At 48.6% G+C, this 236611-nt stretch overlaps 15 protein-coding genes across 39 annotated transcripts; 10 read left to right on the plus strand and 5 right to left on the minus strand.

The window, feature by feature from the left end:
* The first annotated feature begins 831 nt into the window (after window positions 1-831).
* EIF4B (eukaryotic translation initiation factor 4B) lies at window positions 832-28611 on the plus strand. Of its 4 annotated transcripts, none has more exons than XM_019724493.3 (15): window positions 832-1049; window positions 9201-9338; window positions 10777-10985; window positions 12357-12473; window positions 14481-14535; window positions 15188-15322; window positions 19196-19333; window positions 19439-19612; window positions 22390-22618; window positions 23524-23636; window positions 24322-24535; window positions 25040-25095; window positions 25671-25779; window positions 26062-26134; window positions 26504-28611. In XM_019724493.3, the coding sequence occupies exons 1-15, from the start codon at window positions 1037-1039 to the stop codon at window positions 26582-26584; spliced, it is 1854 nt and encodes a 617-aa protein (XP_019580052.1). In that variant the 5' UTR covers window positions 832-1036; the 3' UTR covers window positions 26585-28611. The 4 variants fall into 4 exon arrangements, with proteins under 4 accessions (XP_019580052.1, XP_019580053.1, XP_019580054.1 ...); XM_019724494.3 differs by having other exon boundaries at window positions 25674-25779; XM_019724495.3 differs by having other exon boundaries at window positions 23524-23621.
* A 3922-nt stretch (window positions 28612-32533) lies between these two features.
* On the plus strand, window positions 32534-48752 carry TNS2 (tensin 2). Of its 4 annotated transcripts, none has more exons than XM_074325646.2 (29): window positions 32534-32708; window positions 37248-37356; window positions 37821-37858; window positions 38720-38758; window positions 39063-39101; window positions 39265-39314; window positions 39546-39717; window positions 40010-40060; window positions 40368-40490; window positions 40574-40638; window positions 41475-41558; window positions 42070-42182; window positions 42269-42329; window positions 42594-42669; window positions 42915-43044; window positions 43134-43199; window positions 43273-43386; window positions 43564-44775; window positions 44914-45064; window positions 45172-45761; window positions 45886-45975; window positions 46302-46427; window positions 46621-46713; window positions 46827-46904; window positions 47026-47103; window positions 47510-47678; window positions 47770-47838; window positions 47965-47994; window positions 48126-48752. In XM_074325646.2, exons 1-29 carry the CDS (start codon window positions 32634-32636, stop codon window positions 48262-48264), a joined length of 4230 nt encoding a protein of 1409 aa, XP_074181747.1. In that variant the 5' UTR covers window positions 32534-32633; the 3' UTR covers window positions 48265-48752. The 4 variants fall into 4 exon arrangements, with proteins under 4 accessions (XP_074181747.1, XP_074181746.1, XP_019580048.1 ...); XM_074325645.2 differs by lacking the exon at window positions 32534-32708 and adding an exon at window positions 34527-34562; XM_019724489.3 differs by lacking the exon at window positions 32534-32708 and adding an exon at window positions 35173-35554.
* Window positions 48753-48974: 222 nt separating this feature from the next.
* Window positions 48975-64060, minus strand: SPRYD3 (SPRY domain containing 3). 5 transcript variants are annotated; one of them, XR_012493960.2, is made up of 13 exons: window positions 63925-64060; window positions 62324-62470; window positions 61238-61313; window positions 60653-60777; window positions 60197-60332; window positions 59152-59337; window positions 52169-52318; window positions 51668-51725; window positions 50946-51065; window positions 50687-50859; window positions 50160-50353; window positions 49564-49672; window positions 48975-49182 (listed from the first exon to the last, which is right to left on the minus strand). XR_012493960.2 is itself a non-coding variant. In XM_019724491.3 (11 exons), exons 1-11 carry the CDS (start codon window positions 63999-64001, stop codon window positions 50219-50221), a joined length of 1383 nt encoding a protein of 460 aa, XP_019580050.1. In that variant the 5' UTR covers window positions 64002-64060; the 3' UTR covers window positions 48975-50218. The 5 variants fall into 5 exon arrangements, 2 of the variants coding, with proteins under 2 accessions (XP_019580050.1, XP_019580051.1); XR_002136739.3 differs by having other exon boundaries at window positions 48975-49672; XR_012493959.2 differs by having other exon boundaries at window positions 49564-50353.
* A 10294-nt stretch (window positions 64061-74354) lies between these two features.
* Window positions 74355-78749, plus strand: IGFBP6 (insulin like growth factor binding protein 6). 2 transcript variants are annotated; one of them, XM_074325644.2, is made up of 5 exons: window positions 74355-74783; window positions 76132-76242; window positions 77432-77571; window positions 77757-77876; window positions 78421-78749. In XM_074325644.2, exons 1-5 carry the CDS (start codon window positions 74453-74455, stop codon window positions 78541-78543), a joined length of 825 nt encoding a protein of 274 aa, XP_074181745.1. In that variant the 5' UTR covers window positions 74355-74452; the 3' UTR covers window positions 78544-78749. The 2 variants fall into 2 exon arrangements, with proteins under 2 accessions (XP_074181745.1, XP_019580047.2); XM_019724488.3 differs by lacking the exon at window positions 76132-76242 and having other exon boundaries at window positions 74365-74783.
* A 147-nt stretch (window positions 78750-78896) lies between these two features.
* Window positions 78897-89216, plus strand: SOAT2 (sterol O-acyltransferase 2). 2 transcript variants are annotated; one of them, XM_074325643.2, is made up of 16 exons: window positions 78897-79629; window positions 79830-80069; window positions 80542-80597; window positions 81111-81235; window positions 81585-81644; window positions 81978-82085; window positions 83525-83801; window positions 84177-84246; window positions 84830-84914; window positions 85391-85436; window positions 85650-85779; window positions 86682-86779; window positions 87177-87275; window positions 87788-87923; window positions 88432-88577; window positions 88781-89216. In XM_074325643.2, the coding sequence occupies exons 2-16, from the start codon at window positions 79997-79999 to the stop codon at window positions 88829-88831; spliced, it is 1560 nt and encodes a 519-aa protein (XP_074181744.2). In that variant the 5' UTR covers window positions 78897-79629; window positions 79830-79996; the 3' UTR covers window positions 88832-89216. The 2 variants fall into 2 exon arrangements, with proteins under 2 accessions (XP_074181744.2, XP_019579930.3); XM_019724371.3 differs by having other exon boundaries at window positions 78897-80069.
* A 13393-nt stretch (window positions 89217-102609) lies between these two features.
* CSAD (cysteine sulfinic acid decarboxylase) lies at window positions 102610-127775 on the minus strand. Of its 4 annotated transcripts, none has more exons than XM_074325640.2 (15): window positions 127643-127775; window positions 115101-115237; window positions 114727-114853; window positions 114558-114648; window positions 114098-114204; window positions 113542-113657; window positions 113031-113110; window positions 112681-112735; window positions 106372-106488; window positions 106231-106295; window positions 105851-105932; window positions 105221-105420; window positions 105013-105064; window positions 104781-104870; window positions 102610-103412 (listed from the first exon to the last, which is right to left on the minus strand). In XM_074325640.2, exons 2-15 carry the CDS (start codon window positions 115224-115226, stop codon window positions 103239-103241), a joined length of 1482 nt encoding a protein of 493 aa, XP_074181741.1. In that variant the 5' UTR covers window positions 115227-115237; window positions 127643-127775; the 3' UTR covers window positions 102610-103238. The 4 variants fall into 4 exon arrangements, with proteins under 4 accessions (XP_074181741.1, XP_074181739.1, XP_019580041.1 ...); XM_074325638.2 differs by lacking the exon at window positions 127643-127775 and adding an exon at window positions 115371-115575; XM_019724482.3 differs by lacking the exon at window positions 127643-127775 and adding an exon at window positions 115349-115559 and having other exon boundaries at window positions 103048-103412.
* ZNF740 (zinc finger protein 740) lies at window positions 127611-137068 on the plus strand. Its single transcript, XM_019724486.3, has 7 exons — window positions 127611-127748; window positions 128599-128911; window positions 131275-131424; window positions 131760-131849; window positions 132293-132416; window positions 132693-132811; window positions 133772-137068. Exons 2-7 carry the CDS (start codon window positions 128903-128905, stop codon window positions 133859-133861), a joined length of 582 nt encoding a protein of 193 aa, XP_019580045.1. The 5' UTR covers window positions 127611-127748; window positions 128599-128902; the 3' UTR covers window positions 133862-137068.
* A 443-nt stretch (window positions 137069-137511) lies between these two features.
* ITGB7 (integrin subunit beta 7) lies at window positions 137512-151336 on the minus strand. Of its 2 annotated transcripts, XM_074325634.2 has the most exons (16): window positions 151129-151146; window positions 150124-150187; window positions 145613-145816; window positions 143805-144006; window positions 143543-143713; window positions 142667-142908; window positions 142158-142316; window positions 141775-141870; window positions 141527-141616; window positions 140385-140531; window positions 139914-140107; window positions 139360-139583; window positions 138911-139130; window positions 138577-138785; window positions 138088-138248; window positions 137512-137826 (listed from the first exon to the last, which is right to left on the minus strand). In XM_074325634.2, exons 3-16 carry the CDS (start codon window positions 145811-145813, stop codon window positions 137746-137748), a joined length of 2397 nt encoding a protein of 798 aa, XP_074181735.1. In that variant the 5' UTR covers window positions 145814-145816; window positions 150124-150187; window positions 151129-151146; the 3' UTR covers window positions 137512-137745. The 2 variants fall into 2 exon arrangements, with proteins under 2 accessions (XP_074181735.1, XP_019580034.1); XM_019724475.3 differs by lacking the exons at window positions 150124-150187; window positions 151129-151146 and adding an exon at window positions 151208-151336.
* Window positions 151337-152297: 961 nt separating this feature from the next.
* RARG (retinoic acid receptor gamma) lies at window positions 152298-172879 on the minus strand. Of its 4 annotated transcripts, none has more exons than XM_019724483.3 (10): window positions 172560-172879; window positions 171752-171819; window positions 168076-168416; window positions 157081-157229; window positions 156714-156855; window positions 155893-156053; window positions 155531-155707; window positions 154945-155149; window positions 154331-154489; window positions 152298-153587 (listed from the first exon to the last, which is right to left on the minus strand). In XM_019724483.3, the coding sequence occupies exons 3-10, from the start codon at window positions 168257-168259 to the stop codon at window positions 153388-153390; spliced, it is 1377 nt and encodes a 458-aa protein (XP_019580042.1). In that variant the 5' UTR covers window positions 168260-168416; window positions 171752-171819; window positions 172560-172879; the 3' UTR covers window positions 152298-153387. The 4 variants fall into 4 exon arrangements, with proteins under 4 accessions (XP_019580042.1, XP_019580043.1, XP_074181736.1 ...); XM_019724484.3 differs by having other exon boundaries at window positions 153252-153587; window positions 171752-171816; window positions 172560-172637; XM_074325635.2 differs by lacking the exons at window positions 168076-168416; window positions 171752-171819; window positions 172560-172879 and adding an exon at window positions 161413-161610 and having other exon boundaries at window positions 153252-153587.
* Window positions 172880-178545: 5666 nt separating this feature from the next.
* Window positions 178546-180399, plus strand: LOC141568651 (uncharacterized). Its single transcript, XM_074319095.2, has one exon. It carries the CDS (start codon window positions 179794-179796, stop codon window positions 180307-180309), a length of 516 nt encoding a protein of 171 aa, XP_074175196.2. The 5' UTR covers window positions 178546-179793; the 3' UTR covers window positions 180310-180399.
* A 4130-nt stretch (window positions 180400-184529) lies between these two features.
* SLC61A1 (solute carrier family 61 member 1) lies at window positions 184530-187685 on the plus strand. 2 transcript variants are annotated; one of them, XM_019724472.3, is made up of 3 exons: window positions 184530-184862; window positions 185108-185489; window positions 186072-187685. In XM_019724472.3, the coding sequence occupies exon 3, from the start codon at window positions 186090-186092 to the stop codon at window positions 187440-187442; it is 1353 nt and encodes a 450-aa protein (XP_019580031.1). In that variant the 5' UTR covers window positions 184530-184862; window positions 185108-185489; window positions 186072-186089; the 3' UTR covers window positions 187443-187685. The 2 variants fall into 2 exon arrangements, with proteins under 2 accessions (XP_019580031.1, XP_019580032.1); XM_019724473.3 differs by lacking the exons at window positions 184530-184862; window positions 185108-185489 and adding an exon at window positions 185559-185703.
* Window positions 187686-192808: 5123 nt separating this feature from the next.
* Window positions 192809-212105, plus strand: ESPL1 (extra spindle pole bodies like 1, separase). Its single transcript, XM_019724470.3, has 31 exons — window positions 192809-192939; window positions 193298-193390; window positions 193568-194626; window positions 194915-195019; window positions 195187-195307; window positions 197143-197279; window positions 198303-198496; window positions 198807-199046; window positions 199210-199354; window positions 199465-199603; window positions 199795-199934; window positions 200915-201049; window positions 202354-202473; window positions 202957-203128; window positions 203524-203652; window positions 203775-203931; window positions 204439-204548; window positions 205554-206548; window positions 206972-207314; window positions 207508-207669; window positions 208055-208268; window positions 208368-208558; window positions 209089-209216; window positions 209353-209475; window positions 209959-210114; window positions 210225-210395; window positions 210521-210625; window positions 210783-210898; window positions 211054-211137; window positions 211300-211464; window positions 211740-212105. The coding sequence occupies exons 2-31, from the start codon at window positions 193310-193312 to the stop codon at window positions 211939-211941; spliced, it is 6339 nt and encodes a 2112-aa protein (XP_019580029.3). The 5' UTR covers window positions 192809-192939; window positions 193298-193309; the 3' UTR covers window positions 211942-212105.
* A 680-nt stretch (window positions 212106-212785) lies between these two features.
* On the plus strand, window positions 212786-215741 carry PFDN5 (prefoldin subunit 5). The gene is made up of 6 exons (XM_019724468.2): window positions 212786-212934; window positions 213121-213223; window positions 213528-213559; window positions 214489-214563; window positions 214679-214784; window positions 215568-215741. The coding sequence occupies exons 1-6, from the start codon at window positions 212863-212865 to the stop codon at window positions 215639-215641; spliced, it is 462 nt and encodes a 153-aa protein (XP_019580027.1). The 5' UTR covers window positions 212786-212862; the 3' UTR covers window positions 215642-215741.
* Window positions 215742-215867: 126 nt separating this feature from the next.
* On the plus strand, window positions 215868-227027 carry MYG1 (MYG1 exonuclease). Of its 4 annotated transcripts, none has more exons than XM_019724467.3 (8): window positions 215868-216229; window positions 216391-216503; window positions 218110-218142; window positions 218846-219005; window positions 220812-220964; window positions 221100-221222; window positions 221342-221523; window positions 224412-227027. In XM_019724467.3, exons 1-8 carry the CDS (start codon window positions 216011-216013, stop codon window positions 224467-224469), a joined length of 1041 nt encoding a protein of 346 aa, XP_019580026.3. In that variant the 5' UTR covers window positions 215868-216010; the 3' UTR covers window positions 224470-227027. The 4 variants fall into 4 exon arrangements, with proteins under 4 accessions (XP_019580026.3, XP_019580024.3, XP_019580025.3 ...); XM_019724465.3 differs by lacking the exon at window positions 224412-227027 and adding an exon at window positions 221651-221871 and having other exon boundaries at window positions 215917-216229; XM_019724466.3 differs by lacking the exons at window positions 218110-218142; window positions 224412-227027 and adding an exon at window positions 221651-221871 and having other exon boundaries at window positions 215951-216229.
* AAAS (aladin WD repeat nucleoporin) lies at window positions 222170-234373 on the minus strand. 2 transcript variants are annotated; one of them, XM_019724463.3, is made up of 17 exons: window positions 234237-234373; window positions 232916-233593; window positions 232162-232289; window positions 230976-231031; window positions 230569-230660; window positions 230335-230381; window positions 229978-230076; window positions 229533-229676; window positions 224497-224617; window positions 223890-224014; window positions 223643-223703; window positions 223421-223511; window positions 223128-223221; window positions 222978-223045; window positions 222749-222830; window positions 222551-222635; window positions 222170-222423 (listed from the first exon to the last, which is right to left on the minus strand). In XM_019724463.3, exons 2-17 carry the CDS (start codon window positions 233036-233038, stop codon window positions 222196-222198), a joined length of 1644 nt encoding a protein of 547 aa, XP_019580022.2. In that variant the 5' UTR covers window positions 233039-233593; window positions 234237-234373; the 3' UTR covers window positions 222170-222195. The 2 variants fall into 2 exon arrangements, with proteins under 2 accessions (XP_019580022.2, XP_019580023.2); XM_019724464.3 differs by lacking the exons at window positions 232916-233593; window positions 234237-234373 and adding an exon at window positions 232806-232893.
* Window positions 234374-236611: the final 2238 nt, after the last annotated feature.

Genomic DNA, 236611 nt, shown 5'->3' on the forward strand with positions numbered 1-236611 from the left:
CTAGCTATGCACCCTCAGCTTTCACCTAAAGCTCGGAAGAGCTAAAGTTGTTCACAGGGTGGGCTATTTGTAATTCAGATCTCAGTTTAAAAGCCACTTCCTCAGAGGCCTTCCCCAATTAGGCAATCTAGAATTACACCCAATCATCTTTTATCAAATCACCTTAATTACCTAGAGTGCTTATCGTTTCTAATATTTTTTTCTTCACTGCTTATTGTCTGCGTTTTCCTCACCGAACTATAACTTCCTTTGGGGCAATTTCGTTCTCTTGCACTCAATAAAGCCAGTAATAGTGCCTGACACATAGTAAATGCCCAATAAAATTTTTCATTGCATGAAATGCTAATATATGATAAAATGTAGCATTAGCTAGAGAAATCATAGGTAGCACTCCTCTGTGAAATTATAGGGCCTGAGTTTGACTAAAACCAGACAGTAAAATGCAGGATTAAAAGAAGTAAAAACCTATGGCAATGAAGTGTTCTGTATTTGTTACTTTCTTATTCCTTCTAAATATGCCCAATTAAAACCATCCTTACCCAGGATAATGGGCTTGTTTTGCTTCAACAAAAAGTGATATAAAAAGAAATTCGGAATCTTCGCTTTCATAAAACCAATTGAAGCACACCGATTCCAGGTTCCAGACCGCCTTCATTCGGTCCAGGGAACTGTCCTAGCCAGCGCGGCCCCTCCCCTTCCGTTTACCCACACCGGCCGGAAGTCAGCGAAGCAGGAGACCCCGCCCCGTACTCAGACCCTGCCCCGGGTTCGCGCGTAGCCCTACGTAAAGCATTACAGGTTTCGCGACAGCCCAGGCCCCACCCCTTTGGCCACATGTCGCGCAGGTCTTCCGGTCGGACGCGGCGCCACCTCCTCGCGCTGCTTTACGAACCTAGAGCAGCGCCGCCCCGCCTCTCTGTTCTCCTTCCTCACCTCCCCGCCCCCTCCCAGTTTTGCGTCTCCTTGCCTGACGCGCCCGCTATAATCACGTGATTGCCTCATCCGGGTCCTTTGCGTTCTCTCTCCCTCTCCCAACATGGCGGCCTCAGGTGAGTGAGCGGCTGAGCTCGGCCAAGGACCGGGCTCCCAAGCCACTCTCCGAGCCTGCTCCACTGATCCCCTGGAGTCGGGGAGTGGGCGGCACCACTTCCCTTTGGATCTGGGAGCTGCGGCAGGCTGGCGGCTTGGCCGTGTTAGGTTTTCGCCTCGGGATGTTTGGGGGGAGGGGAAGGACACCCTCCCCCTCGCACTCTTTTCACCCCGTCTGCGCGAGGTTGGAGCGGGGAGTAATGATGGACTCTGGCTTGAGTTGGAATGAGGAGGAGGCGCAGAAAGATCTACAGGGGGCGTGAGGCCTTCTCATAGATGTGAAGCACTGTGCCCGCGTGGAGGAAGGAAGGAGGCGGTTGGCGCGCGGACGGGTGCACACTAGACTAGGTCCCCGAGGCGCGAGGCCGTTGCGGACGGGAGTGGGGGCAGGGGAAAAAAGGGGGGGCAGTTACAACACGATCGCGAGTCGGTGGAGGGGCGGAGGAAGGCAGCGGTGCGCGTGCGCGGTAGGCGAACCGAGGGTAGTGGAGACGGGCGCGCCTTAAAAGCACGCGCGAGAGCGCAGATGGCAAGGTTTTACGCGTCTCTGTTGGTTTCTTTTATAGCCTTTCACTTTCTATTCTTCATCTTTTAGAATGGGCCCGGCCCCTGTATTCTCCCAAGGGATAGATGTGTTAGGTTTGGGGGTTGAAGCTACTAGAGTTAAGTGGGGGTGGGGAACCCATTGGTGCGCCCACGTGTTGGGGAGGAAGCAAGGGTAGACAGATTTCTTCTAGGCTTTTTTTTCTTAATTCAATCAACACATTTTTACTGAGCGCAGACTATGCCAGGAGCGGTTCTAGGTGATGGAGATACAATGGTGAACAAGATCCGATCCCTTGACAGCTTCCATTTTGATTGAATTTTTATAGCTCCAGTGGTGGTGTTCAGCCCTTTTTTTTTTTTTTTTTTTTAAGATAATTGAACAACGATTAGGAGGTGGTTTTAAAATAATACTAGTGCCTGGAGTTGGTTCCTGATTTAGACCTCTTAGGGATAGGGAATATCACTCATAAAAGTCCACTTGCATTTCTGATGGACTTAGCAATGAGCTATGTAACATTTTGTAGTATTAATTTTAGTTTGGGGGTTTATAGTCGACACTCCTTATCAGCGTATTGAACCATGGGGATAGAAAATATTGGGGGGAATGTTAAGTTGTTCCTGATGTGTGCTATGTAGTTAGCCTATACTGAACATGGATAGACTTTTGTCGTTATTCCCTAAATACAGTATATAACAGCTATTTACATAACATTTACATTGTATTAGGTATAAGTAATATAGAGATGATTTAAAGTATATGGGAGGATGGTGTGGGGTGTGTGCAAATACTATGTCATTCTATTAATATATAAAGGACTTGAGTATCTGAGGATTTTAATATTCAGGGAGGTCCTGGAACCAATCCCCCTACGGTTTGGCAGAACAACTAATTTCTTTTCCCTGGCATGACCATGCATTCTATGAAACATTTATCAAACCCTTGCTATCTCTGGACGTTTACTTCCCACCAAGAATTATCTTCTCTGTTATTACATAGGAGACTAAGGATTATGTATGTCTTCGGAAAATGTTGAGGGAATTGAGGTGTATTTGAACATAATACCTTTCATTGGTGTAGCACTGGTCAATTGACCAAGCACTTTTGTGTCTATTGTCTCATTTGATGCTCTGTGAGATAAATGTAGGCAGGTGATATCTACCAGATGAGGAAGATGAAATTATTTGTTCAAGGTCACACTGTATGCACATGGCAGAGCAAGGTCAAAGTCTTTGAGACTCCTGACTTCATTATCAACTTGGAAATAACAAGGTTGGCTTCCATATCATAAGTTTGGGGTGCTGCCCTAAAGCTTCATCTGAAGCTTATTCGGCCTGGATTTACCATCTTAATGACTTAGTGTCATAATTTAGTGAAAAGCCTATACTCCCCTTTCTCCGTAACTTTTGTGGAATTTTTAGAAGTGGAAGAAACGTTAGCAATCCGACTTAGTTTTACAGAGTTGCATGAAATCCAGACTGGTTAAAGGGATTTACTTGGTGATGTCTCCTCGTGTTCTTCCATATTTACCCACTTGGAAACCCTCGTCTCCTTAATCCCATAAATCTTTAGATTGTGTAGTATGTATAAGAGACACTATGCTAGTGTCTGAGCACAAGGTTACATCTGACAGTCTGTCCTTGAGAAATCTGGGATTAGCAAAGTTCTTTCCGTAGTTGCAATCTTTTCCAGTCAATTGCATTGACTTTGATGAGTGACCAGTATTCCCATATACTGGGCATTCAACCAGTATGGCTGTACTAAAACTATAAAACTCAGTGTGTTTTCAGTATACTTTTTGATGTCAAATTTGTTCGATACAGGTTAATTTTTGAGACTAAAATGCTTTGAAATTGGAAATAGTTGTATGTATGCCTATAGAAGGTCTTTTGTTTGTATAACACTTCAAAATGCCATTATATGTGGGATCTCGTTTCATTGATTTTTTTATGGAGAGGATTGTGTCCAATGGTAGTTTTCATGCAGTGCTGACCCTTATAGTTAAAAATAGTTTCATTGGTTGCCATTTATGCCGTTTACATATTAACCTATTTTCAAATCCCATCCTTTACCATATGTTATTCTGGGAGTAAGATAACCAGAATCAGAATGCCAAGACTAAAACTCCCAAATACAGGGAGCAGTGTCAAAGTAAAAGAATATTTCTAAGTAAAGTCATTTAAGTATATACTTTTAAACAGCTTTGAGATATAATTCACGTACCGTATATGTATGTCTAAAAACATCCTAGAATTCTCTTTTCATGATGGGGAAAGAATGAACTTCAGGGTGACTTTTTTAAAAACCAAGTGCTTACTTGTAATTCAGTATGTGTGTGTACATTTATAAATGCACACACCAAAGTCAGTTTCTTAGATTTGTAATAGTTATTTCTGTAGTTCTAATGGTAGGAAAATGCCTGAAGCAAGAAGTTAATTTTTATAGCTCCTCTTAGAGAGAAGCTCCAGGTGCTTTGTGTAGTGGTTAGCATGGCGTGTATTAGGTGCTTATTTTGTAATTTTTTATGTAAATGATCCAGTTGAGTGTCTCGAGAGGGGGAGGAAAAGACAGTATGACATTCTCCTCAGATTGTGTCAAGATCAAGAAATAGGGCAGAGAAGAGGGGTCATATAACTAACTGAACACTGGTTGAGGTAATGGAGCTTATTAAGTTCTGACTTAGTCGTTATTCTCTTTTATGCTGAACTATAATGCAGTTAAGGTGAGGCCTCAACATATATTGCATTGTATGAAACATCTTTTCATGTCTGAGCTCTAAACAGCAGTATAGTTACAACAGCAGTTGTAGGCACTCTGGCATTTGGGTGCATTGATTTGCAGTTATACAATATTTCTTTAAGGAAACATTTGTTAATCCTTAATTAGTTTTTAATTCTAGAGGAGGATTTGGCAAGATTCACTTCCCAAAAAGAAGCACCCATTAGTAGTCATGTATCCTCAGCTCTTCCCCCCAATATTAATCTCCTGGGTTTTTTGTATTTAGCTGTTCTAAACATTTCATATAAATGGAATTATACAATATGTGGACTTTTGTTACTAGCTTCTTTCACTTAGGGTTCATGTTTTCAGGGTGCACCTGTACTGTAGCATGTGTGAAAACTTAGTCCTTATAGCCAAATTCATTGTATGGACATCTGCATTATATTTATCCATTTGTTAGTTGATGGACATTTAGATTGTGGGGTTTTTTTTCCTATTATGAATAATGCTGCCATGATCTTACACAGATTTTTATGACGCTTTCTGACTTTCTTAGCCTATAGTTACTAAAACATTTAGAAGAGTTGATAACCCTATAAAATAAGTGGGACTTAGTCTGACAAGATCTAAAATTAAGAAACTTAATTTTTGACAAAGCCCCATGTGAATGTTAAGAAGAGCTAGGGGAATTTCCCTTCCTAAATAAATATTAGTTTAAGAAAGATGCAGAAGTGGGGTGGCATTGTGCAACAAATAAACTTGATTGCTTGTTGTACTTTAAGGTGTCCTCTGTTTGAAATAAAGAACTAGCAGCCAGTCTATAGATTTTATAACTCTAATATCTGCCAGTTGGTGCTTTTATTACTAATACAATGGAGTAATAACAGAAAAATTTTCTGAGGAAAATGAAGGAAGCAATTTTTTTTACATGCTGTAGCCTGATAACCCTGAAGACCTGGTTTATTGCAGTCACTTTTCTGCTAGTGTACTTTATATAGGGCTGACATTTCCTTTTATTTGTCCTTTTATTTATTTATTTTTAAGATTTTTATTGGGGAGGGGGAACAGGACTTTATTGGGGAACAGTATGTACTTCCAGGCCTTTTTTCCAAGTCAAGTTGTTGTCCTTTCAGTCTTAGTTGTGGAGGGCGCAGCTCAGCTCCAGGTCCAGTTGCCGTTGCTAGTTGCAGGGGGCACAGCCCACCATCACTTGCGGGAGTCGAACCAGCAACCTTGTTGAGAGGACGCGCTCCAACCAACTGAGCCATCTGGGCACCCGGGTGCTGAGCAGCAGCTCATTGACTTCATTCTAGTTGTGGAGGGCACAGCTCTCTGGCCCATGTGGAAATCGAACTGGCAGCCCCATTGCTCAGAGCTCATGCATTAACCAACTGAGCCACCCGTCTGCTCTGTCCTTTTATTTGTTGATGTGAAAATAACACTTAGAAAACAGTGGTTCTCAACCAGGGGGCAATTTTTGTCGCCCACTCGGGACATTTAGCAATGTCTGGAGGCATTTTTGGTTGTCACAATGGGGTAGGGACTTTCCTACTGGAATGTAATGAGTAGAGGCTGGAGATGGTAACATCCTACAGAGGCACATGGCAGCCCTCCACGACAAAGAATTACCTAAAATGTCAGAAACTGAGGAACTGACTAGGAGTTGATTAGTTGTATTTATTTTTGTATATATCATAACAAACCCTGTTTATTAAGAAGGCTATTCTGTTGTTTAAGGAGTTGTGGACTAAGTTTTGAAAATACTTTCAAGTTTTTTCATTTGTTATTTATTTATTTATTAGTTTATTTATGTGAAGTACAGTCGGCCCTTTATATCCATGGGTTTCTCATCTGTTGGTTCCACCAATCACAGGTCAAAAATAATGGGGGAAAGGTTACGTTGTTGCTGACATGTACTGTGTGGTTAGGCCTGCTATGGTTGCACCTGTACTGAACATGTACAGACTTTTTTCTTGATTATTATTCCCTAAACAATACAGTATAACAACTATTTACATAGCATTTACATTGTATTTGGTATTATAAGTAACATAGAAATGATTCAAAGTATACAGAAGGAGGATTTAAAATTCTCCCTCTTATATCAGGAACTTGGACATTGGAGGACGGTGGTGTCCCTGAGGCTGGTGGGGATGTCCTGGTACCAATCCCCCGTGGGATGACTGTACCCAGTGCTTGTTTGCTAAATTAAAATTGTAATTGAGGCAGCAGGCAGAGGATTTAATAACATTTCTAGGATGTGTGTTTTTTCCTCTTTAGTCCATGTGGTTTTAAATAAAAAACTAAGAGTTGGACCAGTTCCATCATTGTGGCAAGGGATTAATACACCTGGAGTATTAAACAATATTTTACTTAAAAAGAAGTGGAGAATGTTGTTAAAATCCTAAACATTATGTGGGCCTAGATACTGGAGGAGCAAAGGGCATAAAGGATTTAGATAATATTGTTTCCCAGTTATTGGAAAAAATGGAGTGGAGCGAACATTGGCACCTACTTAGGTTTATTGATTTTGCTTTTTAAAGGCTAGTTCCTTTAAATCTGCTGCTTATATTGTGACTGAGTCAATGCTGCTGCTAGATTTAATGAAACATAACTTAAGGGTCTTGTGAAAGAATTCTCTGTTTAAATGCAATCTATCATCATCCAACGGATTTTTCTCAACCAGAAATTTTTGGGAAGTGGTCAGTGACAGAATCAGGAGAAATGGGGATATATGATTTGAAAAGGCATTCTAAAATAGTGCTTTAATTTTTTTAGTCATACTATTTAGTTTATTATTTTTGAAATTTGAAATAACATTAAAGGAGAGCGTGAGACTTGTTTGTCAAGAGTCAAGGGGTGAAAATTGAGAAACCCTGATCGAGAAAGTTGATGTAAGCAGAAATCAGACCAAAGGGCAAGTTAATTCCAGATTCTGCTGTTTTGGTAGTAGTTATGTATATAGAATAAAGGGGAAAGGGATACCTTAATCAAATTCTTATTATTATGTTGAACTTGGCCTCATTGTATGGACTAACCACTAGTTCCATTTCTATTTTCCCAGTGACCAGATTGGTTAATAATTGGGTATAACTGATAATACTAGGTTAAGTCCTGTGAGGGTAAGGATCTCTAGCTAGCATCTTACTAGTTCCAGACACTATTTTTGTTCTAGAGGATATGGAAAAGACTAAAATAAGCCTAGACACTAGAAGTGTTCTACCTCAGAAGTAGGCTTTATGTCTTGTGTAAAATAATTTATTAAAATTTCCCCTAGGCCTTTGCATATGTGCCAGAAGCAACATCACTGCCATAGTACTCAACCTTTGCCTAACTGCTTTCTTTCAAAGCATAGACTAGATCCAAAATACTACCTCGTTGATCATAAAGGATACTTTTGAATCAGGGTTACTATTCGCTTGAGAGAGACGTGGAAATGTTTTATATTCAAGGCCATGTTTTCCCTGTGTTATTGCAGCCAAGTTCATTTGGTTTGCACATTGAGACCATAATACTTCAAATTCTTATTGTGTCCAGAAGATTGTTCATAATGTTTATAGCAAGCAGGTCTTTATTTCCTGTAAGTTGGATTTTAAAAGAAAAGCAGGTACCAAGTGAAAACACCGTTCAGTTTAGCAGATGGTGCATCATGTTACAGATTCTTAGTCCTCTTGGATTGAAAATTAGATGAGAATTGGAATACGGAGGAATTTAGGATTATAAAAACCATGAAACTGATCTTTGTTACAACAGAGCTGCTTACTTTTTTTCTGACCATTTAGTGACTGCTCTTCAGTGGCCAGTTCTAGAACTTCAGTTAGTCCTTTCAGCGCTTTGCATTAGCTGTTGATTGGTGCCCATCTCAGAAATTCTGAGAACTAGACAAGGAGCCAAGGTCAATCCACTAAATGGAGTCATTTGGAGATTCCTAAAGATTTTATAACTGCAGGAAACATTTAAATGTGTTGGTTCTTAGGGATTTCTTGTTTATTCCCTTTAATATGATATCTGTTCTTCATGAGTGGCGTTAAGGTAGGGAAGGGGGTAATTTTTTTCTAGAGGGCAAAGAGAGATCCGGCTGTTATATGAATCTTACCATTTGAGCATTTTCAAATGACAGTAAGTACAACATTTTACCATGGTTATTATAACCTGCCATAGAACTGATAACAAGCTTCTTAGAGATTGGGACTCCTGTGGGAAGAACCTTAGACTTGGTATGCAAAATGCTGGGTTTCGTTGTAGCTCTTCCAGCTAATAGTTCTGTAACTTTAGAGGAGTCATTTAACCTCTCTGAGACTTAGTTTCCTTTTCTGTAGATTGATAGCAATGATTCCCAGCTCCTGTGGTTATTTTACAAGTATCAAACCATCTTCAAAAGTGTCATACAGAATACATTATTAAGAGTAGGGATTTTGTTTTATTTCTTTGTATCCCAGGAGCAACAAATGTAGTAACCTGTCTTACACACAAGTAATTGCTAAATTAAAAATCTCAAATGACATATGAGTGAATGTAGTAAGAAATAAAAGGTTGCCCCCACCCCGGCCTTGATCCACAGAAGGACACTGTTGAAAATCCTTCTAGACCCTTTTCCATAATATGCATTAGACAAAAGGGACTCATAATATGTATTCTGTGACTTCTCATTGGCCTTGCCATGCCTGTATATTGTGCTTTCTCCTTGTTTATATCTGCATGGTAGTCCTTCATGTAAATGTGCCATCATCCAATCCTTTGATGGGCTTTTATGTTGTTTTTGTTGTAAATATATTTAACAATAGTACATCGTACAACCCTGTAAGCACCCAAGTACTGAGGAATTATCTTTCTCTTTTTAAAACAGCAAAAAAGAAGAATAAGAAGGGGAAGACTATCTCCCTAACAGACTTTCTGGCTGAGGATGGAGGGACTGGTGGAGGAAGCACCTATGTCCCCAAACCAGTCAGCTGGGCTGATGAGACAGACGATCTGGAAGGAGATGGTAATTTTTATTTTCCCTCATGCTTGGAATTTTCATTATCTTCTAAATAAAACCTATTCTATTATAGTGGTTCACACTTTTAATTTGAAAGGAACTTACTCATTTTGTAGAACCTGAAATCTTATGTATTTTATGGAATTTTAGATTTAGGCTTTAAGAGTTTGTGATAGGAACTAAAGTGGTGACTCAAGAGCGAGTTCTGGCTTTTGCATTAGCAGACTTCTCAAGGTACTATCCTTTTAAGCGTCAGTTTTCTTCATTTGAAAAGTAAGAACTAGATTATTTCCTTTTGGGTCTAAAATTCTATGATGTCCTCATAAAGTAATACTGCAGTACAATCTGTAAGCTGTTTATACTCGGAGTCAAGGATAATTCGTTCTAGGAACTGTTAATAAGAAGTCACAGTGTCCTTGGGTAAACGAAAATGGTCTGAAGGAAAGGTGTAGGAACAGTAATTATGGTGGGAAAATACAAAAGAATCACTGGGGTATTATTTGGATAAGCTCTGTGCTTTCAAGGAGTATCCAGGAACAGACAGGAGCTATATATAACCACTGGGTATAGCATAAATCTGATCACCTATCATTTTTTTTCTAAAAGCTTTCATTGTAGACTAAAGAATACTTTTTTCTTTTGTGACCTCTTTTCATAGTAACAAATTTCATACAGATTATACTTTCCATAAGTGTTGATGCCTGAAGTGCAAGTTCATGGACAGTGCTATAGGGACTGAATTGATTTTTATTTTCAGTAAAGGGAGGCTAAACCATGAACAAAACACTTTTTCTCCAGCTGAAAGGTAGGAATATGTGAGTTGTCCATATAGTTAAATACATTTCTAGTGAGGGACCCATGTTGGAATCGTAGCTCTATTGGGATTACTGTTTACTGCTCTGCAGTCTGTGTGACCTGGGTCGCGTTACAGAGCCTTCCTGAAATCTGAGTTTCTTTTCTGTAGAATGGGGAACAACCTCACAGGATTGATAAAAAGACATGATGGGATATGATGAATAGGAAGTAGCTGGCACATGGTAACATTACATAAATAGTTGATATTCTCTCATTCCTTTGCTACATAAGAAAGAGTTACCATGATTCTGTTAACACGTTGCATACAGATCACGAGAATCTTCACGAGGGATTTAAACACCCCCCCACCCCCACCTCACCCCCGTACACAACGTGTTAACAAAAAACCTGGGCCTTGAAAGGCGTTGAAATACTTAGAAACAGAGACGGTGGATACTAAGTCTTTTTGCATTGCTATTCTGATTCTAACATTTCAGAAGCATTTTTTCTTTGTAACACCTACCCTTTTTACCTGTTTGTTTCCTGATATAGCTTATATAATACTTGGCGCTTAGCATTGGTCCTCTTATTCTACAACAGCAGTAAGGGAAGTTTCTTCTAATTTCATATGCCCACTTTTCTATCCTAGTTTCAACTACTTGGCACAGTAATGATGACGATGTGTATAGGGCACCTCCAATTGACCGTTCCATCCTGCCCACTGCTCCACGGGCTGCTCGGGAACCCAATATTGACAGGAGCCGTCTTCCCAAATCACCACCATACACTGCTTTTCTGGGGAACCTGCCCTATGATGTGACAGAAGACTCCATTAAGGAATTCTTTAGAGGATTAAATGTAAGTCTACAAAGGTTTTAGGCAATGAACTAGATACGGGGGATAACATATTGGTAGTGACTGTCTCTGATTTCCTATATTGAGAAAGATTCTGAGGTTGTGTCTAGACTTGGAAGAAACGGATACATAATAGATGAAGTAGTGTTTAGGCTCTTTGAGAATGTTCTCATTCAGCACCAGTCGGACAGTTACCAGCAAAATTAACAATACCTTATTGATACAGATGAGAGTCTCTCAAAAACCTGTACTCCTTCTCATTAAGAAACTTAAAGGTGATGTATCCAGTTAAATTTTAAAAGATGGAAAGAAAGTTTCTTTCAACTCAGCCATTCTGTTTTTGAAACTTTAATTAAAAATAGTTGGGACTTTAAAAATGAAATCATGAGTAACAGTTTTCAGTTCTGTGAGGTTTTTTTCCCAGAGTCTTTGCCAATTAGAAAAGATTAAATGTATGTTTCTTCTAAGAATCAGTTCCGGCCTTCCTTCTTTGTTTTTTGGCTCCCTTCATAGAGCCTGTTGTCTGCAGTGGTCTGCCAACTTCTGTAGTTGGCTTTTCTGATGTGATTATTTTTTTGACTGCTACCTAGAAATTTCCCCTCTGTTTAATTATATAGCACAACTAGAAGGCTGACCTGTTTTTAATTTCTAGTGACCAATTTCTGTAGAATGTTGAATAAAATCTCTGATCTATTCGGGCTTTTCACATTCATTGTGCGAGTATTTGAAACTGGTCTTAAAATTGGAAATGGAGAGTGCATACCCTCTTGTAAATAATTAATAAGAACTGGTGCCAGGGAACGTTTTGTGAAACTTTAAAGGAAAACATCCTGCAAACTTCAAATTAGAAAACACAAGTTCAAATTAGAACCAAGTTAGTATGAATTTTTTCCTGTGTCCACTTTTCTATCCTAGTCAACTACTTGGCACAGTTTGATGACAGTGTGTATAGGGCACACATCTTTACCTAAAATAGTAAAAATTCAGTGGTTTTGCCAGAATTCAGCGGATGGGGTAAGGGTGAGGGGGTTAACAATTAACTATTGTTAATATATGAAGACCAGAACATTTCTCAGATAAGGAAGCTTTCAGAAAATGCACTGCCAGAAAACTTCTTGGCAAAAATTGAGTTGACTTTCTGAAATATAAAAATTGGAAATATATAAGCGTTAAATTTGTATTCAAATTGAAATGGTTTAATGTGGCATGCAGTGAAGTCTGTCTTCTATTCCTTTGCACCAGTTTTCTGCCTAGAGACAACCAGGTTCTTGTGTATTCAGAGAAATCTACTGCATCTACAATGGTCCAAAAAAGGAGACAAATGAACAAGAGCATTGAATTGGGAAACACATTCTGTTTTTTTTACTCCTTCAGATCAGTGCAGTGCGTTTACCACGTGAACCCAGCAATCCAGAGAGGTTGAAAGGTTTTGGTTATGCTGAGTTTGAGGACCTGGATTCCTTGTTCAATGCCCTGAGCCTCAATGAAGAGGTAAAGAAAATAATGGTGGGGAGCTTGAGGGGTGGGAGCTATCAAATCTCATGTTTATCAAACTGATATTTTTTAAATTGAGTCAATACCCATTTCAGTGATTGCTATAATCTCTACAAAGAAAAGCCTGGATTATTTAACAATAGCACTTAAAAGTCACACCTCACGTCAGCAAGTTCAGCAAGCCCCAGTAATTCAGGGAGGTACTTAGGTGGAAAATTATGGAAGAAATCCACCACACTAAGTCTTTAATAGAATCCCATATTGGTTCACTCACAGCTTTGCCTCAGCTCTCGTGGCTTTGCTTTTAAAAAAATAGTCTGACCAGATCAATCCAAATAGAAAAATCATGTTAATTAGTTGAATATTAAATAGCATTGTCTCATTTTTAGGGAAGTAATGGTGTTTTTTATATATATAATTTTAAGAGGGTTTAGAAACATTCTTGCATATCATTTGTGGTAAATACATGTTCCTAGGAATCTTTCACAGAAGAAAGGCAGTACACATTCAGTCCTGCTTTTTAACATTGCCTGTTGATGTTTTTCTATCCAGACACACTAGAGGTTCAGTAAGGAGAGGCAATTCGGCTGTTAATACATGAGGGGGAAATGGAGATTAAATCTAATTGTAATGCAGTTATTTGTGTGATTGAGGCCATGTAGTGATTCTTAGGCTGGCCCAAGCAGGATATTAAAACCTTTATTTACCTGTTAATGATGGAAGTTTCTAAGCTAGGAACTGCTTTTTTACCTCTAGTGACTTTAGATATCAAACTAATTATATCTGGGAAGAAAAAAGGCTCTTTTTTTTTCCTTTTAATTCTAGAAACCTCTCATTGTTGAAGGCAATTTCCAATGCCATTTGTGCCATACATGATTCTATGGTCCAAATCTGCCATTTGACATGATTGCAATCAACATCTTTTAAAATATTTTTCCTGTCATCCAAAACCTTCCCAAAAACAAAAGTCCGGGACCAGATGGCTTCACTAGTGTATTATACCAAACCTTCAAAGAGAATCTAATACCAATCCTGCTCAAACTCTTGTAAAATATTTTTCCTATCTTATAATTGGGTACCACCATGATTAGCTGAAGTAAATGTTAGATAGGAATACAAATTCACATATTTAGTTAAGTATATGAGAATCTAAGGTTGTTACAGAGTATTTCTTCTCAGATCATTTTTAGATTTTAATAACATTCCTAATTTTTAACTTCTCAGTCTGGATTTTTTTTAAAAAATAGCATAGAATTATCTGAAGTTTGATGAATTAACTAACTGTTAATGTAAAATGTTCTCATGGTCCAGACTTAGGAGTTACTGTGTATTTAGAGATTTTATTATAGTGGTATTTAATATAATGCCAAGTGTTTTTAACTAAAATTCACTGTTATCCTTCTTCAACTGTAGATTCTACTATGAAATGAGGAAAAATCAGCAGTAGAGTTAATTGGGTTCAAAGTATATAAATAATGATGTGGGAAAGGGAAATCAGAGGGTATCCTGGAGGAACTGATTTATCCAAAGGTAATATGAAGTAAAAGAACTTGAGAATATAGATGGAGACCATGCTTTATGCAACTTCGTGATACATAGTAGGATTTCTATAAATGCTTGAATGACTGATTAATTACTCTGGACCCAAATAATGCCTTTTATTTAGCTAGTTGGGAATTATTTTTATTTATTGCACTGTTACTACATTAAATTGCCTTTGGTGGTTAAAAAGTTAACTCTATCCTGGGAAATTTGGTTTTAAGATAATTGACCTGATATCATTTAAGCCCAATTTAAATTTATTAATTCTAAGGTGTTATTTCAGTTTTCAAGTCTTTTATAAAGGATTCTTTAGCCAACCAATTGGACTGTTGGCTACATTACAGTGTTTTTCCTTTATCTTCCTTCCCCCAGTGCTTCTGCTATGCCCAGATGTTCAAGGTCACTCATGGGATTTGTGCATAATGGGGCAAAAGGTTGGTTAATATGGTCCTATGCTCTCAGTCTCTAGGTAACAGGAGAATTCGAGTGGACGTTGCTGATCAAGCACAGGATAAAGGTAAGAAAGCTTATAGGAATTTTCCTGTTTTGTTATGGTCCTAAGATGACAAAGGAGGGCTGCCCCTTCCCGGAAAATTTTATGGAAGTAGAGAGTGGTAGGCTTACGTTAATGTAGAGCAGTAGTTCTTAACTAAGGACAGCTGTGCCCCTTAGGGGGCGTTTGTCAATGTTTGGAGACATTTTAGGGTGTCACAACTGTTGGGAGTGCTGCTGACATCTATCTATCTATAGATAGAATCCAGGAACTAATCCTGTAATGCATAGGACAGCTCCTCACAGCAAAGAATTATTCAGCCCAGAATGTTAGTGGTATTGAGAGTGAGAAACCCTGATTGACATAGGTGAACATGCAATATATAATAAACAGATGAGGTACCCAGCAGTATATTGGGCACAGGAGGGGCCTAATTCATGTATATATCAGGGTTCCTACACAGGAGATGAGACAGATACGCATTAAGCCAGTAGGAATAAATGTGAGGAAATAAATCACTCAGTTGAGTTGGACAGTGAACTTAACAGAATCTGGGGCAACTTCATCATGAGCAAGAAATAGAGTAAATTGAGGGGGGGTTTCTATGCATGCAAGAAATACTGGGCAAAAGTTTCTGTGAGCTCACATGGGGGTTCTTTATTTTATATATCTGTAGACAGGGATGATCGTTCTTTTGGCCGAGATAGAAATCGGGATTCTGACAAAACAGATACAGACTGGAGGGCCCGTCCTACCACAGACAGCTTTGATGACTACCCACCTAGAAGAGGTGATGACAGCTTTGGAGACAGTAAGTTCATTTTTATCAAGTCAGTTTCTACTGGGTTCATTTTGCTCTCTTTTGGAGACAATTGTTTATAAAGAAACTCAATAGATTCTACAAGTAAAGTAGTGGAATTAACGAGTTCAGGGGCCGGCCCGGTGGCTCAGGCCGTTGCAACTCCGTGCTCCTAACTCCGAAGGCTGCCGGTTTGATTCCCACATGGGCCAGTGGGCTCTCAACCACAAGGTTGCCAGTTCAACTCGAGTCCTGCAAAGGATGGTGGTCTCCGCCCCGCTGCAACTAAGATTGAACATGGCACCTTGAGCTGAGCTGCCTCTCGGATGGCTCAGTTGGTTGGAGCGTGTCCTCTCAACCACAAGGTTGCCAGTTCGATTCCTCGACTCCCGCAAGGGATGGTGGGCAGCATCCCCTACAATTAAGATTGAACACGGCATCTTGAGCTGAGCTGCCGCTGAGCTCCCAGATGGCTCAGTTGGTTGGAGCGCATCCTCTCAACCACAAAGTTGCCAGTTCGAGTTCCCCAAGGGATGGTGGGCTGCACCCCCTGCAACTAACAACGGCCACTGGACCTGGAGCTGAGCTGCGCCCTCCACAACTAAACTGAAAGGACAACAGCTTGACTTCGAAAAAAGTCCTAGAAGTACACACTGTTCCCCAATAAAGTCCTTTTCCCCTTCCCCAATAAAAAAACTCTTTTAAAAAAAAAAGAGTTCAGCAAAATTGCTGGGTTAAGAGCAGAATAGAGTTAGTCCTCTTTAATGTCATCAGTAGGTTCTGCGACTTTTAAGTAAAACAGCGTATAATGAAAGCAGTTTTACTATATGCTAATTGATACAAATAATAGTTAAGTGCCTATGGTGTATCATCACATAACAAAACAACGTAGAGCAGAACTATGATATTTGAGGGAGGCCTGCTATTCAAAAATTGGTTGCATTACTAGCAGCAAACAGTCCAAATGTAATTTTTTAAGATACCTTTTAAAATAACAAAATTCATTTTCTTCAGAAATGCTGAATGTCTGCCATGTGCCAGATAATGTTCTAAGCTCAGGATATAGCAGTGACCAAACCAGACAAAAATCCTGTCCTCATTGTATGTTGTTTATACTGGGGAAGAGAAACAATCTGCAAATAAATAAAAGATAATTTAAAGAAGGGGAATAGAGATTGTGATGGCGTCAGAGTTGGGGTAAATTACAACTTTCATACACACCACCTAAAAACAAAAGCTTTGTAAAGTACTTTCATGGAGGAAATTATTCAACTTTATTGAAATACATGAAGAAATACTCAACACCAGTTATTTTTAAAATGGAAAGAACCTACTGTTAGGTAAAGAAATGATTAGTGGTTTGTCCATGTAATGGAATACTTTATAGCATAACGTACATGTAACAACAGGGATAAAATTCAGAACCTATTTGATTGAGGGGAGAAAGCGAAGCTAGAAATTGGAAAACAGTGTCACGTAGTGTTAATATCTAAGTTGTAAAAATGTATGCGTGTAGTGTAACCACCCTTATGATTATGAAGGGAGGGTGGAGGGGGTCCTTTAGCTACATCTATAACATACTGCTTTTAAATTTAAAGGCTAAAACAAACATGGCAAAAATATTGACATCAACTAAACTTAAATAATAGGCTCATAAGTCTGCTACAATCACTTCTGTACTTCCCGTATGTTTGAAGTACGTTGTAAGTAAAAAGAAATTGAAAGAAAAATTTCAATTCACAGAGATTTTAATTTTGTGCGATACCTAGTATGAGCTTTACCAAATATAACTGAGGAGGCAGTAAGAGACACATTCCTATTTGAAGAGAGTCCTCCTTAACTTAATAACATGCAAAAGGAAGAAGGAAATAAAATTTATATCTAATTTTACGATCAAGTCTTCGTGACCCAACAGACCCTTGAAGAGAATTACCTGAGATACTGCACTTCAGCATTTGTGCAAAAAGTTCTATTAACAGGACGAAATGGCTCTTGGAAAGAAAAAGCAGTCAGACCAGGGGTCCTGTTTTGAATCAAGGGAGGTGACTATTTTCTCACTTCCAACCTTGAATTTAGAGCAAACAGGATGGATACCGAAAAGAGTGAGTGTGCTGTTGTTATCCAAAGCTGCCAAGTTTGTAAGACTCGGTTGTGGCCCAAAGTCTGCTTTACCAACATTAGAGATCCCAGACTATCGGTACCAAGAGGTCAGAGACTCCTATGCCAAGCATTGGGCCCATAAAAGACGCTTTGAGGGCAAGGGGGAGTATTACATTAAACAATACTGTACAATCTCACCAAACACTTACATGTTTCCTGGTTATCTTAGTAGCAGTGTATTCATGTGCTGCTTTTCTTCACTATGGATCCCTGTTAATGAGTGCAAATTTACAGTCGTTTTAATATTATCTAAATAAAATTGAGTATAGTCACTGCCTCTCCAGAAATTAAATTTTAAAATAAACGCAGTTTTTGTATTTTTTTTTTAATTGTTTTATCTGCTCTCCTATATATAATTGTTTGACTAACATTAGCGTGTCCTTTGATGTATAAAGTACCACGGAATAAATGAATGTTGACATAGACAAGATGATCTTCGCAAAATGAAATTGTTTAAAAGGAAGCAGTCATAAAAATAAGATCCCTCGTTGGCCTGCTCACATAAATTATTAACTCAAAATGTTTTCAGTTTTTTATAATAGTTCGTATTTAGAAATTGAGATATTTTTTTTTCATATAAAAATCTGGGTTCCCAGCTTCTCTCAGAAAATTTGGAAGATCTAGCACGTCAGCTGAAGCTAAATAGCCACTACCCACCTTTTATGAATGACTTACACTGTTCAGTTTGCCTCCTTTATATAAATTTCTGGCATTTAGAGGCCTCTGTCATTGATATTCATGAATGTGTTATAAAATACAGTTTATAACACTTTTCAAATAATACCAGGGATGCCAAAAAAATGCATACACATGACTTGTGTTCATCTTTTGTTATCAGTATATATTGAGTGTGACAATTTTAATAGTTTTTTCCTTTTTGAAAATGTGTGTACATTTTTTTGGCACCGTCTGTATGTTGTGAACACATTCAGTAAATACATTTCTGATTCAGTTTTTAATGGTTGCTTTGTATATGTGCCCCCTAATTTATTTCATCTATAGCTTGCGCTCCCATCAGTTTTAATATAAAAAAGCATTGCAGTGAACCTCCTTGTACGTGTCTTTGTAATATTTCCCATTTTTTGCTCAAGATAAATTCCTAGAAATTGATTTGTTGGCCCAGAGAGTATACATAATTTAAAACCTTTTAATACATTTCTGAAACAACGTTCAGAGTGTTTGCACTGTTTTGAATTCATCAGCAGTGTAGGAATTAACTGCATAATTCACATAGTCCTCTAAGCTTTGCTAACACAAGATGTATTATTTATTTTAATCTTTGCCATTTTGGTAGTGGAATACGACATCCTATTAATTTCAATTTCTGTTATTTACATAATAGATAATCCATTTGTTGTATATTGCATATATTCTCATTTTCTTTGCCTCTCAGATTTGTGATGTGTGTGGTGTTTTTCTGTGCTAAACTTTTTAAGTGGTCTTTGATTGGTTCCTTGGCATCAAGCATAGAAGATTCCAACTATATTTTCTTCTGGGGTTTTGTGCTTACATTTTTTAATATTTAAATCTTTAATCCTGGAAATCCATTATGGAGATTTTTCTCTTCCCTAACTTCCTCCTGAATTGTTAACCCAGAAATGTGTATTGAATCACCAGAGAAAATTTTTAAAATCAAATAAATGACCTAATGGGCTATCCTGTTTCTTTCTATTAATAGTGTCCCCCCAAAAAAGGAATCATGTTACCTGTTTCTCTTTCCTCTAGAGTTTCGAGATCGTTATGATTCAGACCGATACCGCGATGGGTATCGGGATAGTTACCGTGATGGTCCACGCCGCGATATGGATCGATATGGGGGCCGCGATCGCTATGATGACAGAGGCAGCAGAGACTATGATAGAGGTTGTTACCAAAATACCATTCAGTTCAATTGCTTTCTTTTAAGAACTCCTTTCTTGCCTTCTCTTCCCTCCAGTGTGATCATTACAATTTGGGATGTATTTACAGGCTTTGATTCCAGGATAGGCAGTGGCAGAAGAGCATTTGGTAGTGGGTACCGGAGGGATGATGACTACAGAGGAGGCGGGGACCGCTATGAAGACAGATACGAACGGCGCGATGATCGGTCCTGGAGCTCCAGAGATGATTACTCTCGGGATGATTATAGGCGTGATGACAGAGGTAGTCATTTTCTTCTGCTTGCTTAATGGGACAGACCGCTGTGGAAACTGATTGGAAACTTTTAGGTTATGTTTCAGACCCTTTAAGAGGGCACAAACAGAATTTACACATTGGAAAGGATGTAGCAGAGTGTAATAGAAAGAGCACTGGATAAGGATGACATAATGGAAAGAAAGCAAAGTCTGATTCTAACCTTTCTTAGCATATAGATTTTTCAGTTAAAATTGATTGAGGATACAAAGTAGGAAAGGAAAAAAGTTTGTCAAATATTTTTATGGTGTGATCTCATTTAATAAACTACACTTCAATTAGGTGGTGGTAGCTCTATCTTTCAAGTGAAGGCAGTAACACTCAAACAGTCTCATAGCCAGTAGTTGGCACTGGGGGGTTAAAAAGCAAGTATTGCTGATTTCAATGCCGGTATCAGTTTACTGTAGTAATTAATATTCAGTAATTAATGCTGGGATGTCAGTGCACCTATTCTAAAATTATGCCCCTCATGTTACAACATTTATATAAATGTTATATTTATATAACATTTATATAAACATTTATGTAACATTGTGTTGTATATCTGACTTCTCGAAAAGTATCAATAAATGGCCTCCATTTGTGTTCTGACTGTAGTGATATCATTGAAAAAGTAAAGGGTCCAGCACAGAATTTTTCTTTTTAATTATTTTTAGACAGCAAACCTAGTCTTGAACGTCCCTTAGTCAGTTCTGACTTTGTGCCAAACATTTTTTATACATCATAACCTATAATCCCCCGAGTAAGGACGGTGGACCTGGACAACTAATAAAACACAGTGGGTGACAGACGTCATCAGAGCCATATTGAAATTCCACTGCGGTAGTCCTTCCTCCTCCCTCAAACAAAAACACTAAAAAAGCTTCTTGTTTTTTCTACAAAACTTTTAATTTATTTTTAAAAGCATTGCTGTTTACATGCAAGAAGTCTAGAAATAATAGCTGACATTGAGCATTTACTCTGCACCAACAATGAGCTGAGTTCTCACACAAGTAGTGTATAATCCTCAGAATTCCGTCTGGTATAGGTACAGTTACCATCTCCACTTTACTAGTGAGAAAAGTGCAGGCTCAGGTGTGTGCCTCAAGTCTTCCTGATGACTCCTGCCTGGCCTTCTCATGCCATTCCTTCCCTCCCCTAATAGCTGCACACCTGATTTTTTTCCCCCTGATTTTACGTCCTACTCCCTCTAAGATCTGCTCTTGTCTCCCAAGTCACTGCCACTATCCTTGTTTAGACTTTATTGCTATACCCACATTTCTAACCAATTTCCCTGCCTCGCATCATTCTTCATCCTGGCCCAAATTGTCTTTCTGGAACAAGATCTATTTAGATTATTCTCCTTTTAAAAACGTTCCTAGTCTCTCCATGGTCTGAAAGATACCTTTGTACTTCCGACATACAAGGGCCTTCACTGTTCTTCCTCCAGTTTAGTTTGCCTCTTCAGAGTTGTTTCCCATCCCTTCCTTCTACATCTGCCCTGTTAGACACATGTTCAGTTTTCAAGAATCTGGGGTATTGGCACTTCAAAGCCTTTACAGCCTTCCCTAAACACCATCTCAGTCTTAAAACTTTCATAATGGATAAATCTCTTTTGTAGAACTTAGCATACTGTATTCTTTTTATTCTGATCCTCCCACTAAATTGGGCTCCTTGCAGACAGGAGCTCAAAACTCCCCAACCGTTGTATTCTTAGCACAGTGTCTGAAATAGAGGTACACCAGTTATTTATTTAGCAGGTAAATAAATGGATATTATCAGAGGAAGAAGAAAGGGGGAAGAGCAATAGAGTTGCTTCAGTAATAATAGATTTGTAACCTTTTGGTCCACCAAATATTGGCTGTATGACTCAAATGAGTTACTCTTTCTGACCAGTTTTACCCTATAAAAGTGAAGGTAATGACCTCTTCACAAAGTTACAGAGATTAAAACTGTATCTCGGAAGTTATATAAACTGTGAACTTAAATCTTGCTAAACTGTACCCTACCCTATTTGCAGATTCATATGTATATAGTGAAAGTATAAAGACATGCATGGGGATGGTAAATACCCAGTTCCGCCTAGTGGTTATAGAAGACAGGGCAGCTAGGCATGTCATTAGAGGGACATCAAGGAAGCTTTGTCTTCTGTAGCTTTTGTATGTCTGAAATATGTAGGATAAACACTGGTTTTGAGAAATACAGTTTCCTCCAAACGTAAAATTTATCTTAAAATAAAATATGCCAGCAACTTGGATCGGAAGAAATCAAACTCTCTTAGAGTTTATTTTCAGTGTTGCATGCTTTACCCTATGAACCACCATCAAGTTTATATTATATACAGAGTTAGGAGTATAAGACTGGATGGGGTCTTCCCTAGCACATTGTTACAAGCTCGACCTACTGAAGTAATCCTTCTTCCAGACCACGTTTTTGAACAAGATACTTACATCCAGTAGTCTACTGTAGTTGAGAAGTTCTTCCCAGATTAATAGTAATCATTAAATAATTGGCTTAACCATGTAAATTTTTACCATTTTGAGTCTTTTCCCTTAGTCTGGTACTACATCATAGATGTGGTAGTGGAAAGATTGATTGGACTTGTTATTTAAACCACCCATTTTCTAATCTCCCTTTCTTTGTTGGCTTGGCTGGGCCACAAATCTGAATCCATATAGCATTCCATAAGCTATGTTTGGGAGTCTGGCTTTCAGCCATCAGCTTCTGATGATTTTGAAAACCATTACTTAGAGTTTTATTTAACTTAGGTCCACCCCAAAGACCCAAACTGAATCTAAAGCCTCGGAGCACTCCTAAGGAAGACGATTCCTCTGCTAGCACCTCTCAGTCAAGTCGGGCAGCCTCAATCTTCGGAGGGGCGAAGCCTGTAGACACAGCTGCTAGAGAACGGGAAGTAGAGGAGCGGCTACAGAAGGAACAGGAGAAATTACAGCGTCAGCTGGATGAGCCAAAACTAGAACGACGGCCTCGGGAGAGGTGAGGTGATCTTCAGTTACGGATTTCCCATCTTTGAATTCAGTGGTTCTTAATGGGAACATTACCTTCCTAGGGGGCACTTGGGAAATCTGAGTGCATGTCATTGGGTGTCATTTGTCAGCAGTTAGTGTACATGGGCTGGAGCTGCCAAGTGGTCCACAGTAGATGGACAGTTTATCCAGTGAAGAGTTGTTGCCTGTTCCTTACAATTTTCTAAAGGCCTATTGGACTTAACCTGCAACAAATATAAATTGGTGATACTTTAATACAGGAGTCAGCAAATTATGACCGGGCCTGTTTTTATAAAGTTATCTGGGCCTTTTAAGAAAATTTTGCAAACCCTGCTTTAAGTGTATAGAATAAATTCCCCACATGGTAAGGTGAGTGGATTTACCTCTTTTCAAGTTACTGGGGATAAAGTAGAGAAAATGTTTTCACTTACGTACATGTAGAATGTAGATTATTTCTCATTTACTTTTACTTGTGTGTGTGTTGGTTATACTATCTGAGTATTACTTCAGAATACTAAGAGTCATTACAAAATATTTATTATGAAAGGTGGCATTGGCTAATAGGGTAGAAACCTCCTTATAACAATGTTCTGAAAAACTAGGTCTAGTTTTGAATGACTTGCAAAGTTGTGTTACCAGAAAAAGAAGAGCATTGCAGATTGTATAGGAGAATGTCCTTAACCCTAGCTGATGCTTGCTGACGTATTTAGAGCCAGTGTCTTAACGTCTGCAGCTTTCAAATAGTGTGAGGAAGACAGCGATGCACACACCTGCCTGTAAATAAAGCAAGTGTGATAAAATATTAATAAGTGATGGTTCTTGAAGAGTCAGCGTGGGTCCAAGTTGGCCTTCACTGAGCATGACATAATCTGTTTTGTTAAATTTCTTGTACAGACACCCAAGCTGGCGAAGTGAAGAAACTCAGGAACGGGAACGGTCAAGGACAGGAAGTGAGTCGTCACAGTCTGGGACCTCAGCCACCTCTGGAAGAAGTAAGTCAGATCAGGGTGGGTATCATGTTATTGCCCTTCTCCGTAACCTACCCAGAACAAAATTATGCAGACTTGGGAGTGTTCAGTTAAGTCATGGACTCTATGTGGGTTGGCCTGGATTAATCTGCGTTTCACATCTCCTGCTTTGAAAAATCTGAGAAATGGGCACTAGAGGAGACTTAGATGATCTGTTTAATAGTTTTCCACTGAAGAGTATATTTAACTCTTACATTTGTCTCTCCATTTTATGTCTTGATGTCTCTCAGAGTTTTCTTTATTCAGAGGAGTCAAGTCCTGTAGCTGTCTATGAGCTCCTCTCAGGGCCAGCCTTTTTATGTCATATATGATGAGAGCAGTGTCTCAAGTGATATTATTTTAGCACAGAGAGTGTAGAAAGTCTATAATCCCAAAATAAAGAATACTTGCTCATTCCTAGGAAAGGTCAGATGGCTATCCTTCCTTGGAGAGTCATTTAACCTATTTCTCTTGCATCAGTAAAACATTTTCTCAAAACATTTGGAAACCCTTGGTTTAGGGATAATTTCATCTGTTGGGAGCCAGATTAGGGTCTGCATTTAAGAACAATGATGGAAAGCAGTAAACTTGAATGTGGACCATTTCCCATTCTGTTCAGATCCTAATGGATGGTTATACAGTAAGTCTTTTCTGATCATTTGACCTTCCTACTCTGATTTCACAGATGCACGAAGGAGAGAGAGTGAGAAGTCTCTAGAAAATGAAACATTCAATAAGGAGGAAGACTGTCACTCTCCAACTTCTAAGCCTCCCAAACCTGAACAGCCTCTAAAGGTAATGCCAGCCCCTCCACCAAAGGAGAATGCTTGGGTGAAGCGAAGTTCTAACCCTCCTGCTCGATCTCAGAGCTCAGACACAGAGCAGCAGTCCCCTACAAGGTGAGTCACCTTGGAAATGGCAGATGATGAGCTGTAGGATCTTAAAGATTGTGATATTGTGAGGGAAAATGCCCTGTGGGGAGTTGGCCTTAGATAGCACCTTACACTGTCTTTGCTCTCTTAGTTCAGACTCGGTGGTGTACTGGAGCTGGCTTGTAAGAGCTAGTAGTCCCATTTTCTGGAGTTTTGATAGCTGGTTGGCATCACTTTGGTAACTCAATCTGCAAATACTGTAAATCAGAACGTGCCGCTGCCACATGTTGGCAGTGCAGCCTTGGAAATCACTTCCCTGAGTCAGGTTCCTTGTGATGATTCTAAAGGACTTGGCACTCGGTGTTCGAATTGCTTTTGTTGTCTTTCCCATATTTTAATGTTTCATATCATTATGTATGTATTTTTTGGTTCTCTGTAAAGCTTACTGCACTTAGAGAATGATTTTGTAAGTTGCTTATCTGTTTCTTCCCTAAGACAGCTGATGAATGTGATTCCATGTTTTCCTTCTAGTGGTGGTGGGAAAGCAGTTCCAGCTCAACCATCAGAGGAAGGACCAGCAAGGAAAGGTAAAGCCAAAAGGGGAATAGTTTTTTCACCTAGAGAGCTAAATAAAAAGCCCATAAAGGAGTCATGAGATAATGAACTTCAGTGTATTTTGCACCCATTTTTGTTTTCAAGGTTCTTAGGTTATCTCTTTTCTTGCCAGTAGAGGGCAGGAGTGGTCTCTTTGGAGAAAGCCTGGAGCCCTGCCCTTTCCTGGTAGAGCATTTCTTTAGAAGGGGAAAAAAAAGGATCGGAAGGAAATTAACATGCTCAGTCCAGATTAGAAATGTCACCGTCTGTAAGACGAAGGTCACTACACAGCGTCATATTCCTTATTGCCAGTTTGCTTTTCATGATGGTGTAACCCTACAGTGGAACTTTTTAGTGGATCTTGTTGGCGGCAGGGTGGGGGGTGGGGAGTGGGGAGGGGGTGAGAGAGAGCAAGGGAGAAGCACTTAAGGAAGGCAGTCTGGGTTGAAGTGAGGCTTAATTTCCCCCGGTATATATGAGCACATTTTTCTCCAACTGAAGGGAAGCCTAGGAGAGGGAGAGTAGTTATTTTACTTGCCTTCAATTTATTTTTGTATCTCCACTCAAGCAGATGAAAGTAAAGTGGATGGGGTGAGTGTTCCAAAAGGCCAAAGTGGGAACTCCAGCCGTGGGCCAGGAGATGGCGGGAACAAAGACCACTGGAAGGAGTCAGATAGGTATGCGTGTTCTCTCCTGTCATTTGTTCCCTTTCATCTGGTGTTAGACAAACGTGTCTTTGTAATTAAGGTCTTTGTTCTCCAAGCATTGCCATATCTCCTACTGTGGACAAACTAAAGTCAACCAACATGTAGACAGTTACAATTCGGAGAATCTACAAATAAGAAAATGTCCGGGTAGCAAAGACTGTTGACTGGAGGCCTCTTGAGTGCCTCAGAACTACTTGTGGGTGTTGGGAGGGTCCTCTCCTAAGACGTGGTTTTATGCTCACATCTCTGCAGGAAAGATGGCAAAAAGGATCAAGACTCCCGATCTGCACCTGAGCCAAAGAAACCTGAAGAAAATCCAGCTTCCGTAAGTGTCAAAGGCGTGTTCACAACTTCCCTCAGCTTACCCTTGCTGTTGAACTTAGGGCTGCAAACAGAGTGTTGGAAATAAGGCACTACTTCTTGTTCGAAATAGTGAAAGAAGCTGAGATTCAAGTTTTTCTGTTTCTGCCTTTCACTATCATCCCCTCTTCAAGATAAAAGGTGGTGTGTGACCTCAGTCAGAACACTGACAGTGCTCCCTAGCCGCTCTCTAGTGGAAAATGCTAATGAGCAAGCACGTGGGTGTGGTCTGGACTATCACCCCCCCATTTACCAAAGTAGCAGTATCCTCTCTCTTGGATTTTGATGTGAGAATTCAAGGTCTTGGTCATTCTGTCACTCTTGTCTGTTATAGAAGTTCAGTTCTGCAAGCAAGTATGCTGCTCTCTCCGTTGATGGTGAAGATGAAAACGAGGGAGAAGATTGCACCCAATAGACTACATCCTGTGCTTTCTCCAAGTCTCTCTCCACCCTGGAACATTTGAGAGCAAATGAAACCTCTATCCAGACAAGACAAAATAAAACTCACCATCTCCTGGAGACCTTTCTTAACTTTTTTTTAAAAAAAAACAAACTGAAATGAAATGAAATGAAATTCTTTTGCATGCTGCTGCAGCCTTTAAAGTATTGAACTAACTGGAGAATCGCCAATGTAGCCAGAGAGAGAAAGACACCTATTTTAACGGAAAAGTTGTGCATTTTTATGACACATGGGATTGCCTGTGTGATTAGTGCCTAGGGGCCTCCATTTAGCAAAATGGCAATGACAGTGACGCAATGACTGGAATCTGGTTGGGCAGTAGGGCAAATATGAGGAAGAGTGAGATTTCTACCTTTAATTCTTATTGTCCTAACGTAGCATACATGAATCCTCAAACGTTATCTGAATAAATTCTCCATCCTTGGAAAGGTAGGTTTAGTCTCTGAAGTTGTTTTAGTCTCCAGGAGGCTGCCAGCCCTTCTTATTTAGTTCTGAGTTACAGGGGCCAGCCTAGGGGGAATTCCTTCATTTTTACCCCCCAGGGGGGTAGCTAGGAATGAGTCTACAGGCCACTCAAGAATAGGACTGCTTGGTGACCAAAATAAGTGGGAAAATCGTGGTTTGAAAGGGAGCGTTGGGGAGGTGATGAATTATTTTGCACCAGTAATAGGGGAAATGGTATGATCTCCAATAAACACATGAATGGTTACTTCCTGGAGCAGGAAGCATTTTAGGGGTTGTGGGAATTCCCAAGTCTCTTATGTGTCCTGGTTTCACCCTTTCTTAAACACTGACCTTTTTGAAAGTTCAAATATATCCATATTCTGTTGAAATCTTGAAGCTTTAAAAATTTAAACTCTAGTTGTCGTCTTATGTTCCTCACGCTACTCTTTCCTGTTACCTCCCTAAAAGCAGCTTCCGTTTAAGCCACATACTCAATGTAGACATTCTGTATCAGCCTGTGGGAGCTGTCAAATGAGGAACCACTGCTTTTCTCAAGCAAATCTTGGCTCCTTCATGTCTTTTGACTCCTATTCTCCTGCTCCTGCTTTTTTGACCCCTTTTACATTTCAGAAAACTCTAGAATTAATGGTCTTAGGTGATGAGTGAGGGTGGATAAATGACAGTTAAATTGGGAGCCTTATGATTTTGACGGGGGTTTTTTTGTTTGTTTGTTTTTTTAAGTTTCCTTTTCTTCACTGAAATCCCACACCAATGTTTGGATTTATAATGTGGCCTAGACCAATGTGTGGTTTTGTTTTGGTGTTTTAGCTTCCCTTGAGAGAATAAATGGTAATGGAGAGAACTATTTAACAAGGTCCTGGTTTCTCTTGCAACACAATAGCTTAACCTGCCTGCTTTTATGTGCACCTTTGTACCGTCAGCTCAGTAGATGGTATCCTTATGGGTAATATTGGTCTCCGCAGAGAAATAACACCTTGGTTTCTTGTTTGCAAGCCCTTTTCCCAACGGTCCTAGGTTAGACCCTGTCCAGCCATGCAGGGGTGTTGGTTTATGAGTGCTGCAGCAATGGGCATAATGAATCATTGACCCAGTGGACACAAAAGACGTACCAAGTGAAGTAACTAAATAACTGGCTTGGATGGCTAGTAGCTAGGAAGTGGCTTTTAGAGAGATGCCCATGGTTGTAAAGGTTTTTTTTTATTTGTTTTTTTTTTTCTTTTTTTTACCATTTGTAGATGATGAAAAGGTAGGGATTGCCCTCTTCATGTCTACTTCCTAATAGTTGTATCCAAAAAATGGTTTTTTTCCCCCACTCCCCTACCCTGTCCCCCATTAAAACAGAAACAGGGATTTATGTCCCACTCGATACATGTAAAATTTGTACAAAAATATCTTCTATGAAAATGATTTGTAATCTGTAGACTTAATACCTGGGAGATGTCTTGAGATGTGAATCCCATCCTTTGGGTTGTGGGGTTTTTTTGTTTTCTCCAAATAAATCTGATCTTTAAAGTTCATTTTAATGCTGGAATTCTTTGACACTGTACTCCATGATCCTGTGCTTTTTATTGGACTCCCCACGGACAGTCTGCTACCCCACCCTCCTATCTGAGGTTCTCAGCATTGGGTACCATGTTATGCAGAGGGCAGGGTTGCCAGGGGAACCTGTTATTGACACCTAAGAACTACAAATTTCACATCAGCTCCCCTCCAGCATTTTTGCCTAGCGCTAACCTTTGTCTTTTGAGCATGTCTGCAGTCCATTTCCTACGCTGTTGATTTACTAAAATGAAGTAGGAGCTTGGGATAAATCCTCATGTCCTTGAGGCAGTGCCTCCATAAACCACCCTTCAGCAGTCTGGGGAGGTACCTCTGCTTTCCCAGGTTACACTGCACAGGCAGAACGGGATTCTGGTTGACAAGCTGGTCTGGGTTAAAACAGGCCACTTTTCTCTTAATCGTTGCTCAAACTTGGTGGGAATTTTCCAACATCAGGAACAAACTGTTCATTGTTGCAAGGCAGGAAAGAGGTTAGGACAGTGGCAGAGAATCCTTAAGGTCACAAGGGGGTGGAGCATAGAAAGCCAAGGAAACCTCAGTCAACAATTTTGGGGACTCCAAGCCAAAGGGAAAGGGGGTTGGGGAAATATGAAGTGACATGGGAGCATAGTTACACAAGTGGCTTTCCTGGGCCAATTGCAACTGTCCTTGTAGTTTCTTGCCCATGCATTGATCCCTTCAAGGGATAAGAGATTCAGTGTGCAATCTATGCATGTGAGTTTAGGGAGGGAGGAAAAGCCCTGCCCAGGCTGCCTGGGGAACGTTCAAGGCAGTGCTTGCTTAACTGCAGCTGCTCCGCTTCAGGAATCAATCTCAGTCACATTCTACAAGCCTTTGTTTCCAGCCACCCCTCGCTGTGCAGTACTGAGATCTGGATGAATGATGAGGGAAAGTGGAGAATTAAATTGGGAAAGGCTAACTTGGAGGTTCATGTTGGTTAGGCACAGGAAGTGTAGGGACAAAGGGACTCCTATGTCCCATGAGGGTAAAGTCAAGGGAAAGGTAGGTGCTGGTATGCCGCCCATCCTTCGTCATTACAAGGATGTGTGGACCCCACTCAGAAGCCCTGTGGCAGGAACGATCCCAGCACTGGTGAGCAGTCAGGCAGCCTTGACACAACCTGCTGTAAATCTTGAGCGACCAGAAAGTTGTGGGTATGGCATCCTACTTCACAAGGGTGAACTTAAGCTTAGTTGCGTCCCATCTGTATAACAGGCCACATAGCCTAGTTTCTCCTAAACAGAATCAAGCACTCGGCTCTGGATCCCAAGACAGCAAGGGTCCCAGTTTGTGCTGAGGGCACCACCTCAAGTGCTAAGTGAGCTCACAGCAGCTGGTTTCTCAGGAAGTGGGAGAGCTACACATCTGCTCTTGGGAAGCATTATTTCTCAAATAAAAAACCTTGTTTCTCAGCAACCATCGAAGCCCTTAGGGCCACAAATGAAGGGAGGACTCGTCTACCCTCACCCTCCCACCTCACCAAAAAGGAGTTTGGAAGAGGCGAGCTGAGCTGCTCCCCGCCCAGCTGCAGCACCCTCCCAGTTGGACAATACACAGTCCTCAGCCAGGAGATCCGCCTCGAATGAGCTTGGCCCCTTCCCCTGCTCTTCCTGGTTCCCAGCGCCCAACCCTCTACTGAAATTCCCCTGACCCAGTGCTCTTCCGACCCTCAATGCCCTCCTATAGTCCCCCAACCCAAGAATCTCAGCGCATTCGGTCACAGGCATGGGATCACCCCACACCGTGAGAAAGGGGGTTCAGCCTTCAGTGCCAAAATGGGCTGCCCTCTGCATAGTCAAGGTAAGAAAACCTGCATGGAGACTCAGAGGGTGTTCCTACAATTCTTTTTGACCTTTACTAACATTCCCCTGGCTTCTCTCCCTTTCCACTTCCTCTCGGAACCTGCCTGTCCTCAGGGTGCCTGGCTGGCTCCGTGTGCCACCCATTTTTATTTCACTCCCACCAAGCCGCCTCCTCTATAATTTTTCACTCTCAACTTCTCATCAGTCTCCTTCCTGCCTTGGTCCTCACTTGAGAATAGGCATCAAGTCTGAGCTGGAAGTTCAGTTACCCATCTTGTGACCCTCTCAATTCCTTGGAACCTCAAAAGGTGTTCTTTAGCGGCAGCAACGCCAGCTTGTGTGAGACTCTAGCCCTGCCACTGTCTTGGGATCCAATCAAGTGCCTCTTCTCTGAGTCCCCCCCAGTCTCTCCCTTGGTACCTTGAGAGATTAGAACCTACCCACGTAGTATGTATCCCAGGGCCCAGCCAAAGACATAATGAACTCTGAGAAGGGCAAAGTGTTAAAAGAACTAGCATACACTCCAAAGAAATGAACAAATTTTCATATGTATCTTGATTATAGTATAATCAAATTTTATCAAAATCCATAAAATGACCTTCAGCCCTGCCCCTACCCCAGTAGCCTTTGATCCCTGTTGCTCTCCTAACTCCAGCCTTTCCTCTCCTCCCAACCTCTTCCCTCCCCAGCTCTACTCCAACCTCCCAGCCCCTCCTCCAGATTCCAGTGACTGCTGCAACTTCTGAGGCTGCCTACTGGACACAAACTCAGACGAGCAGTAAGATCAAGGCTCCCCAGTCCCAGCCACATCTACCCCTCCCAAATGCCAGTCCCTGGGGGGACCCATACTGTCACCATGCGCTGTTTCATAGCCTTTTCCCTACTGCCTTATTGAAATCGGGGATCCACCCCTCATAATCAGAACCAGACTTCCCAGCCTTTGCCAAAGGCAAGAGATGAGCACAGAAAGGATGGAGGGCCCGAAGAGCTGAGGGTACTGGCTGCGTTGAGCAGGCATTGGGCATTGAGCCCTGGGCACTGGCTCCTCAGACAAACACCCCCTCCTCCCCCCACCCCCCACCCCCGGTTTTCATCATGGAAAATCTAGTGGGGAGGGGAAGGGAGGGAGAAAGTTTCCGGAAGTGCTCACTGATAAAGAACACTGGGGAAGCTGGGAATGGGAAAAGATTCAGAACTTCTAGAAAGACATCCGTTCCCTCTACCTTCCCCTCCAGGGTGGCACAAACTCAAACCAGACCCATGGCCCATTAGCTGAATTCCAGGAAGTTCCTATTCCAGTGCTAAGTCCAGACACTGCAAAAGAAGGGAATAAGTTTAGATCACAGAATGAACTTCCACGTTCATTGGAAAGCCTGGGACTAAAGTTGTGAGGAAGACTTTTTAACGGAAATCTCCTAGGTAGTGGGAGTGACTGTCCAGCTCCAAAGCAGGGCGATGGATGGGCTGACGACCCGCTTGGTGGTGGTGATTGGTGGGGGGGTCCTCAGGTATAAGTCCTTTGGGGAGAATAGGTGACACCTGAGAAGTCTCCCATGAGGCAGAGGACCAGGGAAAGTGTCCAGAGACTTGGAACACAAGTCACACCAAGTATCTTCATCTGAAGCTAGTGCCCCCGTGGGTAGGTGGCAGTAGCCCCACAGGGCCCAATCTCAAATACACTCCTGTGGAGGGGCCCGGCTAAGAGAAGGCAAGGCATGTTCTCTGCACTCTGTTTCCAGTGCCTTCTGGACCTATGTCCACCTTTTCTTCTGAGTCTGTCTGGCTCGCGTGGCTCTTTTGGCCTGTGTCCCGCTGGGTCACTCCCCATCTCTGAAATTTTCCTGTCCCTGTGTCCTTGGTGTCCACCTTCCTCGAAATCTCTCCCCATCTGTCTCTTTCTGTCTCCGAGTCTCGGCGTCTCAGCGCTCCTTCTTCCTCTCAGCTCTTTACGAGCGGGGTTCGCAGAAGAAGGTGGGGAGAGAAGAGAGAGAGGAGGAGGGCGAGGGGCGGGAGCGGGCGGAAGGTGGGGATTGGAGCGGGGCAGGAGGGAGGGGAACAGCGCCGGAGGGAGGAGAGTGCGGCGCGGGAGCGGCGGGGCGGGAGGGAGCCCAGGAGCGCGGCGCCCGCTCCCGCCTCCAGCGCCTCCCGCGCGACCGCTCGGCGCGGGCCCGGCTAGGATGGGCTGGCTCGGGGGCTCCCCCTGCTGCTGCCCCGCCCCGCCGCGCCCCCGCCCCGCCGGGCGCCCCCCGCAGGTGAGTGGCCGCGCCGCGCGGAGCGGGAGGGCGGCGGCTTGTGCGTCACGGCCGGGGAGCAGTGCCGGGGGCGGTCGCCAGGGGGCGCGGGGCCGCCGGGGCTCCAGGGGAAGCGGGCGGGCGCCGGGCTGGGGTCGGTGATCGGAGATCTGGCGGGCCGCGGCGAACTGAGACGGCTGGCTGCCGGGAAGGTGACCAGGGGGCGGGGCGCAGGCCGCGGTCACACTCTAGTTGGGGCCGTCACGCCTTCGCCCGCCCTGGTGCGCACACGCCGCCTAGGCACGATGCTGCTCCTTCCCGCCACGCACCCGCGCGCGCCCCGCACCAGACGCCGCTCTTCGAGTACAGCGGGGCACGTTCTTCCACATGCAGGCCCTGTAGCCAGGCGGGAACTGGCGGCCGCGCGCGGGCACTGGCCTGGGAGTGCGTCTGAGTATTTGCCTTTTCTACTTCACATCTGGGGAAACTGAGGCAGAAAGCGGGAACAGATGAGGCTGATTTGACTTTCCAGCCCACTCGTCAGCCCCCTTATGTTGCTACTCTCAATTCTCCAGCTCCCTCTGGGCACACCCATGTACCCCGCCTTCCTCCCTCTCTCCTTCGCTGGGCCTCACCCCTCCTCCGTGGCGGCCGGGCTCCCAGCCTCTCATCCAACCACAGCTATTTCCAGGAAGGGGGAGTGTGGGTGGAGGGGTTTCTCCAAACAAACCCAAGGCTTCGGAGTGTGAGGGGGCCAGCCTGGGGGAGAGGCTGACAGGCTCTGGAATGTTCCAGGCAGGAGAAGGGCGAGGGTCCTTGGGGGTCTGGCCATGCCTTCCCAGCCCTGCCCCAGTGAGCTCGTTTTCCTTCCAGCACCGCTGGAGGGATCAGCACTCTTGTCTCCATCTTCCCTAAGAGGTGTCCCAAAGGGTGGGGAGGGTCTCAAAGCCATGCTTCCCTGGCCACCCAGCACCAGGGTTAGTGAGCCTCCCAGAAGAGTGAGGGTCAGAGGATGAGGGCGACTGCTAGGTGAGGGAACTTTCAGCCCCTCTGGAGGCAGCAGGAGTAGAAAGAAGCATCTGGAGGGGTCCAGGTCAGGGTATGTGCAATAGGAACAGAGAAACGCCACCCAACCTACCACAGTGCCCCTCCTCCCCCAGCTGGGCTGGGGACTGGACACCAGGCCCAGTTGCCCACACTGGCCAAGGGCCTGGAATGTCCTGGGACCCAGCCAGAGCTGGTGGGTTGGGAGTGGGTTGCAGAGCCAGTGCCCCTCTCCAGTTACAGGCGAGGGGCCCAAGCTTTTTCACACAGATGCCTCCCTCTGGCCAAGGTACCTTGGGAACAGACTTCCTGACCTGGTAGGAGAATTAGACGGTCAAGGGTGAAGCCCAGGCAGGTCCAGGGAAGTGTCCTGAGTGAGCTCCCATAAGATGGCTCATCCCAGAGAAGGCAGAGCACGAAGGAGGGAGAGGGAAGTCTAAGGACCTGGTGGGAGATGCCAGAGCTGGGGGAGTTGCCTGAGCTCTGGGACATTCAGTAAATACCATGCAAATGAGAGAGGCATATTTGCACATTGTTTCAAGTGACAGCTCTTGCTGGTCCAAGGGGCTGCTGTCCAAGGCTTAGGGCTGAGGACCCCCAGGCCATTAACCCCTTAAATTTTCGGAAGATTCCTACCCCCCTTTCCAAGGCCCCAATCCACCTCCTCCTTCCCTTGACTCCCGGGACAGGAAGTTGGCCATGTTCCCAGGAGAGAGGCAGGAGGCCCATGGAGGGGGGTGGAGTATGTGTTGGGAGGGGGGCCTCCTGTCCAGTCCTCAGGTCCTGGGACAGCTGCTGAGGAAGGAGAGCAGAGACAGGAGAGCCATGAAGGTAGTACTCAGGCTTTGGGGGAGGAGGGCGGCCCTAGGGCCTGAGGTGGAGGGCCTAAGTGGCCGGCTCCAAAGAGGGGCTAGGGGTCTAAGAGGTCAAGCAGAAACAAGCCCAGGGAATGAGGAGGGGAATGTGTCAGGAGCAGAGCAGCTGCAGGCTCTCAGGAGAAGGGCCTCAAATGCCTTGGGCTGTGGCAGGAGAATGGATCACTCCTGTGGGCAAAGCAGTTTTCTGGCTGCAATTTGCTTTCCAGTGTGAATGGGGAGAGGAGGGAGATGTGCATGTTTTCCTTTCCTTACTTTCACAACCAGTGAAACTGAGGCAGGACACTGGCCCTCGGTCCCATTTTCCCTGACCCTCAGGATGCACTCCCAGTCCTGGGCTGGCTGGCGTAGTGAGTCCCAGCTCCCCTCCCTCCCCACTAGAAGTCCCCAGAGAGCCTACGGGTTCAGACTGGGAGGCTGGCCTGGCCAGGACACGGTGTTCCCCACTGGTCCCTGAGCCCTGCCCTGAGACCTCAGTTCCCACCCTGCCCCCACGCTGTCCCGCCCCACCGGGGGCTGGATCTCAGGATCCCAGCAGATCCTGGATGGGGTGGCTCCTGGGGTCTGGGGCAGCCCGAGCAGGGCTGCGGGGTCAGAGGATCCTGGGCTGACACTCCCAGCAGGGTAGATCCTGGGAATCTGATCTCCTGGCCTCCGCCACATCCTCCCCCCACTTCCTGGAGCAGCGACCTGCCCCCTTCCCGCCTGTACTCCCCTCCGCTTCCAGGGCTGGGCTTCTCCTCACACCAGCCAGACAGCCTACCCTCCACCCAGGGGAAGCGGCTGACTCCGCCAGGCCGCTTCCAGGAAGCCCCGGGCCAGGCCCCAGCATTGTTCGGGCCCCGCGGCCGGCACCCCAGCCAGCCAGACACCATGAAGTCCAGCGGCCCCGTGGAGAGGCTGCTCAGAGCCCTGGGGAGGAGGGACAGCAGCCGGGCCACCAGCAGGGTAGGAGTGCCCACCAGCTGGGCAGAGGCGGGGCAGGGGTGGAGGTGGGGAAGGGGGCCAGGACACAGGCCAGACCCTCCGCCTCAGCCTTCTCCCTTTGCCCTACATCCCCTCATTACTCTGCCTCTTTGGGGTGGCCGGGGCTGTGGTATGCACCGCAGAAGTTTAGGTTTGAGCAGAACCTGGGGTCTGTTTTGGCTCTTCTATCACCTCCCCGCCCTAGCCCATACCAACCCTGGGGGTCCTGGTCCCCTACACCTACGTCCAGGTATATTTCATTGTAGGACCTTTCTGGGTACCATCCTGGGAACCCCAGAGCAGGGCTAAGAGATCAGGCATCTTCCCTGAGCCAAGATGTTTGGGGAAAATGTGGGGCTGGGGGTGGTGAAGAAAGGGAGGGAGGTGGCCAGGTCTCAGGAGTGCCTTCGACACTGGGGGGTTGCTTTCACTGACATCATCTGTGTATGCCATTTATGCTAGATGTACCCAAGTTTCCTAGTGGGTCCAGCACGGTTGGTCCAGCACAGAAAAGTTCAGTTGCTGGCTTAATCTAGCTGCGTCAGGGACACAGCCAAGAGACCAGAGGTGCTGCCTGGGTCCCCAGGCTGGGGGGCCTGGAGGCCCCATCACTTCCTTTCTTTACTTGCTCAGGCTTACCCTAAAAGCAGCGCTTAGGGCAACGTGAGACAATACTATAAAAGGGGGATGGGGCAGGAACTTGAACTTCAGAGGTGGAGAAAAATGGGTAGAAGAGAGGAGGCAAGGAAGCAAAAATGGTCCCCAGACAGGATGGAAGGAGTGAATCACAGTGGGAGGCATGGGACTGCGTGAGGTAGGCCTGGGCCTTCAGGGGGCATCCCAGCCTCCTGCCTCACTGCACCTCTGGGTGGGGAGGGGCCCAGCCCAACATCTGGTCCACCCCGCTACTCCATTCAATGCTGGAATCCCCACTTGAATGTCCTCAAGTGACAGGGTGCTCGCTACATCCAGAAGTAGCAAGACAGCTAAATATTTTCTCCAATGTCATGCCTCTGTCTGCCTCTCCCTCCAGCATTACCACCCACCTCCTTACACAACTGCTGCCTGCCGCCTCAGTGCACAATGAGTAAACATGTTGTTCTTGGGGGTGGGGGTGGGGGGAGGAAGGCATGTCAGCTGCCTAGAGCAGGACAGCAGGAGCCAGGGGATCAGGACTGACTGAGGCCACGCCCATCAGTCAGTCTGGGTGCTGTGACTCTTGTCTGGACCCCCTGCTGTTCACTCTGCACAGGGGCTGCCATCTGGGGAGGGCAAAATTGAAGGAGAAACAGGGGCCCTCATAGAGGAGAATCAGAGAGTACCCCCCCATACACCAGGAGGAAAGCTCTTGTGTTTGGGGTGGCAGTGACCACAAGGGTATCACACACCAGAGCCACGTGAGGGGCCTAACTGATCCCTTGGGGAGGAGCTGACCCAGTGATGGTGACGCAAGAGGCCAGATTCCGTGCACTGTCGAGGACAGCCCCCACAACTGGCCGGAAACAGCAGTGGCCAAGTGTCCCACGGGTTTGGGGACATTAATCATTTGGGGACTCTAATCAGGATGGAGGAAGAAAGGAACCAGTGCGGTGCTAAGGCGCTGGCCCAGTCTCCAGATGGGCCCGCTGGGAACAGATGCCCCTGTCTGAGTCTCTGCCCCTCCACCCCTACCTAGCCTAGGAAAGCCGAGCCACATAGCTTCCGGGAGAAGGTTTTCCGGAAGAAACCACCAGTCTGTGCAGTGTGTAAGGTGACCATCGATGGGACAGGCGTCTCGTGCAGAGGTGAGGCACCCTGTTCTGGGACTCCGAGAGCCTCTGCCCAGCACCACTGTGTTGCACAACTCCAGACGCACAGAACAGAAACCGTAATGTGCATGCTGCCCCTGGACTGGGCAATGTGGGAGCCAAGAGGCAGCTGCCTTCCCTCCAAACAGCCCTTGCTCCCCCTGACAAACGCCCCAGCAACCCAGGAGATCCAGTACTTTCCAGTGCCTTCCCTCCCTCCCTCCCTTCCTTCGTCCTCACCCCCACCCACTCTAGAACATTACCCTGCCTCCCTCCTGTCCTGGCCTGGGTAGTAGTACCCCACAGCCATTCTCTGACCCTGCTCCCCCACCCCATCTCAATACAGCTAGAGTCCTAGAAGTCCCAGGGTCTGGTTCCAGGGCCTGGGAGATGGGAGAGGGCCACCCTTCCACTGCCCCAGTAGGCCCCTGCTAACCACTCCTCCCCCTATCCCTCTCTAGTCTGCAAGGTGGCCACGCACAGAAAATGTGAAGCAAAGGTGGGTACCTGGTGGGGGGAGGTGGACTGGGGTCCCTTCCTCCTCTGAAACCCAGGGAACCCCTGGGAACCCCTGCTGGGATGGAGAGGGTGCTGTACTGGGCCCTTTAAGAACCACCCTACTCCACCCCCTGGAGGGTTGGCCCAGGCGTGTGGACAGCGAGACAGCGACAGCGTTTGTCTTGGTGCTGTGCCCAGGCTGCAGCTGGCGAGAGGGTGGGGGGTGGGGAAGAGGAGGAGAATGAGGAGGAGGAAGGGTGGGGTGGGTAGATGGGGGAGCAGGATTTCAGAGACTGGGCAGCCGGATGGGCTGTGCCTTCCCTCTGGGGAAGGGGCCTCAGGATGCTTGGGTGGGTCTTATCCTGGGCCCTGGAGAGGCTGGGCAGAAGGTACAAGCTATAGATAGCACCCACTGTCCACGGGGGACCTGAGACAGCCCCATCTCTGAAGAGGTCCCCTGGTCCTCCTCCTGCAATGTGGGGGTTCCCAGGGCCTTGGAGCTGGCTTTGGGGAGCTGTGTGCCCAGGGGCGGGGTCTCCCGGTGAAAGAGGCCAGTGTCCGTCCCTGGCCATAGCCTGCCTGCATGGCTCTATATATAACTCCTGCCCTGTAGCTGGATGAATGGGGGTCTGTGTGGGCACAGGGCTGGGAGCCAAGAGCAACAAATGGGGGGCATGGGGGGGTGGGGGACCGAGAGGCCAGAGGGGTGGCTCCCTTAAATAGAGGAACCTCAGCTGGAGCCTGTGCCCATCTCCTGACAACCCCTCCACCTTCTTGCTGAAGCTAAGGGGTGGCCCCATCCTTAAGCCCAGGAGAGCCCATTTCACCAGGAGCTTAGCCCCTCACTCGGGTCTCCTTCCAGGTGACTTCATCCTGTCAGGCCTTGCCTCCTGCAGAGCTGGTGAGTGTGCTCTGGGATGGGGTGAGGGAGGCAGGGAACCTGGCCTAGGTGTCCAAAGGTCTGGGAGGGGATCCCCAGGAGGTTCCCTGGAATGGACTGCAGTCATATTGGTCATCCGGAAGGAGGGAAAAAAGGTCTGAGACCTTTGCTTTCCTTGTCCTCTGGGCTAGCTGGGGGCTAGGATTCTTCTTTCCTTGCCCAGTACATCCCTCAGAGACACTGGCAGGCCACTATCCCCAGGCTCAGACTGGCCCTTGCCCTGCCCTCCCTAACCACTCCCTTTTCCTCCCCCATCTCCCTCTAGCGGAGAAACACGGCCCCTGTGAGGCGCATAGAGCACCTGGTAAGGTGATGCTGGAGGGGGGGCGGGGGGCGGCAGCGGGTAGCTCTGGAATTAAGGACCCAGGTTTCTTCTGAGGACAGAAGTGCATGGAACTCTGGAGTAGGGATCCTAGAGAGGGAGGGGGCATCCAAAGAGATGCGCTTCACATCGTCTCACCCACCAGGGATCCACCAAGTCTCTGAACCACTCAAAGCAGCGCAGCACTCTGCCCAGGTAAGTGAGGGCGCCGGGGGTGGTCCCTCATGAGCCCTTTCTGCTGTCCCCACACCTCAACCCAGAACAGTGCCCTCCAACAAAGTTCTCCGGGACAGTCCCCCCACCCCGCGCCCCAGCGATCCCACCCACCCTTCCATCACCTGCTGTCGACCAGACACCCTTCCATCACAAGAGCCCCCTCCGGGACCCCGCCCCTCCGTTCCTTACGTGGGCTTCGCCCTTTTCCAGGAGCTTCAGTTTGGACCCGCTCATGGAGCGCCGCTGGGACCTGGACCTCACCTACGTGACTGAGCGGATCCTGGCTGCCGCCTTCCCTGCGCGGCCCGAAGAGCAGCGACACCGGGGCCACCTGCGCGAGCTGGCTCACGTGCTGCAATCCAAGCACCGCGACAAGTACCTGGTGAGGGGCGGGGGTCTGCTGCAGTCATCCAATAAGAGGGCTGGGAGGTCCAGATGAGCCAGGCTGCACCCTGACGTTAGACTCTCGGGGGCGGGGCTGGGGGCGGGGCTCCGAGGCATCACTGGAACCGACCTGGAGCCTAGACAATCCGGTTTTCACCGCTGGGCAGGGCCTTAGCAACCTCCTCGTTTTGGAAAAAGACTCAGGATTACAGCGGGTGACACCACCTCCACGCATCATCAGACTTGCTGCCTGAGATTACTTCCGTCTAAAGCACCCGTTTTTCTTGCAGCTCTTCAACCTTTCGGAGAAAAGACATGACCTGACCCGCCTAAACCCCAAGGTAGGAGGGGATTAAAGCCATTAAACGAAATCACCCCCACCCCAGAAGCCCCCAGCCTCCTTTTTATTAATAGTAGCAATTGGCATCTACTTCACTTTTAAGCACTTTCCCATGTGGCATATACTTGAGACACCCCAAAGCATGGTGCAGCAGCTATCAACACACTGTACGAGTGAGAAAGGTGTTGAGGCTGTGGTGGACAGCCAACAAGCTGACCTTGCCCCAGACCCCTACACCCATTTCTCTTCGCTCGTGGCCTCCACCTCCCCCACCCACCCCGTTCCACCCCTGCACTCCCCTCCCCCAGGTCCAGGACTTTGGCTGGCCTGAACTGCATGCGCCTCCCCTGGACAAGCTGTGCTCCATCTGCAAAGCCATGGAGACCTGGCTCAGTGCTGACCCCCAGCACGTGGTTGTACTGTACTGCAAGGTGGGCTGGGCTGTGGGGTTTGCAGGCTGGGATGCCCTCCCCGTAAGGCCCCAGCAGACCTCAATCCCTGTCTCTATCCTCAGGGGAGCAAGAGTAAGCTCGGGGTCATCGTCTCTGCGTACATGCACTACAGCAAGATCTCTGCAGGGTGAGGCTCTCTCGCGCCCGAGTGTCCCCTTCCCCAGTGGCCTTTCCTCCAGCTGGTCTTTGAGAAGCCCATCTCCCATGAAGCCCACCTCTGTGTTCAGAGAGCCATCTACTAGAAACTTGACATTGCCACCTCCTTTTCCTCACTAGTATTTCACCATAGTTCTGTAGTAGATGCTCTATAGTAGTTTCCTGGGGCTGCTGTAACAAAGTGCCACAAACTAAAGTGGCTTAAGACAACAGAAATGTATTGTCTCCGTTCTGGAGGCTAGAAATCTAAAATTGACGTATCAGCAGGCCACACTCCCTCTGAGACTCTGGGTAGAAGCCTTCCTTGCCTCGTCCTAGCTTCTGGTGGTGCTCTTTGGCTTGCAGCTGCGTCACTCCAATCTCTACCTCCGTCATCACATGGCTTTCTTCCTGTCTGTGTGTCTGTGTCTCTTCTCTTCTTCTAAGGACACCGATCATATTGGATTAAGGGCTCACCCTACTCCAGTATGACATCTTAACTAATTACATCTGCAACGACCCTATTTCCAAATAAGGTCACATTCTGAGGTACATCTATTTTTGGGGGGACACAATTCAACCCATAACGTGGTCTTATTGCCCCGTTTTACAGATGAGGAAACTAAAGCTCAGGGAACAATTGCCTGAGGTCCAACAACTAGTAAAGTAACTGTACATGGGGTTTCTAGTTCTCTTTACCACCACTCTAGGCTTCCTGTAGACTTGGGGGGGGGGGTCACCCCTCTCTCCCCTCCCCTGGGGTGTAGGAGTGGGAGAGCAGGAAGGAGACCAGCTCATCATCCCCCACACTAATGCTGCTCTCCCCAGGGCAGACCAGGCACTGGCTACTCTTACCATGCGGAAGTTCTGCGAGGACAAGGTGGGCGCAGAGCTGCAGCCCTCCCAGCGCCGGTGAGCAGCCTGGGTGGGGATGCACCAGAAGAGCAGCTCCCTCCATGGCCACCAAGGCCAAGTTTTTCTCATTCACATAGCACGCCTTAATGGTGCACGTTCAATGTGCCAGGCCAAGTGCTGAGAATTCAGGACAAACGAGGTCCCTGCTCTCGTGGAGTTTCCATTCTAGTGGACTATAAGGCCATAAATAGACAAGACCATTTCGGATGGTGATAAGTGCTATGAATAAAATAAAGCTGAGTCTTATGATAAAGAAAGACAGTCAGGACCTGCCTCTATGACATGAGGCAAAGGTCTGGGGGAAGATCGTTCTAGGCAAAGGGGGCAGCAAGTAGAAAACCTTTGAGGCAGCAAGAAGGATTGAGCTTAGATGCAAGGAAGAGCTTTCTGGTGGCTGGAACGGAAGGAAGTACTGAGACGTGCAGGCTTCCCAAGGGTGCACAGTTGAGATGATGCAAGGGGACCTCCAGAGGAAGGGGCTTATGTTGTCCTCGACCTTCGCCACCAGATACATCAGCTACTTCAGTGGTCTGCTGTCTGGCTCCATCAGAATGAACAGCAGCCCTCTCTTCCTACACTATGTGCTCGTGCCTATGCTGCCAGCCTTTGAACCTGGCACAGGTGAGTCCACTGGGGAGGTAGTCAGTGGGGTTCTGTCCCTCACCCCCTCCACTCTGCATCCCTCATGTACCTTCTTTCTCCTCCAGGCTTCCAGCCCTTCCTTAAGATCTATCAGTCCATGCAGCTCGTCTACACATCTGGAATCTAGTGAGTGCTGTGTTCCCAGGCCGCCACTCCCTGGAGTCTTATTTCTCCAGCCTCCCCAGACACCTGGGCCTCCAGCTCCAGCCACTGTACCTGAAAACTAACACCACCACAGAATCCATTTTACAGATGGGGAAGCTGAGGCTCAGCTAAAGGTCTCCCACTCTGGGCTCAGACTCCCATCTCCCAACTCCCTCCTGACTCGTCACAGCCACCCCTGAGCCTGAGGACCTCTGATTCAGCTCTGCCTTCTCCTCTCTTCCACAGTCACATTGCAGGCCCGGGTCCCCAGCAGCTTTACATCAGCCTGGAGCCAGCCCTTCTCCTCAAAGGCGACGTCATGGTGAGGGGGCCTTGGCAACAAGGGGAGTCTGGGGGATGGGCCAAGGGGTGGTGGTATCTCCTGCCAGCAGCACAATCTCTGGTGAATCATGAATTCAATCCAGATTGAGGGTGAGAAAGGAGACCCCTCGATAGGGGTCACCTTGAGGTTGAGGCAGTAGAGCTCTGGCCAGGCAGTGATCAGGGTGGAAGTACAGAGGAGGTATAAGCAGACGTGAGGGCCTGACCCCCGTCTCCCTCACCCAGGTGACATGCTATCACAAGGGTGGTCGGGGGACAGACCGGACCCTTGTATTCCGAGTCCAGTTCCACACGTGCACCATCCACGGATCACGGCTCACCTTTCCCAAAGACCAGCTGGATGAAGCCTGGACTGGTGAGTTAGAGACAAGGGGTGTGGGGGCTGGACCCCAGGTGAGGGCAGGCAGGAGGGGTACCTGGCTCCTCACTGCCCACTCCTCACAGATGAGAGGTTCCCTTTCCAAGCCTCGGTGGAATTCATCTTCTCCTCGAGCCCTGAGAAGATCAAAGGTAAGAGCCGGCCTGGGCCTGGGCTTGGTGCTGAAGGCTGCCTTTCTGCTCCTTACCACCGTGCCTTCCACAGGAAACACCCCGCGGAACGACCCCTCCGTCACTGTTGACTACAACACGGCAGAGCCAGCTGTGCGCTGGGACTCCTACGAGAACTTCAACCAGCAGCACGAGGACAGTGTGGACGGTGTGTGGCAGTGGTGGGGGGAGGGGGAGGTTTGGGGGCACAATCCTCCCTCCCTAGTCACAGCCCCTCCCAAGACACAAGCCCCGAGCTGGACTCTCCAGCACTGTCCCCTCTCATTAACTCTCACTCTCTTTTCAAACCTGCCTGCCTGCCCTCCCTGGTCCTCTCTCCCTGCAGGCTCCTTGACCCACACTCGTGGCCCCGTAGATGGCAGTCCTTATGCCCAGGTGCAGCGGGCCCCCCGCCAGACCCCACCAGCACCTTCTCCAGAGCCACCCCCACCCCCGCTGCTGTCCATCAGCAGCGACTCTGGCCATTCATCCACGCTGACCACGGAGCCAGCTGCAGAGTCCCCTGGCCGGCCACCCCCAACGGCTGCTGAGCGGCAGGAGCTAGATCGCCTCCTGGGAGGCTGTGGAGTGGGCAGCGGGGGCCGGGGCGCTGGGCGTGAGACGGCCATCCTGGATGACGAAGAGCAGCCCCCTGTGGGAGGAGGCGCCCATCTCGGAACGTATTCAGGCCACAAACCTGCCCTCAGCCGCCACTGCTCCTGCCGCCAGGGCTACCGCGAACCCTTCGGGGTCCCCAATGGGGGATACTACCGGCCTGAGGGAACCCTGGAGAGGCGGCGGCTGGCCTATGGGGGCTACGAGGGGCCTGCCCAGGTCTACGCCGAGGCCTCCGTGGAGAAGAGGCGCCTCTGCCGATCGCTGTCGGAGGGCCCGTACCCCTATCCCCCCGAGCCAGGGAAACCGGCCAGTGGGGACTTCGGCTATCGCTCCCCAGGCTACCGGGAGGTGGTGATCCTGGAGGACCCTGGGCTGCCCGCCCTATGCCCCTGCCCTGCCTGCGAGGATAAGCTGGCGCTGCCCACAACAGCCCTGTATGGGCTTCGACTGGAGAGGGAGGCTGGAGAGGGGTGGGCAAGCGAGGCCAGCAAGTCTCTCCTGCACCCAGTGCGGCCTGGGCACCCATTGCCCCTGCTGGTGCCTGCCTGCGGGCATCACCATGCCCCAATGCCTGACTACAGCTGCCTGAAGCCACCCAAGGCAGGCGAGGAAGGGCATGAGGGCTGCTCTTACGCCTTGTGCCCTGAAGGCAGGTATGGGCATCCAGGCTACCCTGCCCTGGTGACATACGGCTATGGAGGAGCAGTTCCCAGTTATTGCCCAGCATACGGCCGGGTGCCTCACAGCTGTGGGTCTCCAAGCGAGGGCAGAGGGTATCCCAGCCCTGGTGCCCACTCCCCACGGGCTGGCTCCATTTCCCCGGGCAGCCCGCCCTACCCATCATCCAGAAAGCTGAGCTACGAGATTCCTGCAGAGGACGGAGGGGACAGGTATCCACTGCCTGGGCACCTGGCTCCAGCAGGACCCTTGACATCTGCAGGTGAGGGGCCCTGTGGTGGGCAGTGCCCAGGGCAGAGGAGGGTTCTGGAAGACGGTGGGGAAGGCACAGAGTGAGAAAGAGCTAAGCCAGACAGAAGGCCTGTTCCTGGCTCAGCCTCTCCTCTCCCCTTCCCTGCAGAGTCACCTGAGCCAGGGTCCTGGAGGGAGGGCCCCAGCGGGCACAGTACCCTGCCACGGTCTCCCCGAGATGCCCAGTGCAGTGCCTCCTCAGAGTTGTCTGCTCCCTCCACACCCCTGCACACCAGCAGTCCAGTCCAGGCCAAGGAAAGGTAGGCAGGTGTCTCCTTGTCCAAACAGACACTAAAGGCTGGGGGTGGGGGCAGCTTCCAACAGGGGCTCGGAGGCCCTGCTGACGACCTGCCCTCTCTCCCCACAGTACCCGGCAGCAGGACACCAGGTCCCCCACCTTGGTGCCCACTCAGAGATTGAGTCCTGGCGAAGCCTTGTTACCTGTATCCCAGGGAGGCGCTGAAAAGTCTCCTGAGCTGCCAGCAAGAAGTGGGCTTGAGCCTCCAGCTTCTAGTCCTTTCTCCCCGACCTCCCCGCGCAGTTCGCCCAACGACTGGCCTCAGGAGAGGAACCCAGGGGGCCGCACAGACAGTGCCAGTCCAAGGGGCCCTGTGCCCACCACGCTGCCTGGCCTCCGCCATGCCCCTTGGCAGGGCCTTCGAGACCCCCCAGATAGCCCAGATGGGTCCCCCCTCACCCCTGTGCCTTCCCAGATGCCCTGGCTTATGGCCAGCCCAGAGCCGCCTCAGAGCTCACCCACTCCTGCCTTCCCCCTGGCGGCATCCTATGACATCAATGGCCCCACCCAGCCCCCACTTCCTGAGAAACGCCACCTGCCGGGGCCTGGGCAACAGCCAGGCCACTGGGGCCCAGAGCAGGCATCACCACCAGCCAGAGGCACCAGTCACCATGTCACCTTTGCACCTCAGCTCCTGGATAACAACCCCCAGTCTTCAGGTATAAAGGCCTTAGGGGAGTGAGGGGAGGTGGGGCCACCTTGGAAGAACCCTTTTTCCCAGGGAAGGGCATGGCCTAGGAACCGAGGAGCCCCAGGGCTGAGCTCAGTCCTTTGCTGTCCTAGAGCCCCCCATGCAAGAGAGCCAGAGCAACGTCAAGTTTGTCCAGGATACGTCTAAGTTCTGGTACAAGCCAAACCTGTCCCGTGAGCAAGGTGAGGAGCCAGCCCACCCCACACCTCTCGCTCTCTAGGGCTCTGGGCCTTGGACCCAGTCCAGCCATCCAGGTGACACCCTTGCTGCCTCCTCCCCATCTCAGCGTTACTCTGGGCTGAGCCTCTCCCGAGCAGGGGATCCTGGCCTTTGGGCCCGTGGCGGTTTGACTCGATGTTGTCAATGCCCTTTAACTCTAAAGTTCTGTACTCAGATGCCCGACACTGCCACAGGTGTTAGGGCAAGAGGCCTGGGGGGCTGGCTCGCAGGGCAGTGGGCTACGTGGGGCTCGGGCAGCCACTGAAAACTTCTCCTTCTGCTCCCCCAGCCATTGCCCTGCTGAAGGACAAGGACCCTGGGGCCTTCCTGATCAGGGACAGTCATTCATTCCAAGGAGCCTACGGGCTGGCCCTCAAGGTGGCTACGCCCCCACCCAGTGCCCAGCCCTGGAAAGGTACTGAATGCCCAAACCTAAGGGAGAGGGGACGTGGAGTGGGGCAGCTTCACAGGCAAGACAAGGAGGTTGGCCATGCCACTTGGTGGGGAGCCACGGAAGTGACTCTCCTGCTCCGGAAAGAATCCCAACAGGGGAGAAGATGGGAACCTGGAATCTGATAAAGCCTTTCTCTCCTCTCCTGGCCTCTTAGGAGACCCTTTGGAACAGCTGGTTCGCCATTTTCTCATTGAGACTGGGCCCAAAGGGGTGAAAATCAAGGGCTGTCCCAGTGAGCCCTACTTTGGTGAGCAGCAGGGGGCCGGGGAGGCTACACGAGGTTGGTTTAGGGAGGCGAAGAGTGAAGGGAAAGATGGAGCGTTCTGTGGGCCCCTCAGGACGTCTCACTTTCCACTGCAGGCAGCCTCTCCGCCCTGGTCTCCCAGCACTCCATCTCCCCTCTGTCCCTGCCCTGCTGCCTGCGCATCCCAAGCAAAGGTAGGCGTTTCGTCATCCGCTGCAGCCAAAGGCAGAATCTGGAATCCTGTCTCCCAGCCTGCCTTCCCTTAGGGAGGGCCGCTCCCTGCTGACCTGCGCTGACGGCCCTCATTTCCCTCAGATCCTCTGGAGGAGACCCCGGAGGCCCCAGTGCCCGCCAACATGAGCACAGCAGCAGACCTCCTGCGTCAGGGTGCCGGTAGGGCCTCTCCCACCACCCCTCGCTCTCCCTGGGCACTAAGGGGGGCACTGCACATACAGGCATGGGGCACTGAAAGGCCTTGAGGTGGGTGGGCCCTGACAGAGGCGGGGGAGCCTGATGTTTGTAGTGTGGGAAATGAGCCCTCAGCCCAGGTTCTGTCTAATGCACATGAGGATCCTGGAGAGGGGACTTGTTAGAATGCAGATTCTCAGGCCTTTCCCTAGCATTTCTGACTATAGATCTGGGGTCATAGAATCTGCATTTAACAGACTACCTACGTAATTCTAATGCATTTTGGGCAGCACTAGCCAGATAAATTGCAAGAGCTGCTGGGGCGGGGGAACGGGGAGACAGACGCGGAGGCTGGCAGAGCTGATGATCCCAATACCCCTCTTGCCCACAGCCTGCAGTGTGCTCTACCTGACCTCAGTGGAGACCGAGTCCCTGACGGGCCCCCAGGCGGTGGCTCGGGCCAGCTCTGCGGCTCTGAGTTGCAGCCCCCGCCCCACACCAGCCATTGTCCATTTCAAGGTCTCAGCCCAGGGCATTACACTGACCGACAACCAAAGGAAGTAAGTATTTATGCTCAGCCCCCAGGGACCCCCAAGCTTAGTCTTGGGGGCTCCAGTTTCAGGTGTGACCCCCCCCCACTCCTCTTCGCAGGCTCTTCTTTCGCCGCCATTACCCCGTGAACACCATCACCTTCTCCAGCACTGACCCTCAGGACCGGAGGTGACCTTCCTCCCTTACACCCCCCCATGGTCCCATTTGGCCCCCCAGACCAGTCCCCTGCCCCAGCTCCTCCTTCAGTAGCCATTCTCTGGGGTGCTTTCCTTCACAGTTGTTTTCCTTCTGCAGATGGACCAACCCCGATGGGACCACCTCCAAGTAAGCCTCCCCGCGATGCAATCTCTCTCCTCCACGGAATCGAGGCGCCTCCTGCCTCCCCCACTCTAGCTCTGTAGTCCTTAGTGGGAGGGGTGCTGAGCACCCACCCCTCCCTGCCTTTGTACCCCTAGGATCTTTGGTTTCGTGGCCAAGAAGCCGGGAAGCCCCTGGGAGAATGTGTGTCACCTCTTTGCAGAGCTGGACCCAGATCAGCCTGCAGGCGCCATTGTCACCTTCATAACCAAAGTTCTCCTGGGCCAGAGAAAATGAAGGAAGGCCACACGCTCAGAGCCCACATCAACACTGCGCCCCTCCCAGCACCCCACAGCCCTCACCTCTCCTGGCCTGGCCCCAGGACACCCAGGCGCCAGCCCCCTCCCTTAGGAACGGGGAGTGGCTATCAGCCTGGGCCACTGCTGTCCTTCCCCACCCCCAGCCTGCTAAGCTAAGTGGACGGGCCATGAGATGACCTCGCACGTGAGCAGACGGCAGAGATGGGTGTGTGAAGGGTGAGGAGGCATCACAGTGGAGCTGAGGGCATCAGAACAGCCGCACCTGCAGGAGCCCATCAGCCCTGGCGAGGAGCCAGCTCCACCCGGCTGGGGTGGCCCCAGCGTGGCGGGCAGAGGAGACATGGGGAGCTGCGTACTCCCACCTCTGCCTTGCCCTCTGAGCAGAGAGATCAGAGTGGGAATCACATGAAAAGGGGGGGAAAGAGTCTATTTTTGTCTAATAATAAAGAATTTCTATAACGTTTAGTCGGAGTTGGAGTCGTGATCACGCACAGGAGGCAACGCCTCGTGTCTCCCTGGGGTGTGCCCGTTTCTTGGGGACATCCCAGGCCCGGAGCCAGGTCCATGCAACATACACAGCCCCCCTCCTTGGCCTCACATTAGTGCACGTCCCGTGAGCAAGCTGCCCCCACCTCCAGCCCTGTCCCCAGCCCTACGTACTGGCAAAGGACTCCCATGTCTCGGCTGTGCTGATAAATACGGAAACTCCATCTTTATTGGCGGTATAAACATCTGTCTGTACATACATTTCAAACATCATGGTGCAGGGCCTGAAGGGAGCGCCCAAGGGGGAGGCCCCAGCAGCACGACAGCTCCCCCTTTCCCCAAAGCCCTACCCGCTCTGTGCAAACCAAGGCCAACAGCTCCTGCTCCCTCTTCCTCCCAGGAGAAGTCACTGTATAGGGAGGGGTCAGGGGTCAAAGGGGTAGGAGACAGGAGGGCTTGCTGGGGGAAGACAGGTAAGTGCTAGAATCAAACACTGAAGCAAAACAGGCAACTGGCACAGGCAGTAAGCTGGGGGTGGGGGGAGGGAGGAAGGGGAGTGAGGGGCCGAGCTGCCCTCTGGGACACAGGGAGGGCTCTGGGATCTTGCCCCCTCCACAGCAGGAGAGACACGCTCTGGAGTCTCAGCCTGCATCCCAGGAAACGAGGGACAAGGGTGCCATGGGTAGGCGAAGAATGGCAAAGGCGAGATAGAAGCAAAGGGCCCCCCCCCCCCCCCCCCCGCACCTGACAGCCCCTCTCTCACGCCATTAAACACACAGTGGGCACTCACTTATGTGTGTCCCGCCTGGGGAGCCGGAGACTCAGATTCTTTGTGGAACTAGGGTGCCTGAGCAGGTGGTGAGGGAGAAAGCCAGCTCTCAGGAGAAAGAACAGAGACCCTAGAACAGTTTTTTAGGGACAGCAGTCAATGGAAGTAAAGAGAGGGCCTAAGACAGCCCCCTAGCCCAGCCAGGGGGGATGACAGCAGCAACTGGTTTACACTATGAGGACGGAACAAAACAGAGAAAATGCAAGAAATACTGTGGTGAGCAAGGCAGAGGCCGTCTCTGCTCCGCCCTCTATAAAGCCTCAGGCCCAAATAGCAGCTGAGACAGGGCGCTCGCTCCTCTCCACTCACAGGGCCAGTGGCGAAGGGGGATGTGGAGCCCACCGACCCAAGCAAGTGGGACCCACTGATAGAACAACATCATTCTTTGGCCTGGGCCTATTCCTGTCCAACCAGGGACTCAGGCTCAGGATTGGTCATAGGGGTGGCACCGGCACAGAAGGGCTTGGCAGGGGCCAGATCTGGTTGGGGCAGAGTGACTATCCACCCCTGGGGCCTGCCAGGTAAACAAATCTTCAGGGAAGTCATAAACTGGGTACCTGGTCCTGTAAAGGGGGAGGAAGGGTCCTGTAAAGGGGCAGGTGTATGGGAGAGGTCCCTAGCCACTCAAGGGGTGCAGGTCCACTTTGACTTTCTCCCCACAGCTCAGCATTCCGATGGTGGGAAAGAAGCCCCCAGAGGGCACAACAGCATCCTTCTTCCCGATGATCTTGCCGTTCCGAGTGAAGAAAACCTGGGGATGGAGGCGGGGAGAAGAGTGGAGCAGGCGGCTCTGGCCTCTGCTCTGAGGATGCTGGAGCTCCGCACACTTGAACACCACTCAGTCCCAACTCCCAGCATCACTTGCAGAGACTTGGGGCGATGCACGAAGTTACCACGAGAGGGCGTGCTGAGGCTGGAAACCAGTCTCTGCAGCTCAGCGCTCGTCACCTCAGAACAGGACCGCGCCCACCGCATCCCCAGCCCTCCGCCTCTTCCCTCCCCGGCCCCACTTCCTATTCCCACTCACACAAGTCCTCGCCCGGGCCCAAGAACCCTGGTCCAACCCCAAACCCTCCACACTCACCACCACCTTCTTGCCCTCATGCTCCTGCTCTATCTCTTCCCCATCTTCTTCGTCTTCCTCTTCCTCCTCTTCCTCTTCCCCTTCCTGGTGCAGGTACATGACATTCCGGACATTCCGGACAGCTCGAGCAGTTGGGGACAGGATCACTGTGTCACAGCTGTCATCACTGTCACCTAGAAGGCCCGGCAACCTGAGCTCCTGTGGTTCTGCCTCCACCCTTTACCCGACCAGCCTGGCTGGCCACCCACACCCCACTCACCCTCACTGTCCAGAATGTAGTCCCGGGGGAACATGATTCCACAGCCCATAATGTCCCCTTTGTAACAACGTGGCCCAAAGGGGTCCCCCACGCCACTGCCATGGAAGATCTTCCCATCATCTGTTGGAGAGAGGGGAGGACACACAGTGAAGGGCGGCTGACGCTCCCCAGAGCAGCCCAGGCTTAAAGCTGACACTTCCCTACCTCCCTCTCTGGCCCGAAGGAAGGGAGATGAGGTGAAACAAAGACAGAGGGGGAAGAGAGCACAAGATTTTTTCTAAAAAAGACACAAAGTCTGTCCATTCCTCGGGCTAAGGAGGTAGCTGGTTAGAGAGGGGAAAGGGTTTGGGGAGTGGAGGGAGAGCTGGGACCAGCGACTCATGGCTGGTCCTTTCTAAAGAAACCCCAAAGGAAATGAAGCCGACCGAAAAAGAAAAGGAGAATCTGCAGGAAGGGCACAGAGGCACCAACTCAGAGGCCTGGAATGTCCAGTTAGGGCCCAGAACCCGTCCCTGCTCTGCTCCCCTGGCTTTTAGGGCTGGCAGGGAAAACACAGATAAGGAGAAAGCACTAGAAGCTTGGGGAGGCAAGTAGATGGCAGCAGGGGAAAGTCTCTCCAGCCAGATGCTGGAGGGAAGCCACTTGTGAGGGGTCGGAAACGGATGTCCCTGTACCCCTACGTCCTCTACAACCCCCGCTTCCCCAGGGCAGCCCCTGCTCACCTGCATGATAAGCTACAGACCCTCTGCTCCAGCCAGGGTGCCTGTTCTTGGGATAATCCTGCATCAAGAAGAAAAGTGAAACTCTATGGTACCACACACAAAGCAGACCGGGAGAGAGTGTCTGCACCTCTGATCTTCTGACACAGGCCACAACCCGCACGGCTGCTCCCCACCCCTGCAGCCTCCTCTCCTTCAGGTACTTGAGATTGCAGGGGCAGCAGAGAAGGTGAGAAGGGCTCTGGGCTTTCCCAGCCGGGGCCGCAGGCTGACCCCAAGCCCACGTCCAGAGCTCAGTGTGTGGTGCAGTCGCAACACTCTCTCAGCTCCTAGGCCACGGGGGTCTGCACCCTTACACAGCAGACACACACAGCCGTGTTCTGCCTCAGGTTAAGACCCTCCCTCTGCAGCCTGGCCCCTGGATTTTCCCAAGAGCTCCCAGCCCCATCCCAACAGCCCCTGGGCTGAGCAGCTCCACAGGCAAAAAGCAGCACTGGTGCCCACCTTCCGGGCCAGCCCCAAGGCGATGTAGCATTTCTCTCCAGGGTCCACAATCTCCACCTCGAAGTAGTGGCTGCGGGTGCTGAGTGGGTGCCGGGCCTGAGCCAGCCCCACGTCAACGATGCTCTTGCCCTTGCCCAAGTACTCCAGCAGCTGTGGGGAGAGCGCAGGGGAGCAGGAGGAGGGCTGAGACCTGCCCTGGAAACCTGGGCCCAAGGCAGCCCAGGGACCACTTTCCTGTGGCTCACAAAACACCCCGGCGCAAAGGGAAATGGTCCCAGAGGTATACAGTGTGGCCTCAATGTTCTTGGCAGCCTTTGGAGAACTGGGGTGGGGGGGGAGCGAAGGTGGTAGCGTAAGCAAGAGGGCTGAGCCCTTTGCTGAATGCTGCTCCCACCTGCCTGCTGAGCCAAAGCCCTTCTCCTTGCTTTGGGCGACAGGGAGAGCCAGCACCACAACCAGATGGCAAAGTGCTGGTGTGGGGACAGAGCCCCTGAAAGCAGTTTCCAGGCTCTCAGCCTCACACAGAAAGGTGTTGGCTCAGGTAGTAAATGGCCATCAACTGTGATTGGATGGCCGTCAGCTGTGGCTAGTTGGCCGTCAGCTGTAACCAGTGAGCCATTGGCCACTAATATAACTGCCGTGGCTACACTAGCAGCAAAATGGGGGCTGGGAAGAAGATGGTGGCTGAGCTGCAAGCGGTGCAGTGAGGGTTGCGAATAGTGTGGCTCCTGCTTCCTGTGTCTCCAACCCAGCCGCCAGCGAGAATATAGTAGTATGACTCCCCTACCTATGGCTCTGTGGGTGTTCCCCTTTGGCCTCACCGTGTCCTATGTTCTTAAGCGGGGAGCGGGAGCTGAGACCCTGCAGGCTGCCCCGCACAACACCTGTGTTCTTGTGCAGGGAGCAGGAGCAGAGACCCCGCATGACACCCCACGTAACAAATGGCGCAGCAAGCAGGGTCTCCTGCGTGACAAATGGTGCAGCGAGGAGGGTCCCCTGCACGACAGCTGGGAACCACACTCGGGGTCTCTAGGCTGTGTCATCACTTCCCTGAATAACCCTGCTGGGAAAGGGCCGTCCAGGGCCCCTAAACACAGAGAACAGGAGAAGGGAAGACTAGGCTGAGGAGAAACCCGACGACTTTCTCAGGGGGCCTCATGGGGACAGGTTAGGTGCCAACTCGAGATGTTTGGGGGAAGGGAGACAAGTTCAAAAGCCAATTTGGCCTGGGATGGGACTGACATAATTTCTCAGGTCTTTGTTTTACTTGGCTTTGAACAGAGCTGTTCAGAGCTGGGGTCAGGGAGGTGCCGAGGGGAGTCAGGGACCCCAGACAGGCCAGCTCTACTCCTTCATTTAACGTGAGGGAGGGGAGCAGGCAGCACGAAGCCGGGAAGGCAGGCTTCCCTGTTCCCAGCCTCTCTGGCTCTTTCAACCTGGAGCAGAGGTGTGGAGGTGGGAGGAGAGGGGAGATGACTGATGGGCTCTTGGGGCTCTTCAGTCCCACAGTGGTCCTGCCTGGGCATGATGGGGCGGCAACCCCCAATCTAGGAGGATCTATTTATCAGTTGTCATGGTAACAGTGGGCCTATGACTCACCCCCTTCCCTCTTTCCCCCACCCTCAGCATCACCTGGGATTCCTTAATCCCTTTTTAATGAGCCAAACTGCCCCTCAAGACTTTCTTCTATCTTCCCACCCCTCCAGCACTGAAGAAAACGTACTCCCTGGGGACCTTCTCCACTTATCCCTGGCAAGCCCTGGGATGCAGGCCTCTCACTCCTCAAAGAGCTCCTGCCTGAACAGGAAAGGAATTATGCTCGCCCGCACTAGCATGGAAGCAAGCCTCTGTGTCTTCAGCAGAGACAGGGCTGTGTCCTCACCACCTCCTTGAGAGAGGAAACAAAGGAACTTCGTCCACTTCTCAGCTCTGGATCCCCAAAGCCCTGCCACCTCCAGTCCATCCTCCCCTCCTCACCAAAGAGAACTGGAGGTAGAGGTGGGGGTGGTGGTCAGGGGGAAAGCCAGAGATGTATGGAGACCATCTAACTCCACAGCCAGGCTGGCTCTGCTCTGTCCTACAGCTAGAGCCTCACCCATCCTGGGTTACACTGGCTCTTTCCTACTTACACTCCTAGCCCAGGCTGCTCCAGTGTACACACTGCTTGCTTTCATCAGCAAGCAGTCCCCTGCATCACCTTCTGAATGTCTGGGCACTAATTAAGGCCCCTACTTTTTGAGTTCTGTTTATGGTCCTCTGCCTGTTCTCTGCTCAGTCTGGGTTCCTCCAATGCATCTTCCCACAAGCGGGGAGGGGTGCGGCTCGCTGCACATGAATGAGCGTCCACTCCACCCAGTCCGAGCAGCCCCCAGCCCACCCTCCCCACCCAGCATTGCAGAACTGGGTGGGGGATCCCACAGCTGCCCTTGACCCACTCCATCCAGCTGGCCTCGGTGTAGGAAACATAGTGCTCTCCACTTGCAGAGCCAAGAGACAGTAGTAGATCCAGAGCCTGATCCTTGGGAAAACCCGTCCTACCGCGCCCTCTGCCTTGGCCCTGAAGAGGCAGAGCTGAAGTTTTGTCTATGGATAGGCTGGGGATACTTCCTTAAGCTAAAGGGCGAGGAAAATGAAACACTAACACGGGACTCTAAAACCCACTCCCCTCTCTGTAGAGCAGTTCAGACAGACTGCTGACGGCCTGCAAGACTAGATCCCTGCACAATCTGCCCTCTGCAAGAGAGGAATCACCCACCTCCCAGGGTGGCAGCCACCCTAATTCATCGGACCTCTTGGATCCACTCTCCTGCTCATGGGCAAAGTCCCCTCAAGCCCTCTAGAGCCTTCTCAGAGCACCTAGAAGGGTGGGGTAGAAGGAAGTTTGGCCTCTCTGAGGTCCTTGCTTGAGTCCACTCCTCCCCCCTCAGACTAGGACTGCCAGGAACCTAGAGGAGATGGAAGGTTTAGCCCCTTGGGTCTAGTTGCTAGAAGCTTGATGCTGGTCCCTTAATCTGTGCCTCAGACTCCTCTTAGTTTGAAAGAGAATCAAACAGACCTGAGTTCAAACCTTCACTCCAATTACTTACTAGCCACTAACCCCCGAGCAAGTGACTTGCACTTCTTTAAGCCTCAGTTTCTTCATTAGTAAAATCGGGATACTACTACCTGCATCTCCAAAAATAGGTGAGAAGACTAAGTGAAGTGAGTGTCAAGTGCTTAGCACAGAGTCTGACACCCACATTTCTGCCTTTCCCTAAACCAGTAAATAGAGGTTATACTGGAACATGCCAACATATTAGTGCTGCCTAAACATTAAGTCACCCCAAAGCTATAATAGACTGGAAGGGCCAGTCACAAAGAAAGAAATGATCTTTCATCTTAGCCTTTGCCTCCCACGAGAATGGGTCCTCGGATCCCAGAACTGAGCACAGTCTCCCCAGGACAGAGGACCACTGCCCGGATGACTCTACCCCAACTGACCAACTGTCCTCCTCGCGTGTTTCTCTGAAAACAATGCCCAGTCAGCAGGAATGTTCCTCTACATCTTTGGTGGGGGGAGAGTAACCCTCTCCTTGAGGCTCTCAAGCCCCCTGCGTCCCAGGCCTCCTTCCACACACAACCAAAGCCTTGCGAGGCCAAACAGGTAGACTCCAGGCCACAGAGAGGAGGCGGCAGACCAGAGTGCAGAGCTCCTACTGTACCCCACCCCCTCCCAGTACCGGTAGCACCTTCTCAGCCTCTGCTCTCCTGCTGGGATCCGCCCTCCCTCCGTCTCTCTCACCAGCAAAGACCCTAATCCCTCTTGACAGGAGCAAGGGAGGGCTCAGTGCCCTGAGGGCCTAGAAGCAGCTGCAACAAGAACGAAGAGCATGCCTCCCACCGTGGGCTCAGGCCCCAACACGGTCTCCTCCTGGGTTGGGTCCATGAAGGACCCCTGGGAGGGTGAGGCCTCAGTCACCCCCGTTTGTATACCAAAGCTGTTGCCTGGTCACTAAGGAGATGTCAGAGGAGCTATGAAAAGGAAACAAAGACAGAAGGAGTCTAATCTCTTAGCTTTACCGGCTGTCCCCCACCCTCCACTCATTACCTCACTTTGCAAGGCTTGAGACGGGACACCCCATCCTTGAGCAATGCAGCAGCAATGCTTCACCACCCTCAGAGCTCTGGGAGGGGGGGACTCTTTAGGAGGGGAAACTGAGGCCACAGGAAACAGGAGAAGAATTCCACTCAAGAAAGATTAAACAAACCTGACTAAAAATTAACAACTGTTCAATCTAGGTAGTGGGTATATGGGTGCTCACTGTACTGTTCTTTCCAATTTTATGTTTGAAATTTTTTATAATGAAATGTTGGAGAGAAAAGAAGAGGTCAGGAATTGAATGTGCTCTTCTTTATGGAAGGAACCAGTAAGAAGGGAGAAGAGAGGATAATTGAGACTCTAGAACTGAGAGAAAGGGCTAGGAGTAAAAGAATTCCAAGGCAGCCAAATAAACTCACCTGGAAGGACTCTGGCTGAAGAAATTAGACAGGAGAATCCCAGGGAAGTGGGAATTGAAGCCCAAGAAGTCCGGATTCATCTTAGGAGAAGGGGACAGGAGGAGGGGAGATGACCGGCTACGGGAGAGCAGGCTTGGGTAGAAGGTAACAGCACACATTAGACAGAGGGGGAGGGGGCAAAGAATGAGTATGGGCTTAGTATTGCTACTACCGTGTTTCCCCGAAAATAAGACCTACCCTGAAAATAAAGCTCCAGTTAAGATCGTCAGCCAGATGGACACATTTAGTAGTATGTTATGACAATGTTCCAGAAGATGACATGACTGTATTTGAATAAATGTAGATTGTTGTACATGAAAAAATAAGACATCCCCTGAAAATAGGTCCTAATGCGTCTTTTGGAGCAAAAATTAATGTAAGACCCGGTCTTATTCTCGGGGAAACACGGTAATTCACTTTTTGACATTTTAACAAGTCTCTTCACTTTCCTCTGGGGCTGTGTTTTCATCAACAGCACAACAAGAGGATGTTTAGGAATGTGCGGCTGTCACAATGACTGGGGGCGGGGACACTAGCATCCTGTGTCTGGGAGCTGAGATGCTAAACATCCTGCCCATCACAGCCATCGCACTGACAAACCCTGGACTGGATGCCCCGAAGCCTCTCCCCACCCTTGTGGTTCTGAAAGTTGCTCTCCTGGGAACATCGCCCAGGCTCAGGGCGGGAGAAATAGGTTTCAACAACAGCAGGAGTCTGAGGTCCCAGGTGAGGGCTCCCCACAGAGAGGAATGGAAAAACCAGGAAGGACAAAGAGGATCAAGAGCTGTGCTAAGCATAGAACTCAGAGGCACAGGCCTGGCCCAAATGACCTCTCCCAGGCTCCTTCAGGCTGACACAGTCTGATCGCTGGATCAGGAGTACAGTGCACGGTCAGAGGGACAAAATGGAGGAGGCCGAGAGACACGTAGGGAGGGGGGACCAAAGGGATGGAAGAAACGGCGTGAGTCACTATCATTTGAAAGGTGGGGTAGTTGAGACTAGAAGAGAGGCGTATGTCCCTCAGGGGGCACATGCCCAAGTCTGCCCCAGAGGAGCAAGTGCTCAGGGAGTCGTGTGCCCACCCTGCCAGCTGTCACAAGCTGGGGTGAGGGTCTGAGAGAAGAGCCAAACTCAACGGGTTATGTCTAAGAAAGAAAAAAGTATTCAACACGCGGCCTGAGGGCATTAGGGGGAAGGCAGAGAGGAAGGAAGGCTATTTATAAATGTCTACAGGATTCTGCATCAATTAGAAAAGATTGCCTGGGAGGAGCTGGGAGCAGAGTGGGGACAGGTCCAGGCACGGAAGGATGCCAGGAAAACACTGCTGAGGAGAGGTCAGGGATGAGAGCTGGAACATCGCCCTGGCTCAGTCCCAAGTTCAACTCTGTAGATGTTGTCAAAATGATGGTGGAAAGGGAAGAGATGAGGGTCAAGGAGTGGGCATGGGAGGCCTCCTGGCTCATAGCCACTGTAGTCCTTGGGCCCCAGTGTCAGAAGGGGGTGCAGTGTCAGAAGCAGCAGGGGGGCACACCTTGAGTTGGACTCACCTTGAACTCCAGAAGGGGGGCCTTGCTCATAATCCACTCCCACCCCCCACTGCTTCTGTTTGCTATCAAAGGCTGAGTTGAAAACAGCCTGGGTTGGGGTGAGAAGGCCAGAGGGTGGAGAAAAGGTTGAGCCGGGTGCAAGAGGGCAGCAGAGGGACAATTCAAAGTGGGAGGCCTGAGCAGCCCACTGGAGGTCAGGCCAGACCCGACTCAGCATCCATTCACTCCCAATCCAGCACGAGGTGTAGAGGGTAGATATGAAGAATTTCCCTCTCTCAAGGGAAACACTAAAGCAGGTATGACAATAAGATGTATAAAAAAGCAAGCTTTGAGCGTCAACATTTCTCACTGAATCTTCATGTGCCTCTATTCTCCTCCTCTATAAAATGTGGGGGGAAGACAGAAGAGATTGACATTGACACTCGATTAAAAAAGATCTCAAAGAGTCTTCCCCCAACATGAATGGAATTTGTGACCACACGTGCCCCACTGCATGGTGAATGGGAAGCCTGAGTCGAGATTAAGCCCAAAGGGGAATCCAGGCGTCCTGCCTCCCAATCAGCCCCAACCTCTCAAAGTCAGGTGTGCAGGGCAGCAAAGGGCAGCAGGTGCTGAAGGAAGCAAAGAAAGAAAAGGAGAACTACTGCTTGTTCTGAGAGTAAAGCTCTCAAATGAAGAAGGGAAGAGAATCAACACAAAAGGGAAAACAGATCTGGACTCACAGAATCATGTCAAGGTCCCAGGCTACCCTGCTAAAATTACCATTTCCCAAAACCCAACAAAAGGCACAGAATTGTCTTCACCCCCAATTCTAAGTAATTCAGACATACTTACGTGGCCCGCAGGTGTGCTGCCCGGCCCTCCCCATCCAACCCCCTACTGCCCCCAACTCTTACTTACGGTTCCACAGACTCTGACATCATGGAGGCGGCCCCATTCATCCTCGTAACTGTCCACCATCATGACACTGTCGTCCTCCCGGCCCAGCTCCGCGTTGAGGTGCAGCCGCACCTCCTCACCCAGGGAGTGCATGCCCACTGCTGGGAACAGCCCGTCCGGGGACATGGGCATGATGGTGGAGCCCACCTGCAGTGTAAGGAGGGAAGGAGCTGCCTCTGGCTCACTTTTCTAGAACTCCTCTAATTCTCATAATAGTACTTTTGAGATGATGCAACAAATAATTATCACACACACTGACAGACAGAAAAATGGAGGTACAGAAAAATTTAAAAAACTGCTAAGTACTCATGGCCAAGCAAGGTATCCACATAGCTAGAAGGCAAACACAAGTCTCTCAACTTGCTGCCAAATACTTTTTGTACGAGTGAGTGTGCGTTGGAGCAGGAAAGTGCTGAGGCCTAGATGCTGAGGGAGCAGGACATCTCAGCCAAGGCCTGAGGAAGCAATTTTCCCAGGGTGGGAGATGGAGCTGGGTAGGAAAAGAAAGAAACTGGGGGGCTCTCTCTGCTATGTGCTCTTATCCCATCTCTTCATCACTATTAGTCTCTCTCTGAAGAGGGAAAGAGAAGTGAAACAAGGAAAATGAAACACAGGAAGGACATATCCTCAAAAGCATTCAAGTGGAAAACCCAAAGAGTACCTCCAGCATACAGCATATGCAGCCAGGCCATAATCTCTTTTTTTCCTGCTCAAAGCCCTCCCCCAAATCACGCAATTTTGTCCCCCGCAATTTCTGGCCATCCTCCACCACACTAACTGCCCCCTGCATCAGTCATCTAGGTAACGTCCCAGTTTCCCCTGGGCAAGGGAAATGTCTCCTACACACAGGAGACTTCAGGAGAACCTGACGCTGGACCAAAGGAGATAAGGACGAAGCCCGTGGACTAAAGGAGATGGGGACTAAGCCCAACCAGCAGACTCCTACCACTCCCAAATGCTTAAACAGCTTCAAGCTGCTTAAGTCCCACTTGGGATTACCACTTACCCGCTTCCCATTTTTGGTGAAGAAGATCTGAGCAGTCTGCACATCAAAGGACACAGGCTCAATGCCACAGCCAATCCGGTCTCCAGAGTTGCACTTGGACCCAAACTGGCGGCCCTTAGCTCGGCCATTGTACAGCCTATGGACAGAGCAGCACAGACACAGGACCCAAGCTGCGCCCCCAAACTTCTCCCCAGGGCCGATACTGAGGCTTCATCTTGCCATTCCCACTCTGCGGCAGCATCTTACCTATGTCCTGGCCCGAGTACCACCCTTCCCTCTAAGTCTGCAAGTCTCCCAGTGTAGCCGTCAGGCCACCTTTCTGTCCTGATCCAAAAAGTCTATGAAAATACCCCAAGATAGGTGAAGGGACGTCAAAAGCTATCCTGAGGCAGTCTGTTATGTCTAAGAGTCCTAAATCCACAGGAAGGGGGTCAGGATCCCCAGGAGACAACTCACTTGCCATCATCAGCATGGTAGGCGACAGAGTCAGGCAACCAGCCGGGCTGGTGATCCAAGCTGTAGTACTGAGGGACCAGCCCCACAGCAATGGTGCCGCGGACCCCACTGTCCACAATAGACACCTGGAGGGAAGACAGCAGGGCAGTTAGCAGGGATGGGAAATAGGAACTGCTAGGGGGGCAGGGAAGGGGAGTCAGACATCAAAGCAGGCTGAGACAACAGACATGGGAATCAGAGAAAGGACAGAGGACACTCAAGAGGGAGAACTAGGAGAGCGAGGGCCTACTTTACCATGATTACCGAAAAAATAATTTCCAATGGATGGAAAGAGATAGGAGATGAAGTAGATCCTTGGTTGAGGGGGTGAGAAAGGACATGGGTCAAAATCTGGCATATGGGTCAAAGTCTACTTAGCAGAAGGGACAGGGTGCTAGGACTCCAGGGCACCTATTTTCAACATAGGAACCATGCCATCCTGCACCCTTTTCCCCGCCAACAGGACAGCCCTGATGGAAAATTAAAAGGCCCAGATCGTGAATCTAGTGAAAAAGCTCCCTGGATCTCACCCCCTGCTCTGCCCACCTCAAAATAATTGCTGTCCTTGGTCAAGGGTCGAGAAGCCACATAGCAGCCAACTTCACCGGAGTTTCCATGGTAACTGAAGGAAGAACGAGTGGGGAAATCCATTAGCAGCTTAGCCCAGGAGTTGTGGGGAGGGCTTCAACATTCCCAACCCCCACCCTGCAAAGGCCAGCCGAGAGGAGAACCCACTAGGCCACACTGCAGGACCTCTGCGCAGACACCATAACAAGATGGTACTTGAGGTCACCCACTCCTTCTGCTGCCTCCAGTCAAGGTCCAACCCACACCAGACCAACGCAAGCCTGGCTTCTTCATTTCCAGGGGGAAAAGAAAGCAGAGCCTCCCTTAGTTGCCTATTAGGGGGTCTCACACCCCTTTCTAACCTCAATCCCTCGTGCTGCAGCTTCAGCCCTTCTCCTTTGGCTCTGCCCTCGGCAGAGCTGCAGAATGGCTGGTCTCTATCCTCTGTCCCAAAGCCCTTCGGATACTGGAAGAGTTACTCAGTCCCCACTCCTCAGCTTTCTTGTCTCCAGGCTAAATAGAACTACTTCTTTCCCACCTTCAGTGACAACTTTGTGAGAGAGTAAGGCTCTGAAGGAGTCAGGGAAGGGGTTCAAGCCAGAAAAGAGAGACAAAATAAACACAAATGTACAAACTGAAGGGTTGGAAGGTGGAGGGCAGGATGCACTACATAACTGTCCTTCCCCAAACAAGAAATCCACTGCCTTTGAAATGGCCACTCTTCGTCTAAGGCAACCCATGAGACCCAGGCAGAAGGGGAGCCAAACAGCCCACAGAGCCACTGGGGTCCTTTCAACAAGGCACCTGGGCAACTCCTGAGACCCCAGCAGCCTCCTGTTTCTCACGCGATTGCTTCCACTGTGGACCAGGATAGTGACCCAGAGACACAGGCAGAGGGAGGGCAGGGGGAAGCAGCACACACTGCTCCACTCAGAAAGGACTTCAAGTTCAATAGCATTCCCCTCCCAGTGCAGTGTAGACAGTCCTCTCCCTCTGAAAAAGCCCTTTTTCATCTCTAAGGTCTGGCACAGGAAGGAAAATGTAGAAAAACTCCCCTAAACTCACCTCAAAGTGTCTCCATCTACAAGAATGTGCTTGAACCTCTCCTGATACCGGAAAGCCCGAACCTCCCGAATCTCCCGGATCCGCCGGCGCCAATTCAGAAACCGGTAGTGCAAGTTGAGGTCATCCATCTTGTTCATGAGAACAAACCTGCAGGTGGGGAGAAGGGGATTGAGGAGGAAGCCGGGCCCCGAGCAAAGCACCTCAGCCTATTTGATCCAGAATGTGGGTAAGGCACTGAACTTGAAGCCAAGTGCCTAGATTGACCTCAACGATCCCCATCCTTTCATTCAGCATTTATTGAGCTCCTACTATGTGCACTGTTCTAGGTGCTGGCGACACACTGCGAATAAGATGGATGGGATTCTTGTTCTAATAGGGCTTCCATTCTAACGTAAGGAGGCATGGCAGACAGTAAACAGACATGAGAATGTTAGACAGTGGAGGAAAAAGCAGAGTGAGGTGATAAAGAATATGGGGTGAATTCTATTTAACGAAGTTCTCTCTGAGGAGGGGACATTCGAATTGAGATGAGAAGGAGCCAGGCATGTGACAAGCCCCAAAAGAGCACTCCAAGAACAGGGGACAGCCAGGACACAGGTCCTGGGGTAGAGGGGAGCTGGCATGGTAGAGAAATAGAAAGGCTAGGGTGGCTGGTGTGCAGGGATTACGAGAGAATATACAAGAGGGTGAGACGACGGCAAGACCCTAGACCATAGTGACGAGCTTGCATTTTATTCCAAGTGTGATGGGAAAGCTTTGGAGGGTTTTAAGCAAGGAAATGATATGATCTTAAGGTTTATCAGGTCTTATAGATCATTCAGACTAGTGGTTGGAGCACTGATCATAAGCAGAGCGAGAGTGGCAAACAATTAGGCTGTTGCACCAGGTCAGATGAGAGATGGCATCCACTAAGATGGTAGCAGTGAAGTTGGAAAGGGGTAGGATGATCCCTGTATTTAAACCAACTGTGCTAACATATGAATGAATGAATGAATGAATGAATGAATGAATGAATGACTTTTTCCTGGGAGCCAAAAGTGAGGAAAAGGTGAGGTCCTTTTCTCTTCCCATCCCACAAACTCCGATACAGGGCTTCCATCAAGGCCTGACAGTGCCTTGAACACAGTAGGTGCTTAGTAAACCTTAGCTGGGCTGACTTCAATCCCACTGAGCGTATTGGACCCTTGTTTAGTAGCTAGAAGCCACCACGTGGCCTAGAAGGACAGGCACCTGCGGGGGAGTCGGAGGACTGCCGACCCGAGGTAGATGCTGGCGCCTCAGACCTAGGAGCATCTGCTTGCCCAGAACCCCAAAGCTATGGCACCGGCAAGCAGCGGCCGCACCGGGCCCCGCCTCTACTCCGGGCACGGCCTGGTCACTCAGACGAGACCCGAGAGCAAGGGGGCCTGCCCGTCAGTGTGACTACGCCCAGTCTCCCCAGGCCCGGCACCGGGCTGAGGGTCCAGAGGGGGGTAAGCCCCGAGTCCGGAGCACAAGGCCCCGCCCATGATCGCCGAGCCCCAGGGCAGGACCCCGGCCTCCCGCCTCAAACTCTGAGGAGACCCGAGACCTCCGGGACCCCGCCCCCGATCCCCGCCTACCGGGGCCGCCGCGTCCTCCTCATCCATAGGCCTCTCAGCTCGCCCTCTAGCTCTTCGGCCGCCGCCACCACACACATCCGGGTCCCCGCCCTTCCTTCGCTCCCAGAGGCCCGCCCCCTCACCAACACTGCTGACCAATCCGAAGAGGCCTACGATGACAGTCACCTGCAAGAGCCAGTCAGAGGGCGCAGGGAGGGTCGGGCGCGGCCCGGTGAACCGGGTACCTTGAGCGGGGCCGGGTCTGGTAAACCGGGTGTCGGGAGGGTGGAAGGCGGCTGCATGGCGGCGCGGACGCGGCGCTGGGCAGCGTGGGCGCTGACTGGGCAGTCAACGAATGGCTCCTGCGCTGGGCGGGGCAGGCGGAGAAGGTTGCTGCGTACCCACAAATACTGCGCGTGTTTCCTAAGCGCTCGTTCTGTGCCAGACAGCATGCTAAAAGCTTTGTGAGAATGTCCTTTTAATCCACTCAACGGCCTTATGAAATGAATCTTACTTACTTTTTGCAGATGAAGAGCATGAGGCTGGTCTCCATAGTTTGTGCGCTTAATGTAGCCATATGCTTTATATGCTCTCGGGCTATATATCATTACCTAATGTGCTTTATATTTTCTCGAGCTCCATTTCATGTCACCTTTGGCTCATTCTGGGAAGGACATTCCATTTTAGGAGGACAGAACTTCAGATGCAAAAAGCACAGTGGCATTAAACAGTCACGCTGTTCAGGAACGTAAGGGTTTGGTGTGACAAGGAAAGTTAGGCTGGAGTCATAATGTGAAGAGTAGAGGGATATGAACATTTACCGAGCACCTGCTAAAGGTTGTTTATTGCCATTCTGGGGAGGACTTCCGCAATTTCTTCCCATCACTGAATCTCTTTTCCAAATAGGAAGGTTTTTCCCCCTCTGTACTTTCATATTATGTTGATTGCACCTCCTTTATAGCACTTATTATAATCATACTTTTATTATTAAAGTCACCTCTGTATGTAGATCTGTCTCTGCTAGACTAAGCTCCTTCAGACTCTGGAATTTATCCTATTCTTTTTTTTTTTCTTTAAAGTTTATTGGGGTGACAAAATGATACAACCATTTTGGAAACCAGTGACTCACCTCCTCCCCACCTCCACCCACTCCTGGTCCCCCTTGCAAGGTTTTGGGCACTCAGCCTCAGCAAGGCGGTTGCCCCAGGCACAGGGCTCTCCCAGCACTGGCCTGTACCTAAAGGCTGCACAAACTTTATCTATGTAAAGTTACATAGATTTCAGGTGTACAATTCTGTAATACATTATATCTCACATTGTGTGTTCACCACCCAGAGTCGGTTCTCTTTCCATCACCATATATTAGAGGAATTTATCCTAGTCTTATAAATTTGCACTCTACAAATGTTGGATGAAATGGAAGCCATCATCTCGTGTACCATAAACAGCGACCACATGGCATACTGAAAATAGGTGATGTAAAATAGTTGTGGATAGGAAATTGCGAAAGCTAGATTAAAGCCCCTATTCTGTGACCTAAAGGTCAAGATCTTGGTGTTCTTATCCACAAAGAATTATTGAGCATGTGTTCTCTTAGCTCCCTTCCAGACCTTGGATTACCTAGTTCTGAATAGTTACTCTCCCCAACTCATCTCCAGTTCCTTCTGTTTCCTTCATTTCTTCTCTTCCACCTCCTCTTACTGAGCTCAACTCTCAATAAGTCTCAGCCCAAGTCTCAGCTCAACTCTTCCCAAAGGCAGCTACAGAGAGACCTGCCAGGGCAGTTCCCAGAGCCATGTCCATACCACACTGGGTCTCCTGGCTCCTTCCAGAAACTAGCTAGCTGGCTAGTACCTGAGATGGAGAGAGATGGCAGAAGATGTTTCTAAAGTGTTACTGATGCTTGATGATTCCACTTGGGATTTCCTCATCTTCAGGTTCCAGGTATGGGCTGGCCTTTTTGGTGAATCCTGAATCTGTTGGCATTCTCAGAACCTAAATGATAATTTGTGCTTGATATCTAAATGTATTTGGTTAAACAGCTTTAGTGAGGAATAATGACATACCTAGGCCATACATATTTAAGGTGTACAAGTTGATAAGCTTTGTATACACTCATGAAAAGATCATCACAGTCAAGAGAGTGAACATACCATGTGGGGACAGAGCCAGGAGTGAGTGCAGTTTCCAGGCTCTCGGCCTCACGTGGAAAGGTGCTCACTCGGGTAGTAAATGGCCATCAACTGTGATTGGATGGCTGTCAGCTGTAACCAGTGAGCCATTGGCCACTAATATAACTGCCGCGGCTACGCTAGTAGCAAACGGGGGCTGGCAAGCAGATGGTGGCTAGCAAGGGTGGAGTGTGGATTGCGGATCTGTGGCTCCTGCTTCCTGTGCCTCCAACCCAGCCACCAGTGAGACTACAGTGGTATGACTCCCCTATCTATGGCTCCGTGGGTGTTCTTGTTTGGCCTCACCGTGTCCTGAGTTCCTATGTGGGGAGCGGGAGCTGAGACCCCACATGCCACCCTGCATGACATACCATCACTTCCAAAAGTGTCTTCATGGGCCTTGGTAATCCCTCCTTCCCACCCTCCCATCTTCAGGAAACCACTAATCTGCTTTTGTCACTAGTTTGCATTTTCTAGAATTTTATGTAAGTGGAAAGAATCACATAGCATATGCCCTTGCGGGTGGTGGTGTCTGGCTTCTTTTATTCAGAATAATTATTTTGAGATTCATCCATGTTGTTACATGTATGAATAGGTCATTCTATGTTATTGCGGAGTAGTATATTATTGTGTGGATATAGAACAACTTGTTTATCATTCACCTGTTGATGGACATTTGGTTGTTTCCAGTTTGGGGATATATTACAAATAAGGCTGCTATGAGCATTCATGCAATAAATGTTTGTATGGACATATACTTCATTTTCTCTTAGGTAAATACCTAGGAATGAATGGCTGAGTCACTGGTTTCCAAAATGGTTGTATCATTTTAAATTTCTGTCAGCAGTGTATCATTGTATCCTCTCCAGTACTCGGTGTGGTCATTCTTTTATTTTTTATTTTTGCAGTGTCGTATATTGTCTGTCATTCTTTTAAATTGTAGTCATCCTAATACATATGTAGTGATATTTCATTGTGGTTTCAATCTGCATTTTCATAATTACTAATAATATTGAACATTTTTCACATGCTTATTTGCCATCCATGTATCTTCTTTGGTAAAGTGTCTGTTCAAACCATTTCCCCGTTTTAAAAATGGAGTTGTTTTGAAAGTTCTTTATATATTCTGGATTCAAATCCTTTATCAGATATATGGTTTACAAATATTTTCTTCCAGTCTGTGGCTTGTCTTCTCATTCTATTAACAGTGTCTTTCAAAGAGCAGAAGTTCTAAATCTTGAAGATGTCCAATTTATCAAGCTTTTATTTTATGAATCATGCTTTTGGTGTTCTAGTTAAGAAGTCTTTGCCTAATCCAAGGTCACAAAGCTGTTCTCCGATGTTTTCTTCTAGAAGTTTTAAGGTTTTAGGTTTTGCATTTAAGTCATAATCCATTAAATTATTTTTATTTTGAAACAATTTTATATTTGCAAAAGTAGTATATATGCCTTTCTCCCTATATCCCCCAATGTTACCATTCTACAATCATAATACAATTATTGAAACCAGGATATTAACATTGGTACAATACTGTTGAGTAATTTACAGACCTTATTCAAACATCACCAGTTATTCCACTAATGTCCTTTTTCTTGTACAGGATTGAATCCAGGATCCCACATTACATTTACTTGTCATGTCTTCTTAGTTTCCTCAATCTGCGATAGTAATTCAGTCTTTCCTGAAGAGTATGTGCCAGTTATTTTGTATAATATCCCTCAGTTTCATTTTATCTGATGTTTGTTCATTATTAGATTGAGGTTATGCATTAACAATTTTATTGAGATCTATGATTCATTTTGAGTTAATTTTTGTATATGGTGTGAGATATGGATCAAAGTTCATTTTTTGCCTGTGGATATCCAATTGTTTCAGCAGCATTTGTCAAAAAGACTATTCTTTCTCTACTGAATTGCCTTTACACAATTGAAAAATCAATTGAGCAAGTAAAAAAAAAAATGTTTTAAGAAAAGAAAAACAAATCAATTGACCATGTATATTTGGGTCTATTTCTAGACTCTATTGTGTTGCACTGATCTGTTTTTCTATCTTTATGTTTTGATTACTTTAGTTTTAGAATAATTCTTGAAGTCAGATAGTATAAATCCTCCAATTTTGTTGTTTTTAAAAGTTCGTTTGAGCTATTCTGATCCGATCCTTTGTACTTCCACATGAAAAATCAGCTTGCCAATTTCTACCAAAAAAAAGCTCTCTAGGATTTTAATTGGGATTACATTGAATCTAGTGATCAATTTTGGGAGAATTAACATTTTAACAATATGGAGTCTTCTAATCCACAAACATGGTATATCTCTCCATTTATTTGTCTTCTTTAATTTATCTTAGCAATGTTCTGTAGTTCTCAGTATGCAGATCTTTGTCAGATTTATGCCCTAAGCATTCCATGTTTTGAGTCAATTGTAAATGTTATTTTAAATTTCAAGTTCCAATTGTTTATTGCTAGTATATGGAAATACAATTGATTTCTATACATTGATTTTGCACATACCTGATTTTGATGTGTGAGATTTAGTTGCTACTTCCCTAACCTTACTCTGCTTGTCTAATATTAAATTCTAGACTCTCAGGACAAAATTTTAGGGGGGGAAAAAGACATATTTACTATAACCAATGTTTTATAACAGCCCAGGATACCTCCTTCAACAGCTTTGCCAGAGACAGGCTATGAAAGGGCACAGCTGTCCTGCCCAGACCTCAAACAGCCCCAGGTTGCCTTTGGAAAGAGCCCAAACCTAGGCTTGGAGTATTCTCATAGCTCAAGAAGAAGAAGAAGAGGAGGAGGAGGAGGAGGAGGTCGACGAGTAGTTTTTCATGGCTTGTCAGGGATCTTCTGTCTATAATTTTATTAATTCTATTCTAACTTCTTTCCTTTTTCAGTCTGTGCTGTTTATCATAATCATATATTTCTTGTGTTTATTCCCACCCCACCCCCAACACACAACGCTTCCTTTTCTTTGCCTTAAAACAACCTCTCTCTAGCTCTAGAAATTACATGTGGTTTGAGTTTTTAGACAATTTAGAAAGGAAAAAAAAAAAAACACTATTAACTTACTCAAAGTCTTAATGTTTCTCTCGATCATTAAAGTTTTTGTGTTGAAGTGAAAAGAGCATTGATCTTGGAATCCAGTGGCCCTCACCACCTAGCTGTGTGAATTGGTAAGGTATTTAACCTTTCTGAATATGTCTTCTTATCTGGATGTCATAATAGAACATTGTGAGAACTACGCAAAAAAAATAAATAAGCAGTCAGTGAACTTGAGTTGAATCTGAATATCTCTGCCTCCTCTTCAGACTGGAGAGTCCCCATCTGTTTTGTTAGTGCGCACAGGCTGATCCCATCTCACTGAAACATTGCCATTTTCTGGATCTTTTCCAGTCCAATGAGGCCTTCCAAAGTACAGAGTTCCAGCTGTGGACATGACAGTTTTGGACCAGAGTAGGATCATTCATTTAACAAATACTGAGTACCTAGTGTTGGCCAGGAACTGAGTTAGACACTTCGTATTCAATCATTGAGTGCTTACCATGTACATCACATGAATAATTCCTAACGCTCAGAATAATTCTGTAAAGTAGTTATTGCAACATCCATTTTATAGAGGGGAAATGGAGGATATGGCTCCTATTCTAAATGTGTTCATAAGCCAGTTAAAAGCAGACAAGACATAGTATATGAAAAGCTGCTAGAAATACAGGAAAACTCTAAGAGATGGTAAGAAGAAACACATGATAAACAGCCATGTGAATGTTATAGACAGGTGCTGCTTTCTCTGCATAGAAGCCTTCCCCTCAGTCCCCTGCCTCACAGACTTCTGCTCATCTAAGAATCAACTAAAGCATCACCTCCTCTGGGAAGCCTTCTCTGACTATTCCAGGCAAACTTAAGCTTTCCTTCCTGTCTTCACTTGGCTGTTGATCCTTCTTTTCCTTACGTAGTGTCATTGTTGATTTGTTTTCTCCTGAGACTGTGAGCTCCTTGAGATCAGGGTGAACAGACTTACTCAATTACACTAGAGCTTGATAATAAAAATTAGACAATACATGGTTAGAGAAGAAGGGGAAAGTTAGGAGTGATTATGAGCAAAAGTTCTGATGTATGAATTCAAAGAGCATATTTGGCCAAGAGATAGGTGGTTCCTGGCAGGTAATAAAAGGGGTTATAGAACTGGTGGATTTAAAACCAAGGATTTGGACTTGATCCTGGAGTTAATAGGGAGTCACTGAAGGAATTATATGCTCTACTTTTCATTTCAGAAAGAATAGTCTGGGTACAGAGTAGATTGTGTCTGAAAATTGAGCAGTCCATAGGAAACTATCACCATGGTCCAGATGAAAGACAATAAGAACCCAAACCATCAAATAGCTGTAGAAATGAAAACACGTTAAGACCAGATGGGGGAACCATGAAGAGGGACTGACCAACAGGAATAGGTAATTGCACGAGAGAAGAGAAAAGAGTGGAAGATGACTGGGAAGTTGGGAGAGTGATGAGACCAGTGGCAAAAACAGGAAAGCTGAGGAATGGTTTATAGGGAGAGATAAGTATGGTCTCAGATGTGTTGAGTTTGAAATAATGGCAGGCGGAAGTTCCATTAGGACCCTTGGAAATGTCTCTGGTTATTTCCCATATTCTTCCTTCTGATGCCTAATATTCTGATAGCTATGTTGGCCATGGCAGCATATTAAGGGTTCAGAATTTAACCACAGATGCTATATGTAATGGCCCTTTTCCCAGTCTACGTGATCATATTTAAAAGACCTTGAGAGTGACAACCCACAATCCATGAAGAGGCCTTTTGGAAATGGATTTGCCCAGCAGATCGTTCTAAGTAAAGACCTCCAACAACACTCTCAAAAATTATTAGGAGACTGGTGACAATGAGGCAGGTCATAGAGGGCTCAAGTGAGAGCTGGGTTCAAATCCCTGCTCCATCACTTCACTCTTTGACGCCTCAGTGCTCTCTTATGGGAAGAATAATGAGAATAATAAAAATCACTCACCTTATCAATTTATAGTGAGGATTAAATGTAAAATGCTTAGTACAGTTCTTGGCATATAGAAAGAGATGACATAAGTTATTATTACTATTATTATCAATAGTTCATGTGGCCATCCTCTACTAGACTGATTTTGTTGGAAGCGGGGCCATGTCTTATTTCTGTATCCTCAGGGCCAGGCCAAGGTTTGATGATAACCATCCAGAAGCCTGGGAAAGGCAAGAAAGGGTTCTACCCAGAGTTTCAGAAGGAGCATGACCTTGCTAGCACCTTGATTTTGGACTTTTAGTCTCCAAAACTGTGAAAAAATAAATTTCTGTTGTTTTAAACCACCCAATTTATGAAACTTTGTTACAACAGCCCTAACAAACTAATACAATCAGCATGCACTCATATATGTTTATTTTATACCTTATTTAATCCAATACTGTATTATTTGTTGCGCAAATTGTTTTCAGCTTTGACCATTGGGAACTCCATCAGGTTGGTTCTTATTTCTGTTTCATATGCTCCCTCCTTTTATTTTTTAAGTGCTTCCTTACTTTCTGGTGCTACAAAATGCATCAGCTTATGTTGTATTTGCCTGCCCCAGGCCTAGAGGTTCTAGGAATGCTCACTGCTGTTGGGGTGTCATTGCTGTTAGGCCCTCTCAGTGAACAGAGTCAGGTAATAAACTCATAGGACATGTCATGATGAGGTCATTGATCCTCTTCTCTGGGTTTTTCTGTCTATGGACTATGCCACCACTTGTCTTTTCTCAGACTCAAGCTCAAAAGGGTCCAGGCAGGCCCCCTCCTTTACAGCCTTGTTCTCAAAAGGAAATCAGTACCTGGGGGTGCCGAGGATTTGGAGGGAGCGTCTGGGTATGAGAGATGCAGAGCTTAAGGGATCAAGAGAATAGAGTGTAATGTGCAAGAGGAAGAGTAAGTCTCAGCAGAGTTTATTTGTGGAAAAGCCCAAGTAATAGCCCAAGCTGTTTAGCCTTTTCACTGCTCAGGCAGAAGCTTTTAGCAAACTCCTCTCCTGCATGGGCCAGATTTCCAGGGGTTTGCACCTTAGCCCACACTCCATCCTGAGTGCCCACTATATGCTTCAGATGCTGAGGTGGAGGGCACCCCAAAGGGAGAAGATGCAGAATTCATGAGTCTCAGTCTGCAGGAAAGAGCCTGGTTAGACCCCAGCACTGACCACACACAGCTCTGGACATCCATGCTGGAGGGATGGGGAAAAGGGAACTGCAGTGCTGGGGTGGTGGGTGATACTGGATTGTGCAACCCAGTTTAGACTGCCGGGAGGGACCAAGCTGAGCAGGAGAAATCTATAGGAGTGGTGGGGGGAATGTGGAAGGAGGCAAGGGAAAATTTGTGAAGGGAGTATTGGAAAAGGAGGGGTAGATGTGAGAGGCTAGCAGAGTATTGAGCTTTTCTGCAATATAACTTACAAAGGAAGAGCACAAATATTTGAAAATTCACACTAGGATCCTACAGGGAGCGTGGCCATTTCATCCCATCCCAAACTTCCGCAGGCCTTTCTCTCATTCAGGAGCAAAGAGCTAGAGCCCAAGAGAAAAGCCCTAGCCAGAGCCATGTGCAAAATAAATAGTGATGAGGGTTTGGGGACAGGACAGTGCTCTCTCCACGCTGGGGTCAGAGCTTGAGGCAGGAGGTCACAGAGCCTCTGCAGAGTGGAGGTTATATTGCAGAAAAGCCCAATCCCCTGCTAGCCTCTCACATCTACCACTCCTTTTTCAATACTCCCTTCTCACATTCCCCCTTCCCTGCTTCCACATTGCCACCACCACCCCACCTCCGCACCTGTCCAATCTGTTATTAGTGTCTCAGGGCTGCTGGAAGACCCTGCTCCCCAAATTCAGGTCTTAAGTTCCCAGGGTAACCATGAGGGGTGATGCTGGGAGAGAGATTCTTTTATTTTGTATTTACCTAAAGGTTCAGGAAGCCCTTGCTGACATTCTTGCTTGGGGGCCCAGAATTTCAATTGAGTCACTGCCCAGAGCGGTTGTTTTAGGAAAGAATGAGTTGGCTATTGCCTAATCCAGAGCCAGGCGGGGGTGGGTTGCTGAAAGAAAGGTCTTTCTTCCTCCCTCTAGGAAGGAAGGCGGGGCTAGGAGTGCTGGGATGGGCGGGGCACTGCCTGCAGAAGGGCGGCGGTGGGGTGGGGAGACAGACTTATGTAGTGAAGGCCCTCCAGCGGGCAGACAGAGACACCCAGACCAGTCACGGTTGGACACCCCCTGGGCATGCACAGCCTGAAGAATCCAGATAACCCACTGGATGATACTGGGTGGAGAGCGGGTGGGAGACACGTTGTGGAAAAGGAGAGGAATGGAGTGTAGGTTTACCTGAACGAAGGACGGTAAAGGGGTAAAGGGCGTAGAAGGGTGTGCTGTTTTCTGGCCACTGTTCCTAAGAGCACCCAGACTATGGGTTCCTTTAACTTTTGCCCCTCTCCCCCCCTAATTTCAACTGGTCACTTCCCCCCTCGCCCATCCCTACCTCCCAGGTGTTCAGCCAGTTCTCACCCTTGCACACTCTCCCCTCTGCAATCCTTCCAGACTCTTGTGGCCCCACCACAATGCTAGGATTTCTGAAAGTTCATTCAAGGTGTGCTTCCCCACCTCAACCCTCGCCCGCCCCCGACCCCTTCTATCATCGTAGCCCAGCCTGGCCCCTCTGACACCCGTTTGCTCCAGTTACATCTCAGGAAGACTTTCTCTTGCCCCTCCCTCAATATGGTTCTTCCTCCCCTCGCCCTCCGTCTACTTTCTTCCATCAGCAGACGGTACTCCCAAGACCCCATTATCCATCATTTCGGTCTTTTTTCTCTTTTCATTCACCCCTATTCCTCTCATGACCCCCACACACCGTTCCTTCTCCGTCCGCTTTTAGACCTCCCTCATCGCACTCTCCACGGGAGTCCCCGTGCCCCCTGCATCCCCCTGCACCTACACACAAACGGGATTTCAGGTTTTCCCTTCATCCCAACTCCCGTCCTCTCCTCCTTCTACCTCTTCCCATCCTCTAGTTCCTCCAGCTGTCCAGCTCCCAAATTCCGGGCGAGATTCCCAGGAAGAAAGCAAGAAAAATCAGAGTAATTTGGGAAGTAAACAGAAACTGGGAAGGAGGGGGAAGAGAAGAGTGGGGAGGACCCAGGTGGGAGGGGGGCCTCTCCAGTCCCACCCAGTTTAGGGAATGTCTCTGCCTTCTCCCCCCACCCCCCTTCACCTGGCTCTTAAAAGGCCCGGCCCCTGACCCGCGGCTACTTAAGGCAGAGGGGCCGCGGCCGGCAGCAGCTGCGCTACGACTGCTTTGGGAGTAGTGGACGCGGCAAAAATTCTGACCATGACCCCTCACAGGCTGCTGCCGCCACTGCTACTGCTAACTCTGCTGCTCGCTGCCAGCCCAGGAGGCGCCTTGGCACGTTGCCCAGGCTGCGGGCAAGGGGTGCACGCGGGCTGTCCAGGGGACTGCGCGGAGGAGGAGGATGCGGGGCTGCAGGCGGAGGGTTGTGCGGAAGCTGGAGGCTGTCTCAGGAGGGAGGGGCAGCAGTGCGGGGTCTACACTCCTAACTGCGCCCCGGGACTGCAGTGCCAGCCGCCGGAGGAAGAGCCAGCGCCTCTGCGGGCGCTGTTGCTGGGTCGGGGCCGCTGCCGCCGGGCCCGCTCGCGCTCTGGTGAGTTCGCTCCCCGCCCCTGCCCCGCCCACGTGAGACCCGCGTCTCTGCAGGCAGGGTCCCGAAGAGGTGGGCGCGGGCGGCCTGAAAGCCTCTAGGTCCTGCCCTTGGTACCTCTCCTCCCAAACCCTGGGGCGGGGCACGTTACGGAGGTGAAGGGGCAAGTGCTGGGGGCAGCTAGAAGGGTGGGGTGCGGCTAGGGGCCCTGGGGATAACGCAGGGAGGTGTCTGAGCTCTCAACCGTTTTTGGCCCTTCTGTTATTTTCTCTTGAGGGGATAAGGGTGGTGGGTGGATGGAGGGGTTTAGAGCCATGCCATATGCCGCAGCGGCCCAGCTCCTTCAGCCCTAGACCCCCAAGCTGGAAAAAGGACCCAGATGTTGTTCTCAGCTTCCATTTGGAGAAAGAGGGAAGGGAACCCCAGACTCCCAAATCCTGCACACACCAAGGAATATCTCTTGCTCTCATCTTAATATCAGGGTGTCCAAATGACCTGAACATAGGATTTGGAACAGGAGATGCAAATCCAGAGTTGTTTCAGATTAGACTTGGGTCAGGAGGCAGGCACTGAGGGCCCCAGGGGAAGGGGCTGGGGGTGGGAAAAGAAGAAGTCTCCTAAATCAGGGCTATGATTTAAGTTGCTCAAAACCCTCCACCCACCCCACCCCACCCTACCCCAGAAAGGAGAATAAAAGGCTGAGTCATTGGGTGGGTGGGACAGAAGTGAGTCAGAACCTGAAAGATGGGGGGCAGCAAGGAGATGGGGAGGGCAGGAAATGCAAACAGCCCCCACCCCAGGGGCATCTGAGCTCCCGGTTTCTTCCCAGAGAAGGGAAGATGGGAAATTTAATTAAGTTTCTTTCAGTCCCAAGTGAAAGCATCCGGGCTGCTAGGGGTCCTCCTAGAAGAGGTGGTCCAGGTGGGTCAGAGGAAGCAGTGGGAGCATGGTCATAGTAGGGTGCTAAATAGAGGGAATGAGGGGCAAGTGCTGAGGAGTGTGGATAAGACTCACTGCAGAGGGAGTGGCTTGTGTTGTGAGTAGTAGGCAGATGGGAGCATTGGCTAGTTTTGAGGGCTGGGGACCTGAGCAGAGCTTGCTTTGGGCATGGAGGGATCATAGTATCTAATTATACAACTGGGCCAATTCTAAGCAATGCATGCTCCCCTCCCTTCCTTTTCCTCCCCTTGAGGCCCTGACTTATTTCCCCACCCCATGCAGTCCTGAGCTCACCCCAGGCTCCCCAGACACCATGTGTGAAACTTCTCCAGAGCCAGGAGCAGCCTGCATATTGGAAGCCCTAACTTACTCCCTACACCTTTGCAACTTGCTCTCCGCCCGTTCTGTGCAGAATCGTACATGCTCCTGGGACTACTGGGGTTGAGCTGGGCTGAGCCACAGAGGACCAGAAGGGAGAGGCCCCCACTGCTCCAAAAGTCACCACAACTCAGGCCTCGGAGAGGTGGGCTGAATCACAGCAGGGTTAGAGCAGGGATACACGTTCCAGTTGGGTCCCTGCTGACCCCTCCCACATGGGTGCTCTTCTGCCCCATCTCCCTGGCTTCGTGCACCCCCTTCTGGCCTTTGGTGTAATAGCCAGATCTTTTCGGCCCAAGCCCAAGGCCTCCCAGTGTACAGCTGGGGAAATACGTTCCAAGACGTCCAGTGGATGCCTGAAACGGCGAATAGTACCTAACCCTATAACCCTAATCAACTCCTTCATCTCTGCTGGTAATGTGACAGCAGCTTTTTCACTAACAGACGCAATCTCTCCAGTAATTTTTATATTTTTCAGTCCAAACCTATTCCTGAATCTGCATAATCATTCCTTAGTTTTCAGTAAATGTCATTTCAGGGGATCCCTGAAGTTTTCATAAAGGCTCAGTGCTTTCTGTGACAACACACTGCTGTCAATAGGAACATATTTTCTGTTCCTGTCTTCTATACACAAATTTAATGTCTTTTCCATCTTAACTAGGCACTTATCACACACTGTGGCTGAAACTTGCCGTTTGAGGTGCAACAGTAGAACCAGCATGAATTTCTTTTTCCTTCTTCACAAATGGATGGATTGAAGATTCATTCTTACCATAGATCTTAGCAACCTCAGCATAGGATGTTTTTTTCTTAAGTCAAGAACTTTCACCTTTTCCCTTAAACGGCAGCACTGGACAAAGGGATGACCCACATCCAGGTAGGACAGAGCAGGAAAGTGGGAGATTTCATCATGCTACTCAGGAACAGCGAGCAATTTAAAACTTATGAATTGTTTATTTCTGGAATTTTCTATTTAATATTTTCAGACCACGTTTGACCACGGATAACTGAAACCACAGATAGGGGGCAACTACTGTATTTGTATTTGTTCTCGATTTTTGCTTTCCAAAGCGCTTCTCCCTAATAAACCTTAAAACTAGTCTGGGGATATTGTCAGGAAAGGTAATGCCATTTCCCAGAGAAAAAATCTGTGGCCAGGAGAAGGTAAGGGTAGAGGCAGATTCTAACCCTCCTCACTTCTACCCCTCCGAAAGCCCTTCTCCTCCTCCCACTTCAGCAGGTAGGGGTGAGCAAGACTCTTTTGCACATGGCTCTGGTCTTTCACATCTGGTAAATTTCTGGCCTCTTCTTCCCCCGTCCTCTTGTGTCTGTAGGGGAGAATCCTAAGGAGAGTAAACCCCAAGCGAGGACCACTCACCCACAGGATGTGAACCGCAAAGACCAACAGAGAAACCCAGGGATCTCTACCACTCCTGCCAGGCCCAATCCTGGGAGTATCCAAGACACTGAGATGGTGTGTTTGGGGCTGGGAGGGAGCAAGAGGGGTGGGAAGCCCTAGAGACACCCATCTGAGACTGCTTCCTTGGGCTTGAAGAAGTCTCCCATGTCGGTCCTTGGAGCCTGGCTAGTGGGGCCAGCGGACTGTGCAGTGGAGCGCGGCTGAAGCGGTTCTGAGGTGCCTGATCTCCCTTCCCCCAGGGCCCATGTCGCAGACATCTGGACTCAGTGCTGCAGCAACTCCAGACTGAGGTCTACCGAGGGGCTCATACCCTCTACGTGCCTAATTGTGACCATCGGGGCTTCTACCGGAAGCGGCAGGTGAGGCCACGCCTCTCCTCTCTTCTCCTTGGTCCATCAGTACACGGCTCTTCCCAGGGATAGGGGGTGCCTATATAGTTGCACAAATAAGACACTGTCCCTACCTTTAAGGCTCTCCCAACTTTAGGGTCCACGCAAACAGAATAACCAACCATAGGAATTAGACTGCCTAAGGAACACCTACCTCAGAGGTGCAGAAATGTGAAGTGCATCAGCCACCTGGAGGGCTGTGAACACACAGGTGGCTGAGTCCCACCGGAAGAGCCTGAGAATGCATTTTTAGCTCCGTTCCCTAGTGATGCTGATGCTGTTGGTTTGGGAACCACACTTTGAGAACTATAGTTCTGGCCTAGAAAAATGGGCACAATTTTGTGGGTGGAGAAGAAGAGAAGCACGGAAAGGGAGCCCAGTGGGCCTCCAGGTCCTGAGAACGCTGATGTTTCTGCATACTCAGACGCAGGCCCTTTCCCAATCCGTGGGACCCCTTCTGTGTCTCCTGCTGGAGCCTCGGCCTCGCCTCTGATCCATATGCTTCTCTCCCCAGTGCCGTTCCTCCCAAGGGCAGCGCCGAGGTCCCTGCTGGTGTGTGGATCGGATGGGCCAGCCTCTGCCGGGGTCCCCGGACAATGATGGAAGCTCCCCCTGCTCCATTGGGAGCAGCAGCTAAGGCTGGGTGGGAGCCCGCAGGGTCACTGGCAGGACCATAGGGCTGTCATCTTGGGTCATTTGTTGAGTAATGAGTAACTCAGGGCCCTGAGCCCCTCTCCACCTGTAGGCCCTGCCCCATGGTCCCCTCACCCCTGGGACCTCACACATGGCAAGATTGTTGGTGTTGGCTTGGGGTGTTAATAAAGCTGTGTTGGGGTTCTCTGGTCTGCGTCTCCATGTCCACCTCTCACATTTCTGGAGCCCCTGGCCCTTCTCTCTACCTCCCTTCTGTCACCCCCATAGCAGCTTTCCTTTCCTGTGGACTACCTTCCGTCCTTTCCACTGCACTTGGAATGAGGAGGCAGCCACTGGCAGAGGTTTCAAGTCCTGAAGCCTCACCCAACAACCCACCAGGGGATGGGGGGTAGGAGGTGGGGAGACACTGAGCCCATGGCTTTGGTCTGCGGTTATGATCTTGTTTCTAACACTGATCTTTGGACTCAAGGAAGAAGAAGAATTAATAGTTAATCCCCAGCAGGAACCCAAGAAAGAGGAACTCTCCACGCACTTAACCTACTGTTACTTCCTACTAAAAAGTGAAGGAAATCCTTCTTTATTGAGCTCCCCCATGGGCTGGGCCCTGGACCAGGTGCTTCTACCTAGACTACCTCATTTTGTGCTTACAGGAATCTTGTGGGGTAGGGATTTCGCCCCCGTGTTTCAGAAGAGGAAACTGGCTTAAAGTATTTAGGTCACTTGCCTGAAATTACACAACCAGGGAGAGACAGAGGGAGGATTTAAATCGGATTCTTCCATATGTGATAATGCCTGGCCTTGGTTTGCCTGTGGCTAAACCAAGCAGGTGTAGGGAAGAGCTGACATTTAGAGGCCCTGGCACCCAGCACTTCCCGGAGAGGCCACAGCACCACAGTTGTCACAGGTATCAACCCCATTAGAATATTAGTCACATGCACACAATGCTTCCCAGCTGACAAGGTTCTTTCACACACTTTATTTCATGGTGTGAGGGAGCTGAGTGCACTGATACCTGAAGATGTTTCTGACTCCTCCCCAACCTTCAGCCTGCTGGGAAAGAGATTGGAAGGTGAGCCATACTAGGTGATAAGCCTCCGAGAGGCAAAGTTCTCCTTCCCACAAAGGTGCACAGTCACCATTCCTGTGGAAGGGAGAGCAGGTTCGCTCAGAGCTGGGCATCTGGGTGGTGGTTGGGCTGTTGGGGGGTTGTGTCCAGGCCATCCCTGCAACAGCCCACAGAGCCTGTAGCTGAGAAGAACTGTCCTTCAGATCAGATAACCTATCGTGTTCCTGGAGGCCCCCTCCTCCGGAAAGGACTTTAGTCTTCAGTGCTGTCAGCTGAGCTGAGTGAGATGGGAGTTCAGCTGTCTGGCAGGCCGTGAAGCAAAGGAGGGAACGTGGCAGACGCTGCCTGCTGCCCAGTCAACACTCGCAGTATGGAGCCAAGGGCAGCCCGATTGCGGAGGAGAGCAGGGCCGAGGGGGGAGCAAGAGGACCCACCCTCCGGAGGTGAGCCACCCTCTGGGAGTTCAGAAAGCTCAGGAAGCGTTGGAGGTGGGGATCCCTGTGGAGAGGGGGCTCCTGCTGTCCAACTGCAATCCTTCCTGCTGTCCTGGGTGGCCTCTGCCCCTAACTGCCCAGCTGGGAGAGGGAGGAGAAAAGGGACATTGAGAGCTGCGGCCCTGCCTTGCCTTTCCGACTCTCACCTCAGAGGGTGAATGGAGCAGCTTCCTATTCCCTGGGTACCGTGTTTCCAGTAAGGTCACCAGGCTCCCTGCTTGCCAATGGCCTCTTCACCCCTGCCAAAATAACTTCTTCTTGCTGCCCCACCCATGGCACTAGATATAGACTGGCTGGGGGGCTGGGCGGTTGACAAGTGTACATAAAGCATTTCCTGGACTGGGGATGCCTCTGGGTTTGCACAAGGCGGCGGAACCCTGACTCCTCCCCCTTAGGTGTGCCCTTTAACCCCTCCTCCTAGGAAATGCTGAGGCACATGGAGGCCCAGACTTGGTGCAATGGACCCGACATATGGAGGTGAGGGACCTCAGAGGTCAGAGGTCAAAACAGACAAGTCCTGGAGTGAAGGGAGGTAGGGGTATGGACTGGTTTGGTGATAAAGACAATTTGGTTTTGAGTTCAAACCCCTCAGATCAGGTTAGAACTAAGAGTTAAGATAAAAAGGTTTGAAACACAGGTTGTCAGAGCAGGGGCCAAAAGTCAGCCAGTGAACAGTTTTTTGTTAGTGGGACTAGAGGTCAGGAGAGGGAAGGTGAAGTCAGGAAGAAGAGTCAAGTCAGAGATAACAAGGTCGTTGGATTCAGATCCAGGGGCTGGAAGTGTCGCTCCTGTTGTCATTCCTTGATCTTCATTGTCGCCTTGGGAAGCCAGAGGGAGATCAATTCTTGGGGAACCTCTGGGCAGGAACTGTGCTTTCTATGCATAGCCCTTAGCAGCCCACCTGCCACAGAGAGAAGCTTGGTACATGTGGGGTGAATGAGAGGATGGCTAACTGGATGGAGGGACGGTGGGCTGTGCTTTGTCCTGTAGGCTGTGAAGATGGAGCTGCTGGATCAGTTACAGGGACAGCTGCTGGAGCTCCTGGATCGGGCCATGTCGGAGGCCGTGCAATCTTATCCACCACAAGGCGGACCTCCTTCAGATTCCTTGAGCAAGTAAGAGTCTGAGGCGCCACGAGCTGGGGAATGGCTGGAGCGGGTTTCTCCATCATAAGGATTACGAGCCATAAACATCATCTCATATGTCCTTTCCCAGCACTGGCATGACTCCCATTTCAAGTTTCCCTTTTCTCTTATCACTCTGCCTTCCTGGTAGTATCCCCCACCTCTGGGCCTTGCTGTGCCCTGGTTCTGACCTTCTGCCCTATCCTGCCCTCTGCTCCTAGCCTTGACCTTCCCCTACCACTGCTCTTGGCCCCCAAGTATTGCTCTTCTGCGAGACCCTGCCCACTTCTCCCTGCCTTCTTCCTTTGGGTCCTGACTCAGAAGAACTGTCTCAATTCAGGACCCAGGATCCATCCCTAAAGAAACGGAAAGTTTTCGTCATTCGCAAGTCCCTGCTTGAGTAAGTCAGGGGTGAAGACGGGGTAAGAGATTAAAAAAAGGGCTTTGGTTGGGGGTTCTCATCCCCAGGCTCTAGATAGTTTAGGAGAGGACTTGTAAAGGGTTTCTGAGCTTTAGCTTCCCCATTTATCCCGGGTGTGACTGGAAGAAAGGTCAACAGGATAAGAAGTGTCTGGGCTGGAAATGGCGTTGGACAGATGTCCCAGCCACATCCCCGCCCTTAGATAGAAGTTGCCAATCACTAGACCCATCCCCACCTGTGTACAGTGACTGAGCTAGTCCACATGACCTTGAGGACCCTCCCGCACTGACATTCAGGCCCCTGTCCTTCCAGTGAGCTGATGGAGGTGCAGCATTTCCGGACCATCTACCATATGTTCATCGCCGGCCTGTGTGTTTTCATCATCAGCACCCTGGCCATCGACTTCATTGATGAGGGCAGGTAGGCACATAGATCAGATCAGACCCCTTGGGTCCCCAGGTTTCCACCTCCCACAGGCCTGAGAGGGTACAAGTCCCCCATTGATTATTGCAAATGCATCAGTGTTGCTTCCAACAACATTCCTACCTAAAATGTGCTCAGCTTTTTCCTTCCACAGCCTTGGATAGGCCTTGGTCTGTCTTCCCAGGGTCAACCACTCTAGGAACAGCCACTCAAATACTTGTCAATAGGAACCTTGTCCTAAGGCAGATATACAAGTGTGTATGCACACACGCACACTTCCCGCCCCATTGCTCTCACACACTTTTCCAAGTCAGTGCTATTCAATTCAAGTGACCTCTTCTGAGCACCTCCTAAGTACCAGCCCCGGGGGCCAGGGAGATGAGGGGCAGACCTCATCCCTGTCTACGGGCACTCCCAGTCTTGTGGGGAAGACAGACGCACACACAAGTGCCTTGGTGGGTCATTTCTCCCACAGAGCACCCCCCGGGGATGAGCTTCAGAGGGCTCTGCACCCGTGGGGGTCTGTATCTGCACGCTCTCCCCCGAAAGTAGGGCTTAGGAAGCAATAAAAGGAAGGGGCCAAAGATCTGCAAGTTCAGCAACAGCACTTCTTTTAGGAAAATTGTTGCTAATGATGTGAGTATTATAAGGATCAAATCTCAGTCAAAAGTTCAACTACACATAAAATGACAGTCCTTCTGGACCACCACCACCCTCAATCCCAGACCACTCCCCAGAGGTACCATTTTTAAATAGTTTTGAGAGTTTCCCTCCAGAGCGTTTTCCATGCATTCCATCCACATGCATTTAAGAACCAAAGAGCGTATCTTGTGGGGGGTTACATCAATAAGATACGGCACCTATTGTTTTGTTTTCACCCCCTAACAACCCAGCTTCGACATCTTTCCATGTCAGTCCATTGTTTTTAATGACTGCAGACTCTGGAGATGCCTGATTTTGCTCATTTAGTCCTTTCCTAATGCACATGTAGGTTGTTTCCAATTTTCACCATTAGAACTATACACTCTTAATCTAAGCAAACAAAACACTCAACAACCTGCTTTCTATTAACTCAAGTCTACAGCTAAAGACACTGCAAAAGAACAAAACTAACGAAAATCAAAGTTAAACTCTACATACATCCTATCTTAACACCTGTGGCATCCAAAGTACGGAACCCTCCTGCAATGCCATAAAACCCGCAGAGGGCTCTAATGGTAATGTGGAAGCAAACATTTCCGACCGTCTGCTCCGGAAACGCCCTGTGTTAGAAGTCCCCGGCAATGGAGAGAGGTGCCATCTTGAACACCTTCAGAGATAGGGAGCTCACAAGCTTCGCAGATGCCTCAGGTTATCTTCCAAGAGCTCTGGCTGCAGAGGAAGGGGACAAGATGGCTACACATTTGTCTACTCGGTTTCTCCCTCCCCACTCCCAGGCTCATGTTGGAGTTCGACCTATTGATCTTCAGCTTCGGACAGCTGCCCTTGGCTCTGATGACCTGGGTCCCCATGTTCCTGTCTACTCTGCTGGTGCCTTATCAGGCTCTGCGGCTGTGGGCGAGGTCCCAGGCCGGAGGGGTCTGGACGCTGGGGATGGGCCTGGGCTGCACGCTGCTGGTCGCCCACATCGCGCTGCTAGGCGTGCTCCCGGTCCATGTGGCCTCGGAGTATCAGCTCCCGCCAGCCTCCCGCAGTGTCCTGGTCTTTGAGCAGGTGACGGACAGGGCCAATGGCGGGGCGGGGTGGGTGAGCCACAAAAGGCGGTGGAGGCTCAGGTGAGGGAGGGGACGCCCTGTATTATCGGAGGGGCGGAGCTAGTTACTAGGGGCGGAGCTCGTTGCGAGGGTATTTACGCGAACCACCAAACTCCAAGGAAACGTGATCGAAGTGGGTCGGGCTACGCAAATATAATCCTACTCGGTAGAGTTAGAGGGTTGGCCAGATGAAGGCTCCGCCTGGTCTTTCCTTGACACCCTTACCCTAGATTCACCCCAACAATAATAAGGCGATCCAACAAAAAGATAAAGTATGGGCTCCGATGAACTTAAAGCCACACAACAACTTAACCTCCCTTCCCCTCCATCTCAGGTCAGGTTCCTGATGAAAAGCTACTCCTTCCTAAGAGAGGCTGCGCCTGGGATCCTTCATGCCAAAGGGGGTGAGGCCTTCTCAGCTGACCCTGCTGTGAACTCAGTCCTCTTAGCGATTGTCTAAAGCCAGAGTGGCAGGATCCTCATTAAAGCTCTAACTTTCTAAGCCCGTCTTGCCCATTGGGCACAGCTCTGGCCTCCATCCGGGCTCTGAGGGCCTCAGACATTAGATATTATCAGGTCCCACCTCTGAAAGAAATCCTGTTGCCCAGGATTTCTGGTGCTTTCCCATTTCCAGGCTTAACCTGGAAAGACCCAGGGTATGAGAATCTTCTACTGGGAAGTCAAAACAGAAAGAGAGGGAGAATGGGTGGGGGAGATTTCTAAATGCCAAATAAAGCTTCCAGATGCACCAGAAAATGGGGTGCCTGGAATGGAAGCAAAAGAGGGTTATTAGAGAGCAGTTCAGCTCCTGCCCAGTTTCACCTCCCCTCCCCCACCCCCAGACCCAGTATCCAGCCCTCACCCCCAGCACCTCTGTTCTATCCAGTTCTCCACTGCCCAGTCCCACCACCCTTCCCCAGCAACCGCCTCACCTCTGCCCTCTCTCCCTTCTTCCTTCACTGATGCACTCCTCTCACTCCTCCCCAGGTAAGGGAGTCCAGGCTCCCAGTTTCTCCAGCTACTTCTATTTCCTCTTCTGCCCCACACTCATCTACAGAGAGACTTACCCCAGGTAAGACCCTATACCCTTTCCCGAATGCCCAGGCCCATCAGGGACCTTGCCCTCCTCCTCCCCTCCTCCCTCTGAGGTCCCTAGCCTCACCCAGATACTGGCTGCTTTGTCAGGAAGCATCCCATTGCAAAGAGGGGAAAGAGGTGGCAAGTAGACTATCCCTGTTCCTCACCTAGCCCATGGTGACACAAAAGTGATCATCTGTCATGGTTTGCCCTAGATTGTTCTGATTTTAGCATGGAAAACCCTAGGTCTTGGGAAACCCCTCAATCCGGAGCAAACTCCTGATGGTTGGTCACCTTAGTTGACACCCAAGCTAAAAATCCATTTGCCATCTCTGTTATGGAAGGTGCAAAGTGTTCTAGATCCCATCTCCCCAGGCCTGAGCAATTGAGGGTCTATGGAGAGAGGGCCACAGAACCTGGGCCCCAGCCTGAGCAGGGAACAAGAAACATATAATCCCATTGCTGCTGCAGGACACCCAACGTCAAGTGGAATTATGTGGCCAAGAACTTTGCCCAGGTCAGAAAATGGATTAGAAGGGTGAACCACCAGTGACTCATGGTGGCTAAGGGAGCATTTCTGGGAGTGGGGTGGGGAAAGCCTGGGGAAGAGGTGGAAGGGTGGTGCTAAAGAAAGAGGAAGCAGAGGAACTGGCTAGAGTCCAGTTCCAGAGTGAGGAGGCAGCTGCCAGTGCCCCCTCCCAAAGTTAGATGTCTACTACTCCCTCTCCAGGCCCTGGGCTGTGTCCTCTATGCCTGTTTCATCCTGGGCCGTCTCTGTGTTCCTGTCTTTGCCAACATGAGCCGGGAGCCCTTCAGTACCCGTGCCCTGGTGCTCTCTGTCATGCACGCCACGTTGCCAGGTATGCCTACTAAGGCAGGGAACGCCTTCCTCCCTTCGCTCTTTACCTGCAGTCAGTTTCAACACCTCCTCCCTCTGAATCTCCCCTCACATCTCTTCCCTCCTATCACTGCTCATCGTGAGGGTCTCAGTTTAGATTGCCATCTGCTCCCCCTCTCCATATCAGCCTCCCACCCAAATCTTTCCTCTCCCATCTGCCCCTGAAGACATTGCTACCCAGATGAACTTCCCTCCTAGAGAGCAATCATTCCTGACCTTGCTTCAAAATCTCCAGTGACTCCCCATTGCTGACACCTCCAGAGAAGATCTGAACTTTGGCCTGGCGTTCAAGGGCTTTCCTGTGTATCACATCCCAGCACCCAGCATAAGCCCGCCTTTCCCTTAAAGGCGTGCACTTCCATTCCTTTGGCCTTTTCCCATACTGGTCTCTCAGCTTGGAATGCGCTTTCCCTATTTTCCACTTGTGGAATCCAGTTCCGTTTTGGAGGTCCCCGTGAAATGCCCCTCCTCTAGGAAGCCTCCTTTTTTTAGCCATCGATCATTGTGACCCACCCTTTGCTTTACACTCCCAAGCACATCAATGGTCCCCATGCTTAGCTCCCAGTACATTTGACCTTGATGCATGGTTGAATATATCTCTCTGTCTCTCTGCTCTCTGCTCTCTCTCTCTCCCACTCTGTGAACTCTCAATGGCCAGGAGCTTTGAGAGTCATCTCATACTGCCAACATCTGGCATGGAGTTCATGAGCAAATGGATGAATTAATGAATGTATGAATTAGTGAATGATTAATAAATGATGGATAGGAGTTGAGGCCCTGGTTGTTAGGTGAGGGGCCCTCAGATCTTCCTGGGGGTTCCAGGTGGGCCAGTCTGACCTGCAGCCTCTTGTCCCCACTTGCCAGGCATCTTCATGCTTCTGCTCATCTTCTTTGCCTTCCTCCACTGCTGGCTCAACGCCTTCGCGGAGATGCTACGATTTGGAGACAGGATGTTCTACAGGGTGCGTCCTGGACTTAGGCCATTTGGGAGCTAGAGGCAGAGAGGGCTTGGGAGGGATCTAGGGAAGATGGTGGCTATGCTGGGTGTTGATCAGCTGTACTGTTTGTCTCCCACAATGAGAAACGTGCTCTCCTGAGTGTGGTTATAACGCCACCCCTCTGCCTCGTGACCAGCCAAGGCTAACTGCTTTTGTTGGAGGAGGAAGAGTAGGAGGGAAGGCAGGGACCCCAGATCCTAAAGAGGGAGCTGGGAGAATGCTCTCTATTCTGTGGAGCCAGCCCTTGTGAGAGAACACTGGAACAGGGGACAGGAGGCAGGGGTGAGAAGTTGGGGCCTGGGAAGAAATAGGGCCCTGAAACTCACCTCCTTTCCCCACCCTGACCCCATCCTTTCCCCAGGACTGGTGGAATTCCACATCCTTCTCCAACTACTACCGCACTTGGAACGTGGTGGTCCACGACTGGCTGTACAGCTACGTATATCAGGATGGGCTGTGGGTACGAGTTCTGCAGACCCCCTCAGCTCCCACAGTTAATGGAGCCTCTCTGGGACATCCTCTTCTTTCCCCTTTCTGCACCTCCCATCTTTTCCAACCTAAGGGCACCTTGACTTCCATCTGCCCCCTTTCTACCCAACCCAATGGGCAGAAAATCCTTCTTGTGATCTAACTTCTTTCCTTCCTCGTCCTGAAATCCACGCCTCTCCACAGGGCCTTTCTGCCCTCCTAAGGAACATGTATATATCAATTTTCAGTTACCAAGAGTTGTCACATACATTTAATCTGCACAATAACCCTGAGAAGTAAGTACTATTATATCCCTTTTTAAAAATTGCATCTAAGGCCCAATGGGCTAATAAAATGCTCCTAAATAAGACACATCAGCCCTTCTGACCCCAAATCCCAGTGTCTCCATTGCACCACACACCCTTCTGGCTTCTTTAATGAGAGGGCTCTTTGTGGAGGGATTCTAGGGAGATTCACTCTACCTTCCTCTCCCGGCCCTGCCAGCTCCTGGGCGGCCAGGCCCGGCGGGCAGCCATGGTGGGCGTGTTCCTGGTCTCTGCCATCGTCCACGAGTACATCTTCTGCTTCGTCCTGGGCTTCTTCTACCCTGTCATGCTGATCCTCTTCCTTGTCATTGGAGGTGAGCTTGGTTTGTATGTGCCCCTGGAGGGAAATTCACCCAGAGGGAGGAGGCCTGTGCTCCCTCTCCTGGAGAATCCAGGGCCACATACCCAAGACAGAAGGGAATGTGCGTGCCTTCTGGAGAAGGGATGAGAGCTGTGTGTGAGGAGGGACTTGGGAGCAGGGAGGGAAGCAGCCTCAGGAGGCAACAAGGGGGTATCTTGAGAGAAGACTTCTGGCTAGAGGGGAGCATCTGATCAGGACACTCATTAAGGGAGACAAGGGAAGAAACTGGTGGAGTTTGGGAGATTCAGAATGAGATCCAGGATATTGAAGGGTAAACTGAGGAGTCCTGGTTTTATATGAGCCACTGGAGACCTCTAGGGGTTTCTAGAAGTGGGTTCAAGATCTTTCGCAGTGGGATCTTCCTGTTCCATCTCTTCCCAGTGCCCTGGGATAGGAGAGCAGCCAGAGAGATAAGGCACACGTATCTGGAGCTGGGGTGACCGTCTTTCCTCCTGCCTCAGGGCCCATGAACTTCATGATGCATGACCGGCACACCGGCCCAGCATGGAACGTGTTGATGTGGACCATGCTCTTTCTGGGCCAAGGCATCCAGGTCAGCCTGTACTGCCAGGAGTGGTATGCACGGCGGCACTGTCCCCTGGCCCAGGTAAGGCACCCTGAGCCATACTCAATTCCCTATCCAGGAGAGCACGCTTCCCCTTCCCAACCGCCAGCCCCCTATTGTTGCCCAATTCAACAGCTGTGATCAGGGGTCAGGTCCTGGTTTGGGGGTGATGGCTCCCATGTCTGGGATGCACAGAGTGGACACTAGAAGGAACCTCATTCACAACTCACCTTTCTCTGGCACAGACAACCTTCTGGGGGCTGGTGACACCTCAATCATGGTCCTGCCACACCTAGAGGTCACAGCACACTCATGGTTCAGATGACACCACCAAGTTCTCTGCCTCCAAAGCCTAGGACCAGGGCTCATCTGTCTGCATTCCCAGACTCAGCTCTGAGGCCAGGGGGCCTACCAGGCATAACTGCACCCGAAAACTCTAGGGACTCAGATCGGTGGACCTGTGGGCAGATGAGCACGGACTCACAATGGTGGTGGCTCTTGAGTCTCCATCCCCATAGATTGGGCACACGGCCCCCTCCCACACCATGGCTGTTCAGACTTTGGGAGACTTAAAGATTTGGTGAATGTGGGGTGACTTAGAGAGACCTGGGGCCACCAAGGGCTTGATTGTTGTTGTTTTTTGTACTTCCAACACAATAATAAACTCTGTGTCTCTTTTTATTCATTTGTTTATTCATTTATTCATCATTTATTGCAGGCCCATATTTGACATGCACTATTGAAGAATTATGTCTGCAGAGGCAAGACTTTGTGGCAGGAAGGGCTAAGGGTCTTGAGTCACATCCTGCCTTACTTTCTCTATGCCATCCCCTCTCCCCAAAACCTGGCCTCACCCCCTCTTTCACCTCAACTCCTTCTTCAGCTCACATTTCTACATCCCTTTAATCCTTCTGCTCCCAGCAACCTCTGTCACATTTTGAGAGGGCACATAGCAGGCCCCCTTTCCTTCAGCAGACTTAGGAAAGGAACAGACATTGAGCAAATCTTTTGACTTTGTAAGCCTGTTTCCACAGCTAAAAAATGGACATTAAAATCAGGAGTGTCCTGATTGTATGGGGACAGCAGGTCAAAATATTTGTATTCAGAACCATTCCAGAAACCAGACTGTGTGGAAACACTAAGGAGAGGGTCATCTCTGTCCTCCCTACACAGATCCCTTGCCTAACCTGGTGCCGGGGAGACTTCTGGATCAGGAAAAGGAGAACATTAACCTCTAGGGAGACCGAAGACGGAATAGATCAGAGAACCTAAGAGAGAGGAGGCACTTTTTAAAACATTTAGACAGTATCTATAGTATATCTTTTCATATCAATAATATACATCCATTTCATCTCTTTTTTTAAAGATTTTATTTGGGGAATATTGGGGAATAATGTGTTTCTCCAGGGCCCATCAGCTTCAAGTCGTTGCCCTTCAATCTGGTTGTGGAGGGCGCAGCCCAGCTCCAAGTCCAGCTGCGGTCCTCAATCTTTAGTTGTAGGGGGCGCAGCCCACCATTCCATATGGGAATTGAACCGGCAACCTTGTTGTTGAGAGCTCGCGCTCTAACCAATTGAGCCATCCGGCCACCCCTCTGGCAGCTCAGTGGTAGCTTGCTGTCCTCAATCCAGTCATGGAGGGTGCAGCTCACTGGCCCATGTGGGAATCGAACTGGCGACCTGAGTGTTAGGAGCACTGCGCTCTAACCACTGAGTCAACCTGCTGCTCCTTGAACTTCCTTTTTGTTTCCCCTTTGAGGGATGTAAGTTTTCATTTCTGTTTCGTAACAGGCCTTGCAAGATCATGGAAATAACTGTTCCTTTAAAAAATGGATTTGGCAATGTATGTTTATACATAATCTGGTTATCAAATAATAAATTTTAAGTTTTATTGAGATGTATTTAATATATATAAAGTGCATATATTTAAAGTGTATATTTTGGTAAGTTTTGAATAGGTATACACTTGTGAAATCACCACTGCAATCACAATAATGAATATATCAGTCACCCCAGAAAGTTTCCTCCTGTCCATTTTATAATCACTCCCTTCTGTCCATCTCCATCCCCAAGCTGCCATCCCGAGGCAAGTACTGACCTGCTTTCTGTCACATCAGTTTGCCTTTTCTAGAATTTTATATGAATGGAATCATACAGTATGTACTCTTTTCTATCTGGCTTCTTTCGTTCTGCATAATTATTTTCAGATTCATTTATATTACTACATTCATTCCTTTTTATTACTGCGTAGTAGTCCATTATATCACAATTAGTTTATCTATTTACTTGTCTATGAACATTTGCATTGTTTACAAATAAAGCAATTACTTGCTGGGAGCATTTATATACAAGTCTTTGTGTGGACTTATGTTCTCATTTTTCTTGGGTAAATACCTAGGAATAGAATGGCTGGATCATATGGTTGATGTATGTTTAACTTTTGAAGAAACTGCCAAATTGTTTTCCGGGGTGTTTGTACCATTATACATTCCCACCAGCAGCAGTGTATGAAGAGTTCCAGTTGTTTCACATTCTTGGCACACTTGATATGGTCAGTCTTTTTAACATCAGCCATTCCAATAACTGTGTAGTACGATCTCATTGTGGTTTTCACTTGCATTTCTACAATGAAGAAGGAGGTTAAACATATTTTCATGTGTTTATTTACCATCAGTATAGCTTTGGTGAAGTGTCCATTCAAACTTTTTCTCCTTGTTAAATTGGGTTGTTGGGGAGCATTTGATATCTTGCTCCCCAGCATATGTTATAAATTTGGCTCAAATAAACTTATAAAAATTTAAAAATAAATAAATTGGGTTGTTGGTTTTCTTATTACTGCATTTTGAGAGTGTATTCTGGATACAGGTCCTTTATCAGATAGTTGATTTTCAAACATTTTCTCCCAGTCTGTGTTTGTCTGTTTATATCCATAACAGTGTCTTTCACAGAGCAGGTTTTAATTTTTTTTTTTTTAAAGACCATAGCCCAAGGACGTGCTGGCCTAATTTTTTTTTAAACATTTTCTTTTATTGGGGAATATTGGGGAACAGTGTGTTTCTCCAGGGCCCATCAGCTCCAAGTCCAGTCATGGTTTTCAATCTTAGTTGCAGGGGGTGCAGCCCACATTCCATTTGGGAATTGAACCAGCAACCCTGTTGTTGAGAGCTCTTGCCCTAACCAACTGAGCCATCCGGCAGCCCCTAATTTTAATTAAACACAACTTATCAGGTTTTTTCTTTTACAGATCACAATTTTGGTGTGGTATCAAAAAAATCTTTGCCTACCTTGAAGTCACAGAAATTTTCTCCTACGTTATAGTCTAGAAGTTTTATAGATTTTGGTTTTACATTCACATATGTGATTAATTTTGAATTTAGTTTTGTGTGTGATGTGAAGTATATGTTGTGTTTCATTTGTGTGTGTGTATCCGACTGTTGTCGTGCTTTGTTGAAAAGACTAACCTTTCTCCACTGAATTGCCTTTGCAATTTTTTTCAGTTTCTTAAAGTGAAAGCTGAGGACATTGATTTGAGACTTCTTTTCTTTTATAATATAGGTATTTAGTGCTATAAACTTCCCTCTAAGCACTACTAAGAGCTTCCCGTAAATTTAGATATCTTTTACTCAGTTCAGAATACTGTATTTTCACTTTTGGTTTCTTCTTTGGCCTGTGGGCTGTTTAGAAGTATGTTCTTTAGTTTCCAAATATTTGGGGGGATTTTCCAGATATTTTTCTGTTATGAATTTCTAATTTAAACCATTGAATTGTTTCAAATTCACTGAGACATGTTTTATTGCCCAGAATGTGGTCTATCTTGTAAATGTTTAGTGTGTACTTGAGAAGAATGTGTATTCTGTTGTTGTTATTGTTATTGGGCAGAGTGTTCTATAAATATTGATTAGGTCAAGTTGTTTGATAGTATTGTTCAATCTTCTTTCTACTTGTTCTATCAATTATTGAAAGAGAGGTGATGAAATAATTGTAAGTTTTTCTATTTGGTTTTAGTTTCGCATATTTTCAAAGCTCTTTTTCTTTTTTTTTTCCTTTAAACTTTTAAAAATTTATTTAAGTGTGTTTTTCCAGGATCCATCAGCTCCAAGGCAGGTAGTTATTTCAAGTTCACTGTGGCCCATGTGGGGACCGAACCAGCAACCTTGTTGTTAAGAGTACTGCGCTCTAACCAACTGAGCTATCTGGCAGCCCCTCTTTTTCATTTTTTTTAGAATTTGTATAAGAGCTGTTTTGAGCCAAACTGATGACATATGCTAGGGAGCAAGATCTCAAATGGTCATCAGAGCTCTTTTTTTATGTACATAAACATTTAGGATTGTTATGTCCTCTTGAAGAATTGACCTCTTTGTCATTATGAAACAGCCCTCTTCATCCCTTGTGAAATACTTTGCTTTGACATCTACTTTGTCTGATATTAGTAGAGCTACCCCATTTTTCTTTTGATAGCATGCTCTATTTTCTTTATTGTTTTATTTTTAACCTAGATGTCTTTATATTTAAAATGGGTTTCTTATAAGCAAAATATAATTGTGTCTTTGTTTTTTAACCCCATGTGATAATATTTGCCTTTTAGTTGGGATGTTTAGACCATTTCCACTTAATATGATTATTGATATATTTTAAATCTACCATCTTTCTATTGTTTTCTATTTCTCCCACTGATTTTTGTTCCTTTCTCCTTTTTATGGCTTCTTTTTAATTAATTATAATTCCACATGTGGAATGAATGGCACATTTGATTTCATTTTTTCTATCTTATTGTATGTTCTTTAATCATTCCATGTTTTTGCTGTTTTGATCAAGTTGCTATTCATTTCATGTCCTCTACTCTCTTGTTATTTTGGAAATTCTACTATATTTTTCCATTCCCTTGATAGTTTAACCATTTAAACTTCCTTCCCAGCACTAAAAATCAAATACATAGTTCTTTATTGATTTTAGAAAATACATCAATTATTTCTTCCATTTAGATGTTTTATTTCTTGCGACTTTCACCCCCAATGAGACCTTTAGAATATTTTTACTTACCCCTCTCACTTTGCTTCCAATTTCTAGGTTTTGCTGAGTTAATAGAGTACTTATGGTTCTGGAAATAATTAGATATCTATCTATCTCCATGAACATTTAACAGTACAGTATTTTGTCACCCTCAAAAATGCAGTCTATAATATAATTCTCTAAATTGATATATACATTTAGACATGCTCTTTATGTGGTTCATAATAAAAACAAATTCAAAATATATTATACATATATACATATAGCCTCACCTCCATTTATGTCTTTTCTTTCTTTTGGAACTAATATAGTTGCATGTTAGGACTACTGGATCTGTTCTCCAAGTCTCATATTTTCCTCATTTCCATTTCTTTGTATTATTATATTTGCTCTGTGCTTTGAAATATTTTTTCCACTTGTTCTTCCAAGCCACTAATTTGAGTCTCGGGAGTTACCAGACTTCTCTTTCAATATATATACTGATTTTTTGTTGTTGAAAATAATGGGTTTTAGTTCCAGAAAGGTTTTTCACTAATTAATTTATTTTTTGGTACACTACTTGAATCTCTTTAAGTGCTCATATACCTCTTCAGTGGTTCCTGCGCTGTCTGGTAGACAGGAAAACCAACACTAATGACTTCATCCCTATAAGGCCAAAGCCTCTGAGTCACACTCTTCCAGTATCCCCATGTCCTGACCTCTGCTCAGGGGTTCTCCAAAGCGGGTGTCCAGGCTCCTGCGTGGTGAGAATGAGGAAGTGCCTTAGCAACCTCCAATTCATGACTTTACTTGCACACACCCTGCCCGCTGGCCCAGCAGCAATATGGCTAAGGCGAGATAGGTGTTTGAAGATGGGAGTGGAAATTCCCTTAGAACAGAAGTTCTCAAACTTGAATGTTCATTAGCATCACATCCAGGGCTTGTTAATATGGGTGGGTGAACCCCACTGCTGGAGTTTCTGATTCACTAAGTCTGGGGTGGGCCTGAGGCTTTGCACTGCTAGCCAGTTTCCGAGGAATGCTGATGCTGTGATCTGGGAACCACACTTTGAGAACCACTGCATCAGAATACAACAAATGGGGTGGGTGGGGTGAAAAAAAAGGATACAACAAACCAAGTCCTCCTCTCCTCCTCCTCCTCCTCTTCCTTCTCCCTCTGCTCCTTCAAAATTATACCCTTTTTATGGTAAGGAAACGAATCCCATGTCAGGAAGGTATCTTCTCCTCATTTTACATTGGGTTCTTCCACGTGTTCACAATACTGAGGCTTGTGCAGGACTGGGCTCTATCCAGGCCCCCTCCCCTCCAGGGCACCTCACTGCCCACACTCCTGGTGTGGGAAGGGGGCTCCAGCAGAAGGCCGAAGGCACCCAGAGCAGTATGCTCTTAGGCTGAGCGGAAGTGGAGTAGAGATGAGTCAGTCTGACAGGCTTTCACCTTGTGGTAGCCTTGTTTTACCCTAGTACCTAGAGCGTGGCAGCAGAGCTGCCCCCACCCTCCCTCCAGAACCCCCCACACCGCGGTTGGTGGGGATGTGGGGTGGGAAGTGCTTAGAACGGGAGTGCGCGTAGCCGTCAGGGAGGGCTCTGGGGTCACCCTCCTGCCCAGCAGGGTTCTCCTCCCAGGCTAGGTACCACTTTGTCTTCCTGTCTGGGGTCTCTTCTCTGCTGCCCCATCTGTGACCCCCAAACTCTGCACCCACCCTCTTGCTTCAAACACCTTCCCTCCACCCTTTGTATTCGTCCAGTCTTCTCTCCAAAACTCCTTGCCTGTCCTGGGATGCCCCCGCCCTCCATGACACCCACTCCACTCTCTGTGGTCCCCTCCCTAATCTGAGCAGCCCAGTGATCTGCGACCTCCAAACACCTCATACTCCACTCTTTGGAGCTCCTCCCTCCTGTGTTACTCCTTCATTGCTCTACTGTTTGGAGCCCCCTCCACTGTTCTAGAAAACAGACCTCACGTGGGCCTTTCAGCGACGTCCAATGATCCTATTACCTGGAGGACTCCCTTCCCACTGTCCACAAGAGCATGGCATTCTTCTCCTCCATCGTCCATCTCCAAGTCTACAGATCCCCCACCCCCAACACACGTACCCCTCAGCTCTCCTCTATTCCAATTCCCTCCAGCTAACTGGAGGAATTACAATTAGCCCTCTTCACATCAAAGGCCATTCTCTCCTCTCACTGTCTTAAACACTTAGTCCTTTTGATGAGTTCCAGGCACAACCCTCTCCTTTCTCCTCTCGACCAAATTGCTCCCATTAGCATCTGGTACGCTCCTCTTCTATGTCCCCCTCTAACTTTCCCTCTCTTCACCCCACATTTTCATCAAGCTGTCCCACCTCTCATCTTCTTGTCATAGCCAAACTTCTGGAAAGAGTTGTCTGTGCTGTTACTGGTTTCTCACCTCCACTCACTTTTGTGTTAATCATGAGTCTACAAAGGTGCCTCCCCATATTTTCATGTGGGTTTTCAGCTCCAGTACCCATCCCTTCCTGTCGTTTCTCTTCACATCATAAGGATCCATTCTAATACGTGACAAATTTATATGTATTCATAAACAATGTAATGTTGTACTGTCCCCTTTTAATTTATATAAAGGAATTTATATAAAGAAATACATATAAAGATGTATCAATGGTGCTACAAGTAAATGTAATTTCTGCTGTTACTTGTGTAGGACTCCATCACTCACACATACCACATTATATACATTCTATCCTCTTAGTGGGCATTTATTATGGGCCTGAGGGGACAGAGGTTCTCTGTGGAATTTCTTAAGAACTAATTTCTATGATATATTTAATTTCACTAAGAACTGCCAGGTGTTCTCCAGAATGACCAGAAGTAGAGCCATTTACATTTTCACCATAAGTGCTTGGGGTTTCCTCTTTACTCACAGTTTCAGAGCATGAGGTGTCTAACTTACTTTGCACATAAATAGCCCAGTTGTTGCACCATCATCTGTTGATAAGACTATCCTTTCTCCACTAAATTGCCTTTGCACCTTTGTTAAAAATCAATTGATCATATGTGTGTGGATCTATTTCTGTTTCATTGATTTATTTGTCTATCAGGCTAATACCACACTGTCTTGATTACTATCGCCTTATGATTAAATCTCAAAATCAGGTAGTGTAAATCCTCCAATGTTTTTCTGGTTTTGGCTATTCTAGATCATTTGCATTTGCATTTCCATGTGAATTTTAGAATCAACTATTAACTTCTACAAAAGCCATGCTAGGATTTTGCTTGAGATTACATTGAATCTGTAGATCAGTTTGGGGAGAAATGACATCTCAGCAATATCGAATCTTTTGATCCATAAACATGGATCAAAATATATTTCTCCATTTAAGTTTAATTTCTCTTAGCAATGTTTATAGTTTTTAGTGCATAAGCTTTGCACATCTTTCATCAGAGTTCTCCCCATATATTTCGTATTTTTATAATATTATAAATGCTATTGTTTTTTAATTTCAACTTCCAATAGTTTGTTGCTAGTACCCTGTTTTCCCCAAAATAAGACCTAGCTGGACAACCAGCTCTAATGCATCTTTTGGAGCAAAAATTAATATAAGACCCAGCCTTATTTTACTATATGACCAGGTCTTATATAATATAGTATAATATAATAAAATATAATACTGGGTCTTATATAAGACCAGGTCTTATATTAATTTTTGCTCCAAAAGATGCATTAGAGCTGATTGTCCAGCTAGGTCTTATTTTTGGGGAAACACGGTATATAGAAATACAATTGATTTTTTTTATTGATCTTGTATTTTGCAACCTTGCTAAACTAGTTCTACTAGCATTTTTGTAGATTTACTGTACTTTTCTTCACAGATAACCATACCACCTGCAAATAAAGAGAAACTTACTTCCTTTCCAATATTTGTCTTTTTCTTGCTTTATTGCCTAACACGTACAATGTTAAATGGTTACATTCACATTACTTTTATTACAGTATATTGTTTTAATTTTTCCATTTCATTATTAGTTATTGCTGTTAATCTCTTACTGTGCCTAATTTATAAATTAAACTTTATCATAGGTATATACGTATAGGACAAAACATAATATATATAGGATTTGTTACTAACCGTGGTTTCAGCCATCCATTGGCTCTTAGAATGTAGGTCCTGCAGATAAGGGGGGACTACTCTATATGGAATCTGAAGGACACACTTCTAAATAACCCATTAATCAAATAATAAATTAAAAGAGAAACTAGAAAGTATTTTGAACCAAATGAAAACAAAAACATAACACATCGCCATTTATGAGATGAAGCAGAAGTGGTACTTAGAAAGTAATTTATAGCACTGAACACCTACATTAAAAAAGAAGAAAAGTCTAAAATCAATGTCCTCAGCTTCCACCTAAAGAAACTAGAAAAAGAGTAAATTATACCCAAAGGAAGCAAAAGAAAGGAAACAGTAACAATTAGAGGAGAAATCAATTAAGTAGAAAACAATTAAGAAACTCAGTGAAACCACACCTGGTTTCTTTGAGATGATCAATAGCAATAAGACTCTAACTAAACTGATATGGGAAAAAGAGAGAAGACATAAATCATCAATATCAGAAATGGGAGAGGTGACAATACTACAGGTTCTACAGATACTAAAAGGATTTACATCAATAAACCCACAACTTTGATGAAACATACAATTCCTTGAAAGACAAAAACTACCAAAGGTTACTCAAGAAGAAATAGCCCTGAATAGCCTCTATCAAAGAAGTTAAATATATACTTTATAAAATCTTTCCCAAAAGAAATCCCAGTGTCACTACCTGGTGTACATAATCCTCAAGTCTATATTTACTAGAAGAAGGGAAGAGCACCAACACCACCTCTAGTTGACATTAAAAACATTTAAACTGCTAAGCCAATGTTAAAATGTATGTGGTTATAAGAAAAAGCTAAAAATAACAGGCTACAAACTAAAGAAATGAGCAAACTAATTATGATGGCACCAGAGATTTTGCTAAAAATGAACTTCATGAACATTTTCAAAACTGGGCCACCCGGCTACTGGATTCCTTTAACATGTGGAAACTGGATCTCAAGAAACTGATATGAGTCTAGAAAAGAAAGCACAGAATTACTATATTTTGGGGCATAAAATTAAAGAGATAATGACTTGTATGAACAAATGGCATTCCTCTTTGGAATAAAACACATCTTCTATTTAAGAGACAGACACTTTTGTGACCTTGTCAAGAACCTTAGTTTGGCCCAGCCTCTGCTGCCTTATTTGTAAAATACAGGTTAAAAAAATCTGCCTAAAGGCCAAGGTGGTATCAGATGAATATTTGTGCTGGCCTTTCTATTTCAAGACCTATCATTCTATGAAAATTGTAATACTAACACTAAACCAGGGATCGTAAGAACATTGCCATGTTTATATAAAATCCAACCACCCAGATGCTCCACTTAACATAAAAAAAAAAAAAGAAAACCTCTCCAAAACAAGAGATGAATCAACCAAACACCTCAAACCCGTATCTCATGCCATCTACCATCCATAGGTTATCATCATTCTCTCTGTGGTCCCTGTGCTAACTCCCGGGGAAACATCACGTCCCCCTTTAAAGCTCTGGCCCTTCATTTCCCTTAGCACAGTTAAGATGGGTTGGGAGATCAAAAATAATGTTAGTTTAAATTTTACAAGTACATGAATATATCCAATAGCAATGAACATATCTGGTGCATAGATGTTGTGCTTTCTAAATGCCATTCTCCACTAAAAGGAATCAGGGCTCCTTGAAAACATGGCTGATTCCAAGACTGGGGCAGAGAAGGAACTAGATATGCCTGGAACATTTTTGTTGTGCCAGGAAGAAAGGCAGTGCTTAGAAAAAAAAAGTTGTGTCCAATGGATGGGAGCCAGATTAAAGGGGCTTCCTACGGTCAAAACTGGGACAATTTGAGCGTTAATATAGGTAAGGATATAAATGGATTGTTACTTATTGAATAAAACAAGAGTCCATATTGGTAATAAATGGAGGAATGAATAAGGGAGTAGGAAGTTTATTCTTTATAGCCAAATACTAAATGATAAAAGTAGAGGGAATGTTAGAGTTAGAAAATCACCGTTTTGCAGCCATTGTGATAAAAGTTCGTTTGGCCAAGAATCATGAGTAAATATTAAATCTAGGTTGGGAAAGTATGAAGAGGAGAAAGCTATTAGCATAATCTAAGAATGTCTCCTTACAGATTATTAGTTGCAAAAGGGAACATAATAACTATACTGTGGAGAAACTAGACAACACCTTAACCAATTTTTACCTTGATCAAAATTACATCACCAATAAGGAGCAAATGGACATTGTGGATGTTGGGATGTGATTCCCTGAAAAGGATACACATGACTTGTCATATTCCAGCTCAGAATGCATCATTTGAATCCAGTCATGAGGAAGCATCAGGAAATAAAAAACTGATGGACATTCTCTAAAATAACTGGCCTGTAACAATATCAATATCAGTATCTTTAACAATATCAGTATCATTAACGACAAAGAAAGGCTGAGAAGCTATTTTAGATTAAAAGAGACATGAAAACAAAATACAATACATGATCCTGGACTGAAATCTTGAACTGGAGGGGGAAAATGTCACAAAGGGCAGTCCTGGGACAATTGACAATTTAAGAATATAGACTTTAAAGTGTAGTATCTATATTAAATTTCCTGAATTTGCTAATTGTACCATTGTTATTTAAGATAATATTCTTGTTCTTAGGTAATATGAACTAGAATATTAAGAGATAAAGGGGCATAATGTATACAACTGACTCTCAAATGGTTCAGAAAGAAATAAATTATAGTACATATATAATAAAGAAAATTTGTTAAAGTGTGAAAAAATTATCAGTTCAGGTAAAGGGTATATGGATGTTCTATGTAACTGTTCTTGCAATTTTCTATGAGTTTCAAATTATTTCAAAATATAAATACTTTTTAAAGATACATAAACAGAAGAGAAATAGCCAAATGAGGACCTAAGGTAGATAAGAACAGTTCCAAGTGTCCAATCAAATTCTGACTTTACTGTAGCTTGCTCCCTTTCATCTCCTTTTCTAAAAAGGCTCTTACCCTCAACCTCAGCTAGCTGCCATGTCATAGGTGCCCCACCCAGCTTCTAGCTCCTTCGCCCCTGGCCTACCTCCCTGCGAAGGCACCTTCTTCCCCAGACACGTGGAGGCTGGCCTCTTGAACACTCTGACCCCTTTAAACCGAAGAACCCCATTCCAATATTGCAACCCTCCCAGGGTTCCCAACATCTCTGTTTCCTGTTGGATGAGAATTCAATATCCCCAGGCCAAAAGCAAGATGGATGACTGCTGCTGCTTCATCCTTCCCGCGAGTAGATCCACAGCTTGTGGTTAGTAACACCCTAATACCGACACCTATGAATTATATACACCTGTCAACAGAAGCAGGCTCGGTCCAATGGTTAAGAGCCGGAGGACGATTGTTTGAGTTTGGCTTTGACCCCACCACTTAAAAGTTGTGTGACAGAGAGCAAGTCAACCAGTACCTGGAGCTCATTAACCATTCACATGTTACCCACCTATTAAGTACCAGACTCCATTTTAGGAGGCAAAAATCTCTGCTCCTAGAGCTTTCACTATAGCGTAAGACAGAAAATAATTGACATATAGAGTATGACAGATGCTTATCCACGTCATAGAGAAAAAAGGGCAGATAAGGGAATAGCAAATGCAAAAATAGAGGGTAAAAATGTAATTTTTAAATAGGATATTCAAGGAAGGCTTCACTAAGGCAGTGATACCTGAACAATAATCTAAAGGCAATGAGGGAGCAAACCATGTAAATGAATGAACATTGAGGTAAAAGGGGACGGAAAGTGTAAAGGCTCGGGAGCAGGGATGCGCCTAGGTTGAGGGCCAACTGCTTCAATTTTAAGCTCTTTAAAGGCAGGGAAAGGAATTACACGGAACAGGAGTTCAGTAAATATTGATGGGAGACAAAGAAGCAAGAGAGAGACTGTGATATTGCATCCCTAGACTTTGAGGTTGAATTTTGGGAACAGAGGAAAAGAAGCACAAGTTTTATAAATCTGGAGAAAAATAGGTGATTAACTGATTTTATGTCCTGTCTTTCTGGCCTTCTCTTAAAAATATTTTTAAATGAAATTGATTCAAGAAATTTGAAGATTTTTTTAATTTTTGCTTTCTGGCTTTGAGTTGAAAATAAGGATTTTTTAGTTTGCCTTTTTTACTATAAAGAGATTTTTTTCAGATATATAAACCTCTTCAATTAGGGGTTGGAGATCAAATTATTAATATTCTCAAAACAATTTTATTATTTGGAAGACATTAAAATAACATTTATAACAAGAATAACAAGTTTATAGGTGAATTATTCATAATTTATGCATAGAAAGGCTTTTTTGTTCCCCAAATGGTCAAGAGAATTGGGTCTGAGATTTGGATGTTCTTTTGCTATAGTTTGGACAGTTTGTATTTGCCTCTTCAAATAATTTTGAATGACTTTTACATGACCACATTACTGTTTTCATAAATGGTATTTTTAGGAATTGGAAATAACAAGAAGTTCTGGTAGACTTGCCACTTTTCCTTAATAACCTGTGTAACTAAATGCCTCTTTCCCAAAAAGTGACTGAAAAGCAACACCAGCCCAGGCTTGTAAGTGTAAAATGAATGTGTTTATTTAACACAGTAACAATAACAGAAGACGTGACAGGGGCTTGGTTACTAGTTTGTTTGTTTTTTTGTTTGTTTGTTTTTAACTTAGTTTCTGTTTAAATTACGAAACGAAAATTCTTTCTCTTTCTCTTTTTTTTTTGGTAAGGATTTTTCAAGAGTAAGTGGATAAGACTCAATGTCACTAAAGTACAATTAATTTTAGAGTGACTCTATTTTTGGTATTTCCCCTCCCACTAAAGTTTTTTGAGAAAAAAAAGTTCCTATTTTTAGCCTCTTTCCCACTGGCCTTTAAAAAAAATTAATTTGCATTCTCCATTGTTCGGTTGAAAGGTAATAAACTTCAAAGCATACCAAAATAATACAGTTGAAATTTAGCTTTATTTTTCTATTATAAAAATAATGCATATTCATTATATAATAAAAGGAGGAGCACAAAAGGCGTAAAGAAGTTAATTTTTAAACTGCCTATAATCCCATCCCAGGGAAAACTACTAACATTTTGGCATACTTCATCCATCCTTTCCTATGTATTTTTTAATATACGATATTACTATATACTGGGGGTGCCAAAAAAACGTATACACATGTATTTATCTTTTGTTATGGGTATATATTGAGTATTACAATTTTAATATCTTTTTTCTTTTCTTAAAATGTGTATACATTTTTTTGGCACCCTCTGTCCAAAGTATTGTATCCAGCTTTTTCAACATAACATTATATTAACGTTATTTTTTCTCATATCAATAGAATCTTCTTTGTAAACATAATTCTAAAGGCAGAATAATATTCCATCATAAGGATATACTATAGTTCATTTAAACATTCTCCTAATATCAAATATTTAATAGGAGAGTTAGTGGATCAAAGCATATAAGCGTTACAGCCACTGTTTCCTAGAAAGGCTGTTCTTGAGAACACAGGGCGGGAATTAACAGAGCCAGTGAAGCGAGGGGGGTGTCAAGGTCAGCAACCAGAAGGAGGAAGCTCAGAGGTCCTGCCCTAGCCTTTCCAGCTCGTTGAGGAGGAAGTCCATATCAGCCCGGGTCAGCGCGGGGTTGGCCACGACCATACGGAAAAAGTTGCCCTTGGTCCCATGGGGCTGATAGCCAATCATCATGGAGCCCTCCTTCACCATGCGTTCCTTGAGTAGTGGTGCCACCTATCAAAGGGGTACAGAGAGCGTCCAGTTGCAGCCAGGGGTCAGGAGATGGGTGGGGTGGCTTCCTGGCCAGCAAGTTATCCAAGATGCATTTCCCTTCCACCCAGCCACCTCCCAGAGGTAGCCCTCATTGCTCTGATCCTGACCATGGCCCTAGTTTACCTTTCCCATCACATCTAACCTGCTTGGCCTTCTCTACCACCTGCTTTAGTCCTCATCCCGCCTATCTCCAGGTTGTCACAGGGGCCATGTTCTGCCACATCCTGAGTTTTCCCTGAGTCCCAACACTGCTGTAGTCTAACGTCAAGCCTCAGTCATCCTTAACACCTTCTTCTCCCCTCTCTGAATTCCCATATTTTTTATCTCTACCCCGTAATCTAACATGGATATTACAAGATTGCCTTGAACACAATTGGTTTCAAATAGATTACTCTTGTTTTCTAAATATTACTCCTTAAAGGCAAGAACATTCTTTTTTTTTACCCCCTTTCTTTCGCCTCCTTCCCCCCCCCCCCACTACAAGCCATTGTTTCTCAGTCTAGTTGTGTAGGACACAGCTCCCTGGCCCATGCTGGTATTGTGAGCCTTGCGCTCCCCTTGGCTGAGGCAGTCGGTCACTGGTCAGCCGCTCACGGCAGCTCTCGCTGGCTGCTGGCCGCTCACGATGGCTGCCGGCCACGGTTGCCCACAGCAGCCCACAGCAGCTCACGGCAGCCCACAGGAGTTTTCGCCAACCTCTGGCTGCTCACAGCAGCCCAGTTCCAGGGAGAGCCATTGTTCACAATTTTAGCTGTAGAGGGTGCAGCTCACTGGCCCAGGTGGGAATCAAGCAGGCGACCTTAGCATTAGGAGCACAGCGCTACAACCACCTGAGCCACTGGGCCAGCCCCAGCAAGAACTTTCTTGTCCTTTCAGATCACAGGCAGCACCTAGTACCAATCTATCCTTAGGGATCTATGACATATCTCCTTGCCTCTAGGAGGCATGTGTGGACTGGCCTTACCAGGTTGTTCCATCCCCAGTATCAGTGACTCTCTTCCGTGATCTCTCTGCCTCACATCTGTCCTGGGCCTGAGTTTCCAACAGATCTCCCAGCACTGAGATCTATATACTGTACACTGCTGACTTCCCCTATAACGCCCCTCTCTATCTTCTTCTCACTTTACAGAAACATATCATATTCCCCAACCCCATCCCCACAGAAATAAGGACCACTTGGTGGTGTTTTCCAGTTCACATCCCCACCTCAGGAGCAAGAGACCAGCAGAGACCTGCCATGCCACTCACAGTCAGCAGGGGGCAGAAACGTACCAGCTGCATCAGTTCCCCAAACTGGGTTAAACAGAGCCAGGAAGAGAAGAAACCTACCTTAGCCAGCCTTTCACTGTAATCAGGACTCTCTTGCTTGCCCCGCAGGCTGGGAGGCACGAACCAGAAACACACATTGACAAACTCAGGCTGGGAAGAATGAGGGAGGGGAGGGGATGAGCTGAGGAAGGGGGACTGTCCCCCTCTCACTCCCCCTCTTCCATTAGGGCTTTGCATGTATGATAGGCTAAAGGGGTACAGGGAGATGCAAAGAGCACAGAGTAGGTCATACCTCCATGACCAACTCAAATCCTTCCCGCTTCTTCATTTCGTTCACCAAGTACCTTCAAACAGAAATGAGAAAGCACAGGTGGAGGAGGAAAGGTAGAGATACAAAAGAAAAGAGACCCAGAGAATGAGCTGGAGAGGCACTGAGAAGAGGAAAGGGGTGCGGGCAAAGGACCCAGGGCAGGGGAACTGGACCTGCTCCTTACGCCTACCGGGTAAGGGTAAAGGCCTGGTCGATACGGCACTCCAGCCCTTGCCCGCCCTGGGCCTTCCACATGAGCCACAGCTTCAGACAGTCCACATGGCGGCCACACTGCACCACTTTGTCTCCCGTGTCCAGGGCCACATCGTAAAACTTGTCCTGCTGGAAGAGGTAGCTGGCCTGGGATCCATGGCAGTGCTTGAGCAGATTCTGTGGGCGGGCAGGAGGCTGTAAGACTCTACCTTCTCTACCTAGGTTTCTTCCAGCGCTGTACGTATCAGAGGATTTCTTAGCTCAGTCCACCCATTCCTTTCCTAAGAACCAGGCAGCACTGATAGGATGGCTGCTGGCTGACTCAGACCCCTTTCTCCGGATTTTCTCCCAACACCCAGAGTTCTTCCTAAACTCAACCCAGGATTCCTTCAACTACAACTTCAAGTTGTAAAGTTTTTTCTTTGCATGAGGACAGGCCACAGGGGGCGTGAGGGAGCCCACTACAGGGAGTTAGGGTGGTCTCAGATATTCAGCTTAAGATGGGATGGTAAGGAGAACACAGTAAGGCCAGGCCCCACTAAGGTGGGATAGAAAAAAAGACAGAGGTCCAGGGTGAGAGACGGGGCCAGGCCTGTGGCAGACCCACCGAGGTATCCTGGAGAAGAAGAGCTGAGCACTGCAGGCCTGCTGTGAGGAGTTTGTGGGGATTCCAGGCCACGGAGTCTGCCCTGGGGTGGACACAGCAAATCTGGGTCAGCTGGCTCTTCCTCAAGCTACCCAACCAAGCCCCCCTCTCTTCCTGGACCTCAGTAAAAGGGCTTTAGTCTCACCCCAGCCCAGTAAGAAGAGGTGCCAGGAAGAACTGCCATGTCTACTGTCTGACCTCCCAGCAGCAATCAATCATCTCTCCGATCCCCTTCCCACAAACCTCTTTTCCCCACTCCCATCTGAAGCTCCCTAGACCATGAATATTCTGTGGATCAAGGATTTGAAGGGTGGGATTTAGAAAGCAGGGGCCATATGCACCTCTGGATCCCATCCAGGAGATGTCTATGTGTCTGTGACAGCAAAACACTTCCACCCCAGGCAGCCTGTGGAGCAGAAGGAATAGCATGGGCTGAGCTGAGGCTCAGCCCGTCCCCACCTCAAACCCCTAGTCCCACTTACGTCCACGTGCATCCACAGCCCGTGACGCTGGCACACATCAGCAATTGCTTCCAAGGGGTCAAAAGCCCCCAGCACAGTAGTGCCAGAGGTGGCACTGACCAGGAACGGCACAGCACCCTATTGCAAAAATGCACAGGAAGAAAGAAGCTGTGAAGTCTTCTCAAAAGCAACCGAGAGCCTGGTGATAGAGCCTAGCTTGAAACTCCTTGCATACCTGATTTGGGCCCTTCCAACCTTACATGTTACTGTACACTTTAATTTGCAGCTGAGGACACTGAGATTCAGAGGTGTTAAAAAAAAACTTGCCATCAAGCTGAAGCGCCTGAGCCCAGGTCTGTCTGATGGAATCCAAGCCCAGGTGTGTCTGATGGTTTATCTCTAAAGCTCATACTCTTTCAAAAAAAATTTTTAATGTCTTACTGGAAGATCAAAATGCTATTTTAACAATTCTAACAGTATATGGGGGTGGCTGGATGGCTCAATTGGTTAGAGCATGAGCTCTTAACGGAAGGGTTGCTGGTTTGATTCCTGCATGGGCCAGTGGGCTGCACCCTTCACAACTGGATTGAGGACGGCGAGCTGCCACTGAGCTGCCAGAGGGGCAGCTGGATGGCTCAGGTGGTTGGAGCGCAAGGTCTCAATTCCCGCATGGGATGGTAGGCTGCGCCCCCTGCGACTAAGATTGAGGACAGCGACAGGACTTGGCACTGAGCTGCGCCCTCCACAACTAGATTGAGGAATGGCGACTTGGAGCTGATGGGCCCTGGAGAAACACACTGTTCCCCAATTAAATAAATAAATAAATACAAATTCTAATAGTACAAAGTTTATAGAAACACTGAATTAGTATTAAAAAAAAAAAAAAAGTGACGAAGAAAAGCCCAGGCCCAGATGGCTTCATTGATTAATTCTACCAAACATTTAAAAAAGAACTGATACCAATTCCAAACTTCCAAAAAACAAGAGAAAGGAACACTTCTGAATTCATCCTATGAGGTGAGTATTACCCTGATACCAAAACCAGACAAAACATTACAAGAAAACTACAGACAGTATCTCTTATGAAAATAGATATAAAAATCTAAAAAACACTAGCCAACTGAAATCGGCAACATATGAGAAGAATTATACACCATGACAAACTGGGATTTGTTCCAGGAGTGCAAGCTTGGTTTAATATCCAAAAATCTATTAATGTAATACACCCTATTAATAGAAAAAAAAGGAAGAAAAAAAAACATCTCAATGTGGTCTATTGATTATCTCAATAGACACAGAAAAACATTTGATAAAAATCCAACACTCCTTCACGATAAACATTCAACAAACTAGGAATTGAAGGGAACTTCCTCAACCTGATACAAGGCAACTACAAAAAAACCCAGTTAACACCGTACAAAATGGTGAAACACTGAAAGCCTTCCCCCTAAAATCAGGAATAAGACAAAGATGCCCTCTCTCTCCACTTCTATTCAACATTGTACTGAGGTTCCAGCAGGGCAATAAGGTAAGAAAATAAGAGGCATGCAGATTGAAAAGGAAAAAAAAAATCTCTATTTATAGATAACATGATATTATATCTAGAAAATTCTAAGGAATCCACTAAAAAAACTATTAGAATTAATAAATGGGTTCAGCAAGTTTGCAGGGTACAAGATCAATATTAAAAAATCAATTGCATTTCTATACATTAGCAATAAACAATCCAAAAATGGAATTAAGGAAACAACTGCATTTACAAGAACATCAAAAAGAATTAAAATACTTAAAAATAAATTTAACAAAAGAAGTGTAAGACATATACTCTAAAAATTAAAAAGCATTGTTGAAAAAAAATCAAAGACCTAAATAAATGGAAAGATGGTCCATGTTCATGGATCTACAGATTAGACACAATCCCTATCAAAATCCCAGTTGGTTTCTTTGCAGAAATTGACAAGCTGATCCTAAAACTCATATGGAAATTTAAGGGACCCACAAAAACCAAAACCATCTGAAAAAAGAACAAAGTTGGAGGATTAACACTTCCTGATTTCAAAACTTACTACAAAGCTACATTATTCAAGACAATGTGGTCTACAATATAGACGGGCATTATCAATGGACTAGAATTGAGAATCCAGGAATACACCCTTACTTTTATAGTCAATTGATTTTAAACAAGGATGCCAAGACAATTCATTGGGGAAAGAACAGTTTTTTCATAAATGGTGCTGGGATAACTGGATATCCACATGCAAAAAACAATGCAGTTGAACCCCTTTCTCATATCATACACAAAAATTAATTCATAATGGATCATAGAATTAAATGTAAGAGCTAAAACTACAAAATTCTAAGATAAAAATATAGGACTAAATCTTCATGAGCTTGGATTAGGCAAAGCCTTCCTAGATATGACACCAAAAGCACAAGCAACCAAAGAAAAAAATAAATAAGTTGGACTCATCAAAATTTAAAACTTTTGTGCTACAGAGGACACCACCAAAAACGTGAAAAGACAACTTAGAAAATGGAAAATATTTCCAAATCATACATCTGATAAGGGACTTATATCTAGAATAGAATAGAATAAGCACATGACAGGATGCTCAACATCATTAGTCATCAAGGAAATGCAAATCAAAACCACAGCAAGAAACCACTTCACACCCACTACGATGGCTATAATAATAATAAAAAAAACAGGTGTCAGTGAGGATGTGGAGAAACTGGAACCCTTATATACTGTTGCTGGGACTGTAAACTGGAGCAGTCATTTTCAAAAATAGTCTGGCGGTTCCTCAAAGGTTAAATATAGAGTCACCACATGACTCAACAATTCCACTACCAGGTACCTATATAACCAAGAAAAATGAAAAACACATGTTCACATAAAAACTTGTACACAAATGTTCAGAGCACCATTCTTCATAATAGTCCCAAACTGGAGACAACTCAAATGTCCAACTGAGAAATTAATAAATAAAATGTGGTATATCCATACAGTAGAATATTATTTTTCAATAACAAAGAATGAAGAACCCACACCTATATTGTCATTTAATCTATGACAAAAGGAGCAAGAATATACAATGGGGTAAAGACAGTGTATTCAATAAATGGTGCTGGGAAAACTGGACAGATACATGCAAAAAAGTGAAACTGGACCACCTTTGTACTCCATATTCAAGAATAAACTCAAAATGGATTAAAGACTTAAATGTAAGACCCCAAACCATAAAACTCCTAGTAGAAAATATAGGCAGTAAATTCTCCGACAGTACCCTTAGTGATATTTTTTTCTGACATCTTCTTAGGCAAGGGAAACAAAAGAAATATAAACAAATTGGATTACATTAAACTAAAAAGATTTTGCACAGCAAAGGAAACCATCAAGAAAACTAAAAGACATCTTACTGAATGGGAGAAGATATGCACCAATGATATATCTAAAGGGGTTAATATCCAAAATTTATAAAGAACTCATACAACTCAACACGAAAAAAAAAAAAATCCAATTAAAAAGTGGGCAGAGGACCTGAATAGATTTCTCCAAAGACAGCATACAGATGGCCAATAGACATATGAAAAGATGCTCAACATCGCTAATCACCAGAGAAATGCAAATTAAAACTGCAATGACATATCACCTCACATCTGTCAAAATAGCTATCAACAAATCAAAAAACATGTGTTGGTGAGGATGTGGAGAAAAGGGAACCCTCATGCACTGTTGGTGAGACTGCAAATTGGTGTAGTCACTATGGAAAACAGTTTGGAGGTTCCTCAAAAAATTAAAAATAGAACTACCTTATGACCCAGCAAGTCTACTTCCGGTTATTTATCTGAAGAAACCCAAAACACTAATTTGAAAAGATATGTGCACCCCTGTGTTCACTGCAGTGCTATTTACAATAGCCAAGATATGGAAGCAACCCAAGTGCCCATCAGAAGACAATCAGATAAAGAGGTGGTACATATGTACAATGGAATATTACTCTGCCCTAAAAAGAATGTAATCTTACCATTTCTGACAACATGGATGGACCTACAGGGTATTATGTAAGTGAAATAAGTCAGACTGAGAAAGACAAATACCATATGATGTCACTTGTATGTGGAATCTAAAGAACAAAATAAACAACCAAACAAAACAGAAACAGACTCAGAGATACTGAGAACAAACCAATGGTTACCAGATGAGAGGGTGACTGGGGGGATGAGTGAAAAAGATGAAGGGATTAAGAAGTACAAATTGAAAAAAAAAAAAAAGAAGTACAAATTGGCAGTTACAAAATAGTCACAGGGATGTAAAAGTACAGTATGGGGAGTATAGTCAATAATATTGTAAAGACTATGTATAGTGCCAGGTGGGTGGAGGACTTACCAGGGGGTATCAGTTCATAAATTATATAAATGTCTAACCACTATGCTGTACACCTAAAACTAACATAAAATAATATTGAATGTCAACTAAAATTGAAAAAAAAAATAGTCACAGAGATGTAAAGTACAGCATAAGGAATATAGTTAATAATATCGTAGTAACTACGAGTATGTACAGTGTCAAATGGGTAATAGATTCATTGGGGTGATCACTTTGTGAGGTATATACATGTATGATCACCGTGTTGTTTTGTACACCTGAAACTAATATAATATTGGATGTCAATAGTAATTGAAAAATAATTTTTAAAAATTAAAAAAAAAAAGAAAGGAAGGAGAAGTAAAGGAAAAGAAGAAGTAATAAGAAAGGAAAGAAGGGAAGAAGGAACCCAGATCTTGGGATCATTCCACTGCACCACTCAGTTTACAGAACTCATTTAGCAATTCTTAGTTTATTTTAAGCAAGTAATTTATAACAACATTGCAAATTTCAAAAAACAAAAAAAGAAAGAATGAAGACCTGGTACATGCTACAACATGGACGAACCTTGAAGACACTATGCTAAGTGAAGGAAGTTCATCACAAAGGCGATGTATAGTATGATTCCACTTGTATGAAAAATCCAGAATAGGCAAATGCATAGAGACAGCAAGTAGATTAGTTGATTTTTTTGCATGTATCTGTCCAGTTTTGCTAGCACCATTTATTGATTAGTTGTCTAATGGGAAGTATGGAAATATTGGGGAATTGATGGCTAGAGGGTATGGGGTTTCTTTCTGGGGTGATAAAAATATTCTAGTATGTATTGTAGTGACAGTTGCACAACTCCATAAATGTGTTAAAAACCATTGAATTGTACATTATAGATGGGTGAATTGTAGGACGTGAATGGAATTATATGTCAATAAAGCTATTACCCCAAAAAAGTTTACAATGAAAGTGATACTTCACTGTTCTACTTGCCGCTTATACTGCTACTCAGAGGTAACATCCATGTCAATAAATATACATTGTTCTAAATAACAACAGGCTCAAAGTGTCCTTTGTACCCTGCAACTTGCTACATATACACACACACTTATATATGTGTGTATATATACTTAAATATATGGTGGGGGTATTTTCATATGTGTATATATTTCCACCTTATGCTTTTAAATGACTACATAGTACTCCAATAATAACAACCACAATAATAATGGCACCTAATACTTATATAGTGTTTCATGCCTCTTAAGTGCTTTATATACATTAATTCATTTAATGCTTACAGTAATTCTATGTGATAAGTTCTATATTATGCTCATTTTACAAAGAAACTGAGACACACAGATATACCATGATGCTGATGGACATTAAAAAAAAATTTTTTTTTTTGCACTTTGCTCCAGTGCACAGAATTTTAAGTACCATGACAATGATTTACAGAATCAATCCTAGCAGTGGGACCTGAATCAGTGGATAGATACATTTAAAATGGATACTGAAGCTGCCAAAACGCCGTCTAAGATGGCGGCAGCAGTTCATGTAGCCCACCACTGTGCCTCCACATTGCCCACTGCTCACAGCCTGCGCTCCTCACCACTGGCCCACACATGTGCCCGAGCTTCTCTCTGCACAGACCCTCCCAGCTCACAGAAACCCTCCACACTACACTTCAGGCCTGAATACCCTCCCTGCATTGCTGCCTTGAGACTCTCTTCAGTGATTCGGTTCGGTCCTGCTCCTGCCTCTCAGAGTCCAATCCTGCCTAGGGGTCTCAGCAAAGACCCTGAGGGGACCAGCGTGTCCTTGCCCCTCAGACTCCCCAGGGATCACTTCAGCCCATAGGGGAGACGGGAACAGAGATCAAGGAGAGAGATGAAGGATACCTCGAGCAGGGAGAGCCCAAAGAACCCTCCAAGAAAGGAACAGAAGGGTCTTGCCCCTTCCTCACTCACCTCAACCTCAGCCAGACTGATCTGCCTCTCCAGATCCTCAGGGATCATTTTCCCTCTAGAAAAGAAAATTGAGTGGGTACAGAAGCAATGGGCTTTCTAGGCTAGGAGGCAGAAGTGTTGAGAGCAGGGTAATGTGGGGTTAGCAATGCAGAGGCTACAATGTGGACTTCTCCCTAAGAAGGGTAAACAGATCTCAGGGGACAGGGCACCGAGACAGAAGCAGCAATTCTGCAGGAACAGCGAGGGCAGAGAAGAGGCCAGGGGCGTGGGCCTGTGACCGGAGCTTCTGACGGTGGGAAGGTACGCAGGCAGCGCCAAGCCAGGTCAGAGCTACATGGACAGGACCTCACCTCTCATCTGCCTTGACCACTCGGACACTGTCGGTGCCAAGGCCCAGAAAAGCCGCTCCCTTCTTGATGGAGTAGTGACACTGTGTAGGAAGGCAAAGGGCACATTAGTGTGACGATGGGGAGGAGAGAGTCTAGTAAAAGTCAAGTACGAGCTGCAGCAGATGAGACCCTGTAGCCCAGGGCTTCTCAAGTGTGCCTTTGAATCACTGGGCTGTCTGACTAAAATGCAGACTCAGATTCAGTAGGTGTGGGGTAGGGCCTGAGATTCTGCATCTCTAACAAATGCCCAGGTGATACTGACGCTGCTGGTCCATGGACCACACTCCGAGGTGAAAGGGTGTGGCCTATGTCCCTCCCTACCCCCCAGACAGAAGGCAAGGTGAATAGGAGGCCCCTTGATTGGAAGGAAGCACATCCGCTTGGGGGCTGGCAGAGGACCTGACAGGTCTCAGACTCAGCTGGCGAGAGATTAGAATCAGGAGCCCAGGGTAGGTCTGTGCCTCTTCCTGACCTCCTCTGATGTGAAGAGGGCTAGGGGTGGCAATGCCCGGAGGCCCCTCCTCTTGCAATCTGGGTAGCGCCTATAGCGGGCCAGATTCACAGCATACATGTTGGAGATGGAGCCACCTGTCACAGGGAGGGGATGGAGGCAAAAGAAAGGGACAGTGGGTCAAAACTGGGGCTTACCTCCCCTGACCTCGCTGCCCAGAACTGATCAAAGCAGCACAAGTGATTGGCTCCCAGGCCATGAATTCCCAGGGTTCGACAAATGGCATGACGACAACCCAGAACAGCCCCAGGACCCGCAGATCGCCCTGACTACCCGCCTCCACATCCTGGGCTGCCCCCAGCATAGCACCCACCCAGAAAGGGCAGCCATCAGAGCACTGATCCCATGGACTGTTGGGCAAACATGATGATACAGGGTATTGGGCGGCCTCTCTCTGGTTTGGCCCCAGCCCAGATGGACAGGAAATAAAGAGGAACCCCCACTGCCTGCCAGCTTAGAGCAATAGAATGGTGGGGAAGGAAAACCCCTTAAGAAGTCCCCCTGCCTTCTCACATACCAGGACAGAAGACCCCATCCCCAGAGCTCCAGCCCACCAGCGCCCGCAGTGTCTTCAGCACTTCTTCCTCCATGAGCACAAACACAGGAGCTATTTCATAAGTGTACCTGCCAGGAGAGGTAACGATGAGAATGGGGAAGAGACAGGGAGGGACTCCAGGGGAGACTCTCAGGCCAGTGGGAGAAAGGAGGTGGTGCGAATGAGTGAGGGGAGGGTCCACAGAGAGGGGGAGTTGCTGACAAAGAACCAGGGAAGCAAGTGTGAGGGAGGAGGGGTCAGGACGCAGGAGAAAGCGTGGAGAAAGGTGGTCCAACGGGTCCAAAGGGATAGGCTCTGCAGCAGAGATCACCAGAAAACAGAGAGGGGGACAAAGGCCATTCTCTCCCCTCCCCCTAGGGCACATCTCCCACAAACCCATATCCTTTCTGGGGTGGGGGTGGGGTCCTGTGGCGTGGCTCACTGGCTGGTGTTGAGGCTCTCGGTGACGATGCGCCCAGCCAGAGCATGGGGATCCAAACCTGAGAAGAGCTGGTTGAAGAAGCGTGGGTGACCTGGGGAGGGGGGCAGGGAGCTCAGAACGGAGCGGGGACAGATTCCAGACACTCTCCCCACCAGAAGCCAGGACCCACAGGTCTTCACGCTGTATCGGATCACAGCCCGGCACCGCTCCAGGATCTGCTCCCGAGGCTCCCCCTGGCGCCGCAGCTCCAAGTCCAGCAGCTGCTTCAGCTCCTCCGGCTCCTTCCACTCGCAGACCTAGAAGAAGCGGGCGATTCTGGAGGCCCTTAGCTACTCCATTAACTGGCTACCCAAACCACATCTCAGTACAGATACCACCAACTTGCATTTAAAGCAACAAGTTAGGAAGATTTTCACAGAAACACATGAACAGGGGTAAGTAAACACAGTGAGACAGTGATGAATTCTGGGGAGAAGCATTGTTGGAGGGGGAAAGTTCTGAGCCAGGTCTGATAGGCAGGAAGAAGAGGGAGAAAGGACCCACCTTCTCAGAGGCACTGGTCCCTTTCCAAATGATCTCATCCACCACAATCCCAAACACATCCCGGAGCAAGGCTTCTGCAGCCATGGGGTCACCACCACAGGAGAGGAGTGGTTTAGAGTCAGCCATCAGGATAAAATCTGTGAGCAGAGCAGGAGTTACTCCCTACTCAGCCTGCGTACCCTACCTAGATCTAACCACTAAAAACCCCAACCCCTTAATGAGCCTAAGGCCCCAGTCCTGCAGCTCACCCCCAGCTTTCACTGTACATACAAGGGCAAGTGAGAGCGTCCAGGAAGAAAGCCAGTAGAAAGAGGTGGGAAAGTAAAAGGCAGTTAGCACGGAGCAGGAGGAATCTAGTGGCCACTGCCTGCCTAAGGCAATGACGAGAGGGTTATCTTTCTGCTCAGTTGTCTGTGAAGGTGAGCTGGAGGTACGGCACACAATTAGCTTTTCAGAATGTTAGGACCAGGGCAGCAGAGGGAGCAAAGTATGGGCAGCAGTCACGAGACCATGACATCACTCTCACGCCCTTGCCCTGAAAAAAACCACGCAGAGATTTGGCATAGGGACAAGAAGTTGAGATAAGTCCCCTGAATAATCATTAGCTAACATGAAGAAGGGGGAAATGAGATGAAAGGCAAAAACACATGCCACATTAACTTCAGGATTAAGAAGGGGGGGGAGTAGAGAGCCAGCAGGAAGAGGGGCTTCACACCATGAATCAAAGGGCCCAGAGGGGGGTCTATGGGGGATATTTGGCAGGGAGGCAAGGGTGGGGGCTGAGGGTGAGGGGGGAAGCCCGGCCAGGGGCCTTGGGGCAGGCTTAGGGAGGGCGGGGTGCAGGTGCAAGAAACTTCTGCAGGTGACCCTGGAGCTGAAGAAAGCCTGATGCTGGTGGAGGTGAAATGTTCAGACAGGCCTCAGACGCCTATCGCTATATCCCAACCCGCAGAGTCTTTTCAGGACTGTCCTACTTTCTAAAGCCCTCTCCCAGAGCAGGAAGGAAAGGAGGTTATGCTGAGGAAGCATTTTGTTAAACAGGTGTAACCCTGTGCCTTCAGGCTGAGAGCACTCAATGGACAGGGAGTGGCTGGTGGAAGTGAGCACCGGCTGTGCTCATGCCAGGGGCTGGGGACTGAGAAGGCCTCCCTGTCCCCCTGCGAGCACACAGATGCACCTGCAACAGGTGCAGCCCAGGGCCTGGCTAGATGCTGACCCCAAGTGCTATTCAGGAAAAGAGGAGATCGATGAAGGCTGAAGACTGACTGAGGAAGATCTATAGTAGGACTGGAGCTGAATCTTGAAAAGGGCAGGAGAGATGAGATTGATGAAAGGGACGAAGAGAGGCACACAGGGGAAGGTGAGGACGCCACGAGCTTACTTACATTAGGAGTGAGTGTGGCCCCTTCTAAGGTCAGTGAAGGCACCCAGCTGGCTGGAGGGAGGGTCTACAAGGGGGATACAGGAGCACGGCTGCATGAGATTATGGAGAGCCTGGAGTGCCAGCCAGGCCAAGGAATCTAAATTTTATCCTGTAGAAAATGGGAAGTCACTGAAAGATTCTGTGGCAAGGAATAATGTATCACACTGATGCTCTCAGAAGACCAGTGGTTAGCAGCAGGACGCAGAAGAATTAACAGGCTGTTACTATAAACCAGACAAGAGGGGCGATCCACCCTTGAATAAAGATCGTGTTGGCAGGAAAGAATAGCGGAATCTGCAGGCTTGGCCACTCACCAGATTACACTCAATTCGACATTTATGGACTGTATGTTGTAGGAGAAGTGGCAGTCAAAGATAACCCTGGCTTTCAAGCCTGGGTGACTGAAAAATAAAGGTGCCCCTGAAAGAAATTAGGATGCAGCAAGGGGAAGCTGGACAGAAAGTAAAATGGTTATTTCTTGGAAATACTCATCCCAGTGGAAGTGTCCCAGGACTACAGACACTCAGAGCTCTGATGAGATGCTAGAACGGAAAGCAAAGCAGAGTCAAGAGTCAGGGCGCCGCAGAAGCCTTGTGACAAGTTCCACTCCCCCTGGGAGAAAAGGTTCAGAGAGATGGTCATGGAGAGAGGGGTAAACACCAAGGCTTGGGGAACCCTCAAAATGCGGGGCAAGAGGATCAAGAAAATGTGGAAAGGGGGTAACCTTCCTCCAAGTGGGCTGCTCTGACGTAGCCACTGTCCACAGCCACTGGACTCCACACTGGTTGAAAACACACATCCAAGGGACTCTGGTGGCCCTATCCTTAAACTTTTCCTCAGTAGATTGGGTTTGGAGAAAATAAGGGAGCTGGCCTAGGCCCAGGAATGAGTCAATCCCTCATCAGTGTTCACTCTAGCTTCCCTGACAGGTGGCAGCAGTGGGGTGTTTAGGAGAGAGGCTAATAAAACTAGGTACCGTTGAAGTACTTACCATACTCTGTACTTAATATGCATTGTTCTAATGTTCACAATCGTTTAGGGTGAGTGTATTACCCACATGTGAAGATGAGGACACTGAGATGCCAGAGACACTATGTATGTAACTTGTCCAGATCACGCAGCCAGTATGTGACCAAGCTGGGTTTGAACTCAGGTGTGTCGGGCTCTGAAGCCCCTGCTCCTAACCATCCCACTCAACAGCCTCACATGCAGCTCTCTCAGGCACTGAGTTTGCTGTAGTGGGAAAGCCACTGGGCCAGGACACCTCAGGGCTTCAGTTTCTGTAAAACAAGGGATTTAAAGAGAGACTCTCCAAGGCATCTGCTGGGGTTCATAGGCGCTCAGGCCCTTGGATATGACAAGCAGGCCAGGGGAGACATTACTTTTACAGCAGGGGAAACAGGCTGCAAGGAGGGAATGAAGAAAGAGAGACCCCCGGGCTGGAGGGAAACCTTTCTCAAAGTTCTGAAGAGAGGGTCTGCAGGGAAGACCATGGCTCCATCCATGTGACACCTTCTTTATTCATCCCACATCAGTCACCTCTCAGAAATGAAATCTGGAGGTGAGGGCTCTGAACACCCCCCATTTCCTCCCGGGGTAAACAGGGAAGTGAGGCATCACTACCCTCATTCCCCACACAGAATCCTGCCCTGGGTACCTGAGAGAGGGAAGAGCCCCTGCCCACAGAGAGTTTTTCTTTTTAAAAGCAAGAAGGACATTAACTCACAAGATAGAACGATCAAGCAAAGCAACATGAAGCGTTAGAAACAGTGCATTAGCCCCTGGCTGAGAAGATGCTGGTAGGACCAAGTAGGATTTTTTCAAAAATTCACAAATTTGTTCTGACTTCATGGGATCTCTAGTCTATAAACTCTTCTCACTATCAACTCCCTCATATCTTTCTTTCTACAACCTAGATTAGATGGTCCATTGTTTCAACCACTCTTTATCCAAAACCCTCAACTCTCTGGCCTTACTGTCCTTCCACGAAATCCACCTGGCAAAACCTTAATCCACTTGGCCAGTCCTCTTACCAAATCCAGCAGAACTGCTGCATTCTGCTAGTGAAAAAACCACCTAACCATTCAAATCGGCATTGCTATAAATTCATGGTCTCTGTGCTCATTCCAATTAAACACAGCAGATGAAAACCATGTTCACCACTACTCCTTCCTGACACCTCACTAAAATGACACCAGTGGAATTTTAACTCCAGAAGAATAAAGCAAAAGAGAAGAGACAGGAGACAAGCAGTGTCCATAATGGTAGAAGATGGAAAGCAGATGAAAAGTGGTAACTGGTTTAGCACATAGCAGCAAGTCCAAACCAGCATATGTATAGAGGATAACGCCAATGGGAAACAAGCTGGTTCTTGGGGCACAGGCCCAGAAAGGCTCAGGAACTAAAAACCAGCTCTCTTGGAAGGCAAGAGGGAGGGGCACAGCTAAAAATATGGAAATTAGATGAAAATTTATATAAGGAACATTGAGACCCTCAGCTTCCTCTCCCTGCCCATTCAGCCCACAACCCCCTCCTCCTACTTCCAAAGAAACAGGAGGTGTGTTTTTAGAGAAACTGAAACATGGAGACCTAGACTTAGGAACATCTGGCACAGCAAGAAGTAAAGATGAGGCATTGCCCTGAAGATAGGAGGGTCAGGAAGTTACATATTGAATGGATTCCTTTCTCTTAGTCAGCATTCAGAACCAATGGCCAGGGGTAAACCCTCCAGGGCCAGGAGACTGGAGGATTCCTCTCTAGAGAAACTGACCTCAATCGCCCCAGAGAAGAAACAACCTACTGAAGCTCTCATTTCAGTCCTTGTCCAATCACCTAGTCAGTGATACCCACCCGTCAATAAGGCTTATCCATGCACTTGGGCCCTCCAATGTGCCTCAGTGCCTCGCTCTTAAATGCGTGCGACCAGCTAGCCAAACACCACCACACACTTGAGAAAAGCCCCTAACCTGAACCACAGAGGTAAACACAGACAAACTGAAAAAAAGGCATTTGGTGGAAGAAGAGAAATGCCGTGAGCAGAAGAAAGCCTCAAAACTTCAAGAAGCTATTGCATCCATTAAAAAAAAAAATAGGTTGCTCTCAAAAAGGAATATTGAAAGAAGAAGCTCTAGGATTTTAAAAACATGGCAACTGAAATTAAAAATTAGACATAAAACGAAAATCACACAGAAAAGATAAAAATATAAAGAGCTGGATAACAAAAAAGAATTTTAGAAGATCAATCCAAAAGGCCCAATAGTCAACTAATAGAAGTTTCAGAAAGAGAAGGAAAAAACAGAGGAAATAAATAAAAGTTTTACAGAACAGAAGGACAGATTAAAAGGATCTGCTGAATGACCAACACAAAGATAGATTATTGTTTTGGAACAATGGAGGATCTACATACTTCTGGAGATAAAACAAACAAATAAGCCAAAACCAGGTCACAGACACAGGATAGACAATCAGACCACATCAAACTTCTTCATCACAGGACAGAGGTAAAAGGAATTCCCAGGAAGGTAGTAACCATCTTCAGAGCAAAAAAGCAGCAGTGACTGAGCTCCACTGGACACTCAGTACTGCCTGGCATCATGACTATTTTGCTATTGTCAGCTTTCCAATTCTCTGTAGCAACTATTTCAAAAATTTCCCACACCTCTCAAATTATTAACCTAGCAACCTTCTCCATTTCTCTCATTTCAAATTTCTTAGAGAAAATAAATAAAAGCCATCAAAACTTACTCAACATTTTGTTACCTGCATTCTAGATCCCACCTCCTCCTTTCCTCTCCCTTTCTTCCTTCAATATTTATTCAGTATCCAGTATATGCCAAGCACTTTGGTGGCTGTTAGAGGTACGAGGTGTGAAAAAAAAAAAAAATACGGTGCATGTTTAAATTTTTAAAAATTATTACGGTTAAAGACACATTGCCATTAAACGCCCTGAAAATACTCACCCTCACTTCGAACACGCTTATCCCATCGTTCTTGCCACTTTCTGAAGCAGTTCTGGAAGTCCTCTTTCAAGAGTGTCTTTAGCTGTGCTGTCATGGCTGCCTCAATGACCTGAATCAATTCAAAACGTTACCTTTCATGGTCATTTTGACTTTGGGGAAAAGCCAGAAGTCACACGGTGCCAGATCTGGTGAATAAGGTAGTTGAGGACACACTGTAATGTTTTTGACAGAAACTGCTGTACCAGAAGCGATGTGTAACACACATCCTATCCATTGTGATCAAACAGTACAGTGACTGCTGCTGCCCAGTGCCATCCAATGGAAAGGCAGGGATCTTCAATATGGGAAGTGGCACATCAAACCTTAGTAACAGTGTGTGACAAGTTTCAGCCTGTTCGGTGCTGTCAGTTGGGTGTGAGCTACGGTTGAGAGACGGAGTGTTTTAAAGTGTGCCGTAAATCATCCACCATCATGATAACGCTCTGTGTCACACATGCCATGATATATGGCAATTTCTGTCAAATAAAAACATTACAGTGTGTCCTTATCCACCTTATTCACTGGATCTGGCCCGTGCAACTTCCGGCTCTTCCCCAAAGTCAAAATGATCCAGGACATCAAGGCAGCCACGACAGCACAACTAAAGATGCTCTTGAAAGAGGACTTCCAGAACTGCTTCAGCAAGTGGCAAGTATGATGGGATAAGTGTGTTTGAAGCGAGGGCAAGTATTTTGAGGAGGATTAATGGCAACATGTCTTTGACTGTAATCAATTTTTTTTAATTTTAACATTCACCATATTGTTTGATCACACCTCATACAATGGGAAGCAGAAGACTACAGCCCTGCCCTCATGAAGTTCACAGTCTAAAGCACAGGTCACAAACTGGAAGACGGTGACCCAACTCCCACCCACAGACAAGTTTTGTTTGGATTACACAATACATTTTAAGACTTTTAAAAATAATTGTCAATACTGAAACTTAGCTTCTTGTGAAAAAAGTCAGAAGACCTAGCAACACTGGGCCTGAATTAATATACAGCAATAATCACCTGTAGTTGGAGTTGCCCCTTTATTGTTATTATAGTTTTACATTCATTATATTTTCTTTTCAACTTTTTTTTTTAAAGATTTTATTGGGGGAGGGGAACAGGACTTTATTGGGGAACAGTGTGTATTTCCAGGACTTTTTTCCAAGTCAAGTTGTTGTCCTTTCAATCTTAGTTGTGGAGGGTGCAGCTCAGCTCCTGGTCCAGTTCCCATTTCAAGTTGCAGGGGGCGCAGCCCACGATCCCTTGCAGGACTCGAACTGGCAACCTTGTGGTTGAGAGCCCACTGGCCCACGTGGGAATCGAACCGGCAGCCTTCAGAGTTAGGAGCATGGAGCTCTAACTGCCTGAGTCACCGGGCCGGCCCCTCAACTTTTTTATTTTTGATTAAACAATATATTCAGGTAATTCAAAAATCAAAAATATAAAAAATATTAATAGTGAAAAGTCTAATTCCCACTCCATTCCATATGCCCCATTCCCATCCCATCCCCACAGGTAACCATTTTTATTATTTTCTTGGGTAGCCTTTCAGAGTTTTTAATGCAAATACTAATAAATGCAAGTATATATTTATTTTCTCCCGTTGCACACAAAAGATAGCATATAGTCACTGTTGTGCACCTTGCTTTTTTTGTTAACAACATATGGACAATCTTCTATCAGTACATATAGAACTTCCTCATTCTTTTTTTTAATGTAACAGCTTTTTTTAAATATAATTTACATATCATAAAATATACCCCTTTAATTTGTACAGTTCAGTGGTTTTTTTCATATAGTAACAAAATTGCGCAACCATCACCACTATCTAATTCCAGAATATTTTCATCACTCCAAAAAGAAACTCATTAGCAGTCATTCCCCATTCTCCCTTCTTCCCAACCCCTGGCAACCACTAATCTATTTTCTGCCTCAGTGGATTTGCCTATTCTGTACATATCACATAAGTAAACATACAATATGTGATCTTCTGTGACTGGCTTCTTTTTCTTAGCATAATATTTTCGAGGTTCATCTATATTGTAGCTAGCATATATCAGTACTTCGTTTCCTTTTCCGGCCAAATAATATTGCATCATATGGATATACCAATTAAATTTCACCAAATGATGGACATTCGCTTTGTTTCCAGTTTTTGGCTGTTGTGAATAATGCTGCTCTGAAGATTAACGTACACGTTTTTTTATGGGCATATGTTTTCAATTTTCTTAGGTACACCTGGTACTGGAACTGCGGGATCATATAACTCCGTTTAACTTTTTGAGGAATTGCCAAACTGTTTTCCAAAGTGCCTACACCATTTTACATTCCCATCAGCAATGTATAAGGGTTCCAATTTTTCCACATCCTTGCCAGACTTGTTATTGTCTGTCTTTTTCATTGTAGCCATCTGCAGTTATAATTTTGTTCAAGAGTGCCAACATCCTAGAGGTTGCACCAGTGTACAAAAGTGCCTGCGTTCTCAGCCTCAAGAAACTTCTTTTTAACTTGAGAAGAAAAAAATGGTATTTTAGTAGTTTTATTTTAGTTGAACTCCTGTACTCGTCAGTTTTGCTGTGGTAACTAATGGCTTCAAATTCCCATTGGCTTACAACAGAGGTTTATTTCTCTTTCATGGTTTACGTTTGTGGTTGGCTATAGCTTTGATCCATAGGCCTTTATTCCAAGACCCAGGCTGAAGGAACAGTTCCTATTCAGGACACAATGTTCTTGTGGCAGAAGGAAAAGAGAAAAAGGAAGAGAAAACCACGCACTGATTCTTAAAACTTCTGCTCGGACCTGGCGTATGGCACATCTACTCATATCCCCTTGACCAAAGCAAGCCCGAGGGCAGTGGGGTGAGGATGCATGTTCCTCCCACAAGAGGGCACTAAAAAACGTATGGCAAAGGGTGAAGACGTCCAATCCCATCACAAGATCACTGGGCACACGCCATTAGAATTTTGCACTCTGTTTCACCTCAATCCACATCAGCCCACCTCGCTCATTTGCATTACCTGCTTAGCCCTGTAGATATTTCAGTTGGAACCACTGGTCTAAAGGCGTCTCTCCTTCTCTCTCATGGACACCTTTTTGATTATCCCTCTCATTTCTTCAACTCTCCCTCCTAATACTTCTTACAACATTTTAAGCTGTTTAAACCTCTCACATGTTCCCACTCCAGCCATCTCCTCATCACAGGCAACCTTCTTAAAAGAGTTGTCTCCACTCCGTCTTCACTTCCTCTCTTCTCACACTTTGTAGCTTCCACCTTCAACATCACCAAGAATTTCCCCGCCTCCAAGTCCCATGGACACATCTTTAATAGAGGCACCAAATTCTCCTTATGTACACAGTGATTTCTCCCCTTCTATATTGTAAATCCCTGGGGGGAGAGGACTAAGTCTTATCCTTCTTTAAGTAAAGCATCAAATACAAAATAGGCACTCCAAAAAATGTAAGTTTTCATCTTCCCCACTCTCCACTCCTGTCCTCCAAGGTGTTGCACAAAGGTATTCAATAAACATTTAGCAAATCAACCAATTATTTTCAGATACAGAAAAATAATACTGTTCTACTTACATTTAATTTGCATAAACCAAAAATCTGTATTAATTATAACTTAGAAGATTTGCAAAGGGTTTTTTCTTCTCAAAGCCTTCTCATCTATGACTTCATTTGTTCCTCACAGTAGTGCTAGAAATAAGCCTGAAAAGGTATTTATTTATTCATCCTCATTGTCAAATGAGGACTCTTGGGCCAGACAGTGAATTCATTTGTCCCAGATTACAAAGGTGACACGGGAGCAAGCCTGGATTGCTGATTTCTGACTTCTAGGCTAGTACCTCTTGTCACCACATTATTGGTCCCTTTTAAGTATGGCATTTCTCACTACCTCTTACCATACACAAAAATAAACTGTAGGTGACACAAAGACATAAATTAAAAATATACAACTATAAGAATACCAGAAGGAAATGCAGGGAAATATTTTTATAATCTTGAGTTAGCATGTCACAAAACCCCAAAAGCCACAGGCAGATTTGACTACGCAAAACTTTTAAAATTCTGTGTAAAGAAAGACACCATTAAAGTGGTTAAAGATAACTCATGGCTTTATTTTTCCCCACTCATTATTCTACCCACTCAATATTTTCCAAGATGGTTTTTCCTCTCCTTGTAATTATTCCTTTCCATGTAAACTTTAAAAATCAGCTTAAGTTCCATGCAAAGTCTTGTTTTAATAAGAATTGAACTTAAAATATAGCAAAAACTTATGTCTCTACTGTATTAAGTCTTCCTATTAGTGGACATAGTAAAACTCTCCATGTAACCAACCCCTTTTTGTCTTTCACTAAAATAGTCTGATTTTCTTAATACCATATAATTTGCAGTTTCCTGTTAAATTTCTAGAAATGTAATATTTTAATCATGCATGAGATTACTTATTCTGTGATTTTTTTATGGCTGGTTATATTGTTATATTTTATTATATAATTTTTCTTTGTTAATCTAATATCTGACCATGCTACTGAACTCACCACTAGTTTTACTATTTTGTCAATTGATTCTCTTTGTAGATGAATATGTCATATGAAAATAATGAGACTTTTGGGTGGCCAGGAACTCTAGTAGAATATTAATTTTGATGGTAAATATTCTCGTCTTGTTCCTATCTTTGATAGGAATATTTCAAATATTTTCCCATAGAGCATAACTTTTGCTCTGAAAAAAAAAAAGTTGAAAGATAAATGAAAATCTATGAGAAAATACTTTAAATGCATATGATAAATAAGAAGTTAATATAACACAGAGAAGATTTCCACCAGTCAATAAGAAATAGACAAATTATCTACTTTTCTCCTTAATGGGCAAACAATATGAACAGGCAGTTTACAAAAACAATTAAAATGGTCAAAAAACAAGAGATACTCAAATTCACTATTAATGACATGCATATTAAAACAACGAAATTACTATTTTTCACCTATCAAATTGGCAACTGGATAAAAATTCACAGCATCCAGTATTGCCAAGGTTTAGGAAATGGGGACATTAACACATGGTTCTGAGTGAGGGTATAAATGGCTACAAACTTTTGAAACCCAATTTCACAGAATCTATTAAAATTTAAAATATACATATCCTTATCTACAAATAGGATAACTATGTAAGATGCTCATTATGGCACTGTTTATAAAAATAAAAAGAAACCACTGGAACTCACCTAAATGTTCATCAGGATGGGTCTAGACAGATTAAAGTATAACCATAACTTGGAATACTATGAAACAATTAAGATATGAACTGACTTAGATGTCTAAAACACACTGTTTGGGGCCGGCAGCATATCTCAGTTGATTGGAGTTCAAGTTCTCAACAACAAGGTTGCTGGTACAATTCCCACATGGGATGGTGGGCTGTGGCCATTGCAACTAAAGATTGAAAATGGCATACTGGACTTGGAGCTGAGCTGCGCCCTCTACAACTAGACTGAAGGACAACTACTTGGAGCTCACCGGCCCTGGAGAAACACACTGTCCCAATATTCCCCAATAAAATTAAAAAAAAAAAAAAAACACTGTGGGGGGTGAGGGGTGGGAGATGAGGGTAAGGGGGATCAAATATATGGTGATGGAAGGAGAAATGACTCTGAGTGGTGAACACACAATGGGATTTATAGATGATGTATTACAGAATTGTACACCTGAAATCTATGTAATTTTACTAACAATTGTCACCCCAATAAATTTAAAAATATATATAAAAAAAAAAAACAAAAAAAAACACTGTGTGGTGCACTGTAGTTGCTCAATAAATATGTTCTGACCGAAAACAAAATTTTTTGTATGAACATAGAAAAGGCCTGGAGGTATATATATACCAAACTCATAAAAATGACTACCTTCAGGCACATGGGATAGTAGAGAAAGAAACCAAGTATTTTTGCCTTTTATTCTTTTGTGTTGTGTGGATTTGTTAAAATGAGTTAATTTTTTAAAATTAAAGACATTTCTGATGATTCTCTATCTCTTTCCATTTTATCCCAATTTTATGATGAGCCTAAGAGCAGAAGCACTTGCTGTCAGTGGCCCCAACTCGGAAAGCTCAGGAAAATGAAACCTGTGTAAAAAAAGTGGCTAGGAATTCTTGTCTTCTTTCATAAAGATTTTTTTCTTTTGGTATTCTTAATTCACAACCTGATAGCACCTACCGCAGAAGCTGGGACCTAAATGGAATGGACATTTCCTTCTACAAAATGCACTTCACATGGTACGTCTTTAGCAGGACCACTCCCTAGTTAGCAGCTCAAGTTGCGAGTAGAATTTGAAAAAAGGCTCAAGTTTCCATTTTCCTAATTCGGCCAGGCCCAGGGGCCATCCTGCAGAAGCCAAGTCTCCAAGGAGACTAGTCTACTGAGGGGAGTCCTGCGGTATTTTTCAAGCGAGGCTACTGTTAGACGCTGGCGGGCCTAGAATAAACGGGGAAGCGGTATAAGATAACCAGACCGGCCTCGGAGTGCGTGGACCACCGCTAGGGCACCCATTTGCAGATTGGGGCTGAGTGTACACGGCAAGAGTGTGCGAAGAAAGTTAGCTCCTCTCCCAGCTAGCTGACTGGGGACCCCAAAATCTGAAGATCTGGGCCTGATGGAAAGCTCCGGTAAAGACAACCTCGGCCGAGTACGAATTGTTCCGGCTCTATTTGGGGCTCCAGGCTAAGAAGCGACAGGGAGAACAGAACGTGCACGAATTAGGAGAGTGATGGCGCTTTTTCGAAGAGTCTTAACTAGTTCACATACGAAAACCTCTCAATCAGCACTCAGCTCACAATCATCTCTGGCCCTTCGTTCCTGCCCTCAGTCAAGATGGCTGCCGGGGCTCGCCTGCACCACGGCGCACGCGCCATACGGCCGCTCCTCCTTTTTTCCCCCCGTCCTTCCGCGCGACGGCACTGCCCACTCAACTAGCTGTACCCCGCTTCTGGTGTCTTCGGCCTCACCCACTTTCTGGCTGCCCCCGCCCGTCCCGAGCCCGGAAGTGGATATAGCTGCCTGGCGGAGAGGACGAGGGGGAGGGAGAAGTGCTTCCGGGGAAGCGGACCCCGGGTTGGTGTTTGTAAACTTGCCTCGGTCCCGGCGGGGGCAGCGGCAGCCAAGGGGTTGGCACGGTGTGCTGGGGCCTGGAGGAGGCGTCGCGCGGCGGGGGAGACAGCGGGAGGCCGTGCCTGGCAGGTAGGAGCACGCCCCAGGGAGCGCAGCGTCGTCCGGGCTGAAGGCAGCGCTTCAGCAGCTCGCAGGCCATGGGACGCCGCGCGGGAAGGGGGAGGGGAAGGGAGGAGGGGCGCGTGGCGAAAGGAGGGGGCTCGCCGGGGAAGGGAAGGGGCAGCGCGCGCGCACTGCCCCGCGCCCGCGCGCCCTCCGCGTCACCGGCCGGGGAGAGGGGGGCTTGGTTGGAGGGACGCGGACGCGAGCACGCACCTTGCGCGCTTCTCGGCGCTCTCCGGCTCTCCGCAGGGTTTGTGGAGTGGGCTCTGGCTGGTTGGCTGGAGGGAGGGAGGGAGGGAACGCGCCGCGCCGGGCTTCGCTTGCCTGCCTTCCACCTCCGCAGCTAGTTTTCGTACCTTCGGGCAGACTCGGAGAACCTGCATTTGTGGCCCGACCCGACGCACACTGCCAGTTCGGTTTCTGCCTGCTATCCAAGCGCCCAGCGATAGTCCCTGAGCTTTTTTCCTTCCCAGTCCTGACCACCTTAAGAGAGTGCGAGCTTCCCGGGCGGCCCACTGGGGCACAAAAGCCCCGAAGGGCCTCCGCTCCCTTCTTGCATTCCTAAGATGGCAAATCCAAGCAGTTGGCCTGTTGCAGTTCCTCCCTAAGAGACCACCAGTTACTTTTGCTCCTGTTGACTGCCCAAGAGAACAGTTTCTTCTGTTGACCTAGAAAGATAACTCTGCTTGACTAATGTCCTCTTTATGAGCTTCACAGAGAGCTCCTGGCAAAAAAAAAAAAAAAAAGTTCAGCTCACTACAGGTTGCATGGCCTGGGGATGTGGCACCTAACAGTCCATCTCCCTTTCTGGTTTCAGGTTTCTGCAACAGATCGTGAACTTCATCAAGAGAATTCAGTTGGAAAACGAAGACTGGCAGACTCTTTTTCTTCAGACAATAGGCAGGAGCCAGAGTCCAGAGATTCTTGGAACATCAATCTTCCCTTTGGAGTACACTAAGTTATATTCGAAGACAAAGGGAGTTCAATATGGCAGCAGGACTGAAGGGACATGAAAGAGTTGTTACAGTGATTTGGTGACAGTTCTTCAAACAGCAGTGTCTTAAGGAAAGGTGGATCAAGAAACTTCTGAACTTTTGGGTTGCATTGAGTGAGAAATCAGCATGGCTCAGGTAAAAAGCTCTAGAGTCCTTCAAGATCGCTGGGAAGCGTGTTTGCAGTTTCACTCTTGAATGCTGTCTTAGTCAATATATTGACCAGCCCAGTGAGCCAAGCTCTGTATTAAGCAACAGGGGGAGGTCTAGAGGAAGGAAAGGAGACAGGCTACAGCCCCTCCCTTCAGGGAGCTTCCAGTCAGATGAAGGAGGTAGGCTATGCTGCATCAGGCACTGATGAGACATTTGCAAAGCACCCGGTACTCAGTTTACACTTGGTACATTAAGTGCTGAGGGACGTGAGGGAGTGAACAGTCTTGTAGGTGCTTCATTTCTTTTTTTCCAACGAATTCATTGAGTTCCTGTTACATATAAAACATTGTGCTAGGGATACAAAGTAAATAAGATTGTCCCGGTCCCCAGCAAGTTTCTAGACTAGTTGTGTTAGGATAGGGGGAGATGGAGAGCCGGTCTCTTATTTATCTTTATAGTCACACGACCTTGCATAGTGGCTGACTAGTAGTAGACACTCAGTGAGTCTGTTGAAGGAATAATTGAGGTATGTACACTGCACAGGAGATAATGATATTTCTACCTGGTTGAAAAAAGAAGGTTGAAGGATGCATAGGATTTTGCTAGATAAACAGAACAGGACATTCGGACAGGGAGAACTGCATGAGCAGAGTAAGGGTGGGATGAGGTTAGGAGTAATACATGTAGTTTGTTAGTTAAGGAGGAAGGGATTTAAGTGGATGGTTAGGAGGATAGGGTAGATAGTGATGGATGGAAAAGTTAGGGTGAGGGAGTTGTTTCCTGGAGAATTAAGTGGCGTAACTTAATGGGCCTTTTATGTCTTGCTAAGGAAATAGATTTTATTTTATAGAGAATGGGAACTCTGAAGAATGTTAAGCAGCAAAGTGACGTTAGATCAGTGTGTTTAGAAGGTTATTGTCATTGTGGGTGTACACAATGGATTGGAGAGACAAGATGACCTGATAGGTTGGAAAGCTATGTGCACGCATCCCCAGAACTTTGATGGATTGGAGAGACAAGATGACCTGATAGGTTATTGTCATCCGCTGGGTTGGAAAGCTATGTGCACGCATCCCCAGAACTTCTCCCACCTTACTTCCTGGGACCCTCACCTACCAGTCTCACCAGGATGACAACCTGGTTAGAGTGTAATTGGCTTTCTTCCAGCTGCATGCATAGCTTCCCCCTTTCCATGCAAAGTAGGAGTCCTTTAGTTTCTTCTTCTTTTGTCTGTTTGCATCCCATTTCACAGCATCATGTTCACGCTTGTTCTGAAAACACTGCTTTGCACCAGTCAATAACTTTGTATTGGGTACTGCTAAGCATTTTACATCCTAGTTTAATTCTTATCAACCCTGTGAAGACAGATACTATGATAAACATTTTGCATTTAAGGAAACTTAGCTTTAAAGAGGTGGAGTCATTTGCCCAAGATTATATAACGCAAACAGCAGAGTTAAGTTTTTTTTACCTCCGGACCTTTCAGTCCAAAGTCCTTGAAGGTGAGAGAAGGGGTTCCAAGATATACTGATCATCTAAAAGGAATTTATAAATCACTTGTGGAAGTTTGCTGATCACCTATTTCCTAAAAGTTTTTTCAATAAGAAAAGTATATTCTCTAGTGCTGGCTAAACAAAGTCAGTTTGAAGAATATAACAGCAAAAAGAAGAAATGTTCATAAAATTCCTTGGTTAACTATTTGTAAACTATGTCTAGAGCAGGGAATGTGAAAAAATATGGAAATGCACACACATAAATGGCCTGGTGGGTCAAGAGAAATTGTATATTCAACTCTAACATCCTTCCAAGTGGTTTAATTTTTGTATGTTATAATTAGCAGCACTTAGGGAATTTAAAATCTGAAGAGAGAAATGACCTAATTTTACTGATAAACATATTTGTGGGACCTGATAGAATATATATTTGGCATCAGTGAGGTCTGCCAATCACAAATGGGCTCTGTGAAGCTGAGTGCCGTTGAGAAATGAAGGCGGAAGTTCCCTCAGAAAACTCCCATTTCAGTGGGTCAGCAGGACGGACCCTCATGCCCACTTACAAGGTCTGGAAATACTTCAGTGTAATATAGACACACACATTGTACCTAGCACAGTGCTAATGATAAACGTGTAAGACTTGATTATTCACTTAATCCGTATCTAAATGATGGATAACAAAATAATTAGTTTCTAGTAAGATTAGTTAGGGAACAGGGTTTCAAAGTGAGGAGGGACACTCCCTAGAGAGAAGCCGTTTGTAGCTGGATGTAAAAGGTAGTTCGGTAGAGGATGGCAGCCTGTTTTTGCCCTGCCCTGCCAGGTGACCTGACACCTCATCTCCTTTCAACTTAGGCAAGTCTCCTGGCTTGTGAAGGCCTAGCAGGTGTGAGTTTGGTTCCCACTGCAGCCAGCAAGAAGATGATGCTGAGCCAGATTGCCAGCAAGCAGGCCGAGAATGGAGAGCGGGCAGGTAGCCCTGATGTGCTGAGGTGCTCGAGTCAGGTACAGCGCTTGAGTCCATTGCGGCACCTGGGGGTTGGGTAGCCCAAGCTCTCTGCCAGGGGGTGCCAAGCTGCAATTCTTCAATGCTTGTTTAGGGAAGTGGGGACAAGGGATCCAGCTGGGGAGTGAGTGAGTATGGGTATTAGAGAGCTAAGGAAGGTTTTACTGTATCTACAACCCCTTAAGACAGAGTATTTGGAGAAGAGATGGATGAATATGTTTTCTAAATCTTTAGGCAAATGGGTTATTCTCATCAGTTGCCTGAAAGCAGCATTTGGTGTCCTGTCTTGTGTTCTGAGATGGACTGTGAGTTTAGATTTGATTTGTATTCAAAGGGCCACCGAAAAGACAGCGATAAGTCCCGGAGCCGCAAAGATGATGACAGCTTGGCTGAGGCCTCTCATTCAAAAAAGACTGTTAAAAAGGCAGGTAATGGGGTTATCCCAAACTGATACAGTTTAGTAACGGGTTAATCCACTTCACTATGGCTCAACCTGGAGCTTTCCCTAGATGTTTTGGTCCCTCACAGCCAGTGAGCATATCACCCTGATTCCCTCCAGAGACTACTTTAATAGTTGATCTCTGCCCTCTGGAACATCCTTGCTGAGAGTTAGAGGAGCATGTCCCTGTGGCAAAGGGACAGGCAGACTCCCCCTCAGATCCCATTCAAAGTGTTGAGTTGAACAAGGCAGGTAGCTTACCCACCCCAGCTCCTTCCTCAGAGGGTCTCTGAACTCTTAAGGGATATGGGAGATGACGGTATCTGAGGGGCTACTTTGTCCAGCAGCTGGAAATAGACCCTGAGTAGAATAGGGGCAAGAAGCGGGCAGAGAGATAGCCTCGTGACATGCCTGATTGTTGCCCCCAGGTGGTGGTAGTGGAACAAAATGGTTCTTTTCAAGTAAAGATTCCCAAAAATTTTGTTTGTGAGCACTGCTTTGGAGCCTTTAGGAGCAGTTACCACCTCAAGAGGCACATCCTTATTCACACTGGTAAGTCTCTTGCTCATATTCAAAGCGGGAGAGTAGGGGTGTGTGTGTGTATAGTTCTTATTGGGGTTATTTTAAAGGGCAAGTATTAGAAATAGGGTAAGAAGGTCAGCAAATGAGGTAGAGTGCATGGCTCTGTATCTAGTGTCATGGAGACCAGCTGCTTTGGGTACCCTTCCCCATTAGGTGTCTAAAAATTGCAATTTCTGGGAAATACCTAGAATGGGGTCCCTGCCATGTGTACCTCCTGACAGGAACTTCTCTTTCCACCTGGGCCAGGTGAGAAACCATTTGAATGTGATGTATGTGATATGCGCTTCATCCAGAAGTATCATCTGGAGCGTCACAAGCGTGTGCACAGTGGTGAAAAGCCCTACCAGTGTGAAAGGTGTCATCAGGTAAGCTCACAAGTCATCCGTCCACCCGCACACACAGATCTTTCCTTCCCCAAGAACCAGGGCCAGCCCTCACTTCCTGCCTGACAAGGGCTCACCTAGTGTTCCTGGCCGCGAGCGAGCGAGTTAGTACGTCAGGGTGAGGTAGAGCGCTCTGGCCTTATGCAGCTGAGCGGGGGGAGGGAGCGTTAGGAGGATTGTAATAATAATAGCATCTTTTAAGGTCTTACTTTATGTCAAGTACCGCGAGAGCATACTTGACATAGATTATTTTATTCTCACACTAACTCCATAAGGTGGCTGTGTTGTTCTGATTTCACATATGGGGAAACTGAGGTTCAGAGATGTTAAACTTCCCAAGGGCAGAGCCAGGATTCGGTGGAACTTCAGATCTGGTGCACTTTGGAGGTAGAGATGTAACTTTGTGCTGGGGGGTCAGTATCTGATCTGATGAGAACATAAGAGCCAGGACCAAGAACGAGATGAGAGATGGTAACAGCTAACATCTCCTGGATGCTTTGCTAGGGCTCAGGCTTTGCTCAACGCTCTCACACTGAATCTTCCCAACACTAGAATGAAAGCTCCATAAGGCAGACTTTATCCCTCTGGTTCTCCGCTCTCTGCAGCCCCAAGAATTGTACCTGCCTTGAGATAGATGCTCAATAAATATTTGATGAATGAAGCAGCCACACTGTGAGTAGGTACTTTTAGCTCTGTTTTACAGACGATTGTACAGATTCAGGACTGTTAGGTAACTTTCCCAAGATCGCACCACTGCTTAGTGGTAGAGCCAGAATTCAGACTCCAAACCTGCTTGTTCTTACTACTGTGCATTCGTGCCATCTGTGAACGTGCTGAGGTGACATAGAATGGGTCGTGTGCTTCCTATTGCGGGAAGACAGATCTAGCCAACAGGTAGCTAAGTTTCTCCTCTCAGGCACTTAACCCTCCCTTTCTTCTCAGTGTTTTTCTCGGACAGATCGATTACTCAGACACAAACGGATGTGCCAAGGGTGCCAGTCCAAGACTTCCGACGGGCAGTTTTCTCTATAGGTGCAAGGGGTCCTGGGTGGTGGGAGTGATCAGAAGAATCTACCGAAGAGCGCACCCCCTCTGGTCTGATGGTCCCACCACCAACCCGTGTGTACCTGTCCCCTCCTGGAGGAGTGGACCCAGGAGACCAGAAGAGTGCATCAGGGGACAGTGGCCCCAGAGCCTCAGCTCTGTAAATAATCTGAGACTATGAGTATCTCGGGGAAGTTCCTACAGCATTCCTGGGTAGGGAAGCTAGTCCCTGGACCCTTGGCTGAGGTCATAGATGGGGGACTCAAGTTACAGGACCAAGACTGAAGTGTGGCTCCCACAACCTTGGACTCCAGCTGGCAGCTGAAATGGAAAAGATTGGGGAGAGGGATTTGTTTGTTTGTCCTGTTCTTGTTTTTGTTTATCCAAAAGCAATTTCAGCAGGTACACTGTGTATACAGGTAATCTGGAGGCATAGAGTCTTGGTCAAAGGGACTGTGGGTAGTCCAACCTTTCCCCCAAATTGAGTTTTTAGTTGCAATTGATACTCAGTGTTCCACAGCCCTGCCCCTCACCTCCTGTTTGCAGGAGAATAGGCTCAGGGGTGGCAGTTGAGCTTACTTTGGCCGCCTCATACACTGTAGGGACAAAAGGAAGAACAGTAGGAGGAGCAGGCGAGGGCTGGATCCAAGAAGAGTGGACAGGTACCTCTGATTTCCTCCGGGGAAGAGGAAGAGTTGTGCTCCTGGGTGTGACAGTGGCCCATACCACACTGGTACTGATGGGGTCAGCTCAAGTGCCTTGTGGAGGAAACTTGGGTGAGAGTGGCCGTGAAGCCCTTTCCTTCTCTCTTGGGGCCGTTGGTCTCGGAGATAGTTTGTGGCTACCTCGCTGCCATGGACTCCTAAGCCAGAGGCGTTGAGCGGGAGTCATGGATATGAAAGTGGGTTCTCTCTCCTTGTGCCCTCTTAGGAACTACCCAAGACTAGTCCTAAGTTGAGTAACAACTGTTCAAAAAACAAAGGAATTTGGTGTCCCCTGACATGACTGTTGAGCAGCGTGAGCTGTTCTCCCTGCCCAAGTCCTATCACTGTATTCAGGTAGAGGAGATAGGGGTCTGGCCTTTGGTTCCAAAGAACAAGATCTTGGCTTCCTTCTTGATGGCCATCCCTTCCCAACAAATTGGGGGTGAGGGTGCTGCAGAAAAAGGACTGAGGAAGAAACCTAATGTAGGTTTTATTCTTAACCATATTCTCTGCTCCTCTGCTCCAACACCACCACCCTATCCACCCTCACAAAAGTGATCAGGGTGTGTGTGTGTGCGTGCGTGCGTGCGTGCGTGCGAGTGATGTGATGTGAGCATGTTGTATGCTTGGAGATGGCATATTGAGCCAAACCCTTCTCTGGCCCTCTCCTCAGGAGGATGAGCATAAAGCAGCCTCCCCCGCCCCAAACTTGAAGGGTGCTTAAGGTTCCAGCAGGAGCTGAGGAACTCAATTTAGGGGACTGGAGGGCTTTGTTTTCGAGGGATTTTTGTAGATTGATTCAACAGGCTAGGGGTTACGGTGTTTCTAACCCAAGCTAGAGGCTTGTGAACATGAATTTTCTTAAGTGAAAATAAATCCTCTTTCTTCCTGCTAAGGAAAGATCCTTATGGGAGGTTCTGGGTTTGTGGCGTGTGTTCTGTCGCCTGCCCTGCGGTGTGGAGAGTAATCGTGGACACTTGGTGAACCTGACCAGGCTGTCAGTGGGGATCTGAGGTGGCCACCTCTAGGAAACGTGATTTCATTTCCCAGGAAATAGAGGGAACAGCAGCAGTGAGCTACTGGCTGTTAGCTATTCCAGAGGAGATAACGGGGAGAGTTGGGGCATCCTCCATACCTCTGAGGTGTGAGGATTGCAGGGAAAGAAAAGAGGCATAGCACCCTTTAGGTGTTTCCTGACAGCATCTGAGATCCTGGAGGAGTTGGGGACACATTTGCCGCCGTGCTCTCCTAGCTTTATGCTGGCCTTCCGTTGGTTTGTGGGACATAGACCTCAGTCCCAGATCTGCCCTGGGATCCCCATAAGCAGGGCACCCTTCTGCATGTGAGCCAGACCCCTCCTGTGAGATGGCTCTGCTCAGGCTGGAATTGGTCTGTCATTCACCTCTGGGAATATATTCGGGGAAGGAGGATGCATTTAGAAAGCTCTGTCTTCCCAAGACTGCTTTTGAAGATGGGAGGCCTCGCTCCCTGGCACTTGCAGCTAATCTGTTTCGGGTTGGGGTGGGTTGGCAGTGGGGTGGGAGGGCAGTGTGTGGAGAGAGAATCACATGAGTGATCTATACCCCTACATGTGTGAATGTGTGTTTAAGTCAGAATGTGCCCTGGCCCCCAGCAGGCCTCAGCTTCCTGCCTGGGTGGGTGGGACAGAGGGAACTGAGTGGGTGTGCAGAGCCATACCAGACCCACCCCTGCCAAGGATCGGGTGTGGGGGAAACTCAGGAGCGGGGGTTAGTTTTGTTGTCCAGATGCTGATGTGCTGGGGCCATGGATGTGTAAGACGAAAGGAGCCAAGAGGTGAAAGGAGTGATTTAGCACCCATAGGTCCTAGGAGCCCCTCTTCCCCCATGGAAATCACAAAAGACCTCTGCAAAGGCTCCTGGGCCCAAAGCCCCACCCTTCCTTTGCTGGGGGGGGGTCTAGCACTGGAAAGATGCCTCAGGTGTGTTTGGAGAGAAGGGAAAGGGGGATAGGGCCGGCTCTCAGAGACCAGGATGTGGAATTTGGGGACCTGGGAAAGAGAGTAGTGCCAGTTCCTGGGTGAGCTGCTGTACCAGGCCCTACCAGCCCTGCCCTTCCCACCACCCCAAGTCTTTCCCGTCCACCTCCCAACAGCCTCTTGTCATCACTTAGCTACTGATTGTGCCCCATGGCTTGACATTGGAGGGTTAAATAAGGCTCTGAGCCCCGCCACAACTTTTAACCCTCTCCCCAGACGCCCTTTGCCTCTGCTGTAGCCCTGGGGCTTTTATCTTAACAATTCCTCTTACCCTTCCTCTACACCCTCTTTTTTTTTTTAATATACTTATTTTGCTATTGGGGGAGGGGAATATCAAATGAACAAGATCACTTTTAAATGGTAGTTTTTATAAGATGTTATAAACTTGTATCTTTTTACCATTCAAGTGCAGTGTATGTTCCTTCGTGATATATTTAGTATATTTAAATAAAAAGAAAGTGGGGCTTTTCTACATACTATCTCCTCTTTGAGCAGAATATCCTTTGGGGAAGCTTTTTCCCTGGGGGGCCAAAGTGGTCTTCCTTTTTTCTCTTCCCCAAATATAACCACCCTACAGCTTCCACTACCCCATAATCTGCCACTTTAAAACTCCCCTTCTCCACGAGGAGCAGCAGGTAGAAGTAAAAAGAGGCTATCAGTTCTGAGTAAGGAGCACGGCTGCACAGCAGGCCAGGCGCCGCCAGCATATGCAGTGCGTCTCAGTGTAGCCTGTATTCCTCCCTCAGTACTCCCTGGGACGGCACTTCACTAGCCCATCCCAACCAGGGGCTCCCAGGCAGCCACTTGCTTTCCTGCACGTTCAAGTTTGAGAACCTTTCCCTGCCTTCAGGTGTCAGGAGGTGCCCCTATTTTCACAGCCTGTGATGGCCTTGGGGTAAAACAAATGACAGCTGCAATCTGAAGTAAGACTTTATTGTATGTGTGTGGGGGGGTGACCCCCACTCCTTGTGAGGTAGGGAAGCAAGGCTGCAGCAGGCACGAGCCCTCTTGGGTGTCACTCAGAGTGAAATAGGTGGTGACCACTCTTCAGTGGATTCAGGCTGCGGCCTGATAGCCCCCCACACACACACACCCCAGTTCCCACCGTACTGCCAGTGAAAAGAGCCCCAGAGTGAATATCCCTACCCCCTTCAGCCAAGGGGACTCTCTGTCCTGTGAAAGTGAGGGTTGATGGTGGTTGTGATGGCACTTTTGTAGAGAGGATTGCTGTCCTGTGGAAAGAGGTCGGAAATGATGAGGAAAAGTCCCAGGACTCCCCTTCTTTATCTGATCCTAATAGCTAAACCTAGAACTTGAGCCAGACCCCAGGAGCTGGTGGAAGTTAGCAGAAGGTTGGGACAAAGGAGACGCAGACTTAGGTGAGGGGGCGGGGCCTTTGTCGGAGGGGGCGGGGCTGAGGGTGGAATGAGAAAGCAGAGGGGACCTAAGCAAGGAAAGCAAGTAAAACCCAGCACAACGGGCAGTCTCCTCACCTGCTTCCAGTTGAGATTCTGCCGCTCCTTCTCAAAGCGACTGTATTCTCGGCGGTCATAGATTTCCACTGAGAGCCGATAAGCCAGGACCAGCCCGAGTCCCACTGCCACAATGCCCCCCACGCAGCCTAGCACAATGGTCTGGGTGTGGTCTGCTCCCTCTATGGGGGAGAAACACATGGACTTCTGGGGGCTGGGGCATAGGGATTGATCAGCATTTGCCCACAGTGTGTGTCCAGCCCTACGCAGCCTCCCCAGCCCTGCCTGTCATCAAAGGGAACCCAGCAGAGGCCACGGTTCTCGGCAGCGCTCAGGGCCTCAGCCTTGTCCACCTGCTCTAGCACCTCCGCTGTGCCTGGATTCACAGCTCTGCTTCAGCCACTTGCCTGCTTTCCCATTCTCTGTACCTCCCCACCTGCATTCTGAGGCCCTACCCATTACACTTCCAGGGCCCGCTTTGGCACGTCCACAGCACCCCTGCCCACTTACTCTCATGGGGTCTCACTCTGAGCACGACCCTGCCTCCAGCTTCATCCTCCACCAGGAAGAAGAACAACTGATTGTCCAGGGTCCTCTCTTTGCACCAGCCGTCATCCAGGGTAGGGGCCAAAGCCAGAGTCACGTTGGCATGGGCACAAGCCACACTGCAGTTGGCAGCCAGGGGACCAGTCCCAAAGGCTCCGCACTCTGCACAGTCCCTGTGCAGTGGACTCCAGTAAGTGACTAGCTGGACAGTTGTCACCACACCACATGCAGGAAAGGGTAGGCAGGTGGCAGCGAGTTCCATTACACCCCTCCCCAAATGCCAGACCTGAGGCCTCACCTGTGTCTCTCGCATGGTGTCTTGCAGCCTGGGCACTGATCACATAGGGCACCATAGTAGCCATCCAGGCACTGGCAGCGGTTGCATTTGCAGTGTCCGTGCCCACTGCAAAGCTCATCCTCAGGCCCGACACAGCCGTCTGTGTCCCCGCTGCACTCGCATGCTCTGCCTGTGCGGTTGGCATTGCAGTGACATACTCCACATTGGCAGCGGCCAAAGCCTGGGACAGAGCCACACACGGTGAGAACCATACTCCCCACACAGTGGACAACATGGTACAGAGAGCTGACCCATTCATGTGCATCAGGTTCCCTCAAGTATGCCTGACACGTGCCCCGACTCACACCAGAATCTTTGATACTTGCGCTCAGTGTCTTGCAGGTCGAAACTATAAATACCCTTGGGAGAGCCACTCTGAGCCCACCCTTCTCCCAAAAGTCTCCAGGTACCTCCACACAGGATGCCCTCGTGTCGCTCACAGCTGGCATCGTCACACTCGCACAGACGCCCAGAGCTCTGTCCACTGCAGCTGCAGCGTCCACACTGGCACCGTCCCTTCCCGCTGCATAGGGGCCCTGTCCCATTGGGGGCACGGCACCCAGATTCCAGATCCGGGGAGGACAGCTCAGCCTCAGAGCACTCACAGAGCCGACCCAGGCGGCCAGGGACACAGCTGGAGGCGGAGAGGCAGGGGAGGGAAAGGTGGGTCAGGCAGGGACCACCCCAGGAGCGTCACACGCAAAAGCTCACAAAAGTCAGAGACAGATGAGGGGCTGAGGGGGTATGAGTACAGCGAAACTCCTGGAGTAGAAGAGCAGAGGGAGTCCTGATGGAGGGGAAGGGCTTGGCATATGTGAGAAACTTCAGGACGTGAACACGGGTGCAGTCTAGGGGTGTCTAGAGGAAAGTTGGGATGCCAGTGGGAGGGTGGAAGGCAAAGGAGGAGTACAGGGGCTGGTCACTCGTGGAGAAACGTGGCTGAAGGGCAGCAGGAGGCCCACACCTGCACACCCCGCACTGGAGGTGCCCCTGGCCATCACTGCAGTGGGGAGCCTGTTGCTGGCTGTCACTGCAGTTACAGTCACACAGTGTATGCAACTCCACAGTCAGCTCTTCTGAGAAGCCAAGGGCTCGCAGCTTCAGGTAATGGGGCTCTTGGAGGCAGTGGGTAGCTTGGAGAGTAACGAGAAAATTCACCTGAGGACAAGATGGGCAGAAATCAGACTAAGGTCATGCACACGGCCGGTGTGCACTCACACACCAACCAAACCTACTGATCAGAACACTCCTTAGTACATGAAGGAATCGTGCTAACACGTATCTCCTAGCAACACACTTGAGGAGCCACTCACTAAACCCCTTCGGAAAGGATAGATGGAGGACTACCCCATGCTTTTGCATTGTTCTCCGCCTGCTTCAATTTCCCATTCCCACCCCCACTTCCTTCCTTCTGCCTATCTTGGCTGGCTCTCACCGTCTGGTTGATTCGGACATAGTTGCACTGGCCCCGGTTCCCAGCCTCACCATCCCTCTTCTCAGGACCCCCACACTGAGATTCGTAAGAGATGTGGACCCCAGGAGGGAGCTGAGAGTGTTCAAGGGTCACAGTGGATGACAGGCTCTGTGGAAAGAGAGAGCGTAACAACATGAAGGCAGGACTCCAACCCCACCTCATGCCCTTTCCAGCCGGTCCAAATTCTACCAGATCCCTGCCCTCATCCCACTTGGGGCTCCTTCCATTCTGCCTAGTCAGGAGGCATTTCTGAAGGAAGGACCCGTGAGAACCTTGAGATAAGTACACGGGGTTCCTGAGACCTGCAGTGAGGGCCTGGCTAGGCGCTGTAAGCGTGCAGTGCCTATGTTTTCACACCCCAAATCAGGATATCAAACCTGTTTGCATACACGGTCTAAAGGGCAGTTCTCCCAAACTTGGTCCTGGGAAATTTGATACTATCTCAGATTTTCTCACTGGGTTTAGGACATGGTCCTATCATCAAGAAGCCTACAGTCTAGTTGCAGAGATAAGACCTAAACCCAAAAAACACTTAGGAATTTTTGTGATTCTTTCTGTAAAATTCTATGGTTCCTGTGAAGAATATCTGAATTGTTTATAAGCTTAATGAAAGTAGACTCCGGTTGTCACATTCTTTGGACTAGGAGACAAATCCCAGCCCTTCCGTCTGTTATCTGAATGACCTTGAGCAGGTCACTTAGCTTCCTTGTATCTGTAGCCCCATCTCTAAAATAGAGACGGTAACAGTTCCCCAGCAGGGGTTTTAGTAGGGTTACATGAGACAGCAAACACTCGGTGCACTTAGGGCAGTGCTTGGTATGTAATGAAAGCTAGTGAGTATTAAGTGTTTTTTCTTGCCCAGAGCAGGGCTCCATACTCTGCACAAATCAGAAACTTAAGATTTATAAATATAAGAGTGAGTGAGTGAGTGAGTGAGTGAGTGAGTGAACTAATGACAGCCATATGCAAACTGCAGGTAGGCGCTGTGGCGTGTTACCCAAAAAGCGATTATTCCTTTTTAGTTCTGCCACCCTCCGGAGGGCCCCTTTCCACCTTGCCCCAGTGCCCACCCTCACCGTCCTTCCCCCACCCCAGCGCCTCACATTATAAGCGTCCATGATGAGCTGTACCACGTTGCTGGAGTTCTCACTTAGCTCCCCCACTGCAGACTTGGGAATCAGCTTACTCAGCTCCTGAATTATGAGGAGTTTCGGAAATGGTGGATCACAGCTCTAGGGAAACGGGTTTCTGGGGGTCTGGGAGAAGGGAATATGGGGGGGAGGAGAATGGGTCTTTGAGGGACTTGAGAAAGGCTCTGGGTAGGAGGGTCTGGCATTCAGACAGCTCTCACCTGGTAGACAGGCAGTGTGGTGCCTGTGACAGCAAAGATGGGCTGGATGTTTGCTGCAGAGAGAGCCTGGGCTATCTGACCCACAGAGGGGTAGTCCTGGGGCAAGGAGAGGGACAAGGTGAACAATACAGGTCCCCCACAACACGAAAGGGGCCCTCAGCCCGGGAAAATCCAGGAACCAGGGTTCCACCAGCTACAGGAGCTCCGGAGGCTTGGCAAGTGAGGGAGGGGCTAGGGAGTGGGGTGACACAGGTTTCTGACTGAGCAGTGGAGGGATGTGGAGAGAAGAAATGGGGGAAGATGGCAGGGTGGTTACCAGTAGGGAGAATGAGGCTGGGGTGGGGGTCAGGAGGGGAGCGCCCGGGGGACAGGTGCAGACTCACAAACTCTGGGCTGCGACTGTAGAGGCCATTGCTATCCAAGTGACAGTGCCCATCGCTGGGCATGAAAATGCCACCCAACTTCCCATCACCAGCTGTGTGGAATGTGTCATCTGAAGTGAACACCAGCAGCCGGGACACATTTCTCCAGCCAATCTGCTTCTGGGGTGGGATGGGAGGTGGGTTGAGCCCCAGCCAGTGCTGTGAGCCGACGATTTGGCCAGCTTTGGTCTGAGTCGGAGTATCTATACCCCTGCCTCTAGTTCCCTGCTGCTCCCTAGCCCCGAATGCAGGGTTGCTGCTCGTGGAGGCCTTCTTGTGAATTAGAAAAAACGTGCCTCTTCCTCAAAGTATTTTACTCCAGTCTACTAGGAAATTGTCAAAATAAATATGCAAACTACAGTAATTATGATACGAATGGCACCCCCCAGAATTGTGCGCTGCACAGCCAGAGGTGGCAGCGTTGGCCCCAAACAGTCCTTCAGATTCAAATCCCCATCCCACCCCCTCACCTGGCAGAGTGCAGCTTGCAGAATGGCATCAAAGCCACCTTCCGGGGAGTCCAGGTTGCCGGACACATTCTGGCGCCCCACCTCCCGCTCAAAGGCCTTGGCGTCCCCCGTCAGGGACAGCACGTGGTGAAAGCTGAAGGGCGGCTGGCAGTGCTCCAGCCGGGTGGGACAGGGGTGGCGAAGCTTGGAGGGCACCGTGCTCACGAAGGGCAGCACCGTTTTGTCCACGAAGGAGCCAAAGCCTAGGGAGGGGAGGCATGAAAGCTGTGCCAGAAGTCGCTGGACAGCAGCAGGAAGGAGGGGCCCCTGCTGAGGACTAGTAAGGGAGGAGTGCATGGGGGGGGTGATCCTAGAGGATGGGGACCCAGCACCTGGCAGGGGCAAAGGGCTGAGACCACCGGTTCAGGGAAGTGGGGGATAGAGGAGATTTAGGATGAAGGTGGGGTGTAGCGTGTAGTAGCAGCATGAGGCAAAGGAGGGCACAGAGAACCGAGAAGAGATGAGTGCAGAATGTGCCCCCAAGGACAGTGGCATTTAGATCTTGTCCAAGAGACACCGGGCCGAGACAGTAGCATCAGGGCAGTACCCGGGTTGGTAGGTCCAGGACACTGTCTGACCCCTGGGAGCTGTCTGAGCCGTCTCTTCAGACTCTGAGCCTCAGTTCCCACCCTTGTAAAACAAGTGGTCCTACTGGACTGTCTCTTAAATCCCCTCCCGCTCTGACCTAGAAGATGGATGTCTTTGGGGAGAGAGATCAGCAACCAGTGGCCTGTTAAAAACAGAGGCAGGTGGGGGCCCTGGTGCTGGCAGAGGCTAAGGCGGTGGTTGAAGTTAGAGGCAAAGGGCTGGTAGGTGTCTGGGCGGCGCTCCACTCACCTATGCGCACTGAGTGGGTGACCTCCTGCAGTCGCACCAGCAGGGCGTGCCCAAGCTGGCGCACGAACTCCAGGTCGTCCTTCATGGAGTAGCTCAGGTCCATAAGGTAGTACAGGTCCACAGGGTATCCCTCAGCGCGGAGGAAGCGGACCCGGAGCTGCTGGGGCTCTCCTGGGGGGCAGGGGTCGGGGCAGCGGGGCGTCAGCAGGGCGTGTCGGTTCCCGCCCAGACCTCTGCCACGACCCCTCCGCCCCTCACTCACCCGGCCGCAACGTGACTCGCACCCGCTGCGGCGCCAGCTGGGTGGCCCCCTCGCCACGGGTGCCCTGGCTAAGCGGCTCATCCTCCAGCACCTCCTGCCAGCCACGGGGCTCCTCCAGGTCCCCCGGGGGGCAGCCCCGAGCCAGCAGCTCCTCTCGCCGGGCGCAGCGCCGCGCCTCCGCCTCCCCGGAAGCTGTGAAGTTCTATGTCGCAAGAGGGGGCGCATCGGAACCCTAGACCCTACAGACCCCCAGCCCTGCTCCCAGTCTGCAATCCCAGCCACTTCTAACCTCTCCCTCTCAGTCAGCTCCCTGAGCCCCTCGATTCTATCCCCTCCCCTTCCACCGCTACCCTTGAACCCCGACCCTTTCCTTCCTTGTCAGAGCCACTTCCTATAGCACCCCTATTCTCCCTTATCTCGACTTCCCCCGTTACCCAGCCACCTACCTTTACCCTCCCCCTAGCGCCACAGACTTCCTATTGAGAATCTCAGGGACTTCACTACCGCAAAAAAAAAGGAGGCTGGCCTCGTCCAACCACCCCTTGATGCTCAGGCTGAAATGGGGATCAAGCTAAGACCCACAGTTCCTGGGAAGGGAAAGAATAGGGACAGAAAAGGAAACTCCTTCCCCCCAATATGTCTGGTACCCCTGGGACTGGCTGGGAAACCGCAGAGGAAGGAAATGGTTAGAGTGACTTCTCAGCTGGCCTGGGTGCCAGCCTATGGTCTAGGGATTGGAGAAGGCAGACGTATACCCGACTGTCCCAACAGACTCCACCTGGTACCTCTGCTCTCTGCCTCCTGTAGACTGTCTTCCCTTCCAGTCCTCCCAGATTCACTGTGCCTTTTTCCTGGGCATGCTTAGCCTCTGTAGCTCTGCCTCCTAGTGAGTTAGCCCTCATCCCTTATCTAACTCTCCATCTTCCTGTGAGAGAGTTAGGCCACCTCTATGCTCTCCACTCCATGAACTCTGTCTCCTTTAAGGCATAAACAAAGAACAGCCTTAATTGATTAGCCAGGAAGACACTGGCTCCCCAGTATCCTTTTGGGCCACTAAGGTAGCACAAGCCTTTCACCCAAAGCCCACAGGCTTCCAATGCCCTCCCTTCTACCCTCAGTCACAGGCTGCTACATACCCCTGCCACCCCTCAGCACAGACTCAGAAACCCAAACACACACTTTCTGCTATGGATTAACCCTCAGTATGATGGTATTTGGAGATAGGGCCTCTGGGAAGAAGTTAGGGTTAGATGAGGTCATAAAGGTAGAACCCTCATGAGGAGATTAGTGTCCTAATGAGAACAGACACCAGAGAGCTTATCTGCAGCCCATCTACAAGCCAGGAAGAGAGCTCTCACCAGGAACTGAATCTGTTGACACCCTGACCTTCGATTTCCTAGCCTCCAGAACTAATAAATTTCTATAGCTTAAGCCACCCAGTCTATAGTGTTTTGTTATGGCAGCCCGAACTGACAAACTTTCTCACATGTATACATGCATAATAGGTCCCTCTACCTATACACAAGCGTGTGTTCCAACAAGAACATACTTCCTCCAAATTCAGTCACAAGTCTTGTCCATATATACACAAATACACAGATACACACATAAACATACATGCACAGGGACCTTGCATGCATGTTTATGCACACATGCAAACAGTCACACACAGAAGTCCTATGTGCACAAACTGAGTCACGCACAGGACTGCAGAGTACACCCTGAAAAATCACACATGTGCCCATGCAATCACACACATATATCCAGGCTGCACATACACCTACACATGGCTCATAGGCCATTTTTACCAGTTGCTTGCACCATGCACAGCTTGGATGTGAAAGGATGCACTTCTGGCAGGAGGGGGCTGGTTGGCAGGATCCCGGCAGGGACCGATCAGGATCCCCCCATTCTGTAGCCTCCCCTGGAGATGAGATCTTGGTGTCCAACTCACTCTCACTTCTGCTCAGGACCAGCAGGAAAACAAGGACTACTGACAAAGTCACCATGGTCTATAATAGGATATAAAGGGGAACACATGGGTCATCAGGGAGGACTTCCCCCCCAACTTCTCAGTCCTCTAAACTTAGCCTGTGGTTGTTACTCTCAAAACTCTACCCCAATTCTTTATATCTCCTCATAGTTTCACTTCCCCTGTGGATTCAGTAGTTTCTTCAAAATGGCAGGAGGGGGCAAGTACCAGACCATGGAAGGGGCCTTGGAGAAGACCCATCCCTCCTGTGTGCAGACTTCAAGAGGCCACAGTGGGCAAAACGGCCTAACCAAGAGTCTGGGCACTGGGCCTGGAGGCACTAAGGTCTACACACAGGTCTGTTCACCAAGATTCCAAGTCATGGAAAAAATAGATCCAAATGGGAAACAGACCACTCAGGCACTCATTGGCTGTGTGGTAAGTCAGAATTTCTCTTTGAGCCTTAGTTTCCACATCTGTAAAGTGAGGGCATTGAATAATCTGACAGCTCTTGTAGCTCTTATAATCTTGGATTCTATGTAAGGAAAGAGGATCAGAGGCTCTAAATAAGAGGGGAAAGTCAGAGAGTAGGAATGAGAAGAAAGAAAGCTGGAGCAGATGAGGGAGTGTGTGAGAAGCAGGGAAGTCTAGCTGTACCCATAAGAAGCACTTTCTAAAAGTCTGGGATAACTGAGGAAGGAAGGCCAGAGGTTGTAAAATTTTTTCTCTTCCTCTGCTTTTGTGCAAAGGAAATCTAGAGTAGAGAAAGAGCCAAAAGGCAGGTCATTCCAATTCCTATAGTCTTCTGGAGAAGACTAGGTAAATTTCTGATTTTTAAAAAACTTACTAATTAAATTTTTAAATAGTCAATCCATTACCACGTTTCAAAAATTAAAAAGTGAAATCCCAAAGGCCTTTTTTACAGAACTGGAAAGCTGATCCTAAAATTCATATGGAATTGCATGACTAGCCAAAACAATCTTGAAAAAGAATGAAATAGGAAGACTCACACTTCCTAATTCCACAACTTACTACAAAGGCCACAGTCATCAAGACAGTGTGATGCTGGCATAAGGACAGGCTTATAGATCCGTGGAATATAATTGAGAGTGCAGGAATAAATCCATCCATTTATGGCCAATTGATATTTGACAAATGTGCCATACCATTCAATAAGGAAAGAATAGTCTTCAACAAATGGTGCTGGGATGACTTGCTATCCACGTGTAAAAGAATGAAGTTGGACTCCTACTTCACAACATACACAAAAATTAACTGAAAATGGATCAAAGATCTAGTGTAAGTGCTTAAACTATAAACTGATAGAAGGAAATATAGGGATAAATCTTCACAGTTTTGGTCTTGACAATGGAGTCTTAGCTATGACATCAAAAGCACAAGCAATAAAAATAAAAATAGATAAATTGGACTTCATCAAAATGTAAAACTTTCGTGCCTCAAAGGACACTATCAAGAGAGTGAAAAGACAGACCATCAAATGGGAGAAAATATTTGCAAATTATATATCTGATAAGTATCCAGAATATAGAAAGAACTCCTACAAATCAGCAACCAAAAGACAACCCAATTTTAAAATGGGCAAAGGACTTACATAGACATTTCTTTAATGAAGATAAATAAATGGCTAACAAGCACGTAAAAAGATGCTCAACACCATTAGTTATCAGGGAAATGAAAATCAAAAACAATGAGATACCACTTCATACCCACTAGGATGGCTATAATTTAAAAAAAAAAAAAGGAAAATAAGTGTTGATGAGGATATGGAGAAAATGGAATTTATGGAATTTTCATCGTTGCTGGTGGGAACGTAAAATGGTACAACCACTGTGCAAAACAGTTTGGTGATTGTTCAGTAAGTTAAAGCATAGAATTACCCTATGACCTGACAATTTCACTCCTAGGTATATTCCTAAAAGAATTGAAATCAGGTGTTTAAAGAAAAACTTGTACATGAGTGTTCATAGCAGTGCTACTCACAATAGCTAAAAGGTAGAAACAACCCAATGTCCATCAACTGATGAATGGATAAACAAAAGGTGGTGTATCCATACAATGAAATATTATTGGGCCATAAAAAAGAATGAGGTACTGATACATGCTACCACATCAATGAACCTCGAAAACATTATACTGCATGAACGAAACCAGTCATAAAAGACTACATATTGTATGATTCCATTTATATGAACTAGCCCAACTAGACAAATTCACAGAGACAGAAAGTAGATTAGTGGTTGCCAGGGGTTGAGGAGGAAAGGAGGATGGGGAGTGACTGCTTAATGGGCAGTTTCCTTTTGGGGTGAAGAAAAAGTTCTGGAACTAGATAGTGTTTATGGTTGCATGGCATTGCGAATGTATTTAATGCCACTGAACTGTGCACTTAAAAATGGTTAAAATGATAAATTTTATGTGTATTTTACTACAATAAAAAAAAGTTAAATAAGAGAGTGAGAAATCTTCCATTTCTATCCCCCATCAACCCTAGTTTCTACCCATTCCAAATAAATAATCATCATTTAGTATCTTTTGTTGCCTATAGTCTTTCTAGAGATTGTTTTATGTATATACAAACTAATATGACCATAAATGTGCTCTTCAAATGGTAGCATCAAATAGTAGAATACACACAGTTCAGCATCTTACTTTTTTTCTTTGGACTAGTTTTCTTGGAGAGCCTCCGACCCAAGAAAATAAAGAATTTCCTTGTTCACTTTTACAACCATGTAGTTTTCCATTGCATGGATATATCATAGTGTAGTTTGTCTCTTATGATGGGGATTTAAATTGTTTCTAATTGTTCACTGTTGTAAATAATGCTGCAGTGAAAATTCACAGTTATCATTTCACATGTGTGCAAGTGAAGCTGTAGGATAAATCCCTGGAAGAGGATTTGTAGGGTCCACAAATAGGTGTCATTTGTAATACCGGTATTGCCAACATAACCTCCTCAGAGACTGTGCCAGTCTATATCCCCGTCAGTGGTGTATGAGAAAGGCCCATTAACTCCTGGTCGTGAAGTATCTGCCTCCTCAGCCTAGACTCAAATCCAGATGCTCTGCACAGAGTGTGGAAAAGGGGTGGGGTACCAAGTCGTTGACAGCCCCCATCCTGCTCCCCGCCACCTGTGTGACCTCAGGCATAGAATGTATCTGTAACGGATGCTCCACCATCTCTTGAGAGCCCAGCCCAGGGCTCCGCCTCAGTGTAACCTCAGCCCTACTTGCTCTGCACGCCTGTGGTCAGGGATGCTGGGGATGTTGCACCTCAAAGCCCACTTTTGACTCATCTCTCACAGGTGGGGCCCCCATGCCACAGTGGTTTCCCAGATAAGACAAGCCCAGAGAACTCAAGCCCCACTCATTTCCCCTAAGGAGGGCTCTGGGACTCCAGGACAGCCCACTCCAATCCCCTTCTCCCAATTCCCCACTCTCTTCCTGGTTTTGCCCTCCTTGGGGATATGTGACCTGCCACTTGCTTCTCTTAATCTGACTCACTCTCCCCTCCCTAATCAAAGACCGATGAACAGCCTTGTGCTGCTTTTCTCTTCTATTAGAGGCAGAACAGGGACTGAGACAGGTCAGGCCACATGGTTGGTTTGCTCCTTTCCTCCCCTCCAACCCAGGCACCATCACCATCAAAAGTTGTGCCCTCTCCTCACTAGCTTGCGTGGGCTCTACCTAATCCTTTTTCTCTTTCCTTGGGGGACTTCGTCATCTTCCCTTCTCTCCCTCCATGGTTGTCCCATTTGCCTGGACTCAATTCTGACTCCAATACACACCCTACTGTTCCCTCAGCAGCTGTGAAACAGAGCATCTTCCCAATCCATCCAGACCTTCCCAAAGTCAAGCAGAATCCTCTGCTGCCCACTTGGAATCACAAGGAGGAAACAGAACCGGACCACTGGGCCACAGTCTCCCAGGAGTGTGGGATCTGTGGCCAAGCTGCCAACTGGAAGGAGGTCTGCACTGAGCACAAGGCATTAGGCAGCAGAAATGGCAGCTGGGGAGTAATATTGGGAGAACCCTACCTTGACATAATCCTTGGCACATGGCAGGCACTCAGATGATAGCTCTCATATATTCATTCCCCCACCTTCTTTTCCTCCCTCCAGCCCCATTCTTGGGAAACTGATGCATGAGAGGTTGGGGGAGGAAAGAGCTTGTGAAACAAGACAGGGGACCTTAGGAATGCAGAAAGGAGTTCAGAGCCTTTCCCAAGTTTCAACAGAAACCTGGGCGTCAGAACCCCCTTCCCTGGCGGTTGGTACCCGGTGGGGCCTGGACGAGTAAGGGGAGGCAGGAGGGCTGGTGCCCTGGTACTCACAGGTGCCAGTAGAGCAGCCTTTCCTCCAGCGGCAGCGGCAGCCTTTGTGTACTGATCTGGGAGGCTGCAGAGGAGGAAGTGACACACCCCGTGTGGGGGAGACCTTGGGGTGGTGGGGGTAACTGATCTAGAAAGTGGAGCAGATAGGGGTGGAACTGGGCCAAGGGAGTTGATGATACAGTGATCTGCAAAAAGCAAGCAAGGAAGCTCATCTATTGAGCACTTAATAGGTGCTAGGTGTATCGTGATGTTAAAATGAATCCTCACAAGAACCTCACGACATAGGTGTTAATATCTGCCCAGCCCCCTAGTTTTTCACAGATGTTGAGGCTTAGAGGTAAGAAGTAAAAATGTTACCTAAGGTCACATAGCTAGTAACTGGCTCGTCTGGGATTGAAATCCAGGTCTGCCTGCCTCCCAAGCTCATGATCTCTCCACTTCCTCATATAGGAACATGATAGGAAGAAATATGGAGGCAGTAAGTACTGTAAGGGGGAAATTAACGACTATGGTCCATTTTGAAAATCCAGTGCCCACAGTATCATAGTAGGTGCTTAACTGCATAGGCTCTGGAGCCAAACTGCTCAAGTTGAAATCCTGGCTCTATCACTTACTAATAGTGGGACCTTCAGTAAGTTACTTACCCTTCTTGTGGCTGTTTTCTTACCTGTCAAGTAGAACTCATAGGAGTGTTGTGAGAATTAAATAATTCATACAATTAAATAATTCATGAGATAATTCATACAACTGCTTAGAAGAGAACCTGGAACATACTAAGGGCTTGATGAGAATCAGTGGATGAGAAGTAACGGGGGTGAAAAGTGGAGAGGCTTTGTGAAATTCAAGGTCCAGAGAGCTGGGAAGTTGGAGAGAGACACAAAGAATGAGACTGGGGGCCAAGGAGCCAAGACAGTAGTGGAGCCTGGGAAAGGGGTGGAGGAGGCCACCTGGGAGAAGCAGAGACTACGGGATGACAGCTGGAGCTGGGGCAAGGATGAAACCTACCCGTAGGGAGACGGGGCTGTGGGAAATATTCGCCCCTGCCCCACACCTGACCACAAGGAACCGTGAGAAGGAACTGAACCTGCGCTCTGTGTTCAGAGGTCTGGCTCCTCTACCGGAAGTAGCGCTCCTTGCAGGCAGGACTGCCCGAAGCCAGAGCACCTAGCAAATCTCAGCAGCTGCTCATCAAACGGCAGATGGGTTACAGGAGTGTAGCTCCTGCGAGGAGCAACCCGGGCGAAGGGGTTCCTTCTCTGGGTGGCCTTCAGTTGGCCTCAGGCTCTGGGCCTTTTTCCCCTTCCCCCACCAGCAGAGGTTACTATGGCAATGACCCCTCCTACCACAGAGTCCCTGTGGTTTCCTTTAGAGCTTCTTTCACTTTCTTCTTCTGCTTTTCCCCACTCTTGTCTCCTCCCCTACTCCCACATCCTCAGCCTCTCTCTCCCATATGCATAGGTCATCGGTGAAGAAAGCCAGGAACAAGGTAGGCTAGGCACTGTCCCAGGGAAGGTGGACCAGCGTGGGGGTGGGGTGGGGGGGTGATATTGAAGGGGCGTCACAGAGGACAAGGGGAAGATGAGTATAGGGCACAATGGGACATGTAGGGGCAAGGAGAGAGATTCGAACAGAAGGGAACAGTGGAGTCATGGAGTGAAGAGAGCAGGGTCAGAAGAAACAGAGTGACACATCGATGAGAGTGGGAAAGCTCATGGAGTGAGGTGTTGTTATAAAACAGAAATACTGTAATTTAGATACAGGCTGTGGGTCTTTTCTTCTGGGCCAGAGACCTCATGAGAACCGAATGAAACTTCAATGAACCCTCTCCCTAGAGATGCGCATATACAAAATTGGGGTGGGAGGGGGGTAGGGACAGCTTAAAGACCTCTGAGGTCCATTCCTGCCTTCCCAGACATAGAAGTCCATAGGGTTGATAGAAGAATGCACTAGTAGCTGTGGGAGGCCCAGACACTCAGGGTGGGCCCTGTGGTCTCCCTTTCCCCCCACCCTACCAACCCCTCATCCAGACACATTACATTCTATTTCCTTGGTTCCCCTGAGAAAGCTGCAAAATCCAGTAGATTAGGAGCTCCCCTCCTCACCCAGGCGCTGTCCAGGTCAGCTGGTCCTTTCCCCCAATGCAGTCTCCTCCTCCTCAAAGGAGCCACATCCCATGAGTTTCCATCACTTTATTTTGCAAAAATAGAAAACTCAGCAATATGCGATACAGCGGGGTGGAGGGGAGATGTAAACAGAGGGGAGGGACAGCACCCTGACCCCCCAGAGAAAAAGGGGAGCCAGTGGGAATCTTATTTGGCAACTAAATACAAACTGGGGATTGAAGGAAGAAGGGAGGGGTCACAGGGGCCCTGGGCTCCCCCTCCCAAGACCCCTACAGGAAGGGGTCAATTCCAGGGTGTAAACAAAAGCTAATAAATAAATAGAGGCTTCCTCTGGGTCAGGGCAGGATCAGCTAAGCAGCACCCACCCCCCTCTCCCTGGGCCAAGCTGCTCTGAGGGCCAGGGGGGAAGGCACTAGGGGGAGAGGGGTCCCCTGGCCCCTCTGTAGTGTAGGAGGGTCCCTGCCCCGGTGGCTGAGATGGGGGGCAGAGGGAGCCCAAGGCACATGACAGGGCTGGGGCTTATAACGGAGGGCACAAGGTAAACTTTGGGCCCAAGCAAAGAGGTGCAGAATGGACCTGCGTCTGTCCCTTTCACCCTCTGGCCCCCCACAGAAATGCAGGGCACAGCCTGCCCCCCACCCCCAGTCTGGAACAAGGATGGGGCACAGAGGGCAGCGTGCACCCGGCAGGTGCATTACGCAGCATGAGGCACCAAGGGCAACGGCAAGAGGGTGGGCTCAGCCCGCCCCCTATGCCCCCCTTTTGGTCTCTAGTGTTCCTGTTTGCTCCCAGAGGCCTAAGCACCTGGCAGAGGAAGAGGCTGTGGAATGGCAGGGTCTTCCTCCTGCCTGGGGGAGCCTGGACCCTGGTGTCTGAGGGCCAGTGCTGAGATTTTAGAGTCTAAACCCAGGCTCACCCCTCTGCCCTCTCTAGTGGGAGCAGGGCAGGCCCCCAAGACTGGAGAGGGAGTCGGTTAGAGCAGGAAGGGGATGAACACAGAGGCACCCCTGGAAACTTTGGCAAAAACAAGGAGCTCGCTGGAAGGAGTGGGGAGAGGGCAGAGCAGGTCCTCCCCCAGTCACTGGTGGTGTCTGGGCGATGGTCAGTCTGCTGCCTGGAACCCCAACCCCACATCGGGAAGTCAGGGGCCCTGGTCAGGCTGGGGGCTTCGGCCTCCTTTACTCTGACCCCCAGGAACTTCATCCTCGCTCGGGGCCTTAGGGTGGGGACCAGTCTGCGAGGAGTCGTCCTCAAACATTTCAGGATTCTCCAGCATCTCTCGGATCAGGGGAGGCATTGGGCCTGGAATCTCCATCTTCAGGGTAATGGCCCTCTCTGCTCCTGCAACAGAGGGGCAGAGTTTCAGGGCAACAGAGGCACATGTCCCTTGAGGCCACCTACCTAACTTCTCTCAACTGCCCTGCTACTCCCCTCTGGGGGCTCCCAGCCCAGGCCTGCCACCTCTCTGCCCCAGGTCACCCTCTCCCTAATTTAGGGTTGCTGGGGTCCACTCCTCTGCCTAGAGCCTCTACCTGTCTTCTCTGCCAAGCTGCTGCAATTCGTCCCATTCTTTCAGGCTATCTTCTCAAAGATCACACCATTCCCCAGGCACCCCACCCTCTAATGCCCACAGCTTGTCAGTTGTCCCTAAGCCTGTTCTGAATAACACTTGTAATACCACCTACTATTTATCAAACACTATCTGCCAGGCATCCTTCTAAACCAGCACTGTCCTGTAGAATTTTTCTGCAACGATGGAAATATCTGCTCTACCCAATATAGTAGGCGTAGCCACACGTAGCTACTGAAACTGAGGAACTGAAATTTTAATTCAGCGCAGTTCTAAGCTCATTGTGTGTTAACTCATTTAGTCCTCTCAATAATTTATGAGGTAAGTAGAAGTCTAGTTCAGTTTACAAACAGAACAAGGCACAAAAAATAAAGGAATTTGCCCAAAGTCTCCCCACTAGCATGTGACAGAGCTAGATTCCAGCGTAGACTGCCTGGTTCTCACCCATTCTGTTCTTGTCTCTACCTGTCCAGCACCTCTGGGCAGAGAGAGGGGAGGCTCACTCGTGACTAACCCTTAGTGCTGATGCCCCGGAGGTCAGTGATCTTCATGAGCATCCTGGGAAACATGTAGGGCTGGCTGGGCCGCCGCCGCCGAGCATATAGCCTCAGGGCTTCCAGCAGTGGCTCTTGCAGCTTGTCCACTTTTTCCGGTTCCTCCAGGTCCATGCGGTCTGTGTGGACAGCACAGTGGAGTGAGAAAGGAAGAGGTGGGGCAGCCAGTGACAAGTGGCTCATCCCCAACTGGCCCTGCTGTAGGGGCCTCTAGACCCCAAACTTTGTCCCATCAGCCCCTTGCCTATTGTCCCTGAGCCCCACCCAGGCTGTCTCCCCTGGTCCAAGCCCTGTACCTTCTCCCCTTCAGTAAGAGATTTGTTCTGGTAAATCACTCCTGCCCAGACACCTATCTCAGCAGCAGTATCTGGGGTCTCCTCGGCCCCCCGGCTCTACCCCTTTTTGTCCTATGTTCCAGGCTGCAGGGAGCCTGCATTGGATCTAAGAAGTCTGTGGATGAGGCCAGACAGAACAATCCCAAGGGGACGGACTAAGGTCTCCAGCCTGGTCAGAGGTCAGGTGTGAGGTGTGGTGGGAAAGGGACCCAAGGAGACACCAGGGGGCGCCGTCGCACCTCCGCAGATGAGGCAGATGGCACTGAGCAGCCCGGTCTCTGTGTCATCCATCTCCAGTGGCAGGAGCTGCCCAGCAAAGGCGAAGACAAGGTCTGTGAGGGGCCCGAAGCCAGCGTTGTGCATCTGTGTCCGGTTCAGGGTCAGCCCGTCGGAGAAGGTCATGGTGTCCTGCTCCGGGGTATACCTTGTGCAGATCCGCAGCATCTGGGGGTGCGGGGGTAGGGTTAGTGCTGTCTCTAGAGAGGGGCAAATATGGGGTGAGGATAAAGAGGGAATGAGGTGCACATGACAGTGAAGAGGTTAGGTCCAAAAGGAGGGCCACATGACGCACACGGGTAGGAAGGCGAGAGGAGGGGCATCTGAAGCTTGGGGAAGGAAGAGAAGTCCGAAGGAGGCAGGGTGTCAGAAGGATAGGATCAGGTTTTAGGGGCAGGGGTTAAGACAAAAAGGGCTTGAGTTTAGAGGCGATCTGGGGAGTCCTAGATTGGAGGGGGAAGGAGAGAGAATGAAATCTTTGTGTGTACCAACTCCTTGGTCCCATAGGAGGGTCAGGCTGTGGCAGAAGAGAGAGGGTTATGAACTTACCAGGATGTCCAGACAGGCAGCCTTGAGCAGAGTGATCTGGTCAGCGATGCTGAGCCCTGTAAAGCCGGGCAGCCGCTTGGCAAACTCCACAATCTTGATGATGCACTTGGTGGCCAGCTCACTGAACTTGTCCCACAGCCCCAGATCCAGCTGCACGCGGTGGTCTGCACTGGAGTTCTGCAGGGAGGGCAGGTGAGCATGCAAGCTAAGGCCTGTCCTGCAAGCTGTCTTCTTTCTGCCGACACCCCAAAAGCACTCCCCTCGGCATTCTGATGCCCTCCTTATCCTCAGCACCAGACCAGGGGCTCCAACACAACCCCGACCCATTCCCCAAAGTAAACAGTCCCCTGCCCACTCCTCACCGTGGTGTATTTGCCCAGCTGGCAGAGTGAAGGGAAGGTCTCCTGATGGGCTTTGCTGACCTTGGTGATGAGTTCTTCTAACTGGGGGCTCAGCTCATAGTTGTCAAGCGACCCTTCTTCTTTCACCTCTTTCTTCTTCTTGTTCCGGTCATTCCGCACAGCTTGGGGGTGGAGGTGCAAGGAGTAAGTCAGGACCCTCAGAAACTCCCTCTGGATATCTCCTCTTGCCCTAATTTAATGCTCAGTCCTTATCATGAACATCTATTCACCCTGAGACCCTAGTCAGTGCCTCAGTTTCCCTATCTCCTACATTAGCTCCCATCTCCAAGCTGGCTCTCCCTAACCCCACCCAGGGCCTACAGCCCCTTCTCCCTCCCCAGGCCATTCGGCTCCATCCTGCCCTTCCTGTCACCCTGGAGGAGCTGGGGGGGAGGGGGGGCAGGATATGCAGGCAGCAGGATATCCACTTATAGCCTTGGCAGCACAATGGTGCAGGGCGGGGGCACCCCAGATCCACCACAGGCTCAGGCCTGGGAACAGGGGAGGGAAGGGACTGCAAGCCCTCCTCTCACTTCTCCAAGAAATGGGAACGTGAGAATGGTAACCCCCATTCACTCATTCAGAGGAAGGGTTAATTAAGCCCTGAGATGGGAGAATGGCGGGGGTTTCCTAGGTGAATGTCACTAATCAAATAGGACTGGCCAGGGAGGAAGCAAGCTAGATCTCAGAGGTCAGGGAAGTAGGGGTAGCCTATGGGAAGAGGGTGGCAACCACAGGCTAGGACAGGAGAGCTCCTGCCCAGGCCAGGGCTAGAGGCCTACCTTCCTTGGACATGCCCACTTCGAAGCACTTCTGTAGCCGGCAGTACTGGCAGCGGTTCCGGGTCACCTTGTTGATGATACAGTTTTTGTCCCGATGACATGTGTACACCATGTTCTTCTGGATGCTGCGTCGGAAGAAGCCCTGGAGTTGGGGATGGGGGGAGTGGAGTGTCAGTGAAGCAGGATGCTGGGAACATCGGGCCTTGCAGGTTGCCCAGGCCTGACCCAATCTATTAACCAGCTATGTGCAAAGCAGGCCCCTCCCCCCTCAGAGGGATACCCACTCACACACAGCGTCTCACCCCTGGTCTCTGATCTCACCAGGTAACTCCAGGTGCCCAACGCATCCACCCCACCACATACACACCTTGCAGCCTTCACAAGAGCTGACCCCATAGTGGTAGCCAGAGGACTTGTCATTGCACACGAAGCACGGCTTGTAGACCCGAGGAGGTGGTGGGGGCGAGGGCGAGCTGGGCACCATCTCCTCCGAGCTAGTGCTCTGTGTCTCCACCGCTGGGGGGCAAGCAGTGTGATATGAGAGTTGGGGGAGAAGGACCCTTGAGATCTCCAGGCAACCTCATCATACACACACACCCATTCCCACTTCTTCCTCCTGCTCAGTAATGACAACACGGTCACCACCACAATGATTTAAAGTCCCCAAAACCACAGACAGCCCCATAGTAAACATTTCCCAGAAACCCCCAAACAACCACGATTACTGCACCTCCTAGTCTGGCCATCTCCCCAACAATAACGCCAGCCCAAAGCTTACATGACACTGTTCAATTCTCCATCTGGAAGTTAACTTCTCTGGGCCTCAGTTTCCCCAGTTATAAAGTAGGTAGGTGAAGGGGTTATGGCCCATGGCTCTGAACTCTTTAATCACACCCTATCACACTGATTGATCCTTGTCAGATAATCTGCCTCCTACTATCCTCCTCCACATGAGGCAATAGATCTGGGGGTGATAGGCATTTACAGGCCACCTGTAGCTGGCACCTTGCTAAATGACCTGCTGGGATACCCAGTAGGTAGAACAGGACCTCATTTTCTCTCCAGCAGTACAGGGTAGATAATCCTCTCTTTTCCCTCTCGTACTGCCTACCAAATAACCGCCAACGTCCTTTTCCCCAGAAACCATTGAGACAGTGGAGCAAATGGGACACAGGTATCAAGAAAGTAGGTTAGAGGCTATGTAACAGCCTTATTTTACATCTGAAGGAACTGAGGTCAAGAGAGGGAAGTAAGCAGCCCAATGCCACACTGCCAGTTGACAGTGGAGCCAAGGCTCTCAAATCTTCTGACTAGATCTGAGTGGCCTGAGAGGCACAGAGGTTGGGAAAGAGGAGGCTGAGGTATTTGCTTAGATTCTCAGGTCTAGATGCTGTTGGGGGTATAGCAAACCGAGAAGTCAGGTGACACTGGGTAAACAGGGCTGTTGGGGGAGGGGAGCTGTTGCTGGACCTTCTCTGGGCCTGTCTTCACTCCTAAGCTTCCCCACAAATACCCACTTGCAGCTCCAAAGGGGTCTCAGCCCACGTCACACAGAGTATGTGAGGAGGACACCCTTTGTTCAGCAAGCTGCTAAGTAAACGTTTTTTTGGGTGTGTGGTTGATCTTCAGAGGCTGGAAAAATCTGTAAATGATTCAACCTGTAGGACCTGTTCCCCCAAGCTGGAGGGCCCGAGCCATGCAAAACCCTCAGACCCTCCCTAAGGAGTGTCCCACTCACCCACCTCAGGAACATCTTCTTCTTTTTAACCGCTGCAGCCCACCTGGTCAGAAGTCGCCCCATGCCCCAGAAGGGCAGAAGGCAGGCCCAGGAAGCCTGTCCCAGCTAGCTCCACCCACCCCACAGGAGGGAAGCCCTCCCGCCCCCCAAACACAGGCAGACACTCAATTAACATAAGAATCCTGTTGGAGGGAGAGTCCCCAAAGGAAAAAGGAGAAAGAGGAGTGGAGAAAAGTAGGGTGCCTGGAATCAATTCTGATTGAGGGCAGGAGACTCCTGGAGGGGCTGGGACTGAGACACGGGCCGCGTTGGAATGCCTTTCTAGACCCTTCCTGGTATCCTCTGAGGGTACATGTGCTACCCTAAGACACTGCGCTGGGTGGTGCTGACTGCTGACACCCTCCCTGCCCGCAGAGCGCTGCTTCATTTCCTCTCTTTCGAAAGGGCCTGGGTGTGGTCAGACTGGCATGGGGCAGTGCCAGCCAACTATAAGACTGGGGACTGCAGGGAAACAGGCCCAGGGGCAGCTTTTCCCTTCTAAGTGGCACTGTCACCCCTTCTCGGCACCCTCTTGCACACCCCCACCCCCTGAACCCTAAGGTGCAGCCCAGTGGGCAAAGGGAGCAAGAAGGTGAATTGGGTGAACTCAGCTCAGATCCCCTTCTCAGACAGAGCCCCCACCTTCATGATGCAGCTCCCGGGCTAGGCTGGGGCCCCTGCTGGGGAGGGGGTGGGCTCAGGGTTTTTCTCCTTTTAAAGCCCAAATTGCTGAAATTGAGGAAATTCCTGGCCAGGCTAAGCGGAGCTTCAAACAAACTCTTTATAACCGGCTGTAAACGCTCCCAGCTGCGAGGTCCAGGGTTGAGAAGCCCAGACTCCCAATCTGCCACACACCTCCTCGGAGACACACACTCTCACATGTCAACAGGGCACCAAAGTAGACATATCACCAACGGGCTCCTACACCACAACCAGACAGAGGCACAGAACACACAGGCAGTATCGGGGCACTGACTCCAACCACCCTGTGGAGGAGGATGCACAAGTCATAAAACAGACACAAATAGTGCTCCACTTCGCATTTGCAAGCCAGCCGCTCTGCTACCAGACAAACACCCTGGCCTGCCAACGCAGCACCAGGACACAGAGAAGCGCCAAACATGCACACACACACACACACACACACACACACACCACAGGGCCCTCGCCTCAAAGGACCTCTTGCCTTCCCTGATTTAGACACCCAGAACTAGAGGACTCTCACTGAAAGTGTGTGGAGCAGGCATGATGCCCACCAACGTCCTAGAGGCCAAAATTATTGGTCCAAATTGAAATGCAAAAACATACTGCGAGCCAAACACAAGGGATTTTCATGGGCCTGAGAAAAACCGGGGTCCCTGCCCAACCCCCACAAAAACCCGTCCTGGGAGATTCACTCCACCTCGACACCCCTCCCAACATGCCCCAAATCTACATCCTATTGGGCAAGGAGAGGAAGGTTAAGAATTCACAAGAATTTGGTGCAAAGCAATAGTTCCATGCTTTCTCTGCCCTTTAAATGCCACACTTTTCATTCTTGTGTCCCCCCCCCCCCCACGTCAAAGTATGGTCTCCTGTTTGCCACCTCCCTCTTCTAGTCTCCCGGTTGTTAAATCTAAGCAATTCTGCCCTGGAACCAATAGACAAAAAAAAAGAAGAAAGAAAAAAAGTCGAACTCGTAAACAGCGCTGCGGAGTGCCAAGGAGCGAGGCGCGTTGGCGGGGGCTCGATGACCCCGCGGGCGCACTCCCCTGGTGCCTGCCGCCCGGCCCTTCCCAGCGTACCCCCATACCCCTAGTCCCCCAGCGTCCGCACCCGTCTATGAGCGCGGTCCCAGTCCCCGGTAAATTTGGGGGTGGGGGTTCCAGGCTCCCCTCCCGCCTCCTCCCCACACCCCACCCCCGCCAGGCACTTGGGCCGAGGCTTCAAAGCCGCCTCTCATCTGGACTTCATTTTTACTGCCTCTCAGTCCCCAGCTTTTTATTACAGCTCTGGAAAGGGGTTCCAGGGCCCCAGACCTGGCATCTCCCATTTCACAGAGAGGGGAAGATGGGTATTTGGGGACCTAGTAGCCGTACTCTCCCCGCCGTTGCTACCTCCAGGCCAACCCCAACCATACACAGACTTTGCTTTAAACTTTTCGCTTCCTACTGAAGTTGTGTTGGAGCCATAGGAAAAAGTCATCTCTCTGAACACAACCCTATTCACATTTCCAAACATTTCTTTTAAAAATGGGGGAGGGGGCGCCAGAGCCCAGCCTTCGCCTGGTTGTGTGCACCACCCCTTCCACCCTGCACGGAGAACACACAGGATGCACGCTGAAACACAGCACTTTCCAAATCCGCCCCCGCAGCCACGCAGGGGCACACGCCCTCCCGGCTTCACGCCACAAACATCCCCACACAGGGCCATGCCGACCTGCCAACGTTGTCGGAGGGCGCCACGGAGTGGAGAGACCCCTTCACCCACACCCACACCACCTAGATAAGATGCTGCACACTCCTGGAATTCACACGCAAATAATATTTTTTACACTCCTAACTTCCCACATGTACTTTACAAACGCCACCCACGGTCCTGGGTTCCATATCCTTCCAGGGCCACAGACCTGCGGGCACAAACTACCAACACACCTCGGTCTCTACCTATCCCCAGGAATTCTGGAGTAGCATCAACCACAGATCCTAGCTAAACACCCACCATAAAAACCACACACACACTCCAAACACTACTGCACACACCCAAAGGAGTCAGTGAGGTCCCCACGTTTAAAGGGCTAGTACCTCTCTTTCCTACACACTCGCCCCTCGCATAGAAAGTCAGAATTTCTACTTGCACCCCAGTTCCACGTTTTACACATGGAAAGAGTAAGCCACTGCCTCTCCTGCACCCCACACCCCATCCCCGGACTCGTATACCTACATTGCAGACTGGCGGGTTGCGGCCAGGCAAAAGACTCAAGTCCGGCGAAACAGGAGCTGCCGGTGGCTCTGCGCAGCAAGCCGGCCCCGGGCCCGACCGCGCCGTACAGCCGTCGCGGACCCGGGGCGAACGTCTCCATGCAGTCGTACATCGCGACCCGGCTTGGAGCGAAGCTGGGTGCTAGGAACACCAAGGACCCGCGGCCGATTCCCCCTCCTCCCCCAGCGGCGCCCCGCTCCTGGAGGGGGGGAGGGGGAGGGCTAGCATAGGGCGCCGGGCTGCATGGAGGGTATGGGGTGGGCGGGGAAGAGGGGGATCCCCAGCAGGGGAAAGGGACTGGGCGGGGCGCAAAGCTGGGGCAGCAGCTTCTGCAGAGGTCCGGCTCACTCTGGGCGCCTCCGCAGCTAGCACTGGGGAGACCTTTTGTAAAAGCAAGGCCCGGAGGGGTGGGGGGTGGGGCTTGGAGAGTGAAGGGGGCCGGGCACCAAGATGAGCAGAGCTGGGAGTGGAGCGCATACACATACACATATACACATTCGTCCCGCGGCGCGCTTGCTTGCTTAGACACACATCCGTGCATGCATTTATCTTGGCTGGCACCACGATTTGCAAATACGCAATAGTGTACATGCACATCTGCACGCACATAAGATCATAGATGCAAACACGTTTGTGCAAGCACACCTGGCTTGCAAGAATGCTTGCAAGCATTCTCCACACCAGGAGGCTTTTTGCACGCATTTACACTTAGTCGCGCCTGGGATGGGAGAAAGAGTGGAGGAACCAAGCACACGCATTGCCTTTCGAGTTTTTCCCCTCCCCCAACACTCCCTTTTTCACGCAAGTCAATACAGGCAGGGGTGTCAAGGATGACTGGGGAACGAAGAACAGGAGGTTCCCGGCGCGCGGCAGTTCTCCAGAGCCAGGGAACCTCAACTACCTCCACCCTCTGGTTCCCAGGCCTGGCTCCTCCCTCTCCCTCCTCGCGCGCGCGCCCTTCAGAGCTCAACAGTACATTCCTGCGGCTCAGCGCGCGCACCCTCCTCCTTCCTTCCCGTCCTCCCCGCCCCCGGTCGAAGGGCCAGAGCGCGCTCCCGCCATGAACTCTCCGGGAACCCCCCTCGGGGCTGGTGGCCGGGCGCGCTTACCTCCTCCTGACCCGGCCCCGCCCCACTCCGCCCAGGCAGTCGCCAGCGCCGTCGCTGAGTCCCCCCGCCCCCTCCAGAGCTGCCTGCAGTCTACCCCTCCTAGCCTGTGCTGTCCTCCCTCCACCGCGTCCCGGGCCGCCTCCCTCCAAGTACCCCAAGCCCCATCCCGCGACAGACACTCCCTAAGCGCCTCCACTGCCTCTCTCAATGCCCCTTCTCTCGACCCTAATTTCACTTTTAGAGCACAAACCACAACCCCAAACTGTTCCTCCAGCGCCAGCTGCGCCTCAGACGAAACTGCCCTGCTGAGTGCCAACTCCCCTCCCCCAGAGCTTCTGGCATGCTAATTGCCCCAAAGTGCCAGTGCCCCTCTCGGCAATAACTGCGAGTCTGGTCATTAACTGTTCTCATAGCCATTAAATATCCCCACCATTGGCAATAACCGCCCCCTCTCTTCTCAGTGCCACACTTAGTGCCCTTCAGATCTCCAAGAGCCGCCTCCCTGTTCCCTCGGTTGCCCCTACCGGGCACTGAGCGCCCTCGCCCGGCAAAGAAGGGAGTGAGGGGGCGGGGACTTGGCCACGTCAAGAGTTTGCCCTCGTCGGGCCGGGCCGAATGGGGACCCTGGCTCCGGGACAGCGCCAGCGGCGGCGACTCCCGGAAACCGCCCCCTCCTCCGCGCCCCGCCCGCCTCCCGCCCAGCCGCCCGGCGGGCCGGCCCAGCCGGCTCTGTCAGCGCCGCTCTCACGGGGAGCGCCGGGGAAGCGGGAGCGGCGCCCGGCCCAGCCCCTTCCCCGCCTGGCGGCCGTGGCCCGGCCAGGGCGGGACGCGCTTTTCTAAGAATCTGTTGTACCGGTTGGGGGGCGCACTGGGGTGCTGCAGGAGTGGGGCGCCAGTTTGGAAGAATAAAGAGCTGGAAGGGGTGCCAGAATAGGCGAGGGAAAGGATGGATGGCAGGCTCGGAGGAGGGGCCCGCGTGGCTGCCGGGGACCGAGGGGGGGGGCAGGACTGGGAAGGAGGGCCTGGCTTGCTGATGCGAAGGGCGCGGGGTGGCAAGGCTGACTGGGGGTCTTGAAACAGGGATAAAGAGGGAATGCAGTGCTCTTTCCAACCCAGCGAGAACTCACTTCTCCTGCCCCCAACCCCGATACCCCACTTCTAATCCAGCCATCCCCCTACCGAAATAGAAAAAAGGGTGATAGATTTCTGAATCAGAATCTGACCAGCAGCAAAAAAAATCAAGTAAGTGCAAAATGGGGAGTACCCCAAAAACAAGAGGAAAAGAGCCCTGTTTAGTCAACTCCAGGCTGTCAGTCCCCACCCACTCACCCACCCTTCCCCCTCTGAAATCTGAAAGGTCCCAATTAAGTCAGGCCTGCCTGGTTGGTAATTAGAACCAGAAATGGCCAGGCCACAGAGAGGGGGGTTGAGAGTTGGGCACAAGAGGAGTGGGGGGAGGGCTCCAGGAAGTCATGAGTCCTCAATAGCCCCCCTTTCTCTTCACCAGATGCACCCCACTCCTCATAACCCCATTTGTGTGTGCTTCCCAGGCACTGCAGGCAGAGGGGGCCTTATAAGGGACCAGGTATGGGGGTATCAGGCCCACCTTTCCCATCAACCCCAACCCCCCCATTCTAGACAGTCTTTGTACAACCTTGAGGAGAAGGTAACAGAATGGGGGAATCTAGTGCCCCCTCTTTTCCCCAAAGTCTCCCCAGCCCTTATTGCAGCAATTAGACCCATTAGCCTTCTAGCATTTCATGGGAAACAGATGTTCTCCACCAGCCTGGTGGGAGTATGAGGGGGGGCTGCTGCCTGACTCACCCCCTTCCCTATGATCCCCACCACCACTGCGCACCCCTCCCAACAACAGCCCCACAAAGGCATGGCCCCAGAGGCAAAGAGAAATACACACCTCCCCCACTAACTCGGCCATTAGCACTGGAGTCTTGCATGGTCACCCCTCAGAGCCTTTACCACCCTGGCAAGCTTGAGTTTGGCCAATGAGGGGCTGTGGAGGGAGGGACAGCTAACTCCTAAGCACCCCTCTTTCACCCCCCTTCCTGCCACCTTCTGGATGGGGCTTGAGGATAACTGGCTCTAAATTCCTCATGCTAAATTCGCCTTTTCTTCCAAAACCTTCCCTCAAAAAAAACTGAAGAGGGGGCATTTCAAAGCAAAGAAGGCCCGGCCCAAGGGTAAGTCCTACCAGGAGTCCCACCTGAAGGGCAATGGGAGGGATCTCTGGAGGAGGAGGCAGCAAAAGAATGGGGGGAATAGAGAGGTGTGAATGAGGGATGAGGCCCAAGGCAGGGAAGTGAGGAGCATGGCAGGATGGGGGCTGGGACTGGGTAGGGGGCCAGGAGAGGGGGGTGCAGCCTGGGCCCCAGTGGCGGCGGCTTGCCCGGCTCCCCCCGCCAGAGAGGTTTCCTGTTGCAATCAAAGCCCCGTTTGTGTCGGCCTGGAGCTGGAGCCCGAGCCTGAGCAGGAGAGACTGGGAGGGGAGGGGAAAGAGGCAGTCGGCTGGGGTTTTTTTCCTGGAGGAGGCCGCGCTGCAGCCTGCTCGCCACCCTTACCAGCCTGCTTGTTCTCCTTGCCTCTCCCAGCATCTGGGTTCTCTCTGTGTCTGTGCCTTTCCGACTGTATAGCTCTCTCTCATCTTGTCTAGGTCTCTGAGTCTCTCTTTTTCAGTTTATTTCAAGTAGAACTCTATTACTTCCTGTGCCAGCCTGCCCTCAGTTTCTCCATGTGATTTAGTGTGGTACAGTCTGGGATCCTTGCCCCAGGGACACTGTCACCAAGTTCAGAGGACAAAAAGGGCTAGGTCCTGAGGACCACAGAGATCACCTCAAGAGGGGAAGGAGGGCAAAGCTTCCCTTCCCTCCCATCACACTCTGTTCCCTGCAGTCTTGATAAAGCAAACATATAACACACCAGTAGGGACACAGACACCAGGGTTTCATGCACATGTGTGAGCATGCACACCCCCCTCTGCTGTCCCATGCACACAGGCCTGTGCTTGCCTCGGCAGCACATGTTCCCCTTCCCTCTCCCCTCCACCGCACAATTCTGAGATGCCTGTCTCACCCTTTCACGCCCCTGGAGAATCCCAAGCGATAAAACAAGACTTCCCTTACCAACAGGATATCTGCAAGGTGCTAGGGACCCAGCATAGGATCCAGGAGCCAGCCCCAGGGAGAAGTTCCAGACTCCCTCATAGACTCCCCTCCCTCCCACAGACAACAGACAGAGATAGAAAGACTTAAGGTGAATGTGGCTTTGGCATCGGACTCTGGCCTCCAATCCCTCTCCATTAGATGGCCCCAGCCAAAAAGAGACAGTGGGTCAGAGAACTAAGAAACCACCCTCTTTCACCCTTCAGCGGACCTCCCACTGTCAGAGGTCTCCCGGACTCCAGGATCCCTTCTCCTCCCCTCTGCCTCCCCCCCATGTATTAGGTTGGTGCAAAAGTAATTGCAGTTTAAAAGGTTAAAAATCATTGCAAAAACCGCAGTTACTTTTGCACCAACCAAATACCTTAGGCGCAGCATGCCCCACTCCCATTCACGTTGTCTAGACCCAAGCCTTCCCCTCCTCCCCACCCCACCACTGCCTCCCTGCCCAGGCCTGTGCCCCCCACCAGCCACACCCTCCCTAGCTACCTGCCCTGGTTCTGGCTCCTCCTTTGGATTTCTCCTTTCAGCCCCCCTCCTTCAGGACAGCCTTTGGGGATAAAGCCCAGTTTGACTCTTTCCCCTACCTTGACCTCACTTTGAACCCTGACCTTGATCTCAATGTGTCTGGGGGCACAGGGGCACAAAGAGAACTTCACTGATGACTCTCTGGCTATGACTCTCAGAATTCTCCCCACTACCAATCTCTTTCTTCTCTCCCTCCTTACTCCTGCTCTTTTAGTTGCCTCTCCCAGAACCAGGGAAAATCAGGTCCCAAGGTATTGAGCTGTATGGTCCTCTGTAAGAAGTACATTCATGTGGGGAAGGTGGTTCCTTCCCACCTCCCCAGGCCCCAGGACAGATTCATGGGGTGTAAATGAGGTAGGGGAAGCCCAGCTGAGGTTTCCAAGAAGCGGGGCTTTGTGCTCTCCTGTTCACCTGCACACCACCCAAATAAGCCCTGTTGGACTACAGACTTGCCACAGGCAGGGCTCACCAAACACCAGACACACCGTCAGCAGCCCTATTAAATCCCGCCTCACTTCTCACACTGACTCTTTGTTGCACACACTGGAATTCTGTACCGAGCATAGTCTCAGGGACAGGCTGTGCACACACAACTGCATATGGTCTACACGCGCGTGCGCACGGACACGCGCCTTCGCCAGATGAGCACACTCTTTCCAGTAGAGCTGCCAGCCCCATCTAGTCACCCTTTTACACACACACACACACACACACACACACACACACACACACCTTCCAAGTACCCCCTCCCAAATGCAAGCCCCTTCTCTCCCACCTCTCTCTCTCTCTCCAAGCTTGTGGAGCTGTAAAGGATGTGTCTTTATTTTTTTGTCTTTTCCTCTTGTGTCTGTTTCAGTCTCTCTGGAACTGCCCCTCTGTCTCTTCTTTCATCATCTCCCCTTCTTTCCAGGTGATGCTTTCTCTATACCAGCTCACATACTGACACTTTATCCCACAAAGCCCAGCATCTCAGCCCTCCAGCTCATGGGCACCCACGCCTCTAATGACCTGGTCAGGAACAACAACTACCAAGTGAGAGGAGAGGGGATCCAGAAGAAAGAAGACAGGCCGAAGGCTTGCATGGTGTCAGCATACAAAGGCTTAACCCAAACAGGGCAAGCCTGAGGGACAAGTAGGGATCTGCACAGCACGTGGGCACTATGCCAGCCCCTAGAAGGAGGGGAGGAGTCCAGAACCCACACAGCTAGAATAGAGGATGCTTCTGGAACACCCCCTCCAGTTCCCTGGATTACCTTGGGTGAAAGAGGCACCTTCTTTGCAGCACTTTCTACCCTTTCCAGAACAACAGGAGAGTTTCCTGACCCCACACATATTTGGGCACCAGATTCCATTCCTCTTTTTGCAGCCTCCCCTAATTCAGAACAATTTCACCTCTTGATCACAGCGTCAGCTGATTGGCCTCCCAGGCTCCTCCACTTCCGGTCCTGGCTCCCTGCACCCCCCACTACATGCCAGCAGCAGCCTCAGACTTTAGCAGAACCCCCCTTTGCTGCCTTTACAAAGGTGTTCTCCCCTGCTAATTAACTTATTCAGGAGACAATGTTAGATCCCCAAAGTTTAGGCATGCTATTATATTTTCCCATCCTATTTGGGCAGGAGAATTCTCATTTGCAAACACTTCCATTTGCTCCATATCCAAATCCCTTCTTAGCCACCCTTGTCAGCTACTCTATTAGCTCCAACCTCCGCCCTGCCTGCCTTCCTAACTAGGGTGCCAATTTTCTATATCGCCCACCCTCCAAATGTCCCCCTGTTTCCACTTGCCCTCATCCCCCAAGATCCATGAGACTCACACAGAGAGGCCATCTCCTTGGGGAGGTCAGGCTGGCCCAGGCCTCGGAAGCTAGGGCTCAGCATCTCAAAAGGTGGAGACCCCCTGAGTGCCCCTGGGAAGGCGAAGGGGAAGCCAGCCCCTGGGTAGCCAGATCCAGGCCCCAGGGCACCAGCCGCAAAGAGTCGCTCCTTATTGGTGGCCATGGCAGCTGCGGTGTGGGAGGCTGAATCCCCTGGGGTCTGGGTCTGCAGTGGGCTGGTGAGGTCTTCAGCTACAGCCCCTGCCCATGCCCACTGATGCCCCGGCCTGGGAGGCTCCGTGCCCGCCCTTTCTGGCCGGCCCGCTGTATCTCCAAGAGTCCTAGGAAGAAAGAGAAGAAAAGGAGGGATGAGAGAATGATTACTGACGTTCCAAGCCCATGGCCCTCTCTCAGTTGAAATCTCTTGCCTCTGCTGCTAGGGTTTGTACTGTCCTGGCTCAGGCCCCACAGGGGAAGAGGTAGGGCAGATGCTTGGGTAGCCTCAGAGAAACTCCCCAGGCAAGTGTAAACTGAGCTTCCAAGGTGAATGAAGTTTTTAGGAGTCCTGGTAGAGAGGACTCCTAAGCTGACAAGTGACCATTAAGCACCACAACTGGGCTAGACACTTAATTTAACCCTCACATCAATCCCGTGAAGTAGGAATTATGATTCCCGTTTCACAGATGAGAAAGCTGAGGTTAAGTGACTGGCTTAAGGTCAGCTTGAGCCAAGACTCAAACTACCATTCTGGAGAAAGCAAAGCATGTCTCTGTTGTAACTTTGGGGTCCTATACCTCTTTGGAGAGTATAGTGCAATGGTTAAGAACACGGACTTTGCAGTCAGACTACTTGAAATTGGTCCCCACCACTTGCTAGCTGCAGGACCTTGGGCATGTTACTTAATCACTCTGTGCCTCAGTTTCCTCATTTGTCAATTGGGAATAATAACAGGGCCCACTTCCTAAGGTTGTTGTGAAGGTTAAACAATTTAACATATGTAAAGTGTTTAGAATAATGTAGGGCACATACTAAATGTTATATTTCATGTTATTTCTCTTTGTAGCTTCTCTTCCTCCACACCTGTCTTTTAATTAGCATTTCCTTCTCTTTCTATCTTCCTTAATACTCCCTCTTCCAGTTTCTCCTCCCAATTCTTTCTCGTCTCTAGTTATCCCTCACTCCCTAACCATTCTTGCACTCTCTCCTTCAAAGCCATAGATGTTGATGGGAGCCCCACTGTGAACTAGGTACATGCCAGAGATCTGCTCTCCTTGTCCTCGGCTGACTTTGCTTCTCCATCTCTTTTTCTCTCTCTTCTCTGAGCCCTCTGCTTCAAAGAAGCCCTCCTCACATCCTCTCCTCCCTCAAATGTAGCCTGCTCCCTGCGATTTTTAACCTGAGTCCAGAGGAGTGGGAGAAAAAAAAACCGAGAGAGACAGGAAATGGGAATCCTAGGGCTAGGCAGGTGGTTTCTCTCCAGATGCTCTGACAAGGGAAAGGTTGGTTTTCCTAGGAGTCCCAGAACCACCGACCTCTCTAGGGAGTTAGGGGCTGGAGAAGGAGAGCCACACCAGCCTGGGTACCTCCTCTACCAGCCAGAACCATACTGGACTGAAGCGAAAAAGGGTGGAGAAGGATCAAAAGAGAGTGAAATACATAGAGACCACAGGGCAGGCAGGCCCAGAGGTCTGAGGGATATTTTCGCATCTCTTTCCTTCTAGGGTCAATATGTTTCAGTCTCTGTACCTCTGATTTCTTTCTTTTCCTTCCTTCCTTCCTTCCTTCCTTCCTTCCTTCCTTCCTTCCTTCCTTCCTTCCTTCCCTCCTTCCTTCCTCTCTCTATCTCTCTCTCTCTCTCTCTCTCTCTCTCTCTCCTATTTCTCATCTCCCTTGGCCTTCAAGTTCCTGAAGGTAAACTGTCATGGAGGTTACAGGAACTCAGACCCCCAATACCACCACCCTTCACTCAGTCTTAATGCATGAAGCAGCCCCTGCCCCTCACTAGGTAGCACCCATATCCTTAGCAGCCTCAGACTTTTCAGTCCAGTGTCTCCCCAGGCCCTAAAAGTCTGAGCTCCAAGCCCCCAGGGTCCCTCTCATCTTCCTTTCCCTATTTCCTGAAGCCCTCATCCCTGGTTAAGCCCAGGTGGAGCCAGGAGTCCGGGGCCCCTAAGGCCCCTGGGCCATAGCTCAACAGGCTGGGCCACATTCCAGGTGGATTAACCTCTCCAATGCCAAGGGTGAGAAGCGACTAGAGCCCCCCCACCCCATCTTCCCCAGACTGACTTAGACCGGGGACCCACTCAAGGCTCCAGGCCTCATAGATAGATGGGAAACAGAGACCTGAAGAGGAGGCAGGAGGACTTGGTGGGGGAGGGTGTCACACAGAGAGAGACCTCAGCCTCCTGGTCCTTAGCGAGGAATGAAGCTGTAAGGAGTGAAGGACAGCACAGCTCTTCCTGGCCTGCCTTCTAGTTTGCCTCAGAGAAAAGACTTGAGAGTTGAGTGAAGACAAGAAGGGGACAGAGATTCATCCCCTTTCTGAGCCTTGGTTTCTCTGCCTTGGCTGGGAAGGGAAGGGGAGTTTAAGTCCTGGATGGAGGAGGGGACCAAGGAATGGAAAACAGTGGTATAGAGAGTAAAAGGAAATCCTAAACTAGGGACCCAGAGGCCTTAGTTCTTTTGGGGACCTGTGGAAGGGGGAGAACACTTCTCTCCTCTCAAGATGCTACCTCAGACTGAGGGGGGGCTCACTAGGGGAAAGGGGTCCATACAAAGCTGCTTCTCTTAGAGCTGAGGTGGAGTTGAAGGGAGGGCATGGATGAAGGGGGCTGCCGGATGGAGGTGGGGGGGGGCGTCTCCCTACTGCCCTACCAGCTCCAGAGCCTGGAACAAAGCTGCTCTTGTCGGCGCTCTCCACCCACTGCCCCCCTCCCCTCTATATAAACACGACCACCTTTTTCCATGACCCCATCCCCAGCCTGGGCGGAGAACCCAGGCATCCTCTGCTCTAGCCTGGGCCCCCAGCCTACTCCCCAGGAGGCAGCAGTGGGCCGGGTTTCCCTGGCTTTGTGCCACCCTTGGGGGAGTCCAGACCCTTGAGTCTCCACCTCTCATCCCCAGGTGCCCTCCCTCCACCTCACTGGCCCCAGGGAGGGGCAGTTCCCCTGAGGCAGGCAGGCAGGCAATGCCAGTGGAATGTGTGTGGGCATCGGAGGGCACGGGCAGGGTGGGGCAGAGGGGGGAACTGGAGGTGCCAGTTAGGTGGCTTTCTGAGCCAGGGGTGGGGGTGTGCCCGGTGGGGGTGTGTGCCCTGTGCTGCCTAGCAGGCTCTAAGCCACAGTGTGTGTGTCACAGAGTGTGCATGCGTGTGTGTGTGTGTGTGTGTGTGTGTGTGTGTGTGTCTTTGGGATACCCATGCTCCAGGCACACTACCCCAGTCCCCTGCCCCTATCTTCTCTCTTCTTGCCATAAGAATATGGGACACACCGCCTATGGTCCTCAACCCCCACTCAGCATCGGGGGAGTGACGGTAAGGGCCGGAGCCTCAGACTTGATGACTTGGATTGCAACTGCCTGGACCTGGGACCTAAAGGGGCACAGTCATCTCAGCTTCTTGCCCTGCAGACCCCTCCTCAGGCTCCCCGTCCCTCCCCCCAACCATGCACATTCTTACCCTTTGGCCACCTGCAGAGATGCCCTCCTACATATTGGGTCAGGTTGAGGGGACTCGGCTGTTAACTGCTAAAGAGAGAGGCAGCGTCAATGGAGCTCCAGATTAGAACTCCTGGGTCCCTGGCTCAGTCTTCCTGCTCTTCCTTTGTTCCTTTTGGGCTCCCTCCAAGAATACACCCAAGGAACCCCCCACCTTAGCTGGAGGGAGCCAAGACTTAAACCCGCAGCTGGGGATATGAGAGAGGGAATCCTGAACTGTGGTTCAAGGACACTTCAGAGACTCCTATCCCATCCACTTGTCTCTCCAAACTCCTGGACCTAGAGGGTCAGGATCAGTGTGGTGGGGACCCTTTCCTTACCAGGCTGATGTCCAAGCTGTGCCCTTCCATTGGGGAAGGAGCAGCTTGGACCAGCTCGGACCAAAACTCTACCCCTCAGACGCCCCAAGGGAAACCAGTGGTCTTTCCCCACAGGAAAGAATCCTGTCTTCCCTCACACTCCAAGCACAAAAGTAGGCTAGAAGACCCCTGGCTGAAGACTCTTTCCTAAACGCTGTCTCCTGCTACTCACCGAAATGAGGGGGCGATAAAGCCCAGCCCAGGCCCAGCTTGTCTCAAATCTTCCCCAATCCTTTCCCACATCAGGGCTGATCCCCAAGTTGGGGCAGGAAGCCCCCCTCAAACCGTTCTGACAACCTGACCAACCTGGAAGGGACAGAGCTGGCGTCTTCCTCGGCCCCCCCACCCCAGCCCACCTCACTGAAGGACCCAGGCATGGGGCGGGGGAGACTGCCTCCCAGTCTGACTCACCTGGTGGAGAAGGGAGGAGGAAGGGAGGCCGCGGAGCCCCGAGGTCCCGACGTCCGGCGGTCGCGAGGTTGGAGCGTCGCAGTGTCAGAGGCTCGCCGTAATGGGGGGCTCTTGGAGGGGGGTGCACGGGCTCTAGGCTGGGACTGTCCCGGGGCCTCTCGGAGCCCGCCCGCCCACGTGACCGCCCCAAAATATCCGACACATTTTCTCCCAAACCGCACACTGACTCTGCAGGCGGGGACACGGAAAATATTTTCTTTCTTTTTCTCCCTCCCCACCCCCCCACCTCCCTCCCAGCCCGGCTCCCTCCTCCCCCTCCCGCCCTCGCTCCTCCCTCCCCAGCCGTCTGCCCCTGCCCGGCTCCCTCCTCGGTGCCCTGGGGCTGGGGGGCGGGGGGGCGGGGGTGGGAGGGGGACTGGGCGGAGCGGCCCAGGACGCTTGGGTCTCTGCCCCTCCCATTTGCTGGGTTTCCGTGGCTCCATCCCCCGGAGGCCAGGCAAAGCTGGCAGAAGCGGTCAGTGTCCCAGGCCCATGATGCCACCCTTTCTCTACGGCACTTTCCCCCATCTGCCATCTGGGGGGACTGGTTGAGTTCTCTGGCCAGGCTGTGGTTCTGGGAGGCCAGTCTCTGGTACCTCCCCAGGATAGGCAACAGGAGCTCTATCCCGGTGCTCTCTCAGTGTTGGAGTGATGGGGCAGGGGTATGCCAGAGCAGATGCCACAGTCTTTGCCCTTTGCGTAGCCTTTGCCTGCAGGTCAAAGCAGTCTCTACTTCCCCTTGCCTACTCCAGACAGTCCTTTGGTCGCAGGAGCAAACTGGTTCAACTAGTGGGCATTGTGGGGGGTTGCTGAGACCGGGGCTCAAACATCTCTTCCCTTTCACCCTGCCTTGAGTAAGCTCCAGGAGTTAGGGCACCTGGGTTCCTGGCTGCCAATGTTATCCTCACCTTTAGGCTTGGATCTGGAGGAGGAAAAGCTGGGGAGGAGGGCGAGAGGAACTGTGCTGGGAGTGGGAGGAGCCTCGGGCTGGGTGTGAGGGAGAAAGCCTAAGCGGAGGGTGTGTGTCTGTGCCTTAACCAGCGCCTGCCTGCCTGGAAGATGCGCCACGAATGTGGTTGACTCGTGTGTGTGTTTGCGCGCGCGCGCACACACATACTTGCTTAGCCAGAGTCAGTGTCAGCGTCTGACAGGGACATTCTCTGACTTCATCCTGACCACCATATACTCTCTCAGTCCGAGAGTGGAAAGCCAGGGTATCAGTCTCCATTCTACTGAAGACAGAGCAAGAGAAAAGAAAGGGTCTGAACACCAAGCTCTGTGCATGGACCCCAGGCACTCCCACAGGGATTAGAAGTGGAAGTGAGAAAGTGGAGAAGGAGAACAGTAGCAGGGGCTGGCTACGCTGGAGAGACGCACCCAAAAGACCTTTCCGGCAACAATCCCTGAGTGGCCAGCAATAGGGACAGGGACTCCTGGTCACGTCACATTTTCCAAACTGGAATTACTTGGCTCTGTCCTCACTGCCACCCTGGGGGCCAGGTGTCATCCCTCCTGGGAAAGGCCACTTTTGGTAGCCAGAGTCAGAGCAAGGAGAGGGGGAAAGAAGGGGCACGCTGCGGCTATCTCTAGAGAACAGGAGACATCAATGGAGGTGCAGACAAGGCCCTCCCTTTCACTGCGGGGCAGGGAAGAGCTGGGAATAGATACTCCAGGGTCCCGTCCCCAGGTGGCCTGGCTGCTGTTGACTTTGCTTGGTTACCCTGGGAGCAGCTCTCAGCAGTGTGGGAGGGGCAGGTGTCAGGGAGTTGGACCCAGGCGTCCATGCTGGGGTGGGATGGCACTCCGCCTGTGGTAGGGATCTTGCCAGGAGGCTGCAAAGTTAACCCCTCCTGCTCTGGGAGTGGCGGCTCTAGGGCGGGCCCAGCGTGGTTGGTGAATGTGGCCCTGATACACCCCTGTCCCCCCCACCCCCGGCACATCTGTACTTGGTTTATAGTGAATGAGGCTCCTGTCCTCATGGACCAGGCGATGGCACCACTCCCTCCAGGGCCCCTGGCTGGGCATCCTGACACAGAACCAGGCGCCACCCCCATGACTCTTTCCCTGCTGGGTCTCTTCTCTCTCAACTCTTCCCCGTCTTTTTCTTAGAGGGGCTCAGGGGTGGGTCCCTAGGCCAGGAGCTCTGAGACTGTGCAATTGGGGTAGCAGATGGAGACAGGGAAGCTAAAACAGGGGACAAAGCACTTGGAGTAGAGAGCACTGGAAAGAGAGAACAGGTCTGGAATTCCATCTGTCTTTGCCCTCCTCTTTGTCCTGGTTTGTCTGTCTGTCTGCCCCCCGTCGTTGTCGTCGGTGGGTGTTTGAACATCCACCCGTCGTGGTAACTGTGGCTCCGCCCTTCTGGTAGCCTCCTCCGTCCCCAGCCAGGGACAGCAGCCAGGGGGCGATGCCCGGGAAGAACCGCCCTATACCAGCCCCGCCCCTCAGGGTTGCCACGCCTCCCCAGGACCCAGTGATTGGGGTCTGTCTGGCGGCTGCAGCAGTTCCGAAGTCAAACTAAAGAGCCAAGACAGGACTGGGGAACAAGGAAGAGGGACATTCGGAGGGATTCAGATTCTTCTTCTCTCCATCTTGCAATGGAGCCAGGCTTCTATCCAGGGATTCCAGGAGGAAGCTTGGGAAGAGGGCCTCCCACCCTGAAAACGGGTGGAGAGAGCTCCCTTCATTTCTCTTTCTCGAGTCATCCCTATTTCTAGGCTTTGCTCTGTTTGTGATGGCTCCACTTAGTCACCCTGTCAACTTAGAGAAATGGTATCTTAGGGGCCCTAGGACCAGACTTCCTTTGCTCCCCTCATCACAAAGACCAGAGGAGAGCTCCTGAGAGGGAAAGGATCCAGAATCCGTCCCACCTACCCTGACTTTGTTATATTGCCCCACCCCAAATTTTCACCCTCACGCTCTCCACACCAGCATCAGGACACTGAACAGGTAATTTTCCCATGCTCAGTCTGGAACTGGAGGGGATGACCTATGCCATGCTCAGAGGTGGCTAGCAGATGTCTGTAGGAGGTTAGGGGAGCTCTGTTACAACCCCCAAGGACATCATTAAGGCATGGAAGTGCCATTGGGGCTTGGAGACCAGGGCACCCGGGGAGAATGTGATGAAAACATGTTTTGTACAACACGTGTCTTCTCCTTTCCCTTCCTCCCCTCCTTTCCCACCTCCTTCCTTAGGCCTGCTCTGTGCCAAGGCTGGTGCCTGCCCTGCCCGGGGTACTTGCTCAATTCCACCCCTTATACCAGGCTTATTCTGCTGCTTGCCAGTTTGCTGGCTCTCTTGGTGAATGAGTTTGTGTGTGGAAGGGCCTTACCAGCCTGTGTTGCCCAGATCCCAACATAGAATAAGGCCTTGATTTTGAAACACAAGATTTTAGAACTAGCATAAACAATTCTAGGAATTTCTTCCCTAAACATGCACCTTTCATGAATTCAAAAAATCTTTATTAAGCATCCATTATATGCCAAGCACTGTGCTAGGCCTGGGGAACACCCAGGTATGGTTCCTGTCCTTGCAGGCCTGGAGTCTGGGGGAGGAGTCAGATGTTAACCAATAATCCACAAAATTGCAAGTGATAACCACTGTGGAAAAGCGTAAGGTACGATAAGAATGGGTAGTAGCAGGATTTCCCCCCAGCCAAGGAGATCAAGAAAGGCTTCTGGGAAAGAGTGAGGGGGAGAGTGGAGAGAAGGGAGGGCAACAGAAGAGTATGTGTAAAGGCCCTGGAATCAAGGTCCTGGCTCCCAGCCACCCTGCTCCCCCAGAAAGAGGAGGGACCCTCTATTCCTGCTCCCCACCTAGCCTTGGATATGCTACAAAGGAGGGATGGTAAGCACCGCCTACTGACCAAAGCAGGACCGTGCAACACCTAGGAACCTTGCCCTGAAATGATTCCACCCATTCCTTCATCTACTCCTCCAGAAAGGGAAACGGAGGCACATATAGGGAAGAGGAATCCATAGGTTTAGGCCTGAGATTATACACGGAAAACAGGGCCCCATGTTTTTGGCAAAGCCCTCAAAGTGAGGGATGCTTGCATTTGCCCAGTTGGAGTCTCACCAGAGGCTCCTCTGAGCTGTTCTACCATACACTCCCCCCTCCTCAGATCCAGCCCTGACCTGTCCTGCTCCTGGAACTAAATCGTAGAGTGTATCTGAGGTGAGCGATCCAGGTGTCTGCTAGTCACCATGTGGGTGGGTGCAGCAGTCTTTTTTGTACAAAACCTCCACTCAGGACTTAGGGGGTTATCTCTCCTCTGTCCGCTGGGGGGCTTCCAGGTCCTCCTGTCCAGGTCCCAAGGTTTCAAGGTTCTTCCTTTCTGAAGAAAAGGAATTAAGGACCCCTTGGAGGAGGGAGCAGACTTCTTTGTGACTACACCTCCTCTGGAGCTGGCAAAGAGGTCATGGGACCAATGGGGTTAAGTTCCAGCCCTGCTCTGACCCACTTTCCTCCCTGTGCCCACATCCCCTGGGGCCAGGGTATTGGGTGGGGCCACCCTGGCACTCGTGTACCCACACCTGGGACTTCCCCTGGATGGAAACTCCCAGACCCTGCTGTCTTACCTCCCTTGCCAACTCCCACTAACTGCCTGGATCTGTTCAGCTTCAATTGGATCTTTCTGTCTACCAGCTCTTGACCAGACTACATCTCAGCCTTAGTTAGCCCCAAGGGGCCCTGAGGATGTGGGCCCACACTCTGGGACTGTCTTTGATGTCTGATTGCCCCTTCTAGCGGACTCCTTTGAAGAGATGTGGGGCTGGGGGGAGGGGGTTGGGAAGCTATCCTTTGCTGAGTACCTAAATGTTCCAGGCATTGTGTTAGGCATGTACATTACTCACTTAATCCCCACAGCAGTCCAGAGAAGTAGCGGTTATCACCCGCATTTCACAGAAGAGAGAGCTGAGAACCAGAGAGGTTAAGCAACTTGACCAATATCACACAGCTAGGAAGTGGCAGAGCTAAGATGGGAACCCACGTGTTGGTGATACTGAGCTCTATTCATCACAGCAGGCTTCCTCCTCTTCTGTAGCTGCCCACCTCTCTGTGGGATGAGAGCCTTGGGGGAATTCAACTCAATCCAGTTTAGCAAATAGTTATTGAGCATCTACTAAATACCAGACAATGACAGGTGCCAGAAATACAGGGAAGGTTTCTGTCCTCGAGGTCTGGTAGGAAAGATAGTTGTATGAACTAGGAATATCTAACTTCAACATAATGCTTTGAATGAGGCAGCATAGAGCAGAAAAAAAGTGGTACTTTAATTTTTTCTATTCTGAAAGTGTACAGAATAAATTGGAATAAAATAAATACGTATTCAACTGCTACCCAGGTCAAGAAAAAGTATTTCTTACATCCTAGAAGCTCCCATGTATCCCTTTCATAATTCCATCCCTCCCTTAGGAAGCAACCACCATCCTGACTTTTGTGGTTATTATTTCCTGGTTTTTCTTTATAGTTTTAACACCTAGGTATGCATCCCAAAACAATATTGCTTAACATTGCCTGTTTTTGAGGTTATATACATGAAATGATACTGTATTAACAACTCTTTTGTGTCTTACTTATTTTGTTTGTGAGATTTATCCACGTTGTTGCATATAACTGTCTTTTTCATAGTTGCATAATATTCAGTTACATGAATATACCACAGTTTATTTTTTTACTCTACTCTTGGTGGATGTTTGAGTTGTTTTCAGTTTGGGCTCTCATTATGTGGCTAAGAACATTCTTGTACAGGTTTCCCAGTACACACATGCAAGAAATTTGCGAGGCTATAACACTAAGAGTCAAAATGTATCTGCAGGAGATTTCAACTTTATCAGATAAGGCCAAACTGTTTTCCAGAATGGTTGTACCAATTCCACAGAAAGCAGAACATTCTAACCAGAGGCAGGCGTAGAACCAAGAAGCCCCATACACTTTCTTGCCTAAAACCCTCTGTGGTTTTCCCTTTTTCTTGGAATAAGATCCAAGTCCCTCCCGTGGCTCCCAAGGCCTCTGCCTTGCTCTCTACCTCTGCCATTATGATTCCTCTTTGCTCTTTGTACTTGCTGTTCCCCCTCTCTGGAATGTTCTTCCACTAGATATCTACATGACTCACCCCCTCACTTTCTTCAGGTCTTTGCCAAAAGGTTACTTCTCAGTGGCACTTTCCCTGATAACCGAATTTTAGATTTCAACCTCCATCACTCCTTATCCCCTTCTCAGCTTTATTTTTCTCCATAGCTCAGTCACTTGGGTTCTATTCAGCTTGCAGCAACGTTCCCCTGGTCTGCCAGGGCTTGACAGACTGTATCTCCCCTCAAAACCCTTAATGGCTGTCCTACCTGACTATAGTGGGACTTTGATGGATCAACCTTACTAAGGCACTTTTTTTCACATTGCCCTGTTTTTCTTATTGCCATTTGCATGCTCTGAAATAAGCTAATGTATTTGTTTGTTTACCTATTTGGTTTTGGTCCCCATCCACACCACCCCTCACTTTTGTCGGCGCTCCATAAGAGAGGAAACTTAGCTGTCTCGTCCAGGCTGGTTGTCGGTCTCCCAGAGGCAGCTGGGCATCCCCACACCCACACCTGGGACTTGCCCTGTCTGGAAACACCCAGAACCCAGACGTCCTCCCTCAGCTGCCAGCTCCCACCAGTCTCCCTGGCTCAGTCTCCAAGCACTGCTGCGGCTGCTTCCCTAAGTCCCAGCTGGGGGCTGCTGGGGAGCATAAAGCAGCCATTCTGGTCATCAGGGCTGGAGAGTGAAGGGCTGGGGTCCTTACCCAGGCAGGTGTTAGGTGCCTGAAGCCCAAGGAATACTTTTTGATTGAATAAAAGGTAAGACTTCAGAGACTACAGGACCTCGCCAGGTGGAGAAAAGAGAAAAGGCACTCCAAACAGAAGGAACAGAGTGAACAAAGGACTGAAGGCATGAAAGTGCACGTCATATTTGAAGAACGTGTTCTGGTCTGGTGCAGTTGGAGGGTTTTCAGTGGAGAGGAGGGTGGCTGAGGGAGTACTGCCGGGCAGGCCTGCAAGAGGAGGGCTGGATGGGGAGGTCTGAGCTCTCTGAAGGCTCAGCAAGGCTCAGCAGTGTCTTAGGTTTAATCCTGCCGAACACTCCGCCCCTCTGACTCCCCCCTTGCCCTCCCCTTCACCCAACCCCCAGCCTGGCTGCTCATGCAGCTTAATGGACTTCTCTCTGGGCCTACGTTTGGGGCCTCGGAACAAGAAGGCCACCCACCAACAGCCTCCTGCACCCTCTGGGCACGGCCCACCAGCTGCCTCTCCTTGCCTGTCCTATTCCCCCTCTGCCTGTGCTTGCCCCTGCCCTGGCTGCCCCCCTCCCACCTGCTCCTCCACTGCCTATCCCTCTTTCTCAGCTACCTGCCCCTCCTCTCCCAGTTTCCCTGGCCCACCCTGCACCTGCTCCTGCCCTCCCTGTCCTGCCTGTCTTCCCTTGACTTGTCCTCACAGCTCCTGTGTCCTGTGCTCTGGTCCACATTTGACCTGCTGTCACCCCTCTCCTTGCCCCATTTACACTTGCTCCAAGGGTCGAGCTGCCTGTGGGAGCTCCAGCTTGGGCTACAGTGACAGCTGCAGCTGCGGTCGAGGGCCTGTCTGGGGACCTCCAACCTCCACTGGCCATTGCAGCTGCTGTTTCAGGGGACAACGCACCTCTCAGGGACGCTGTCTGATAGTCTAGGTAGGCTGCCACCCCCCCTTGGGGATCATCTATTCCGGAGCACTTCTGGTGCTGCCTCCTCAGGCAGGAGGCAGAAGCTCTGGGTGGAGTGAGAGGGTTAACCTGGACCCCTCCCCCAGGGAGATAAAGGCAGCAGGCTGCTCAGAGCCCCCCACCATCCCCTCCCACCCACCCCCCTTCCTCCTCAGTCCTGGGGGTGAGAGCTGGCATCTGCTTTGAAGTTACTTTCTGGGTATGTTCCTGCTGGTTCCAGAACCTCCTCTTCTGAAACTTCTGGAATGGAAACTTCTTCTCAGAGCCCCCTCCATGGCCCCTGAAGGTGAGCAAGTTGGCCATTTTCCCCCTCTAGTCAGCCTCCCCTGGAGACCCTTGGCTTTACTCCTCTGCAATTCACATGGATAAGATAGACTCTTCCTCTAGAGGTGGCAGGGGAATCCTTTGTCCAGGGGCCATTTCTTCCCCTTGGACCTCTGGCCATATCCTGACTGACCCAAGAGTCTCTGGAGCCCTTACCTCTCGTCTTGAGTCAGGCACTGATGGTCAGTGGCTCTTGTACCAGAAAAGGAGGCAGAGCAGAGGGTTTCTGGTTCCTCCCTCCCCTTGGATGTCATGACATCTTACACGGTCCTTTGCTTCTAGGAACCTGGTGCTTTCTGCCTGGATGTCTTGTCTTTCAAACCTCTGAGTGCTTGCCCAGCTTTATGACCTCAGTCTTCCAGGATTAATCCCATCTGTGACATCTATGCTTATCGGGCATGGGGATGAGGGAAGCTGGGAACATGACTCAGCTGCCCAGTGATCCCATCCACACATAGCTAGTCATACATCCCCTGCGCCTGGAGGCAGAACTGGGAGTTTGGAGAAGCCACCATGAGGAAGCTGGAAGTGAGAGACCCAGGTATTTGCCGAGGGCTGGATCCGAAGCTGGGAGTCCCTGAGCACCCCCTCCACATTTCTCAAGTTCTCTGACACTAGTCTTTCTCAGCCTTCTCTTTCCCAGCCTTCTTCTCTGGGACCCTTCTTTGGTATTTATTTATTTATTTATTTATTTATTTATTTATTTATTTATTTATTTATTTATTTATTGTATTATAGTAGGTCCTCGTGTTCTTTTTTTTTTTTTAATCTCTTTATCTTTCAGTTTGTCTTTTCTTCATCTTTCTGTGTCACTCTCTCCATTTCTGTTTCCTTCTTTCTCTGTCACCAGGGCATTCTGCCTTCCCCTAAGTTGTGTCTTGACATGTTTTTCCCACTCTCTACCCCTCTAATTCTCCCTTCCTCTATTTCCCGTTCTAATTTAAATTCTACTAAACATACATGTCTTTTTCTTCCTCCTTCCCTGTCTCAGTTGGTGTCTTCATGTCTATTTCTTCCTTGGTCTTTTAATCCATCTCATATCTATGCTTTTCTGTCCTGTTCTACTTCTGGGTGCATTTCATTCATGAGCTCTCATTTCTGTTCCCTTTCTGTTTATCTCTCTTCCTAGCATCTGTGTCTAGCTGTTTTTTCACTTCCTCTCTCTCTCTCTCTCTCTCTCTCTCTCTCTTCCTCTCCCCTGCAGCTGCCTGCATACTAGGCCTGTCTCATGACCATCCCATTTCTGTCCAAGGACACCAAGGCCTCTAGTATCTGTCTGTCCCCCCCACACCCCATGTCTTGCAGTGAGCAAGGCCTGGACACAGCTACAAGAATAGTCCCTCCTTTACCCACCCACTGTCCAGGCCATTCGTCCCAAACTTTTTGAAAAATGATGCTTCTCCCAACTTCTTAGTCTGAAAATTAGCGATTAGAAAAAAATGAATTAAGCATGTATTCTGCCTCTCCTATGTAAACTATATTTCACGGTAGCCACATAGCTGTAAGTGGTGGAGAAAACTTCTTATTTACAGAAGAATTCCAGCTAATATTGAAGGAATATGGAATAAGAAAAATTACCATTTTGCAACCTTTAATGCAATAATTGATCAAAGTATCTTCAGTGGATGAAACCAAGGATGATGGTTGATGGAGAACTTTATAATGGAAGAATCGAACTGTTACCACCTGAACCCCTGATGAATCTTAGCATCACTAAAAGCGGCACAACCACACACCATGAACCTCTTGATGTGAGGGGCTCACATCACAGTCTGTGGGGCTCAGCTCCACCTATGAAGGACTCTTGCCAAACAAAAACACTGAACGTGATACTGATCAAAGCTCTAAAGTTAACCTCCATTTACTAGGCAATACCGGGGGATGGAAGAACAAATTCAATGACACAACAAGGAAGTCAGAAGACACATCAAGAATGTGGGACATTCTAAAGGAAATCTGACCGCATTTCTTCAACTAGTCAATGGCTGGGGGGAAAAGGTGAGAGGGGACATAAAAAGACAACTACTACATGGAACAGGAGGCCCTTGTTTGGTTCCTGATTTGTAAAACCCAAATGTTAAAAAGGATATTTTCAGACATTTGGGGACGGTTATTGATGGCGTAGGTATTTATGATGCCAAGGAATCAGTGTTGATTTTGTTAGATGTAAAAATGACTTTGTTAGATGTAAAAATAAGAAAAAAGTCCTTATTTTCTAGAGATGCATACTGAATTATGGAGTGGAGTGACATATGTAATTTTAAATATTTTAGCAATAAAAAAGGACCGAAAAAAAAGGAGTAGGGGGAACAAAGTGACAAAATCAATATTGCTGAATTAAGTATATAGAGGTTCACAGAACTATGCTCTCTACCTTTGCGTATGTTTGAACAGGTTCATAATAAAAGTTTTAAATAATGCTCCTTTGGTAAGCATACTTCCTAGGAACTCCCAGAGCATCTTCCCCACCTGCCCTGAAAGCCAAGAATTCCTTTATCTTCTCCAGTCCTCTGCTGGCACATTCCCCACATTTAGGAACTTTCCCAGCATGCCTTACAGCTCTGAGGGGCCAGTGGGACCTTAAAGAGAAAACATATTTTGAATAGGTCCTAAAATAAACAAAAATAATCCAAAATAATGTAACCTTCCTTTAAGTCTCTCTCTATCAGGTGCTTCTGAACAAAGTGCAACTCAATAATGAGAGAAAATTGGCCTCCGTCCTGAAAAACAGAAGGCAAGAAATGTAAGGCCATTCTGTCCCAGTCCCTGCTTTCATTCAGAATGACCTCCATTCCCAAAGAAAAAAACCACCAAGAACTGAGAGACTGGGAGTCATGAGTTCAAGGGGCTTCAGCCCAGGACTGGGATGGAGGGCATTTGGGTCAGCAATGCCCTCACTCACTGAATGAATGACCTTGGGGAAATCATGATTTTTTGAGTCTTAGTGTTTCTAGATGAGTACATGGGAACCACTGCCCCTTTCTACTCTCTAGAAGTTTGCCAGTTAGGGATGAAGGCACTTTGGAGTTTGGATATAAATCTCAGCTGTTTCCCTTAGCATAAGAAAGTATTTTTCTAGATGTAATCCCAGAAACTCCTGCCCCCCCAAACTTTAATATAAAGAAAAACAACATTTACTAATTACCTGTGCAGCCAGGTGAAGTCATTTATTCTTTTCAGAAACCATATGGGCATGGAATTGGAAAGATCTGGGTCCCAGTTCTGACTCTGGACACGTTACCTAATCTTCCCAATTCTAGGGGATAATAATAGTACCTACCTTATGGGTTTTTGTGACAGTTAAATGAGATAATTCACGTATAGTTGTTGGCCCAGGATTTCTTAAAATAGAGCTTAGGCATATAATAACTGTTTGATAAGTGTTAACAGCTAATATGGGCCAGTACTTTTTAGAGTAATTTACAAGGATTAATTTACTCATTCATTTATTTATCAAATATTTTTTTATTTTTTTAATGTACCAGTAACTGTTTAAATACTAGAAATAAAAGTGAACAAAACCTCAATATCTATAGGGAGAAGAGATAGTAAACAAGTAAACAAGTAAAACATATAGTATGCCAGATGGTGTTAAATGCTATGGAGAAAACGCAGCAAAGGAAAATAGAGAATTGGAAGGACAGCAGGTTGATTACTGTGGAAGAGGTAGCGTTGTTGCTATTTTAAACAGGATGGCCAAGGAAGACCTCTCTGATAAGGTGACATTTGAACAGAGAACTAGACGTGCTGAGGAGGGGAACCATGTGGATGTCTGGGAGAACCAGAACTTTACAGGGCACAGTGTGCAAAGGCCCTGGTGGTAACCAGTATATATAGATGGAGTAGGAGTAGGAGGGAGAACGGTAGAGGAGGTCAGGGAAGTAGCAGAGAACAGAGCACAGAGGGGTTTGTTAGCCATTAAAAAGATTTTGGCTTTTATGCTTAGTGAGATGGGAAGACATTGGAGGGTTTCGAAGCAATCATATTAAGGCTGGAGAGAAGTTAAATAACTTTTCCAAGGTAATAGACAGTTGGTAAGTGGCAGAAAGTGGGCGTTCAGCTCCCGGACTGAAGTTCTTAACCCTATGCTGCCGCTGAACTTTAGCCGTTTCATTTGAGCACTGCTCTTCTATGACTTCAGACGAAGAAATTGGGACACTGAGAAGTTATGTGGCTTGCCGGAGGCCAGACAGCTGGTAAGTGACAGGGTTGGGATTTGAGCCATTGTCTGCAGCTGAGTCCACGTCCTTTACACCACACTGCCTCCCTCAGGTGTCAGGGCCTTACTGACTTCTGGCCTGGAGGGCACTACAGTGGGAGAGGGGAGAACAGAGGAGCCCCTCTCGGCTTAGGGCAGCGGTATTCCCTGGGAAGCTCCAACCCCGGGCTCTGCGTGACTGTGGGCATCTTCCCGGGCACAGCCGCGCTCTCTAACCCACAGCACGGAGGAAGAGAGAGAAAATGGGCCTTTATTTCGGGGTGGCCCCGAAGGTATCCCGAGCCTCAGGAGCGGGTGTCACGGGACGGCAGCGGACGTGGCCAGACCGAGAACAGCAAACCTTGCTCGCCTCGCCTCTAGTACTACTCCACAAGCAGGCGTCCGGAGTCCCGCCAGAAGGCAGAGAGGGGCGGGGCTTGAGTGCCGCGCCCCCGTCACGTGACAGGACCATCATGGCGGCGGCCGGAGGCCTACCCGGTTCCCGGAAGCAGGCTGTGAGGGGCGGGCGCGCTGCTGGAACAGGAGCCGGAGCCGGAGAGGCTAGGGCGGCCGGGCGGCCTGGAGCCGGACGTGTCCGGAGCGTCCCCGCAGACCGGGGCAGCAGGTGAGACAGGGTCTGGGCGAGGCGCGAGCGGGTGTGGTGGCTCTGGACGGGGACTAGGGGGCGCAGGGGGGTGACGGTGACCTGGAGGATGGGGAATCTTAGATGCACGCGCGTGACCCTGAAGCAACTTGAGAGGCCCGCGCAGGGGGGAGGAATGCCCGGGACGGATGACGAGACTTTGAGGGCGAAATGAGCTCCCCAGAGAGGATGAAAGGTAATAGAAGGAAGTATGCAGAAGCTGTTGTGGAAGAGGGCAGCAGCCCCTTGACTTGCGGGGCTGGGATTATTGAAGGGACTCCCTCTTTGATATGCCAGGCAAGGGTGGGGCGAATGCACAGTCTTCTCCGCTCTCCTCTTACCCCTCCCTGCCCCATAGTGTCCTAAGAGACCGCTCTGGCGGGCCACTCCTCCCACCCACCCAACTGGTCCCTCCGGTCTGAGCTCTGAGGGAGTGGAGTTGAGGGGTGGGAAAGCGCAGTTGGCAGGGGGGTAGGGTGGAGCTGCCGTCTGCTTAGACACCCAGCCCCTTGACAGTGCTGCCTGGGCAATGGATGTGACTCCGAAACCCCCTTCTTTCCCCAGGTCGTCCGGGGGCCCGCCATGCTGGTGACTGCCTACCTTGTTTTTGTGGTCCTCCTGGCCTCCTGCCTGGGGTTGGAGCTGTCAAGATGCCGGGCTAAGCCCCCTGGAAGGGCCTGCAGCAATCCCTCCTTCCTTCGATTTCAACTGGACTTCTATCAGGTCTACTTCCTGGCCCTGGCAGCTGACTGGCTTCAGGCCCCCTACCTCTATAAACTCTATCAGCATTACCACTTCCTGGAGGGTCAAATTGCCATCCTCTATGTCTGTGGCCTTGCCTCCACAGTCCTCTTTGGACTGGTGGCCTCCTCCCTTGTGGATTGGCTGGGTCGCAAGAAGTCTTGTGTCCTCTTCTCCCTCACTTACTCTCTGTGTTGCTTAACTAAACTATCTGTGGACTACTTCGTGTTGCTGGTGGGCCGAGCACTTGGTGGGTTGTCCACCGCCCTGCTCTTCTCCGCCTTCGAGGCCTGGTACATCCATGAGCACGTGGAGCGGCATGACTTCCCTGCTGAGTGGATCCCAGCTACCTTTGCCCGAGCTGCCTTCTGGAACCATGTGCTAGCCGTAGTGGCAGGTGTGGCAGCTGAGGCTGTGGCCTGCTGGATGGGGCTGGGGCCTGTAGCGCCCTTTGTGGCCGCTATCCCTCTCTTGGCTCTTGCCGGGGCCTTGGCCCTGCACAACTGGGGAGAGAACTACGATCGGCAGCGTGCCTTCTCAAGGACCTGTGCTGGGGGCCTGCGCTGCCTCCTGTCGGACCGCCGTGTGCTGCTGCTTGGTACCATACAGGCCCTGTTTGAGAGTGTCATCTTCATCTTTGTCTTCCTCTGGACACCTGTGCTGGACCCACATGGGGCCCCACTGGGCATCATCTTCTCCAGCTTCATGGCTGCCAGCCTGCTCGGCTCTTCCTTATATCGCATCGCTACCTCCAAGAGGTACCACCTTCAGCCTATGCACCTACTCTCCCTTGCTGTCCTCATCGTCGTCTTCTCCCTCTTCATGTTGACTTTCTCCACCAGCCCCGGCCAGGAGAGTCCAGTGGAGTCCTTCATAGCCTTCCTACTTATCGAATTGGCCTGTGGGCTGTACTTTCCTAGCATGAGCTTCCTGCGGAGAAAGGTGATCCCTGAGACAGAGCAAGCTGGTGTACTCAACTGGTTCCGGGTACCCCTGCACTTACTGGCCTGCCTGGGGCTCCTCGTCCTCCATGACAGTGATCGCAAAACAGGCACTCGGAACATGTTCAGCATCTGCTCTGCTGTCATGGTGATGGCTCTGCTGGCAGTGGTGGGGCTCTTCACCGTGGTAAGGCATGATGCTGAACTGCAGGTGCCCTCACCCTCTGGGGAGCCTTATGCCCCTGAGCTCTAACCCTGTTCCAGGACAAGAGGGCTGGGACAGACTCTTGAATCCCAGCTCTCCATGGTTGTACAGATCTCTCTGTGACTGACTTTGTGACTATCTGGCCCCTCAGCCTGTCCTGGGGGCCCCTCTTGCCAGTGCTTTGTGTTGGGGAGCACATGGGGTGATGGCCTGGAAAGAAGATGCCAAAAGTTGCCTCTGTGTTACTCCCTTTCCCCTTTCCACTTAAAAATAAATACTTTTAACCCGTCATTGATTTGATTTACTCATCCTCACCTGTACCCACCTTAGTTTCTGGTGTGTGGGCAGCTGGATGTTTTTATGGTAGAGGTGGGGTTACCAACAGAAGGTTTGTATTTCTAGGCTTTCTAAGACTGTCTCCAACTTAAAGTGAGAGCTGTGGCATTGCCTCAGACCAGAAATGGATGGGCAATGCCTGAGGCTCCTAGGTCCTCCATATCTTGTTACCCTGGGAACAGGCACCCTCCTCAGTTGCCAAGCAAAACCTTTGCTCCACATCCAGGGAGAGATGATCTGTGGAGCATGTGGAGCAAACCAGTAGCTTGGGCTACTTCTATGACGACCCTTTGGGGCAAATCTTGGGCCTTCCTATAGGAAGAAGCTTGTTGCTCAGCACATACATGCTACCTGCCTTCAGCCTCTGTGGCTATGAATGTACCATTTGTACAGCATTAATTCCTTGGGCCTACCAGGTTCCGTATCCTTGCTTGAAAGCTAACTGAAGGGCTCCCAAGGGCAGAGAGCAGTGAATGGCTGATGGACTGGGACATCTTGTCTGTACCTGACTCTTCCCCACCCAGACCGAGTGAGGGTGAGGGAGCCATTGGGGCAGGAAACAGTACTAGTGGGAACACCAGTTCTGTGGGCCCCTCCCTGCCTCACCTCTGATGATATCTGCCTTTCCTCCTCCCACCAGCACCTGGGCTTCTCCGGGAAGCAGAGCCAGCTCTAAGAAGGGTGGGGATAGAGGGAGGGTAGGCTCAAGGGTGTGTCCTGGAATGTGCTTAAGATGGGCATGGGGGAACCACTGTTCTGGAAAGGGATTGATGACCTTTCCTTGGGTCCCAGACAGGAAGGTGCAAGATGTTTCCAGACCTGCAAGCCCCTACCTGCATAGAGAGATACCATCAACTGGTGCTGGTGGAATGCAGTATGGATGGGATTCTGCAGGGTGGGGCTGAGGTGGTCTCAGGGCCCTACTCAGAACAGAAAACCAAGACATGCCCCGCCACCTCCCACCCCTAGGCTGCAGGGAATAGAAGTTGAGGTTAAATACGAAAAACAGATACCTTTGCCTTCCCTATCTTGAGGCTAAGACAGAGTCTATTACAATAACTCCACTTCCTCTTTCTGCCCTGTTGAGCTGGACCTAGATATATTTTATAGTTATTTGTAGACTTTCTGTCTCTCTTTACCATACTTGAGGACAGGAGGAAATTGGGTCTTATTTGCCTTTGTCCCCCTATATATGCACACAAGTGAGCGCTTTGCCCATGGCTGTGCTCGGTAAATGTCTGGAGAGGAGATGGACTAGATCACACCTGGCTTTTCAAGAGCTGCCCATTTAGCAACTGTCTATTAGACTAGAATCTAGAGCCTAGTTAATGATTTGTTGTTTTGGATGACAGTAATTATTTACTGATATAAGTATGAGGGGGCCCCACATTCCTAAGTGATAAGGAAATTGGGGGGTAGAGAAGACAGACTGAGTTCCTTTAACTTTGTCCCTGATGAGCTTTCTTCAAAGGGGCTGGTGGCAGATGGAATGAGGAAGATTCTTTCCTGTCAGGCTCACAGGATGTTGGGAGCTTAAAGGCATCTTAGAGATTGTCCATTAGGACTTAAATATATTTTTATCAAGCAACTACTATATGTCATGCATTGCATTACTACTAGGTGCTGGTGACTTTTTTTTTCCCCAAAAGGAAAATCCCCTTAAAGAAAGGGCATGTAGCAAGTGAATGCCAAAGCCGAGGCTAAACCTTGTTTCTTGCTGTCTGCCCATTGCCCCTTCTATGACACGTATTTCCTGTATCTCCTGGGCCTTCATCTACTTGCCTTTCCCTCTCTAGCCCAAGCCCTATCCCTCGGGAAGGACAAGAGAGTGGTAGCAGTTAGCCTTGGCCATTTGGTCCACTTTGGGGTATCTGCCTATTTAGGTCAAATAAAGGATTGGTTCAGCAGGTAAACACTGCCTGCAAAATGTTACTCATGATACTCTGCTAAGCAGCAGCAGAGGGAACTGGTTAAGAGCATGGAACCAGAGCCCGACCACCTGGGTTCAAATTTGTGCCTCAGTTTCCTCATCTGTAAAATGGGGATGATAGTGTCATTTCTACCCCATAGGGCTCTGGTGAAGATTAAATGCATTACTGTATTTAAATGCTTAGACTAATACTTAGCCCACAGTGTAAGCACTGCATAAGTGTTTGCTTTTATATTTTATTTTTTAACTTTTCAATCCAGCTGAGGCTATCCAGATTTGGGTGTGAAAATGAGTGGCTGGGGCTGTAATGGGGTGTAGAACTTTCCAACACATCCCAGAGGTTGGGTGAGTCCCAGCAATGTTTACGCTTGGTGCAGGTCCAAACAGAAGTATCCAGCTATCTGACAGGCCTTCTACTTTGGGGTATGTGAGCTGCTGAGTAGGGTGTCAGTATATTCCACTTGAACTCATTTCCTCTTCCTCAAGTGGGAAGGTCAATTTGGTGTCAGACTTGATACATACCACCATCTTTCACTAAGAGCCTCCTGATTTTTTGAACTTCCATCCAGCTGGACAAATGATTATTTGATTTGGAGCTTTTAAGTGATCCTGAGGAGAGCAGAAACATCCCAAGGAACCAGGGGCCAATGGATAAGAAGGCAGGAGGATTGGGGCATGAGGACAGTACTGGGTTCTGAGGCTTGGAGGACGACCTCTTCCTGGAAATTCAGTCCTTGCTTAGGGAAGGGAGGGGGCTGTTCCCAGCTAATGGCCACGGCCTTTTGGATGGGTCTAGGTTCCACTCCCCACTCTTCTCCTAACCCCAATCCTGTGGTTCTCCTTGTCCCTTTTATTATTTTTGCCACCACTTCCCCACAGAACCACAGAATAGAATTATAAAGCAAACAAAAGTTTGTCATACTTGGGATCAGATCTAATGTTATAAAAATACTTCACATTTGGTTTAAGGTTTTGTTTTGTTTACAATACAAAAGTTATATGGGCTCATTGTAAAATAGTCAAATGCAAATACAGAACTACATACTTGACATGAATATGTGAATGTAAATCTGTTTACATAATGTTATATTAAAATACATATATTTATATTGATACATAAATACCGGGGTGCCAAAAAAAATGTACACATGACTTGTATCCATCTTTTGTTATCGATATATGTTGAATATTACAATTTTAATACATTTTTTTCCTTTCTTAAAATGTGTATACTTTTTTTGGCACCCGCTGTATATTACAAATATAAATACATATAGGAATGTAAGACATCAAAAATGACAGGCTCGCTTAATCCCACTCTTCATACCACTGTTAAATACTATGATTTAATATTAGTTTTTTGTTTCTTTAATAAAAATTGAATCATACCATGCAAGTTATTCTGCAACTTTGTTTTTTATACTATAACACTATGTCTTGTTTTTCTGTTTAAAACAATTAAAATCCACAGGAAAACTGTAACAATCATTCATGTATCTCTGACATCTTTATATGTCAGTACATGTAAGACATGCTTTTTAATGACTGCAAAACATTGTTCAGGCCTTTGGAAAGCATTTCAAGGCTATTCTATTTGAGGCTGGTAGAACCCCTGGGAGGTAGTGAGGTTTGATGTTACTTCTCCATTTCACAGATTAATAATAAATTTGACTGGAATCAGAATCCAGTTCCTCAGTTCAGAATCAAGTTCAAAGCTCTTTCCACCATTCTGTGCTCTTTTTTATTTTTATTTTTTATTTATTTATTTATTTATTTATTTATTTATTTATTTATTTTTAAGGAGGGCGCAGCTCGCAGTGCCCATGTGGGAAGTGAGCCGGCAACCTTGGTGTTATTAGCACCACGCTCTAACCAACTGAGCTAACTGGCCACCCCCATCCTGTGCTCTATAAACTTGAGATTCAGGTAAGGGATTGAATTATGTGACTCAAGTTCATATTGATTGGCTTTTATTCATCTTTGATACTTAAATAATTTCCTACTTGTAAGAATGGAAAGGGAATAAAAAAGAGTAAGTTCTCTGCCCTTGAGGCATTTAGAATCAAGTAGATACAATAAACACATAGGAAAAAGTCCCAGAACACTTGCCATACAACATGTAAATGAACAATAATGCTCAGGTGTAAGCAAGAGGAACTGAGAGAATTGATATATTTATTATTTATGAATACCTCCTCTCTGCTGGGTCCCTCACCCTGCAAGAGAGATGTGTGTGATGTCTACAGCACACAGCACCTATATCATTACCATTCCAACGCTGAGATTCTTTAGAGATGTTGTCTTTGTTTTAAACAGTCTTCCCTTGTAGATAGTCACCTCACAAAAGAGCTTGATGATGAAGAAAGATGATGATAGAGAAAGATGAGTTCTCCAATAGAGCTCATCAGAAAAAAGCTAACTGGAAGACCAGAGTTCTGAATTGAATTTTTTGGTGGAGGAAGGAAAGAGCAGCAGAGCCAACAGAATCTGTGTTTAGGGAAGTAGTTAATACTTACCAAACATGTCATTAGAAACTACGAAATATCCGGGTAAATGAATTTTCCTAATTCTTCCTGTCACTCACAATCCCTATGCCATCCCCCACTCTTCATCCCCCATCAAGGAGGGCTAGATCCTCTGTCTTCCTCACATAATCCAATTGATGGAAGGAGCAAAGCTGGAAGGCAGAGAGAGAGAGAGCTGGAAATCCCGACGGTACTCATGTCAGCGCCCCGCAGAAAACTATACATATTTTAAAAGAATTCCATGAAAGGATATGCCCTTTTTTTCCTGGTAACCCAAACCTTGTGAATTCCCAATAAGTTATTTTTGTTGTCTAGCGTATTTCTCTTGAAATTTAAACTCTTTCTGAGCTCTGAAGATGAAGGGGAGAGGAAGCATGGGGCTGGCCTTCTTGATAGCGGCTAAGCGATGGGTAGCTGAGGAACTCGTCCCTGACTGGAAAAAGTGGGAAAACTCTTGCCCGCAAGAGGCCTTAATGCCTGGAGCACCACCACCGGGCAGGCCGGCGTCACGTGACGATGCAGCACAGCAGATAAACTACAACTCCCAGTGCGCCGCGCGGCCCACCGGCGTTACGAAGCTCTCGCTGATTGGTCGCTGGGGATATTTGAAAGGAGGGGCTGGCGCGTAAACGAAGGTTACATTTTGGATTCTTGAGGAGTAATACGTCTGGCGGCTAAGTCTTAGACCTGGGAAGGTGGAGACTACTCTGGGGCTAAGGACCGAAGGGACTTGTGAGCGTGTGTACAAATTGAGGTGAATGGGGTCCCAAACGCTGACTTGAGGAAGAGTCGGGGACGACTCTGCAAGGGAGTGTCGGGAGACCTCGGGACATCCTGGTAGTCGCTGAAGAGCTCGTTGGAGGCCTCCCCTGTGGGGCGTTGGGGTGATGGTATGGATAGTGAGGCCGGGGATCGGCCGGGAGGAAGAAAAAGCGGAAGCGTCGGTTTATAACGGGAGCCTTGGCATCTGGCCTGGGCTTTTTTCCGATAGGATTTTTGACGGATTTTTTGTCCTGTTCTTCCGCGGCCTTCAAGCCCTTCACCCGGCCTTCATTTAACCCCATTACGAATCTTCTCTGCCCTCTCTAATCCGTCTCTTTTCTTTCCCCTAGCCCTCCGGCGCCATGAGGAGCTTCAAAGGAGTCAACTTTGGGACTCTGCTGAGCAGCCCGAAGGAGGCTGAAGCGTTGCTGCCTGACTTGAAGGTGGGGAGTGCTGTCTGCCTCTGGATGCACCCGGCTCTCCAAGCTGAGCTTTTTTTTTTTTTTTGCCTCATTTGAAGAGCCAGATGAATAGATCTCCTAAGCAACCTCATGTCTAGTTTCTTACCCTATCTCTTTCCCTCTTTTGATAGCCCTAGTCACATCTTTCTCTTCTCTTAGGAGTTCCTGTCCATGGTTCCAGCTGGTTCTCCCAGCTGCCGATTTAACGCTGAGAGGAGACAAGCTTGTGATGCCATCCTGAGAGCTTGCAACCAGCAGCTGACTGCCAAACTGGATTGCCACAGGCACCTGGGAAGCCTGCTGGAGCTGGCAGAGCTGGCTTGCAATGGCTACTTGGTGTCCAACCCCCAGCGCCCACCCCTCTACCTAGAACGAATTCTCTTCATCTTTCTGCGGAATGTGGCCGCACAGGGAATCCCAGAGGCCACACTCCGGCTTGCTCAGCCCCTCCATGCCTGCTTGCTGCAGTGTTCTCACCAAGCTGCTTCCCAGGACTACGAGGCTGTGGCTCGGGGCAGTTTTTCTCTGCTTTGGAAGGGGGCAGAAGCTCTGGTGGAGCGGCGAGCTGCATACTCTGCTCGGCTGAAGGCCTTGAGCTTTCTAGTACTCTTGGAGGATGAAAGTACCCCTTGTGAGCTTCCCCACTTTGCTTCTCCAACCGCCTGTCGAGTGGTAGCTGCCAATCAGCTGTTTGACGCCAGTGGGCATGGTCTGAATGAAGCAGATGCTGATTTCCTAGATGACCTGCTCTCCAGGCATGTGATCAGAGCCTTGGTGGGTGATGGAGGGGACTCGGCTGGTCCTCTTTCTCCACCAAAGGCCCTCTGTCTCTTGGAGCTCACCCTGGAACACTGTCGTCGCCTCTGCTGGAGCTACCTCTATGCCAAGGCCACCAGGGCAGTAGAGAAGGCCCAAGATTACCTAAGGAAAACCAGCCTGGCTCCCAGCCTCCAGCTATGCCAGCTGGGGGTAAAACTGCTGCAGGTCCAGGAGGGAGGACCTCAGGTGGCGGCCAAGCTTCTGATCAAGGCATCAGCTGTCCTGAACAGCAGCATGGAGACACCATCCCCCCCACTGCGGGCATTGTGTGACAGCTGCCAGTTCTTCCTCTCAGGCCTGGAGCGGGGCACCAAGAGGCGCTATGGACCTGATGCTATTCTGGGCCTCTTTGCTTTCCTTGGCGGGTACTGCTCCCTCCTTCGGCAGCTGCAGGATGGTGTGAGTTAAGGACCTAGAGGTAGTATGGGAATGTGGTTCTGTGGACTATCAGGCTAGGGTCTTTAGTAAGACCTGGAAGCCCTGGCTCCCTCCTTGGTAAGCTGCTCTCTAGACTATGCCTGACGAGCCAGCAAGCAGCCTAGTCTATCCTGAGAGGGCAGTGGCCCCTCCTGATGTCCTTCCTACTCTCCGGGCTTTGTCAGCTTTCCAGGACTCTGGGCCAGTCTTTAGCTTTGAGCTCATGCTTTATCTGTGTCCCTCAAACCAACCTTCCGCTTCCCTCCTCAGATCTGTGAGGACCCCTCCAAGCAGCAGCAGTCTTTTGTTCAGATGCGATTCCAGGGACTTCACCTCTACACTGTGGCGGTTTATGACTTTGCCCAAGGCTGTCAGGTACCATCTGGGAATCAAAAACCTTAGACATGTTCTAGGGTCAGGGGTTGCTTGACTTCCTTCGGTAGAGCTTTGGGGTTGCTTTGGCTATGGGTATGGGGTGGGGTGGATGTCACTTTGGACCTATTATGTCTCCTCTCACCCTCAAGCCCTTTTTGTCCCTTCAGGAAGCTGGTTTGGCTGACCTGGCCCAGCTAGTGGAAAGTTGCAAATCTACTGTTGTCTGGATGCTAGAGACCTTACAGGATCTGTCAGGCCAAGAGCTGACTGACTACCTGGGAATGACTGGTTAGTGCCCTGGGGCCCAGATAATAGGGTTCTTGGGAGGATCACCACTCATTAGGCAGGCAAACAGCACTTGCTGGATGGTTATGACCTCCAGAGGGGCTCCTTATGGTTTAAGGAGCCAGCGGAAAAGAAGTTTATAAGTATCAGTTACTCTATATTTAACAGCAGAAGAGAAGAAATGAAGCTAACTTACAATAGCGGACACAAATTTTTTCTCATTGATTTTGAAATCTGATTTGGTATTTGTGTCATGAAAACATTTGTGTCTGATGTGCAACTTTATTACTTTTCTATGTATTTAAATTTTAAAGAACATTTGTAACTTACATTTTTTTAAAACTAGGTAAAACATTCACAGGGTTCAAAATACAAATTGCACAAAAGGGCAGATACTGTGAAAAGCCTCTCTCCCTCCTGATCTTCGTCACCCAGGTTGACCTCTATAGTGGCAACTAATATCTTTAATTTCTTATGTATCCTTCTGGAAATAGGCGATGTATCTATAAACCAACAGCATATACGTCTCCCCACCCTTTTTATTGAAATATACATACAGAAAATTACTCACATCATAAGTGTACAGCTTGATGGATTTTTTTACAAAGTGTACCTACTTGGTATTCAACATCTAGGCAAGTAACAGAACATGACTTAACCCTGGAAAACTCCCTCCTTGTAACCCCTGCTAGTCACCACTCCCCAACAGCAACCACTATCCTACCAGCAAAGTTTTGCCTATTTTTGTATTTCATGATAAATTTCCCCTTCATTTTACAAAAAGCATGGCCCTTTAGTTTACGTCATATAAACTTAATGAGTTCAGTCATTGGAAGGTTTTGGAGAACTTGTCATATTCATATTTTCAGTGGTCATAGAGATGAAAATATCACCAGAAGTCATAAGAATTATTAGTATGAAAATTCTTTGCACAGAGTATTGAAGACTGACTTTTTTTTCTCTCAACCATCTGTGTTGATATTCAAGACTCTGCGTAAACTAAAATTTAGTAAAATTTTATTCAACAAATATTTATTGGGTAACTACTATGTGCTAAGCACTGTTCTGAGTACTTGGATTTGTCAGTAAACAAAACCAAAGATTCCTGCTCTCTTGGAACCACATCCTGGTTGGGGGAGAAAGATAATAAACAATAGAATAATTGAATTACCAACATGTTAGAAAGTGGTAAGAAGTATGGGGGAAAGAAAATTAGAGCAGGATGAGAAGGGGAATAGGAGTTCAGGATGGGTGAGGGCGGGCAAGTTACCATTTAAAGCAATAGGGTTGTCAAGGTAGACCTCATTGAGGGGTGACATGAGCAAAACTTGGAGGATGTGAGGGAATTGGCCATGTAGGCACTTGGAAAAGGACATCCTTGGCAGAGGAAACAGCCAGTGCCAAGGTCTCAAGGTAGGAGAGGGGCTGGTATGTTCAAGGAATAGCAGGGAGGCTATGCGGCCTCAGCAGGATGAGGGAAGGAGAGGGAGGGAAGGGACAGGTCAAGTGTTCCTCTAAGATGCTGACCTTTAGAGCAAGATGAAGATAGATGGGCATGTGCGGAGAGATGGGCCCTGCGTGGGAATGAGGACTCGGCTCTTGGGAAACGAGTGCAGAGCGGCTGGTTGGGGTGGGTCTACTTGATGGAATGGGAGTCCTGGGCTGACCAGCAGCAGGAAGGGGAGTGCTGTTCCTTTCTCATTCCCTAGCAATAGGAGTCCCTGTCTGATCTGGAAGCTGGTGAGCTGACTGTAGGTTGAGCTTCTCTCTACTGCCTCCAACAGGAAAGGGCAGTGGGAACCATTCCTGTGCTCAATGGTCCTTTCTCTCCCCTGCAGCCTCTTACACCAGTAACTTGGCCTACAGTTTCTATAGTCACAAGCTCTATGCCGAGGCCTGTGCCATTTCCGAGCCCCTCTGTCAGCACCTGGGCTTGGCGAAGCCAGGTACCTATCCTGAGGTGTCTCCTGAGAAGGTATGAGGGCTGGAGGGGAGGTTATGTTGGGGGAAGGAGAGAGCTTGAGGAGCATGAAAAGGCCTGGCCAGGACCCTGCCTTAGAGTAGGGTGTTAGGAGCTACGTGTTGGCAACAGTACCTGAGGCAGTGTTTTCCCAGATCTCACCTGTACTGTTGTTTACTTAATTTTTTGATTGACTCACGTTTTATATTTAGCTATTCCCAAGCCAGTGGTTCTCAACCTGGCTGCACGTTAGAATCACCTGAGTGATTGAAAAAAAATTCTAATGCCTACCCTAAGCTAATTGCATCAGCCTGCATCAGAATCTCTGGCACTGGAGCCTGGACATCTGGATATTTAAAGTGTTCCGCTAGGTGGTCCTTTGGACAACCAGGTGAGAACCACAGTCTTAAAGCACGAATACCTGTGAAATGAGCAGTTGGCTGGATTGGCAGGCAAGGTGGGTTGTAGAGGGCTTTGGGTTTCATCGTGAGGGAGATTGATGAGCTTCTAACAGATGTAAATGGAGACATGATAGCAGATTGGCATCCTGCGTTTCTCTGGCATCACTGTGGCGAGTGACTAGAGTGCAAGGACAACAGTGGGCATCCAGGCTGCCCTAGCAGGAAAGGGTTGGTTTCTGAATTGAAGCAGCTTCCCAAGGGATAGAAAGAACTGATGGGTGCAAGAAGTCAAGGATCAACCTGGTAAGTGACTGGCTATGAGGGAGGGAAAAGGAAGAGTCTAGGATGGCCTCACATTTCTGACTCCGGTGATTTGTTGAGAGAAGGATGACAGGAAGAGGAGTAGGTTTTCATGAGTATGGAAGATGAATATGTGGGTAGGATGGATTCAAGCCTCAGGTTGAGAGGACCCAGGGTATTTAGTTGTTAGGTATCTCCTGCCTTGGGGCAGGGGTGGTGGCTGGAGGACCCCTGCCCCCACCAAGTGGTATATGTACCTGTGCACACACGTCTTCTCCCACTATACAGACTCATTGGTTCCTCCTTCCACTTTTGTCTGTTCCCTTTCTCTGGTCAGTTGCACAGGTGCTTCCGGCTGCAAGTAGAGAGTTTGAAGAAACTGGGTAAACAGGCCGAGGGTTGCAAGATGGTGACTTTGTGGCTGGCAGCCCTGCAGCCCTGTGGCCCCAAACACATGGCTGAGCCAGTCACCTTCTGGGTCCGGGTCAAGATGGATGCAGCCAGAGCTGGAGACAAGGAGCTACAGCTGAGGTGAGTCGGCAGGAGGTGGGACAACCATGTTTACCCCATGGCGAGGGCTGGCTTTTTGTACTCATAGTCACGTTCATCCTTATATCTGAGAAAGTCACTGATTCCTCCATTCATCGTTACTCACTAAGTGCCTACTGTATGCCAGCCGCTGTGCTGGGTACTGGGGGAACAGTGGTGACAGGCAGTGTTCTTGCTTTCCTGCCTAGAAACTTACGGAGCTCTCAGCAAGCCAAGGCTGGGACTCCTTGGCAGAGGGGCAGAGGCTCCGTGCTTCATGGGCTCCCCTGGTGCTGAGTCCATCCTCTTTTAGGACTCTTCGAGACAGCCTGAGTGGCTGGGACGCAGAGACCCTGGCCCACCTGCTCAGGGAGGAGCTGCAGGCCTACAAGGCGGTGCGGGCCGACACGGGGCAGGAGCGGTTCAACGTTATCTGTGACCTGCTGGAGCTGATCCCTGAGGGGACACCGGCTGGGAGCTGGGCTCGAGCTATCCACCTGGTGGAATTGGCTCAGGTGCTTTGCTACCATGACTTTGCCCAGCAGACCGACTGGTAAGGAGGAAAGGCGGGGAGGTCACTCTTGCTTCTTGCCCTGGGTCCTCTGACCCTTTGCAGAGCCTGTTTCCCTCACCATGTCCCTGACCACCCCCTTCCGTTTGTGATCATGGGTGAGACCGGCTGTCCTGCCCTGTTTAAGTGCATCCTCTCCCTACAGCTGTGCCCTGGATGCTATCCAGGAAGCCCTACAGCTTTTGGAGTCTGTGAAACCTGAGGCCCAGGCCGAGGATCAGCTCCTGGATGATAAAGCACAGGCCCTGCTGTGGCTCTACATCTGTACCCTGGAGGCCAAGATGCAAGAAGTAAGTGTGGCTGCCGTGGGGCTGAGCAGCACTAGGTACAGGGATTGTTCTTCCTGGGCCCCCAGTAAGCTGGCACCAACCCTGTTTTTCACCCTGATCTCCCCATCCAGGGAATTGAGCGGGATCGGAGAGCCCAGGCCCCTAGTAACCTGGAGGAATTTGAAGTCAATGACCTGAACTATGAAGATAAACTCCAGGAAGATCGTTTCCTATACAGTAACATTGCCTTCAACCTGGCTGCAGATGCTGGTGAGGGCTGTGGACATAGGATGGTGGGGTAGTCTCTCTATGGCTTCCTAAGAGCCGAATGGGGACCCCAGGTGTGAGGGAGGCTGGGAGGTGGGTGGGCACAAATGGCAGAGGCTGTTATGGAGAAGGCAGCATTCTTTCAAGATGGCCCATGCTGAGAGAATGGCTGGTCCTTTCCATCTGACTTACAGCTCAGTCTAAATGCCTGGACCAAGCCTTGGCCCTGTGGAAGGAAGTGCTTACAAAGGGGCAGGTCCCCGCTGTAAGGTGTCTCCAACAGACAGCAGCCTCGCTACAGATCCTAGCGGCCCTCTATCAGCTGGTGGCAAAGGTAATGAGGCAGGGCATCGTCGCAGACCACAAACCCCGCACCTTTTCCTTTGGCCTGTGTACCTGCTGAGAAGCCCAGTAACCTAGTGTGGGCTCTATCACCACCCTCTCTGAGTATAAATCCAAGCTCTATCATTTTATTAGTACGTGGCCTTAGGCAAGTTACTTAACCTTCTAAGGCCAAGTTTCCTTATCTAAAATGAAGGTAATAAAAATACTACCTCATAGCATTGTCCGCATTTGATGAGATAATGCATGGACAATGTTGTACATAAAAAGGATACTCAAATGTAAACCATAATAATTATATTAATTATTAGATAATTTGAGACCTATGTGCTCAGAAAAATGTAAAAGTGCCTATAGACACAGTTCTCCATGTTGACATGCAATGTCATGATGTTTCATAGACTCCCTGAAGCTCTTCCCTGAACTCCACATTTAGAAACCTGGGCCCCACATTAGAAACCAGAAAGAACGTTGCACATAAAGGATCTTTGTTACTGTGGGCCATGAGGCTGTATTTTTACCACAAGGAGCCTGGGAAGCTGCCTCAGCCCTAGATTTGAGTCTTGGCGCTACCATGTACCTATTATGTGAACTTAGACAAGCAACTTACACTATGTGATTCTTAGTTTCCTCATCTGTAAAACTGGGATTAGAGTTGCTGTGAAGATAAAAGAAGCTGATGCATGTAAACCTCTTGACACAGTGCCTGGCACATAGTAAGCACTCAGTCCATCCTGACTGTTGATGATGACTGACATCTGGGCTTTCATACAGAGCGGGGTAGCGTGGTTTGTAGGCTCCCTCATTGCTCTCATCTCAGACTCCCTGAGGATGGCTACTGGTTACTCTGCCTGGGTAGCCACATTCCAGCAGGCCCAGAGGTCAGACGAAAGTCCCAAAGGGCTAGGGAGCAGAGGGTAGAAATGGAGGCTCGAGAGGTGCTGGATAAACTTCCTCCTCCTGGCCAACCAGCCCCTGCAGGCTCTGGAGGTCTTCCTACTTGTACGGATCGTCTCCCAGAAACTGGAGGACCACGCAAAGGCAGCTGGCTCCTCCTGCCATGTCACCCAGCTCCTCCTGACACTCGGCTGTCCCAGCTATGCCCAGGTGAGTGCCCAGCCAGTCCAGCCTGGGGCTGCAGGGGGGACCTGGCTGTAGTGACCCATCTTTTCTCTGAAAAGAGCATACCGAAGGGGCAGCTTCTCTGCCTCCTACTGCCACATTCTGCTGGAGGGTTAAGTGTGGAGTGATTGAGAGGCAGGTGTGGGAAGAGGAAGTGTCTTTCTCCTTCTCATTGCAAAATCAGTTGTTTGTGAAGTCTGAGATTCTTCTCCAGTCATATGCTGCTAATCCTGTATTTCCCACCCATTTCTGTTGCCCTAGTTGATGCTTCTTTGCTCACTTTAGGACTATTATGATGTCTCCTAGCTGGTCTCCTTCCTTCCTGTTTCTCCATTTCGTCTTAGCGTGGTCTTTTTAGGCATAGATCTAATCTTATCTTTTGCCTGCTTAAAGGATTTCATTGGCTTCTCCATTTCCCGAGGGACACTGTCCAGACCCTTTACTTTGTATTGCATCCTTTTATTTAAAAAAAATATTTTTTATATTAATTTCAGATCACAAAACAACATAATGATTAGACATTTATACCCCTCACAATGTGATAACCGCCTCCAAGTCTATTACCCCTCTGACATCGTACATAGCTGTTACTATACCATTGACTATATTCCCTATGCGTTGTTTACATGCCGTGAATATATATGTGTACACACAATATTTAATTATAGTTGACATTCAATATTACTCTGCATAGCTTCAATATTATTCTAGTTCACACTTTTTCTTGTCACTCCCCACCATGAACCTTATGCCAATCTGTCCCAGTTACTTGATAGTCCTTTTATTGTGCATCTCTGTCTTTGGTTGTGTTAGTTCCTCCAGCCTCAATACACCCTTTCTCACCCCCGCCCTTTTTTTCATTCAGTAAACCTGTCAAGGCTAAGATCAGTGATCTTTTCAAGATCAATGGTTCCCTCCTTCATAAAGCATTTTTTATGTCCTCTTCTTCAAGGACAGACTCAACCACTTTCTCTGTGTCCCCATAGCACTAATGGCATTGTATCATGATTACACAGGTATGCCTGCATCCCCACTGCATTGCAAGATATTGGTTGAAAGGTCCTGCTTACTCCTTATTCAGCTTTGTCTTTCTAGCATAGTGTTTAACTGAAAGGTACTCGATGAACATTTTAGTGAGTGAGTGAATAACTCCTGTGCAGATTATAATATTTGAAATAATATTTAATTGGATGTGGTCAGCATTTTACTTGTGAATGCTTTAATGTCTCTCTTCACCTCATGCTCACACACACACACACACACACCCCCCCCCCCCATTGCTCCCTTAGTTATACCTGGAAGAGGCAGAATCAAGTCTGAAGTTTCTGGATCATACTACTGACGTATACCTGCTCCTTTCCTTGACCTGTGACCTACTGAGAAGTCAGCTCTACTATGCTTTTCACAAGGTATTTCTCACTTTCTTATACCCGAAGATCCTAGGTATTGGAAGGATTTTAGGATTTTCTAGATATTTGTCTGGCTTCTGAGATTTCCTTGGAGCTAAGAAGAATATTCCTGACTCTGAGAAGCAGTGCTATTTCCTAGCCTTGCCCTCCAATGAATTGTTCACCAGTGTTCCTCTAGTAGAGATACTTTCCTTTTCATTGTTTTCTAGTTTCCTGAGGGGCAAAGGGGAAAGTCTCCCTGAATAGAAACTGGGACAACCCTGGAGCCTTAGACTGGAAATCCAGTGGGATCAAAAGCCCTGAGTTTTCTCACAAAATAGCTGAGTGACTTGGCCAAGTCTTGTGCCCTCTCTGTTCTAGTTTTCTCTACAGCTTTTATCATTGTTAAAAGCAGGGCATTGGGCCAGATGATCTCCAGGGGCCCCTCGCACTCTGAATAGCCTATGACCTCACTGCTCTGCTCTGGCCCCCTCGCTCTTCCAGGTGACGGAGGGTGCCTCTCTGTTGCTGTCTGTGCTTCGGGACCCTGCTCTCCAGAGGTCATCCAAGGCCTGGTACTTGCTGCGTGTCCAGGCCCTGCAGCTGGTGGCAGTCTATCTCAGCCTCTCATCAGACATCCTCTCAGCCTCCCTGTGGGAGCAGCTCTGTGCCCAAGGTGAAAACATAAGGTGGATGGCCTTCCTTGGTTGATATGTGCGGTTTGTCCACTATCAGCTCTTGTCAGCCTTTGTCCCTTCTGCTGTCCAACTGCCTGAATGAGCCTACCTAGAAGCTGCACAGAGTAGGCCCAGGATAGCAGATGATTTTCAGTTCATCCACTGATGCTAATCGATTGTCTAGTGACTGCCTGGAATACTATCCCAACAAGGATTCGGAGACCCAGTGTGTTCTCAGGGGGAAAGAGTTCTGTGATTGATTGGTTCTGTCTGCCTTAGGTGCAGAAGGAAAAGAGTGGCAGCAGCTTTGCATTTGTTATCTTAGTAGTTGAAGGTGGTGGATATTCTGGCCACATCATCTCTCTTCTTGTCCTGCCCTCCCTCACCTGCACAGGCTGGCAGACACCTGAGATAGCCCTCATCGACTCCCATAAGCTCCTCCGAAGCATCATCCTCCTGCTCATGGGCAGCGATGTGCTCTCAATTCATAAAACAGCCGTGGAGACACCGTTTCTAGACTATGGTGAGTCTGAGGAGAGGAAGGCCCTGTGGGAATAAACAGGCTAGATGGTGGGGCTGGCAGTTTTGTCTCCAGAGGATCCAGGCTACGAGAAATGATGGTCTGTTCTCTCTCCTTTGCTACAGGTGAAAATCTAGTACAAAAATGGCAGGTGCTGACAGAGGTGCTGAGCTGCTCAGAGAAGCTGGTCTCCCGCCTGGGCCGCCTGGGTAGTGTGAGCGAAGCCAAGGCCTTTTGCTTGGAGGCCCTGAAACTTACAACGAAGCTACAGATACCTCGCCAGTGAGTACAGGGCCCAAGAAGGTACTGATTCTGGAATGTGAGTGCCTGTGCCCTTGACCACGGGCTCCCAAATTATTCCACAGATTAACATGTTATGTTTGGAAGGGTTAGTGGAAGAATGTATTCCATGGCTAAATAAGTGGGAAGTGCTGAGTTAAACAATGTTAGACATTTTTATTTCCTATAGGACTTCTCATGTCCTCCAATATGTTAATACGCATTGTAAATCTGTAAAAAGGAGATTTGTTTCCTTAAATCTCTTTGCCCACAGGGCCCTTTTTTTTGAGGAACGCAGTTTGGGAAATCCTTTCCTTATGCACAAGGATGAGTGGGTTTGAGTCAGCAGTATAGAGGGTTTTCTCCAGGGAGCAGTGAAGTCAACTTTAGGAAGTAAAAGCCTTTTGGAGGCTGGGAAAGACAGATGGCTCTGTCTGGAAAAGGGGCAAAAAGACTCTCCAGGAAAACACATGATTCCACTAATTATTTGTCATCTCCTCTCCCCACCAGGTGTGCCCTGTTCCTGGTGCTGAAGGGGGAGCTGGAGCTGGCACGCAATGACATTGACCTCTGTCAATCGGACCTGCGGCAGGTTCTGTTCTTGCTCGAGTCTTGCACAGGTGAGCAGCCGTGCCCCCGTGCCCATGCGCAGTGGTGAGAGTGACACATATACTTTATATGGCAAGGTTTGGTTCTCTACTTCTGATTCCAGGGCAAAGCTCCCTTTACTTCAATCAGACCATTGATGTCTCCTTCAGATAGCCTGTCCAGAACTAACCCTACCTGGTTCTAGTTTTCAGTGCTAATACATTTTGGCTATTTAAATTTAACTTAAACAAAATTTAAAATTCAGTTCCTCAGTCACTCGCCACATTTCACATGTTCAGTAGCCACATGTGGCTACTAGTGGCTCTTGTATTGGACAACACAAATGTAGTGTCCTCAGGAGGCTTAAGCGCAGAATAAAATACTTTATTTATGGTGCATTTTTTCTTATCAACCATTTTTACCTCTGGTATTTCATTTGACCCACATAAAACCTTGGGAAGTTAAGTGGGAACGTAGATTTATTTATTTTTTCCATTTGTAAAATGAGAAGGTTGAGAAATTCACTGTTTTGGGCCAGAATCACAGGGCTAGTCAGGCAGAAGCCAGGATTAACACTTGGTCCTCCTGGTACTGGCCTGCTGTCCTGAGCCAGGCATGCATCCTTCTGAGCTGCAGATATGGGGGCTTTGGGGGCTGTGTTGGTCCATTGTTGGAAGGGAAGAACACATTAGGGATTTTGTTGAAAAAATAAGCCACTAATATGTAGTGTGTTAGTACCGTAATATATATGAGTGACTAGTAAGTAAATTACACTTACATTAGGGAGTTGGGCCCTGGGGTAGCTCAGGAAACTCTTGGTATCATTTCTCCCAGTTTTGTAATTCCTTTTTTCCCCCCCGACCCCCACCCCCAACTCCGATTCAAGCCGTTGTTCTCAGTCTAGTTGTGGAGGGCGCAGCTCTCTGGCCCATGTGGGAATCGAACTGGTGACCTCGGCATTAGGAGCACAGCACTCTAACTGCCTGAGCCATCCGGCCGCCCCCAGTTTTGTAATTCTTCTTCTGCTCTCTCCTCAGAGTTTTCTGGACTAGCCCAGCACCCAGACTCTGTGAAGAAGGTCCACTTGCAGAAGGGGAAGCAGCAGGCCTGGGTCCCCTGTCCTCCAGAACTCCCAGAAGAGGAGCTCTTCATAAGAGGCCCTGCTCTGGAACTGGTGGCCACTCTGTCCAAGGAGCCTGGTCCCATAGCACCTGCTACTAACTCCTCCCCAATCCTGAAAACAAAGCCCCAGCCCAGCCCTGGCTTCCTGACCCATTTGCCCACCTGTGACTGCTCGCTCTGTGCTAGCCCTGTCCTCTCGGCAGTCTGTCTACGCTGGGTGTTGGTCACAGCACGGGTGAGACTAGCCATGGGTCATCAGGCCCAGAGTCTGGATCTGCTGCAGGTTGTCCTGAAGGGTTGCCCTGCAGCCACTGAGCGCCTCACCCAAGCTCTACAGGTTTCCCTGAATCACAAGGCGACCACCTCCCCCATCCCGAGCCTCTTCGATGAGATCTTGGCTCAGGCATATACACAGCTGGCACAGGAGGGGCTGAGCCAGCCATCAAACAAGAGCCTGGAGAAAGTCCTGAAGTCAGGGTTGAAGTTTGTGGCAGCACGGATACCCCACCTGGAGCCCTGGCGTGCCAGCCTACTCTTGATTCAGGCCCTTGCAAAGCTAGCTGGCCTCAGCTGCTGCACTATGCAGCTTTTTGCAAACTCCTGGGGCTGGCAGCCACCATCAGTAAAGCCCCGCCCAGGCTCAGAGTCCTCTAAGCTTCGGAACCAAAAACCTGGACGAGGGCGCCAGCAAGCGGTCTCTGCTACCCTGCCCCTCCATAATTCCTCTCTGAAAGGTCTGAAAGGTCTGGAAGGTGGAGGACCACCCTGTACACCTAAGCCCCCAGGCCGGCTTAGGCAGGCCAGCCCTTGTGTCACTTTCACCGTGTTTGAGGAAGTCTCCCCTACAAAGAGCAAGCCTGAGATTCCCAAGGCCCCTAAAGTACAACAGAGGATCCAGACCCGCCTGAAGGTGAGGTGGGACTGTGTCTGGGTGGTGCTGGTGTTGGGTGGTCCTGGAGAAGAGTTCCGCGAGCAGGTGTCTGTGGAGCAGCTTCCCAGGGACTGACAGGACCTTTAGCTCTCCTGTTACCCTGCAGGATCCCTGCATCTTCCACAGCAAGACCTGCTTCCAAGTCTGCCTTTGTTTCAGACAGAAGGCACTTTCCCTAACTCTACGCTTCCTTTCCCCTTTCATCCCTCCTTATCTTCTGGTCCCTTCTCTCCCTCCTTCCGCACTCAGGAGTCACTGCCCCTGGTTGAGTGTGGCAGTATGTGTGGGAGGTTCTTAAATCTTCCCCAAAGGCTTCTGTGTTGGTGCCTCCACAGCGCCACCTGCTGTCGGATGATGTCACTGAAGGCCCCTTGGCCCTTCTCCCTTTTCCACCCATCCCAGGTGAACTTCAGTGATGACAGTGACTTGGAAGACCCAGTTGAGGCACGGCTGGCAGAGGGCGCCAAGAGACGGGGCGCTGCTTCCCGGGGCCGGGGCCGAGGCCGGGGCCAGGCTAGGAAGGGCCCAAGCTTGAAGACTGATGCAGTGACTGCCCCAGGCGGTGCCCCTGGGCACTCGGGCCTCAGCGGCAGGAGCCGGAGGCCCAAGAAGGTGGTGTCCGGGCATCGTGAGGAGCTAGGCCCCGAGATTATGAGGACCATCCCTGAGGAGGAGCTGACTGACAACCAGATGGAAATGAGCTTTGAGATCCTCAGGGGCTCTGACGGGGAAGAGTTAACCTCAGGTATAAGGGCAGGGGTGGGAGGCAGAAGGTATATATGTTTTCAGGGGGCTGCCCTGGGACCAAAGCACAAGAAATAACTGGTGCCAAAGACAGTACAGAAAGTTCTCTTGCTGGCTCTGGACTGGATACGGCAGGGAGAACAAGGGATGGCAGAAGGAGGTTGCTCCATAGAAAAGTCATCTTCTCTCCCCAGGTGGGAAGACAGCAGCTCCAGGGCCTGATGCAGCCATAGGAGAATGTGAGGTGTTGAGACGGGATTCCAGCAAAGAGGAGCTGCCCATCTTGCGCCCAGATAAAGAGCGAGACCAGGGTCTCCGTCCTCGGCTGCAGCGCCCCTCCGCCCCGGTACCCATTGGTGAGGTCTGGTCACCTGGAGGGGGCTGCGCCTCTGGGTCTCTTGATCCCAATGCTTTTCGGGTCTGTCTTGGTTCTGGCTTTAGATCCCCACCTAGATCCGCAGCCTTTGAACCTGGGTTTGAATTCCAGCACTCTACTACCTATGTGCAAGTCACTCAACCTCTCTCTGAGCTTCTATTGACTTAACTGTAAAGTGGGGTGTGGGGAGGACAGCAAATTGGTGCATGTAAGGTGCACAGCACCCTACTTGGCACATTGCCCTTCGTAAATGGTAGCTGCTACTTTCCAAGTGGGAGATGAGATAGGGATGCCTTCTTGGCAAGTTCCTGTCAGCTAGAAAATGGGGGATTCATCTATAGCCAAGTATCTTAACCTTTCTCTAGGTGTCTCTACCCTGGATTCCATCTATGACTCACTGAGCATTGCTTTCCGTGGGGTCAGTCACTGCCCTCCTAGCGGGCTCTATGCTCACCTCTGCCGCTTCCTGGCCTTGTGTCTGGGCCAGCAGGATCCCTATGCCACTGCCTGCCTCATCGCTGAGTCTGTCTCCATCACCTGTCGCCACCAGCTGCTCACCCACCTCCACAGGCAGCTAAGGTGAGTGCCCACCATCCCTAAGGTTTGTCCTGGGCAGACTGGATGGAGGGTCCAGACTTTGAAGGAGGGAGAACTCACCCCTTCTTGTGTTGCCTGCAGCAAGGCCCAGAAGCACCAAGGATCGCTCGAAATAGCAGACCAGCTCCAGGGGCTGAGCCTCCAGCCGAGGCCTGGAGATGTCCCCCTGACCCGCATCCAGCGCCTCTTTTCCTTCAGGACATCAGGGTCTGGCCATTTCCCCCAGCCCGAGAAGGAGAGTTTCCGGGAGCGCCTGGCTCTGATCCCCAGGGGTATGGCGGCTGGCTTTGGCTGGTTCTCCTGGCCTTTTATTCATCTTCTTACTGAAGAGTTGGGTGAAGGTGTTTAAGGTACTAGTTAGCACACATAGATTTGTGATCCTTAGGAAAAGACATGTCCTACCTTTTCATTGATTAGTCATTTTGTGATTCTCACCAAACCGACACACCCTAAATCTAGTCTTTTTTTTAAAACTCAACTTTGAGTTACCAGCAAATTCAATGTCTTTCTTTAGGGATAAGTTCAGGTGCCCGGGGTCTCCCTCCGCTAACGTGAGACACATGATTTGAGTGCTTCCTTCCGTGCAGCGCCCTTTGTTCATTTCTGTGAGTGACACAAAGAAGTACAAGACATGGTCTGCATCCCCAGGGAGCTGTTAGGGCAAGTGACAACACCTTGAAATCCAGTGAGCAGGAAAGGCTTCTTAGAGTTGTCGTGAGTGAGAGATAGGGATTGAGTACAGAAGATGGAAGGGCATTCCTTGTAACAGCTGAAATGATTCTGGGTTTGTTCTGTGTGTCAGGAGTGACTGTGTGTGTGTTGGCCTTGGCCACCCTCCAGCCTGGAACCGTGGGTGACACCCTCCTGCTGACCCGGCTGGAAAAAGAGAATCCCCCGGTCACTGTGCACATCCCCACTGCCCAGAGCAAGGTAGGTCTCCGGGTCTAGGGAGCAAAGTCGGGCTAGGGTAGGCCTCTGGTCAAGCTGCTCACATTTCTGTGGTGGCGGGACAGAGAGACGGGGCTCACGTGAGCAGGTAGAAATCTCACAACCCCATCTCCCAAAGCTTCCTCTGAGTTCGGCCCTCAAAGAGTTTGATGCCATCCAGAAGGAACAGAAAGAGAACAGCAGCTGTACTGACAAGCGAGAATGGTGGACAGGGCGGCTAGAACTGGACCGCCGGATGGAGGTGTGTGCTCCCAGGGTGGGGTGGGGTCATGCCTACCCTAGGAATGACCTGTGCGTGCCTGGGGGCTTCTCTGAAGGGTGCGAGGTCAGTGCTGAGCTACCTCAAGTCCTTTCTGGAAGTGGAGACCTAAATAAAAAATTCTGTTACTTGGGAAGGACTTTAAACAAGAGCCCAAAACTTGAAGTTATGGCAATGGAATGTTTCAAGGTACATACAAGAAAAAGGATTTAAGCCCAAGTATCAGCTTCCTGGCTTTACCTTTCATTGCCCACCTGTTCACAGTTGCTAAAACATAGTGATATGTAACAAATCATCTTACCTACACTCCCCCAGGGTCTCAGCAAATGAAAAATGTTTCCACTTCTTGGCTTTTATGGCAAACCTATTTACTGGAAAACCCATTTCCTCATCTCTAAAATGTTGGTGTCTGTGGGGAGAGAAACTCAGCTTCCTCTCTGACCGAAGGTTCTGTTCTTCACTCAGGTCCTCATCACTTCCCTAGAGAAGCATGTGTTGGGCTGCTGGAGGGGGCTGTTGCTGCCATCCAGTGAGGACCCTGGCCCCTCCCAGGAGGCCACCCACCTACAAGAGTTGCTGCAGGAATGTGGCTGGAAATATCCTGACCCCACTCTGCTGAAAGTGAGTTGAGAAATCAGGGAAGGGGAAGAAGCTAGACAATTCTTTCCCACCTGCCATTGTGAGTGGCAATGGGGGAGCTATGGCACTCACTGACCACTGTTCCCCTATAGGTCATGCTCAGTGGTGCCAGCACCCTCACCCCTCAGGACATTCAGGCCCTGGCCTATGGGCTGTGCCCTGCCCGGCCAGAGCGAGCCCAAGAGCTCCTGAGTGAGGCAATAGGACGTCTACAGGGGCAGAAAGTACCAAGCAATAGGCACCTTGTCTTAGTGCTGGACAAGGTAAGGAGCTAGGAGGCAGAGGGGCAGCGTCTGGTGGGCAGTGGGCACCAACTCATCCCCATGCCCCTTCTCACTTCTGCATATACCTGGCTCGGGACTGAAACCTCTGAGTGCTTTTTGCCCAGGACCTGCAGAAGCTGCCATGGGAGAGCATGCCCAGCCTCCGGGCACTGTCTGTCACTCGGCTGCCCTCCTTTCGCTTCCTACTCAGCTACGCCATCACCAAAGAGGTGGGATTCAAGGAGTGGGGACTGGGGATGATTGGCGATTGGGGGAAGACAGGAGAGTGTCCTAGAAATGGATGAGCCGTGGGATGGGGCTTGCAGTTTGTTGGAGCTTGGGCCTCTGGCCGGACCAGGATCCTGATCGCCAGTGTCTCCTCCTCAGTCTGGGGCCTCGTCAGTGCTGAGCCAAGGGGTGGATCCACGCAGTACCTTCTACGTTCTAAACCCTCACAATAACCTTTCAAGCACAGAGGAGCAGTTTCGAGCCAATTTTAGCAGGTCAGGAGGATAAGAGTAAGAAAGCGGGTGGGGAAGGGTAGAGACAACGTATAGGGGCAACATGTCCTTTTCTCTAGAATCAGATGTTGCAGCCCACCTTCTCCCGCCCTCTTTCTTACTACATGACCCTTATTCTTACTACTTTTTCCCTGCAGTGAAGCTGGCTGGAAAGGGGTGATTGGGGAGGTGCCAAGCCCAGAACAGGTGCAGGCGGCCCTGACGGAGCATGACTTATATATGTGAGTGCTTAGGGCCGGGAGGTGGGGGTAGGGGCAGTCCCAGAGGTATCACTTTGGTTTGCTTTGGGGCTTAAAGCTCCTGGCTGACTCAGGGTGCCTTTGGAGACACAGCAGAGGCCTAGTACACCTAGGTCAGACTCATCTCACCTTCTTCTGCCTTAGCTATGCAGGGCATGGGGCCGGTGCCCGCTTTCTGGATGGGCAGGCTGTCCTGAGGCTGAGCTGCCGGGCGGTGGCCCTGCTGTTTGGCTGCAGCAGTGCAGCCCTAGCTGTGCATGGAAACCTGGAGGGCGCTGGCATCGTGCTCAAGTATATCATGGCTGGCTGGTGAGTCTCGAGGGGCAAGGCCCATCCTAGGTCCCAACCCCAGGTTCTTTCCAAGTCTGAACCCTAAATCCTTCCCCTTGTGCCCCACCTTCCTCCCATTCTAGTTCCCTGACATGCCTGGGCCTTTTTGCCGTCTTCTCTCCTCCTCCTCCAACTGTGGGCCACGGGACTTCCTCATTGACTCAGTCCTCTACTCACCCACCACCACCATCAATCGTGTTTTCCTATATATTCTGTCTTAGAGCCCTTTGTACTTCTTCCTTCTTTTTTCCCAGTCCCCTTTTTCTAGGTAACCTCTGGGATGTGACTGACCGTGACATCGACCGCTACACAGAGGCACTGCTGCAGAGCTGGCTTGGAGCAGGCCCAGGAGCCCCCCTTCTCTACTATGTGAACCAGGCTCGCCAGGCTCCCCGACTCAAGTATCTTATTGGGGCTGCACCTGTAGCCTATGGCTTGCCTGTCTCCCTGCGGTGACTCCTTGGAGCTGTCCTATTGCTGATAGAAGCCATACGACTGTTCTACCTCCCCTACTTAGATTTAACCCTTAGGATAAATATTTTAAGTGATTTCCCCCAGTGTTTTATATGAAACATTCTCTTTTAATTTAACTTTAATATAATAAAGATATATTACTTAAACCTTGTTTTGTGTAGTTCATCTGAAAACATTTGAATATGACTTGCCTCTCCCCTCTCCCCCCACTATGTGGTAGTTCAAGTTTGCAGTTCAAGTCTGAGAGTATTGGGAAGAAAGACGAAACCACAGGACAAACCTGGGCCTGGTTTGGCCTCAGATTCTGTGGTCTGCTGCTTATGTGTGACTTTTCGCTCCCCAATTAAATTGTTAATCTCAGAAGCACTTAACAATAAGCACTTGACACATTCATGTAGCCCTCACATCTAGCACACGGTGAAACATTGTATTTATTAATAAACCTCGTGCTGTACTTGGTTTATAACTTGCCTCCTTATTGTTCTCTTCACCAACAGACTCTCCTGCTTCATCTTCCCAAAGCACCACTTTCCCTATGCTACTTACTCCCCTTGACCCAAGAACTTCACAGGCATCTTCCTTGCCTGTCAGTCACTGGGCTTATACCTACCGCCCACGTGGAGTAGCAAGCATTGCTCTGCAATATTGTGGTTATAGCCTGAGTACTTTTAAGATTTTTAAGTTCCTTAAAGGCAGGAGTTTGGGATGTTTTATAAAAAGAACGTGCAGCTATCTTCTCTAATCCAAGGCGAATCTCAGAGATTCCAGTTCTTCCCTTCGGGACGGAGGATCATAGAGATGTTTGGCGCAGCGAAGCCTCCTGGCACAGCCATCGAGATGCGCAGGGGGACAGCTAGAGCGTCGCTCGCGGAGCCGGCTTCCGCTTTCTGAGTCCTTCCCAATATGGCGCAGTCGGTTAACATCACCGAGCTGAATCTACCGCAGCTGGAAATGCTCAAGAACCAGCTGGACCAGGTGGGGACGGGCCCCAGAGACACTCCTTTCCCGCCTCACATCCCTCCTGTCCTCGCGTACGCCCTCCCCCCCCATTCCTCCCCACTTTGGAAGGCTTCCCTTCCCCTGCGAAACCCCCACCCCTTCTCTGGCGGTGCCCCCCCTCCCTCCAGCCCCTGCACTGACCCTCTTTCCTGAACTCTGTAGGAAGTGGAATTCTTGTCTACGTCCATTGCCCAGCTCAAGGTGGTACAGACCAAGTATGTGGAAGCCAAGGACTGTCTGAACGTGCTGAACAAGCACAACGAGGGTATGGGGTAGGCGCGCGGAGGCAACCTGGGGGATGTGGTGAGCCGGCTTCTCTCGTCCCGCCTCTTAATCCAGTCTTCCTTATGTGAGACCAGCAAACAATGCATTACGTATTATGTACTGCTACGTGAGCCCTTTGCATGTTACCTGCCCAGAATTGGAATGTACGGGACATTCCTCTGCTCCTGCCGCCCGTTTCTGTTCTTTTCATACTATCTGCGCTGTGCCATATGGGAACTCCCTTCAACGTCTTAACGTTGGAGCTGCCAACCTTCCCCAGATGTTTGTCTTAATTGTTTTCACAGGAAAAGAATTACTCGTCCCCCTGACGAGTTCTGTATCCTTTCTACAGGAACTACCCTGCCCTTTCCTTTCTCCCTCACCCGTGCTCTGCAAAAAAGGGCGGGGTAGTTTTGATGACTCCAGAGTGGCCCCATGATTCTGAGAACACTTACTATATGCCCAGCTCTCCTATTTATGTATAACCTGGGGCCAACATGCAGTTAATGCCTTGTGAGCACCAAAGAGCATGTAGAATTGAGGTGTGATTATTTCCCTTTGCTGTTTGAGGATATAATCTAACATGAAGATAAAACTGGTAGTTTACACTTTTACTAATAACTTAGAAGACATAAGCAATAGAAGTGTAGAATATAGGAACAAGGGAGTTGTCTGTATTTATTAATCCTCAATTCAGCTTAATTGTGGCTCTTAATTCCTAAACTGTTGTTACTAAGAAGCCTGAATTGTGGCTACCTGTTGATTGTTTTACTTGAATGATCAAGTTATGACAGTACGGCACCTGCAGTCTGAGAACTGACAAGCTAAAACAAACACAGAAATAGCAGTGTAGTAGGGATTGGCTCACTAATGAACATTAAATCCATCAGGAATTAACTAGTTCATGGGTTGGGGGTGTTGAGGGGAAGTGAGACCGGCTTTTCACTTTTACTACTCTACAGCAGTAGGAAAATACTGTAGTCATTCTGGAGGGACTAATGGGAAGAATTGTAAAAACTGCTTGGAGGGTGGGGGATGGGATCAGGGCAAGAGAGTAGTTCAGTGTATGTCGTTTTCTCCATAAGGAACCAACTTCTCTGTCTCCCCATTTGGAGTTTATAGGTATTGTTCTAAGGCCTCCAGATTATTCAGTCCCTGTGCCTTGCAGCTTTTTAGAAAAAGAGGTTCTTAGGAGGCCCAGCAGGCTTGCTGATAAGGAATCATGACTCATGCTGGGCAAGTTTTTCCTTAATCCTTGCTTCTCAGATGTATGTCCCTGGGAAGCTACATGATGTGGGACACGTGCTCATCGATGTGGGAACTGGCTACTATGTAGAGAAGGTGAGTGGAAGGAAGCATGTGGATGCCCCTCTAAGCAGGGAAAGGGAGTTTAGGGGAAGATTTAGAATGCAGCATGGGGTGTCCTGTTAGCCCCTCATCCCCTCTGACCTTTTAGACAGCTGAGGATGCCAAGGACTTCTTCAAGAGGAAGATAGACTTTCTCACCAAGCAAATGGAGAAAATCCAGCCAGCTCTGCAGGAGAAGCATGCCATGAAACAGGGTAAGCTGGTATGGGCACCTCTTGACCCTTTCTACCTTCATGATAGACAACATGAATTGCATTGTGAACCATGGGGGTGTCCCCTTTGCTGGATTAAAACCATGTCTTTCTCTTTGGTGTCTTGATGTGTTGTTCTCTAGATTCTGTGCATTACATACCCACTATTTGTAGATTGTTGGGTTGGGTGCTTGAGAAACTTAGAGGAAGGAATTCATGTGTGTGTTCTTGCCGAGTTCCTATTTCATGGGGATGAAATGAGGGAGGAGATCCATGTAAATGAACACACAAGAAATAAATATAGCCCTAAGTGCTAGCAGTTGCAATCCTGGCTGTACATTAGAATTACCCAAGGAGTTTAAAAAGCCTGGGCCCACTCCAAACCAACTAAATCAAGCTGGGTAGTGGTGGTGGGGTTGTGGGTAGGCAGGGTTTCCAGGGTTCAGTTTTTTTAAAAAAAAAACACCAAAAACTCCCCAGGTGATTCTTTCCAGTCAGGATTGACAACCATTGTCCTAAAGGCAAAAATGTTTCCCACGTTATTTTCTGGTTATGTCTGATTCATTTAATACTGTATTTTGTTCATTTTTATATCCCAGTAGTTGTCATATTTACTGACACATTGTAGACTCTAAATGTGTGTGTGTGTCCCCCACAGTGGATCACTGTTCAAAGTTTTATTAACTGTAGCTGGTCGTCTGCCTGTCCTTAAACCTTCGCTGTCATTTTTCTTTAACTCTGGATTCTCCCCTTTAGCACCTAACCAGGGTCTTTTTTCCCCCACAGCTGTCATGGAGATGATGAGCCAGAAGATTCAGCAGCTCACAGCCCTCGGAGTGACTCAGGCCGCCAAAGCCTGAGAGCTTGTTTCAGAAATGGAGCAGAGGGACCTGGGACTTTTTTGGGGGGAAGAGAAGGGTTTTGTGTTTAATGCTAATAAATGTTCCAGCTGGGCAGAAATGTTGGTCTTTTCTTGCATTAAGCCAGGGACTGGGGAAGAGCTGGGAGGGCAGTGATCGAGGGGATGTGCCTGTCCCCAGAGCCCGAGGCAGTGCTTATTTTGGAGGCTCCATTCGCACCCCTGGAGGAGCGGGAGAGAAAGCCGGCGCTGCGTACCCTGCACACCGGCGGGGCCGATTGCTGTGGGAACGGCCGCTAAGCGGAAGTGGGGCTTTTCAGCCGCTTCCCTTTCCGGGTTGGTGCCCCCGCCTGCGCGCGGGGGAAGCTGCATGGACCGCCGAGTTCTACGCGGTCTCCTATCGCTGCTGCCTCCGCCACTCCACCAGGTCCGGCCTCGCATGCTGAACCCGAACCCGGAGTCCGCGCCGCCCTCCAAGCGACCCCGCAGCCGCTTCATGGCTCCGCCCCGAATCGGAACGCACAACGGCACCTTCCACTGCGATGAGGCCCTGGCGTGCGCATTGCTACGTCTCCTGCCGCAGTACCGGGTACAGCCTGCCGAAAACGCTGGGGCTGCCCGCCTTTCCTAACCGGGTCCCTGGGGTAGCTCGGGCGGCCTGAGCACTCAACCCTCCCCGGCTCCCGTGGAAACCTAACATTAACCCCCGCTGCTCTTGGCAGCCCCCTCACCTCCTGTGTTCCTCTGCAGGATGCAGAGATTGTACGGACCCGGGACCCCAAAACACTAGCGACTTGCGACATCGTGGTAGATGTGGGTGGCGAATACGACCCTCAGAGACACCGATATGACCATCACCAGAGGTGGGTTCGCAGATACCTTTTCTTCACGTCAGGTTTTCTCAGTGCTCCAGTTCAGCCGTCCGTGTCAGCGAAGGGACTGCCTCATCCTTGAAAGTACTCTTGTGTCCCCTGAGGCTACAGCCTTCCATCCTTATAGCTCTCCACCTGCTCTGCACCCATCTACCTGTCCTTGGACCTTCCTGAGCCCCGAATCTGCCCGGGCGCCTTTAGCTCCCAGTCAGTCCTTAGGCTCCTTAAGGCTCATCTCCTTCCTTGGCTCAATCAGACTTTTCTCCCACCAGCACCATCATCAGGCCAATTAATACCCCAGCTGGGATTAATCCATTCATGTGCCTTTGCTGCCCCGTTTCAGACTGCTGTGCCCGCGTGATTGTGGTGGTTGGTGATAGTTGGTGTGTATGGTCTTCTACTTTATTTACACTCTTCCCTTGGGAAATCTGTCTCTTCCAAGGGTATCCCATTATCCACACTGCCATTCCAATTCTTTTCTCCCCCTCATGTCCCTACTTCATCAAAATCCCTCAGTGAGTCACCCTGCCTCTTTTCCAAGGAAATTTAGTTTTTCCTACATGTGTGTCCTGTTTGCCACTCTCAGACATCCTCAGCTCCCTCCTTCCAGTTCAGGAAACACTGTTCCCTTCTGTTTGCCCCCTTTCCAATCTATTACTTTCTCCTCTTGGACTTCACAAGTCTCCCACCAGTGTTTCTACTTCTTGCTGGCAGCTTAAAACTCCGCTCAGGCATCTCTCATCTTAAAAACAAAGGAATAAGTAAAAACAAAACTCTCCCTCATGTATACCTCATTGTTTACAGTGGTTATCTCTAAGGGATTACGAAGATAAATTATTTTGTTTGAAGTCTAAGTATTTTCCTCCCTCTCTCTTGTTTCCGTGTACATGTTATTTTCATAAATGATGTTGGGAGAGAACCCTCTAGGTATTTACAACCTAATCTCTCACCCTGATTTCTCAGTCAGTCTTTAAAAGAAGAGCTGACCCTAGCTCCACATCCCTTCAATTCATACTATGCATTCGTTCGTTCATTCATTCAGCTGGTTCTCTCCCAATCTCTCCACTGGAAATGCTCATGGAAAGGGCACCAGTGACCTCAAAACCAAACTCGGGTTGCTGGCCGAACATTTCTGGAGTATAAAACATAAAATGAACACCGATGAACCTATGTCCCTACCTAAGATCTATAACATTACCGTTACCTTTGCATCTGCACCGGTCCGTGTGCTTCTTCCCTATCCTACCCCCTTGCGCGCCTCCCCCAGAAGTAAGCAATATTCTGAATTTTGTGTTCACCATACCCTTGTTGTGTATAGTTTAGCACGTCTGTTGCCAGCAACAATTTATTTGGTTTTGCTTCTGTTTGAACCTTATCTGGGGGAGTTTTTGTTATGAGTCTCTCTATATATACCTTATGAATATTTTATAATTATTTTTGTATTTACTCAGTCTTTAACACTAAAGATCATTACAACAAAAAATAAGCTCCCTAGATGATTCTGATGGACTGGCATTTAGAAATTACAGCTATAATTTCTACTTTCCTAACAACTGTCATACCTTTTCCCTGTTCTCTATCCCGTTACTATGCAAAGTCCTGCCTTTCTCGCTTACCTGGACCACTACAGGTATTCTCCTTGCATCTGTTCTCCATGCTGGCTGGCATAATACTTTTTCTAACATGCACTTGCCTGCTTAAAAGTCTTTCAGTGGCTCCCATTACCTGCAGATGAAGTCCAAAGTCCAAAGTATAGCATGCAAGGCCTGCCATGATTTGGCTCCTGCCTACCCTTCCACTTTCTTTTGCTACTCAACCCTTACACCCAAGCTGCCTTTCTTGCAATTCCATGAAGAGACCTGTCTCTTAGCCATTGTACATGTTGTTCCCTCTACCTGCAATACCTTTTCCCCTTCACCCACTAATTCATCTTTCAGGAATGACCTGCAAGCTCTCCTGAACCCTTCCTCACCCCTTTTCTGTTTATAACCTAGCTAGAGTATTCGCTTGGTTGTTTGTGTGTCTGTCTGCCTCTAGTAGATGAACTTGAACAGTATCTTACTTGTTTTTTTATCCCCAATGTCTAAACACAAAGCCTGGCATGCAGTGAGCATTGAGTTAACCATTGTCAGATGACTGCATGGAGACTCCAAGCCGAGGTCCGTGTTGCCCCCTGAGGAAAAGCCAAAGCCTCCCCAGCTGGGCTTTCTCTTCCCAACTCCTGCAGTATTCCCGTCTTCCCCCACACACACACACTTGTGCCTGCACGTGCACGCACGCTGTGGGTTAACTAGGGCAACCCCGACTCAGTGCCACCTCCCTGTGCTCCTCAGGTCGTTCACAGAGACCATGAGCTCCCTGTCCCCTGGAAAGCCGTGGCAGACCAAGCTGAGCAGTGCGGGACTCATCTATCTGCACTTCGGGCACAAGCTGCTGGCCCAGTTGCTGGGCACTAATGAAGAGGACAGCATGGTGGGCACCCTCTATGACAAGGTGGGGACACAAGGACAGGGATGCCTCATACATGCATCTCCGCCAGGCCTGCTGGGAGTTGTGTTCACGCCGCACTCAGGACTAGGCCTCAGATTAGGGTTCCTGGCCCATAGCTAGCCTACCACCATCTTCCTCAGGCTCACCTTATTAATCTCCTGCCTCCATCCTGGGATGGTGGCGAGAAGTGGATGAGATAACTTATGGGGAAGGGCTTTGAAAACCATAAAGCAGTGCTTCCCAGTATTTTTCTTGACCTGACACTCTAAAAAAATGATTGTTCAACAACTTGGTAATAGAGGAGGCTGCTTATGTTTGGAAGCATATGGTTCGGAGGTTCTGGATGCCCTGAAGTGGGAGGGCACCATTAGAATTCACCAGATACACACGAGTTGGGAAGCTCTGTGGGGAAGGGTCTGGCTGTGAAAGTATCTTTAGGTCCCACCAGCATCCCCTGAAAGCAACTCACAGCAGGCTCCTGCTGTTGGAGAAGGAACAGGGCTAGTGGCCCTGGCGTGCGTGTTGGATCAAACAGTGACTCTGAGGACCCCTTCTTGACCCTCCTCCTGTCAAGTTCACAAGTCACACTTAAGATTCAGTCAGCTTTATTTTTTGCAGATAGGCTGTTGAGGTCCCTTCTTTATCTCAGCTTTACCTGTCTTGTGTCCCGATGACACAGCATTACCATGATCCAAAAAAGTGAAGAAATGTGAGTGGTTCAGTTGGAGCTTTTGGAATTCTAAGGTTGTAGCCTGCCTGGGTCAGTTTTCCCTCTGCTGAGGGGTTTCTAAGCAATTGAACTAAATTACACCCAAGTTTTAACTGAGTATCACGTTGGGGTCCAGACCGAGAGGTGCTGAGCACAGGAGTTTCTTTCTCGGCCGCCCTGAGAGTAGCACTTTGTTTACATACCACAGAGGTGTTGATATGGAGGCCTATTTTGTGTGGCAATTTTGCATTAAACACTGATATCCTATATCATTTCTGCCCCCAAACTCTTGAGCCATTGTCCTGCCATCTCTCTAGGCTCAGGAGACGCAGCAACTACCGATGCCACATGGCACATGGTGGGTTTCTCTGGGATCACACGCGTGCTTGATTCTAACCAGCTCCCCTTCCCTCCCACGTGACTAGTGCACTTGGCTAGACCCGCCTTGACTTCATTAACTGGTCACTGAATAGCCCACTCAGCCCCTGTGGCGATTTGCCCTCCCTCAGCCTAGGGATCCACTCTCACAGCGCCCCTCGTGGAATTTGAAATCTTGTTCAGAAGTCAGCAGCCCCCACCCCATACATGCTGGCCTTGGCTCGGGCTTTGTGTGTAATAGAGTGAACACTGGATTAGAAATCAGATGATCTGAGTTCCAGCCCTGCCACTCACTGCCGTGTTTCCCTGAAAAATAAGACCTAGCCAGACAATCAGCTCTAATGCATCTTTTGGAGCAAAAATTCATATAAGACCTGGTCTTATTTTAATATAAGACTGGGTCACTATAATAAACATAATACCGGGTGTAACATAAGACTGGGTATAATATAGTATAACATAATTAATATAATACCAGTCTTATATTAATTTTTGCTCCAAAAGACGCATTACAGCTGACTGTCCAGCTAGGTCGTATTTTTGGGGAAACATGGTATTAGCTCTCTGACCTTAAGTACTCACTAATTTCTGCTTTCCTCATCCAGTTGATACTGAGATCCTCACAGGGCTATTGTGAAAATTAAATGAAAGAGTGTGTGTGAAACCTGTAAAACTATGCAAATGGTAGGTACCCTCCAGCATTTTTCCTGCTGCTGCCTCAGATGTATGAGAACTTCGTGGAGGAAGTGGATGCAGTGGACAATGGGATCTCCCAGTGGGAGGAGGGAGAACCTCGATATGCACTGACCACTACGCTGAGTGCCCGAGTTGCCCGGCTTAATCCCACCTGGAACCAGCCTGACCAAGATACAGAGGTAAGGAGGCCGCAGGGGAAGAGACCGTGTGGCGTATAGGAACCTCGGGAGGAAATGGGAGTGGTTACCCCCTCAGATCCTAGCAAAGTCAAAAGTTTGGGCCAGCACCATTGTTCTGCTTCCAATGATTCCCAGGCTGGGTTCAAACGCGCAATGGATCTGGTTCGAGAGGAGTTTCTGCAGAGACTAGACTTCTACCAGCACAGCTGGCTACCAGCCCGGACTTTGGTAGAAGAAGCCCTGGCCCAGCGATTCCAGGTACAGGCCTGGGAGGAGGCATTGTGGCTCAGGGATTAGTGACTGCTGGCAGGCTGCTGGTCAACAGGGGCTCCTGCTTCCACCCTAAACCTTCCAGCCATGCCCCGCCTTGCTTTCAGGTAGACCCAAGTGGGGAGATAATAGAACTGGCAAAAGGTGGATGCCCCTGGAAGGAGCACCTCTACCAGCTGGAATCTGGACTGTCACCACCGGCGACCATCATCTTTGTTATCTACACTGACCAGGCTGGACAGTGGCGAGTACAGTGTGTGCCCAAGGAGCTCCATTCATTCCAGAGCAGGTGAGGCCCTGGGGGACCGCCCTGTTGCAGCCCTATCAGGTGGCCTTGGCCTCTGCTCTGCTCCCTCTCGCAGTACTTCAAGGCCTGCATTTGCTCCCATCAACTCCCTCTTTCTACTCATTTGTAGGCTGCCCCTGCCAGAGCCATGGCGGGGTCTTCGGGATGAGGCGCTGGACCGGGTCAGTGGGATTCCTGGCTGCGTCTTTGTCCATGCCAGTGGCTTCATTGGTGGGCACTGCACCCGAGAGGGTGCCTTGAGCCTGGCTCGTGCTACCTTGGCCCAGCGCCCAGCACCTACGTCTCCCACAAATCCCCTTGTCAAATAAAACTTTTTGCATCTCAAACTGACCAAGTCTTTGCCACACTTACTGCCCTGCACCATTGTTGGAACTTGCTGAAACTTGGGAGAAAAACATTTATTATGTGCCAGCGCCTATACTAGACCTTCAGGCCTGTTGGTATTTTCTCAGCTTTGCTTTCCTAATCATTTGAAAACCATCCCGTTCCTAAGGGTAATAACTTGGCGAAATTCACAAAAAGTGGCTAAAAAGGGACAGAACCAAGATCTTAACCCAAAGCCCATGCCTTTTTTCTTCTTCACTACACCCCAATGCAACTCCCTTGAAAACAGTCTTTCATAATTAACTGGAAGACAAAGAATGAAATTTATTATTATTGGAAGTGGGAGTGAGGGGAGTGGGGCCGAGTAGATGGTGGCCCTGGCAAAGGGTCCCAAGGAGCAGAGGTTGGGGATGTCTCAGTAAAGAGGGGCAGATCATGAATACAACCTACGCCCCCAACGAGGGGCTCTTGGGTTCGGCCAAGCACTGGGCTAAAACGTGGAAACTGGACGTTGACGAAGTATAAAGGGATGTGGGCAATTCGGCCTGTGGACCAGCACTGCAGAGGGGAAGGAAAAGCCAATCAGACGGGGATCAGAGAAGGCCCTAATGCAGAGGCACTAGCAGCCGAGGACTTGAGCTCCTCCACCCCACTCCCCAAAACCCCAGCAGCCTGGCCTACTCACCACACTGAGCAGAGCCCCTTTGTTGAAGGAAGGATGGAAAGTGATGAGCTGGGCCTGGGCTCCTGGCTCCCCCTGGATAATACCACTAGGGAAAGAAGAAAGGGTAAGCAGGCAACCAGAGGCAGGTGTAGTGGGGTGTGGATTTGGTGTGCGAAGGCTGGTGAGGAGCCCAGACCCAATGGCCTGCCCAGCACTTACCAAGGAAGTAATTCAAACACGGGGCTGTTTCGAGTGCGGAAAAGGAGGACAACTGGCTTACCATCCTGGACCCGTGGATTTCCTAGAAGAAATGGATTCAGGGACAGGAAGGACCTCTGGAGGCCGAATCCCAGGGCAGGGCGGAGAAGAACTTCAGCCAGAGCATGGACACAATGAATGGGAATAGATGGCTGTGGCCTGAGCAAAGGCCTTCCTCCCCACCTCTTACCTTTCATGAGCACAGCCAGCCGCTCCCCGCTGGGGTCCCAAACCATGGAGTGAGCCTCTCCCCCAAGTCTAGGAGTCAGAACAGTAGGTTGGGAGGGCTCAGCATGGCCCCTCCCACCTTCCTTTCACTGCCTCTCCCTCACCCACTCACCTTTCCTCTCCCTGTGGTGTCTGTATTGTTGTCTCAGACAGATCTGCCACAATCGTTGCTGATTTTGCACCTCCAACGCGCCCCTTTCCCTCACCTGTGGATCAGGGCAGCAGCTCTTAAGAAATGGGCCTCTCCCTGGTCCCCTGCCTCCTCTCCATCACAGGCATAAACACCTTTCAAATCTCCCAAACTGCTTTACTTCCCTTTATCCTTCATAGCAGCATGTTCAGAGGGTTCCTGCCTCCCTCTGACTACCCGATATTCTGCATCCTGAAGTGTTGTCCCTAACTTACCACCATGTTCTGGGAATGACAAGGAGTAAATCAGTGGCTCTCCCAATACAGTGAACAGCAGTCGCTTTCCATCTGGGCTCCAGCAGCCAGTCTGGAGTCAGGAAGCAAAAGGCAGGGAAAAGGGGGTCTATAGGAGAATGTACAAGGAAAAGAAATAGAGGTGGTGGGAAGACAAGCTTGGGGGGCCAGGGGACCACCTCCTCCCCAGCTCCTGTGAGTTACCTGACATCTCCCTGATAGCGTAGGCCACCTCTCGCAAGTCCACAGCTGGGCCTCCCAGACTCTGCACCAAAGGCAGATCACAGCTTAGTACCTCCAGCTTCCAAAATCTGGATTTCCCTCCCTCTGTCAGCCCATGTCAGGTCAAAGAATGGGAATGGGAACAGAAGGTTCTGCCTTCTGGAAATTCCAGAAGCGAAGTGCCTTTCTCAGGTCGTTCTTGCTCTCCCTCTGTCCTCCTCCCACTCACCGAAATACAGCTGAGGGAGTGGTAGCCAGGACTTTGCTGCCATCCGGGGACCAGAGCAGGTTGGTGACCCCACCTCCCCGAAACCAGGGAAGGGGAACACAGGTCTCTGTTGAGATATCCCATACCTAGGAGAATGGGGGCAAGAGAGTGAGACGGAGGAAACTCAAGCACCCCTATCATGTCACAGGGGTCTCCTTTTTTTAATTAAAGTTTATTGGGGTAACAATTGTTAGTAAAGTTACATAGATTTCAGGTGTACAATTCTGTAATACAGTATCTATATCTCACATTGTGTGTTCACCACCCAGAGTCGGTTCTCTTTCCATCACCAAATATTAGGGGACTCTCTTTTTTTAAGATACAAAGAACCAGAAAGGGAGGAAGTAGGAAAAGGATTGTTAAAACTGGAGGAAATAGGTTGTATGTTTACAATTACAGTGGGCAGAATTTTAAATCTGTCAGTGGCTCCTTCCCTGGGTAAGTTTAAGACTGAATGGACAATTATCCCTCTCTTTTCCACAGGTTATTTTCCACCAGACCAAGAATGCTCTTTCCTCAATCTGAGAGGTGGCTGAAATGACCGAAAAAAGGGTGGGGACCAACTCACCAGGACAGCAGCATCCACAGGTGAAGCTGAGAGCAGCCGCCCCCCACTGGGGGCCCAGGCCAAGCTGGTGACAGGTGTGTGCCCAGGGTGAGACAGTACTTGTGCACAGCCAGAAGAGGGTCTACCAAGGGGAAACAGGATATGGAGTCAGAAGAAGAAAGCCCCATGATTCTATTTCCTTGCCTCCCACTAAAACTTCCAAATCCCAGTGGTCCCTTGGAGCTCAAATCCAGGTTAGGGAAAATGAATAAGGATCATGGAAGTTAAAAAATAAAGAAGGGCAGTGTCACCACCTGTAGGTTCATAGAGGAAAATGGGTGAAAGGGAGTAAGCTTTCACTGGGCCTCAAGGAGACAAAAACTCCTGACCAGTAAAGCTAGAAGGTGTTGAGCTGGGGAGATGTCATGCTCTGCCCTAGGTGACAGCTCTCTCCCCATGGGACCATCGTACCTGGGGCCTGGGGTAATCCATGATGTCACCTCAAGGGTCTAATCTCTTCGCTTTCCAGTCATCTGCCACTCCCCAGAACTCAGCCTGTGCTCCAAAACCTGTCTTTCTGCCTTTCCTTGTCAGAATTAGTCTCCCTTTTCTGCTCCCTCATTCTTTTCTGCTTGTCAAAAAGATGCTGCCTGTGGGTTGGCCTCCATCACTAGGCTGGGAACTACCTGAGGGCACCACTGTGTCTTAGCTTTGCAGCTCCCAAGCTACATACATGGCCTGACAGGTACAGGCTACTGCCTGAATTAGTGCCATCCTCTCCTTTTTCCACCTAACTAACCACATTTAGCTTCAATGAGGTCTTAGGCCACCAATCTACAACTTTAACTTTAGAGTAAATCATACTTATCTTTTCAGGTCAGTTCATAGAGACCTATCTTTTTTTCAGTGGCTTCACTGAATAGATAACTATAATTGATTTAGTAATGCCTCCACAAATGGACATTTCAGTTGTGTGTAATTTTTTTTATTACAAACAGTGCTGCAAAACATATTCTCTATATTATGTACTCATGTTATTTGTGTAGAATAGAATGTTAAACTGGAATTGGAGGTAAAAGAGGCTGCACCTTTAACAAATAAATACGCCAACAAATTATTTTCTGAGAAGTTTGTACCACAATATACCCTCACCAACTGTGTATAAAAGCACCCGCTTTCCTACTCTTGCTAGTACTGGATATTATAAAATATCTTAATTTTAATAATATTCTGAATGGGCAAAAAAATATTCTATATTTTCTTCTAGTCCTTTTATTTTTACATTTATTCTTTTGTCTGCTTGGTATTTATTTGTATATAAAGTGTGAAGGACTATGATTTTCTAAATGGATCGCCAATTATCCCAACACCACTAAAAAAAGAAACCTAAACTTCTTCATTGCAGTGAAAAGCCACATTATCGTATTAAATCTCCATATATTCTTAGATCTGTTCCTGAATGTTATTCTGCTACATTGATGTTTGTCTGTTATTATGCCAATAGCTGTCATAACTTACTATTACTGTAACTTCATAAAATATTTTAATACCTGGTAGTGCAAATCTCTCAGTATTCTTCCTTTTCAAACTTTTTGTCTTGGTAATTCTTCCACATTGTTTCATAAAAACTCTAAATATAACCTTGTCCATTTCACAAAAACAAAACCCAGCAGAATTCTAACTGGAAATACACTTAATTTGACATCTTTATGATTAAATTTTCCTATCCAGGGATATAGCTTGTCTCCATTTATTCAATTCTTGTTTACTACTCTTCAACAACTTTCTTCAGCTATTTAATAGATTAAATAAATTTAACAATTTACTCCCCGTAATTTAGTAATTATCTATTATAAATAGTATATTTTTTCCATTTCAATGTCTCAACTGATTACTAGGAAAGAAAAGCTGTTACATTTTCAGTGCCTTGGATCCAGTCACCTTAGTACATTTAAATTTCTTATTAGATCAAATAGCTTTTTTTAGGGGTGGCCGGTTAGCTCAGTTGATTAGAGTGCGATGCTCTAACACCAGGGTTGCCGGTTCGATCCCTGCATGGGCCAGTGTGAGCTGTGCCCTCCACAACTAGATTGAAACAGCTACTTGACTTGGAACTGATGGCTCCTGGAAAAGCACACTTAAAATAAAAGTTTTAAAGAAAAGTTTTTTTTTAAACACCTTTTTTTGTTGACTCTCCTGTGTTATCTAGTATACCATCTTCAAATATTAATAATTTTCTTTTTCAAGACTTTACATTTCTTTTTCTTGTCTTACTGTACTCAATAGAACCTCCAAAAATAATGTTGATTAATAATGATGACAATAATTCTGTCTTTATCTTAAGATTACTGGAAATACCTTTAGTATTTTGTATTTCAGTTTAATATGGTAGCCACTGAGTTTGAGTCAATACTCTTATGTTTAGGTTGTCTCTTTGTATTCCAATTTTAGTTTGTGTTTTCAAATGGAATGTCTGCTTTCTGAGAAGGACATTTATTGATATAAGCATTTATCTCCATTAACTTGCTAATGTAATAAATCATGTGAATAGATTTCCTAATGATGAATAGTCTTTAATTTCTGGAAAATCCTACTTGGTTAAAATTTCTGAATATACTTTTGGACTCTATTTGCTAATGCTTTATTTAGGATTTTTTTTTTTATTAGTTTCAGGTGTACAAAACAATGCAGTAGTTAGACATATTACCTCTCACAAAGTGATAACTAGCCTCCCCCAATCTATTGCCCCTCTGACATCGTATATATCTATTATAATTCCATTGACTCTATTTCCTATGCTGTACTCCATATCCTGTGACTATATATATATTAAGTTATAGTTGACATACAATATTATTCAGCTTCAGCTTCAGGTGTACAGTGCAGTGGTCAGGTTATCTACATTGCCCATGAAGTCATCTCCCTAATAAGAAATGTGCCCATCTGACACCCTACAAAATCTTTACAACATTATTGATATTCCCCAAATTGTCTTTTATATCCTCGTGGCAATACTGTCATTACCAATTTATGCTGTCTAATCCTTTCCCCTTCTCCCTCATCTCCACCCCCCTACCTTTTAGCAACCGTCAGTTTTTCCTCTGAGACTATTTCTGTTTACTTTGCTCATTTATTCAGTTCTATAGATTCCACATGTAAGTGAGATCAAATGGTATTTGTCTTTCTCCGATTGACTTATTTCACTTAGCATAATGTATTTAGGATTTTTTAATCTATGCTCAAATATTTACTTTCTTGTACTAACTATTGTCAGGTTTAGGTTTTTGGGTTACATTAGTTTTATAAAAATAAATCAAGGGGCGGCCAGATGGCTCAGTTAGTTAGAACGCAAGCTCTGAACAACGTTCGATTCCCACATGGGCTAGTGAGCTGCGCCCTCCACAACTAGACTGAAGACAACAAGCTGCCTCTGAGCTGCTGGAAGGGTGGCCGGATGGCTCATTTGGTTAGAGCGTGAGCTCTGAACAAGGTTATCAGTTCAATTCCCACATGGGATGGTGGGCTGCGCCCCCTGCAACTAAAGATTGAAAACAGTGACTGGACTTGGAGCCTAGCAGCGCCCTCCACAACCCGACTTTAGGACAGCAACTTGACTTGGAGCTGATGGGCCCTGGAGAAACACACTGTTCCCCAATATTCCCCAATAAAATTTTTTAAAAATTAAAATTAAAATAATAAATCAGGATGGATCCTGGACATTAATGAAAAAAATGGTGGAATCTGAACAAAGTCTAGAGTTCAGTTAATAACACTGTACAAATGCCAATTTCTTAGTTTTGACAAAAAAATTTTTTTTTTTTTTTTATAAAGTGTTTTTTGTTTTTTTTTAGATTTTATTGGGGAAGGGGAATAGGACTTTATTGGGAAACAGTGTGTACTTCCAGGCCTTTTTTCCAAGTCAAGTTGTTGTCCTTTCAGTCTTAGTTGTGGGGGGTGCAGCTCAGCTCCAGGTCCAGTTACCGTTGTTAGTTGCAGGGGGCACAGCCCACCATCCCTTGCGGGAGTCGAACCGGCAACCTTGTGATTGAGAGGACGCACTCCAACCAACTGAGCCATCCGGGAGACAGCTTAGCTCAAGGTGCCGTGTTCAATCTTAGTTGCAGGGGGCGGAGTCCACCATCCCTTGTGGGACTCGAGGAGTCGAACAGGCAACCTTGTGGTTGAGAGCCCACTGGCTCATGTGGGAACCGAACTGGCAGCCTTCGGAGTTAGGAGCATGGAGCTCCAACCACCTGTGCCACCAGGCCGGCCCCAGTTTTGACAAATTTAATATGGTAATATAGATGTTAAAAATGGGGGAACTGATGAAGGCTTATATACTAAAACGACTACCTTTGCAACTTTTCTAAAAATCTAAAATTATGCAAAAATAAAATGTATTAAAAGGAAATAAATAAATCAGGAGGCTTTTCAATTTTTTCTATGATCTGAATTAGTTCAAATAATATGAAGATTATCTTTTCTTTGACAATTAGATAGAACTCTCATAAAATCTTATCAGCCTGGCATCCTTTTTACTGGTAGAGCTCATCCCTTTTAATTTCTTCTACAGCCCACTTTGGTAACTTATATTTTGCTAGAAAATTAAACACTTCCTTTAGATTTTCAAATTTGTTGGTCTAAACTTGTATATAGTATTCTCTAATATTTATTCTATTTTCTTCCACATTTGTGGTTCTCTCTCTTTTCCCATTCTGAAAGTAGTGTGCTTTGATTTTCTCTTTTACCTTAATAAGGCTGGCTAAAAGGTTTTCATTTATAATTTAAAGAACCAGTTTCCAGTGTTATATGTAATTAGTTTTCCTAAAGATTCTTTCTCCACTTTCATTGGTTTCAACTTATAGCCATATTAATTCCCTTCCTGCCTTCCGTTAAGCCCCTAGTCTGTTCCTTTCTCTAGATTATTCTCAGCACCTCCACCTTGACCTTAGGTCTGCTTCTCCCATAGGAAGTGCTGTGAAGACAAAGAACTCCTTCCAAACCTCCTAACCACCCCTAGCATGGCCACAGGTAAGACAGAGGCTGCTGGGACTCACCTGGTAGACAAGGAGGTGGGGTCCAGGGTCCAGATGAGAATGCAGCTCTGGCAGGCCACAGCCAAGACAGAGGCGCTGAGAGGCTTCCAGGCCAGAGCTGCCACATTTCGCTGCAGCCGGTGCTTCAGAGAGGGGACTATAGTGCTACAGAGAAAGGGTAGGGGATGGAGGCAAAGCAGGGACGCTGAGGTTCAGGGTACCTAAGTACAGTTGAAAAGCAAATCCACAGACCAGAAAGCTGATCATCCACGGCCCAGGGGTATTGTGGGACAAAAGGGTAGCATAAAGGTTAGATCTGGATAGAGGACACATCCAGTTCTGGAAGGAGCCCTGTGGACCAGGCCCAGGAACTGCAGGACTCCCCTGGGACCAAGGCTGGAGAGGGAAGGGGAGACTAGCCTATGGAGACTGAAGAGTCAGAGCCTGCCCAGTAGGCCCCACATACCTGTTGGCGTTATATACACGGACTGAGTCATCTAGCAGGGCCACTGCAAACTTGTTGGTATGGGGGTGCCACGCAAAGACCCGCAAGCAGCAGCTGGACCTGGGGCAGGAGTAAGCATGAAGAATCTGAACCTGCACCTACCCATACCCCAGCCTAGAAGCTCAGATTCCCTCCCATGTGAGAACATTATTGTTTTCCACTTTTTCTAGCATTTCTTTTTTTGGAATGTAGGAGTGAGGACGTGGCAGCACTCAGGAAAGGAGTGGAAGGAGTATCTGTCTTGACTGCCCTCTCACCTAAAGAAGTTTCAAGGTTCAGGACTTCTTCCCACAAAAGTCCCAGAGCTTGTACACTCACCAATTTGTGACTTGGGCAAATTCAGCAATCAGATCTTCACTCCTGAGCTGTAACATCAAAGTGGATAGGGGATACACCGCACTGGGGCAAAGGGAGCTTATCCCCTCAGTGTTCCCACAATGGAGCTGGACCACTCCCACTCTACAGTCTTCCCACTCCACCCTGCCCTTAAAGGATAGGAAATGGAGAGGGGGGGCCATAGTGGAGAGGGCCAGGGGAGAAAGCCAAACTTACAGACAGATGGGGGAACAGGGACCCATGGAGGGAGGAGGCCCATCGACAGAGTGCCAGGGCCCAGCTGGACGCCGTTTTCACCCATTCAAACACTGTGGGGTTGAGGAAGTAACTCTGATTAAACCATTCACAGGGCTCTCACTGGGCACCCTCTTAGGTGAAGGAGGAGCAAGGACGAGTACTCCCCAAGTCCTTCCACCCAAAAAGTGCTCTGGACACCCACTCTAGGGTATGTGGGGTAGGTAAAGGGGAGAAGTGAAAATGGTACCAACTAGACAACTGGGCCAGGGAAAATAGGGCGAAAGGGAAAGGGGCTGGGCCAACAGGTGATTGGGATGAGTTAGGGAGATTATGGAGGGGAGATGCCAACTGCAAAAGTAGAAAAGACTAGAGTGGAAAATACTCACCCTCCTCCTCCGAGTTTGCAATTTCATTCAGCACCCCAAACAGGCCCATGTCACGCCTGATGAGAGAAAACTGTGACTCAAATTACTCTGATCCCTTCAGTCTCCCCTCTGTAAGTTTCATTAAGTCAGTTAATAAACATGTATTAAAAATAAGAGCGCTCACATTAAATGAGTGGCAACAACGTGCCATGAACTTTGTATATTGTTCTTTCATTTATTATCACACTAAAATGGGCATTCTGCCTCTTTTAACTACGAGGCAACTAAGGCTCAGAGGTCCTTCAGAACTTTGTGAGCAGGCCAAGGAGTAAAGACTTGCCCTAAGACAGTGAATGGAAAGCCAGGGAACGTTTTTAAGCAGGAGAATAAACTTACCACATTGGCATTTTAGGAAGATTAGTCTGGCTGCAGATTTGAGGGGTACAAGAATAGAGAAAAGAACTTAGAGAACATTATGCTAAGTGAAATAAGCCAGTCAGAGAAAGACAAATATCATATGATCTCACTTAGATGTGGAATCTATAGAACTGAATAAATGAGCAAAGTAAACAGAAATAGTCTCAGAGATATAGAGGAAAAACTGATGGTTGCTAGATGGGAGGGGGGGTGGGGATGAGGGAGAAGGGGAAGGGATTAGACAGCATAAATTGGTAACTACAATATTGACATGAGGATATAAAAGACAGTTTGGGGAATATAATCAATAATGTAAAGATTTTGTAGGGTATCAGATGGACACATGTCTTATTAGGGAGACCGCTTGATGGACGGTGTAGATGCTTGACCACTGCACTGTACACCTGAAGCTGAAGCTGAATAATATTGTATGTCAACTATAATTTAATATATATGGGCCGGCCCGGTGGCTCAGGCAGTTGGAGCTCCATGCTCCTAACTACGAAGGCTGCCGGTTCAATTCCCACATGGCCCAGTAGGCTCTCAACCACAAGGTTGCCAGTTCAACTCCTTGACTCCCACAAGGGAAGGTGGGCTGCGCCCCCTGCAACTAACAATGGCAATAGTGTTGTGTAGCCTTGAGTTCCACCATAAGAACTGATAATTTGATATATTGAACGACATACAGCTCTGAGCTAGAGAGCCTGGCAGCCTGAGGCAGAGGCGTAGTGATCTCATTTGCTCCAGGATCTGCAGACCATGGTCCAGGAGACCGTTTGCCATGTCTCACCAAATATTGATGCATCTCTTCCACACTTGCTCCCGATGATGGATGAAAGCAGTTCTTGTGCCATGGTCCAGCCTCCCAGGGGTCTTCAGGGGATCCTTCGTCAGATTTAGGATAGGAAGATTGATCCACTATAGCCCAGAAATGAGAGGTATGACAGTGAGTCGGTCTCTTCCCCAGATCTCTGCCGAACTCCCTGCCATCTCCAATCCATGGCTAGGCTAAGGGTAAGAGGCTCCAGGGACCTGTTTCCCATTTCCACAAATAGAACACTTGTGAGACTGAGAAACAGGTCTTAGTTCCCTTATCTGTAAAACTACAATATTTGATAGGGTTGCTGTAATTACTTAATCTTACAACATTGATGGAACACTTGACTCAGAGCCTCCTTACATAGCAAAGTTCAATAAACGTCAGTTTCCTTCCTTTTCCTTCCCAGCAACACCACGGAAAAATGCGCTCTAAGTTGTGCTTTCCCAGTTTTTCCAGGTACGGTCCCCAACTTTTCAGTAATTCTCCTACACCCTCACATCGCCTAGATTCGTCTTCATTCTCTCCACACCCTCTAGGCCTGCCCCACAGCTCTTCAGCATCCCTCATCCTCCAATCCCAGCCCTATTCTCCTCCAGCCCGAGCCAGGCGGTTACCAGTCTAGTGTGGGGACCGCGACCCCGCCCCCATCACGCTGCCTTGGGTCCCCGGTTCTCCCTGACTCCGCCCCATCCCTGTGGGTCCCCTCCCTTCTCGCCCAGGTCACCTGGCCCCGGAAGTCAGGAGGCGGACTCTCATAGGTGTTGCCTGTCACCAGCTCGTTATTGTGCTCGTATAGGGTGACTTGACCCCTAGGCGGCGGCGGAGGGAACAACCCCAGGGAGCACATCTTGCCGGTCCCCAGGACGTCCGGAATCAGCAAACTCGCGAATCCCGCTCCTCTGACTCTTAGTTCCCGGGCTAGATTCGGATGCGTACGGGTAGCCGCCTGGGACAAGCGGGGATGCAACGCTCAACGGAAGTGAAGGGAACGATAACGGAGAAGGATGCGTGCGCAGTCCCGGGACAGACTTCCGGAGCTTCCTCGCGCACCACCTAGCGGCTGGAGGGGGAGCGGCGTGGACACGTCCGCAGGGCCAACCCCCTAATTAAGAGTCGAAGTGGTTTTTGTTTTTTTTGGGTTTTTTTCCGGTGAGACTGATGTTTTTCTCAGTTCCGAATTCCCCAGCAGTCTCCCACTCTCTGAGCGCTCGGAAAGCCCAAAATAAAGCCATGTTCAGGGAGGTACCTAAACCTTCCCAGGACTGTGGATCGCCCCGAGAAAAATAGAGATTGTGTCACCGGCAGCTGGCTGGAAAGCCTCCGGGAGGAGGAAAGTCCGAGGAGACCTTGGGAGCGAGAGTGCTGCCACGGCCGGAACCTAGGGCCCACAGGTTTAGGCATCCTGGAAGGAAAAGTGGGAAGTTGGAAAACTAACATTTCCTGAGCACTTATTATGATGAGCACTTGTATAATCTTTACAACAACCCCCCATGTTATATCATCATAAGAGTGAAGCACAGAGAAATTTCACCTCAAAATACCAAAACAGGCATTCTGACATAGGAGTAAAAATGAAGTTGATTTTATTCTAACTCCCAGGGATGGGACTAGAACTGGAGTTCAATGCAGAATGGGTGCTCCTCTGCTTACATCTGTGTGACTGGAAAAATCATTGAATTCTTTGAGCCTCCTCATTTGCAGTGTCCTAATTATTTCACGTGGTTGTTTCCCATTCAAAATGGAAAAGAAGCCATTTAATAAATTGTAAGTGCTAAACAGATATCAGAAATGATTAGCCATAACTGCCACAAACTAGGTGACCTTGGGCATTGGTTCATTCATTTACCATGCCCTCTGGACAGAGAAATATGTAAGGCATAGTACCCACTCCCAAGAGCTGCTAGTCTCATGGGAGAATCTAGGGGGCATCGTAGTTTAGCATTCTTGGATTTTGTATCTGCCCCTCTCTCCTACATGAAAAGTTCTCCCCAAGAGAGTTATTCCCTGGTCAGAAGCTCCAGAATGTTAATTGCAATAGGACTCACCTGAGTATCTTGCTGAAACAGATTCTGGGTGGAGCTCTGAAGCTGAATTTCCAAAAAGCCCCCAGGTGATACTGCACAGACCACACTTTAAGTAGCCCCCTGTGGGGACAGAATCAGGAGTGCAGTTTCCAGGCTCTCGTCCTCATCCTCGCGTGGAAAGATGTTCACTGGGGTAGTAAATGGTCATCAACTGTGATTGGATGGCCATCAGCTGTGGCTAGTTGGCCGTCAGCTGTACCCACTGAGCCATTGGCCGCTAATATAACTGCTGTGGCTACCCTAGCAGCAGTTGGGGGCTAGCAAGAAGATGGTGGCTAAGCTAGCAAGCACTGATTGCAGTTAGCAGGGCGGATTGCAGCTAGCAAGTGGGGTTGGTTGGCAGAGAAGTGGATGGCAGGTTTCAGGTCGTGTGGTTCCTACTTCCTGTGTCTCCAACCCAGCCACCAGCAAGACTATAGTAGTATGACACCCTTTTAATTTGCTGTCACTTGGGAAATCACAGGAGGCTTAAACAGCATAATGTAAAAACTCTTTTGGGGAAACTGGCTGTGAAAGCTCTCCTTGAGAAGGGGAAGCAGGGGCCAACTTAGTGGCTCAGCTGAGGTTGCCGGTTCGATTCCCACTTGGGCCAGTGATCTGCGCCCTCTACAGCTAAGAACAAAAGCTCTTGCTGGAGCTGGGCTGCTATGGGCTACTGTGTGCTGCCATGACAGGCCGATGGCAAGCATGAGTGGCCAGCGGCCAGTGTGAACGGCCGGCAGCCAGGGAGAGCTGCTATGAGCAGCCGACTGCCTCAGCCAGGGAGAGTGCAAGGCTCATAACACCAGCATGGGCCAGGGAGCTGTGTCCTACACAACTAGACTGAGAAACAACCCAGCTTGAACTGGAGGGGGGGGAGGTGGAAGAAGGGGGCAAAATAAAAATAAAGTCAAGGAATTCATTTTTAAAAAGGGGGGGAAGCAGGACAGGTTTGAAGTAAAAGAGGGAGTCTGTGACTGAAAGATGGGTGAAGAGCACAAGTTATGACACCATCCAACTCCAGACATTTCCAAGAAATCACTAGGGTTGCGCCTGCAGCTTCTACCTCCATTTGATGAAGCTTGATTATCATCAACAGGTTGTGTTATAATTATTGGGTGGGTGCTTACCTCTTACTCTGTAACGTGAACTGGAGAGGAGGAACAGTGCTATGTGTATTCACATTCTGCCACCACCTCCCCCATACTGCTTATTTAACGTTCGTTGAACGGTTTTCACAATTTGCAGATTTTGGGGAGGCTGAAGTCCAGGCCTAGCGCACTCTCTACTAACTTCACCAGGGGGCGCGACGGCCCCGGCGACACGGCGATCGTGACCCACCGGCCTAAGTGCTCGGAGCGCTTAGCGGGCGGTCTCCACTGGCTCCTCCTTATGACCTGGGCGGGAAACCGAGGCAGCGCCGGAGCCGCTGCCCGAGACTTCTAAGATGGGCCGCCCCCCACTCTGGGAGGTGGGAACCATCACCGGAACTTGGGTGCCTGGAGCTCGGCCCGCCGCCCCTTACCGGGCGCCCTGGCAGGGGACGGTAACTAGGCGGCAGAGAACGGTAACCAGGCGCACATGGCCCGCCGGGCCCTGTTTGTTCTGGCGACGCGCCGCCGCTATTTGAGGCGGTTTTTATCTCCCAGAAACCAGCAAAACCCCAAGCGGAGTCTAGAGAAGATGAAAGGAGCCGAGGGGCCGGGAAGGGGAGGACCGCGGAGCTGCGGCGGGCGGGAGCTGGCACCGGACAGGCGGAGGCCGGGAGGCGAGAGGGCCAGACCTTGGGGGGTCCTGAGGAGCCTGCCGAGGGGGCGGGAAGCTGGGGTCCACTTGGGGCCGCCTCCTCTCGCAGGCCAGCTCCCAGGCGTCCCCCGCCCTCAGCCGCCCCAACCCCCTTGCCCAAGTCCGCCTCCCGCCATTGCCCTCAGCCCAGTGGAGCTGTCCTCGGAATGCGGATTTCTTCAAAGCTCCTTTGAAGCCGCGCCCAGCCGGAGGGCAGGAGATTTCGCACCTGGCCGGGGGCGGAAGGGCGGCAGAGTGGGGAGGGGGCTAGCTCCCCGAGTCCGCGCGGCTCGCCGCCTCGGACCCGCCGCCGCCCCCTTTTCGCGGCTCTGGCGCCGCAGCGCCGCTCCCGAGCCCGCGAGGGGGACCGTGGGCCGAGGCGCCGCCGGCAGTTGGGCCCAGGCCGGTGCGTGTGGGCGGGGGGGGCTGGTGCGCCCCCTCAGCCCAGCGGGGGAGCTCTAGGGGGCAGGGGCCGCACAAAGCCCTATTGTGGCTAGGGGATGGCCGCCACAGAGTGGCTTTTGTTCCTCCGCTAACTCCGTGGCGGGCACGACTGATTGCAGGCCCGGGCA

Source organism: Rhinolophus sinicus, chromosome 1 (genome assembly GCF_057876585.1).
Source record: "Rhinolophus sinicus isolate RSI-liver-muscle chromosome 1, RSI-T2T, whole genome shotgun sequence".
In the NCBI taxonomy this organism is placed as follows: Eukaryota; Metazoa; Chordata; class Mammalia; order Chiroptera; family Rhinolophidae; genus Rhinolophus; species Rhinolophus sinicus.

Coding starts and splice junctions, on each gene's coding strand:
- MYG1 (XM_019724465.3), top strand. CDS start 216,011: ATGGACCGCCGAGTTCTACGCGGTCTCCTATCGCTGCTGCCTCCGCCA. Junction 216,504..218,109: donor CGATATGACCATCACCAGAG/GTGGGTTCGCAG, acceptor TACTATGCAAAG/TCCTGCCTTTCTCGCTTACC. Junction 219,006..220,811: donor TGGGCACCCTCTATGACAAG/GTGGGGACACAA, acceptor CTGCTGCCTCAG/ATGTATGAGAACTTCGTGGA.
- EIF4B (XM_019724493.3), top strand. Junction 19,613..22,389: donor TTATAGGCGTGATGACAGAG/GTAGTCATTTTC, acceptor TATTTAACTTAG/GTCCACCCCAAAGACCCAAA. Junction 26,135..26,503: donor CTGAAGAAAATCCAGCTTCC/GTAAGTGTCAAA, acceptor TGTCTGTTATAG/AAGTTCAGTTCTGCAAGCAA.
- SLC61A1 (XM_019724472.3), top strand. CDS start 186,090: ATGCTGGTGACTGCCTACCTTGTTTTTGTGGTCCTCCTGGCCTCCTGC.
- ITGB7 (XM_019724475.3), bottom strand. CDS start 145,813: ATGGTGACTTTGTCAGTAGTCCTTGTTTTCCTGCTGGTCCTGAGCAGA. Junction 141,617..141,774: donor CCACACTGCCTGTCTACCAG/GTGAGAGCTGTC, acceptor CTCATAATTCAG/GAGCTGAGTAAGCTGATTCC. Junction 139,584..139,913: donor CTCCAGTGCGGGGTGTGCAG/GTGTGGGCCTCC, acceptor CTCCGCCTCCAG/CTGTGTCCCTGGCCGCCTGG.
- TNS2 (XM_074325646.2), top strand. CDS start 32,634: ATGGGCTGGCTCGGGGGCTCCCCCTGCTGCTGCCCCGCCCCGCCGCGC. Junction 37,357..37,820: donor GACAGGCGTCTCGTGCAGAG/GTGAGGCACCCT, acceptor ATCCCTCTCTAG/TCTGCAAGGTGGCCACGCAC. Junction 37,859..38,719: donor ACAGAAAATGTGAAGCAAAG/GTGGGTACCTGG, acceptor GTCTCCTTCCAG/GTGACTTCATCCTGTCAGGC.
- SPRYD3 (XM_019724491.3), bottom strand. CDS start 64,001: ATGTGTGTGGTGGCGGCGGCCGAAGAGCTAGAGGGCGAGCTGAGAGGC. Junction 52,319..59,151: donor ATGTCAGAGTCTGTGGAACC/GTAAGTAAGAGT, acceptor CTCTCCCCACAG/CTGCTGGAGTACTTGGGCAA. Junction 51,066..51,667: donor GTCTGTAGCTTATCATGCAG/GTGAGCAGGGGC, acceptor TCTCTCCAACAG/ATGATGGGAAGATCTTCCAT.
- PFDN5 (XM_019724468.2), top strand. CDS start 212,863: ATGGCGCAGTCGGTTAACATCACCGAGCTGAATCTACCGCAGCTGGAA. Junction 212,935..213,120: donor TCAAGAACCAGCTGGACCAG/GTGGGGACGGGC, acceptor TGAACTCTGTAG/GAAGTGGAATTCTTGTCTAC. Junction 214,785..215,567: donor GAAGCATGCCATGAAACAGG/GTAAGCTGGTAT, acceptor TTTCCCCCACAG/CTGTCATGGAGATGATGAGC.
- RARG (XM_019724483.3), bottom strand. CDS start 168,259: ATGGCCACCAATAAGGAGCGACTCTTTGCGGCTGGTGCCCTGGGGCCT. Junction 156,054..156,713: donor AGTGGGCATGTCCAAGGAAG/GTAGGCCTCTAG, acceptor TCCACCCCCAAG/CTGTGCGGAATGACCGGAAC. Junction 155,708..155,892: donor AGCTGGGCAAATACACCACG/GTGAGGAGTGGG, acceptor CCCTCCCTGCAG/AACTCCAGTGCAGACCACCG.
- LOC141568651 (XM_074319095.2), top strand. CDS start 179,794: ATGGACTTCTCTCTGGGCCTACGTTTGGGGCCTCGGAACAAGAAGGCC.
- ESPL1 (XM_019724470.3), top strand. CDS start 193,310: ATGAGGAGCTTCAAAGGAGTCAACTTTGGGACTCTGCTGAGCAGCCCG. Junction 209,476..209,958: donor AACTGGACCGCCGGATGGAG/GTGTGTGCTCCC, acceptor TTCTTCACTCAG/GTCCTCATCACTTCCCTAGA. Junction 211,465..211,739: donor AAGTATATCATGGCTGGCTG/GTGAGTCTCGAG, acceptor CTTTTTTCCCAG/TCCCCTTTTTCTAGGTAACC.
- IGFBP6 (XM_074325644.2), top strand. CDS start 74,453: ATGACCCCTCACAGGCTGCTGCCGCCACTGCTACTGCTAACTCTGCTG. Junction 74,784..76,131: donor CCGGGCCCGCTCGCGCTCTG/GTGAGTTCGCTC, acceptor CGTTCTGTGCAG/AATCGTACATGCTCCTGGGA. Junction 76,243..77,431: donor ACAACTCAGGCCTCGGAGAG/GTGGGCTGAATC, acceptor TTGTGTCTGTAG/GGGAGAATCCTAAGGAGAGT.
- CSAD (XM_074325640.2), bottom strand. CDS start 115,226: ATGGCTGACTCTAAACCACTCCTCTCCTGTGGTGGTGACCCCATGGCT. Junction 114,205..114,557: donor GAGAGCCTCAACACCAGCCA/GTGAGCCACGCC, acceptor CTCTCCTGGCAG/GTACACTTATGAAATAGCTC. Junction 104,871..105,012: donor GATTTGAGTTGGTCATGGAG/GTATGACCTACT, acceptor CATTCTTCCCAG/CCTGAGTTTGTCAATGTGTG.
- AAAS (XM_019724463.3), bottom strand. CDS start 233,038: ATGTGCTCCCTGGGGTTGTTCCCTCCGCCGCCGCCTAGGGGTCAAGTC. Junction 230,661..230,975: donor TGCAAACTCGGAGGAGGAGG/GTGAGTATTTTC, acceptor TCAACCCCACAG/TGTTTGAATGGGTGAAAACG. Junction 224,618..229,532: donor CCCACCTCCTTGTCTACCAG/GTGAGTCCCAGC, acceptor TCCCCTTGGTAG/ACCCTCTTCTGGCTGTGCAC.
- ZNF740 (XM_019724486.3), top strand. Junction 131,850..132,292: donor CAAAAAAGACTGTTAAAAAG/GCAGGTAATGGG, acceptor TGTTGCCCCCAG/GTGGTGGTAGTGGAACAAAA. Junction 132,417..132,692: donor GCACATCCTTATTCACACTG/GTAAGTCTCTTG, acceptor CACCTGGGCCAG/GTGAGAAACCATTTGAATGT.
- SOAT2 (XM_019724371.3), top strand. CDS start 79,997: ATGGAGCCAAGGGCAGCCCGATTGCGGAGGAGAGCAGGGCCGAGGGGG. Junction 84,915..85,390: donor TACAGAGAGACTTACCCCAG/GTAAGACCCTAT, acceptor TTGCTGCTGCAG/GACACCCAACGTCAAGTGGA. Junction 85,437..85,649: donor TGGCCAAGAACTTTGCCCAG/GTCAGAAAATGG, acceptor CTCCCTCTCCAG/GCCCTGGGCTGTGTCCTCTA.